Source organism: Lycorma delicatula, chromosome 13 (genome assembly GCF_047948215.1).
Source record: "Lycorma delicatula isolate Av1 chromosome 13, ASM4794821v1, whole genome shotgun sequence".
Taxonomy (NCBI): Eukaryota; Metazoa; Arthropoda; class Insecta; order Hemiptera; family Fulgoridae; genus Lycorma; species Lycorma delicatula.
In genome coordinates, this window is record NC_134467.1 from 50,202,354 (window position 1) to 50,490,711 (window position 288,358).

Sequence of the window (288,358 nt, forward strand, 5' to 3'; positions counted from 1 at the left end):
AAGAAACAATGAAAACAATAATTATTGTTAATGAATGGATGAAAAAACCAGTACGATTGGGAAGGAAAAGTTTAGCAGTCAGGTAGTCATCAAGATAAAAGATGTGAAAGTATGAAATCAATAAAACTCATACATCATGTAACAATGAAAAAGGTGCAACTGTAAGATTAAGTAGAGAACCCAAGGAGCGGAAGAAAAGAAAGCAATCACAGATATATCAGTTAGAGAGTTCCAAACTTGTCAAACTTCCTGATGATATTCGAAACGACACATATAGAATACAGAAATTGGTGGTAGTCATTGAAGTGAAATGGACATCTTCATTCATCTGTTAACAAACATGGAGGGTAGATCCTTAAATCTTATACTGCAGTTTTCAGGGTAACAGATAGATGCCTTTGTTTTAGAAACGGCAAAGTATATCCCTTTAAGCATTCATTAAAGATCCCGTGCTTTTTAAAATAATTCTGATCTCCCACAGATTTGTGGATAAGTTAGATATCTTGATCCTCCTCGATCCTTTGTGGATATCTGGACAGCCTTGATGCTCTTCTTTGAATAAGTCATTTGTTCTTTCAAACTTTGCTAAAGGTACTTGTAGATTGTCTCTTTCTCACTATTCTTCTGGGTTAAGTTTTGTGAATTTTAACAGAAAATACAAATAGGGTTCATGTTAAGAAGGACAGTCGGGACTGAGCGATTTTGTGAAAGTTGCTTTGTTTATAGACCAACCTGGGAAAAGGCTGTACTGTGCCCCTACATAAGTATAATTAATTAAAAACAGTAATTAAATTCTAAATTTTATTGAAAAATTATACTTGAATCCTTCAAAATCCATAAAAATACACTACGTGATTTCTTGTGGTGACTACCACTCTGTCACACAGATGAAACATATTTTCATCTTTGCAAAATCTTAAGTTTGAATCCAGGTCAGGCTTAGTAATTTTAACAAACAAAAAAAAATTAATTTCTCATTTTAAATGAACGATTGGGTAACTTTTATAATAAGTATGAAGTTACAATAAGCATGTAGTTGCAATGAAATAAATGAATAAATAAATCCCGTTTCCTAATAATATGTTATCAAAGTTCTCTTTAAAAGAAAAGTTAAACTTAAAATACTTTTCTGTTGGGAGTGGGTGTATGTGACCCTGTAGTAACTGTTCAAAAATCAAGGTAACTCAAGAAAAATCAATTACATAACGTCTTTGGAATTCTAATATAAACAAAAAGTTATGTCTAGGTTACTAGATTAGTGACTGAACTAGACTACATTATAATCTAATCTTTACTTTCATCTTAGACTATATTATTTTTTAGTTTTCATTTTCTTTTATAAATATCGTAACTTTTTTGAATTACTAAGTCATTTTAAAAGTTGTTGGATGACACAGAGATGGCACAAGTATGACAAATGACTATGATATTTGTCACGTATCATCCTTTAGATTGCTTGCTGCAAAGTTTAGATGCTTGCGTTAAGTTGCTTGTATGTGGCAATCAAATAAGTCTCGATAAATTATGAAAAATGAATAAAATATATTGAACGATTATTAAGTATTTGTTTCAATAATGATCTGAGTGCATAGTCTAATTAAAATTGGATATACAAAGCGTTTTTGTGTGAAACCTTCAGTGTTAGAGGAAAGCGTGGGATCATGCTTCTGTGAAATGATTAATTTGATAGTTCAGGGTTGTAAACTACGGTAGGTGGTCGTGGTTGGAAAAGGCCATAGTATGTTGTGTAAATAAAGTGATGGAAATGTTTGCCAAGGCATTTGCATCGGTAGAAACAGAGGGGGTGGTGTGGTGACTGTGATTGTCACATGGTGGAGAGGATGTCTTCCCCGACAGGATCAACATTTACAAACATTAATAAACTGAGGTCATAGTCGTGAAATATGACAAAAAAAAGTCAACTCTACAAAACTGGGTATGGCAACATTGAAATGGAAAAGTAATAGGCTCTTATTTCCACTATGAGAATATGCTACAATAATTTCCAAATATATCTTAATATTTTGAGAAAGAAAACTAATATATTTCAGTATAAAATATAGGAGAACATGTGTTTTATGTTGACTAACAATATAGATCTTGAATACCAAAAAAAAAAAAAAAAAAATTTAGGGTGGTGCCGTTATAATGGAACAGTAGCTATTTTTGTGCTGATTAAATAAAATAGACAAGATTAAAAGTAGATTGTTGCAGCCTTATCAAAAATGAATACACAAATTAATTTCTCAGATAAGAATTACTAAAACAACAGTTTTAAGAGCTATAACATGCTTAAAACTATGAACTTAAAATCAGTATATTCAAGAATGACTTAAAGGTAAAAGAGATTATTTTACATCAAGCAAATTTAAATGTTTATTAAATATGCATTTTTATATTAAGGTAAGGTTTATTTCAGTGATGAAGTACAGTTCAATCTAGACGGTTACAACAATGCACATAATAACTGACTTTTGTGCGAATAATCACATTTCAAGAATTACCTTTATAAAATGAAAAAAAAAAAATTGGTGTTCGGTGTATCATTTTAAGGAAGAAAATTATCATATTAATCCTTTTTTTAACATAATAAAAAAATACTTGTTTATATAATAATTAAATTGTTTACTTTTTTAGAGCTTAAACAAAGATAAACAAAATTACTAAAACCTAAGCAAAAAGTTTTTTAAATTATTCTCATATAACTCACAATTTTAAAATATTTATGGCTCTCCTACATCTCCTGTTCTTTACGACACCGATCTTGTTTTCTTCCAGGGCTTTTGAAATAATGTGTATTAGGATAATAATAATCAATACACTCTTGAAAATTGATAATAAGGGATAAATAATGAAATTATAAAATGTTAAAACGAAAAACAAAAACTTTTATGTAAAAAAACCACTAAAATCATGGTAATGTTTTTCACAACTAGTTAAAAAAATTGCTTACAGTACCTCTTAAATAACTAATCAACAGTGAAGTTTTTGTTTTTCAATTTTTTCTAAAATGGTGTATTTTACGATTAAAATATTTGAGTTGCCTCGGACAGGTGCTTAGGGTTGGTCTCTAATAAATAAGGATAGTTTTGGAATTGAGGGGTATTTGCTAAATTTCATTTTTTTGCTCATGAATTTTGCTAATTTTATTTTTTTTTGAGTATTTGATAAAACTTAATAATTGAAGAGTTATTTAACGGTTGGCATACCTTATTCGATTATGAAAAAAGATATTAAATTCGTTTTGAAAATAATGTTATTAATGTAACCAGTTTATTTTTTATAGTAATTTGTTGTACTCATTTCAGAAAATTCCTTTACAAATTGCATAATTTCTGGTATGATATATAAAATTTCCTTGCTAAAGCTAACCTTACGCTTTTCAGCGATTGTGAAATACTTAAAAGTATACTCTTTAAGTACTGTGGACATGTTTTCACTGAAGTAATGAAAAATAACAATCAATAATTACAAATGAAAAAATTTACAAAAGTGCTAATCCCTTAATCACACTCCATAAAAAAGTAAGGTGCGTTTGTTGTATGCGCTCTTATTTTTATTTTAGCTGCTATTGGTGCAGAGCAGACCAATGGTGGTGTGCTGGGCGGCTGTGCAAGGCGCACAAACGATTCATTTGTTCGAATGATTTATCTTAAACTATATTTGTGTCTGGGGATAAAAAAGAAAAACGTTGGGGTTAGAGCTGCGTTAAAAAATCACAACTCAAGAAACGACTAAAAATGTTTAGGATTATGAAGCTTTTCATTGTAAAAGTTTTTTTTGTTAGTACGCTAAGTTCATAAACATTACTTAGTTAGAATTGGCAAAAATATTTAACAAATCATGTAATGAAACACAAACCGTGTAACATTTTCAGGGTCGGTCTTTTAACATAGCTTAGAACGGATTCTACATGTTTTAGAAGATTATGGGTTTATCAGTCATACAAAAAACACATTACAATGTTTATCTCATTTTCCACTTGAAAGAGTGAATCTGTGCATTCACAAAAAACAATTTTTAATATTAATAAATAAAAAACCATCTCTGGTAAATAAATAGGTCACTTAATCGTTTATTTTAAAAAAACACTTTCTATTAAATAGTATCAAAATTAAATATCCAAACCTGTTCCCTCAGAACAGTGAATTATAGTTGCACTGAATGTTTTTTCTTTATAATCGAACTGAAGAAGAAAAAGCCTAACAGCAATTAAGTGCTGTATACTTAGCTTGTACTAGCTAGAACACTGTAACAGCTGCTGATGGATGATAAATTTTTTGAAGCGTCTGAAAAAATTGACATGCCTAACCAGGACTTGAACTCACAACCTCTGGATGAAAGGCAGAGATGCTACTACAGCACTAAGATTGGTCGTTAGGCATACATAATGGGAAAAAGTGTTTTGAAGTACAGAAGAATTTTCACTGAAAACTTACAGAGATCACAATATTCTATTGCAAAAAAATAAAACCATTTTCTAATGTTTTCAGCAAAAACACCTGTGCGATCAGATATAATGCCTGTACTATATTCTAAATTAACATGATATGACTTTATTCCTAACACAGTGTACATTCCTGTTCATTTTAACAAAAATGCTACTTTCTTCACAATATTTTTTCTATTATGTTACTTTAAAATGAAATTAAGTATCTGTCGTTACAACACTTTGTTATTTAATACAAAAAATATCTATAACTTTACTTAAAACCAGAACAGATAAAACAAATAATTTAATTAATATAATCTTTATAGCAAAAATACAACTGAAATTATAATGTTACAATACAATATTTACATAAATTAATAATAATAACAAATTATATTAATTTCTAGAACTGACAAGGGCTAGGTCATCATTTTTTTTCCTAACATCTAATAAGGAAGTCAAGAGGTAGATGAGGTCGATTAGCTAAAAATCATTTATCTTTTGATTCAGATCAGAAACTTTTATAAAGACTTTATAAGTAAAATTTCTAAATACACAGTCCCAAGTCTTTAGAAAAGACAGTGTAATAGCGCTAGATAAAAAATATAATTGTAAAATCTTAGCAGGCTATTTTAAAACCCTTCTGAATTGTGAAACCTGAAAAAGCTTACTGGATTCTTAAATAAATGTTTCAATAAAAATGAAATAATAGTAATAGTAAAATTACTCAAAAATAATAAAGCATCAGGTAAAGATTGTTTCACTGCATAAGTATGGGAATTATAAGTGAAATACTGGTATTTATATCTGGAACGGTTAAATTACTTCAAAAAATATGGGAAAAAGAAAAAATACCATACGACTGGAAAGTAGAGTTAATACCTACATCCACTTCATTAAACGGGATCAAAAACCGATGTCAATAATTACACAGGTATTTTACTTTCCCATCTAAACAGTGCTATAGCTCTGGAAGGAAATGTATTAAATCGGTCCAATTTGGGCAAATGCAGTTTTTACCGGATCCTGATATTTTCATAGCTAAGGAATCCAAAAATCCAGATAGAAATTTTCTGGATGTTTGTATGAAGATGTGTGTGTGTGTGTGTGTTTTCAGGTGCCGCACCCTAAATCACCTTATATCTCCAGAACTTCTTGACTGATTTTGACCAAACTTGGTCAGATTACTTCTATATAAGGGGCAATAAAATTAAACGGCATTAAATTTTCAACTTAAAAGTTCAAGAGGATGAGGCTGCAGAGCAAGGTTACCGTCAGTATCTCGAGATTTCACCTAATAAGGTCGTAATTTCTCAGGCACATTTGTTAACAATAAAAAAAAAATACTGTGCAAAAAACGTTTTTGCAAAATCACATAACCACTCCAAAATATGTTCTACAGTACTGCTATATCGCAATGTCATAGGTGAGCGGTAGAATTAAATAAATGAATAATATTTAAAGTGCAAAAAAGCAACCACAATCTGGCTGGGTGTTGAACTCAATCGATCGTCCAGTTGAGTCAGTACCTGGTGCATTAAGCCTTGCGGCTACACCATTCTGCTGACTGTACAATCAGAAATTTGTTCTTTGTAAGTCACAACTTACAAAGACTAACTATATTAAAGTAATTTCACAAAATTACATTAATTTACTTGCCGCTTGTACCGCCACACCTGTGCGAATTAAATATGGCAATTAAATAAATATGGGTATGAATGAAATATTTTCACACTTTCACACGCTTCAGTTAGAATCATTGAATTAAATAAATGAAAAAAATATTGCATTTAAATAAAATGATAAATATTTTTAATTGTGTGTATACGCCATGCATCTAAAACAACCAATGTTCTGGGAAAGTCCTAGAACCGTATTGTCAGCTTTTTTCTCTTACTACTATAGTATATTTTCTCAAAATTATTTTTAAATAGATCCAAATATAGGTGAATACCAGGTTGTTTTAGTTACGATAAATCATAACCAGAGTAGATTTTAAGTTTTAAATTGATAATAAACACCAGACGTTAACGAATAAACCATTATTCATATCGTTTGTCGATTTCTAAAAGAATAATGACTCAATAAGAAAAACTTATTTAAAACTGAAGAAATATGGCAGAAATCAAGACTTTAAATCTAATAAAATTAGGCTTAACTGATGTGCTTTTTAAAAGTTAAGAGAGGTCTAGGAAAAGGTGACGGTTATTACCACTGCTTTTTAATTTGGTGCTACATAAAATTACAAAAACCTTTCGGAAAAAGAATAAATAGTAACTAAAAAATATGAAATAAACTATTCGGTTTTTGCTGTGATTTAGCTCTTTTAGGAGATAGAAGAAGAAACAATTTCTCATGTAAATTACTTAAAAGATATCAGAAAAGGCAGGCCCTGACATATCCTTCTCTAAAACAGAAATGATTATAAATACTCATATAAAAAAAATTATGCTAAAAAAAATGTTAACGCAAAAAAAAAATAAATCCAACATATGTGTGAAATTATTATGAACAATGAGTGAATAAAATGGCATTAGAAAACAACGATCAGTTAAGAAAAAATTATGTATAATGACAAAAGACATCTACAACAAAAAGAATAATTCAACTGATGGGAAACCGACATCGATAACACAGTAATATTGTATAAGACTGAAGCAGCTAATACGAATTAAAAGAAAACATATTAAAAATGTAAAGGATTGTATTTTAAGAAAAATACATGGACTAAATAAAGCATAAAAAATTAAACATAAAAATCAAACGTTGAAATAAATAAAAATCAAGAACATATAGAAACAACTATTTTAATGAGAAAATTAAATTTTCTCGGTCACATGATCTGAATGGATCCAGAAACAAAAATGTGCCTTGAAATCTCAAAAACGTGTCTTAATAAAACTAAATTTACAGTAATTGTATACAAGAGAAAAGTTTTTGCGGTAGAAAAAAAAAAGACCAAAAACATCAAACGGTACAAAAAGAGAAGAGAAAACCACAGTAAACTGATTAAGGAAACATTATGAAAAGAAGAGAGATAAATTTAAATGACATTTGTGTGATCCTTCGAGGGCAATTCATAAAAAAAAACCATCTTTTGTGGGAATTAACTCAATGGATTAATAAGAAATGTTTAAAAAAATTAATTTATTATAACAGTTATCTAGATTTATAATTAAGAATCTCTTCGTAACCCTTGCTATGCATTCATATACTCTGATTCAACATACAATTTTGTGCTATGGGAAGGAAACAGGACTATACGTAAGAATTGAACAATACCTTGCACTGACAAAAGAAAATGGTTTGAGATGTCCAACTAAATCAAGGATCACCTTGTAGCTTTTAAAAATAATAAAGTATTAACCATCTTGCTATCTACTTACATTTTTTTTTTTTTATTATCGCCCGAAGACGATGTAAGTGTTTTAAAAACAAAAAAACAAGTTCATAATTAAAAATTTAAAAGAAACTTCCAGAAAAAATGTAAAACTAAATGAAAACTTAAAGAAGAAATTTATATACTTACATCTACTATAAACATCTACTTACAGAACATAAATTTCATGTAGGGGGAAAGAAAAGGAAATTTTTTTGAAATAGAAAATTCATAAATATAACACGAGGGAGACACACGATAATTATGAGTCTTGTTATCACCTTACAAATGTGTGGTATAATTTTTAATAATGACTCTCTGATGGCTTAGGTTATACAGTGTCCCGTGAAGAAACTTTCACTACATGTTCTACTGGTGAAAATAATGCAAAAAGTTCATACAAAAATAGGAATGGATACGCTTTGTTTTCAAGTTACGACTATCGATAGATTTCAGCTCTTCTAATAAAAAGAAGCCCTACTGCAATTTTTAAGACTCAAATTAAGGAGTAAATTTGTTGGATTATGTAATTTGAGCTGGGAAATAGAATAAAATAGGTCGCAGAACTGTAACTCCAATAATTTTTAAAATATTTGATATAATAAACAAATTTCCGTGTCTAAAAACAAGTTGTCTTTTTTTTAGTTTTGTAATATAATGCCTTTGTTAAATGACTAATAAATACAGAAGATTTAGCAACAAAGATAAAACAAAAAAAAAGTAAGTATTGTTTGTTCTTTTTACTCTTATGCAAGAGACATATCTTGAGATGTTATGTTTAAACTGTCTCAAGCTGTCTGAAATCGACTATGCATGTTTTACAGTAAGATAAGACACCTCCTCAATATACAATTAAAACTGATCAAAATATTCCTGTCAGATGCAGAGGTTCCACTCGCTGTTTGAAACTTTATGATTTGTCATTTTGAGTAATCGTCAAGGGACAAAATATTTGAATCCAGATGACGTAAACAGATGTCTCTTCAAACAGTCACAAATGAAAATGATTTTATAAATTGGAAAAATGTGTAATTAATCAGTAAATGTTGCCTCAAATATATATGTTTATATTCCTACAAACATGTAATAAAAAAATTTTATTAAATTTTCTTTTTAATAATTTTTGTTTCCGCAGTCGCTTGAGAAATATTTAGGCGGTTGCGATTTACAGAACCCTGTTAGGTACCAAACAAAATAATGTGAAGAAAGCTTCTATTAAAGCTTTTAATGAAATTTAGTAATCTAAGTTACTTCATAGGGTATATCATCAAATTATATTAACTTTTCCATATACATTGTATTATTATTATTACATTTTTACAGCTATGTTATTGCAGCATATAAATTATTCATCTAGCATCAATTTATTTGTATTCATTAATTAGTTGTCGACATGAGATTTAGATGTTCTTAACGATCACTAAATAAATTATTTCTCTGTATACATATGACAATATAAATAATGAAGTGCATAAAAAAACCGGTGTCGTTAAAATAAATGATAAATAAGAAATTTCTAAGTTATAATTTCTTTTTAGGAATTCACTAGAATGAACGCTACGCTATTATAAATAACAGAAGAAAAATATATTAAGCTTTTTAGATTACTATATTTGCTACTAACATGAATAATACTTATAACAAAAAATCAATGGAACAAATATTTCTGAAGATTATAGGTGAGAGGGACGTGCAGCAATTTAAGTAATAAAATACCTAGCTTAGACAGACACTTTTTAACAATTTAACTGATACTTTCCATTATCTTGGAATTAATACAACCTAACTGCAATGACACTTTTATTTAATCACTCATTTTCACAAATAAAAATAAATTTACAAAATGAAAAAAAAGAACTCCAAACATAAAAATAAGGTTAGTATTTACTACGATTGACTTTTGGAACGTTTTTCATGTACTTATGGGGGTAGTCAATCCAAACTTAACTAAAAAGAAATAATTTTTTTATTTATAGATTCTTTAAAATCTGTTTTTTAATGTGTTTATTTTTACTCTAAATATTAAAAAAAAGAAGATATTTTATAGGTCGTCAGATGAAATTTCTTCTTTTTAAACAAAAAATGTCGATTTAAAAAAAATTTATTTCTCGTGTTACAATATTCATTACATAGTTCATTTATGACTCTTTTAAAACTTATTTTGTCTTCTTTTAGTACAATTTTTTTCTACCCAATAGTAGCAGCACTACACTTTGAGTAGTATAGTTATTTGTTTGTCGTGCACTTTTGTTTACCGTGTAATATTTCAACAAATACTTTTGGATTTGTGATGTAAATTATTTACATGGTATCATTAATTATTATCTTTATTTCATTTTGTATAATTATCAGGGATGAATAAGGTGCCATTTTTAAAACACTGATTTCATGTGATTGTAGTAATTAGGTTATGTGGTTATTGGTACAGACATTTGCTTTGTTTTTCTTTTTTGTTTACGTTTATAACTTTTGATCGGTAATAATATGTAAAAAGTAAATTATAATACGACACCAACAAAGCAACACGCTTAACAAAAACAAAATGTTAAAAGAATGAAAATCAAAAATATCTATTAAAATCGCAAATATCTATTTGCCTCAGCAGTTTCTTGGGATTCAAGATAAGGAACCGAAGGCTGACCCTTCTCATGTTAAGTACAGGTGACAGCGCAGAAAATGTTAGTACACGGCCGACCGATTTTAAAAAATTAGAACTTTCACAAATTCATAACGTTGGACCTGAATTTATCAACTAATTTTGCGCTAGAAATGTTTTTCACATCTTCCATAAACTTTTTTTTTCCCAGATTTTAAAATGCTAGACACGTTATATTAAAGTTGTATGTGATATTTTAATGTGTAGAGAAGTTATATTACAATAATTGATATACTTATCTTAATATATTGGTATACCGTGTGTGTATGTATATATATATATATATATATATATATATAATTTTCGGACGAAAATCGCAAATATTTCGAAAACGGTCCGTCCTAGCGCTCTGAAAAATTGTATCGATCTCCTCTATGATAACCATGGGCTCCCAGTAATACCCGTCGGGAGATAATATTTTCAACTGCCCCCCATGCGCTGTTCGTAAATTGGGAAGGGGTGCGTTGGGGTGCCACCGTAATATCTCGGTGACCGCTAGTCCGATTTTCACAATTCAAACGTGTGTATCAGCAAGTCGAGCGCTAACAGTTTAACGCATCCGGTACGCTCTTGATCGAACGGATCTTGGTCATCGAGAAATTAAATCGTTTAGCCCTACGTTTTGATTGTATTCACCCACCGTAAAACGTACAGATCCGATCTTTCGCTATATACGATCAAATCTGTGCGCTAGCGCAGCTATAAAGTATGAACTTACAAAGACTAAAAAGTAGTATTTCTAATTTAACTTTCGTTATATCAATTTTTATCATTCAAAAAAGAATATTTTTACACAGGAGCAGGTAGACGGTTTTGGACGACTAATAATCCCGTTCAGAGACGCCACTCGCCAGGTCAACCCACCCCGACGCACTTGCAGCTAGCAAGGCGATCTACTAATATCGCTACAGTTTCTATGTTCGGTACCGTTTACCTTTCTTAGCTTTATTCTTTTGTCCCTTGTTAAGCGCGTTTTTGAACGACTCCATCGTCAAGACTTATTGTCCAATAAGGTATAACTTGAGTGCACTAAGTTCTGACGATGAAGCGGTTCCCAAACGTGTCAAAAAGAGAAAAAAGAATGAAGGTAAGAAAGGTAAACGTACTTGTACATATTTCGACAGTTAACGTATTTTGAAACGGACAGTGTCTGTAAACAAAAAAACCTCTTTCAAGGGTTAAAAAAAATCAGATATCGTATAAACATACTACGGTGTGTTTTACTTAACCTTATTCAGTCTAGTTTTATTAAAAAAAATTTAAAAAAATTTTATACGTTTTATTTCAAAATTATCACTATTAATTATACATATTATCACACATATATAATTCAGATTAAATTAAGTTTATTATATATAATAATCATGTACATAAAATATTTAACGTGAATTCTTTTTATTATAATAATTATAACAAAAAGGAAACAGAACAATATAAAAAAAATAATAATAAATAACAAATGATACCACAAATTAAAACAAAAAAAAATTAATTTTTAAAAAATAATATAAACAGCATTCCACCGTTTACCGCTCGATCATAATACTCATTCTCGTAATACTTTCTTTTATTTAATTTTTTTTTTTTTGCTTATTTAGTTTCATAAAAATTAAAAATGTATTTTTATATTTTTTTCTTTTATAATTTATAAATACGCGCGTAAACAATTCTACGATACGTCGTCGTGACTTATCATTTCAAAATCTTCATCGCTCGCTAACGAATCGGACGAATCGTTTTTCACTATCGCATCCGATTTTTTACGACTAGCGTTACTAGCGCTAGTATTACGATTGATAACGTTAACGAGATAACTATGTCCTAACGCGCTAAGGCCTATTAAGTTACTAGCGATAAAACCGCTTAGATTATCTCGACTCCTTTTATCGTCGTAGTCGACGGATTGTACAGACGTCACGCTCGGAACGGCCGTTAATACGGTGGTGCTGGACGAAGACGACGATAATACGTTGCCGGCCGAATCGGTTTCGGAAAATTTTAGATCCGACGTAAATACTTTTTCTTCTTCGCTGGAAGATTCGTCGCCGTTAAAATGACCGGTCTGAAAATCGATATCGATTCCTTCGTTTCCGCTGCTCTCATCCGTAAAATCTTCGATATCTTGAATGGTTTTCGGTGAATTTTCCACGTTAATATCGAGATCGCTGTACGTGGCTAACGAATCGATACTGGTATCGTCGTGCGACGGCATTAAACTTAAACTAGCCGCCGACAGTTGTGTAGCGGAAGATCCTGAAACAGATATAAAAATATTATTAAAAAACGGGCTACTTACAAAATATAACGATCGCACAGGATAATAAAACTTAAGTAACTATTTTATAAAATAACTTTAATCTATAAGCTTTCGATAAGTCCTTAATACCTATATAAAACACGTTAGAGCTTGTGGCTTTCGGTACGAGCACCGCAGGGTACAAAATTAATACGCTAGAAAAGCGGATTAACCAAAAATGTTGCGGGAAATCTTGCCGATCTCCGCGGCGGAGCGGTAACGTCTAGGTCTTTCACGCAGAGGTCCCGGGTTCGAATTCCGGTCGGCAAAGCGTTTTTCATACGCTACAACATTTCCATCTCGTATTCTTAAAGTTTAGAGGTTCAAACCCCGGTAAAAATTAGTTACTTTTATACGGATTTGAATAGTAAACAGCGGATACCGGTGTACTTCGGCGGTTAGGGTTCGGTTAAGCAAAAATCAGGGACGGTCGGCCTGAGTCTGTACAAGACTACACCTCATTTACACATCACACATATAATCCTCATCTCATCGGGCAACGGATGGAGGATGGAGGTCGCTTATTCTTCACCGGCTGAACAGATCGCGACGTTCACAATCAGAAAGAAGAAATTAAAAATATTTCTATATACGGCGAATAACCGTATATGTCGCATTAATAAAAAAAAATTTGCTGTTCGCCAAATTCTTAAGCATCCTGTAATCCTGTAGATCGTACTAAAAAATCTTTATGTATTTTGTATAAGATAATACAAGAAAGGAAGAATCTAGGAAGAAAACATAGAACAAGAGAAATAGATGCGACCGAAGCAATCGTATAACGTTATTTCAAAATGACAATTGTTTATCTGAAGATTAAAAAAAAAATTAATCTACAGCAGCCGGATTGTAACCGTTTAATTTTAGAAATACGGATAAAACCTTGACAGTGTGTTTCTCCGGTGGATGTAAAATTGCTCATCGTGCGGATGAAATTTCCATTAATGTAACAATAATATTTTTGTTATCCAGAAAGCGAAACTTGTACGCGTTTCATTACGCGAAAAGGTATTGAAAACGGTAAGCTTATAATCATTAAATATACTGGTATATTACGCCTAAATATATTCTTGTATGAAGAATAACGTCACGTCTGGGGCGTAAAGTACGAATCGCGCAGACCTAAATTTAAGCAAAACTGATGTGGACATCGCATGACTTTCTTGCACTCCTATTAAATTACATATACGCATCTTTTGCTGCGCTTCCTTTGAATGCGAGATACGATCCTCAGATTCTTTAATAAAGCGGACGGTTACACAATTGCATTCTGGTGGACGTTAACACATTGCATCCCGTTTTTTAGCGGTGTACGTATCAGTATTTTATATTAGTTTTGTTTTACGTACATCCAGTAGTTATGCGGTGTTTAAGCGAGAACGTGTCGGATCCGTAACCGTGCACACATCGGTTCGAATCTGACTTAAATTTAAATATATTGATTTATTAATAATTATGAACCTTTGTAAAAATGTTTGAATTAAAATGAAAAGTACATAAAATTTTATTTCATTAAAAACTTCTGTTATTTTTTTATCGAATTATTATTCATCGTATATTTTATTATTAAATCGATATATTTAAATTTAAAAAAAAAGTTAAAAAAAAGAAAAGGAAATGAAGTCTTGATCCGAACCGATGTGCATTCCCCTTGTAAGATCCAAATATTTCATTACTTAAAATCGTGTTTGCCTGTAAAACATTTTTTATTTTCACTGTGATTTTAATTTCGCGACCGATCGGATCTTGAAAAAAATAACCCTCGTAAACGATTAAATAAAATTACTCTACTCTTTGAATAAATTTCGAATACAAGACCTCATTGTAATCTTTACATCCCCTCCGTCGATCGTAACCAAAATTTTAAACGATATCACCGATCTGTATTCAAAAGTCTACAAATAAAATTTCATAAATCGGTTAATCCAATCCGATACAGAGGAAAACAAAACAACGGGGAAAAAATAAGCTTATTTTCTCCTATCCCTGAATTAAATCGCCCGAATAAATAACCGGCGACATACTAACGGTAACGGGATAAATCGGTACAAGAATACGACATTCAGAAACGACTCGTAAGGTCCACCTATCTCCCTGCTCCTTTGACGGACTGTAACCAAAACCTAACGGCATCAATCCTCCCGTTATATACAAATCCCGATGCCAAATTTCATTTAAATCGATCCATACGATATAGAGATATCGATATATTTAAATTCAAATGTACATACGCATATCCTATCGACATTTTTAACGCTAAAACTTGACTCTATAAACTTACTTTAAGAATAATTTGAGTAACGAAATAAAATTACGTCGATTAATTAACAGAAGAAAAGCGATCAAGGTGTAAAATAAGACCGCGGTTTGTTTATTACAGTTATTACAAAGTAAGTTTCAAACCGATCTGTAAAGAAAGGATGCAGAAACATAAGAGATGGCACGGGTAGTATATTTTTGAGGTCTCCGGTAGAAGAAAGCTCCGACTTTCGGTCGACAACATTCATACTTCTGTAGCCGGAAGCGGTATAAGTCGATGGGAATTTGCGATTTAGGAAAAGTAGAATTCGAATGAAAAAAAAAATCTGTAGAAATCAAGTATTCCTTTTTGAAAGGCAAAACCGCAAATAAAAAATACGATCGAGCCGGATAAAAATTTTGTCTAGTCTGTTCCATCCGCGGTGGTTAAAAATAGGAGAGAACATTCCGGAAGCCTTAGCGGTTACGATTACAAATTACAATAAACAATATACGGTGACGACGGGTAGAATATTAGAAGCGTATAGTATAAGATCGCTAGCTAAGACGGCAGGCATCTCAAACGAACAGGTACTCGTATTTTACATTAACATATACACATGAGAAAAAGTCTACAAGACGGTCGTCGCGTTTGCTTACGACCAAAAGCATTAACGAGTAAACATTTGTAACGATCGTTTGGAATAATTTTGTTTAAACGAGAGGAATCTTTGTCCAGTTTCATATCGTTCTAAAACCGAGGAACTGTCAAAACCGGTTTGCAGTTTGGGAAGTCGCTCCAAAGAAATTGAAAACTATTTCGTCAGGAGAGATTGTTTTCACCGGCCTAATCTGCATCGACTTTTCAAGAGAAGTGTAGAAACAATGACCGGGCAAATGAGCCGCCTGCATATGTCTTTAGGTAAATGCATCTGGTTCGCCTTAGCGCGATTGCATCGAGCAGAATCGTTTTAATTCCGCTACAAAATTCTTCTATATTCCTCCTACTTGCCGCACTAAATACCTCGCATAAAAATCATTTAATATAACACGTTTAATAATAATCGACAAATAAAACGTTACAGAAATAATACCGTATTAACCTTACAAACCGATAAAAATAACCTGATAACATTTTAAACGGTCTCCGCATTAACAAATTTAATATGTTAAAAATATAAACATTATTTCTTACGTTTAATACGACGACTGCAATATAAACACAAATAAATTTTTGTATAAATTATATTATAAAAAAGATATATAGACAACTTCATGACGAAGAGGATATAATAATTAAAGAAATCAACTTACTATTGTTATTTTCGCGGTTTAAGGATAAATTTATTTCGATATAAAAATTTTAATAATAAATTTTAATTCCTTTCACCCTTCGGATCAAAACATTGTATCTTTCAATTCTTTAAAATATTTAAAACGTAATAATATAAAACTAAATAATGAATTAAATATATAGCTGTAACAAACGGTTAGTAAACAAATTATACGACAAATTAAGAAATAAAATAAAACTGATATCGCTAAAAAATATTACATTAAAATCGAGTATAATATAAAATATAGAAACGAATTAAATATTTTATTAAATTAACAAAATAATAAAATTATATATATAAAATAAAGATCCTTCTAAAACAATAAAACCTAATAAACAAATATAATTAGACAAAAAGGAGCGTACAGCTTAAAATGCGAAAACTGATTTAAAATAAATCTGTACGACTAATAGATCATTTTAAGTTAGAATCAAAGAACATATTAACTGCTTAAATAAAGAAAATAAAGACTGTTCTAACTTCACAAGACATATTCTGGAATACAAACATAATTAAAATCCAAACAATTTTACTCGTGTATTAGAATATACTAATGATTTTTATAAAATACTAGCAGACCCGGCAATGCTTCTCTATTGTCTCTATTGCTATATATATATATATATATATATATATAGAGAGAGAGAGAGAGAGAGAGTGGGAGAGTGTTTAAATGAACAAAATTAAAAATTTGATAAGAAAATTAAAAACTGAACTTCACAAATTTTACCTTTCATTTATTCTCCTTCCCCCTTTTCCCTTTCCAACTTCTCCCTTTCACCTTTCTACAAATTTCCTTTTTACCCTTTTCCCCTTTTCTCTCCAGTTTCCCGTTTTCCCTTTTTCCCCGCGCGTAAATCGGTCCATTAGTTTTTTGGTCTTTAGCGGACACACATACGAACATGCCTATATATAGAAAAAAAAGTCTGTTTGTATATTTGTTTGTTTATATATATATATATATATATATAGATTTTAAAGAGATTTTACATTTATTTAAACGATAACAAACCGACGAAGGAATAAAATAAATTTGATAACGAAATTATAAACAATAATTAACGATTATCGGGTTGGCCAAACCGTTTTTATTTCATATTATGAAAACAATTGAGATTCCTTTAATGACATGACATGTTATTACTTACGTTAACCGTTACTATTACTTTTAGTACTGAAGTTTTTATACGATGCCGATCGATCGTTACGATATAAAACATTTAACTTACAATCGCATACACCTGATGGTGGATGAAGGTGCAAAAATGCTTGAATAAATTTAACATTTTATAATCGTCGGTAAGTTGTATTTTCATTATTTATATATAAAATACAAACGAGAATCCACGTCGCTAAAATTTAATACGTTTAAAATGACCGATATATATAAAATAGCACGTTAGAGTGTTTTCTCTAATGTTTTATACATCGATTATATTATAATACACGCTATATTAAGTAATTTTTATGCTGAAAAACGCGAAAAATTGGAGTAACAATAGAAAAGTATCGTACCTTCAAACTATTTTCTAGTTTTCAAATATAAAATCAAGCGGCTTGCTAGAAAAAAGATTTACGTGGAATCTTTTCCAAAGTTATCGGTGAAACATCTAGCTGTTCTGAAGAAGACTTTATAAATCGCAGTAAAAAGACGGCACTGAAACATTTTTGAAAAAGAATTTTTTTATTTATTTTTATCCCCTTTAAAGTCGATTTTTGTTTTAAATTCCCAAATCTCAACTTATATGCCGCGGAGGGAACTTTTTTTTTTTTTTTGCCTACATCCCCGAGCCGGACATCCACTTAAGTATACTCGACTCGGGGACGTGTCCTTTCCGGATCTTTTAATTGCCTGCCTCTAATCTCCAACGTAAGAACCAGGCCCGGCTATGCCGTTCCCAGCCCCCCCCCCCCCGCCGGAGACCGGGTCTCGGTCTTTCCTTTTGCCAGCCTCAAACCGACGGCGCAGGAGCCGAAGCCGCCAAAGCGTATCCGGGAACCCACACCGCCGGCCGGGTCTCGGTCTTTTCATTCGTTCGCACCTAACGGACCCCAGGAGTCTCCGCTCCATCACGGGAACCCACACACCAGGGCATTTGAGCCCTCAGGAACGGAGCTGTCCGCCCAGCCCTACTGTAAACTACACCCCTCAGTATCCCAGTCGTCTTGCCTCATCTTCTTTTATTCTGATAACTGTTCTTACAAATATTGCAAAATTATTCCGGTTTCCGGATATAGCCAAGAGCCACTCCGAGAGCTGCTCCGGTCGGGTATATGCATCAGTCCTGCATTTATACGTTGTTCGTTGTAATACGATGTAATGTAATACGTTGTAATATGATTAATCGAATCGTACTAAATAAACAGTAAATTAAATTTTATTATAAAAGTAAGAAGAGTAGAATGTAATTGAAGCTAAAAAAACGGGGGAAAAATTAATACATTTTCTTTACGTTTATTGACAATTTTAATATACTATGACCGATATTAATGTACATAACACAAACACACACGCACGCTAGTTTTATTAACTTAAATATACTACATTAATTGCAATTATTTAGTAATTTTGAAATAATAAAATTTTCAACACGATTAATTTTTTTACGAGAATCTTTTCTTAAAAAAAAACCAAACGATATAAAAACAATAGTCGTTACCGATAGTTATTTTCACAACTGTTTTTCGTTACGTCATTTTATTCTTTTCTAGCAAATATTAACGATCATAACCCATATGAAACACGAATACATCTGGATTCTTGCCGTAATCGTATACCGGTCGACATGCAAGTACGTACTAAATTTTAAACGTCTAAAATTAAATACATTTTTCTAAAAAAATATTTTATTTCTCAAATACTATTACTATTACTACTACTTTATATTAAATGTATTTTATAGGTTCTATTATTTATTTCAGAGATAAAAATGAAATCTTTGTTATTTATTTTTTGTTTATCTATTACTGCGTAAAGAGGAAGAGGGGTTTTTGTTTTGTTCAGGATAAGCGATAAACTACTCTACCAATCGCAACCGAATTTTTACCCGCGGTAGTGGAGATTTGCCGGTCGAAGCGCAAACTTTATGAATCGGTGGGTTTGAATCGACCGAACGAATAAAATTACAAAAATAATAGAATTCATTTAATTTAATAAACTAATATTACATAAATTAAAAAAAAAAAAAATCAAAAATTATAAGAAAATTAAAAATTTCTGTAAATTTCAACAATAATGGGCTTCCCGTGGGGACTGTGCGAGGCTAGAGCGGTGAGTTAGGTCTCATAGGAAGCTACAGCGATCGTCACCATCAACCGGTAACAAATTGGGCGCCACCCCTGGGATGCTCTTATAACGCTGCAGACAATCGTTCGATTTTCAACATTTAAACGGGTGTATCTGTTAGTAGGTTGAAGACTAACTTTTGCAAGCACCAGGTACACTCTCGATCTAACAGATTATGGTTAATCAGAAATGTACACATACATTATATATATATATGTGTGTCTGTTTGTTATCACATCATACCGATAACCGACGCACAGATTACTTTCAAATTTGCAGGATACATTGGTGTTATCCCAGTGAAGGTTTTAAGACATCGACAGAAGACCTAGTGTTCCCTTGAAAGTTAAGATTTTAAAAATATTCATTATTTCTCTGCACCCCGAGTAAAGAGAAGCGGCGAATCGAAGATATTCATTAAGGAAAAAATATATTAATCCTTTTATTTCTGTCGCCACGGCAAAGTAATAAGCTATGAATTTTTCTTCATCGAAGGTGTGCGGGTACTTCGGTTACCGTAGATGCCGTTCTATTTTTGTAATTTAATTTCTATAAGGTCTGAATACCGTACTATTTATCGGTATTATTCTTACAACCGTCAGGATAACGTACAGTCCGGGGATGGGAACGGCGACCGAAGCAAGCTCTGCTGCGGGTGTCCGAGGTGCCGGTCCCCCTGTTTAATCTGTCCGTGCGCGTCCAGTAAGGTCTCTCGATTGTTGACAGAACACCAAAAAGGTGGGGTCTGGCATTATCACGATTGAAAATCACACCTTTTCTATCGATTAATTCTGGTCGCTTTATCTCAGTCGCTTGTCTTACTCTTTCCGGTTGTCGACGGTAGAATTTAGAAACGATGGCGGCAGAAGCTCACAATCCTACACGTGCACATTTTTCTTGGCATCAAGAAGTTTTACCTTGCTTCTACGACAATCTTTCTACATATTATTGTCGTACGGGATCCATTTATAACGGTTTCAAAAACGGATCGATTTAGTTCGGTTTTACCGACGATTCGAATATGAAAATTTGATCCGTCAAATTATTTCCTCGTTAAATCAAGCGGCATGCAAATACTATGACTTTTTTATATCGGCCTTCTTTAAACCGTTTTGCGTCGACGTTTAGTTCATTACCGATATCAAAACCGCTAACGAGCCGGTTTCGATCGATTTTTCCCGTTATTTCATCGGCTTTAGTACCGGGCAACCAGAGCGAGGGGCATCATTGTCATCAAAATTTCCAAAATGAAAACGCTTGAACCGGCGTTGTGCCGCGCATAATAAATTACGGATACCGCATCGCATCCGTAAACTCCACAAATTTTGTTAGCGGCCGATCGCATTTTTGCCTTTAAGCGATATCATATTTGACCTTAATATTATCAAAATTATGCGATTCTAAAACCGTTAACCGGGAGAATACGAAGAGACTTTAATCAATCTCATCGGTACGTAATAATAAGTCTACGCAGAACGTAGATTGTAGGAGGACGATAAAGGAAAACCGTCGAGGTAAAATCCTGATCGGGGCTTGATCGATTTTGACGTCCGGTTTTTTGCAAATCCCACGAGTCCAAACTTACTGAAATTTTGTTAAAATACTGTTCAAAATGACCTTCACGCGCAGGTATTACACAGGCATCGACACGCTTCGTGATTTTAGCGGCCGTCTTTTTAACGGTCGCAGAGTGCCGATACGGGAAATACTTTAACTGCAATATTCCGTCTGAACCGATCGATTACAAGAGGATAATTTCTGAACGGTTTTTCTTTTCGATAACCCCTAAGAAAAAATCAGCGTAAGATAAATCCTGTGACCAGACGGCCGTAATTCTCAGGGAAGGAATTTCTCGTCGAAAAACAAACATCAGTAACATTGTATTTAGCCGTCCGGGCTGTTGCAATCTGCTACTAGTTTCAGATGTTCCTCGTTCCGTGAAAAAATATTGGACCGATATTAATATAAAGCGCACCAAAATGTTACACAGTCTCGTCAAAAATATAAAAGTCCTCTGTACTTCAATATCGGTTGTTCAGGCTGTTTACATAGGCGGTTATAATTAGGCATATTTTGGAAAAGAAAACCTTTCAAAATATGTATTCAGGGGCAAATTGGCTATTCGATAATTATATTTTATTTAACGTTAAATTTACGATAAAATAAAATTTGAACTTGACGGCTCGCTAAGAAAAAGTATCGCTTTAAATTATTCACAAATCGCCGATCTCCACAGTACAGCGTTACAGTCTCTTGTCTTTCAACCGGAGGTTTTAAGTTTGAATCCGTCAGGTACGGTATTTTTCATAACAAAATTTTTACTACAAAAATTCATTATCGTTTATCAGCAACTCTCTTATCAGGTGATGGTTGTTGCCGTATAAATAAATAAAATATTCAAATAAATAAATTTATAACTTATAATTAAACGTTTAAATGTAACGATTTAATTATCTACAGATTGTAAAAAGTAGTTTAGTTTCATTTTATTTCAGCGACTGAAGTAGTTAACGCACAATAATATATATTTAGCGGTTACGTTTTTGATCATCCGCTCGGAAGAAGAAGGGATTTCTACGGGAAGTAATAAATGGATATAACAAACGTAAAACCAGTAAGTGAAAATTTTAATAAGTGTAATTTTATTCGCTTTCCAGGATACAAATTGCTAAGCCGTTTATATACATAAGATTTCACTCTATAATACGCAATATTAATTACAGGATTTTCCTACTAAAAAAAAAAAAAAAAAATTAACTAGACGGTTCTATTTGATGTTTCTTTTATTTATAAAAGTAAAATTAAATGAAAAGATAAAGGACAAAAGCAATTCGTTTCACACTCGCAAGAAAAAAACTCTACACGAACATTTTCAACACTCGAAAGGGGACGGAGGTCGGAACGTAGGAAAATGTACTGGGAGGATCGCAAGGCCCGACCGGTCCCTTCAAAGAGACTCGGATAACGGATCGACTGAAGCGATCCTATGCGGTCACGAAGGATGAGAAAAAGTAAGCAATTTGTTATGTAAATTTTCATTCGTAATTCAACAAAAAAAAGAAGAAATTTATTATTTGATTTTTTTATCTTTCCGATTACGAGGGAATCCGGTAATGAAAGAGGTTTTTCTTTTTGTTTTGGCCGCTATAGACTACGTTATTTCAACTGATTTACTTTTTCAGTTTCTTTTTCTCCTTTATCTGCTCGCGAACATTCTGTGATGTCTCGCGACATCGTGTTATTTTTAGTTCTTCGATATCTCTTTCGGTTTCTCCGATTCGGTTACGTTTTTAGATTCTTAAATTTGTCAGAATTCATTCCTTAAAGGTTACCTTACAAAACATTTCTTCTTTTCCAGTAAGATCCGATATTTTCTCGAGTTCACCTACACGGCTTCTTCTCCTCGGTCTTTGATGATTCCAAACAACCTTTATAAGAATTCTTATTCTTCGTTTGTAATTTATCGATTAAAGGGTTTTTCGTTAAACGTCAGACATTCGCCTCCGCATATAAGGCATTTACGAGCAAAATGTCTTTTAACATTGTAAGCGTTGTCGGTTCTGTGTTAAGTGTCTTCTGTTTGTTCTTTTAGTAATGTTATTTTGTTTGTCGCTGCTTCTATTGAATCTAATATTATAGCGAAATCACTTGTGAATGCTAGACGGTTAATCGTTAAAATTCTTTTTCTCGTACGTCGGCCTGATTTTGTCGCTAATTTTACGTTCTAAGTCTTTTCTCCATTCTCGAATACCTTTTTCTAATATAGAATTAAAAACGAAATGTTAGAGCCCCTCTCTCTCTCTCTGTCCTTGGTCTTGAGATTTTCCTGGGAAATTCATTTTGTTGTATATTTGTTAACGTTTGCCCGACGAGTTTTCTTGTTTTACGACATACGCCAAATTCTTATAGGATTTTAAAAAACATTTCCAAACGAATAAATCGCATGCTATTTTAAAGTCGACAAAGAAGATTACATAGTTATCAGCTCTTCGTTTGAGTAGGCGATTACAAATTTTAAATTAAGAATCTGTTCCCGAGAAGGAAAAATGTTTTCTAACGTCCCCTTTGTATTCTCCTTCCTGCGGATTGTTTTTCTGTTTCATTTAATAGCGCTTATGAGAGGATTTTCTGTTACCGGTAGAAGTGAGATTCCTCTAAAATTGTTTAAATATGTTTTATCCTTCTTTTTTGTGTAGCGGGCAGATCGCTTCTGTTCAAGTTTTCCATACATTTTGAAAAATTTCTGTTTTTTGTCGATTATATTGTCGTATATTGCGTTTCCAAAGATCGGCGATTGTTAAGCGCCGGGAGAGGTTTTATTTAATTATTTACGTATTTATTTTAAATAATTCGTTAATTCAAAGACAAAAAAGAACCGCGTGTAGTCTCCTTTCACTAATCTTAAAATTAATACTTAAAAAAATCAAACGTAAAAAAATACAGACCTTGACAGTAACATTACTTCATATATTAAAGAGCTGTATACTGTTCACGTATATAAAGTATAACTGCTGATTATATTTTAATATAATTTTGTTTTATTTTTATTATCCATGGCAAATATGTTTTTTTTTTAACGATAATAACCGGCAATGATTTATATAGTGGTAATCAAGATTACATTTCTACATCGACAATAAAATTCAGTAAAGTCGAAACAAAAATTTACATAAACTATTAAAAAAAAAAAAAGTTAATTTTACAGTTAATTAAAAGTTTATTTTATTAAAATAAACTAAAATTTTATTTTCTTTTATTCGTTTCTAATTATTTACAGATGAATTGTTTGACATTTTACGGGCTCTTATTTTTGACGATCACAACACCACGTAATATTAAATGTTATAAAAGTAAGTAATCGTAAAGTAAATGCATTTATTTATTGTTTTTTACTTTTAATTTAATTAAAAATAAAAAAGTTAAACATTTAAATTAAGTGCGTCGTTTGAAGTATTGTTTTTTTATCGGTGTTAATTACATCGATTAATTTAAAAAAAAGAAAAGAATAAGCGTTAAATGTTTTACGACATTAATCAAAATACTATTAAAAAAAGAGATTTTCATGTTCAATTAATAACATTAATTAAAAACCTAAAAAAAAAAAAAACACAAACGGTTGACTTTTCCAGGATCCCACATCTTCAGTCATTAACACAAAAAAGAAGTAAAAACTTAAAAATAAAAACAAGTAATGGCAGTAGAGTTAATGGTGTTGTTACCGATTTTGTGGTCATTAAAAAATCATCAAAAAAATAAGTACAAACTTAAAAATTTAAACTTCTTTTTTGTGTTTTTTATTTTGTTGAAGTAATTATAGAATTATGTACAGACGAATAATGCAGGATCCTCCGAGAGTAGACTTTGGACTTTGGGTACTAGTTTTTTTAGGTTTCTCTGTTACTGTGTTTGATTGTTAAATTATTGATTTTTGAAAATATATATATATATATCAAATGTTTATATAAAATTTCATTACAGAAAAAAATGTTTAGTATTTTAACTTTATTACTACTTTTTCTCACTAAAGACAAAAAGACAAATTGGAAATACAACATATAAACCTATGTAAATAACTGTGCTGAATGAATTGGAAATTTTGAGTGAAACGAAAAAATGGGCGCACCTGGAACTAATATTTATTGTATTTTCTGATTTTTATTTATTACTATATATCTATTGATAGCGATAACCGTTGCAGATATGTTTTTTTTGCGATAACGTGCGATGATTTTTATACCGGTAATCAAGATTATTAGATTTATTCCTAATAAAGATTAATCTTCTTCATCGAAAGTAAAATTTAGTAAAGTCGAAACAAAAATTTACGCAAAAAAAAATTAGCAATTTAACAGGGGCATCGCCTGCCATTACAACAAAGTTTACCGATATCTTTTTGTAGAGCGGTAGAAAGGGGGGAGGAGGTCGCTATTTTCAATCCAAAATTGCAGCTTCCAATTTTGCCCTGCTTCTGACTATACTCGTTTAAAGATTTTTGAGGGGTTTATATATTATTTTTATATCTACTGTTGCAGCAGCGGCAACAGCCGAGAGGTGCATTCCGCTCTGATAATCCAGAGGTATTGGGGGTTTGAGTCTTCATATTTATTCTTTTAACTTCTTACTTTTTTATTGTAAGCGATGAGCTTTTATAATATAGTGTTTATAATAATAATAATATCTAAGAGAATCCGGAAAAACAAAACACGAATTTCAAATTTCCTGATTATTATTTTATTTGAATATAACAAACTTAATTAATAAATAATCTATAAACGAAAAAAATATAATTCACCTAAAAATTTGATTTCGGTTTAAATAATTTCAGCTAAGAATGTTAAAAAACCAAAAATTGTCGCGCTTATTTATTTTTATAATTATCATTCTAAAAAAATGTTTTTCTTACTTTTTTGAACTGAATAATCAAATAGTCCCTGAACAGTATCTTCTATAGCTTTCACAATATACAGTGTAAAACAGAAACATTTGGTAATGAAAACACGTTTTTGAGGTTTTTACAATATATCATTAAACAACTAATAAATGCGTAAATCTTATTTGAGAAAATCGATCTGATAAAATCTATGAAAATAGAAAATTTAAGGAAACGAGTTCGAAAAATGCATCGATGTCAACGGTGGTTTTTAAACAATTATTGTAAATTAATACGGTATAAACCGCAGTAAGTTAATTAAAAGTATTTTAATTTTTCAAACTTTAAATTTACGGTACCAAAAACAGCTACAAATAACATATGACTTACATCGACGTACTTTTCAACTAGATTCCTTACATTTTCCGATACCAACCTAACGATACGGTCGCATTCCTTGATGAGGGCAGCGGTTTTGAGAATGCGAGCGATCAGTTCATCACATGGATTTACGTTTTGCTTATATACCTCGCATTTTATTCATCCCCATAGAGTAATATAAAAGAAAAAGTAGCCGGTGATCTAGGCGGCAAATTTACCGGCTCTTTTTTCCTTGATAGTCCAACCGAGACTTAAAAAAAATTGTTACCTGGACTTTTATAAGCGGAAACGGTAAAGAGACTATTATAATAAACGTAAAAAAAATAATAAATGCTTGAGCAGAGGTGATGGAGGAGCGATGTAGGAGGATTGGGGTGTTGAAAAAAATTTTTCCAATATCGAAGTTGTAGATCGTGCAAAAATCTACAACTTTTGTAGAGGTCACTTTTTAACATAACCTCAAAATTTCCAAGAAAAAGGTGAAAAATCTTTTATTTAATTGTTTATTTTTTATTTCCGCAAAAATAATTTAATTTTGACAACTTTTGCTGAAAATCGCAATAATACCATTTTTCACCCCTTTTCATCCCCCCAAATCAACCCTCCACCACCACCGCCGCTCATGCATTTTTTTTACGTTTATTATAAGCTCTTTACCATTTCCACTTATAAAAGTCCAGGTAAGTCGTAGAATTGTCCGTGACAATTCTAGTGTGAAAGGGCCTATTATATAAATTATACAGTTTTACATTTTTCAAATTTTTCTTTTTTTTTCTTTTCATAGACTTTGATATATCATTTTTCTTAGAATTTTGTTAACTTTTACGTGTTAAATACCCGTTTAACAAAATTATTTTATGCCAAACATAAAATTGTGTGTTTTAACTCAGATTTTTCGAAAAACTACTAAAAATATTGCTTTGGGGCTTACTTTATAGTTTTTTCATTTAAAAATATTACTGTAAAATGTAATGTGTAAATATAATTTATAATGCTGCCTGCCGTCTTAGCAATGTTATCTACCTTCATAAAATAATTTTGTTTTGTTTATTTTTCAAAAATCACAATATATAATCGATTGAAATGACCGCTAATAATAGAATTATGTATGAATTTGAATGAAATCTGATGAACTACAAATTTTTTATTTCCACATATCCATAAAATTTTTGAAATATTTATTTTTATCATTGTCGGTTGATTTTTATTTTTGCCAAGTATTTTTGATTTTTGTAACCTCACAGTGCGATTCGGTCGCTGCCAGACACGCAGCGATATAAGAACTTCTGTAAGATATGCTTCGTTACATTTTTATTTAAGCGCAAGATGGTATACGTACTTTGAAGTAATACCTGAAATGAATCTATAAATGGTCTATATAGATTTCACATTTTAATGATGCGAGACGCCATTAAAAGGCTTAAAAATGACTAACCTTCAGTAACGTGATCGGTGTAGGCCGCTAATAAACTGAAAACTGATTATCATTAATAAAATATGCTGTTTGATAACAGTAGATCAGTAGCCGACTAACTGACAAATTTGCTAAGTGTTGGGATTAACAACGATTCTGACATGTGTAATATTAACATGTGAAGAGGGGATATAAAACTTATACTAAAGCTGCTTTTACGTAAAGAAAAAGAGCTCAATCAAAGTGTTGATTCAAACTTTAAAAAAACTAAATTCAGTCATTACAATGGGAGTCTTCATTATATTCTAGGAAAACATAAATGAGGTAAATGCAGAACAACAATGTCAAAATGATGCGTGAATTCACACCAGCAGAAAGTGAACGATTAAATATTTGTTTCGATTATAAAAAATATAAGATTCCTAGTTATTATCATAAGGCTAGATGTAAGTGGCAGTTATCATGAGAATATACCGGCTCATTTACCACAACTAATTCAGGATTTCTTGGTTGAATAATTAATTCATTAGGTACCCGGTTAACCTTAAACATCAGACATTAGCTCCTTGTGATCTCTGGTAGTTCAAGGCGGGAGATGCCACCGAAAGGATCCTGGTTTAACAGCTTAGAAAAGATAATGACAAATTGACATAAAAGCTAATTAGGTACAAAAAAAAAACCGGATGAAATGTATGGATTCATAAGGAGCTATCTTGAAGGAAATTAATAATGTAAGCCAACAGATACATTTTTTCCTTCTTGTCAGCTTACAGCCAAATATTTTTTGAACAGACCTTGTACATGTGTGTCCATATACGAGGTGCGACAATAAAGTAATGAGACTGATGTGAAAAAAAATATTGCTTACCGTTTTAGTCATGTTTAGCGTTGTCTCCTTCAAAGTTGTTCCCCTTTGATTGCACACACTTATTCCAGCGCTTCTGCCATTGACGGATCTTCTGTAATATCCTCCAAGACCCTCGTCACAGCTTTTTGGAAATCTTGTGTTGTTTGAAAATGGTGTCCCTTGACCGCCATTTTGACTCTTGGAAATAGAAAAAAGTCGCACGGAGCGATATCTGGTGAATAAGGTGGCTGCGGTAGTACTGAAATTTGTTTTGAGGTTAAAAATTGCTGTACCGACAGAGCAGTATGGGATGGCGCATTATCGTGATGCAGAATCCAATTATCAGCAATGTTGGCACGGACACGAAGAACTCATTTACGAAGTCTTTCTAAAATTTCTTTGTATAAATATTGGTTAACTGTTTGTCCAGGAGGCACCCACACTCTTTATGAACAATTCCCTTGGAATCGAAGAAGCACACAAGCGTGCATTTCACTTTTGACTTTGACATGCAAGCTTTTTTTGGTCTGGGTGATCCCTTTGAGCACCATTGCGAACTTTGGCGTTTTGTCTCTGGATCGTATTGAAAAAACCAACCTTCATCACCGGTGATAACACGGCTCAACAAATCTGGATTGATTTCAGTTTGCTCTAACAGATCGGCTGCCACATTTTTCCGTGTTTCTCGCTGTTGTTGTGTGAGATTTTTGAGGACCGTTTTTGCACAAATCTTTCTCATACCAAGATCTTCAGTTAATATTAGACGAACCGTTTCTCGATCGATGTTGAGTTCATCTGCAATCATTTTCACGGATAATCTTCGATCAGATCGTACGATTTCACGCACCCTGGTCAAGTTGTCATCTGTCCGTGAGGTTGATGGTCGTCCACTGCGGTCTTCATCTTCAACATTCGTTCTGCCTTCGCTAAAAATTTAATGCCACCGAAAAACTTGAGCTCTTGAGATAACCTCCTCTCCAAAAGTCTTCTGAAGCTTACCGTAAGTTGTCGTCGCGTTTTCACCTGATTTAACGCAAAAAGAAATGGCATACTGTTGTGTAATATTTTGCGGTTTCATTTCTGTGATGAGAGACACAAACACGTGTTCACTTATTACAGCACAACTCACGACTGAGCAGTTGCTTCTATCTGCCGCTTGGACAGCTTATAGACCAAGGTCAAAGATGGTGTGCCTACGCAAGCTGCAGGGTTGCCACATCTTGCAAAGAAAAATCAGTCTCATTACTTTATTGTCGCACCTCGTGTATATATATATATATATAAAAGAACTTTTTGTTACAGGTAGTAATATGGAAAGCTATGATTATGATGAATCTGTTTACAAAGATTATAGAGAACAAAATAAAGAGGAAAAGTTAGGAAATACTGAATCAAATGAATACCAAGATGAGGAATATGATGAAAAAGAGGACATTAAGAAAGAGTATAATTATGATGAGAACAAAGAAGAAGATGATAAAAGAACCAAAGATGACAAAAGAACCAAAGAAGATAATGACAACAAAAGGACCAAAGATGACAAAAGAACCAAAGAAGATAATGACGATAAAAGAACAAAAGAAGATGAAGATTATAAAAGAACCAAAGAAGATGAAGATTATAAAAGAACCAAAGAAGATGAAGATTATAAAAGAACCAAAGAAGATGAAGATTATAAAAGAACCAAAGAAGACAAAGAAGATGATAAAAGAACCAAAGAAGATGAAGATGAAAGAGACAAAGATGATGATGAAGATGAAGATGAAGATGATAAAAGAGCCAAAGAAGATGATGAAGGCAATGGTAAAAGCACCAAAGAAGAAGAAGAAGATGATAAAAGAACCAAAGATGACAAAAGAACCAAAGAAGATGATGATAATGGTAAAAGAGCCAAAGAAGATAAAGATGATGGTAAAAGAGCCAAAGAAGATGATGACAATGGTAACAGAGCCAAAGAAGATGATAAAAAAGATGGCAAAAGAGCCAATGAATATGATGACGATGATAAAAGAGGCAATGAAGATGAAGACGATGATAAAAGAGGCAATGAAGATGAAGACGATGATAAAAGAGGTAATGAAGATGAAGACGATGATAAAAGAGGCAATGAAGATGAAGACGATGATAGAGTCAATGAAGATGATGAAGACGATGATAAAAGAACCAAAAAAGATTATAATGATAAAAGAACCAAAGAAAATTATAACGATACAGACAAAAAAGATGATAAAGACCGTAAAAGAGACAAAGAAGATGAAGATGATGGTTCTTCAAATTCAGAAACTGAAGATGAAGAAAAATCAGATAAATTCTATATTGTATCTGATAAACTTATCGAAAATATTAGAAAAAATCTACAGAGACTTAAAAAATTAGAAAAGAAATTGATAAGGTTACAGAAACAATCAAATAAAAATTCTGAAATAAAATTATAATTATTTATTATGATTTACAAGGTCGTAAATTTTATTTATACATTATATTAAAAGAAAAAAAAAAACATATATTTTATTTAATGATGTATAAAATTCAAGCAATGATAAATTCATGAAATAAAAACTTTTAATGAAATAACTAAAAAAAATATCGGAGTATTATTTTTGATCTCATTTTTCCATCACTTTCCAAACTATTACCGGTACACAGAGTGAGTCAAAAGTATGGAAACCCCTCAACAAACCATTTCCAAGAAAACCGTTTCAAGATACAATACTGTAATTTTCAGGATAAGGTATTGGTTAACTACTTTACCTTTTGAAGCGAAATAAAATTTTAACCCCTTCTTGGGGGATGGCCCATGGGTTAACCAAAACATTTTGAATGTTAACAACCTTTGTGTAAAACATCATTTTAAAGGTCTCTTTTAAGACAAGAAAAATGGTGTAAATAAAAAAATTTCGTGTTACGTCTGTACCCAAAACTGTGATGGGATAAAATTTAGATTTTGAAATAATTACATCGATAATTTAAGAAATCGTTATTGCAAATAAAATATGGATACTATAAAATAAATTTATTTAAAAAAAATTATTTATTAAGCTCAACATTTGCCTACATTTAATTTTAATAAATGTTTGAAATGTCCTCTTTCTGTTTTTTTGACAGTGTGCCAGTCAGTTGTAAAGGATGATACTGCGCTATTCAATGATTCAATAATGATATTTTGTACCGATTCTCAAATTCTATTTAGTAAATTAGATTAGATATCTTGGGACATATTATGATAAAAAATACCTTTTAAGTAGCTCCATAGAATGTAGGTGATCTTGCTGGACATGCTATTTGAGCAATCCAATTCCAAGAAAGAATACATTTAAACCTTCACGTTTCTAAAGACTGAAATGAGGCAGGGCACAATATTGTTGAAACCAAATGTTTTGGACGTTGGGGCCAACAACATTTTGAATATACGGTTGAGAAACAAAGTCTCATTTTCACTGTGTTTAAATTTCCATGGATAAATATAAGCCCTCTCACTCATACCGACAATATTTACCCGTACATTTACTTTTGACTGGATACTGTTTAAGCGCCTCACGATACCAGTGTGGATTAATAACAACAGTATCGACAATTATCGCTACTTACATTGTTGTTTAAAAAAAATGTGGTCTCATCACTAAAAACTATGTCGTTTAATGAATTAGGGTCTGCACAAATATTGTACAACATAATTTCATAGAACTTTGAGTTCTGCGAAAGTTTTAAGTTCTTACACCGGACTAATTTTGAAGGGTTTGAAATCTTCACTTTTTAATGTTCAAATCGCTGAAATTTGGTTTGTGTTTTATGTTCTTAAGCTGCTGAGGAATGAGGATTCTCAATAAATTCTTATATAATCTCTTAGCGATTAGTTATTATAGCAGATTTAGGCCTCTCTGGTTTTCCCCACTAATGCTCCCTGTTCCTTCAAGCCATCTGATGATTTTTGACGCTGTACCTTTTGAAATAACATTATCATTATTAAATGCTATTCAACAATTCATAAACTTCATTATACAACCTAACTCTTATCACCAAAGCCCTTCATCATTAAAAGTGTGACCCTCTTCTGTTCACTAAGCGACATGATAGCAACCTTAGCAGGTAGCACAGAAAAAATTAATTCACTAAACAATTACAAAAAAGGTAAAACAGAAGTAAATAACAGAAGCGGCTTCCAAATGCAGTTAAAAGTAAACAAAATCAATTAGTCAACCGATCCAATGATCAGCTGATCAGCATGATTAGGAAAATATTTATTTACTCGTTAAATTGGAACAAAAACAATTTTTTGTGTAAAAAAATAAAATTTTTCTTATTTTTAACTTAATTCAGTTTAATCTTTTTTTATTTAATTTTATTATTTCAACTTTGTAAATTTAGTAACTTTTTTAAATCCAAACCTTCTCCTGTCACCATTTTGATTACAGAAATCATACAGACATTTTATTTATATCATTTTTCTTGTCTTAAAGAGACCTTTGATATCACACAAAGGGTGTTACCATTTAAAATGTTTGAGTTTACAACCACTAGACCACTCTCAAGAAGGGGCTGAAATTTTATTTCTCTTGAAAAGGTAAAGTAATTAACCGATACCTTATCCTGAAAGTTAAGGTATTCTATCTGGAACGGTTTTAAAGTTGTTGAGGAATTAACCGTACTTTTGACTCTCTGAACATATATGTATATATATTCTACATTATACAGGTGTAGAAAGTGTAAAAAAGAATATCACAGAATTAATTTTTTATATATCTTGGTATGAGGTGGACTGTTTATTTAAGGCTAGAATCAAACGATAAAAAGGACAATTTTAATTGCATGTACGGTCGTAGACTGATTGCCTATCTTTCTGTCTGCAAATATCACCGGCAAAAATCTCTGCTCCTTAACAGGCAGCCTTCTGTGTTTTGCAGCTTGTTAATTCTGAATCTTTGTTTTACAGTTCAACATGCATTCCAGATTAAGTGCAATTGTCAAAGTACAAGCGGCAATAACATTCATCGGCATAAACAATTTGAAAGAACTAGAAAAGGGGAAGAGTACAGGATGACCGAGGTGGTCTGAAGAAATGTTGAATGTGCAGAGAGTCTCTCCTGCATAGTCTGAAAAAATCTATTACACAGGCCAGCTATGAAATAGTAATAATGATGACAGTGTGGAATGTTCTAAAGTAACACTTACATATACGTCCATACAAATTGTAGCTGTGAAAGATCGACCCAAAATTGCAGACGCTCAAATTCACTATTTGTGTGAAACTTAAACGATAAATTTTAGCAGAGGATAATGTTTTTATAGACTGAATAATAGTGATGAAACTTGGTTTTATAATTTTCATAAAATTTTGAATTATTTTTATCCAAATGTCATAGTATAGAATGGGAATATTTGAATTTGCCCACTAGGAAAAAAACCTCTGCGTCAGTGTAAGTTTTCAATTAAAGCGATGCCGTCTGTGCTTTAGGTACATAAAGGCCCAAATAACTGATTATGTGAAGAACAGCATACAATTGACAGAGCATACTATTGTGATGTAAAAATTCAAGTGAAACTAGTAATAAGGAAGGAATTCTTCATTCTCTCTTAAAAGGCATAATTCTGGTGCACGATATCATCCTCCCCGCTTAAAAAGAAGAAAGCTATTCAAACTCGAGTTGGAAAGTACTCCGTAAACTGTAATGCAGAGTATTCTGTACTCAACATCTGAAGAAGGTATTGTGTATCGAAACAGCCGTCACGTTTAAAACAATTTTGTGTAAATCAACTAACAGCTTTTCATTTTCTAATTTTGATTATGGATTTACACTAAGTAAAGGTACCATCCATTCACAATTTCATTTTTTATTGTTCAATCCTCGCAAAACTTTACACGGTACAGAGTTTGGCAACAATGAGTGAATCAAGAAATAGCCCGTTATAAATAACAGCGGTCAACAAAATTAAAATTTTTGTCAATTAGACTGAACGGTTGATTCTCATAGTATTTTTTATGCCGATCTCATATATGTTAATAAATTTTTTCTTTTGGGCTCAGTCTTTTTGTAATTGAAATTTCTTTTTAAACAAAAAATGTACGGTGAACATAATATGACAATACATTAAATGCATTTTGTACTCGCCTAAAATCTATTTCTTTGGGATTTTTGCTGTAGGTAGATCCCTCTTTAGATTCAAACAGTTGTCAGCTAACATTTTTGGGTTCCATTTTCCCCGGTATTGTGTTTCCATAATAAATATCTCCTGGCGAAAGCGTTCTCCATGTTAATTAATCATTAGAAAAAATCCAAATGTGATTTTACTAATGCCCGACTAACAACATTCTTCTTCTCTCCTACAGTCAGTATCTCTCTTTGGCCGCTGCTCTTTTATGTAATGATTTTTCCTATCCCTGCTGTCCCACTCACACAAAAAGCAACAGAACTTAGTGTATCCAAGTTGCAGTCTAAATAAAAGCGCTATTACTTTCAGATCTCTACAAATACGCTGTAAATATTTCTCAAACTGAATCCAGTATGAGGAAATAAATGAAAATGAATTCCTGCTTAATACAAGTTTCATTTTTTCATAAGATTCTTTTATGCAAACAGCATATGCCAACGGTATTGATCGGTATTTATTTTCAATGTGAAGTATAACAGTTTTCAAACTAGGCTTTAACGAGTCAATAAAAAGTTCCCATTCTTCAAGACGGTGCATATGTCTCAGAGCTTCCAGAAAAGTCTACATCATTGCATACAGTGTACTAAGTTTTCGTACTGAGAGAAGAAATGTTTAAATTCTTACCGATTAATTAAGTGGGGGTTCAGTACATCTATTTTCTAAAAAATCTGGATCTCTTTCTTCATCGCCCGATAAGTCAGCACAACATTCAACATTTTCATCTTCATCTAAGTTCCATGTTTCTGGTGGTACTGCAATCGCAAGCTCTTGGCTATGCGGTACTGGCCGCATGGCAGAGGGAATATCAGGGTATTTATAGTAAGTCTAGTTTTAGCAGTTATCCCAGATATTTTTATTACACCAAAAAAAACAGTCTGCAGTGTGATCCTTCAGTTTATCAAACCATTGGAATCGGCATGTGCTGAGATCCATTTAGCCAACCTGTCAACAACGTTACACAAGAAGCACAGCAAATACAAGGAGCACAAGATTTGTCGTGATCGGCTAATTTACATCCAAATTACAGTTCATATGGCTTTTTTATCGGTGGAGTTATTTCTTTTCTGAGACTTCAATGTTACCTCACACAAATGTAGAAGAAATTGGTTGGTGATTAATGCAACTGCAAGGCATTGTTAATACGTTACAATAACTAATATTGTTTAAAAATTAACACTATAAACATACTGATTTAATACACATACACTCACTTTACTGGACAACATATACACTTAAATCTAAAAGCCAGCTACACAGGTGAATGTTACACACACGAAAAGTGGCACTTGAATAAGAATTAAAAATATTTCCTAATCTGCACGACAGAAATAACTGATGAGCGGATGATATGTTTATAGTAAGATGAAAACAGGAAGAAGAATGAGTCACATTCTTGTTCATTTTAATTAGCGTGTAAATAATAAACGTGATGGCTAATGTCTAACAATGTAATAATTAAGGTACTGTAATAAATAAACAAAAACTATTTAGTTGATAAATAACATAATAAAATACATTCAAAAAATACTATGCTTTGGATGGAGTTCATGCATGACACTACCTGAAAATAAGAATGGTAGTTACAGAAAAACTAAGCCTGACAGAAAAATTCTGATATATTTGAAATCAGCATGAAAAATACTATAAGAATCAGTTACTCACGCTCTCATTTAACAAAATCATTATTGATTAGTGTAATTTTTCTCATACATTTTTTTTAATTAAAAACTACTCAATATTTTGGAAAAATAAATTTCAGAACGTATTCATAATGATAAATTAAAATTAAAAAAAAAAAAACACTTAACTTTTTTCTTCTTTTTTTTGTCAATAATTCGTTCGATAAGGATGATGGAGCTAAAAATTATAAACAATGAAAGAGTTAATTATGTTCTTATTTCAAATCAAATAACATTAAAACTCGCTAATAGTTATCCAAAGAGAAGTTGTTTTCTGTTATCTCAAACAGTATATTTTTTTTTGGAGTTTTTTATGATAAATTTTTCAAGTTGTGATGTCGCGGCTAAGTAGACTTAAATTAATTGTTTGAACTACTGAGAAGTTTGGATTAAAAAGTTTTGGATTACCACTGAAAAGTCTGCTGTACTAATATTTTGCTCTTTCTGTGCTGATATTCATAATAACTTCTTAATTTTTTTAAATTAAGAATAATTAAGGAAATTTTTTTTTATTTTTAAAATTCAAATTCTCTGAATAGCCCAAGCTGTAAATAATCTATATACAGAAAAATGTTCTACTGCATACAAAAGATTTTGATATCAAATCTAACTCTTATATAAAAATATGAAAGAACAAACCTATAGACTTACCCTGCATTTATGTTGCATTCTTCATAAAGTAATCTGCTATTTGGACAATAATTCCAGCAGTTCTATCAAGCCTTTTGAAGACCCCTTTACTTTAAATGAGTCAAGCAACATCTACGATTTGATCTAAATTTCTAACGTCTAAAAATTTAACCGTTCATTTTTTAGAACAGTAAAATGTGTTATGAATGAAGACAAGAAATGAAACGTACAAAACGTATGTAAAAGTATGTACATATTTTATATGAAATTATACAGGTGAATGTAATTCATTCGGCGGATTTTAAGAGTCAATAAAAAATGAACAAGCAATATAGTGCGTATTGATTTTTTCAAACGTTAATGTAGGTACTAGAGATATTGGCTGACCCTTGAATGAACAAGCAGGCGAGCTATAATGACAGAGGGTATCATCAGTTGAGCAATGGGCATACTATGCTTCATGAAAGTGGATCAGTTATTGCTGTTTGTAAATGTTTTTGTTTAGAGTACAATCTCCTAATAAAGACTCTTAAATGGTGATACTAATGTCACCAATTTATAAATACACAAAGAGTACCCCGTCTCTGAGGGAAGTTTTAGATTGAGCAAGAGAAATTTTTAAGAGAAGCACGGGTAAATTGACTCGTCATCATAGTTTAGAATCGGTATAAACACGATTGAGATTTGTGAAGGTTCTAAACAAGTTCGTAAAACTTCATTCATATACAATTCAGTCGATTAATGCGATCGAAGATGACTATAAACCACACAATTATAATTTTTCTGTGAACATTCTTGATAAAGCGAACGAAGATAATGCGTTTTTAGACAAAGTAATCTTCTCTGGTGAAGCTATTTTCCATATTTCTGGTCATATTAACAATCACAATTGTTGGATTTGGTGCGGCAAGAACACTCATGCCGTTCAACATGATAGCCCGAAAATTAATGTTTGGCATGTGCCGACTGTTTATAAAGCGATCAGACCATTCTTTTTCGTCAAGCCGACTAGCACTAGTCATCTAGATGCATTACAGGTATATGCAAACCACAAATTGGACATCGGCAACCCGAAGTTTACTTCCAAAAGGATTGTGCAATACCAGACTGGAGCTTACATGTTCCGAACTAGCTACCGGACCTGAACAGTTTCCTCAACACGGGATCGGATCGATTTCCTGGCCACCTCCATCCCCTGATCTTATGCCACTTTATGTCTTTTTTTGGGGGTATATCGATGAACTAAAAAGAAGAATCGAAGGTGTAATTTACGGAACTACAGATTCTTCATAACGAGAGGGTGTGAAACTGACTATCTAGAGATTAAGTATTGTAGTAAACAAAACTGTTTGAAAAGCCCTGTTCAACAATAAAACATCCATGTAAGTACACTGCTTTGTTATTTTTTTATTCATACCTAAAATGCACTGAATAATTTGCGATCACTTGTATATTTTTTAATCTGAAAAACAACAATTATAAACTCTTGAACGATCTACTTTATGACTTTTGGACCATGTCAACACATATCATGTATGGATTATCTTGAAATAACTTTTGAAGAAGTAAAATTATTTTATAAAATAATTTTACTTCAGTAATTTTCATTTTGTCTACTATTCCATTTATCTACTATATGGCTCGTTTCAACAAACATTTTCTGGATGAAAGGTAAAGAAGCTACCGCTTCATCATGGAGATGACAAATTTTATAATCGACAACATAATTTTACGTTACTAATTGAAAAGAGGTAACAGATGAAATTCATAACCGACTGGTCGTTGTAAATATTGTTAATGTGATAAAACGATATGTTTTCAAACAAAAGAACATCCCATCTTTTTTATTTTCTGTATAAAAAAAATTATGTAACTTGATAAACAATTTTGGATCATTACTTAATTCAATTTAAATTTTGTATTATTGAATATTGAATTATGTTTAACAAATGAACCATTTTGTATGATTTTTTTAAAACTTCTTTCCTTTTACAGAGAAATTCCTCTGATAATCCCATTGAAGTTTTTCTATAAACATATTTCAATTTTTTTTTCCAATTATTGCTTACGTCTAGACTATTGTCTTATAGGTTATATAAATATTAAAAATATCTATCTGATATATATTTTCTGAGAATTTCATTAAAAAAAAGGTATTTTTTATGAATATTCAATTTATTTTAGTACTTTTCTTGGAAATAGATTTTTTATTTGTTAAGGGGATCAATATTATAAGTCTTATTGAAATTTTGAAGAAAAAAATAGAACAAACTTTTTGAGAAATAAAAAAATATGAATAACTTAACAATAATACTTTTTCAATACAAAAACAATTAATTCAAAATACTTATTATAGATTAAGGAGAGGTGTGTATTTGTGACTAGTTAAAATATTAAGAGCCAATAATGATCAAAGATTTTAGTTGCCTCGCATTCTCTCATAGGACCAGTAAACATTAATTACCAACTGAACTCAAATCAGAGAGCTGGGATGTACTTAAACATGAAAGAAATAACATTCTTCAAAGATCCCTTGACCAGGTGTACCTACAACATTAATTCTAATAATAATATTAAAAATTAAAAATAGGAACACATGTTTGAAATTTTTCATGGTTTTTAAACATAGAATGATCTAAGTATGAACGTAAATGAAATGAACGTCTTGTTCAGTCTCAGGTCGACCATTCCTGAGATATATGGTTAATTGAAACCCAACACTGGTATACAACGATCTAGTATTCAAATCTGTAAAAAAGTAACTGCCTTTACTGGGATTTGAATCTTACACTCTCAACTTTAAAAAAACTGATTTGAACTCAGATGATGAGTTCACCATTAGACCAACTGCTGGGTTAACATTAAAAAACCTGTGAATAAACTACCCTTCCCGATGGGGTGGGATGAAGCAAATATAAAAGATAAAACAAACAAGTGAAAGATTGTTAGTATATTTTATATATAATATATATTAATCTTTGTGTGTGTGTGTGTATGTGTACATATATATATATACACTTTAAAAAAAAATACTTAACACACACTGAAAATTTTATATAAAATATTTAGAGTACATTTTTTCTTCAGTTTGGTATATAGAATTATTTCCTGAAATGACATTTTAAGATCAACATCCTATTGATTGTATTTTGGTATAATAAAACTTTTCTTATCACTACTGTTTTTTTTTTTTTTTTTTAGTCTGATAATTTTGTAAATATTTTCATTTCCTTTACTGACTGAATTAAAATTAAATTAATTTCTATTATTACCGAATAATTTTCATAACCCAATTTAAAATTTTAGCTATATCTCAACAGTTTATCAACCAATTTGAATAAATAAGATGTCATTTTGTTCAGATGCCATGTTTGTTTTATACAGAACTATTGATGACTGAAAAATTAAAATGGCCTTATTTACTTTGTAGAAAATACTGTTGGGTTCACGTACACCAGAATTCTTTAAAATATCTCTATCCATTCTTAAGGTATAAATTTTTATTGAAAAAACACAAAACAACAGACAGATGGAAAATGAGATAGAGGATCCATTGATACAAACTTTTTATTGTTCATTATTATGAATCTAAATCAGTCTCTGAAGTATGGTCAATACATTCCGATATACTACGAATAACCGTGTCAAATTAAATATTCTCTATAGAGCTAATGAAGTAATGAAAACATGTTTCTTAACTAGCGTGTATAAAATATATTCGTAAATCAAATTTTCTTTGTTTTATAAACAACGTTCACTCAAAAACTGAGAAAAAAACACTTCCTAACCTAACTTAGAAGTGTGTTTTCTTAAATCACACAGTCTTATTCTGAGACATTTATATAGATCAAAATTCATTTATAAAAAGATTGCAGGCCTAATATCTTTCCTCCTATAAAAGCTCACACCAGTAAGAAGCGAGGAGGTTCTGGATTGAACCACATAATCCAATACATACTATCAGTCGACACCCACAAAGACAATGATCTGAGTATGTGCATTCCCAGCTTCTGGGTGAATAAAATTTTGAGAATTGTTAACTGTTTACTGTTGTTGTAAACTAATTCCAGGAATTTCAACAATTCTGATATATGAAATCCAAAAATTTTATGAATTAGTTGTACAATACTTATTACATTTAGGAACATTTCTATACCATAAAGTATGATTTGTCTGTCTTAAAGATAAATCGCTTAAAAATGTGTTGTTGGGGATAGTTTCACACAAAATTATTTTTTCACTTTGTAACAAAGACTTTCAAAGATTTCTATTGTCTTACCGATCGTTCCTATTTTTGACAATTTTTTACAAAACTGGCATTAAGAATTCTAGATTAAAGTTTTCCAATCGCCGACTGAACCTGTACTTATGCTCAATACATCTATATGATTTCACTGTTGAGTACTTGAGAGCGCACTTCTTTGGCACCTCCATCAATCATATTTTTCAAAAATATCAAAGCAAATTTTATGGCTGTTACTACACAAAAGGCAAGATCTTAACAACCTATTTCAAGGATAGGCTTGATTTAAGACATGACGTTCAGTACAACAAAACAGTTACTACACTGGACTGATTGATCAGCCAGTAAGTCACACTACATGAGAAAATTATCAATTTTTCTACGACTACCATTTATTGCAGAGAACAAAACATGTCTATTATTCTATTTCCATAGTATAATAACAAAAGCTTATTAAAACTATATAGAAAATATTAAAAGTTGGTAGTTTCATAACAGAAAAAAATACTTTTTTAAACGCACACACACAATTCTGACCGTTAATAAAATAAACACATCTTAATATTACAATAAATTTTCATTCATATAATTTAGAATTGAATAAATAATATAAACAAAACACATGCAAAAGGAAGTACAAAATAAAAGCAGAAATAAAATATCACCTAATTATATGCATGCTATTTTTTAAACGCAACAATCTTTGAAAATAGGGGGGGAAACGTCTGTTAAAATTAATCATATCTGGGAACACTTGCGTGATTTCAAAAGGTTATGATGTACTACTTTATTTATAAAAATTATTGCATCTTGAAAATCAAAAAAGAAATTTGAAACATTTTGAAATTTTATTATGACTGAGGGAAGAATGCGATTCAGGCCTAGCAAAAAAATTGATAAAACTATAGCAAGATTAAGCAAGCCATTAGCTAATGTGATACAAATAACAAACTAAATGTCGACCGTTAAACAGTTTTAAACCATTTTAAGAAGGCTAATTACAAGAGAAACTTGATGCTAGGGTGCCACATGATTTTAACGATGTAAAATTTAATGGATCGAATTTATAATCGTTGCTAAAACAGAACAAAATTGAACTGTTTTTTAAATAGGTTATGATGATGAAAAATGGATTGTGTTAACAATCCATAACATAAAAGGTTATAGTTGAAGCAAGGTGAAGCTGCATAATGATGGCAGAACCAGGATTGCCCCCCCCAAAAAAAAAAAATGGCATGGTGTATGTAATGGAATCAGAAAAGTAATCGTTCAACGAACTATTGCCCATGGTGAACAATTAATTTTGACCTCTACTATCAACAACCATAAAGATTATGCCGAGTAACTGAGATAACGCGATGAGAATTAACCAACCGATAAGAGAGATGTCTTAGACAGTACCAGATTCCACATGTATTTGCTAAATTGTCAAGCAAATCGAGAGCTGGGCTGGAAAAATCTATTGCATCCACAATATAGTCCTGATCTTGCATCATCATACTACCATTTGTTTTGGTCTCTACAGAACCTCTCTTAACGTTATAAATTTAGCAGCTTCCTAAGAGGCCCGTGAAAATTACTCACAGTTTTCCTCCAGAAAAGTTCTACAGTGATGGATGGGATTATGATTTTATCTCAAATATGACAAAAGTTGGTCGATCAAACAGCACATATTTAGTTCAAAAACCTTTTTTTACTTTGCATTAAATTAAAAAAAAAACCTTTTACCCAACCCTTTACAAAAACAGTCAAGGCTAAATGTCTATTTTTTAAAAATTTTCTATAAAAGTATATAAAACAAAAATTACACAAAATTTTTGCTAAAGATTTATTTTTTCTTTTACATGTTTTATTGGGTACGATACGTTAAATTAGCACTAATACAATTGACAAAATGTTTTCATCTTAAGATGAATTAACACAACAAAAAGTTACAAATTTCTTTTTCCTACCTTTAGAAAAAGTTGATGGAATGAGAATACACATATATTTTAATGTAGATTTCGTAAAGATTTTTTATTTTTCCACATATACTTAATTACAGACTGATGCCCGATTGAAATTGCGGGAATTTTTTTTTGGATGATATGGATTTTAAATCTGAACATTTTGAATGGTCCAACAGAGAGAGTAATTACATTCCAACACGAAAATGACAGAAATAAGAGTGTGTTAATCATACTATACTATTATATAATAAAGCTTCTGTGATTATTTTGCAGTTTTTAAAATTAAATTTGTATTAACAAAGTAATGTATAATAGAGAACAAAATTTGTATTATTTGTATGGATGCTATCTAATTTTTTAACTGTGGAAATTCCAAAGAAACTGCTAATTAGGAAACCAAATTAAATACTAATTTTTACAATAAATAACATACATATAAATGTAACAGAAGGATCTATAAAAGAAATTAAAAAAGATTAAATTAAAAAATACAAATTTTAATATACAATTAATAATGAATACAAATTAATTATTTTTTTAACTAAATTTCATAAATTTCAAAGAAAACCAAACTTAAAAAAAAAAACTAAATTTAAGATATTTAGCCATATTTGTAGAAATATTTTTGATTAAAATTAAATAATGGCAAATCATTAATACTGATATCAATGAAAGAAGTATATCGATCAATATATACAACCATACACGCCCAATACAATTATACCATGCTATCATTGTCAGTAATGAACATTAAAAAAATATATATAAAAACCCAAACCGATGCGTACCAGAATTACATAGTGATAAATATTAAAGTAACTACTCATCAGAAAACTACAATATTAATTTAAAATGAAAAACAAAAGGAAAGAAAATTAAACAATTTCATTGTGATTTGATACCTCGAGAATTTACATCTTCATTCATGTTTTCTGCCTCAACAAACTGTGACAATATTGCAAGTTCTTCATTAGTTGCATCCGGTAAGTAATCTTCTTCACTTGGTAAATCATCACCTAAATAATAAGAAATTAATTGATTATTTATAATACAAGGGATACTCAATAAGTAAATATAAATTTTTGATTTAAAATGTTTGATACAAATAAAAAAGCTGACAACACAGTTGTAGGAAAGTCCTAAAACTAAAACACGTGTTCATACCGTATTTAATTCATGCAGGAGTGGTAGCAGTACTAGCAGCAACGGTCAGCACTAACTAAACTAGTTACTTTTACAACAATGTTGAACAAATTTCGCTTCTTTGGTCGGCAGACTGATATAGCCGCGAGACACTTAACACACTAGGTACCAAATCAACCAAGCGATCAAGTTTCAAGACCCAGCCAGACAGAGTTACTCTTTTTTTACTTTAAATATTTTATTTAATTCTACCTCTCACCTGTGACATCACAACAAAGCAGATGACTGCAACAGTTGTACATCAGCGCTACCAACCTTTGAAATATTAACTAAATTAAATATTTAAAAAGTAAAAAATAATTTGGTCGCCAACCCTGTGGAATTGCAAATTTCCCAGTCCAAGAGGACAAGGGAAAAGGAAAATTCTAACATGGAGAAAGGGAAATTCCAAGATGGCAGACTGCAACACTAGTGCTATTTGTGGTGACAGGCGGTACTACTGACGCAGTATGCCCTCTTAGCACTAGTTCAGAGCATTTATTTGGGGTGGGGGTGCGATTTTGCAAATTTTTTTTTGATAATTGTTATTTTTTAATCATTAACCTTAAATTAGGCGAAATCTAAAGATACTGAAGGTGATCTTGCTCTACAGCCTCACTCCATTGACCTTTCAAGTGGAAATTTAATAGCATCAATGCCCCGTATAGAGAAATCTGACAGAGTTTGGTCAAAATTGGTCCAGCAATTCTGGAAATGTAAGATGATTTAGATGCCAACACTGAACACGCACACATGAAAAATATCCATCCGGCTTTTTGGATTCCTTAGGTGTCAAAATGTTAAGATCCGGTGATAACTGCATACACCCAAATTGGACTGATTACAATACTTCCCTTCTAGAGCTATAGTACTATCTAGATGGGAAAGTAAAATTGATGAAAATAAAGTAATAAAAAATAAAATTCAAAAAAGTATGTAAATTTCATTAATACACCACCATAAGTATTTCTTTTACTATTTAATAGTTGGTAAAAGGCATTTCTTCAATTTCTTTATAACTTTTTGAACCGGTGGAAATAAGAAGGTTATTATGTTGTGGTTCTATTGTGGAAAATCATGGTTTACTACTAGTACGATCTCGAACGAAACATAGTGGTTGCAGAATACATAAAAAGTACACATTACATTGGAAAGCAGACTTTTATAAAACAAAGCATTTTACAAAATGCTACAATTTATTTTATTTTATAAAATAATAATACAAAGAATTCATTCCTCATCAGTAAATTTATGAAATACGAGTTATATAATAATTCTATTATTACCGTAACATGTGACTTTTTACTATATGTATATTTACTATATGAATAACGGCAGAGTGCAGGATGCTCTCCTGCACACAGATTGGCTTCACAGATTGGCTTCTGAAAAGGTTAAACAACCAAAGGTGCCATCGGACTACTAAGGATTGTTGAAGAGAGAAAGAGGAATGAATCAGTGTTTTACAGTTTTGGAGAAGACATTTGATAGAATCAAATTGGAAAAAATTATGAAGATTTTTAAATAGAATAAAGTAGAATGAAAGTTTAATTCAAGTGAATTATGGATAAGACAAACAGCAGAGATGGCAGTAAGTAAGAATACGACTGACTGGCTGTATTTAGGTTAAGGTATTTAGGCAAGGATTCTGCATCTCACACACACTGTTCAACACAAGTGATATGACAAGGAATGTATTAACAAGAAAGAAAAGAAGAAATAAGCGTAGGGAAATGAAAAACAAGATGCATAAGAGTTTGCTGATGATATGGTAATTCTAGCTGATGGCACATATGTGTTTCAAAGATTGGTAACAACCCTGAAAGAAAGAACAAAATGAAAATAAATATAGAAAAACAAGAGGTAAAGTAACGGGAGTAAACAACAAGGGATTTAGCGGTAAGGACAAGTTAAGGAAGAATAGAAAAAGTTAGATATTTGGAGACTATCGTGACAGAGGACTGAAAAAGCACAGTGTAAATAAATAAATAATAATAGGGACAACAAAGAAAGCCCAACAGAGAAATGGACAATTAAAGTTAGAAATGAGGTAGTAATGAACAGGATTAATGAAGGAAGAACATTTATGCGGGAAGTACACAAAAGAAAAGGAAACCGATCAGGGCATGTGGTTAGAGGGAGTGGAATCTTGTAAACTTTATCAGAAGGGTCAGTAGAAGGAAAACGTAAGCGAGGAAGAAGAAGAAGAAGGGTGAAATTACCATACCAGATGAGGTGAAGATTCGAAACTACAAGGGGTCAAAGTAAAGGGCTTAGAACAGAAACAAATGGAGACAGCAGTGGCATAAAGGGTCTGGTACCAAGTAGAACAAACTACCAGATGATTATGTATATAATCTACAAATTATAAAACAATTTAAAAAAAATTAATTAAATATTAATAATTAAAAATAATGAAAACGGTTAAGTAAATAAACCTGACAAATGTATTTCTGAACTTTTATAATGACAATTCTATGGATTTCAACTACTAAAAGAAGCAGATAGTATTTTTAGCAAAACAAAATGTTGCTTGTGAAAAAGAATAGAAAACAAAATTTAGATAGTTCTATATGGTTTAAAATTATTTTTGCTAAATCCATTATTAAGATATTTCCAAATGATTTTTCTTCAATCTACCTTTCTTGACCTTTTGGTCAAGGTAGGGTCATTAGTTTCTTAATGAAGTTATTAATGTTTTAAGCATTCTATTATATCCCACAAAGAGGTATACGCTTTTGAGTTAATATAATTTGCTTATTCGACCACAAATTCTATTGAATCTTTACAGAACTTGTAACGAAGGTTCAAAATGTTCTGTGAAAATTTTAACCGACAAACTGGAGGTTTTCAAATAAAAACTATTAATTTTAGATAAACCACATTTTTTATTCGTTATAAAAAAGCCGGTAAAAATCAATAAAACCAGCTTTGATGTATTGTTAAACAGCTGTTCAAATTGAATAAAGCAAGTTAATAATTAATAACCTTTCCTGTGTAAAAATTTAATTGTTAAAATGGGATTTATAACTCAACAAAAAATTAAAGTGCGCATCAACCATTGCATTTGACAATCCAGCAGAGGCCATACAATATTTCAGAGCTGAATTTACTGATGTTGATCGATCCACAACCAAAATGTCAATTTCTAAGTGCGTTTGTTGTTGGAAACTGGCAGTGTAGTTAAAAAATACTGTCGTTCTTCTGATAATTCAGTGAGAAAAGTTTCTTTAGATACTTGTGTGCAAAGACTGTCCAAAGAATAGCAAAAAGGAATAAAGTACAATTTTTTAAAAGCCACCCGATTCATAATCTTTTTGAAGATGACCCATATAGGAGAGATGAATTTTGTTTGTGTATTATCGAGCATTATGAAGTCAAACCAGACAGGCATGAACATTTGTATTCTCAGATGAATCTTAACGATGTGATAAGCAGGTGTAACTAATTACTGCAACCCCAAAAACCCTCATATTCTTGAGTGAAAGCAGCTTAAATCAAAAGGCATTAACTGTCTTGGCAGCTGTTACTGTCAATAGTGTATTATTCAACAACGTATCAGACAACATAGTGACCGCAAACGGATACCTAACACTGTTAAAAAAAACAATGCCTCATATTACTGTTTCAGAAATGAGTTATGTTATTTTTAAGCGAGATGGATGTGCACCTCATTTTGCAAACCTTGTTAAACCACTACTAACACTCACTTTCAGAGTCACTGAATCGGATGTGGAAGTGAATTTTTTGACTGGCCACTGAGGTCGCCAAAACTTACAGTCTGTGACTTTTTCTTGTGGGCTTATTTAAAGGAACATGTGTACTCCCATAGCCTTAAAACTAATGAATAGCTGTAGAGGGTCATTGAAGAAGAAATGATATGAATTCCAACACATTTCTTTACAAATGTAAACATGGGATTTATTAAACGATGTTACCAATCTGTCGCTGTTGATGAATTTCAGTTTAAATATTTTCTTTATTAATTTATACAAAAATTTCTCATCATTCTAGGAGCCATTTTCATTTAGTAATTCATCTGCTTTTAACCATTTTTACCAGCTATTTGGTAATGAATAAAAAATGTGGTTTATCTGAAATTGTTTTTATTTGAAAACCACCATTTAGTCGGTTGAAATTTTCAGAGAACATTTTTAGAACCTTCATAAAAAGGTTTGTAAAGTTTCAATAGAATTGGTGGAAGAATGGGCGAGCGATACAAAATCAAAAGCATATAACTTTTGTGAACTCGCAAAGAGGTACATAAAATACTGAGGACAGCTGCGATGATGGTCAGGCGAGAGGGGCTAACCTTTTTATAAAAAGTTTTGAACAAGTAATCAGTATTGAAAGGATTAATTTCATGCCAATTCTGCTGCTTGGCAAAAGAATTATTGTGCCAGGATTGTATATAAAAGGAGGGTGAAGTACGAACTTTCCCAGATAGAATTATCTTGGACCTGGTAATATGAATAACAGTGATCTGGACATCATTGATCATCTCTCTCTCTCTTTCTCAATGATGTCCAGATGTGTGTGTGTACGTGTATACACACACTTTTTTCCTTTCAAACATTATAGTTACCACTGTATCAAAACAATTATAATTACAACCACCAGATACAGTCAGAATATAAAGGTAAAAACACTGAACTAACTGTAATGGACTTGTAGTGTTACTCTATTGTCAGCAGTCAAATATATAATTACACAAATTAAAATAAAATTAAGTAAAATTTTAAAGATTAAGTAGAATGTATGTACTTGCGTCAATAAATTAAACATCTTATCTTACCGTGGTAGATGAGAGATTTAATCTGTATTGCCAGGACTACACATATACTAATCTAATTTACTTTCAATTTTACTTTTAATTATGTATAATCTGTATATATGACTGCTGAAGATGGAGCAACACTCTGAAATTGCTACTATTAGTTAAGTGTTTTTACCTTTTTATTCTGATTGTATCTAGCAGTCATAATATATACTTAACTGTTTTAAATGTTTATATATATATATATATATATATATATATAATTATATACATATGTCATAAATAATAAAGTAAGGGAACCCTTAAATAACTTTCCAAATACGTAAATTTAGAAAAATAAAATTTAATAAATGCTCCTACCTTGAAACAATTATTCAAGGCGATTTCAGATCAGAAGATCTGGTCTCACCTTGATGAGACCATGCGGTCACAACTTCCCATGCAGGGGAAGGGAACAACTCAAAAGATTTAAGTTGAAAGGGTAGGCAGAATAGTAAGATACAATTTAAAATACAATAAAATATCAGGCTATGATATTTTAGCCCCAACGAATGTGATTGCCATTTGATATTTTTTCACCTAGTTACAAAAGTGATCAAAAGCACATTCCAAGTACTGATCTCGTAATAAGTAATACACTGTTTTGAGATAGGAACACTTTATAAATTTTACTTTTTTAGTTTTCATTTGTGAACATTTATTTAAGAGATCTACATCTAATTAATTATATTATTAAATCCAATTTTTTTTTCAGTTTAGTATCTGGTCTTCTTACCAGGAAGAATAAAAGAGATGTACCAGCAAATTTTCAAAAATTTTCTAAAAAAGCCAATTTGATAAATTTTCCGTCTTAAATCACATTACGATAATACACTTACAATAGCAAATAATAAAATAAAATTTATTGAAGAAATACTCACTCGGATGACATATCGAATATTGTATCATATTCCATTTTGTTAAAACTAACTTTTTGCAATCTTCAGATAAAACATGTACCCATAAACCTGGAGCTAGGAAACCAAACATTATCACCACATAAATGAGAACAAGTCCAGGTACAATACGGCCAACAAAACTTAATACAAAGAATACGCTGGTCATCATAAAGCAGAACTGAAAAAAAAGCACAATAATTTATTAACAAAATATTTTTAAAGTTTGAATTTTAGATGTACAGTTTAATAAAACTGGAAACAACAAAAAGAAAAAAAGAGACTTTTCCTTAACCTCTTAATGTAGATTTGAATAAGAGCAAACCAAACAGGAACTAAATACCTATCTAACCGTGAAGAAAAACTTTAACGTTCTTATCTCTCTGCCCTGTTGACAGATTATGACCAAAAAAAAAATCACCGACACTCTAATATACAGAAGCTATTGTGCTATATTTCATTCTTACCGATCCATCCAGTCTGAAGGTATCAGGCTAACCTTAATGTGTATATACATCCTTCTAAAATTTTCATCGCTATAATTGTGTGTTTGATAGAGAGTTCAACAAACATCAAGATCCGATTAGCAAACTTTCTCTTTTGTTGTGTAACGCATAGCTGTCTACTGTAAATGAATGAGGTCTGTTCAGAAAATAACCAGACATTTTTAATTTGTGCCAACAGAAATATTTAGTAATGCGGTTGCAAGCATCGGGTTCTGCATAACCTAACCTGTAACCACATGTTCTTGGATTGTTGATATCTTGTTTAGTTTTTGTGTTATTGTTATTTGAGTGCAACGATAGGATGTAAAATTCTGCATGAAACTGGGGAAAACTGAAACATTAAAATTTTTGAAACTAGCTTACAGAGATGATTCTCTGGGTCATACGCAATGTTACGAATGATTTTCAAGACTGAAAAGCGGTCACAGTCAGCTGAAGATGACACTCAACCGGAAAGGCCTTTGACTTCAACCGATAACATCCGCATTCAGAAAATCAACCATCTGGTGCGAGAAAATTGCCGATCGACTGTCACGTAACTTTCAGAATAGGTTACCGTCTCAACTGGATTATGCTGTGACATTTGACTGAAAACCTGAGCGTGCATTGAAAGGACACTAGTCAGTAACTTCTTGAACAAAACTATGACGATGAAACATACATGCAAAAGAACATAACAGGAGACAGAAGTTTGGTTTACGGTTACAACATCGAGACAAAGATTCAATCACAACGGGTCGGGAAAGAAGGATCTCCAAGCCCCAAGAAAGCACGTCAGTCTCGATCCAGTGTCAAACTGATGCTCTCTGTTTTTTCGATTTAATGGAATCGTGCATTTTGAATTCTTCCCTTGAGGTGAAACGGCGAACCGTGTGTGTAGGTATTTTACAACAGGGACATTCAAAAATGTGCAAAAAGAAACCGGAATTGTGACGAGACGATTTGTGGTTCCTTCTTCACGATGCGCCCACACACTACGCTTTGTCAAATCATCAGGTTTATGCCAAAAATCAGATGACTGTTCTTTTTCAGCCTCCCTACTCGCCAGGCCCGGCTCCTCCCTGCGACTTTTTCTTATTTTGAAAATTATAATCGATGATGAAAGGACAGTGTTTTGAGACTATTTATTAAAGCAAATTAATCATGGTCCATAAAGGCAATTTCAAATGAAGCTATCTAGAATCGCTTTGTGAAGTGGAAACATCGTTAGGAAAATTGTGTGAATGGGGGAGGGAAGTACTTTGAAGGGGACAAGAACCAATAATCTCTAAAATTAAAAAAATAAACTTCAGTTATTTTTTTAACAGACATTGTATAAACTTACAATTGAATTTATGTTGATGGAGTACATTTTATTTTTAAAAGGTAAAACGTCTAAAAAATCTTTAGTTGTTTACTCTAAACTGAGCTTTCTCAGATATGAACAGTGTTAACACAGTTGTCTTGGTTACATTTTAATGTGTTTTTTGTTATTTGTGATTCAATTTAAAACAAAATAAGCGATTTAAATTGTGCTTATTCATTTAAAAATTGTTTTTAAAATAAATTTGTAAATTTTAAGTCGCCTGAACATGTATCCTTTTCTCCTTTGTTATTTATAAAAATATTTTCACATTTTCGGTAATCGCTTACATCGACTAGTCTCAGTGAGATGATTTACAAAATAATATTTTACGCGAGTGAATTAATGTTAATCACAGTACACTGGATATATAAGTCTCAACTTTTTTTTAAGGTTGTTTTGAGGATCAATAGATGAAATTAAAATGATTAAAATTAGTCGCTACAAGCCATCACAGTGTTTTTATTATTTTGTTAATTTACAGTCATGTTTTGAAAACAAAGTAAAAATTTATGAAATAAGGATGAAACTATGCACGATTGAATATAACAGAAAAACAAAATTTTGTCCTAAATGACAGGTGTTGATCTTATATATCTGCTACAAACATTCCAACTTTTGTTAAACCGCACCCTTTCATTTTCGGTTAATCATCATTGTTACGGGTAGACTACACATCTGCTATGCCAATTCATCTAAAACATTGAACAGCGACTGAATTTTTAACTGCAGAAAAAGTAAATGTTATATTCTTCATATAAAAGTCGATTATGGCGATAGCGAGTAGGTGAGTAGTAATGCAAGTAGGTAACAATAAAATTTTATGAAAAAAAATCTTATAGCGGTAGACCGATTTCTGTAACCGTTAAACAAGCATCAAAAAGGAGATGGCTGAATGTATTTAAAATGATTATCCAATAGCCACCCGGAAGAGCATATTAAAGGAACGAATAGAACACATTATTGAACAACTAGGATATCGTAAAATCTATCTGTGATGAGTGCCACACAAAAGTCAAAATAAAATAAACAACAACAAAAGAAATATTGCAAACAACTTCTGAAGATTTATTGTAACACGGGAGATTATATGATCTTCTCAATATTGTGAGATGAAACTTGGGTCCATCAACAACACGCAAAAAAAAAATTGTAGAGCATGAAATATCAACAGTACGGTTCACCACAAAAATAAATATTTATAACATAACCGCTGGGAAAAAATTCTCCTCACAGCGTTCTGTGATTGAACAGACGTACACCTGATCGACTGTTTGAAAGTCAGGTAAAGCGTAAAATCTGTACAATACATAGAGATGTTAATACTAGAGTTGTACTTAGAGTTTGTTGTGTTCTACAATCTATGAGGCTGATATAATTCTGCAACATAATACTCTCTTTTTCTGTTTAGCCTCTGGAACTACCATAATGTATTACTTCAGAGGATGAATGAGAACGCTACGTATGGAGTAAATGAAGTATAGTTTTGTACAGTCTCAGGTAGACCGTTCCTGAGATGGGTAGTTAATTGAAACCCAACCGTAAAAAAAATCCGGTGTCCATGATATAGTATTCAAACCCGTATAAAAGTAACCGTTTTTACAAGTTTTGAATGATTGAACTCTCGACTTCAAAAGCTAATTTGCGGTGATGAATTCACCGCTAGACCTTTGGGTTGGTAATACGATAATACTAGGCTCTAATGAGGATGAAATTTGGATCTATTCTATTCTGATCAGATTTGGTGCCGTGTGATTTTCATTCTTTTTACAATTAAATAATTCACAATAACTAATGGTATTCATTTCATCAAGGATAATAGACCGAAGGACTCTTGTAAGATCATGCATCAAAGGAAGACTGCCAGCATTCTTCATTGAGAGAATGAAAAAAATTAGTTCACAATTGGAAGAAATGAAAATCCGTAAATGGTGATTATGAGCAAAAAATAAATGTAAGTTTTTTCTGCATAAAATAAAGTTCTTTTACACTGTATCTGTTTACTTGACTAACTCTTTTTATTTGTGAATTATGAATAACTGTGTATTATATTTTAACAACCCCTTGTATTATTATTCAACGAATTCAGTACATAATGGTATGTTACCGATTAAAATAACCGTAACTTGATAAGATTAAATAATAAAAACTTAATGATACAGTGTAAAGTTAAATAAAATAGGTAGAATACATTGAAGATCCACCAACAACTCTGAATGAGATTTCCTATTTCCTCACTACCTACCGTTAACATTTGTGCCATTAACAAAAAATTCAGCTGAAAGCAATGGAAAACTGCAGCTGGTTTTTTCAAAACAAAAATGAAGGCACCTTTTTTGGTAATATTCCAGAGGTAATCCCCCATTTGGATCTCCAGGTGGGGACTAATGAAAGGGTCATCAGAAAATTAAAAAAATAACATTCTACAAGTCTGAGTGTGGAATCTTAGAAGTCTAAAAGAGGTCAGTAGGTTAGAAAATTTAAAGAGCGAAATGGATAGGAAAGTGTAGATGTAGTACGAATTAGCGAGGTTCACAGTAGGAAGGGTTAAAATGACTTTTGGTCAGGTGATTTTAGAATAACTAACCCGGCATCAAATAAAAGGCAGGCAGGAATAGGTTTCATAATGAACAAGAAGATAGGGAAGAGAGTAGAGTATTTCAAACAGCTTAGCGATAAAATCATTGTAAGGATAAAATCAAAACCTAAGCGGACAAAAATTGTTAATGTCTATACGGTTACACGTGCCCATGATGAAAAGGTAGTGTGTGTAAGAAAAAACTGATGAAACAAACACATAAAAGAGGATGAAAATTTAATAATAGTTGGATATTGGAATGCAAGCATCGAAAAAGGCAAGGAAGGAAATATTGTGGGTGAATACGGGCTTGGCAAAAGAAATGAAAGAGGGGGCAGACTCACTGAGGTTTTCCACAAAGTATAATTTAGTAATTGCCAACACCCAGTTTAAAAATCATAATAGAAGAATATACACATGGAAAAAGCCAGGTGGTACAGCAAGGTATCAGATAGATTACATCATGGTTAAAAATTTAGATCAACTCGATTGTAAAGCATATCTAGGAGCAGACATTAATAGCGACCATAATTTAATAATGAAATACGTAGATTGGAGTTTAAAAACCTGAAGAAAAGGTGTCAGATGAATAGGTGGAATTTAGAGAAGCTTGAGGAAGAGGAGGTAAAGAAGATTTTTGAGGAGGACATCGCAAGAGGTCTAAGTAAAAAAGGTAAGGTAGGAAAATAAGGAAGAATGGGAGAATATTTAAAAGAAATTCTTAAATAAGCACAAGCAAACTTAGGCAAAACAAAGAACTGGTATCACAGTATATATTGGCGGTATATATTGGAGCTGATAGATGAACGTAGAAAGTATAAGAATGCTAGCGATGAAGAAGGTAAAAGGAACTACAATCTATAAGAGAAATGATCATTGGTAAAATAGACAGAGCATACAGGAAAGTTAAGGAGAATTTTGCGGTACATAAATTAAAATCTAGTAATGTGTTAAATAAAGATGGTACACAGATTTATAATACAAAAGAAAAGGTCGATAGGTAGGTGGGAATATATTGAAGAGTTATATGCAGGAAATGAATTAGAAACTGGTGTTATAGAGAAAGAACAGGAAATCAAAGAAAATGAAAAGTTAGATCCAATACTGAGAACTGAATTTAATAGTGCGTTAAAAGATTTGAATGGCAGAAAGGCTCCTGGGATAGACAGGATACCTGTAGAATTACTGCACAGTGCAGGTGAAGAACAGATACATTATACAAACTGGTGTGTAATATTTACAAAATTGGGGAAGTTCTGTCAGACTTCAAAAAGAGTGTTATTGTTATAATACCAAATCAAGCAGCAGCAGATAAATGTAAAGAATACAGAACAATTACCTTAACTACTCATGCATCAAAAATTATTTACTAGAATTCTGTACAGATGAATTGAGAATAAAGTGGAAGAAGCATTTGGAAAAGACCAGTTTGGTTTCAGGAGAAGTATAGGGGTGGACAAGAGAAGCAATTTCACCACTCAGATTAATAGCAGAAGGAAGATTAAAGAACAGCAAACATACTTGGCATTTATACTTAGAAAAGGCATTTGATAACGTAGACTGGAATAAAATACTCAGCATTTAAAAAAATTTGGATTCAAGTACAGAGATAGAATAACAACAATTGCTAACATTTACAGGAACCAAACTGCAACAGTAATAATCAAAGAACATAAGAAAGAAGCTGTAATAAAAAAGGGAGTAGAACAAGGATGTTCCCCATCCCTGTTACTTTCTAATTTTTACACAGAACTAGCAGTTAATGATGTTAAAGAACAATTTAAATCTGGAGTAACAGCGTAAAGTGAAAAGATAAAGATACTACTACCATTTGCAGATGATATATATATTAACTCTACCCAAGAGTAAAAAAGATTTAGAATGAACAATGAATGGCATGGATGAAGTCCTACACAAAACTACCATGTGAACATAAACAAGAACAAAACGAAAGTAATGAAATATAGTAGGAAAAGAAAAGATTACGGAGGTAGAGGAATTTTGTTATTTGGGAGACGATCGGAATAACTGAGAAGAAAAGATTAGAAGCTTTTGAAATGAGATGCTATAGGAGAACGTTAAAAATCAGATGGGTGGATAAAGTGACAAATGAAAAGGTGTTGCGGCAAACCGATGAAGAAAGAAGCATTAGGAAAAGTATAGTAAAAAGAAGAGGCAGACTTATTACACATACATTAAGGCATCCTGAAATAAATGCTTTGATATTGGAGGGACAGATAGATGGGAAAAACTGTGCAGGCAGGCAACGTGCCTGTGGGGGGTTTGGTAATATAATTGTAAATATGTAAATCAAATTGTAAAGGATATGAGATGTAGGATGTAGGGGGTATACTGAAATGAAACAACTGGTACTAGATAGGGAATCTTGGAGAGCTGTATCAAACCAGCCAAATTACTAAAGACAAAAAAGAAAACAATTTGAAAATACTATAAAATTACAAATATCAAGAGGGTTTCTTTAAGGTGGAAATATCTGTAACAAAATAAAATATTCTAAAGGAATTGGAACGGTCAATATTACTACTTCATGCAGTTTGTTATGATTTTCATAAAAGTGTTGAATTTTGTGAGGAATTTATTGTTTGTTGTGAAATAAATCCTAATTTCTTGAGTTCAATGAAACATTCTCGATGCAACAGTTCAATGACGAAGCATGCTTTAAATCAAATGGCCTACTTTTTTATTGGAATGATTAAAATCTTCACACAGAAATTAAAAGAAGGGAAGCTTAATGTACCTGGAATTCATGTTTGGTGTGGTATCATGAAAAAAGGAATATCAGAAAAAGAAGTAGCAGATGATTCATATCTTTATGAAATGTTAATCCTGTCTTATATTTGACATCAGTTGTCTGTATTTTTGGAGCAAGATGGGGCATTTTTAAACTATGATTTTTCGTGACGTTTCAAACTACTAATGCATTCAAACTTTTCCTGCACGGATAGGATGTTTAGAAGCAATTCAATGGCTGTTAATTGATAAGTCAATATCTTGAAATCTTTCATTCTAGAAAATAGTCAATGATATTATTTTTTCTTTCAAGTCAGAATGACCTAAACTGCCTCCAGCTATTGATTAAACATTAATTCAGTAGTTACATTAAATAATACATTTTTAGCCATGAATAAGAAGGGCACTTTGAACAATAAGGGGACACTTGATCGCCAGACCTTTGACAGATGAAAGAAAAAATTATTTTTTCAGTTATTTTCACTTATCCTCAATAAATGAATATCTTTCAATTTTTAATGTTTCTTTTATACATAATAAATATATTTCCACAACAAAATATTTTTTTTATAAACACTTTAATAAAAATCATAATATAATCAAAAAATTGTGATATAAATACAAAATTTGCAAAACGTTTATTAATCGGTTACTTTCAATAAGATTGCAACATCAATTAAATACTGAAGAGGATCATTTTGAATCAAACCAGTTCCATATTTCTGAACAATTCTTTGCATACATCTATTGTACAAAGAGTATTTTATTCTTGGAGATGCCGGTTCAACTCCGGATATAAATTCCATAATCTTTTTCTTCATTACTGTTTGATCAGTTTTGAATGCGTGAATGACCCTTCAAATATTAGTGTTTTTATCAGAAGAAAAACATAATAGAAATCTTGATGCCAGCACTCAATACTACTATTATTGGTTCTGGGTAAATTTTGCATCTAAGATGCATACTGACTGTTATCGCTTACATCAAACCTAGGTTTAAGTCTATGACTTCCGATTCCAGCATCGTTAAAAAGTTTTTAAATACAGGCTTGTAATCGCAAATTTCTGAAAACTTTGCCGACTAAAATCTTCAACTAAATTTTCAAACTAAATCTTCAAAAAAGCATCCCGCACGTTGAATACAATTTTCTGATTTTTTGTGTTTTTTACACTGCCATTAAGAGAGCTCTTAAAAGTGGTGCATCAAAATGCTTTTAAAATAGTTTGTACAAAATCATCGAATAAACGGTTCAATTTGATCAAGCAACAACTCAATCAAATATCAATCTGTCAAATATTTTGATATGCTTTGAACAGTTCCTCTTTGATGCGTACTACACAAGGAGTCATCAAATCTTTTTTTTATTATCGGTTTTATTAGCGATTGTAAAACTAACTTAGCCTAAAGAGTACATATACTTATGCCCTTGTATGTATGTACATTAACAGAACTTTGGAATATTGCTGACGATTTATTCTAGTACTAGAAATTTTACTGAAACTGGTATTCGGTTTACTGGTGGAACAGCAGTAAAGCATAAACAGACATGATCTTGTATTTTATGTTTATTAATAGTTTGAGAGACTAGCTAAATGATGTTCGTACCATAAAAGGCCCATTGTATCTCTGAATGAAATTAGGAAAAGATTGAATTTTATTTTATTTCATAATTGGGTAAGCTGTTCTGTTAATATAAAATATATAATCGATCGAGTGCAGCTGAGATGACTCATGTACAGTACACTAATATCTACTAATATTTGCTCGATCAATTTTATAGCATACGCATATGATTTGCCAAATTCCATTCTTTATTTTGTTAAGAAACACAGGTGGGGTATTCACACAATACTAGAAAATGAAATAAATGATTTTAACAGAAATTTTATTCGATAAAAAACCTGAAAATTGAAAGAACTGCTATGCAATGTGGGAAAATTAGCGAAATCAACTCCACGTACAGTTATTAAATTATGAACATTTGGGGGGAGGGGTTAAATAAGCAAAGTCCATTGTTAGGTGATCATTAAAGATTAAACAGAAAACATGTAATGTTTTACAATTTCAAGCCTGTTTGAATACAGTTTAAAATTAAATAAGTAACAGAAAAAATTCAGCTCAGGTATAAAATTCCAATTAATATTTTTGAGCATCCTTTTAACATTCTTTTATTCGACAAGATATTCAACAATTAAATATCAAATGTTGCCGTGATAAAAATAGAAACAGTACGATGTGAAAATGAAACCAAGGTAACGAAAATATGATATTTAAAATTATGTAAATAAATAATTAAGTAATATTTGAATTTATAGTGGAAATAATATTTTGGTCTCTTAAATTATTGGTATTTGAACTAGACAAAAATAAAAAAAATTAAAACACTCCATTTATGACTATATATTCTATTAAAATGGGTGAAAAAATTAACATATTGAATGAATTAATCAACGTGTTAAATCATTTAAACGAACGTCACGGTGCATCATTACGACAAGTACTTGATTATTTTTCAAGAAATTACAACATACCAAAATTAGACTGCAGTAAGAAAATAAAGATGGCTTTGTTAAGAGGATTGCAAAAAGGTATAATAATCAATGACGATGGATTATTTCATGTAAATCATATAGAATTAGCGCCGCAAGAAAAAAGTTATGTAACAGAATATCGTACAAGACGTAGATGTGGTCGTTCGCTTAAAAGAAAGAGAGGTTCTCGATGTAGATGCCGAAGCAAAAGACGTAAACGATCTTGTGGATGTAAACGATCTTGTGGACGTAAACGATCTTGTGGACGTAAACGATCTTGTGGACGTAAACGATCTTGTGGACGTAAACGATCTTGTGGACGTAAACAATCTTGTGGAAGTAAACTACTACATCATCGTTGCAAAAGAAAAGGACGAATGAAAGGTAAAACAAGGAAATCTTGTAAGTGTAGACTGTCTAGTTGCAGCCACAAAAGAAGATTTGAAGATTCAGTGATTGAAGAATTAGTGGAAGATGCGAATAAATCGCCTTCACTGTTGCTAAGGGAAAACTATATCAATAATATCAGCAAAAAAATGACAGTTAATGAACTCGATAATGATAATAATTTAGATATAAGACTTAAGAGCGATAAAATAAGTAATAATATTGAGGATAATAATAATAATAATAATAATAATAATAATAATAATAATAATAATAATGAAATTGCTACATCAAGTGCACAACAAATTTAAAAATATAAATTTTATTTGTTGAAATTTCATTGATTATATACTTAAAAAAAAAATTCAACTGTTTTGTGTATTAATAAAATCTATTCTATTGTTAAAATACAAATGAATAATTACTATATTATGCATTTTTATTTACGGAAATGTAGTTAGCAGTACAATATTTTTAATAAAAACTAACATTTATTTATTCAAAGACCAGCCAAATCGCCTGATAAATCAATAAATGTTATTGGTAATATGTTTAATTGATGTTAGAGTTTTTGAATGAAATCTTTGGTGTTTGCGGAAGGTTAGAGGAAAATCTTTCTGTGATTCGGTTAATTTCACAGCTGAGGGTTGTAAGTTATGGGGGTGGTTGGAAGACGCCATACAAAGGTGTTAGTAGGCATTTACATCAGCAGCATCCTGACAGAGGCCAAACTGATAACTAGGTTGTGTTATCAAGTTTGGAGAGTCTAAAAAATGACCTACGGTAAAACACATCAGGGTTAGGAACTGAGGGTGTGGTGTGGTGACCGGGATCATCAAGGCAGATGTCTTTCCTTACAGGGGTCAGGATGTACAAGAATCAGGAAGCAATTATAAAATTAAATGATAAAAAAAGGCAAGCTACAATTTAAAGAGGTAAAACAAGAATGTAGTCCTTGTTCATTGCATCTTTTCAATTATATATATATTTAAAAAAAGCAACATAAAAGAAATTGAGAAAAGTTCCGAGACTGGAGTAAAATTACCAACTGTATTAATGAAACATATACAGATGACACGAGGTATCTGTCAAACTGGTATACCCCAAAGACTAATGCCAAAAGATATGTTAACTACCTCAAAAGATAACTTCCGTAGAAATACAATATCTTTAACAAAAAAAAAAAAAAAAAAAGCTTACTTTTATCAATAGCCAACCCCCATTCTTTCCACCATCCACTGTGCTTAAAGTATATCATAAAAGTATTTATCATCACAATGGATCACATACTACACAAAGATTGGATGAACACAACATGCCTATTAAGGTTAATTTTATTGCCTTTTTAATGTAGCTTGCCTAGGAAACCAGCAGAAACTGATATGTATCTTAAATATTTTAAAACCGAAAATAGATGCACAGCATGTATAAAGTTATAAGATACGTAGAATAAATATCTTAAGAGAAGAAGAGAAACTTCATAATTAACAAAAAATGTTTTACTTACCATGCCTGGTTTTTTTTCACGCATATTCTTCAGCCAGTAATAATAATCTTGGGCACATTTTTGAGTAGTTTCCAGCACACGGCTTAAACGAATCAAACTGAAACAATAAAATTATTTTATATTACAAGTACTTATATCTGATACAAAATCGAAAAATAATATTTTAAGAAAAACTTGAACGGGGAAAAAGTTGTTTCAAATTTGTACCAGAATCTGTTAATTGTGAGAGCTGAAAAGACAAAAAAGGCAAACTCTATTATTACATAAAGCAACAAAGTTTATTACTACTGATTCTCAAACTGTATCAATGATGATATAATAATAGTAATTTATTAATAATTTTTGTTTGTATGAAGCAATTTTTGTTCTCAAGTTTTATAATAACAAAGCTACCTCCTTGAAAATACCAGATCTAAACAGGGAAATGAGGAAATCCTAACCGATTGAAAAGAAATGCAGCAAACCAGTTTAGTTAAAACCCATAATATGTGGCTTTAATTTAAAAGGAATTTACAAACACTAGGAATTTATTGATATACAGGCATGTATGTAGTCAATCTGAAATGGTACATAATTAATGTATGTGGTTAAAAGATGTAAAATCTAAAATAATTATCACTTATTTTAGATCTAATGTCATATTGGAAAACAGTTAACACTGACCGGAATAGTACTACATCTCTACAGAGAATAGTAAAGAAATATAGAAAACAGCTTATCAGATCTGTTAAATACATATAATAAGAGAGTACGATCTATAAATATAAAAATAAGACTATGAACATGCAGTTAAAGCAGAAGTATTATAAGTTATAAATTGTTTCCCACAAAGAAAGAAGTTGGCAATGCAAATGATTGAAAATTAAGAAAGAAAATTTAGAGGAAGATTTTATATAACTGAGATTAGAGTGAATGTTGAATATACAGCAGTACAAGGAAATACAAATATGTCTATGAAAGAAAATTGAAAAAATATCAACGCCTATCAAGAAGAGAAGATCATATTAAAAGAATGAATAGAGATGAAAAAAAACCTGAAAACACAACAAAGTGGTTTAAATAAGTTAAGGAAGACGTGAAAAAAAAAATATCAAAATTGAAGATATATGAAATACATTCAATAATTAGAGAGACAAATTTACAAGACAAAGCAATTAATTAACGAGAGTAAGTGATTTAATCAATGACAATGAAACTTACTACTTTTCAACACAGCCTCTGGCAACAATTAAGATGCTGTGAGCTTTTTGATTCCTGCAGAGTAGAAGTCTTTACCTTGCTGTTTAAACCATTCCTGTACCGTTTTTTTGACAACTTTGTTGTTGTCAAACTTCTCGCCAAGTATATTGTCTTTGAACAGGCCAAACAAATGAAAATCAGATGGGGCGAGGTCTGAGCTGTAAGGAGAATAAACACGTCCCAACCCGACTTCTCAAGTGCTTCTCTAGTTCTCTGAGTGATGTGAGGGGTGGAGGTTACCATGCAAGAGAATCGCACCTTTTGAGAGAGCACCCTGTTATTTTCATCTTATCGTAAGGTCTAACTTTCTCTTGGAGCATGTTAGAATAGAGTATGTTGTTCTAAATAGTACTAAAAATTGGGCCCTGCGAGTTCCAGAAGACTTCAACATCACTTTACCAGTTGATAAGTGGGTTTTGAATTTTCAAAACAGTTTGGGAAATTTTGACTTGCCTGTCTTCATGAATAAGATAATTTATGGGATTTTGAAGCGCGGTACTCAAAACTTCAACCGGTCATCCAAAGCAATTGAGATCAGTCATACTTGTTCTACCCAAATTAAACTGTTCCACTCACTTGTAACGTTAAACACTTTTTACCATACAGTTTCAACATTCTTGAGTAAATTTCCACCAGTTTCACACCTTCTGATAGCAAAAATCTTATCACTGAATGTTGCCTCTTCTAGCATACACATTTCAAGTGACGTTAATATTCTGAAATCAACAAAACAGGTTATGTTTATATTAATTATGATTAAATAGCTTATTAAGCTCGAGTTTCATTGTCACTGAATTAACTGTTTCTTCTCTACATCAATTTGTCTCGTTAATTACCGTACAGCCCTTGTAGAAATTAGGAGTGATTTTAACAATATGATAAAAGGAGTAAAGAACCCTCAGGTTGTAAAGCAAATCCGAATTTAAATGCAGTAAAGAAAGAAAGAGAGCAGGTACACTTAGAATGAGAAAATATTGGAAAGAAAAAACATCAGAAAAAATCTTAATTGCAAGCCAATGCGTACATTCCTACGAGGCTAGAATGAATAAAAAATAAATAAATACTTGCAAATCAGAAAATAGAATGTAATTGTGCATTAAATTCATTATTCAATAAAAAGCAATGTCTGAAAAATAACTTTACCTTATTTTTAAAAGGATAAAAATTCTAATTACAGACATCTACTCGAACTTTCACCAATTAAAGCTTTTACACATACAACTAGCAACACTGCTGACAGTATGGGAACATTTTAATGCCTTCTATTATTAAAATATGGACTTCTTATGTCCTTATTAAATATATTCAAGTACATGAGTACATACATCAAATTATAAACAAAAGTAACTATCTATATTTCTCCTAGTCACAAAGAAAGCAGTGCCCAAATGATTATAATTAGATTCCAAAAGATATCAGATGGGTACTATGTACTCGATGGTACATAATCACAAATGACAGAGCAATATTCTCAAAAACTGACCTGACAACAGGCTGGTAACTGATGTTTATTTCTTCTCTCGAGGTGTCTACACACCCGAAATAAGCAATACAAGATTCCTTCACGTTAGTAAAAAGTATCTTATTAATGAAAACAACAAAATCACAAAGCGTTCCTACACGATGTATTACTTGTTTTCCCTATCTTACATCGGTATTTTAGAAGCAACATCTTCCTAGTATAGTTCATAGTGTTTATTCTCAAAGCAGCAACAGGCTTAAACAGTTCTGCTTTATGATGATGAATTTTGTAGCAAATAAAAAATGCCAAACCTGAGAGAGATCTCAATCCGAAAACATCCAACATCCAAATAAAAAGTAGAAATACAGATCCAGAAGGAGTTCAGTGGACAGTGGAATAGTAATTATTACGAAGAAGGGAAAACTTCTAAATACACTAAGTGCAATAATATGTGGGATTCTAACTCGCTAAAAAATTCCTCTGGAGCCCACATTTTTTCCTGCGCCAGGACCACTTTTGTATTATTTCACTCTGAGGCATATTGTCTTATCGCCTTACTTAGAGCAATCCTCCTACTAGACCGGGATCAGCTAAGCATCCCTCCTTCTTAATCTCAGAACCAGTTCGACATAACCATTACCAAACATTCTAATAATAAAAAAAAGGGAGAGATTCTTTTATGGCATTTTCATTTATTTTTGGTAAATAAGGAATATAATAGGCAAGGAATCAAGTCTTGCAAATAATCTACAACCTTTATACTACTACTACTACTACTACTACAGTAACAGTTCCAAGAATTACGTTTAAGATAATATATACTGAAATTAACACCAAAGGGGTTACTATTGCCTAAGAAAACAACAACAAAAACAAGAGATACCAAATATATATTAAACAAGAAATACCACACTAATTCAAACAAAGGAAACATTAAGTAATAAAAATTTTACGAACAGCTATAACGAAACATAAAACATTTTGAAAATGTAGTACACAAAACAATATAACGTTAAATTAAAACAAATAACCTTCGTGATGGTTGTATTGTATGGAGTCAATCTCCTAGTAAATAATGTACATGAAAGGAACACCCATTAACCAGACAACAAATTTATTTTTTAGTAAAATAAACTGTATATAAAAATATATAAATGAGTACAAAAGTAAAAAATCACATATATGAGTGTCTTTAAAATCCTTCCATTCTTCCTGATGTAAAAAAAACAATCCCGGTTAACAATCTTCAAATCATTACGTGCTATTTAAAGTTTGCAATTATTACGGTTACGACGCATAGAAAAATTAACGATAAAAATAAGCTACTAGCAAAGATATTACTTTCATAAATTTTTACAGAAAACTAAAATTTTTTTTCTGCAATCAAAAATCACTGTAACTGTAATATTAATGGTCTGGAATACTAAAGCGTACAATTTATAAAATAAAAATTTACCGAATTGCAGCTTTGATGAATAAAAAAAAGATAATTAATAAATAAAAATAAATAAATTTCCAATTAAGATGAAACCACAATGTATCTATAAACATTTTAAAATTATAACAAAGAAGATGTATAAAAAAACAAAAATAAAACCAACCTAATAAAATCAACATTAATAGGAAAAGAGAAAATAATACAAAAAAAAGAAGAAAATCTATTAGTATAAATTAAAAAGAATAATAATAATAATAATAATTAATTTTAATTATTTATTATGTTATGTACAAAAACCGTAATCAACCTTAAAATAACACTTAGGAAACAACATAAAAATATATATAAAAAAAAAAAAAAATACACACAGAAAATGCGACAGAGGAAAATTTTTAAAATAATTTACAAAATTATTATTATAAACCACCACAAATCGTTTACAAACATCCACAAAACTCATGATTTAGAAATAGAATATAAATAAATATATGAAAAAAGGCACAAAAATCTAATTCACACTCCGATAGATAATTTAAATATTAAAAAATTTTATTTTTTAAAAACCACAAAAAATTTTTAAATGTTGAGTTAAACAAGAATAACAATTTATAATAAAAAAATAAGGGTCACATAATTACTTTGGTGTATGTTGTAAAAGCTTTTTACTGTAAATAAACACATCACTACAGTCATATGTAATAAATATTCCTCCACATGTTTATATATATAAAAATTATATCAGATTTATAAAAGAACAATAAAGTCAATATCTAATGAATTCTTTCTTATTCTTAGAGACAAAAAAAAAATAAAAAATATATATATATATATATATATGTAATTACCAAATCAAACCTAAATGTAAGGGGAAACCAGCACAAAAAAAGATATGTAGGGACCTTGGTATTATAAAAATAATAATAATTCAAAAGATAAAATGAAATTAATACTAGAATAGCAATGATTTTAAAGAATGTGTTTAATAGAAAGTACAACTTCATAAGATGGAGTTGCATTAGCATCTTGTACAGCGTTTCAGAGTTAGCTTCTACATAAATGAACATTAAGAAAAACATAAAAACAAAGTTAAATTACATATTAAATTGTGAACGATTTTAAATTATCAATGATTTTGCCAGCAACATTAATTTTAATGAAATATTATCGATTATGAAGCTAAATAATACATTTATTTGTGAAATGTAAGGAAAATAAATTGTTGAAGATGTAGAATGTGTTCATTAATTACAGAATTACAGCAGAAAAATAGTATATAATATATGACGTATTTATACGCTTTTACATAAGTAGAAACGTATCACAAAAATATCTATATAATAGTAATAAAAAAACTGGCAGTAATTCATTACATATTTCTATCTACTTTTTATTCAAACAATATACGTATATAAAATTTTTTGTTATATACAAAAAACAAAAAATGCCTTTCAACTAAAACAAAACTTAAACATTATAAAACTGTAGTTCAACCAGAAGTCACCTACGGAAGTGAGACCCTTTTCAAAATCACTCAGAATAACCGAATCGATAAAATTCTGAAAATAGAGAGGAGAATTGTCAGAACGTGTATCGATAAAAAACACCAAAAGAAAGCCGATGGTGGATTGTGCCAAATGAGGTGGTGTATCAAGAAATAGAGCCCGTTACTGATACTATGCGGAAAAAAAGAATCTCTTCCTTTGGTCATCTCATAAGGACACCGGAAACAAGACTGTCAAGAAATATCGTTGAAAAGCTCTGGTTCCAAAAGCTAGAAGTAGGATGGATTAAAGAAATTAGAGAATATATGAAATAAATGGAAATTTCCCTGACCGACCTACAGAATAAAACTGTAAAAATTACAAAATAACATGCTTTTCTCAGAAAAGATTTAACTAAAATTGACTTAAGTGGTCCCATGTTGGCCGTAAAAGCATAATAATAATAATATATAAAATCACAACCTTCGTAACACATATATATATTATATCTGCAGGTACATGTCTTACCCACCTCGTTAGTCAAGTGATGGAACGTGTCTTCCCAAATCAGCTGATTTGGAAGTCGAGAGTTCCAGTCGGTTATTTTTACACGGATTTCAATACTAGATCATGGATACCGGTGTTCTTTGGTGGTTGGGTTTCAATTAACCACACATCTCAGGAATGGTCAAACTGAGACTGTGCAAGACTACACTCATACATATCATCCTCTTAAGTATTATCTGAACAATAATTACCGGACACTAAACAGGAAAAAGAAACGTACATGTCCTGCAACATATGGTGTCACTATAGATGTTGATCAAACTTTACCCAATAACTGCCGCACATAAACATATTGAATTTTTTTCTAAATAAATCCTTTATTTAATCACCATTATTAAGTAAATAAAGCTAGAAATATTTTCATATCAACAAAAAAAATTAATTATTGCTCAGAAATAAAATGATTCACTTACGCACCTTTGGCAAAAAGAATCCAAAAAATGTCATTTTCTGAAGAATATAGTAAGAAGATATATGAATAATTTATTAAAATGAAAGTAATATAGTTACAAACAAACTAATTTAATTTGATTTGTTTTTTATATAAAAAGTTATTTATTTTCTTGGCTGTAAATGAAATGTTTGAAAACATATGTAGGTGCACTTTAAAATTTATACACAAAAAAAAATGTATGTTTTTTGCCTAGCTTACAATTTTGTCTAGTTTTTTCACATGCTCTGAAATAATATGCCCTATTTGAACTGAATGAACATCTTCTGGAAAACTGTTTTTTGACGGACGACCCTTGGTTGCCATTAGCGGTGAGGAAAATTATTTACTTTTTTATGTATTATCAGCAATGTGTCACAGTATTTTTATTTCTTCACTCTTCATCAGTGAAAATACAAGAGAAAACATAAAATCAGTTTGACTGATTTTTTACAATTATTTACAAGTATATATTTTCCATGATTTTATTACAATAGAATTGACAGCATTTGTAAACAATGCCCGCTAACATTTTTTCCACGCACTCAAATTCTTTAATTTTCAATACCACTGTCATGGGAATCAGCTGCCACCCGTACTTTTATCAGCATCATTAATGACTGAACAATAATGGTGTCTTCTTTCTTTTCAGCTGTATCTTTTTGTATTTAATAATGGATGTATGCCGTTGTGCTTACTGGCGACTGTAACCATTGCAATATAAATGGAGCAACCAAGTATTTTTACAATAAGATAGACTGAGGAAAATATTTTTCTTACACTGCAAGAAAAAACCTAAAATCATTTAAAATATAGAGCCACAACTAAACAAATTCAATATGTTTATAGAAAATTCAATAATACATCGGAGGAAAATGAAAGTAAAATTTATTGCTACAAGCAAAAACTTAATGCTCCTTTAAGCTATAAAAGATTTTCTAAAACTTGAGAAAAAGACAAATCTAGACATTTAGATACTGACCGATAACCCACTGGGTTGGTCTAGTGCTGAACTCATCATTCCAAATCAGCTGATTTTGAAGTCGAGAGTTATAAGGTTCAAATCGCAGTAAAGGCAGTAGTTACTTTGAATTTGAATACTAGATTGTGTATACCGGTGTTCTTTGGTGGTTGGGTTTCAATTAACCACAAATCTCAGGAACGGTTGACCTGAGACTGTGCAAGACCACACTTCATTTACATTCATACATATCATTCTCATTCATCCGCTAAAGTACCTTGGTGGGTCTGGAAGCTAAAAATGTAAAAGGAGGAGGTCAATCGAATCTAAATTTTTTTCCTGAATTTATATCTATCATAATTATACTCTAAATATCGCATAATTAAGTCATATAATTTAAAAACACTATGACACATTTGAAATAAAAATCTGCTAAGGACAAAGTAAAAAATTATGTGATCCTTTGCAAGCCTTTTTTTACATATTTATCTATAAAGGAAACATAATTAAAGAACTAATTATCTTTGTTACGTATTTGGAGTTTATTTTCAGTATTGCACACAAATTTGAAATAAGGATAAGAGATCAGTTGTTCTCTGGTTACCAGAGCTTTTGAATTTTGTTTTCTTAAAGTACATTGTCAGTTTCTACAATGTATAACATGATGCAAAATCATAACGGCAAATATTTTTATTCTGTATTACAGATTAACCTTCGCTCACATATTTTCATGTATTTTTCACTTTTCATCACTTCCATTAAATTTATGAGTTAAATAACCACCGGAACATATTTTTTTTAGTTCTAACATAGCAGCTCAACAGGTGAACTGATTTAGATGTATGACCCTGCAATGGAATACTTACATTACCATGTCATAGGCTATATAAATAAATAAATATACCGGTGATCATTTGAAGTTACCGCAATTTTTATTCAACAGCTATCAGTTCCATTGTATTTCTGTTTGCAGCCATGTATACCATTCTTGGGGGAGAACCTTTTTAAAATTATTTTCCACCGCTACACCTAGCCCGATTCAAAAATCTTAAATGATGGCAATGGTAACATTTAATAACATTAATTTGCAACACGAAAAAAATGATTAATTTTGGTGAAAAGAAAATTAAAATCAGCCCACACCTTCGCTCGGTAGGTGCGAAAAACCATTTGGGGTAGTAAATTTTTTTAAATTTCAGTCCAACAAAAATAACTATAAAAGTACGTGATATTTCTTCTTAAATCATTTGTAATAATCATAATCTGCGGATTAAATTTTGAAGATTATTTTTTAAATTACCAACAAAAAATTTTTCACTTAAATATTTTCTAGGGTTGAAAACTTATTTTTTTTATATGAGCTTGTGACACCTCATTGGAAGGCCCTTTGAATGACAAGTAATTTGGTACAAATAAAATAAAATAAAAATTGGTTCACTGGTATTGAAGTAATGATACAGTGTTACTAACCCAAAGCATTAGGTCTGAAATCGTCCGTTCTTGTTAAAAACAAGGGTTTTAGGTTTCTCCAGCATTGAAAAAACATAATAAATCTAACATTGTAACATCAGTTAAATATACGAAAAACCAATAATAAGGTACCTTTAACTTTGCTGGTAACATATACAAATTTATTACCGGAGAAACTTAATGATTAAATAAAAACTTAAATCATAAATGAATAATTCTTAATCAAAAAATAAAGCTTAAATCATTCATTAGTTAATTTTCTTATGAAATTTTTTTAAACAATAACAGTCCTTAAGAAATAATAAATGAAAAAAATTTTTTTTACCTCAATAAAATAAAAATATCAATTTTTAAATCATTTGATCAAAATGATTCTTCCCATTTGCCTGTAAACATTAATAAAGTCTTTGTTGAAATTCACATCTTACTTTTATTACAGTTTCTTTAGTTACAACCCAACATGCTCTTACAATTTTATTTTTCAACTCTTGTATGTCAGCACGAATTTCTTTATACATTATTGAATTTAAATGACTCCACAAAAAATGTCCAGTGGGTATGATCAGCAGATCTTGTCCACCAATCCAATATCAATGAAACATTCGGACCAACCGTTGTTGAACTGGATGTGAACAGCGAGCAGGTGCTCTATCTTGCTGAAAGTGAAGCGTATCTTCATTAAGTAACAAGTTTCCATTGTCATCTAACTGATTTTCTAAGGCATGGACTATTAGCGGGAGAATAACTTCATCCAGCAACTGCAATTTATTTCACCTGTCTAATTCCCATCGATAAATACTGGACGGATTATGTTATCACCGTCAATCCATTTCAGACCTAATGCTTTGGGTCAGTGACACTGTATCCCAACATAACCTAACAAACCACATTTTTAATCGTAACTTCACTATAGGTGAACCAATTTTTATTTTATCTGTACCAAATTACTTATCATTAAAAGGGCCTTTCAATGAGGTGTCACAAGCTACATTGTCTCATTTTAAAAAAAAGTCTTTAACTTTTGAAAATTTAGAAAACATTTAAGGCCGAAATTTTGTGTTAGTAATTTGTAAAATAATTTTCAGTTTTCATTCACAAATTATGATTATTTCAAACGGTTTAAGAAGTAATATCAGATAATGTTATAGTTATTTTTATTGGAATGAAATTTAAAAAAATGTATTACCACAAACGGTTACCACATCTACTGAACAAAGGGGTGGGCAGATTGTAATTTTCTTTTCACCAAAATTTAATTTTTTTTTCGGGTTATCAATTACTGTAATTAAATACCATTGCCATTTAAAATTTTTGAGTCGGGGTAGGTGTAGCGGAGAGAGTGAGTTATGGACTTTATGAGTCCTTTATCCAAAAATTTTACTCAAACTGTAGATAAGCTTTTCACATAATTTAATAGACTTTAAGTATCTAAAGTATTCCTGATGTTCTTTCAAACCTGTATAACGGGAAAAAATCCTTTTTTTTGTCATTTATGGAGTAATGTTCTTATACTAATTGTGCGACTCCATTAGAGTAATACAACTCTCTTTTTATGTTTTCGGGTAACTTCTTTCAGGGATAGGGGATAACAAGTGTAATTTTTTACTTTTTTTTTGACAGTTACATATTTTTCTTGACATCTTCACACTGGATTAACTGATTTTTATGAAATTTTGTATGCTGACTCTTTAATAACATTGATTTCATTCGATTTTGATTATAATTGCTCAAGGAGATAAGTAGATAAATCACTTACGACTCCCGTATGTCAAAATTTTACCCGTGTGATCTACTTTTTTGTTAATTATTTATTTGTATAAAATTTACATACTTTAATGTTGCACTCAATTCCTAGTAATTAGTAATTTGTCGAGTAACTAGAATTTGTAACCCTTTGCACCCTATTGTAACCAGAATTACATTACTTTACTGGCTTTTTTTCGACACCGGTCACTGTGAGACCACACAAAATTTGACGTAACTACTGGCTAGTTTTTTCTGCTTTATTTAATAGTTATTAAATATTTATCAAACTAAATGATATACCGCAGTTCCCACTTAATTTACAATTCATTTTTCTGGACGTTTTGTGATCAATTTAGTAAAACTTTCCTGACTCTAATAACGTTACGTTATTACCGTTTACTCTGCAAAATATAGACATTTTATTTTTATGCAGCCTCCACCATCTCCATAGCTGCCAAACTCGCGTCTTTTTTTGTTATTTATTATTGAACTCATTTTTCAAGTTTATTTTTTCACGATTTTCTTACAATATGCATTCAAAATCAGGCTATTTTTGTGATAAACTGTTTCAGTGAATTATATTGCAAATTAAAAAAAAACAAAACAATATTTCTAATAAGTTTCTTGCGTAAAATTGAACATGATGGTAATCGAATAGTAATGAAGATAATAAAAACTAACCGCAAGTAAACTAAGTAAAGCGATTTTTAAAAATAATTAGCTCGCGTGTAAGATTGCTAAAAAGAACTAGCCTAATTACTTTGCAAAGTAAATAAAAAACAATATTTAATAACTCGGTTCGCATTAAAATAAGATGCACAAATTTCAGTTTAAACAAGAATATATGTACGATCACAACTTGAAGGAAATCTAAAATATAATAATACAGATAAGAAAACTAAAACAGAACACCTTATTTTGTTCAGAAAACAAATGTTATTAACATTTACTCGAAAAATATTTTATCATTATTATTCTAACGTATACCGAAAAATAATGACACAAGATCTCATTACATACGTATTATTATGCACGTATAAAACACAGGGCAAGTTTTCTTCAATATCTTTAGGTTGCTAATGGTTTTCTCTTTTCTAAAAGTTAAATTATGGCGGCTATCTGTTCTTGTCCCGCCAAGATTGTAGCTCTCAACTTTTTTATTTCTTCTTCCAGTTTTTTAAATTTTCGGTTGCAATTTTCTTTTCAGGGCTCTAGTCTGCTCTTCTTGAGAGTAGTATTTTCTTTTTTCTTCAAAACATTCTTCATATCGTCTTCTAGAGCTTCTCACTGCAGCGAGCGTTTTTTTTTGGCGATGAAAATTCTCCTTGTCCCCAGAATCTCACAATTGCATAGACAATTTTTCCTTTATTTATCGTCTCCGTCCAAATTCTCTACAATAAGAGATTTGTTAATGGAAAAGCCACATCTGTAAATGCAATTCTCTGAATTTTTTGCAATTTTTCTCGACTTTTTATAAAAATTCCCGACTAAGTTTAAATTTCCTGTCTGTGAAAACAACGTATACGTCGAAAAAAAAAGTATAAATTTATTAATTATAAACGAATAACTCGTAAATTAATAATCATTATTCTTAATTTTATTAAATACAGTAGAATTTAAAAAAAATAGAATTACGATTATAATAGTAAAAAAAAATATAACACTAAAAATCTTATTTCAATTTAGTAAACCTAGATGGAAGGACTACAAATATATAGTAACAGATTATGTGGAAGGAGAAAATAACCGACGAAGAAGTGCCATGTTTATGAAGCTTATTAAAGAAACTGTGAGACGCATGGATATGACATTTATTACGGCATAACAGTTCGTTACAAATTAAGACCGTAGTCGAAGGAAACAACGCAACAGGAAGACCAAGACTAGGGTTTATCGGACAAACAATAATGTTATTGGGTGTAAAACATCCATGAAAACAAAGATATTAACACAAGATAGAACCGTCTGGAGCACGAAGACCGCTGTAAACCGATCCTACGGTTATTACTACAACGAGAAGAAAAAATCAATATTTATATCATTATCGCAGTTATAAACTTGAATTTAAAAAACGCAGAAGAGTTTAATTATGACAATTTGAGCGTTAAAAGTAACAACTCTCTAAACATGTCACCGCACTGTTTTGCACTATTCAGCGGCGGATCGAAGCTAATACTTGCGGGGTTCCTGCTCCAGAAAATATTTTTGTGGGCCTTTTCAAGGCCACGGTTAAAGTTTTCTATAAAACAAAAGAACCGAAAAAAAAAATGAATCGAATAGAATGGCTCGAAGCAGGATATAATCTAATTGTACCCTTTATCGCATACAAGAATACGGTCCACATATTCGGTACCAAATAAATAACAAAATGTCAATACAGATAATATTTTTTAGTATTATTACATAACTTAATGAAATGTCCGTTTAAAAACACCGTAGTTCAACGGTACTTAATTTAAATTTCTACGTACGCAAAAACAAATACGCAATTACTTTTTACTAATTAACTTCTTTTTCGCCCTTCCGGTGTGTTTTTGGGCAGATTTGGCGATCAAAGAGCCCTTGTTGTCCGCCATCTTCTGATCGCTACTGGAAAAATAACTAAACCGCTTTCCTATTTTTTCCACCGCTAAACTAGGAACGAACAAGGAATGTTCACACACACACACACACACGCGCGCGCGCGCGCGCGCGCGGAATAAAAAAACTACCTTACACCAGCACGCCAAAGTCAGAATTGCGGGAGTGGCAGTGCTCTCTCCCTCGCGTGCAGCATCCTACGTGCACATGCACATAACAACCAAACATCACGCTGCTAGAACTGTCAAATGCACAGTTCCTTACAAAGATTTTTGTATCTTTTTCATAAACCGGGGGACGGCTCCTGTTATTACGCTTAAGGATTATACATCGTACAAGTATAAAGAAAGAATTAAAGAAAAAAGGACTCGTTATACTGAATGTTATCGATAATATAAAGCGGAAATAGGGGGTAGTGCAGTTCCACAGTGCCTATATGCGAGCCACTACTGCTACTATTATACCGTACTGTGCAAATTAATCGGGACAAGCTATTTTTTTGTCTAAATTATGCGATTTCCAGTTACCTCAGAAACCACTGTAAACCGGTTTTAAAGTGGAAGTAATCACCTTACGTGCAGTTGTGAGCCTTTGTGTGCGCCAGGTGGATGTAAGTATTTGCGCTACGTGCAACACGTGTTCCTTTCGCGTTTAAATGTGAATATTATTCTGAGGTAGCGTGCAAAAATTAATCTTCTCAAAGATCGCACTTCTACGACGGTGACAGATATCGCTTCTGCAGTCGGTGTAGGCAAATCAAGCGTATCAAGAATTCTGACAATATTCAAAGAATCGGGACTATCATCTCCAAAGAAAAAGGGAGGAAAATGCGGGTACAAACGAAAAAATACTATAAGAACTGATAAAATTCTAATAAGAAATAGTAAAATTAATCCAAGGAAAACAAGTGCAGACCTTACACGAGATTTATTGGCAAACGATTTTGATGTTAGCAGTTCAATTGTACGGTAAGCTTGTGGAAGCCGACAACAAGACCGACAAAAAACAATTTTTAACGCCTAAAATGAAGTAAAACGTTTAGCGTGAGCCCAAAAATATAAATCGTGGACCGCTGACGACCAGAAGTATTTTTAGTGACGAAGCTCATTTATTTGTGCAGGATTACAAACCTTTGAGACACGAGCGTGTCCGATAAACTAAAAAACAGTGCGATAGAGAAACGGGACCGGAAACTTAATTCCGTTCAACGTATCATGAATTCGACCAAATACGTAGAAATATTACTTACTACGTAGGATCGTTCCATTCGTGCAAATTTTTTACGGTACATTTCAACATGATTCGGCTCCTTGTTATAATTCAAAATCGGTCAAGATTTTCACACCGGAAAATCAAATTAATCTGTTTTTTTTTTGTCCCGATTAATTTGCAAAATAGTTGTTATTAATAACAATTTTCTTTTTTTACGTTTAATGAAATCATATATTGAAAAACAATAATCACATATAATAAGAATATATAAAAATCAATAACCTTATTATTATTTCTTATAATAAAAAAAACCACTTAACAACAGAAGTGCAGATTAAAACACTACATACCTACGTCACTTACGGCGGTAAATGAAGCAAAATGAAAAGAATTTTACAGCGGTAAGCAATAACGCTATTGTTTTTTCCTCATCTAACGATGATTTATTCAACTTTTATGTAGAATTTGTTTGGCATAGCGTTACAATTAAAAAAAAATGATTATCTATTTCACATTAATCTTTTTACGCCATTGTAATAAGTCAATCGATAATAAGTTAATAAATTATAATTATAATTATAGTTATAAGTTATAAGTGTAATAAGTTATCGATTGTAATAAGTGGAAAAACCAATGCACAACTTCAGTTGTAACGAATATCGTAAAAGAAAAAAAATATTAACTTATACAATACTTATTTTATTCCGTTTACATTATTACTTATTTACGAGAGGTGCGATTGGTAGATAGTGAGAACATTTTGTTGTTTTTATTTTCAATTAACTTAATTACAATTATAAACAACATTCACCTTGTTGACTTTAATGTCATTAATTACGTCGTGACACCGAGAAAAGAAATGTAAACTGTAAAATTATGACGACGATAAACAACAAATAAATAAAATAAAATAATCAATAATAAAGACCTGTAAAAAAAAGAAAAAAGTTATATACTTATTGAATACGTCGTTTGGCAGCGATCGGTCCCATCTTCGTATTTTTGTTTGCAGGCATGTACACGGATTATCGGGAGGAATTATTATAAAAGCGGGGTAAGTCACCCTATCCGCTACACTTACCCCGACTCAAAAATCTTAATCGACAACCCGAAAAGAATAAAAAGAAACTAAAATCCGCCCGTCACTTCGTTCGGTAGATGCAAAAATACTTTTGGGATAGTACTTTTTTTAAATTTCAGTCCGACAAAAATAACTGTAAAATTACGATACCGCTTCTTAAACCGATCGAAATAATAATCTGTGGATATCATTTTTTAAATTACAAACACAAAATTTCGCACTTAAATGTTTTCAACATTTTCAAGCGTCGAAAACTTATTTTTTTTAAAATCAGATGTTGTAGACTGCGACACCTTATCGTATCGAAAGGTCCTTTGAATAACAAGTAATTTGGTACAAATAAAATAGAAATCGGTTCACCGATACCAAACTGTTTAAAATTTAGAAAACATTACAGGGCAAAATTTTGTGTTTGTAATTTAAAAAATAATTACGATTATTTTAAATCGTTTAAAATATCAGGTAATTTTATAATCGTTTTTGTCGACCGTTAAAAAACGGATGTTGATGACTCGATTTAAATACGTAAAATTTAACGAATGTTTTTTCACGCGTCGGTTTAGAGTAACTTTTTCTCATACGATCGCATAATTTTATATTTCACCCAAAATATCGTTGAACAATTAAGACCGTAAAAAAAATTACATATATGTATATATATGTGCACATTTTTATATGAACGAACTGAATTTAAATTATTAAAGATAAACAAATACTACATCCTCAACGATCTTTTAACAAAACAAAAGCGATGAAAAAAAAAATAAACTGGGAACAAAAAGACCGATAAAACAGAGGAAGTTGAACAGGAAACAAAGAAGCTAAAGGTACTGCACGTATATCGACAGCAAAACAAAACTTTAAAATCATAAAATAAATGTATTTTGCCAATATATAGAATAACACATCAAAATTGTCGCTTAACACGTTTTTAAAAAACATTACTATCATTTTACAAAACGTATACGCACAAACAAATAATAAATTATAATATTATCCGATAAAATGTAACGTAATTCGAGATAAGTTGCTAACATTTTACTGTACGCATATCTGTTATGCTTCGTCGCCACAGCTAACATACACAACAGTCTTCACGCCACACGTGTGTGTCTCTCTCTCTATTTATTTATTTATCTATCTATCTATCTATAGGTAGGAAAGAATACGAACCGTTAAATGATTTTTCAACAGTTTAAGACGGCAAAATGAAATTTAGCAAACGCTCTTACCACGAAACAATCTACTTTTTGGTACGAGACCGCTACTTGTATTATACTGTAGACCGCTTTTGAAACTTAACTGAAACAAAATTAAACGAAGGTCATTTTAATTACGGTTAGCCTGAACTTTTTACATTAAAATTTTTGTTTTCGAATGATGTATCGCAACGCTACACCTTCCGTTTACGATTTTACTTTCCCGTCTAAATAGCGCTGTAGAACGGAAAGTAGTGTAATCGGTCCGATTTGGGCGTATGCAGTTTCCAGCGGATCTCGACGTTTTGACGCCTAAGGAATTCAAAAAAATCTGACGGAAATTTTCCGATGTTAATATTCATACGTACGCGTGTGTGTGTTCGGTGTCGGCCTCTAAATCACCTTATATTTCCAGAATTACCGGACCTATTTTGACCAAACCCGCTAATATTACTTCTATATATGGGGCGCATCGATGCCGTTAAATTTCCAAGCGAGGGTGTGAGGCAGTAGAGCGGTCATCCTCGGTATCTCCAGATTTCACCCGATTAACGTCTTACCTTTTTTAGGCGCGATTACAAATCGACAATATTTGCAAAAATCTTTAGCAAAATCGTACCCCCGACCCAAAAAAATACCGTAAATTACCGCTCGAATGCGAGCGGTAAAATGAAATAAATTAATAATATGTAAAGTTTAAAAAAGTAACTCGGCGTGACCGGGTCTTGAACTTGATCGTCCGGTCGACTCTGTACCTACTGTGACTACAACGGTTTGAAGACCGTACAAGCGAAATTTGTTCTACGCAAGTTGTGAAATTAGTTTAGTTAGTGCCGACCGTCGCCGCTAGTATCGCCACACTCGCGCCGATTAAATAACTGAATTAAATAAACGAAAAAATACTATAATTAAATAAAATTGTAAATATTTTAAAGTAAGTTGCGCGTTTAACCTGTACATCGGAAACGATTGTGTCGTCGGCTTTTTTCAATCGCTCTGCCTACAGGCACCTGTTAGGGGCCTTGGAGATCAGCGGTCTCGTAATAAAAAACACATTACTTTGCGGTAATAAAATTTACCGAATTTCATTTCCCTTTGTTTAACAGCTGAAAAGTTATTTAAGAGTCCACATACTCTATTCACAATATGTCCTGGTTGTGTGTATGTGTGTGTGTAAAGGAAAATAATATATATATTGTTTTCTTTCAAACAGAACACATACAGGTGTATTATTATAAGTTTGTTGCTATATCGACTCGTATTTTTCATTATTATTTTACTGTTAACAGGATAATAGAATCTTAATAATTTTTATCTCAACATTACTTTCAAACAGACACACGCTCATCTAATGTAATTTTTCTTTCAGCCTTGACTTCAAAACACGTGCAAAATATAAATATTGATGTAATAGGAACGATAAAATTGAACTAATCGAAGATCTTTTTGCGATCGTACTACGAAAGAATGCAATTAACTGTTCGTTAGAGGTAATCATGAGCTACACGACCTTCAGCATTTATTATGAAGCTTTAGATAAAATTTAATATCTTCAGCCAAACGCTTTAATATAAAATTTGTTTAATTACATATTAGAAGAAAACTAATATCAAATCGGGTACCGCACAATACCTTCTTGTCTGCAGAGGTCTATAATTTAACACGACTACGATGTCATACGTAAAAATACTTTGGACTGATTCGGCGTTTCGTAATTAAACCGGTTTATAAATATTAAGAAAAATGTTTAAAAAATTAATTTCTTTTTGTACGGTCAGCACCCCTTTGACGAATCGGAGCCAAACTTAACAGAAAATAGAACTTAAATCGTCAAATATTTTTTTAAAGTTTCAAATGTTTTTATCGATCTATTTTGGAAATATACGACAAACACATTAAAACGATAAGTCAATTACATCCCCGCTTCCAAAACAGATGGACTTAATTTTTTTCAATATCGTAAACGACGTACGATTTTACCGATATACAGAATTTCAAGTTCGTACGATCCTCAGCGAAAATTAAAAATTTAAAAGTAACGGTAAATACCCCTTCCTTGTAATGCCGCGTAAATAGAATGTTTTATATTACGGCACGATACCGACATATATACAAACATACGATAAATAATACTGGAATTTTCCATAGCTTTTTCTGTTTTACTGTTAGACGAGATCATGAAAATGAAAAATTGGAAAAAAAAGCATCTCCATATCCAAAATTCTGACCTATCGACTTACTTTCCCTTACAGTTACCGCAACAATTATTCCCGGGAAAGTAAAAATCCGAAGGAATTATTCGGAGAAAAATCTGAAAGAAAGAGATGTTTCACTCGATAAAATATTTTAACCGAACCCACCGGGTCGGTCTAGCGGTGAACGCGTCTTCCCGAATCGGCCGATTTGGAAGTCGAAAGTTTCAGCGTTCAAGTCCTAGTACAGGCGATTACATTTATACGGATTTGAATACTAGATCGCGGATACCGGTCTTCTTTGGCGGTCGGGTTTCAATTAACCGCACATCTCAGGAACGGTCGATCTGAGACCGTACAAGACTACGCTTCATTTACACTCGTACAGATCATCCTCTGAAGTATTATCTGAAAGGTAATTACCGGAGGCTAAACAGGAAAAAAGAAGAAATATTTTAACCGAGAAGAAAGTAACAATACGCAAAAATTACTATTATTACGAACAATTAAATGTTCAAATATATAGTCTGTGACAGCTAACGCAAAAAATGATTTGTAAATCAAACATCAAAGATTATTTTAAAAATGATAATAATCCTATACGCCTTTTAATATTATCAGTGAATAACATATAGCAGTAGTAGTAGTAGTAGTGATAATAATAATAATAATAATAATTTTAAATAACGAAAACATAAGATAAGAGCGACCAACAAAAATAAACATCTGAACACTAATAAAAGACATACAACAATATATCCACACACACACACACGCGCGCGCGCGCGCATTCCCTAATATGACTGTATGAATATTCATAACCATATCGACAGTTTGAAACATGAATTGTAAAAAAACTCATAACTAGCATTCCTTCAGGACTAACAGAAATTCTTAGTGAAAAAATAACCCGCCCGGTTGGTCTAGCGGTAAATTCGTCTTCGTTAATAAGCCGATTTTGAAGTAGAAGTTCTCAAGTTCAAATCCTAATACACGCAAAGCAGGTCATGTAACCCACCACCGGGTCGGTCTAGCGGTGAACTCGTCATCGCAAATCGGCCGATTTCGAAATCGAGAGTTCCAAGGTTCAAATCCTAGTAAAGGCAACTGCCTTTTCCGTATAAAAGTAACTACTTTTATTCGGAATTGAATATTAGATCGCGGATACCGGTGTTCTTTTGAGGTCGGGTTTCAATTAACCGCACACCTCAGGAGTAGTGGACCCGAGTAGTGGATCTTTGTTCAAGACGACAAATTTACCGGCGCAGTTAGATTACACTTATAAGTCGCTAACGATTTAAATTGTCGATGCGATAAATAAAAGTATTAAAAAATTTGCAAACTTACTACAAATTGTATTTACTTATATTTATGAACTTATGAAATATCCAACATATATAAACGATGCAAAAACAAGAAACCGTTCCGGCAAAACATTTTCTGTGTTAAGTCCGCCATTCTTTTCTTTTATTTTTATCGCGGAAAAGATTTTGTTAAATGCACGCCGATCGTGTAAATAAAAATGATCGACTAAAATACAGGCGTACAAAAAAAAATCAGACTTTTAAAGCTATTTAATTTCTCTTACCTTAGATGCAAAATAATTCACAAATAAAATGAAAATTCTTACAGTCTTTCCTTACCCAATGTGACACCTTTTGTTACACGGCACACATCCACCTCCTGATAAGAGATACTTTAAAGCAGCATATCTTTCTTTTTCTGTTTAGCCTCTGTAAAATATTACTTGAGAGGATGATATGTATGAGTGTAAATGAAGTGTAGTCTTCTACAGTCTCGGTTCGACCGTTCCTGAGATGTGCGGTTAATTGAAACCCGACCGCAAAAGAACACCGGTATCCGCGATCTAGTATTCAAATCCGTATAAAGTAGTTACTTTTATACGGAAAAGGCGGTTGCCTTTACTAGGATTTGAACCTTGGAACTCTCGACTTCGAAATCGGCCGATTTGCGATGACGAGTTCACCGCTAGACCGACCCGGTGGTGGGTTACATGACCTGCTTTGCTTGTACGCCTATTAAATTACATATACACGTTTTTTTAACACGAAAAGTATATAAAATTTTATATCATTAATAACTTCTGTTTTTTATTTAAAATTTTGTTTCTTGTTATGACTGAATTCTTATTTATCGTAATTTTTTTTTACAATCAGAGGTTAATTAAATAATTATTAACGAACCAATATTTAAATTAAAAAGAGAAACTTAAAAAAAAAGAAGTCTGATTGGAACCGATGTGCCTTGCTCGTTTAAGATCCAAATATTTCATTAATTAAAATAACTCTGGAATCGATGAAAGTAAGTAGCGCTTATGACATATCGTTGAAAATCTGCCGCTGAGGGCTTATTACTGCAGTTAAGGAAAAGTCCAAAATCCATTTTTTTTTTTGGATTTTAGACACTTTTGGTCCACTCGATTGCAATAAAAAGGGGAGATGAACAACTAGATGTAACAACATTCCTAAATCCAAAATTTCAACATCCTACGGCTAATCGTTTTTGAGTTATACGAGATACGTACGTACGTACGAACAGAAATCACGCCAAAACCGATCAAAATGGATTAACGAACGGTCAAAATGGTTATTTGCGTTGAAATCTGAAAACCGAATTTTTTCTTAATTGTACTTCGTACAAGGAAGTAAAAAATGGTAAAATTAACAATTTACAAAGGCGTTTTATAATTTAGAGAATGTAATTTGTTCAAATTTGATTTCAAACAACTCGGTTCGTGGATAAAATAAAAAATTTAATTACGTAATTTGTCAGAAATAATTATATCATGTTACGTAATTAATTAAGATTACATACGCAAAATGTCGTAACTAAAAAATAGAAATTAAAAAAAATTTAAGCGAGAGATAATTTTTTTTTTAACCTCCGGATCCACCGTTAGGCATTCTTCAGAGGATGAGATGAATGACTTGTAGCGCGTGTGAAAATGGCATGCCTGACCCGGATTCGAACCCGGGACCTCCGGATGAAAGTCCGCGACGCTACCGCTCGTGCCACGGAGGCCGGCAAAAGATAAATATTAAGGATTAAAAAACATTGCTCTTTAATAATAGGATAATTAAAGAAAAGCGTGCGGGGGACAATTTTCTATATAATATTTGTATATAGTACATTTTTTTTAAAAACCGTTTTAGTCTATGATACTCCCGGTAACGTAAGATTCCGATGCGGGATCGTACATCTAAATCGGTTCGGCCGTTCAGCTTCTACTGTGGAACAAACACGCATACATACAAACACCTTAAATGATTTACACTCTTTTTTGAGAAGTCGTGTAAAAACATGTTTTTCTTAAAAAGAAGCAAAACTAAACAAAACAATTTGTACAAAAAAGTAAAAAATAATTTTGTTTTCAAGAAAATTACTATTACAAAAAACGTTCTATTTATACGTAACAAAAAAAAAGGTGCTGGGCGCGCTTTCATATACAATCCCTTTATAATTAGAGCGCGCACCGCGTTTTTCATTTTAATCATGCGTAAATAGAATTTTTTTTAATTTTTGTTGAAAACGAAATTATATTTTATTTTTCTGTACAAATTGTTAATATATCTACGTATTTAATACGCATTTTAAAAGAAAAAAATAAATAATTTAATATTTTATAATTTACCTTGCGTAATTTGGATCGTCTTTAGATATATCATCCATGTTTTGCTGAATAAGGGGTGGCTCACGCGCCCTTATTTCCGGCCAAATTTCTTTTGTCCACAGTTCGTAAAGAGTTGATATTAATAAAACGGTAAATAATATTCCGTAAAATCTCCATTCCGAAGCGGCTAATAACCTGGAAACAAAGAAAAAACAAAAGAAAATATTAAATAAGTTTTGTCTGAAAACACAGACGTATTAATAGAAACGGTTAACTAATTATTGTAAAACGACTTTGCTACACGCGAACTTAACTTTGCAGCAAGCGTGATATACCACGCCGTTAAATTCTTAGCGGCGTGTTCAGCATCGCAGTCGTTCATCTAAAAATTCCTTGGTCTCAGATCTATAACGATTTGACTTACGTGACGGACGGGAAATACTTCAGAATAGATGCTTAAAACCGATCGCGACGTCGGTTTTTCATTTCACGTGAAAATATAAACTACAGCCGATGTAAATTTTACGATAACATATACTCGCATAAGACTTGGCCGAACGGTGGCGCAAATAAATACTTGAAAATCCGCGATAACATCAACGTCATCTTTTTTAACCGTAAATAATATGCACGCATCGTTGTCTGTCGTAAATAAAAATATCTAGCGCAAACTAAAGAGAGATTCTTTATCTTACAATTAATCGTGTATTTTGTGATGCCGCTCTGATCGAGATTTTATCACGGCTTCCGCTGACCCGACCCAGGGGAAAACGCTAGAGCGATTCATTTTTTTATTTGTGGAATCGATTACACGGATACAAACACCACGGTCTATTTAAAAATTATTATTATGTACCTATCTAATTTAAGTATTTATTACATAAAATATCGTACAAAATATTATTTAAAAAACGATATCTAAGAGCTGAAAAATTGAAAAAACATATTTTCACGATACAGCAAAATTTTTTAATAAAAGAATAAATCGTCTCAAGATGAACAGAGAGTCTACTTCCTCCCCACTTTCTGTTTAGCCTCCGGAAACACGATAAGGTATTATTTCAGAGGACGATATGTACGAACGTAAATGAAGTGTAGTATTGTACGGTCTCATGTCGACCGTCCCTGAGATGTGCGGTCGATTGAAACCCGACCGGCAAAGAACAACGGTATCCACGATCTAGTACTCAAATCCGTATAAAAGTAACCGCCTTTACTAAGATTTGAACCTTAGAACTCTAAACTTTGAAATCGGCTGATTTACGACGACCGGTTCGCCGCTATACCGACACGACGGGTCGAGACTACTTCTAAAACGCGATCGTAAATTTAATTTAATACACAAATCCTTACATAGCGTCGAAAATTATTTAATAAACTTTGACGAAGATTTGAACGTAAAAAGGTACGAACGGAGACGGTTACGTAAAAAAAAAATATATATTTTTTGATGCGATAGACCAAAGATTACCAAACACGATGCGGCATGCAGAGGAAAAAGATAGAAGACAAAGAATGAAACTCGTGAATACGGTGATGGAGAAAGTGCGCGAGAGAGGTGACGCGGTAAGAGTAATGGAAGAGAGACGGTTCACGGATCGAAGAAAATGGAGAAATTTTGTATAAGGGCCGACCCGATGAAACTTGGATTAGAGAAAACAGAACGATTATGATAACGACAAGAGATCTCAAAATATTGAGAAACACGAAAAATGTCTTCAGAGTAGATAGCTTCTTGATCGATAACAGAACTTACCCTAGCTTACATATATAAGTCTGAACATTAAACAGAAAAAAAAAACGAAACAAGTATTACGATAAACTTATCGAATTTACTTTATTATAAATTTCACTTTTAAGAATATAAAACCTTTTTCAAGAATAACAAGTATCCGATGCCGCAGATTTACTACAGTAGATCTGCTTTAAGGGGGGTAGATAATTTGTGTAAAAAAGAAATTTTACTAAAAAAAATATAAATTTTGGAACGGGAAAGAAATTTCTGAAATTATTTGCGTGTAATATAGCATTTTTACGGTAGTTAGTCAAACCGAGGAAAATAAGAAAAACAGAGGTTTTTACAGTACGGTAACTTTGAAAATTAAAAGGCTAATACAACGGAAAGATCTTAAAAGAAATATAAGAGGGACAAATTTTTGGCAGCAAACGGACTTGTTTAAAAAACAAAAAAAATCTCGGTGAACCGACGCGTATCAAGTCCATCTAGTTTAGTAATAAGTGTTAATACGACGGGAGAGTCAAATGTAAAAAATCAGAATATAGAAAGCGGATAACTGAGGATATTCCAAACGAGTAATAGCATTCGATAAGAAAATTAAGATATTCCCCTCAAACAATATAAACAAAAAATTGAGAAACCGATCGACGAAGACATTCGTACAGAGTATTTCCTACACGGCAGTGAAGCGTGAACAGGAGAACAGATGCGTCAGCAATAGCGCTATTGTTGAAGATTACCTGGAAGGAGAAAATAACCGATGAAGTGCACCTTTGTAAATACGGTGAGGTGCCGTGTTTACAGAGCTTATTATTAAAGAAGCAGCGATCCACGATTCTGGCCGCTAAGGGTAACAGTTTGTTGGACATCCTAATAAGAGGACACAGATGGGGAAACGGTGCAACAGAAAGACCAACACTAGGATTAACCGAGCAGACCGTACATGACGTTTGATGTAAAACGCATATGGAAATCACTAGCCGTAAACGAGAAGAGATTAGCACGATATGCTACGATCGATTAGTACCTTGAAATTAAAAAATTGGCGTAGAACAGAAAGGAATCTCAAAAATTCATTAAAATATATTCGCAACACGTTCGTAGTTTTAAATGTGTCATTACGTTATTAAAAAAATATATATATTTATGCGGTGTTGTATATTCTACAATAATATAATTAGTGCGAGTTAATAAATTTGATTTTTCTTTCAAACGACTGCGCCAAATAAAATGTTCTGTTCGGAGTTTCCAAATTTAATTATTTTTTTCCATTTTATCGCCTTATGATCTCATAAATGACAAATTAATTCGGAACTACTAGCGTACATATAGTTTACATTACGTCGCGGTTAACCTTCTTCATCAGAAGATCCATAAGCTTATAGATAAGCCGGTCTCGGGTTCAATTTCTATTAATAATCTGATATTTTTAAATCTTTCTACGTTAAATTACTAGTAAGTAGAAGCAATTTTGAATCTGTAACGACGGAGCGCAGGAAAAAAAGAAGCCGGCAAAGGCTAAACTTTTCTGGCTTCACCTTTGACAGATTTTTATTTCAAATAAGCGATACGGCTTTTAAATATTAAATACTTTAATATTATTACTTAAACCGGTCAAATCAACAATATAAAATGGGAATCGATTTTATTCCTTTTGCCTGACCGGGCTCTAGAAACCTTAAAATTAATATCCCGTTGTAGGATTCTCTTATAAGTAAATATTTTAATCAAATTTTGACGCTTTAACGTAAAATCTGTTTAATATTATTAGAAGAAAACTAATAAAATGTGAGAACAGATACCGCGTTACCGATTTGTTTATCTGTAGGGAGAAAACTTGAAAAAAATGATGCGACGAAATACTTTGGCCAAATTACTTAAAACATATTAATCAAACTAAAAAAAGAACAATTACTCCAGGTACTCCTGGAACGGAGCCAACGTTTAATATAAGTTAGAACATACGAGACGAATATTTCTTTCTGAATTTCATGAGTTTTTAGCGATCGTTTTTGTAATATAAATAGATATATATACATACACGCGCGCGCGAGGTCTATAAATAACGTAATAAGAACGGTTTTATTGGCTGCCAAAGTGGCAACACTGTAAAGTTACTAGTAACATACGGTTAAATGAACGGCTGATTTATATTAGGTATTCATATTTTTAATCTATCGTTACCGCACGAGACGTAAATAAACTTTTCGTGATACGAGTTTTTGTTGTGCGTTACAAAAACGGGTGACACTAATTACGAGCGACGTTGCGCAGTCAATTTTGCGTTAAACTCTGCGAGAATGCTATTTGAAACCTTTGCAAAACCGAAAAGGGAGTACGGAGACGACGCTCTATCACGAGCCCAAGTTTTTAAGCGTTTTCAGACGACCGGACGATCCGCGCTCTGGAAGACCGTTAACGTCAAAAAGTGACAAAAATGTTGAGCGAATCGAAGGTTTCATACGGTACGACCGGCGATTAACCGTCAGAAAGATTGCAGAACAATCAAATTTGAACCGTACCACGGTCCTTCAAATTTTGACAAAACGAATCGGACGCGAAGAACGTTTGTGCAAAATCGGTCCCAAAAAACCTCATTGTCGAACAGAAAAACAACAGGATGGAAGCGTGCCGCGATCTTCTAAGGCGAATCGAAACCGATCCTGATTTTCTAAAAAATATTATTACGGGTGATGGATCTTGGATATTTGAATACGACCCGGAAACAAACGCCAGAGCAAGGAGTGGACGCACTTCAAATTCACCGGGTCCCAAAAAAGTGTGACAAGGTTCATCGTCACGATGAACCTTGTCACACTCCACTCTCAATTAATGAGTTTTTGGCAAAGAAAAATATTTCTGTAGTTCTTCAACCACCTTATTCGCCTGACTTGAGTCCCTACGACCTTTTCCTGTTCTCGACTTTAAAAAAAACACCTCAAAGGACGGCATTTTCGAACAACAGGAAACATAAAAAAATGCAACCGACCATCTGAAGGATATTCCAATTTCTGAGTTCTAACACTGCTATGAAGAGTGCGAAAACCGTTTTAAGCGTTGCGCGGCTTCCCGAGGGAATTATTTCGTAGGTGATTGTAGATAAAAGGTTTTTCTAAACCGGTCTCATTTTGTTATTTACAGACCTCGTGTATATGTATATATATATATATATGTGTGTGTGTGTGTGTGTGTGTGTGTGTGCACGCGCGCGCAATAAAAACTGTAAAAAGTTAAGCTACTAATATTCCTCCACCCCTAAATTTGATAACTTAAAATTTCACCATTGTGCACAACAAATACAGTAATACCAATGCACCGAATATAAAGTCCCACAAAAAAAACGTACAAATCCCCCAAAAAAGTGAGATTTTTAAAATATTATAAATATTAAACCCTCTCTTATTCGATTATGTGTATTTTAAATTTAATATTTTTCTTTAATACGCTGATGTACCGATTATCAATCGCTGGACACGGCTGAATTTAGAAAGAAACTGACTTCAGCAGTATAATTACGATCGTATATACAAGTCGGTGATATAATCGGTTCAAAAAATGTTTATCTTACAAATTTAACGGCAAATAAATGGAAAGTTCTGATACCAAGGCGAAAGGTGAAAACGCTAAAATATGTATACGTTTAAGGAAAAATTAAATAATTCACGTTTTGCCACGCGTACATATAGACAGTACAGTAAATAGTATCGATCTATACGAAACGCAGCAATATTATTTTCAAGAAAAATGTTAACCCGTACGGCTATTAGAAACCCTTAATATGTAGTAACTTGTAAAATCTTTATTTTAATCTGCATATATAGTGCTTTATAGTCCAATCTTTGACGGTAAAAATAGAGTATTACCTTTCGGACAACATCGATTTTCATGAAACTTTGTAATCAAGCTTATCTAACCCTCCGTTACAAAAGTTATATGTTCTTGATGTGCGCTTTTTTGTTTTTCGGGGGTGAAAACTACCCCTTGTTAAAAAAATTCGAAAACTATAGATTTAAACGTTTCAGAGATCGAAATCACGTTTAAATATGTAGAATAAACATTCTTTTGTGTTTCACCCTTAGAAACCACCCGTTATGATGAAATTTAAAACATTTAAAACGTTTGAAACGTTAATTGTGCATTTATAATGAATTAAAATCCCTTTAACGTTAATACAATTTACGATTTACTACAAAGTTTTAACCGTCAATAATCGCCCCTTACGAAAAAAATTGTTAAAATTATAGACGCGTTAAAAATGACGTGAGAAAATTATTTCTTAATTTGATACTAATTTACAATATTAGAATTAACAATAAATAAAAACAATTAATATTTCATAGAATCGAACGTAAAGTGAATACGAAAACAGACAAAATTACATCAATTTTCTGCCGTAACTCTGTTATTTTTTAACCGATTTCAAAAAATAAAATGTCATTTTGTTAAAAATAAAAGGCTTAATATTTTAGCTTAACATATATTTTGATAAACTTACATTTACGAAGATATAACGGATTGAAAAATAAAAATAGCCGCCATTTTGTAATTTGCGAAGTTATTTAAGTCCTGATTTTTTTGTTAATTTTAAAACTTTATTACAAAGACTTAAAAATATCGATGCGTTTCTTCTATCCGAACTTGAAATATAAATTTTTATATAAAAATAACAAAATGGCGGACAGCGGGAGAACGAAGGAGAAATTACCGTTTTTCCTAAGGATATTTTTCGTTTATTATTACAAGTAGAATCCGAAAAAGTATAACCGGCCCACTATTTTAGAAACACTCTGTATAATGTTGTAAAAGAAGACTTTTCTACGTAACTATACGAATGACATAAAGAGATGAAATTCAAATAAATATGTGCAAATATATTAATACTAAAGCGATTACAAAATAATAAACGTAAAAGATAAGCTTAAAAAATTAATACAATAAAACGTATAATTAGGACAACATGCGTCATCAAATTTCATTATTTTTTTTTCTATATAAATAAATATAAGAAAAAATGTCGATATCGATCAATATTAATGTATTTTCTCGACGTTTTAAATTAACTGTCTTCTACTCCGATGATAATAGTAAAGAATTTTATCATAATATTAAGGTAAATATAAAATAGACAAAAAAAAAACGCTAAACTTAACGGGGAAATTCCTCCCGCCAATAAACTATTATTGAAAAAAATTCAAATTTAAGGGCCCGATTTCTATTTTTATAATAAAATAATTTCATTTTTTACTTTCCTGGGTTCAAAACGTAAGAGCTATGCCGCAAAAACAAAAGTACGGTAGTCGGTCAAAAAATAGAATAAGAGTTTTTTGCATTTCTCCGTATTTCATGACCCAGTGATCCCCCCCCCAAAAAAAAAATAATGTTCAGACATATGTATTACATGCTTTGGCGTGTTTGAAGCTGACTTTTGACTGCGTAAAACGATTTCGATGAAATTTTGTATTGAAACCCGTGTATATGGGGCGATTTATTGGAAACATTTTGGGAACCGCTTTTGGGTCCAAAAAGCGGGGAAAAAATGATCCCAAAAAGCTGGGAAAAAATGTGTACCCGCTTTTCTTCCCGGTTAAAAAAAATTACACTTTCTACAAAAATAGAAAAAAGCTCATTTTATTTAATGCAAATTTTTTAACTAAATGTTCTTTTTTAAGTCTTCCTAGTAATGCAAACCCGATAAACATATTTTGGGGGCAACAATGGCGGTCGGGGGGGCGATCAAAGTTTAAAAATACTGATTTTTTGAATTTTTAAAACTTTTTTTGGTTTATTTAAATTTTTAGTAATAATATTATAATAAAATTTAATCATAATTAACCCCCGATGCCAAAAAAGAGATCTTAGGTTAACTTTTGACGCTTGTAAATTCTTTAGTGGAGTTTTTTTAGTTTCTTCTATATAAAATAGCGTAGAATAATCAAAAAACTTTCTTAGAAAGTGATTTTGGAGAAGGAAGAGCAGAATAAGATTTAAAAGGTACTGATTTTTGGAATTTTTAATACGTTTTCGGTTTACTGAAATTAACAAATGTAATAGGTATAGCTATTAAACTATAAAAGAATTATAAAAACTCGTAAATGAAAGGGCAGAGCTTTAGAAAATTGTTTTCTTCAAATATTACCGAGTAAATAATGAAAAATGTAAGAAAAAGCGTACTTAACAAATTTTTTATTTAGGGAAAATCATACCGCATTAAAAAAAATAATAAAATCAATACCTTATGCGTAGAAGATTCTACGCATTTGGGCGATATGAAACAAAATGTACGTCAACATTTATACATGTATAAATGTTAGCCTGAAATGTAATATATCGTGGTCTGTTTTTTTTTTGTTTTTTTTTTTAATATAAGCGATAGATAATTTTTTCAAGCGATAACAATATAATTCTGTTCGTCTACAATATTCCATAATAATAATCATCAGAGAATTTTAAAAAGCACATTAAAAATTAAAACACTATTTTTTTACAAAACACGAAGCAAGCTATTAAACTTCAAACTAATCGGGAAAGATAAACAGACTAATATTACAAAATCGGGCACGGCAAACAAAAATAAAAAATATTGTAAATAGTTTTTCTTTTGATGTTACTCAACCCCAACCCGTTGTGGATCGCATAAAAACAAAGTAATATACAAGCGTCACCAGAAGGTAAGAACCGTTAAAAATTTTCTTTAAAAAAACTTTTATTCAAATTAAAATAATCGTTACCTAACTTCCATTTAAGTTTGGAGATCGAAGAACAGTAATGTTATCGATAATAACATATAAAATAAGCTATCGATCGGACTGTCCAAGCACCCTTAAAACTCTGAGCGATTTTCTCTGAATCTAAAATAACCGTGTAGTTAACGATATTTTTCCAAACGACGTTCAAAATAGCTGATAATGGAATCGTTTATTTTAGAAACCCGTTACGTGAAACGATAATCATACGGAAGGTACAGCAGGTTTCTGAAATAAACGATCGGATGAGGATTTTTCAACTTTTAAATTGTAAAACCGGTGATATTTTCCGTCGTCATCCAAGATACAAAATTAATCACGATGTAATATGAAAATATATTCCAAAATACAAGTATTTTAATCTTATTCGCAAAAATTGTTGGGAGTGGAGAAAACACGGATCTTAAAACATTTCTCGTTAAAAATGTTTTTAAATAATCCTTTCTACTCGATTCTAAACTTACTAAAAAACTTATGTGTACTCGCACACCCGTAATATAGTATATACAGTAGCCGACAAATTAATCCGAAGAAAGGGAATTTTTTCTGTTGCGGGGAATTTTCATTCTCTGATAGACCGCTTGCTGTTTGGTGTTTCAGGTTGCGTCGCTAATTCATATGCAAATAGAATTAATGGCTTTTGCGCTTTTAGAATTCATTTAGCGACTTTGTGAGTTTTTGTTATGTTTGTTGTTCGTTTCTAGTTAATACGACGGATATAACCCCGCGAAAGCGATCGAACATTGTCGCTCTGTACCGACACGAACAAACGACTCGAAGACATTGCCACTGAATGTAGTGCGGGGTCAGGTACTGCAAACGTATCCCACCGGGTCGGTCTAGCGGTGAACGCGTCTTTCCAAATCAGCCGATTTGGAAATCGAGAGTTCCAGCGGTCAAATCCTAGTAAAGCCGGTTATTTTTACACGGATCTGAATACTAAATCGTGGATAACGGGGTGTTCTTTTGGCGGTCGGGTTTCAATTAACCGCACACCTCAGGAACTGTCGAACTGAGAACGTACAAGACTACACTTCATTTACACGCATACATATCATCTTCATTCATCCTCTGAAGTATTATCTGAAAGGTAGTTACCGGAGGCTAAACGGGAAAAAAAGGTACTGCAAATGAAATCGTTAAGGTTTACGGAAACAGGTCCTCTAAGACAAACGGAAAATACTTACCGGCGGGGCTGATGTTTCTGATAATACGGTTCGTCGAAGACTACCGGCAGCGAAAATATCGCTTCGAAACCTAAAAATAGTTACCGACATGGGTTATGAAGACGGAAAAGATTTCAATGTTCAAAGTAACATATAGAATGGACGATACTGAGATGTGGAAAAACTTATTTTTTTAGACGATACTCATTTCTTTGTCCGAGGAGAGAGAGTAACCTTCATTCGTAAGTCGGCAGATGAGAACACTACTACGCCGGAACAACTGGAACAAACTCTCAAACACCCGGCCAAAAAGATGTTTTGGGGCTGTTTTATACACGAAGGGCCAGGAGCACTCATGCCTGTACACGGGATGATGAAATCGGGCCGATACATTAACACATGCCGAAGAAAAACAGTCCCATTTGCGCAGAAGAATCCTGAACTCATTTTCGAACAGGAGCATGCACGATGTCGCACGTCGAAGAAAGCAAGAGTTCTTCAAAAACCAAAAACATTCGGGCGCTCTCGCGGCCAGGGAACTCCCCCGAGCTGAATCCCGTTGAAAATTTGTGGGCCATACTAAAAATAATATTTAGAAAAATGAATCGTAGTACAAAAACTACCACACATAAACAAATAAACAAAACTGTTATATTCGAAGTTTGACTATTAAACGCGTTTTATTTAAAAAAATACTGTGTCGGGATTAATTTGTAAACGGTGTATCACGAAATTCTCCAACGACTTACATAACTTATTCTACTCCTAACAAATAATGAAAAAATTTCACGTAAACAAATATCCAAAAAAATGCTTCGTTTGGGAGTTACGGTTTGTAAAAGATTCGATCGGATTTCGGCTACCCGGGTGAAATGGGGTTGTGCTGAAATTTTTAGGACGTTAATTAAGGAACAAAATTAGCGATCGTACGGTTTTTCACCTGAAAAATTGAATTAAGTAAGTCCCAGGTCCGCATCTGTTTCTGAGAAATCTGGGGTGGAAACCAATAAATTGCGCTAATTATACAACAAAACTTGTAAACTATTTATTCTGAACGTAACACGGTGTAAGATAAGTCGAATAAAACAAAGAAAAGTTAGAAAAATTCAAATTTTATTTAGAAGGTACACTACATCGAAGTAAACATTATGAACTGTTACGTATATATAATAACCGCCGGTTTCAGCAAATTTCTTGGCGCGCTTTTACACCGCTTTTGTTGCTCTTTTTAGTTGAGGACTGTCCTTAACTTGCTCGGCCGCATCCGTAATGCGGACGATTAACTGCTCGTAAGAATGTATTTTTATTTTGTAAAAATATTTTCATCCGTCCCCGGATGCGAAAATCTACAGCCGTTTGATTAGACGATTTCCGCGGCCGGGAATGCGCACTTCCACGAACCGATACGCGTTTCTCGGTGAAATTATCATTTAAGCGAACTGAAACGGCACAAGAGAAGCGGGTAGGCGCGCCATCGTACCGGAAAAAATTAATACCGTATCAGCGTATTCCTCTGTTGTAAATAAGTTCGGGGTTACTTCAAAGGCTAACCGATTACGTTCAAACTAAACCCGACAGAAACCTTCGCTAACGACAGCACAGTTCACAGCACCCGATATACTTAATGTACCTTACAGAACGATTTAAACGCAAATATAGTACTGCGCATTGTTGATCGGCTGTTATTTTATCGGCAACTTCGAAATAATAATTTTTCATTTAAGTTATTGTATTTCTGTCATTAATAATAAAAAATATTATTTAATTAATTTTAATTTTTTTATTTCAGTTTTACGATTTTGTAATTTCCATTTTTTAACAGTAAATTTTGTTTTAACATATTTTTCACATCGCCAATGAAGTATTTGGTTATTGTTTACATTAAAGAAGTACCTTTCTGACAAATGTAATAATGTACCGTTTCTAAATAAAATTCTAATTCTTCTAACTTTTCCTTGTTTAATTAAATTTATGTTACGCCATTACGTTCAAAATTAAATTCTCTACAAGTTTTGTTTAAAGTTTTACAACTTTATTACCCGTTTAACAAGGTTACTGCACCTCATAATAAAAAAGGGGTTTTTTACCCGGTAAAAACTACTGCAATTACGGTTCTATTCGATTTTTCAGGGCAAAAACCATAATAAATCATTCATTCTGTCCCTTATTTAACGTCCTAAAACGTTTACTACGACTTTCACCGGGATAGCTGAAATCCGAGCGAAATTTTTCAATAGCCGTAACGTGCAAACGAATCATTTTAGGACATATGTTTATAGGAAATCTTTCCATTATTTTCAGGAGTACAATAGCTTACGAAAGATCTGCGAAAACTTCATAACACACTCTGTATATGCTTGTTTCGTAAGATCTCATTCGGTATCGACCGGATAGGAATGAAGAACAATTAAGTGTTTTGGTTGAAACACGTGAAATTCACACGCATTTTATATATATATATATACACTAACAAGATCGGCATAGCGGGCCTGAGTAACGGATTCCTACCGATTATTATGAAAATAATAATTTAAAGAATCCAGAAAGGGAGAAAAAGGAGAATCCTTTTTGTAAAGAATAGGTCCGTTTTACAATCGTCTTTTGTTACGGTGCCCGCTAACACACAACGAAAATCTGTTGTACGGTGAGAACAGCCCAGATTTGGAAGTCGTGGGACCAAAAGCCTCGGTCAACTGTTCTCAAGCTTCGACTCGGGTCCGGTCCGACAGGTAAAGAGACCAGCAATATAAATAGCTCTGGAAGACCGGCTGAAAATCAGTTCCGACAGTTCTATTAGAACCAGTCTGCGAGGCGTTACGACGACGGCCCGGCGAGGAGAGTCACAGGTATGAGTCAGCGAGACGATTGTGCAAGACGTCGGTCCAGCGAGGAAAGTATCCAATTCGATGCGATTAAGGTGACGCCACGAGTAATTCCAGTAACCGGGAAATATTTTCGGTGAGTTACAGTAAAACTATATGTGAAATAAATAATGCGATAGACTTCATTCGTAAACCGTTAAGCTAGAAAATACAAGGGATTTGAAAGTGAATTTTATAAGATTGTTTGTTAATATAAGACACTAATAGTTAAAACGGGTTAAAACTAGCGGTTTCTTTTGTTAACGGGCCTGAATACTTCTTTCTTTTTCCTGTTTAGCCTCCGGGAATGACCGTTCAGGTATTACTTCAGAGGATGAATGATGATAATATGTATAAGCGTAAATGAAGTGTACGCTGTATAAACTCGGTTCAACCGTTCCTGAGCGTGTGGTTAATTGACACCCGACCGCCAAAGAACACCGGTATCCACGATCTAGTATTCAAATCCGTATAAAAATACTACGACTTGAACGCTGGAACTCTCGACTTCCAAATCGGCTCATTTTGAGAAGACGCGTTCACCGCTAAACCAACCTGGTAGGTTAACGGGTCTGAATACTAGTTTTCTGTTTATAAACCTGGAATACATTCCGAAGATAATTTATTTTGAACTCCGTATTACGTATTATTGACATTTCTATCGCTATTTGACGTGTAATACCTTGATTATGTATTATTTCGTGTAGTTTGTTATATATTTTTACGTTTGACGTGTAATATTAATATCATTTACTACTATTATCCTAATAATTATTGCGGTTGTAATTACTATATTAATATTTGAGCATAACTATTTTATTATTGCCACTTATTATTATTATTATTATTATCATTATTGTAGTTATCACAATTATTATTATTATAGATTTGTCTGTAATCTGAACATTTTAAACCGATAAATTGTAATTATATAAATACTCTAAATTGTCAACAACCACTCGATATCTGATAAGAGTCGCGGAACACGCGACAATATATACATCCAACATTTGCGATCTCTATTTTCATAACAATACTACGTAATAATCTACGTTAAATATAATATCCGTATGTCGCCATTATTAGAAATACGCACAAAGAGTTTAATGAAATTCCCCTAAAAAACAAAGTTAATTTATTTTTTAGCGAAAAACAAAGAAAGAGCAAACAAAAACAATAATAATTACAAGAAAACGAAAACAAATACACAATCTAATTGGCTTAAATCCAAAATTAAACGGTAGACACATAATAACAGTAGGGTACACAGGTCAACATATAGCGTTCTATTACGTTAAACCGCTGCCAAAATTTCTGTCAAATATATAATTTAAGACACCAGGAAGTAAAATAAGCCAACTTGCACTAAATACGATTTAAATAACGCTGTTATAACTCTTTGTTACGCTTTAACGAAAATAATGATATTTAAAACTAAAAAAAAAAAAATAGTAAAGTAATACATACATATACTACGCACAAAAATATTTAAAATTTAAACAAAAGAATTAAACCGTTTCAAAGATTAAATTAAACAAACAATAATTTTAAGTTCTCACGGAAAATCAAAACACGGTAACCTCACGGTAAATAAAATATAAGGTATATTTTTAAAAGTAAATTAAAAACAAATTATAAATAAGTGTTTTAACGATGTTTTGAAACGTAGCAGAATTTATTTGCGAAAACAACAATTTGTTTACTTAAGATTTACAAGGTCGTTGACAAGTCTATATTTCTTCTGTTTTCTAAACCGTTTATAATCGTTTTAAAAATAAAAACAAATTATAAATTGCATTCTAAATATTAATTTCATCTTTATTCGATTCTTTATAAGAAATCACTCGCTCTGTCCTTTATTTAACATCCGAAAATTTTTAGTACGCTTTCACCGGGACAGCTAAAAAAAACGAAATCTTTCATTAGCGGTATAATTTTAATACCCGTTACACGATAAGCGCGGCGAATCTAAAGTATGTAAACCCCTCAACGACTTTAAAACCGTTCCGGACGGAATACTGTAACTTTTCAGGATAAGGTATCGGTCAACTATACCTTATCCTGAGGGGGGGCGCAGAAATTGTAACACAAATATTTTAAATGATAACAGCCTCTGCGTGATACTTCATTTTAAAGGTATTTTTAAAACAAGAAAACTAGTATAAATAAAAAGTCGGTGTTATGTCGGTACCAAAAATGGTGGCGAGATAAATTTTAGATTTTGAAAATTACTATAGTAAGTGCAAATAATTAAATTAAATTAACATTTATTTTAAAATTTAAAAAAAAATTATTTTCCAACACAAAAAATTGTTTTTGTGTATAAATGTAATAAGTAAATAAATAAAATATTCGCCTAATCGAGCTAATCGTCAATCATCTACTACGCTATGAATATTATACTATACTGTAGTATATATATATATAGCATAGGATACTATACTATACTACGAAGCTTATACGAGACGGAAGGATAAATATTTATTTTAGAAATCGCTGTTATATCTTCGATAGATTTGCTCGGTTACCGACTAGCTGCAGGGCGTGGCCTACGGCACCCCTCCGCAGCTAGGCCCTGGCGGGCGGTGTCTCGGAACGGGATTATTACAACTCCAAAATTGATTACCTGTAGTGTAAAAATATTCTTTTCAATGATGAAAATCGATATAATTGTAAAACCGATATAAATTAGAAATTTAACTCTTTAAAAAGATACTAACCGATCGGGATTCTCCGCTACTGATCGGTACATTCCGGTGCCTACCTTTAGGTTATAGTTCATTATTTTACGAAGAAAACAATCAGGTAAATAAAAAATACGTAAAAAAAAATTTGCTTTAAATCCCACTCTTAAATTAACGGCACTAAAATGTAAAAAATAATTTTAGGACCGTATCTCAGAATAGATTTGACAATAAGCTTTGATGGTGATACGTAAGATTATGTGAAAGTCGTAGCTTCAAATTAAAAATTTGATGCTTTTGCCAAGTTTTTCATATCCGTGATGAATGTTCTAAAGAGAGGGGTGCCGCGGTACTCCACTCTTTATACCGATATCCGGTCGATCAAGAGTGTACCCGATGGGTTAAATCGTTAGAGCTCAATCTGCTGATACATACGCCGTTTGAATCGTGAAAATCGGTCGAGCGGTTGCCGAGATATTACGGTGGCACCCCTTTCCCAATTTCAGAACAAATTCTGTTCAACCAGCTAACAATGATATTAACATGTCGCTTAGTAAACAGGAGAAGCTCGCGCTTAACGATAAACGGCTGCGGTGATAGTTCGTAAAATGAACCTTGTGAATCGTTAAAGGCGACATTTAACGATCGTAACCCTGTTTCAAAAACCATCACACGATCTGAAGAAACGGGAAGTATTAATAACAGGGGAAAATCAGACAGGCCTAAATCTGCGAAAAATAATAACAAATCGTTAGAGATTATGCAAGAATTTGAGAATCCTCATTCTTCGACTCAAACAGCAGCACGAGAACATAACGCTAGCCAAAGTTCGGCGAATCGAACGTTAAAAAAACGGAAAATTTCAAACCCTTCAAAATTCGTCCGGTTAAGAACTTAATTGAGACGACTACGCTCGAAGACCTGAGTTCTACGAAATTACGCCGAACTATATCGGTGAAGATCCTAATTTATTAAACGACATAACCTTTAGCGATGAGGCCACATTCTTTTTAAAAATGGCAATATAAATCGCCATAATTGACGATACTACACCGATATTAATCCGCACCAGAATCGTGAGGGGCATTCATGCACTCTGTAAAAGTAAATGTACGGGCGGTATTGTCGGTGGACGACTGACATATCCTATATTTATCGATGAAAATTCGAAAGCGGTGAAATATGTGAATTTGCTTCTCGACCGTATCGTTCTTAATATTCAAAACGTTTTTGGTTTAACCGGCATTTCTCCCGCCACCACCCCGTTCGGTCGCCCTAAAGCATACGACCAAATGTTTGTGCCATATACGGCTATTGCGCCTCAAAAACAGTTTAGCGACCGATAATCTAATAGCTCCTAGTGAGCTTACCTAACAGCGTGAGCGGACTAAGCACGGTGCCGTACACCACCTGCTTACGTGTCCCGACCGCTCACTTGTCACTAAACTAAAACTAAAACCCGGGAGGCGCACCCCTTGTTATTATACTAAAAAGACAATTTCCTGTCACGCCTAGGTCGCTGAATGCCAGTACCTGTCCGCCGTATTAAAGCGCTTGGAGCTTTAACTGGCCGGTGGCCAGACAATATCTCTAGATTAGCTTCACGCAGAAGCACGGTGGGAGTCTTATACCCTTAGATAAACTACCGATGTCGGTTAAACAAGGCAACCGCATCGAGGAACTCCCATACGGTTCGACAATGCGGCTCTCGTCTCACTGACTCGCCGTTTGTGAGCGGCCAATTTTCCCCTTGACCTTCTAAGTTCCAGGGTGGCCCGGTCTCTGCCCCCGACCCCCTCTTCGGAGGGGGAACCCGAAGAGCAGGGCAGTCAAACATCATATGCTGATTTGACTGGACCTCCTCGCAGATGCACAGTTCATCAGCCGCCAGGGGGAACCGAAACAGATAAATTCTGTTTCAGTTTAAATTAACATGTTGGTGAACACCTGGGCACCCGTTGCCCTTAAAAACGAGCTCGAGGCGTACCATCCCTCCAGATCCTGTATAAATTTATACAAGGATCTTCCCTTAATCTTGGCGTGCCATTCCGGCTGCTATGCAACCACCGCGAGGCTCTGTAGCCTTTTCCGCAGACGGGAGATGGGCAATTGAACGAAATTTAGATCCGGTGCATCGAGATCACCGTTCCGCTCCGGTACTGGCCCGGCCCGAAACCGCATCCCAAATACCTCGGCCTCCCGACCTCTTCGCAACTTGGCTAAATCACTAACCCTCATCGATTGGGAGAGCCTTCCTAATACGATAGTAGCCTCAAAGGAGGTCGTTTTAAAAACACCAGTGCATACTATCAAGGCTCTCCGCCGGGCGCTCCTTAAATTTTGAAGTAGTGCTCAATTCATATCAAACCTATGCGCCCATTCAAAACGTTTGTTGGCCACCCGACTTCCAAAACATTTGGTTTCAACAAAACGGTGTCACGCCTCATTTCGATCTTCAGATACGTGAAATTTTAAACGATTTTTTCCTGAAAGACGGATCGGCCGAAAGGTTCCAATAGAATGAGCGCCGAGATCACCCGATTTGTCCCCATCGGATTACTTTCTAGGGGCCGATTAAAAAGTATCGTTTATCACAATACGCCCCGAGATATTGAAAATTTACAAAATAGAATTTTAGAATCGGCACAAAATATCACTACATGGAATCACTGAATACTGCAGGATCATCCTTTTACAGCCGACTGGCACGCTGTCAAACAACAGCAGCGGGGTATTTCAACGTTTAATAAAATGAAATGTATGTAAATAAGCAAACGTTATACTTAATAAATGCTTTTTTTTTTAATAAATTTATTTTATAAAATCCATTTAATTAAATTTTTATAAATTTATTTATTTAAGAGAACAGTTCTTAAATTATCAAAGTCATTTTTTTTTCAAAATCCAAAATTTATCCTGCCGCCATCTCGGGTACAGACTTCGTACTAATTTTTTATTAACTTAAAGAGATCTTTAAAATGACGCATCATACAAAAAGGTGTTACCGCTGAAAATACTTGTGTTACAACCCCCAAAATAAGGGTTGAAGTTCTATTTCTCGTGAAAAAGTAGTTGACCGATACCTTATCCTGAAAGTTACAGTATTCTATCTGTAACGGTTTTAAAGTTGTTGAGGGGTTTCCGTACTGTCGACTCGCTTTGTAGAATAAGTAATTTAATTTGTTCGTTCGTCTTATTTATTCCGCTTCTACTTTCAAAACACGTAAGAGATAAAATAAGACACGGTCTTAATTTGTTATTATTTATACAAGACGGTAAATAATGTCTAATATACATAGTACATATAGCAGACAACGTGAATTTTCACAGCTGAATATCAAATACAACTCTGTATCGTGTTTAGAATACTAATGTGTAATAGTAGACGACAACGATTGAAAAGTAAAAGGGAAATTTACGTTGAAAACGGATAAGTAATGAAATATATAACGAAGAATTAAATATTAAGATCGGTAAACCCGATTTATTTAACTTGCGTCATTTTTTGGTTTTTTAAAATCAAATTAAAAAAGATAGATTAAAAAAGGCGTACGTCCAAAAAAAATGGAATTTCAGTCGTTAATTTGATTATTCCATCTCCTGATAAGAAACACGAGATTTTCGAAACTATTCCACAAGCACACTCGGTTGCTATCCCGCCATGCTCCAATAAACAAAAAAAAAACGCCTTTCGGTAATCAGACGATCTACAAAGCGAGCCAAAAAAACCTGCAACCCAAAAATTAATATTCTTAAAAAATCTTTACGACGCGATATACTTCACTGTACATTGAAGGCGAACAAAAAATATATATTTATTTTTCTCACAATAGATGCTGGAAATGTCCTCGGTCTGCTGTTACAATGCCTTAACGGGTTTCTTCGTGTTTGTTGCTACTTTTCGGACGGTCGCTGCATTTATGCGGGATATTTCGTCTTCGATAAGAAGAACTGACGGATAAAGTGAGAAACGAGAAACTGATGAAAACGAAGTAAAAAAGAAGAGCGGTTACGCAGGAAGTACACAAAATAAAACAAAAACCTGTAAGCGATAACTGGAACCGGAATATCGACAGTCGGATTAAAAGGATCGGTAGAAGTAGGAAGTGAATAGATGCGGTGAAGATTGAAGACTATAAGCGGACGAAGTAAAGGGCTTGTGACGTAAACGGATGGACACAGAAGCGGCGTAAAAAACCTATTCCGGGCAGAACACCAGATAATAAAGGACTTGCTGAGATAAGCGACATTACATCCGTCACTTTCTTTAGAAACTAGTTACAGGATGCCGGCTTTTATTTCGTAATAACTATGCCGTTTTCAGGAATCGAGTTACCGATAATCATTACGGTTGTAGGCGACCGTAAACGGTGTTTAGTAAACGCAAAGATATATAGAACATTAAAAAAAATACAACCCGACGTAGTTTGGCATATAGCCGAAACTAATAGATAAACCGACCTATAAACTTGTTTTTTCGATACCTTCCAAATCCCTAGCCCGACTTAAGAAGTAAAATTAACAGAATTAAAATCATTATAGTGTACAAATTATAACGTCCATCGTAGATACAACGGTTCATATCTTGACCCCGAAGGGAGCCACCCTCCATGGCGGATATGATCGCCACTCCACCCACTCCGCACCTAGCTCTTATGGGCATTACCGGAAGTCATCTTCAATACTTCAGCGACCGACATCTTTCAGTTTCAAACGCCTTAGTCAGGATGCTACCGATGCAAATGTCACGAATGACATTCCCGCCGGTGTACTACCGCTAACCTAATTAAATTGCGTTTCAAAGGTTTTAAGAAAGACCGTACCGATTGAGCTGCCTAATACTAAACCTAACTGAAACCTGTAATACGGTAATTACAACAACGGTAAATACACATCATTCTCATTCGTCCTCTGAAGTAATACCTGAACGGTAATTCCCGGAGGCTAAGCGGGATAAAGAAAAGTGTTCCGGCCTAGGCATCGGATCGGTTGGAGGTAGGCGCATTGCTATCGTGCCGCGGTTATATCGGTATTGTTTGCGATTCGATTCGGGGCTCCCGCTGGCGGGGCCGGCCACGCTGCCGGGGTATAGTGGCCCGTGCGACCGGGGGCGTGGCTTCGTTCCGCCGGTGGCGGTCCCTGACTGTGACTTGGTGATGCCGCCCGAGACTCCATGATGGGACCGGATGGGCGTGCGCGGACCGGATTGAGGTTACGATACCCTCGTTTGACGACCTAATCGGTCGACTTATTTGGGTGTAGGTCTGAATTACTACGTCGCGTAAAACATAATTTTGATCGGTACGGTGTAGCGCTGATTTAACTTACAACTCGTTCGTTTCCGAGGAATTCACAGTCACGAACGGTGTTGTCAAAGATAGAGTAGGCGCGGGGTTCGCGCTTCCGCGGTTTCGGTTAGTTAGTTTGAGGGAATCGTGTTAGGCTGGGTGTGAAGATGTCCGTTTGAGGGCTACGTGAAGGCAAAATTTGATATGCATTTTACCGATGCAAATGTCTGCCGAGGCAGAGAAGTAATGACTTAGAGAGTCTAAAGACGACCTCCGTTAAAGCCCCTCAGAGCTCAGAACGGAGGAGGTGGTGTAACGTCACAAAATGGATGTTGTCCCCCTACGGGGTTGAGATGTATGGCGGGGTATGGTGGTACTGTCGTTAGCGAACGTTTTTCTGTAAATTTTAATTTCAGCCTGATCGGTCTGCTGTTTAAAATACGTCGTAATTATTTATAACAGAGGAATAAAATTCCAATTCTTGTAACTTTTCTTTGTTTTAATCAACTTACCTTAACGCTATTTTGTTTAGAATTAAATTCTCTAGAAGTTTTATTTAAAAGTTTTGCGTGTTTATTACCCGTTCAACAAAGTTACTGTACGTAAAAAACCAAGGTTTTAACTCAAGTTTAATGGTTTTCACCAAATCTCATAAATTACTGCAATTAGGATTCTGGGATCTATTTTATTCGATTTTTCAGGTCAAAAACGTTAAGAAAACATTAATTCTGCCCCCTTAATGAACGTCCAAAATATATCAGTACGACCTCATTTCACCTGGTAGCTGAAATCCGAGCGAAATCTCTCACTAGTAGCAACGCGAAAACGAAACATTTCAAGACGTATGTTTATATGAACTTTTTTCATTATTTTCACAAGCAGAATGGACTACGAAAGTCCCGGGAGAAGTTCGTGATTCGCTCTGAATATAACCCTTACCCTAAAATACTCCCTTCCTTTTTCTTGTGTAGTCTCCGGGAATCACAGTCAGATACTACTTCAGAGGATGAATGAGGATGATATGTATGAGTGTAACTAAAGTGTAGTCTTGTAGTCTCAGGTCGACCGTTTAAAATTAACGGAATTAACGGGTTGAAACCCGACCGCGAAAGAAGACCGGTATCCACGTTAGTATTCAAATCCGTATAAAAATAATTGACTTTACTAGGACTTGAACGCTGGTACTTTCGACTTCCAAATCAGCTGATTTGCGAAGACGCGTTCACCATTAGATGGGTTACCCTAGAATCCTAATGTAAGTAAGATTTACGTGCGGAAGTAACTTTCCCGCAAGTTGCAGACTCGTCCTTTTTCACGTCTTCTTAAGTCTTTTGTAAGTTACGTTACCTTAAAGAGTGGATATGTAAACGTGTGCGTTTTTCTTTTAGAAGAACTGATTATCGTCAACTGCGGTAACAATCTACGCTTATTTTACATATCGTTAGTATTTATAGAAAATAATTTGTACGTCAGTTTTACGTGTACTTTTAGTAATAAGAAATATTTAGACTGAATTATTTATCGTAAAATCTTTTTTTACAATCGCAGGTTAATAATTATTAATAAATAAATATATTTAAATTAAAAAAAAGGAGATGAAATCTGATTCGAACCGATGTACCTTTCCCTTCTAAGATCGAAATATTTCATTAATTAAAATATCCTCTGGCTATAACTCTGGAACAGCTGAAAATAAATACCGCTTATGATATATCGTTGAAAAACTCTCGATGAGGGCTTACTGCAGTTAAGAAAAAGTCAAAAAACCAATTTTTTGGGCTTATTTGGACCGTTTTGATCCAGTAGATCGCAATCAAAAAAGGGAAATGCACAACTAGATGTTACAAAAGTCTTAAATCCAAAATTTCAACATCCTACGGCTAATCGTTTTTGAGTTATACGAGATACATACGTACACGTGCAGACGTCACACCGAAACTAGTTAAAATGGATATTTCCGTTGAAATCCGAAATATTTGCGATCGAGGAATAGTTCCTTTACTTAGTACAAGGAAGTAAAAACAATAAATGACCGCGATTCATTTCGGTTAACACGTTCGTTTCGGATAAAATAGGCGACTTAACCGACGTCGGCAAGGAAGGAAATATAGTGGGTGAATACGGGCTGGGCAAAAGGAATGAAAGAGGGGACCGACTTATAGAATTTTGCACGAAGTATAATTTAGTAATTGCCAACACCCGATTTAAAAATCATAATAGAAGAATATACACTTGGAAAAAGCCAGGCGATACTGGAAGGTATCAGATAGATTATATCATGGTTAAGCAAAGATTTAGAAATCAACTCGTTGACTGCAAAACTTACCCTGGAGCAGACATTGATAGCGACCATAATTTGGTGATAATGAAATGTAGATTGGGGTTTAAAAACCTGAAGAAAAGGTGTCAGATGAATCGGTGGAATTTAGAGAAGCTTGAGGAAGAGGAGGTAAAGAAGATTTTTGAGGAGGACATCGCAAGAGGTCTGAGTAAAAAAGATAAGGTAGAAAATGTAGAAGAAGAATGGGAGAATCTTAAAAAGGAAATTCTTAAATCAGCAGAAGCAAACTTAGGCGGAATAAAGAGAACCGGTAGAAAACCTTGGGTTTCAGACGATATATTGCAGCTGATGGATGAACGTAGAAAATATAAGAATGCTAGTGATGAAGAAAGTAAAAGGAACTATCGGCAATTAAGAAATGCTATAAACAGGAAGTGCAAACTGGTGAAAGAAGAGTGGATTAAAGAAAAGTGTTCAGAAGTGGAAAGAGAAATGAACATTGGTAAAATAGACGGAGCATACAGGAAAGTTAAGGAAAATTTTGGGGTACATAAATTAAAATCTAATAATGTGTTAAACAAAGATGGTACACCAATATATAATACAAAAGGTAAAGTCGATAGATGGGTGGAATATATTGAAGAGTTATACGGAGGAAATGAATTAGAAAATGGTGTTATAGAGGAAGAAGAGGAAGTTGAGGAGGATGAAATGGGAGAAACAATACTGAGATCTGAATTTAAGAGAGCATTAAAAGATTTAAATGGCAGAAAGGCTCCTGGAATAGACGGAATACCTGTAGAATTACTGCGCAGTGCAGGTGAGGAAGCGATTGATAGATTATACAAACTGGTGTGTAATATTTATGAAAATGGGGAATTTCCATCAGACTTCAAAAAAAGTGTTATAGTTATGATACCAAAGAAAGCAGGGGCAGATAAATGTGAAGAATACAGAACAATTAGTTTAACTAGTCATGCATCAAAAATCTTAACTAGAATTTTATACAGAAGAATTGAGAGGAGAGCGGAAGAAGTGTTAGGAGAAGACCAATTTGGTTTCAGGAAAAGTATAGGGACAAGGGAAGCAATTTTAGGCCTCAGATTAATAGTAGAAGGAAGATTAAAGAAAAACAAACCAACATACTTGGCGTTTATAGACCTAGAAAAGGCTTTCGATAACGTAGACTGGAATAAAATGTTCAGCATTTTAAAAAAATTAGGGTTCAAATACAGAGATAGAAGAACAATTGCTAACATGTACAGGAACCAAACAGCAACAATAACAATTGAAGAACATAAGAAAGAAGCCCTAATAAGAAAGGGAGTCCGACAAGGATGTTCCCTATCTCCGTTACTTTTTAATCTTTACATGGAACTAGCAGTTAATGATGTTAAAGAACAATTTAGATTCGGAGTAACAGTACAAGGTGAAAAGATAAAGATGCTACGATTTGCTGATGATATAGTAATTCTAGCCGAGAGTAAAAAGGATTTAGAAGAAACAATGAACGGCATAGATGAAGTCCTACGCAAAAACTATCGCATGAAAATAAACAAGAACAAAACAAAAGTAATGAAATGTAGTAGAAATAACAAAGATGGACCACTGAATGTGAAAATAGGAGGAGAAAAGATTATGGAGGTAGAAGAATTTTGTTATTTGGGTAGTAAAATTACTAAAGATGGACGAAGCAGGAGCGATATAAAATGCCGAATAGCACAAGCTAAACGAGCCTTCAGTAAGAAATATAATTTGTTTACATCAAAAATGAATTTAAATGTCAGGAAAAGATTTTTGAAAGTGTATGTTTGGAGTGTCGCTTTATATGGAAGTGAAACTTGGACGATCGGAGTATCTGAGAAGAAAAGATTAGAAGCTTTTGAAATTTGGTGCTATAGGAGAATGTTAAAAATCAGATGGGTGGATAAAGTGACAAATGAAGAGGTATTGCGGCAAATAGATGAAGAAAGTAGCATTTGGAAAAATATAGTTAAAAGAAGAAACAGACTTATAGGCCACATACTAAGGCATCCTGGAATAGTCTCTTTAATATTGGAAGGACAGGTAGAAGGGAAAAATTGTGTAGGCAGGCCACGTTTGGAGTATGTAAAACAAATTGTTGGGGATGTAGGATGTAGAGGGTATACTGAAATGAAACGACTAGCACTAGATAGGGAATCTTGGAGAGCTGCATCAAACCAGTCAAATGACTGAAGACAAAAAAAAAAAAAAAACCGACGTCGCTGTACGGGCAACTACGATGCAGTATATTAATTTCCCGGTACGGGTTACGACGTAAATCGGCCAGTCCACAGGTTTTGTACTGCGCGTGCAGTTTTTTTACGGATTGCTACATACGCTAAACCGTTTGACCCTTGATTTTCGTTCGGTATACATTTGCGCCGTACCACAAAGATTGTTTTTCAATCTCTTTCTGACAATTTCATTTCCTTTTCATCACAAGTAATTGAATAAAACGTTCACAATAATACTTAATCTTATAAATGCCGGTTTTAATTTATTAATCGTAATAGGTCACGAAATCCATTACTTCGCCGTTTTGATTTGTCATCTTATTATTCGTAAATGAAATTGAAGTCGATTTATTTTTCTATAGAAAAAACGTCCGTTCAATTGTAATTTTAGTAATATAAAGACTTGAAACGTAAAATTTATTTCCAGATAATTGGATCTGAACGACTTCACGTAAAATGTTTATACGCTTGCTTATAAACGTCATCAAAATTATTAAATAATAAATCGATTTATTTTTGACTTTATTACAAATAGATGCTAAATAAATCGGTTCACGTGTTTTCTCAGAGATATCGTACGCTATAAAATATATTTAGTTCTGAAGAAAAATAAAACATTCATCGCATACGGCAACAACGAGGACCGTACATCACGAGAGTTAAGTTAACTTCCTTTCCGCACTGTACTGGAAATACGCAAAAGAAGATAAGCGCACAGCAACTCCCTACTGCGGCAGATATATGCGCCGTACCGCAGCGAACGTGGGAAGAACCGTCGAATAATGAGGTTTTTACATCTAAATGTTTGTTTTTAATTCCTTTTAAAAATAATACGTCTCGACTCTACGTTTCCCGTTTAAATATTTCGAGCTGTTTTGTACGGGCCTGTTGAGGGCTTAGGACGGGGTGTTTTCAAAACCAAAAGAAGTTTTTAAACTTAATTTTTTTGTTTAACCGTTGAAAACTTATTTAAGGAAGGGAGACGGAGAGTGAGAGAGATAAAGAGAGATCAAACAGATGACGTTTGTCTTTTTTTAACCGAAACACTTTGAAAACCGTCCGAATAATATTGTAATATATTTAATACTGTAGTACGAATAACATGAAAACAACAAAAAAATAGCAAATTTTTCTTTATTATAGAAACAACCAAGGAGAAAACCGTTTTAATTACTCGTATAATTAATTTCTTAAAATGGGTGAAAACCTATCGATAATCGGATAGATTCGATACCTTACTGATCAGTAAGTTTTACTTTCCCGTCTGTATAGCGCTATACCTCTAGAAAGGAAAGTATTGCAATCGGTCCAATTTGGGCATATTCGGTTTTCACCTCTTAAGGAACCCAAAAAACGGATGTTAATTTTCGTATGTGTGTGTGTGTGTATGTTCTAAATCACCTTATATCTCCAGAACTACCGGACCGATTTTTCCTCAACTTGGTCAGACTACTTCTATAAATGGGACATTGATGCCGTTCAATTTTCAAATTAAAAAGTCGAGGGAGTGAGGCTGTTGAGCGAGATCACCCTCAGTATCTCGAGATTTCGCCTAATTAAGGTCATATTTTTCTTTGTTAACAATTAAAAAATAATATTTGCAAAAGGTTTTTTTTGCAAAATCGCACCCCCACCCCAAAAAATGCTTCAAACTACTACTATGTTGTGACGTTACAGGTGAGGGGTAGAATTAAATAAATGAACAATAATCGGTGTAAAAAGATAACCCCGGTCTAGCCGGGTATCGAACTCGATCGGCCGGTCGACTATGTACCCGGTGCGTTAGGCCTCGCTACTGCACCAGTGTGCCGACTGTACAAGCGAAATTTGTTCTATACAGTTATGGCAATACAGTATCTTAGTGCCGACCGTCGCCGCTAGTACCGCCACAACCGCACGAATCAAATACGGTATGCGCGCGCGCTTTGGTTAGAATCATTGAATTAAACGAAAAAATATTATAATTAAATAAAATTATAAATTAAGTTGTATGTGTAAGCCGTGCATCAGAAACGACTGGTTGTCAGTGTCAGCTTTTTAAGTTTTTCTTTATTATTATTTTTTTTTTTAAGTAATAAAAGTATAGTTTTTGTCCTTCATAGATATCAGTTATCTTAGAATTAAATTCTCTACAAGTTTTTATAATAAAATTTGCGCATTTATTAGTCTTTTAACAAATTTATTGTACTTCAAACCTAAAAAGTGTTTTTGGTCACCGAATTTTTCAGTTTTACGTCGGATATAGTGTAAACTACGGCAGATAGACTACTGGAATCTATTTTATTCGATTCAGGTCAAAAACATAGCAAACCATCAAGTTTTAGCTCTTAAATAACGCCTTAAACATTTCAGTGACACCTCATTTCACAGGGGAAACTCAAATCCCGGTGAAAATTTTCACTAACGATCAGTTGATAAGAAAGAGTTTTCGAACATATGTTTGTACGTATCCTTATTTCAAGCTCTAGAATCGGTTCCTAAATTACTTCCCTTTCCTACTAAATCATCCTATAAATATACAAGCTGTTTCTAATGGCGGGCTGACTATACTTTTTCGCTCGCAACTCCCTAACATTTGGAAAAATACCGTGCGTGTATCGACCGATAGAAGAATCGTTTCCTCCCCCCGTCGGGGGAGTGAAAACGAAGGAGAAATTACCATTTTTCTGAAGGAAAGTTTTTTAGTTTTAAAAGTGGAATCCGGAAAAGTATAGCCAGCCCACCGTTTTAGAAACATCCTCTATATATATATATAACCTTTTTACAAAAATTTTCATGTATTTTAAGTCTAACAACCTTACAAATATGTGAAAATGTTATATAATTTATAAAAAAAAACCACGAGACCTTTTTTTTTAAAAATAAAAATACCTTCTTTTTACGCCAAATACAAAAAAATAACCGTAAAACAAAGTAAGAGATATGTTAATTCGTTTTTAAAAAAATGCGATTATTTGTTTACGTTATTCACATCACGATTTAAAACATCACAACTAATATCGCGAGCCCGTTTGAATTTACGCCAAGATTCTATATTAAAACAAAAGAAATGCGTGGAAGACCAAAAAGTTGTAAATACAGGAAATTATATTAAAAAAAAAAGAAAGGAATACACACGTTAATAACCTTAAAAGTAAATCATAAACGGTAACAAAAAAGAAACGTAGAATAAAGATGAAATAATAAAAGAAATAACAGAAAAATGAACTCGCAATCTAAAATAATGACCGCAGAGCGATGAACTTAAATCGAAAACAAATTACGGTACGATGTCTTTGCAGGGTCGTAACCATCCATCGGTCGATAAGAATAAAGCATTTATAATAAAAAATTGAAAAAAGGAAATTTTCTGCGCATAAAATTACAGTTATTACACATAACCGTATAATTTTATAGCTCAAGTTATTTAAAAAAAAAAAAAAAAAATTGATATAATACAATAAATATTTTGATATCCCCGACGTAAACAAATTTAGGTAATTTAAGTTAATCACGAATCACCTTCGAGTCGTTCTTTACTTAATAACACTAATAATAGAACAAACCTCTGAAAATTAATAAATATTTTACTTTCCATTATTATAAAATAGATATGTTAACAGAGAAAGTATTGGTTATATCAAAAAACGATCGATCTAGTTAGGTATACATTACCTTCTCGCGCTTGCCTGCGGCAATTTTACACAAAATTAATGAAAACACAGATTTAAATTCATAAATTTAAAATAACCGGGAGTAAAAGTTTTTTCCCTGATGGAAATGGCCGTGTGACACGGGGCATTGTCACGATGAAGCATTCACTTGTCTGCAATGTCGGGTCTCACGGGAACGACTCTTTTCCTCAGCCTTTCAAGGACGCCTTTCTAAAACACTCGGTGGACGGTTTGTCCTGGAGGAACAAATTCTTTACGCACGATACCCCTACAGTCAGAAATGCCGATCGGCACCGGTTTTGAACTTTGATTTGCTCATTCGACATTTTTTCGGTCGAGGAGATGACGGAGTATGCCGCTGTTCGCTTTGCCGATTCGTTTCAGGATCGTACTCGAATATCCACGATTCATCACCTGTAATCACACGATTAAAGAATTCTTGGTCGTTCTCAAACCTCTCAAGAAGATCAACGCACACGTTTCTTCTATAGTCCTTCTGTTCCGTTGTGGGGTTTTTCGGCGCCGACTTCGCATGTCCAAATCGTCTGTCAAAATTTTACGTACGGTAAAAGCGTTTAAATTTAACCGTTCACTCATCATCCTTATCGTTAAACGACGGTCTGATCTCACAAGAACCCTCACACGCTCAACGTCTTCGTCAGACTTTGCGGTCGACGGTCTCCCTGAGCGAGGCTGATGTTCAACGCGTTCTCGGCCTTCCAAAAATGATTTGTGCCGGCGGAAAACTTGCGCTCTTGATAAGCGATGTTCCCCGTAGGCCTGTTTCAACTTTTCTAAGGTAACGCTCCCGGATTCCCCAAGTTTAACGCAAAACTTGATCGCACAACGTCGCTCTAAATTCTGATGATCCATTTTTCGTAACGCACAACAAAAACACAACTTCAGTGATGGCGCTGTGAAAAATGATGCGTTCGCTGAACGGAGTTAAAACTCGTACCGAGCGTGTGGAAGGAATTAACAAACCGGTCTAGCACAGACGGATAGACACAGCGTTGCCAGATCGCTCGCAGTGTTACCAATCTCATTACTTTTCTCACACACCTCGTATTTTCGACCCGTATATTTTTTTGTTTGTTCGCGCATAAATTTTCTGTTATTAATCGGGACTGAAATAAATCTTGTCGCAATCGACGCAGCTGCTATTGGAAGAAGTACCATATGTAGAAAAAAATTCGGACTGAAAATTGTCAAAAAAAAACCTTTTCGCCGTCGGGCGGGTAGGTAGGGACAAAGGAAATCCTGATACGTATTCGTCACGTTAGATGATGTTATAGAGCAGGCAATGTGAGTTTCTACAAAGATAAGAATATGTAGGGCCGTTAATAAAATCAACAAAAATCGAGATATCTCGACTTAAAGCTTTCAGACTTTATACAGCATCGGTAGGTACAGTGGAAATCTTATAATTCTATATGCACGCATCACACTACACGGTCTTGATATCGCTTCCATTTTTTTTTTTTTTTTTTTTTTTTTTTTTAATATTTACCACAAAATTTAATTTTCTATATTTATGATTAAATTGTTTGTGCGGTCATCTTCTCACTTGAGAGGAAATAATACTTTACGCAACGAACCTGTAATAGCCACTTGTGCGAAGGAAGTAACGATACTAGCCTTGGCGATTTGCATACCGTATTTTTTCTACGGCCGAGAAAATATCGATTAAATATTTATTTCGATAAATCGAAACGGATATTTGATTTAAAACAACGATAGAATACATCGTTTCCGGATTTAAACAAAACATTTCTGTGGCGATCGGTTATTAGTCATAAGTTTTGTCTTTTCTTTAATATCTATGGGTGTTGGATAAGACATTTCTTCCTCGGAATTCGACATAATTAACAAAAGGATAAACAGTGTAATATACAAACTTAGATACCTATCGGTGTACTTTAAAATTAACCTCTGATGCTAACTACTAAATCGGATTAATCAAAATAAAAAATTTGATGCGGACACCACACGACTTCCTTGTACGTTTATTAAATTATACATACGCATTTCTTGTTGCACTTCATTTAAACTTATTTCATTTGAAAGCGAAATACAATCCTACAATTCTTTAATAACGTGGACAGTTACACATGTGGTGGACTCCATAGTGAATCACGTTTTTTTGCGGTGTCCGTATCGTGATTTTATATATTAATTTTGTTTCACGTCGTTCAAGTAGTTATGTTATGCAAGCGAGAACGTCTCGGATTCGTAACCGTGCAGACATCGGTTCGAATCCGACTTAAATTTAAATATATTGATTTACTAATAATTATTAACCTCTGTAATAATTTTTTAATTAAAATGAAAAGTACATAAAATTCTATTTCATTAATAACTTTTGATTTTTTTAATATGTTGTTTCAATCGGAGGTTAATAAATAATAAATCAATATTTACATTTAAATTTAAAAAAGAAAAGTTAAAAAAATAAATGAAGTACGATTCGAAACGATGTGCCTTCCCGTTGCAAGATCGAAATATTTCATTAATTAAAATGTTATTTGGCTATAACTCTGGAAACGATTAAAATTCGTACCGCTTAAGACATATCGTTGAAAAGTTCTCAATAAGGTTGATTACCGCAGTTAAAAAAAGTCAAAAATCCAATTTTTTAAAATTTTGGGCTTTTTTGGACACTTTTGGTCCCGTCGATTGCAATCAAAAGAGGAGGTGTACAACTAGACGTTAAAAAAATCCTGCATCCAAAATGTCAACATCCTATAGCTAACCGTTTTTTGAGTTATGCGTGATACGTAAGTACAGACGTCATGTCGAAACTACTCAAAATAGATATTTCTGCTGAAATCTGAAAACCGAAATTTTTCGCGATTACAATACTTCCTTTACTTTACACAAGGAAGTAAAAAACAGCCGATACGTTAAACAATACTCGCTTCTGATAGGTCGAAGGTTGAAAAGATTAGGGTTTTGATAGATGAAACAGCGGTATCATAACGACCCTCACACTGATGCAGGTCCCGACCGCGCACTTAAAAGTTATAATACAGCCTTAGAAAACATTCTAATATAGTTTACAAAGAATTGTTCTAAAGATTTTTTGTGGCGTTTTCTACTCGCTTAAAATAATATTTTGTCCACAAACGTTGAACGTTTCCGATGTGCAAAGGTTGCGTTGTACAAACGTACCCGGGAATAAAACCAACCGCTAAAAAAAACCCCAAAATTCTGACCGAAATAAATCGACCGATTTGCCGATAAACCTCTGAAATATCAACCTTTAAATTACGGTAGCGTTTTAACAAAAATGTAATAATGTTCTTTTGAAAATTTATTCTAGGTCAAAATCCCGAATCCAGCCGTAAAATTCAGAATTAAAGTAAAAGAAAAAAGCTGTTGAAAATTTGAAACTAAATATATTTATAGATGAACGGAATAAGATAAACTTTTATTTCTTACAGCACGAGTAAAAAGTATTTAAACCCCTCAACAGCTTTAAAATCTTTCTAGACGCAATACTGTAAATTTCAGGATAAGGTAACGGTCGACTACTTTACCGTTTCACTAGAAATAAAATTTCAACCCCTATTCCGGGGGCGGCGAAGGGGTTGTAAACTCAAATATTTTAAATGATCACCCTTTGTGTGATATATCATTTTAAAGGTCGGTTTAAGAGGGTTAATTATCCTCTTAAACTGACCTTTAAATGAAACTAAAAACAAATTTGGGTCGACTACCCAAAATTTTTTTAGTTTCTGGGATTCTTTTGCTATTCTGGTTTGAAAATGAACTCGCATCTAAATGGAAATTAGGCTAGAAAAAAATCGTATCCGTATTTCATTTACAACCCCTAAAATTGAGGGCGGGCTAAATAATCGTCATTTACGAGAAACGCTTTATCTCACGTATAATTTATTCTTGCAACCTAATTCTTTAACCAAAATAAACAATGATTTTCTCTGCGATGTGTAGAGACGGTTTTTATTAGTCGCGTTTCTATATATCAGAAAAAATGTCGGTACTTTTTCGGAATCCGTCAGCCACTTTTCTAAAATTGTTTCTTCCCAATCGGCGGGTATTTGTAGAGAAATTATAAATATAATCTAACCAAACTTAATCTACGCTCGCTAACCTCGACTAATTAACAGTAATGTTTTGATTATTTAAATAACAAACGGTTAACCCACCGGGTCGGTCTGGCGGTGAACACGTCTTCCCAAATCAGCTGATTTGGAACTCGAGAATTCCAGCGTTCAAGTCCTAGAAATGTCGATTATTTTTACACGGATTTGAATACTAGATCGTGGATACCGGTGTTCTTTGGAGGTTGGTTTTCAATTAACCACACATCTCAGGAACGGTCGAACTGAGACTGTACAAGACTACACTTCATTTACACTCATTCATCCTCTGAAGTATTATCTGAACGGTAATTACCGGAGGCTAAACAGGAAAAAGAAAGGAAATAATAAACAGTTGCTATATTTACTGAATTTATTTAAATATTCAAAACATTACTGTTAATTAGTCGAGGTTAGCGAGCGTAGATTAAGTTTGGTTAGATTATATTTATAATTTCTCTGCAAATACCCACTGATTTGAAAGAATTCTGCTTCTATATTACTTTCTTTTTGAAAATGAGGACTGTCTCCGCTTACCTTTTTTCGGTTTTCAATCCTTTATTACTTCACTTGACATTAACCTACGCTAGTTTCGCTCGCTAACCTAGACTATATGTTGCTTAAAATGAACGGTATAAAACGGCATGTTATTGCGTTTTCTCTGATGTTTCATTCATCAATTATTAGAAAACATGTTATATGAAGTAATTTTTACGTGCAAAATGCGCAAAAAGTGATGGGGCGTAAGACTAAAAAGAACCAATTTTCGATTCGCATGTGACTTTTCGAAGAAAAGTACGGTTACCCTTTTGGTCGCACGGTAGGAGTGGGGGATGAAAATTAATTTCGTTTAATTTTTCAGCTAAGAGGCGTACGAAAATACCGCTAACTAAAAATGTTATTTCCTTATATGCAGCCCTCCTATGTATAAAGCCTAAAACTTTGGCCCGAAATTTTTTAAAACTACTAAATCGATTTCATCGAAATTTAAATACGTTCTAGTAGAGCATTCAAGTTGTGCGCGAGAAAATTTGTATGACAATCTGTCGAGTCGTTCTTCAGTTACGCTCAATTTAAAGCAGACAACAAACAATATAACGTCAATTTAAGGTTACGTTGACTATGTAGCGGGGATATTTTTCATACGCTCTTAGGTAGCGAATTTAAAGTTAACGTTTTTATGTAGGATCTACTAGTTATTTTTAATCGATTTCATCGAATTACGTTTATATAATTTAATTTTCTTATGGGGAGAAAATATATTTTAATATTCAATAAAAAAAATATTATACAAAATAAAATAACGACAAGTCGATGTTATTGCGCAGAACTGCGTAAGAATTTGTTTATATTTATTCTACCGACAGGTATTTACATTTAATATTATTTTAAATAATTATAGATACGAAATTAGATCGCATTTAATTCTTATCGTTTAATCAATTATTTTACGTAATACCAGATTACAAAGTAACCCGGCACAGTGACGTAATGTCAACAGTGCTCTGCAGAGACATGTACGCGCAGTCTGGTGTGTAATTGACTCTTAAATGTACCGGTAAACATGAAGTTTGGAAAAGACAACCCGACCGCTTCCGAGACGTGCGGTTAATCGAAACCCGACGAACAAACACCGGAATCCACAGTCTAGCGATCAAATTCATATAAAAGCAACCGCCTTTATAAGGACTCGAACCTTAGAATTCTTGGTCGAATTTTATTACCGCGATTTCGTTAGATTCATCAAGGCAAATGCTAAGACGCTATTTTATTACCCGCGGAGTAACACGTTTACCTATTCCTTACGCAATGTATCTAACGTATCGATAGGAATAAGATTTATTTATCGTTAAGATTATTAAAAAAAAAAAGTCCTAAAGGAAGAATATTTATAAACCAAAACGCAAATCGGTAACGGTTTTCCGCTACCGCCTAAAATGTAACGCAATAATAAATAATTATAAATTTTAATTAAATATACTATCGCAGTAATATACGTACCAAATATTACTAAATCGAGAAGTTCTTCGGAAACTTCGCCGGTAACAGCCGCACAACTGGACGGCACAGCGGAGTAAACCAACTATCTTTACCATTCTAAATATGAGCTAACCAAACGTCAAATGAAAATGGGAAAAACATTAAAAAATAAGCGTGAAAACATATTTCAGTTCGATTAGATTTGTAATAAATAATACTTTCAAAAAATACCTCGAATTTTGTTAGACAACTGTCTTTACAGTTGATGAACTCGAATGTCACTTTTTCCTAAGAAAAGGTGGGGGTTTACCGATCGCGCCACTAGGTACCGGTACTCGGTAGCGTACAAAGACTTGATAATGTATTTAAAATAATAAAATTAAAAAAAGTATATATACTACAGCTTGTTTTAATAGTCAACCCTCTTACATGTAAATGAAAGTCCGAAGACGAAACGATTTTTTAATTCCCTTTACTTCATTAAAAAGAAAAGAAAATCATTAGTTTACAAGAGATTATAGCCGTTAATAAAACAGCAACAGCAGAAAAGCACTCCAAACGTAGCAAAAAAGTTATATAAAACAGAAATAAATTGGATCGGTAAAATGTTTATCCTACAATTACAACTATTTGACCTAACTGATGGAGAAATAAAGAAAAGTTCATTTGATAATAATATACTTACAAAGTAATAAGTGCACGGATCTTCGATTCGTAAAGGTCATTACACTAGTTTTAATAAAAAAGGAAAAATACGGTATGAACTGAATGTTGTTGGTACGACGAACAAGAAAAAAAAAAAAATCGGTCGAGAAATTCAAAAAATGTATATTTGTTTGTTCTAAAAAGGCGATAAATTTTAATAACAAATCCGTAACATAACAATCGGTAATTCATAAAAAATAAAAGAATAATCTAACAAAACGCAGCGATATCCAAAAAAATTACAATGAAATTGTAAATCGTACGGTAAGTCTCGCAGGTATTTATATCGCCCAAAAAACAAAAATTTCTGGAACATACTTAAAATTGTTTTTAATAAAGCGATACTATATCAAATAAGGTAAGACACTACATTTCTATTATGAAAATCTGTTATTAATTTACAATTTTGTTTAAAAAAAATACGTTAAATATATGTAGTAGACAAGAGATATACAATAACAGGTGGTAATAATGTTTAAGCGTTCCGAATAACAAAAAAATATTTTTTTACAAATCTTACCGGCCCGATTTCATTTATAAGTACTACATATCAATTTACAGAAATAATACAATTCTTATGATTATTCGTCGTTTAATAAATGGAATCGGGCCGGTAAGTTTTGTAACTATTTTTTCTATTTTTTTCTTATACGATACGCTTACACACGGTTTATTATCTGTTATTGTATGTCTATTGTCTACTGCATATAATTAATGTGGTTTTTTAAACAAAATTCTAAATCAATAACAGATTTTGATAACGCAAATGTAGCGTATTACCTTTTTCGATAACGGTATCGTTTTGTTAAAAACGGTTTTATATTACAGAAACTTTTGTTTTTCGGGCGAAAGAAACGATATTCGCGAGACTCTTAACGTACGGTTTACAATTTCATGTAATTTTTTCGGATATCAGTGCTACTTGTTTACATTTATAATAAATATAAAACAGTTACTTACACGAATAAAATAAACGAATAAAGGAGCGTACTAAAACAACGACCGTCACACGCTTAACGACACGAAACGCACCGCTCAACAGTCCAACTTCCTATTATAATAACTTATAAAAGTAATCCAAAAACGTAATGCCAGAGGAGGTGGCACCGACGTGTACCGATAGGAATGGCCGGGATGTAACTCCAAAATTTATACCTTATTGCCGCTTTTGAAAAAACCGGTCGATCCAAAAACATTAAACCTTTGTCACCGAGTCGTACGACTGTATCTTTTGTTCGTTTGGAAAATACCTCTCCGCCTTATGTTTAAATCAGGAACTTATCAAGGGACAAAGTTCCACGTTGAACAGATCCGACGGAAGACAAAGACTATAAGTATGCCCGACGTTTCCTTATACTAAAAATATATTTTAACCGCGTCTGGAAGTAAAGGTAATTCAAAGTACACTAACAATTTACCAAGAGTCATCTAAACGTTAAACGTATAAAACCGTTAAATAAAATTCAAACTCCGCAAAATGTTTAACGCGAACAACAAAAAAATAAATCGAAGAACTAGAAAAGAAAAATGGTAAACGAAAATTCTAGGACGTAAAACAATAAATAACTGTAAATTTCATGGTAGATTAAACTAATCGTTTAAAAAGAAACTGAAAAACTGCAAACTGAAATCAAAATAGTCAACCGTCCTTGACTTTTATGAAAATAGGAAAACAAAAACCCTACTGCTCTAACAAATTTATTTAAATTAGAAATTCATAAAAAAGATACACGGAGACCTGCTTGAAAAAAGGAGAGAATTTCAGAATGAAACGACAAGAAACAAAATGGACAGAACAAATAAGAAGAGTACACCACGGTGAAAGGATGAAAATTTATCGGGTAAAAATATTGTTATCCGAAGCGAACCAGTTTTCTTTACGCTAAGCCCACAGCGGCTTATCGCAAAAAAAAACTTACGCGGTTCTTTGCAAGAAGACCGACTTTTCGTTAATTAAAATGCTAACGGAAATAAAAGAAGGCACTCGAATGGCTCGTTCATATACTAACGTGCAAATTAATTTCGAAATCAACAACGACGAAATAATCTTCCAGTCGGTCACCGCGTAGTAAAATCAATACGTCCGACCAAATAAACGATGCCGCTTCCAAGATATAAACGACGGGTAGTTTACGGTACGTACGGTTTATAACCGAGATAGCCATCGATTTGGGTAACCCGCCGGGTCGGTCTAGCGGTGAACGCGTCTTCCCAAATTAGCCGTTTGGAAGTCGACGGTTCCAGGTTCAAGTCCTTGTAAAGTCGGTTATTTTTACACGGATTTGAATACTAGATCGTGGATACCGGTTCTTTGGCGGTCGGATTTCAATTAACCACCGCACATCTAAGGAATAGTCGAATCGAGTCTGTACAAGACTACACCTTCACTTAGACTAGTACATATCATCCTCTGAAGTATTATCTGAACGGTAATTACCGGAGGCTAAACAAAAAAAGCCGTCGACTTGGGGCAGAATCACGCAACCGCTACTGTATATTCGGCATTGAGGCCTCTTCCCGAACGGTCGTCATCAGAATCGGACAGAGTTTTGCTAGCCGGTGACTTCTTGTAATGCTCGGCGCACAGGACATACTACCAGAATACCGAAGTATTGTTGCCCCGTGCGACAGTCGGTGAACGTGCATTTGACAACCGAGTTCAACCGTATGTATTTAATGGACATATCAAGCCCGCTACGCCTGAAGAATTACCGGAAGGCAACTTTTCGATATAGAATAGGGCGACCGGCACTTCCAGAGCCGTGAGGCCTGTCAAAATCGGTATATTTAAAGATAAGATAACGCTCATTTCTATATATTTTTTCTTTAATTCTTAACAGATTTAAAATTTGCTTTTCATTATTATAATTTTTAAGCGATAACCGTCTTTTGATCAACGAAGTAAAATCGGACCCTAACTGTTTTATTGAACGTTTTGATCGTTTACGTAGATTTCATAAGAAAACTACCTATTGTAATAGTACCATGATTCGACTTCCGGAAAATTTCGACACATCTTCGCGTTTTACAACCCCAGATCCCAAAACCACTGTCAGTTCAAAAGTTAATATATATATATATGTTTCACTTTCTTGTGGACACTTTAACTGACGAAATTTTCCACCAATCACTTTCAAATCTATACGTAAAATATAACGACCAAAAATCTCGGTCAAGTTCGTTAACGGGCAAAATCGGACCTGGGGGTGAAAACGGGGAGACTTTTTCGAAAAAACAAAATATCGCTGTAACTTTCTTATTAGTTAAAACATCGAATCAGTTTAAAGTTCTTACTGTTCTTTGGATAAATGCCTAAAACTTAGTAAATTTTTTTGATATCACCAACCGTTGGCCCAAGGGGTGGAAAAATGAGGTTTTGAAGATAAAAAAAAATCATACCTTCTTTAATAGGCAAAATATCGAATCGGTTTAAAGCGGTTATTAGTCCTCTAAACATTACCTAAATTTTTGTGCGAAACAATTTTTGATATCACTAGCCCTTACGGCAGGGACGACCAAAATGTTGCTGGAATTGTAAGATGACGGGGCTTGTCGTACGCTAAACATTTGAAATTATTTCACACGCCACCGTTGCGTATTCTATAAATTTGAAGTTTTTCTTAATTTTAAGTCGGAAATCTTTTTTATCCCCTCCCTACTTGGCACCGGTGAAATCTACCTCCGCGTTTCGGTTTGCCGAAAGCGACTTTTTTTTATTGTTATTACTGAATTATTTATCGTTAAACTTTTTTCACACTCGCAGGTTAATATTATTATTAATATATTTAAAGTAAAAAAAATAAAAGATAAAAAAGCGAGTGAAGTCGGATTCGAAACCGATGTGCCTTCCCCTTTAAGATCTAAGTATTTCATTAACAAAAATTTTGTTTGGCGATAACTCTGGAACCGATGAAAATAAGTACCGCTTATGATATATTGTTGAAAAGCTTTCGACGAGGGCTTATTATTGTAGTTAAGAAAAATACCAAAATCCAAAATAATTGGATTTTGTACATTTTCGGTCCGATCGATTGAAATCAACAGGGGAAGGGCACAAGTAGATGTTACAACAGTCCTAAATCCAAAATTTCAACATTCTACTACGGCTAATCGTTTTCGAGTTATGCGAGTTACATACGTACCTACAGACGCGCGCAGAAACTAGTCAAAATGGATTCAAGGATGGTCAAAATGGATATTTCCGTTAAAATATGAATTTTTTCGCGATCGCCTTACAAGAATGTAAAAACAACTAATGTATTACACGACTAAAAAATGAAATTCTCCATTTAAAACAACCTTTATTCGATACCAAAAATAGACAAAAGAAACAAAATTAAAATAATACTATAACCTTTAAACGGATTAAATTAAACGACAAAGAAAACAAAACTAAATTATTCCTTAATAACTGTAAAGAATTGCTGCATTAAAATAAAACACGACAAATGAACTTATTTAAATACGACCGCACAACAAACGACCTTGAACAATGAACTCTCTTAAAAACAATTTAACTACATTTTTGCAAACTCATTCTGGTTACGGTATATTTAAATCTAGATCATATACTAATTTACTTTGTTATTTTTTTTAACGGACATATTTCATAAGTTAATTATTCGATGGAACAATTAACGAAGTATTTTTTTTCCGCTAAACTCCTATTGTATTCTATACACGTTTCCACCGACAATTAATAATTATGACTAATTTTGTTTAGTAATATTTTATCGTACAACAAAGCGATTTACATATTAATATAACAGATAAGCATCGGTTAAAGAATTCAATTACTACTAATATTAATTTGTCTAGCTATAAGAAAAAGTACGGTGATCGATTAACATTTTGGATGGATGGGGGGGGGGGGTTCACAAATCTAAACATTTCTTGACCCCCTCTAACAAAAAAAAAAAATAAATGCATATATGTTCGTCGATAAATATCATCGGGTATTTATTAAAGCAGTAATATTAAAACTTTCCCTCTACAAATCATGAAAGCGTGCCGATGCTGAAGGGGCAGGGCGCTTAATGATGCAGAGTAGTTGGACCGAAGGTGCGACCGTATCGGAGAGGTATTTGTTGATAACCGGACTAAGGAATGATTCCTGAAAGAGGAAAGCCCTCTTTCAGTAGTAGTTACGGGCGTAGGTCAAGAGGACTTAAACGGCCTCATCAAACTCGCTCGGCATTCTGAGCGCTGCACAGCAGAAGGCGATGAAAACTACGAGGAATAAACTGTTGGTCAATACGGGCTCACCAAAAGGAATGAAAGAGGGGACCGACTTTCAATAACGTTAAAAGTTTAAATAGATAAAAATAATTTTGAAAAATAAAACCGATATTTCTAAAATTTGATCGGTCCCCCCGCTCCCGATATTGCTCTAAAAGTATTTTTTGGGGATCACACACTACTACTATGCCCGGAGAGAGATTAAAAAACAATCGGTTGAAAAATATGCGATAAAAAAAGAGTTCTTTCGATTTTTGGGAAAGATAAGCATGCACGCGTATACTAAGCTTAATATAAAACGAAGTTATGTTTGTCGCAAAACTTTGAGAAAATGAACTTTCAGCCCCTCCCCGACAACCCTTGGAGATATTGATCCGAAAATAATAATCGGTTCAGGTACTCGTAGGAGAAGCCCTTCTAATCCATCACAATACAAAATATATATACGTCTCAAATTTACTTAAATTTTAAGATTTTGTCCAATCTTAAAAAAAAACGACATTCCTAAGGGACTACCTTTAATTAAATCGCAACGATAACGAAATATTTATTTATTATTAAATAAATAAATTACAGGACAGGATCTTGTCCTGTCGTAGAATAAAACTGTACTGCTGTTCCATATAACAAGTACAATTTTGCAGCGGAAAAAGTCGCATTCCGATTCAACATTTCACTTACGGTAAATGTATATTTGTCAAGGATTTCTTGGCAAGATGTATTATGAAATGATCGTTACAAATTGACTGCGTATACTTTCAAACGACTGAAAAAAAAAACAAGAAAATGTTATACGTAAAGAAACGTTGAACGAATATCAGCGGTTAGTGAATGGAGGTCAGCTGGTCGTGCAAGTAAATTTTTTATTTTTTATCGTTGAGTATTTAATAGAACCTAACTGTTCGTAATTTTTTCATTTTTTATATGAATTAATTCATCGCAGAAACTTGTACGTAGGAATGTAGAACTGTAATTTTTGGCGAAAAAAATTCCAAGCCTGACCGGGATTCGAACCCGGGACCTTCGGATGAAAGGTTATTATAACCCTACTTTCTACATAACTTATAGCGACCTTTTCTCTAACACGCTTATCATTCCTTTATTCCAAATGTCTGAACCTTGTCGACCTATTATGACCTAATAAAAAAAAAAAAAAAAAAAATAGGAACTGCAATGGAACCCCGGTTTTGCGGATATCCAACTATTCGGAGTGGTTACATCGAAATAGGAAATTAAAAAAATTTAATAAGGTATTTAAAAAATCTACGTATTATTCAAATAAAACTTGAAAATGTATTTTAATTCCTACAGCGCAAAAAATAACAAATAAATTTATTCGCTGTATATAGTGTAATAACTGCATCCGCAGGTTACGTAAAACCTCACTAATGTCTAACGCCGTGGACCGGTCGGAGCGGCAAAAATAATTCGATTCTATCCAGATTCTTCGATTAAAAAGATTACGTGAACTTGCGATTAATAAACGAAGTTCAATATTAAAGCGAGTATCGGTTACACATTGTTTTAAAGAAGAAACAGTGTTTTATATGAATGTTTCCGTTCTATTAAATGTATTTTTTTTTTACTTTCATCGTTTTTAAGAAATTATATTTTTTATAGTTCGTAGTAACTTAAACTTCAATATTTCTTGTTCGTTTTTAAACGGCATTTTAAAAACAAACCGTAAAGTAATCCTACGCTGCTAAACGGCAATTGTATGTTGTGCGCCCCCCTTAGCTTAGCACGGAAAATCCCGATTCGTTAGTACATGTCTCGTGGCGGTCAGGTGTATACTTGTTATATTATTACATATCGATATACCGTTTATATCGACATATATGCGAAATATATACGTAGAAGTTTTGTGAAAATGTACTTTTTAACCGGATCCGAATTTTCGGACGAAAATCGCAAATTTCTCAGAAAAAAAATTTTCGACACCGCTCGACGAAACTCTATTCGTTCCGAGCGGTACCCGTCGGACGATAATACGAGGGCTATTCAGAAAGTAAGGAACGTTTTGGAATTTTAAAATACCAAGTACAACAAAAACTTTTTATTATATACTCGTATAATTCACTCGCTTTCTTTCTGTTTTCGTTTCCAAAGACCATCCTTTTTTTCTATTTTTCTAACTCTTTAAAGATATTTTTGTCTAGAATATAATTTTCCTCGACTTTTACTTACTTTAATTGTTTCAACCCGATTTAGTTTTGTTTTTTTTTCTTCCGGTAGAAATCTGATGATAATTTTCTCAGTGTTTTATAATTAATCGTTCTAAAAATACCGACGAAGAGATACAGTATTCTTTTTCTGGCCGCCTGGATAAAGATTTCAAACTTTTTTAAATAAATAACTACGTATTATTACAGTAATAATTTATCGCGTTTTACTTTTCTAATAAAAATTTGTTTGTTTTATTAAAATAATAATACTCTTATTACTCCTGAATTTTTTATTTACTTTTCTAATCGATAATTAACTCGTTATATAAGCTAGAAAGGTTCTGCGGAGGAATGTAGACTGAACATTTTGAACCGATTAAAAATAGTACGCCCGATTCGAACTTCGGACTTTCATATGAAAAATTAAGATTCTACAAAAGTTGCCGTTTTTATAAATAATTTAATAACAATTTTTTTTAATTATTTGAAGTCCTAAGACTACGGCTTACACTGGCAACTTAATTTAAAATATTTACCTTTTATATAAAAATTGTTTTGATTAATTTAATTTAAAGCGCGCACACATACGGTACTAGTGGCGACGGAATTTCACAACATACAACAAATTTCGCTCGTACGGTCGCCAGACTGCTATAGCAGCGAGGCTTAACGCAACGGGTACCGAGAATCGACCGGGCGATCGAAATCGAAACCCAACAGAACCGAGTTACTTTTTTACGCTTTAAATATCATTCATTAATTTAATTCTACCGCGCGACGTCACAATATAGCAGACGAGTAAAACAGGATTTTGGAATGGGAGTACGATTTTGCAAATACAGACCGAATAGCGCACCGGGTTGGTCTAGCGGGGAACGCGTCTTCCCAAATCAGCCGATTTGGAAATCGAGAGTTCCGGCGTTCAAGTCCTAGTAAAGTCGGTTATTTTTACACGGATTTGAATACTAGATCGCGGACACCGGTGTTCCTTGACGGTCGGGTTTCAATTAACCATATATCTTAGAAACGGTCGAACTGAAATTGTACAAGACTACACTTCATTTACACTCGTACATATTATCCTACTGTAGACGGTGATTCCCGGAGGTTAAACGGGAGAAAAAAAGTAACAGTAGAAAATCATTCGTTTAAAGCTTTCTCAACGAGTGCATCCTTTCCTTCTCCTTCACGATTGTTAGACTGCGAAGAGCTGTAAAATCCAAGCTATTGAAGTTTTTGATGCTCCCAATAGTTCTGAAAGTTTACGCTGACCGGTGATTGGCGAATAACTCTTTACTTTCTCCAGCAAAGCAATTCTTTCCGTCAATGTCACGTCTTTGCGCGGCACGGCGACGAATCGGATAAATTACGAACACCGGTTTTTAACTAAACTAATACTTCAAAGTAACAAGTTAAAAGCGATTAAAAAAAATAAATTATTAACGAAAGTTGAAAGGTAAGCGAAAGCTATTAAAAGTAATTACGAAAAAACGGTAACGGCAACGTACACGATGAACAACTGACTCGTAACGAATAAAATGAAAAGATTAACTTCGTCAGAACCGTATGATGTCATCTGTATCGCCACGCATTACGTACAGTGCAGACCGATGATAGAACCTCCTTCAATACTACATTCGACGACAGTCAAGCGATTTAAATCGCTAATAAAATTGTGACATTTTAGTAGTAAAAAGAAAGAAACGAACGAGCTACCGGGCCTTATAAACGGCATTTTTGACCGTTAAACCGGCTTAGTTTTACACGAGTTATACCAATATGTTTTTGTTTTATCAAAAACGCCCATTTTAAACAGTTGTTCCGAATAACCGGTGGTCCTATCCCCGTATTTTGTTATTTCTTAATTAACAAAGAGAAATATGACCTTAATCAGGCGAAATATCGAGATACCGAGGATGACTTTGCTGTACAGCTTCACTCCCTTGAGCTTTTAAGTCGAAAATTTAAGGGCATCAATGCCCCATTTATAGAAGTAATTTGACCGAATTTGGTCAAAATCGGTTCAGTAGTTCTGGATATAAAATAATTTAGCGGGCGACACCTAACACACACGCGTAGGTTCGAACATTAATACCCGGAAAATTTCCATCCGGTTTTTAGAGTTCCTTAGGTGGGAAATCGTGAAGATCCGGTGAAAACCGCATATGCCCGGATCGGACCGATTACAATACTTTACCTACTACGGCTATAGAGCTATCTAGACGGGAAAATAGTAATAGAAATATATTCTATTACTTTGATTTATTTTTTACATATTTCTTCCATTATCGTTGTAAACTAAATTAAAAGATAAAAACTTCCAATAAGACAAACAAAAGATTAAAAAATCATCCACCGATTATCAAACAAATAATAGTAAGCCGATGCGGGTCTTTACGCAAATTATTATTGTCTTCTATTGTACTGATGATAATGTATGCAGCTGTAGATCCATCGAGTCCGGATGTGACATCATTAACTCGGTCGACCGATACGTTCTTGCACTTACTGCACTTGCACTTACCTGCGTCATTCCCCTAGTAAACTAAATTTTTATCGATTACCTTTTTTTCATCTACCGCTTATCGATTCTCATTTTCAATAATTTTCTTTCCTTTTCTTTTAAGGTATACATTTTTGTAACGAATCCAATACGTTTCAAAGCCGTACACCGTTGTTGGCTTCACCGTAATTTGATTCTTTTTCACTTATCTCTTCTCTAATTCATCCGTTCATATCGTATTCGACGATTTATTTCGACCTATACATCGTTCTATACCGCCCCGGTGGGCCGGTACAGTGTTTAACCCGTCGTCACAAATCGCTTTTTAACAGCTGATTTTTGAAGTCGAAGATTCTGAGGTTCAAATCCAAGTAAAAATGATCTGCTTTTATACGAATTTGAATAATAGTCGGTGTATACCGGAGTGCTTTAACGGTTGAGGTTCAATTAAGTACACGTTCCAAGAACGGTCGGCCCGAGTCTGTACCTCGGTTACACATCATCCTCATGTCATCGGGCGTCGGAAGGGGTTGCTTACCGTTCGCTAGTCTAACAGGTTGCAATGACTGATAACTAACTCTTCTTTCAAAAATTAGAACTTCACTTGGTGCTTTCAATTTACACACGATTTAATTAGCCCGATTAACATTTTTTTGTCCTGATAAACAATAAATCTATAACCGAAAAACAGTATACAATAAAACCAAAGCGATTTCAAAATTAAACATTTTAATAAATTAAAACAAGATTTAAAAAAACTTGCATTAATAAAGTAACAATTTTTTAAATTTGTTTAATCTTTAAGAAGTTGGCACTAAAGTAAGGGTAGGTTAGTAATTTTAATTAATTTTATTTTATATCTTTTAACTTTATTACATAAGTTGTAACAAATAACATAAAATACTGCCCGCATGACACAAAGCTAACGATAAGAAACTTGTAAATTAAAAAAATTATAAAGAAACTACATAAAAAAAGAGATTATTACAGAGTATGAATCAAGGCTATTATCTGGAACGCGGAATTATATATTATTTTCGATAAATTTAAGTACACTATTATCGTTACTTCCATCGATGAACTCGTCTTAAAATTTTAATTTCTAATTCAGATTTAAAATGTACTACAAATTTTTGTTTTTTGATCCCGTGTCGTAAACTTTTTTTATATTTTTAAAATATTGACTTCAGATTGTTAAAGATTATGAAAAAGCAGAGTAAGAATATCTGAAGAAACAACATCTTACACGATCGGGAAAGTCGGTCAAAATGGCAAACCGTTTTAAATACAAACAGTTCACTACAAAGTTAGTCAAAGTTTGCGACCTTAGTCAAAAGTCAGTTAAGATTTCCAACCGACTATACTCAACACTTCTCTTTTTTTCATATGAAAATAATCTGTAAGTCAGAATCACATCGACTATATATATACGAGGTGCATTCATCCCTTTCACATGTTTCACATTAGTTCAGCCAACACATTATTTTTGACAGCTCCATCAGTGAAATTGTGCTTTTGTTGTGCGTTACGAAAATGGAGCGTCGGAATTTAGAGCGACGTTGTGCGATCAGGTTTTGCGTTAAACTTGGGGAATCCGCGAGTGCGATCTTGGAAAATTTGAAACAAGCCTACGGGGAACATCGCTTATCAATAGCGCAAGTTTTCCGCCGGCCGGAACCATTTTTTGGAAGGTCGAGAACACGTTGAAGATCAACCTCGCTCAGGGAGACCTTCGACTTCAAATTCTGACGAAAACGTTGAGCGTGTGAGGGTTCTTATGAGATCAGACCGTCGTTTAACGATACGGATGATGATTGAACGGTTAAAATTAACGCTTTCACCGTACATCAAATTTTGACAGACGATTTGGACATGCGAAAGAGTTGTGCGAAATCGGTGCCGAAAAACCACACGACGGAACAGAAGGACAATCGGAGAAACGTGTGCGTCGATCTTCGTGAGAGGATCGAAAAAGACCAAGAATTCTTTAATCGTGTGTTCACAGGCGATGAATCCTGGATATTTGCGTACGAACCTGAAACAAAGCGGCAAAGCGAAGAGCGGCACACTCAATCATCTCCTCGACTAAAAAAATGTCGAACAAGCAAATCAAAGATCAAACCCGTGCCGATTTGCTTTTTTGACAGTAGGGGTATCGTGCGTAAAGAATTTGTTCCTCCAGGACAAACCGTCCACCGAGTGTTTTAGAAAGGTGTCCTTGAATGGCTCAGGAAAAGAGCGATTCGCTTGAGACCAGACATTGCAAACAAGTGGAGGCTTCATCGTGACAATGCTCCGTGTCACACGGCCATTTCAATCACGGAATTTTCACCTGAAAACGCATTCCTACGGTTTCTCAAAACCCCTATTCACCTGATTTGAGTCCTTGTCACTATTCCTTTTCCGTAAATTGAAACGTGTCTTAAAAGAACGTCATTTTGGAACTCTGGAGAACATTCAAAAGACTCTGACCGACCGGTTAAAAACCCTACCGGTTGTAACCTTCCAGCGCAGCTACCAGGAATGGGAACAACGACTCCGCCGGTGTATAGCTGCCGAAGGAAACTACTTTGAAGGGGATAATATTGCTGTTTGAAAAAAATAAAAACTTTGGTAAGTAAAAAGTCAGTCTCCTCATTACTTTTCTCACTCGCCTCGTATTATCATACTAAACCTGTATTTTCTACGACCACTATGTGAAAATTAAAAATTTTTTCCTAAATTTTAATAACATCAATGCTCTATGCACAGACAGTTTTTTTGAACAATTTTCAAAGCGTTTCTGTCGAAACGGTCCAGAGTTATTCGCCAGAATACAAGCTAACATTCGTATGTTTTTTACGGTTTTTGGATTAAGTACAATACGTCAACTTTTCAATGTTGACGTTAGATTTTTGCAAAAACCTTGAGGCGAATATTTTGGCCGATCGCTGAACGTTTCGTTTATCGCTACACAAATACAATAACATTAGAGCTACAATCAGAAAAGTAAAAATTATTTAGCAAAATAATGTAATCAAGAACAAGAACCTAAATGATGGAATCCGTTTTAAAATTTTAATAAAAGTATAGTTTTTTGAAACGCGTTCCTTTTTTTACTTTGTCTCAGTTAATTTGCACAGTATAATTTTATATATGTATATATATATATATAAACCGAGGCACATATATATGTACAATATGCTTTGACGATGCAAACGATGAAAAAAAAAATTAAAAAATTTGTTCGCTTAAATTATATGGAAAATAATGTAAGAGGGCCACCGCATCAACTTTCTCTATAAAATAGCCTTCAACGCCCACAAAAAGAAAAAAAATAGGTCAAACTGAGAACTTCTCTTTTTACTGAAACCTCTTACAAATACAGTCTTGCGTCATAATAAATAAAGCGATTATAAGACAAATAAAGAAAAACAACAACGTATTTATAAAACCACCGTACATAAGTTTTGTACCGATACGATTACGGTTAATTGTAAAAAGATTATTTTAAGAACATCTGTGCACAACCAAATACGGAAACTTAACCCACCGGGTCGGTCTAGTGGTGAACGCGTTATCACAAATCAGCCGATTTAGAAGTCGATCCTACTAAAGGCAGTTACATTTATACGGATTTGAATACTTGATCGCGGATACCGGTGTTCTTTGCCGGTTGCGTTTCAATTAACCACCGTACAAGACTACACTTCATTTACACTGGTACATATCTCATCCTCTAAAGTAATACCTGACGGTGATTACCGAAGGCTAAATAGGAAAAAAAAATAATAAGGAAAGTTAAAATTCAAATTAGGCAGGTTACATTTCGAAAACGAATCGTACATTTGGGACTTAATAATAAACCTCTTAAACCTATACGACAATAAATAGAATAATAAATACGTATACATATATATCAAATTTAAAGAAAACTTCATACGTTTCTTAAATATACTCGATTAAATCAAAACAGCTGCAGCATTCTATTCAAATAAATAATAAATCCGATATTTACAAACGGCTATATGACCGACCAATTTTAAATCTGATCGTAAACATTACAGAAATAAACAAATTTTAACGATAGACATTTCTTAAAATCAAAGATAAAGGTGTATTTTAAAAAATCAAAAAAAAAATCTGCCTTCAAAACATTTTTTGTCGTCTTTTATAACTATTATCAATAGCGGTAACCGTTGCTGTGGTTTTTTACACCGTTATCTACCGACGGTTTTTTTTAATCGGCTGATTTTTGAAGACGAAACTTCTAAGGTTCGTATCCTCGTAAAGGCAGTTAGTTACTTTTATATGTATTCGATTACTGCGGATGCCGGTGGTCTTTGGCGGTCGGGTTTCAATCATCTACACGTCTCAGGAGCGTTCGGCCTGAGTGCGTTCAGGACTGCATGTTTATCGGTACGTTTACAGGCCTGGCAAACCGATAGCATTAATTGCATTTTCCTACACGCACACCTACATCTGGCAGTAGCTGAAATATACAATTACTAAGAGACGCATTAAGAATATGAAAAAAGGCGATTTTATGAATAGCTATTTTAATAATTTACTAAATTAAATAATTCACTTTCAATACGGTTTTCAACACATTCTTAAAACATATCTGCTTAAAAAATAAACCGATCGGGGGCAACATCAGCCGATACCAGAGTGAAAAGAGTAGTAACGGTCACTGAATTTTCGAGTGTAAATGTTTTATTGTACTAACCGGTTCAATTTGTAGTTACAAAAGTAAATATCGAATTAAAATCATAGCCAGGCGTCACGAGTAACAAAGAAGTGCACAAACGTTAAACCAGAACGCTTATATCGTGCAGAAATGATGATGACATCTGCCAAAAACATTTGGATCGGTACGGTAACGAACGGGACATCTTCTTAGACAGAATCGGTGACGAAACACGGATCCGTAATTACGACCCGCAGAGTAAACGGCAGAGTACGGAATGGAAACGTCCAAATTAGCCCTGCAAAAAAATTTCAAGACCCGACCGTCCTGACGCTTACGGTTTTTCGGGACTCACAAGGCCCGGTACCGGAACATTACGAGGAAAGGGGCACGACAATAAACGGTGCGCGTTACAGCGAGACGGTAACTGCCGAGCTGAAGTCTGCGATTCGAAGCAAACGCCGAGGACTGCCGTCTAAAGGTATTGTGTTGTCGCACGTCAACGCCCGTCCGCATACTGCTGCCCGCGCTGCTGAAACGCTCCAGAAACTCGACTTTGAAGTACCGGCTTGTCCTCCGGATAGTCCTGATCTTGCCCCTTCGCGCTAACGCTTATTTTATTCACTCAAACAGGAATTAAGGGCCGCCGATTTACCGCGGACGAAACGGTGAAAGAAGCGGTGCGATCCTGGCTCGCAGCTCGACCGAAAACCTTCTTTTACGAGGGCATCAGGAAGCTTGCCCGACGATGGACCGAGGGGACGATGAAACGCAAGGGGACTATGTTGAAAAACGATGTACATATAAGTTTCCTATTTGTATCGCGATAAATTTATCGCATCGCGAATAACAATTGAATTACCCTTGTACTTACCAAAACTTTGAAACAAAACCGACTTTACGAGAAAAACTTTAGGCTTTTATGACGTAAAAAAAAGGAGGGCAAGAGTTTAAACAAACAACCTTTAATTACCTTAAATACTGAAAATAATCGGTTTCAAGAAACCGAAGAAAATCTAAAGAAATTAAATATTAAAGAAAAATGTTGGACTGAGCTTTTTTCAAAAATAAAATAAAAATAAATTTTGAAGCAAACCGACCGGTAAAAAGGGAAAGAAAATTTCCGCATCCCCCCAAAAAAAAGAAAAGAGAGATGAAGTCGGGCAAAGAATGAAAGAGTACCGGCAAAAATAAAACCAAATGCAAAGTTTCTTTTTAATTCGATCCGCAAACGGTACAAACAAACAAAAAAATCATGTAAATATAATTGTTGTAAATAAACACATAAGTGAATTTAACGGTAGGCAAATTCAATTTAATGTATTTCTTAAATAAAAATACTATTTTCAAGGTACAAAAACAGGATGTTAAAACCGATCTGATACCTACCTAGATGTATAAATTATGTAGAATGAAATTTTGAAAATTAAAAAAATTTGCCTTACCTTTACGTTCACAAACTGCGTCTCTACCGATCAGACAATATAAGTATTTCTAACATAATATTTCAGTTTACATTATTATCCTGTAATACATTGCTGAAGAGTTTGAAAAACCTTCCCGCATATTTATTTAAAATACAATTAAAGAATTAAAAAAAAAAGATATCGCTTTGCCGATGAAGTTTTAAATAATAGTAATTAAAAACAAAACAAAAATAACATATTTTACTTACGGTCGTACGACGCGAATAAAAATATTTCTGCAATAATTTCAATATCGGCTCTGTATCTATTTTGCAGTAATTTTTCATATTTAACATATTTCAAGCGTTAGGATTTAAACATTAAATCGTTAACACGGACTTTAAACGCATCTATTTTTTATCTTATTCTACCTTCATCGGTTTTTATTTTACGTATTTATATTTCTTATTTTAAATTTTAAATCGAAACGACCTATCTAAGGTATTTTTACGTTTTCATCAGAATAAAGATTTATATGTTTAGCGTTTAGTTCTTCGGTGAGGTAACACGGGAACGTCGAAATAATTTGCGGATAGTATAATTAAGACGAAAGAAAATAAACAAAAATGTTATTACATTTTAACAAAATTTATTAAAAAATCAAAACAGCGTTTCGGTACGCCGTACCTTGCTCGGGTGTAACGAACGGAATACTAAAGGCAAATGTACATTACAACAAAAAAGATAATATACATAAAGACCGCCGACAGGGAGTGTACAAACGTATAAGTAATATCGGTCGAAAAATGTAGTAAATATGTCAAATTTAACTAATGCGAATACAATAATGTTACATATCGCAACTGCGTTTAGTCCCCGGCACTTCGGTGTTAAGTCGCTTACCCAGAACTTTGTGAATAAAATAAAATAAAATACGATCTTTTTCTTAAGTTATTTATTCAGAATTTATAGCGTTCTAATTTTGTTTTTATAACATTCTTTCTCCTGTAATCTACATTTGCTTTCGCTTGTTCCATTTACTTTATCGATTATCGATGTCAGATAAAAATTAATCTAACAAGCGACTGTGGACGGCGGCATTACTCTAGCCTAATAAATAAATTATTACTTTAGAAATTATTTTTTGTTACGTTATCTTTCGTCGTTTATCTACCAAAATCTTACGCGGTATTTAACGTTTAAATTAAATTTATATTATAATCATTATTTATTAAATTTAATCAAATTTTAAATCCGATAAGTAAGCGGGTAGGTTTAAATAGTTTTCAGCGATGCAAAAAAATAGCATATAATTCGTACATTTAAAGTTCATAGCAGGCGTGAATCGAGTCACCCGGTACCGGGAGACTCGATCTGATATTCCTCACCGGTATTTGTAATATATTATTGTCTACAGGTGTTTTTGACAACGGCGATAAAACTTCAAACGTAGCTGCCGTGTGATTAATTCATAAATAACTCTATTCAGTCGGCGCCTGAATTAAATGAAAACATCAAATCCCACCCTTAGCTTAGCAGCGGAATGTACCGATCGCAAGCGAAAAGTTCCGATTCGTCAGTATCAATTTGTAGAGTTAAATTTATAATGTAAATTTCGTCATATCGATTTTCATCGTTAAAAAAAAAAAAACATTTTTTTACTCAAGAGGTAATCGATTTTGGACACGTAATAATCCCGTTCCGAGACGCCGCCAATGCAACCCCCCCGGAGGGTCTAGCCGCGGAGGCGTGCCGTTCGACATCCTTCTGCAGCTAGTTTAATAATAAACAAGCAATCGTTTCGACACCGTTCTACCGACACGAAAGGCTGTTTACAATTTACGAAAAGGTTTTCAGAGAAATATATCAGCAGCGGATCGCCCCGGGACAGGCAGGCCGGTTTTACAAGCGGTTATCCAGAACCCTAAAATGTCTACCGGTAGGCGATCTCTCGAACAAAATATTTCTAGAACTTCTGCTCGGAAAACTTTACACAAGGCTCAATTCAAATATTACATATCCCATCTCACACGCGGTCTACCGGAAGACGATTCCGATCGTAGGCTTCAATTTTCCGAGACGACGTTAAATAGAGTAAAAGAAGGTAATAATGTGTTATTTTCTAAGATAATTTGGAGCGACGAGGCGATTTTCAAATTAACAGGCCGCGTCGACAGACCACGACTGTACCTACTGGTATTCAGAGAACCGTAGAATTGCTTTTAGAAGCGGCTAAATCGACCTGGTGTTATCGTTTGGGAGCGGTATCTTACGTCGTGGGCCTCCGTTTTTTGACGGAATAGTAAACGGAGAGAAGAATCTGAAAACGATTTCGGGGCTACAAATCGACTACGATGACTTCAACTCGCTTTACTTTCAAAATGACGGAACCCCACCTCGTTTCGTCGAGCGAAACTACGTCGACGAGTTGTTCGGCCGGAAAGTTATCGGACGGCGAGTAGCGATAGAAATGCCGCTAAGATCTGCATACGTTAAGAAAAATTCACATTTTTCTTTTGGGGGATCGTTAAAGATAAAGTTACGCTCCAAAACCGCAAACGATCGAGGATTTGAAAGAAGCTATTCAAAACGCTTTTGAAGAAATAGATTCCAGTTAAGAGTACTTAAGCTATCCGAGTCGTCTGCAGACGTATATCGACAGTGACGTGTAGCTTTAATAAAGTGTTAATTACGAATCCTAATTGCTTAATTCAAATAGTGACCTTTAGCGACTTTTGAACCGATCGGTAATCCCTATACTTTTCCAAATCGTTATAATTGCAATTAAGGTTATAAATAATTACTATTATCTTATCTGCTAAGAACACTACGATTTCTATATCGAGCGCCGTTTACTTTTCTTACTTTCATTTTTTTATTATACGTCGACGCGTTTCGGAACCGTTCCGTTATCAAAACTTATTGTACTCGATAAGTACTTAAGAGTGCTTATTCCCCTATCAGAGTACAACGAGTTCTGACGACGGAGCTGTTCCGAACGTATCGACAAGCGATAAAACAACGAAGCTAAGAAAGGTAAGCGGTACTCGACACAGAAACATTATAACTCTATGCAAGCCTATTGTTCCACTACAAATAAATAAATGTATAATTTGCAGAATAACCGACGAGCATAATACTCGATAAACACTTCCGATTACCTCTGCGATTAATATTTCCTAATAAGCAGTCGGTTTAATTTCCCACCGTTAAAAATATTTCACAACGTAAATATTTAAAAATAAATCCATTACCTCTACATCTTTTTCTCGACCCTTCCAAATTTCCCGTTAAGTACAACGGTAATTAACTTTCCGACTTTTATTTAAATTTCCCATTTAGTCGTAAATTTATCCCGCAGGTATATCGGTCTGATCTTTTCTCATCACCGCGTAATTAGTAAACGACAAACTCCCGTCGGTACTTGCCTACAATTCATCGATTACTAAAAAAAAAAAAAAATCGTTTAAATTTCAACGCTGTATATATACGCTTTATTTTACAGCATCACGATTAAAAGAGGGCGTCTTCCGATAACATTACAACGCATACTTTTTTAAAATAGGAATGAAACGTACCGATGCATCAAGGTCATTTTAAACATCGCTTCTTCTCGTTCCAACGAACCGTCCGTTCTCTTTATACTTCCTTTTTACATCCTGAGACTGGTATTTTAAATAACTAGTTACTTATTTAACTCCGTCATTTCCGCTCTGATTACACAATAATTAATTTAACTGAAACTTTTTTGTTTATTTTTCACATTCAAAATTTCTAATGAAAATATTTCATAAATTACAGTCGATTTTGGTACGGATTATTGTAACTCTACGTCTTGTAGTAAACATTTAATATAATAATCATACGAATTTTAAAAAAAGTTATGTACCATTAATAAACACAAAAAAAAAATGTTTTTCATTGTACTGTAATACAAAACGAAGATACATACTCCAAGTATTAAATTAAAAAATTTTTTTTTTTTAATTTTTTAGCATTTTCTAGTTCTACAATATATATATATATGATGATAATTTTTAGTACTTGCTTTCAAATACTGAATTAAAGCAGTACAAAAACAAAACATAATTTAAGATTCATTAATTTGTCGCTTTACACGGCCGCTCGGTTTCTTATTGTCGAGATGCGTGTAAATCGCCTAAAGGTAGGAGGCGCAAATCAGAATTGCCGTTTCGGTGAATAACCGATCGTCGTATACCGATCGCTGATGTGAACGGAGCAAAAACGTGATTTGTAGACTGGAATATCACCTGCGTTTTGGTGGACTTACAATCTCGTGTACAAACGAACGTTTGACTGCGTTAAGAAGGCGACAGGAAATCGCTTACTCCTCGCTTTTTCAAGTAAACCTGGCTCGGGACGCTTACTATTTTGAAGACGGTCATATAATTTTTTTAACGTAGGTAACGTAAATTACATAAGTATAATCGATATACAGCGTCATCGAAAACGGATGTAGCGATCTAAAAAAAATTCTATCTCAAAAACTACTCGAGATAATCCACTATTTTTTTTTAAAAATGCTGCGACTCGAAAACGTTTTTTCCACACCTTAGAGTGTTTGAATACCAGTTTCGTCAGTCGCTTTGTAAACATCCGGCTGATAATCGATTTTTGCCCGGGTCTGCCGGGCATTAACTGCGGCGATAGCAGCGTGATCCGTCGTCTTAAATGTTGAACGTCCCGTATTTTTTCACTGAAGACAATGTTTTTAACGTATCTCCAAAGAAAAATGTCTAGAGGAGTAGAATCTGGGCTTTTCGGAAGCCGAAGAACAGGACCGACCCTAACGATTCGACGATTAGGAAATCTTCGTTTCGAACGGCTAGGCTAAAGAGCGGGGACGCACCGTCTCGTTGAAACATTATAGCGACGTTACTTTCTTGTTTATCCTGACCTCGTAGGGGAAGACAACCTCCACATGACGTTTTCGGTCGCCGCGCCATCCCCTCCGTACTTCCTACTTATGGGCTCTACCGGAGGTCATCTTCGCTACCCCGGTCGTGTCATCTTGCAGTCTTACTTAACCTCGGTCAGGATGCCGCCGATGCGAATACCGCAAACGAGATTCACATCGGTGTGCTACTGACTAAGAACTCTAATAAACAAAACGCGTATTAAACAAGCGAAGGAACTAAAACTACCTTTAACCGAGTTCAACGGACGACAATAAATAGCATAACGTAACGCTGATGCGGCAAAAACGTAAAATAAATAACGATAAAGTAAATCAAAGCGGTAAGATTACTAACACGAAAATAATAATTACTAACGACCGACAAACCGAACAAAACAAAAGAGGAAAAACACAGGCGGACCCTAAATCCCTTCGGCGACTCTCTCTTTTGCCAAGTAAACGATAAAATTTTGTACTACCGTCCGGTTATTATCTATAATATCCGGCCGACAAAGGGTCTTACTGCGCATCAATTCGTACTTTGAACGCCGATAAAAGACGCGGTACTCATCATACGTCCGCACTTTCTCGTTCGATTTGATCGACTTTCAGCAAAACATACGGTTGTAGCGCGTCTAAATAAACATTCGCTGTGATAAAAGAACGGGCCGATCGGACATCAAACCGCACCGCACAGTTTATTTTTGGTTTTTGGGATATTCAAAAATTTCATCGGATCGCTCACATTTTCGTATCCTACAATTATTAAGGCGGTTCCAACTTCGATGATCCAGCGGACTCAGACAGAAGTCGATTATCGGTTGGATGTTAGCAGAGCGACCGACGTAACTCATATGAAACAGTGTAGGGTATGTAAAAAAAACTTTTCAAGTCGGTGAATTTAAAGAAAAAAAAATACTCGTTGATTGTCTCCAGTGTTACTGAGATATGAATTTTTTTTTAATTTCTTCAACCTTTATCGATTATTCTGTACAAAAATATAACGAAAAAATAAATGCGGCGAGCGTATTAATTACTTTTTACACGACAAACTATATTTAAGCGTTATTGTTTATCGATCGCATATCCTATTTTATAACGATTACCTTCATCGCTGTTTAAGTTCGATTCTAAATATCCAACAAGTAAAGTACAATTAAAATCTTTAATTACACCGGTTATAAAAAAAATTATACATTTATACGCGGCAACTACTTAAGATTATTTACTAGCAGTAAAGAAAATGAAAATTAATCCTAGACTATTATCTTCCGATGCGAATACACGCCTGACAACAAACGGTCTTATCATACTGCTCGTTAAAATCGGTTGAACCCATAATAATTGCTTATGAAAAATAGATTTCATCGGTCTATAAAAATAATCAAAACACGATTGTTCGTTCAGAAGGAAAACAATTTTATGTTCTCAAACGATATTCATTTTTTTATACGACAGAGCGTACCTTACATCAAAAATCGACAGATAAGAAGATACACAAGGTCTGTCCGGAAAGTAATGTACTTTTATTCTGAAGCGACTGTACGTTGCAGCGCGCTCTATCGTCTGTCGGGATCGACGGTGGTGTAAGTCAACTACCGAGCGAGTGCTGACTCAGTTGTCTCCGAGTTCTCGGAGGTGAAGGACGGACGATTTCATAAAAACCTCCGATTCGTCTCTATACACGTCGCGATCCAGCGCTCACTGGAACAAATATACGCGATCAAGTTTTGTGTAAAACTCGGAAAGTCTGCAGCGGAAACTTTTCCGACGGTTCTTCCAGGACGAGTGTTTTTCACAAAGGCAAGTCAAAATGCCACAAGGCGTTTTTCGAAATCCACGGAGAAGTTGACGAAATCCGCGCTGGACGTCTGTCAACCTCCTCTAAAGACGAAAATGCGACTCGTATGAAAGAACTTTTGCAAACCGTCGAATCGTTCCAAAAACTATCGTCCACGAGGATTTGCCCGTGAAAAAAGTATGCGCGAAGCTTGTCCCAAGAATTTTTACCGACGGCCAAAAATCTCGCCGGGTGGAAATTTGTCTAGACGTTTTGGAAACGTGTGAAAACGATCCTAACTTTTTGGACGCTGTTATCCCGGGGGATGAAACGTGGACATTCCAGTACGACCCCGAAAAAGAGGCATGGTACCGAGCGGCACAACTCGTGGTCCTGGAAAGCCTGTTTCGGCCATCAGGACTAAAAATATGCGAGTGAAGGTTAATCCCGTTAATTCAGAAGAAAGATATTCGCACCTTGTCGTATAACATAGAAGCTGGCAATGTATTTTAAGAAAACAAAATTTAAAAGCGCTGGAAGCCGAGAAACAACCGATCTTATCCTTATTTCAAATTTGTGTGCGATACTGAAAATAAACTCTCAAAATACGTAATAAAGATAATTAGTTCTGTAATTATGTTTGCTGTACAGATAAAGATATAAAAAAAACGACCAAAGAATCGCATAATTTTTGGCTTTGTCCTTAACAGATTTTTATTTCAATTGTGAAATAAGGTGTTTAAATATTAATGACTTAATTACGCAATATTTAGAATACACTTCTGATAGAAATACGAATTCTGTAAATAAACTAACGAGACAAAGCGGCAGCACCGTAAAGTCAATAGTAAACATAGTTATGCGAACGGCTGATTCATATTAGGTATTAATATTTTTAGTCTATTGTTGCCGCGTGAGACTTAAACAAACTTTTGTGAAACGAGTTTTTGTTGCGCGTTACAAAAATGAGTGATACTAATTACGAGCAACGTTGTGCGATCAAGTTTTCTGTTAAACTCGGTGAGAATGCTACTGAAATTTTTTTAAAATTGAAAAGGGCCTACGGAGATGATCCTCTGTCACGAGCCCAAGTTTTTAAGCGGTTTAAAGTATTTTCAGATGGCTGGGAATCAGTCGCGAACGATCTACGCTCTGGAAGACCGTTAACGTCAAAAAGTGACGACAATGTTGAGCGAATCGGATTTTATACGGTACTACCGGCGCGATTAACTGTCAGAATGATTGCAGAACGATTGAATTTGAACCGTACCGCAGACCGTCAAATTTTAACAAACGAATCGGATGAAAAAGGTTTGTGCAAAATCGGTCTCAAAAACCTCACTCTAGAACAGAAAAACAACAAGAGTAGAAGCGTGCCGCGTGCCAAAAAAGCAAAAATGAGCAAATCAAAACCGCGCTAATTTGCTTCTTCGATAGTAATGGCATAGTCAATAAGGAGATTTTGCCTACAGGCAAAATCAGACTGTAAATCAACATGTTTACAGAAAATTCTTGAGACTGCGGAAAAGAGTTGCCCGCGTGAGACCAGCCATCACAGACACTGGATGCTACATCATGACAATGCACCTTGTCACACTGCACTCTCAATTAATGAGTTTTTGGCAAAGAAAAACATTCCTGTAGTTCCTCAACCGTCTTATTCACCTGACTTGATTCCCTGTGACTTTCTCATTTTCCCGACTTTAAGAAACACCTGAAAGGAAACCATTTAAAAATTACGCAGTAGTGGAAGTATAGATAAAGATCAGAGTTCTAAGTAAAAAAAAGTCGGGTCCAGTCGACCCCCTCCACCAAAAACTAACAGTGCAATGTTTTGCTATTCCTACACTACAATATATATATTCAGGTTAAATGAACACAACTGAAAGTTTCATAAAACATTACGGAACTTTATAAAAAAGGGAAAAGTGAAAGATCACTTTCCCCTTTTTTCCTTTCGCACCACATCGGATCATAAATAAAAGTTTTCGAAATATTTCGACCCCAGCGCCATCTGGCGGGTGGAAACTAATTCAGAAACCTTCGCGGGCGTGCGCACAACAACTCATCAAAGTTTCATCGCAATCGGATGAACGGTATAGGAACGCAAACGGGATTTATAACTTTATAACTCACTTTATATATATATATATATATATATATATATACGGCATTTTGAGAAGTACAAATGCTAAAAAAAGATTTAGTACAAAAAATTTGGATCCTATTTGACTCCCTTGCTCAAACATACCTCATACAACAATTTTAAAGCAGCCGAAATTTGAAAAACAAATAAAGGAACTGAGATTGCAAAAAATGTTTAATATATCTACATTAATACTAGATCTGTCTAATTCAGCACACCCTTATTTTAAAAAGTTTATTTATAGGAGTAATTATTTAGATTAATAAGTTGTCCCTATTCAACGGAATGTTTTTCGACAAGAATAAAGAAAATCGCAGTTTAAAAAAATAAAAATACGTAGCTTCCTTGTCTAATGAGGTCGAAAATCATTCCAAAACCGGCATATTCATACGTACGCCGGTTATAAAAACAATTAAACGTAAGTTTTTGAAAGAAAATGTAAAAACCGTTTAAAAGCAATGTTATATATCATACTACCGAGAAACGCGATCGATTTAATACTTTAGAATTTTAAGGAACTTAATAAAATATGTTAATAGGACGGACCGGCTCGACATAAATTCTCTGAAAACGGTTCAAAAATATCTACAAATAGAAGCGTTGATGCGATTAAAATTTGGTAAAAATTAAAGAAGGGTATTCATTCTTTTAAATTTTTGTAGGCGGTCGTACAAAAATTATCGATATACGAGGTGTGTAAAAAAAGTAATGAGATTGGTAGCACTGCGAGCGATTTGGAAACGCTGTTTCTACCGGTCTGTTCATCCCTTCTACATGCACAGTAAGAGTTTCAACTCCGATCAGCCAACATATTACTTTTGACAGCGCCATCGGTGAAGTTGTGTTTTTGTTGTGTATCACGAAAATGGAGCATCAGAATTTAGAGCGACGTTGTGCGATCAAGTTTTGCGTTAAACTTGGGGAATCCGGGAGTGTGACCTTAGAAAAGTTGAAACAGGCCTACGGGGAACATCGCTTATCGAGAGCGCAAGTTTTCCGCCGGCACAAATCATTTTTGGAAGGCCGAGAACGCGTTGAAGATCAACCTCGCTCAGGGAGACCTTCGACTGCAAAATCTGACGAAGACGTTGAGCGTGTGAGGGTTCTTGTGAGATCAGACCGTCGTTTAACGATAAGGATGACGAGGGAACAGTTAGATTTAAACCGTACATCAAATTTTGACAGACGACTTGGATATGCGAAAGGTTTGTGCGAAGTCGGTGCCGAAAAACCTCACGACGGAACAGAAGGACGATCGAAGAAACGTGGGCGTTGATGTTCTTGTGAGGATTGACAACGACCAAGAATTCTTCAATCTTGTGATCGCAGGTATGAATCCTGGATATTTGAGTACGACCCTGAAACAAAGCGAAGAGCGGCACACTCCGTCATCTCCGCGACCGAAAAAATGTCGAATGAGCAAACCGAAGATAAAAACCAAGCAGATTTGCTTTTTCGACAGTAGGGGTATCGTGGGTAAAGAATTTGTTCCTCCAGGGCAAACCGTCAACCAAGTGTTTTACAAAGGTGTCCTTGAAAGGCCGAGGAAAAGAACGATTCGCGTGAGACCAGACATTGCAAACAAGCGGATGCTTCATCAAGACAATGCCCCGTGTCACACGGCCATTTCCATCGGGGAATTTTTGACCTCAAAACGCGTTCCTACGGTTTCTCAACCCCACAATTCACCTCATTTGAGTCCTTGTGACTTTTTCCTTTTCGCGAAATTGGAATAGGTCTTAAAAGGACGTCATTTTGGAACTCTGGAGAACATTCGAAAGAGTGTGACCGACCGCTAAAAAGCCCTACTGGTTCAAGCCTTCCAGCGCTGCTACCGGGAGTGGGAACAACCACTCCGCCGGTGTATAGCTGCCCAAGGGAACTACTTTGATAATATTACCGTTTGAAAAAATGCCCTATGCACAGACATCTTTGAACAATTTTCAAAGTGTTTCTGTCGAACCGGTCCAGAGTTATTCGTTACAATAAAAGCTAACATTCGTATGTTTTTTACGGTTTTTGGATTAAGTACAATACGTCAACTTTTCAACGTTAGATTTTTGCAAAAACCTTGAGGCGAATATTTTGGCCGATAGCTGAACGTTTCGTTTATCGCTACACAAATACAATAACATTACAGCTATAATCAGAAAAGTAAAAATTATTTAGCAAAATAATGTAATCAAGAACAAGAACCTAAATGATCGAATCCGTTTTAAAATTTTTAATTTTAAATTTAAGTTCTCTTTCTCTAAAAAAAATGTAATTCTACAAATACAAAAATTAATGACAATTTGCGTAACGAAAATAAAACGACGGAATAATTTATCATCAAATATATGTCGCGTAAAGTTAACTTAGAAACTAAAATTCAATAAAAAAAAATGTAATTTATTACAAGACGATCTCATTTTATGATAATATTAGAAGCGCTAAAATAAAACTTTAATTAAACTTGTCAAACGATAAGGAGAAATGATTCTTTTTAACGACGATAATTTTAAAACGACGAAAATATAAAATTTAACAAGTTTCAGAATAATATTTCAATTTTATTCTATTTAGCATTAAGGTTAACGCCCGATAATTTCGGTCGCCTACGACAGGTATAAAAGTTTAATTATATAATGTAAATAATTAATGAACTGTAATTATACTAGCCGGCCCTTCTAGCCGTAAACTGGATCCTCGGGGCTCAGGAGAATCCCGGAGCCAACTCAGGGGTTCCTCGGAGCCTCCTGGGGCCAAGGGGCCTATCCCAAGGCCGCAGAGCTCGCTTCAGTCGCCATTCCCATCTACCCACAGGACCCCCCCCCCCACCCATGGAACCCAGACTGTACGTTATTCTCACGGTTGTGTGAATAATACTGTTAAATAATAATTATAGTATTCAGGCTTTACAAAAGATAATTACATAAGATAACTAAAGTACACACACCTTTGACGACAAAAAATTCATAACTTTATTTCATTGTTACGGTGACAGAAATATAATAATGAAGTAAAAGGATTAATCTATTTTTTCCTCGATGAATATCTTTAATTCACAACTTCACCCTTCTTGGGGCGACAAAATAACTTTAAGTGAAAGGAGCTAGGGCCTCGGTAACACGAATACAAGTGTATTCTTAAAATTTGAAAGTAATCGGTCGGTCGGTTCTCGCCATATGAGAAAACAAACAAACAAAAAGACAAACTTTACACGTTTTCCGAATAACCGTCATCTGTTAGATCGAGAGTGTACCAGATGCGTGCAAAAGTTAGCCTTCGACCTGCTAACAAACACCCGTTCGAATTTGGAAAATCGGAAAATTGTTCCGAGATATTATATAGGCGCTCCATTCACCTTCCAAAACAGCGCCCCAGGGGCAAGCCGTTTGTTATCGGTTGACGATGACGACCGGCCTAGCCTCCCACGAGGTGCCGGCATCACCTCACACGCATTCCCTACGGGAATCCCAACAGGAACTTTTTAAATTTATTTTAATATTATTTATTCTAAATATTATTTAGTTTAATATTATTTTATTTTATTTAACGTAAGCGTAATTCTATTATTTTTGTAATATTATTCCTTCGATCGATTCGAATCGTTCGGCTCAAACCCGGCTCGCAGAGCGACGTTAGAGACTCCCGGTTCACAGTTCGTTAATTCAATTCATTAAAGTTTACGCCTCGACCGGAAAATCTCAACCGCTACACATATATCTACATATAAATATTTTCGAGATAAAACATTAAAAAACCTTCTCGGTTATGCCGAGAAACACGGGTAAAAACCTCTTCCTCTTTATATAGTAGTATAGATATAGATAATAAAAATATCTTATTCCGATCGGTATATAATATACATTATGTATATCGCATCAGAAACGGTAGATATCTTACTTAAAGGACAAAAAAGCAAGAGCTGGATTTGCCTGGATAGATCAAGGAAAACCATCGTAAAACTTTAATCAAAGAAGCATCACAATAAATTATAAAATATATATATATATATATATATATATGTAAAATAATAATTATTAAAATAATACGTGAAGATAATTAATTTTTAAAAATAGCTACAAAATACAACAGAATTCAAAACCCATCAGCGACAATTATTTGACCGTATATTTATCTATATGTTAAACAGAAATAACAAAAATTTCTTTAACATTAGTATAATTTAAAAAAACCTTAATCTCTTCTGAAACTCTTTTAATTGCATTTTCAATAAACTAGAAGGAAGATTTTTTTAAACGGAAGCGCAACGTCAAGTTACAAAAAAAAGTTCTGTTGTCTGGCTGGATAGAGGTGAATATTGTTAATAAAATATTAAAGTCTACATCTGAGAAGCAGCCGGTCAACTAAAACAGCAAAGTAGATTTACGGCCGGAGGTTCATATATCGATAGAATTTTTTGTTTAAACGACTTGCAGAAAAATAGTCTATCGGATGCGGTAAAAGGTTACAGGTTATTTTTGTTGACCTGAGAAATCACATTACAGATTCCCTGAAAGCATGCTGTGTAACACGGTGAAGGAATTAACATTGTAATGCCTGTATATTAAATAAATAAAATATATATTAAAAGCTTGCGTAAAAGCGCAATGTAGTAAAAGCAGGTCAAAATTTCTCACAAGGTTTTCGATTAAATAAAGGTCTGAGACAGGAACGTCGCTTTTCCTCGGCTCTTTTTAAGATTTATATAAACGATTGTAAAAGGAAGTGTAAGCCGACGGGTATAGTTTTGGATAACGAAGAGATAAGTAGTTTGTTATTCGCTGATGATCAATAATTTTGGTGGAAAACAAGAACGACATAATCTATATGTACTTAAAAAGTCAAAAGAGGAATACAAAAATTTAGGTCTACAAAAACGATAGGATAAAACCGTGCAAAATTAGACGGTTGAAGGATAGGGGAAGAACAAACCTGCAAACGGAAGGGGAAAGATTCAATGCGTAAATGAATTTAAGAATGCAGGGGGTCGTGCTAACATCAGAAGGAAGAGATGAGGAAACTGATTTTTTTTAAATTAAATCGGTTTATAAATTATATTATGTCCTTATAATTATAAATATCACTGAAAAAATAGGACTAGAGTATTCTGCAGGTAGGGGAAATGAAATCTTGAAGAGGCATAAAAGGAATAGATAAGTAAGGAAGGAATTGGGAGCGAATAGCGTAAGAGAAAGTATTTGAAGGAATTAAGTACAACGGTTCGGGCGCTCAGCAGAATGACTGAAGACAGAATCCTGAGATAAATGGAAGCGATGCAAGGTATAGGAAAAGACCAAGAAGAAGACCGTATGGAAGATAGAGATGGTGTAAAGAGAAAGGTAGTAATCGGAAGAAAATAAAAAAAAGGAGAGATTGCGAATGAACAGAGAACACTGGCATGATGTAGTCCCCATCCAGACCCGGTAAACCAGTATCGGAATCGGATGCGATGATAATAACATTTATAAATTACTATAGATTAAACTCTACTCTAAGACAATTACACGTGTCACACCAGCCAACCGTGATGAATACAGGCATCATTTACATAACATATAACTGTTACATCCTCTTTGTTTACTTGAAAACTTGTAGTAATTTTTTTTAATAAATCCCACACTATTCTTCTGCGGTAAACAATGCTAATAATAAAATCAATAGAATACAATAAAAAGTCGATAATATAAACGATTAGATAAATAACTCTGATTTATTAAGACGATCATCAACTATCCTTTTGAAATCTGAAACGGTTAAAGTCATATGGTATAATCTCTAACAAAGATTATATACCCCGTCCTCAATAGTAAAATGAAATGTAGTAAGATGATGAATTCAACTGCATTCTCAATAAATAATATAATTTCATTGTTCTAAAAAAAAACTCTCAAGGAAAAATGTGTTTATATATATATATATATATATATATATATATATATACATTTTAATTTTAGCCACTATGGACGGATTACAGTATTTCAATCAATTCACTTTTTCAATTTTTTTCCTCCATATCTCCATCATCATTCCCTGGTGTTTTTCTTTTCTTTATATTATTCAGGTATACTTCTGTTGGTTTTTTGTTTTTTCAGAAAACCTGTAATATTTTGCAATTTCTTTCACAAAGGTAAACATTCTTTGATGTCTTCGTGTGTTATCTTCAGTTCTTCCAGTCTCTCTTTAAGTTTTACTGATCCAGTTATTGGTTTTTAGAGTTCACATATATATATTTAATTAAAATGTTTTAATGAGATACAAGGAACAGGCAAAAAAGATATAAAAATTATGGGCTACCTAAAAGGAAATGAGAGCCGTCATGGCTTCAAAAATCAATTTTTAGAGATCAATAAGATGTTTGTTGTAAACAAAGGGCACAAAGAAAGTTTTGCAATACAAGAAATAGATCATGACAGGCTACTGCCTGCAACAAGCTGCATGTTTAGGCAGGTCCCACTGCACTGCAGCTGCTCTAGTCACTGTCGCACTGTAATATACTTCTTATCTGTGTTAGTAAATAGAGTTAATGATGTTGCCGCGATCAAAAACTGAATACCGGCGATTTTGCACATCGGTTGAGCGTCGATCGGTGTTTAGAGGAAATAACTCCTGCGCTTGGAGAAGTTTATCCTTATCACACAAAAATATTTAAGCGGCATCAAGAATTTAAGAGAAAATTTTGGCTTGAGGACACTCCAAGGTCAGGTTGACCGTCTTTGTCTGCGACTGAAGTAAACGTTTCTGCAGTACAAAAAATGCTTGAGACGGATAGGCGTGTGACCTACCACCAAACAAAGGAGTCTTTGAGCATTAATGCACCTATCTTCTATTGAAGATTCTATTCTGCAAGATCATCTTCAAGTTAGAAAGCTTTGAACTCTTTAGGCGGCATGAGTTGACTGCGGACCAGATGACAGGACGATCGTGTTTCATGAAACGCTGAAAAAAGTTAAAAATGGTAAATCTTCCTATGCGAACATTATTAACAAGCGATGAAACTCGGGGGTACTATTATGACATCTTAATAGGCTTAGAACAAAGTGTGGGTGTTCAAAGATGAGGAGACTCCATGGCAGTTTGAAAATTCAGTTCAACGTAGAGAGCGGTGGTCATATTTTTTAATTGTAAGCGGAGTTGCCCGCCTAAAGTTGTCGAACCTCTCAAGAAGATGCGTCCGAACTCAAGGATGGACACTGTTTCTTTACCACAAAAACAGCCCAAAGTTTGCTCAGAGTGTTAAGCCATCATTGGAATAAAACTTTAAAGCACCCTCCCTAAAGTCCTGACTTCGTTCTAAGTGACTTTGTGCTGTTTTGCCAGGTGAAGAACAGATTGGAGATATTTTACAAGTGATGATGACCTTACGAGCTTGGGACAGTGAGTGGGCCCAGACCTCTGACAAAACACGGTTCCTTTGAGGACTGGTTTCAAAGGACGTATGACTGTATAATGTGTGGTGGAAATTATTTTGAAAAATTATTCAAAATAAAGTCGTATTGCAAAACTTTCCTACTACACTTAGTATATTAATGAACAATGATATGTAGACCAATATAATTTAGAAAGGAAAGACACAAGTAATGTAATTGGGTTAATAAGAATTATAGGTTAAAGTTATGTATAGAAAGCAATAAAGGAATAAGTAAATTTTATACATACGGAACAAATTATTCTGTTTAAATTACCGCTTCTTTTTTTCTAAATCTCTGTTAAATATTTACATAACGATCTCTAGGTCTTCAGAATGGAATTTTCATAAAGTTAAATTTTTAATTAATAATTAAAATGTTAATTATAAAGGACGTATAAAGACGTTCACTATCTTGATCAGTGATATAAAATTAACTATTCTGCTGATATTGTAATCTATGTAATCCACGGGTGGATAATTTAATTAATTTTTATTTATTAATTATTGTAATTTTTAACGATTATTTTATTTATTATACAAAGTAATACATTTTTAAAAATCTAAATAAGCTCATCAAATTAAAGAGACCAACAAATACATCATTTTTAGTCAAGGATACATATCAATTTATATACATTAACCTAAAAAAAAAACAAATTTAAATCGCACTTAAAAAGGGGTATTCATAATAAAAAATGTATTTAATGAACAAGTAAAATTAATCATAAACTGGATTAGACAAATAATAAATCTAAAAATCAATAGTTTACATTCAAAAATATATTTAAATGTAACAATTTCATTACCAACCAATTTTTAATTGATTTTTTCATTTAAAAAAATTGATTCTGAACCAGTGCAAATATTGGTGGTTGATGATAAAACCTCTCCCTGTTATACTCCTGTTTTAATTTAGAATTCTTTTGAGAGTTCTCCCATAAATTGTAATTTGTGTTTGTAAGGGTCTGTTAATTGTTTGGGATCCACGCTGAATTCTTCTGACGTTAAAAAGGAAAGTTTTATCAATCTAATTGTTTGCCTTTTTGAAATCTACAAAGACAATTATATAGTTTTTATGCCTTGTCATTTAAATCCACGTTCTCATTTTAAAGTTAAAGATTTATTCTAGACATGATCTTACTTTTCTGAATTCCCCTTGGTATTTTTCCAGTTGTCTGGCCGATGTTAATTAAAAATGAATAAAAAACAATAGAACTCTAATTATAACATTAAAGCTAGTAAACTCCGATATATATAATTAGAGGAAAAGTGTTGATTAAAACCATTCCCCTCTGAAGAATGGTTTTAATTCAAATGTTTTAATGAGATACAAAGAACAGGCAAAAAAGATATAAAAATTATGGGCTACCTAAAAGGAAATGAGAGCCGTCATGGATTCAAAAATCAAAGATGAAGAAGAAAAGTGATAAAAAAAGAAATCAAACAAGAATGGTGTTATAAACAATTTAGAGATGTGAATAGGTACCCACCGGGCTGGTCTAGTGATGAACGCATCTTCCCAAATCAGCTGATTTGGAAGTCGAGAGTTCCAGCGTTCAAGTCCTAGTAAAGCCAGTTATTTTTACACGGACTTGAATACTAGATCATGGATACCGGTGTTCTTTGGTGGTTGGGTTTCAATTAACCACACATCTCAGAAATGGTCGAACTGAGAATGTACAAGACTACACTTCATTTACACTCATACATATCATTCTCTGAAGTATTATCTGAACGGTAGTTACTGGAGGCTAAACAGGAAAAAGAAAGAGAGATGTGAATAGGACTAATCTGGAGTTGTTTTTCCTGAGAGTTACATGCTTATTTTGCAACCAGTGCTTATGATAAACAGAGTGAATACGTCATCTTTAATGGTGAATATCAGCTGTGTATCAAGAGAGTTTAGCATGTTATGTGACAGTCCATAATATAAACTGAAGAAAACAATTAACAGGACACCACTTCAATACTTAGTTTCTCTAATAAATCCAGCAAGAGATGTTTACTGTTTTTGGTAATCGCTATACATTTTTTACATGCGGCTTATATCGTGTCACCAATAACATAGCTTTATTGACCAATTTTTAATGAAATTATATAATCCTTAAAATACAAATGCACTTTCTCAATCGTAACTTATAATTCTCAAATATAACTTTCTCAATTTGGGACCCACAAATAGCTACATCTGTTGTGGACGTAGTAAATGTAGTTGCAGCTTGTTATACTCATAGATCACTCGATGAAGATTTAATTAATTAGAGTCCAAAAAAGGAATGGTAGCTAAGTATAGTATAGAGTCATTAACGTATTAAAATATAACTATACGAGAGGAACATTGAACTACCAACATAGTTGCTAGGAAAAGCTGGTGCCAACCATCTATGTCACACTTTGTTACACAACTATTAGGGCAGCACACCCAACAACTACACATGTTTAAAAATTACATAAATTATATTATTACAGAAAAAGTAATTTGCCATGTACTAATTTTTAACTACAACCAGCAGCACTAGAAGTATAATAGATTATATTTATTTTATAAATAAATAAATATAAGTAAGCATAATAAATTCATGTAAACAGCAGCAATTAAAACAAACAATGTTTACATCTCACCAACCAAATGTATTTCATTAAAACAATATGTTTTTTTTTTTAAACTCAATAAGTTTTTTAAAATATTGATATAAACTTAATGCTTTGTAAAGGATTTCATAATGATGAGATCCTTGGTGGGAGGGGGGCACAGCAGTGTACAAATTACACTTTTTTTGTGCATCCAAATCTATTAAAACGTTTTTCCTCAAATCAGAAAAAGATGAACCATACATAAAATTACTAAAATGTAATCTTTATGTATATTCAATTAAATAAAAAATAATTTTACCAGCTTGAAATTATAACTATGTAAATTAATCTCAAATCAAAGCATCCATTAGTTTAATACAAAATAAGTTTTGTAAAATTATTTTCAATAGAAAACCACACACAGAAATAAGTAACATGTGAATGTAATTAAAACAAATGTTTATGCAAATCTTTTTTTTAAGAAACAGCAGAATTTTTTTTACTTTCAATTGTATTCCAAACAGAAATACAAATATTCTACAAAATTTAACTGGCAAATTAACAACACCTACAGCAATAAATATTACAAAGAGGGTTTCTAACATTCTACATCTTTCTGTAATAAAGAAATTTTTCATAATTAAATCCAACTGAGAAAGGATTTAAAACTTCGTGAGTACAACTTTAACTGCGGTAAGTGAAACGTTAAAAAATTTCTTATAAGATAAAAACAAAACGTACAAGCAAGAAATTAATAGCTGTGCTATTTATATAAAGGTTTGAGGTTAAGTAAAAGAAAATAAATGTACTTACCAGAACAAAAGATATATCACGACGAAAGTTAAAATCGTTTCCAATGGATTTTCCCAAAGCAAAATATGTTGTATTTTATAAACAAAATATTCATAACGTTTAAGTGTTCTAGTAAAATCATGTTCAGAACTGACAACAGGTTCAGCGCTAGTCCTTTTCCAAAACCTTAAACGCCGAAAGACATTCCTTAACAATGCCATTTTTATGAAATAAATCAATTAAGACACTCCACATATAATTAAAAAAAATACAAATTAATAATTTTATATTGTCATTCAATATTTGAAGTAAAAACAAAACTCTTTAAAGTTTTGCGCAACATTAGTCCTTTTGTTTGTCAATAGACCAGCTGGAAATTGTAAACACCCGTCCTAATATTCACAGGTATACCACCTTTGATTTCCTTAGAATGTGAAATCAATACTTAATAGCATTTAGAATAGAAAGTACATAAGATGTTACAGTCAACACAATTTAACAACAATATTACGAAAACAAATCAAACGAGAAAGAACAACGTACAAACGACCTTCTCCACTGTCAATAACAAACTAAATTTCAGTACGGCGAGTTTGGTACCACAACCATATGACTCATAATCATCCCCACTCTAAAAGGCCACAAAATATAATAAACAAAATAACAACACCGTGAAAATGCAAAATTGAATTAAAACTGCGTAAATAAATAAGAAAAAGAAGGGGTGGATATGGTATCGCCTGACTGTTTTAAAATAGCAAATGTAAATGCCCTGGCATATTACTTGACGTCACATTTGACGTGAAGCCAAACTGCTAGCATCACGAGATGTCAGACGTATTTTAACCCCCCACCAACAAAACACTTGCAGAATTTTTCATTTATTTTTTTTTTTGTGCGGCTAGATGTACTGAATATTAAATAAAGCAAACCCGCAGATAAATAACTTATATAACATTTATTTGGTTACGTAATGTTGTTTATATAAACATATTTTTTAATATAAATTAATTATAATTCTGCATTACGATTATTTATGAAACCGGCTTTCACAAGTTAACCGGTATATTGCATGTCGTAAATGAACTCATAAATGCACACTCTTAATGTTGCGAAATATATATAAAACAAAAATTATTGTTAAATAAATTATAAAATGTTATAAGATTGGTAATATTCGTATATCACTAATGTCATCTGTTATTTTTTTTTTAAATTGATATTGCAATGTAATGCAAGAGGAAAAAGTTTGCTTCTGACGTCTTTTTTCATGACATATCAAGATTGGTATAGATAAGTAGCACATTAGAATTTAACATTTTGTTAATGTATATTGAGTAATCTTACACATTTTTTTTTTTTAGATTTACTGCTCATATTTCAGATAGGAATTGAAATAAATGAATGCCCTTAACAGTGATAACGTTTTTTTAATAGCTGAACAACGTAGTATTTTTTTTGTTACGATTGATTCGAAGCTTGTGCACGGAAATATTGTAGCATATGAAAATTTTCATGCCTGCACAGGATGCGGCCCAGACCTCCGGATGAAAGACTGAGACGCTACCAATCGGCAAGTATGAAAGTTTTAGAATGTCACCGGTTTTCTTTTTAATACAACTTAAGTTAATTAATTGATCTACTATAACTTCTTACCGCTTTTAAAATAATAGCAAAACTAAAAAGAAATTTTTTATTACACTTTCAAGCATGCCACCCTAATCATTTCATTTAATAACTGTCATCATTGATTTGGGCAAATAAAAATGTTAATTCAAAATTCATACGTATAATTATATCTAAATTAAAATTGTTCCATTCACAATAGTTGGTTGTCAAGAAATAAAAAACAATTTATACATCAATAAGATTGTAACATCATGTCCGTAAGATGTTTACGACTATTATGAACGTAACAATTTTAATTTAAATATAATAATACATATGAATTTTGAATTAACATCTTATAAGAAATCCACGATGATGGAGTAGCATCTCCAAAATTACTTGGAAATATATTTTAAAATTGTTGGTAAGTGGAACTTTAATTTACGCAATTGTATTAATACCAATCGAGCTAAACGCTTAGAAAATTAAATTTCCATTTTGATTATTTATGGCGCGACATCTGTATGTATGTATCTCGCATAACTAAAAAAGGATTAGTTGTAGGATGTTGAAATTTTGGATTTAGGACTTTTGTAACATCTAGTTGTGCACCTCCTCTTTTGATTGCCATCGACTGGACCAAACGAGTCCAAAAAAAGCTAAAAATCCTAAAAATTTAGATTTCAGACTTTTTCAAATGCAGTAATAAGCCCTTGTTGAGAGAATTCAACTATATATCATAAGTGGTACTTATGGATCCCATGTGTTTTCATTTACACCACATATTTATCTGAGCAACAAAAAACAAAATTAATATATAAACTAATATAAGATGCTGATATAGACATCACAAAAAAAACGTGATGCAATGTGGTGTTCACCGCAATACAATTGGGTAACTGCCCACTTAATTGAAGAATTGGAGGATCATATCTCACTTTTAAATGAAACAAGTTTAAATGCAGTGCAGCAAAAAATGTGTTTATGTAATTTAATAGGTGTACAAGGAAGTTATGTGATGTCAACATCAGATCTTTTTATTGCAACTGTACCCTTAATTTTTGAGCTTTAGCTAGTTTGTTTCTTCTATTTGGACTGAGATGTTTTTTGGTTAGGTTGTATGTTATTATTTCTGAGGTGTTTAAATTGGGTTACTATTTTGATTTTATTACCGTTTATGATTAATTTGTTTTAATCGTGTTGGTTTTTGTGGTACAATTTCTGTCTTTTACATTGCTGTTTAATATAAGTTAATTAAAGAGTGTGTAAGTGACAATTTGAATATAATTAATTTTTTCATATTTATTTAAATATATATATATATATATATATATATATATAAAATTATACAGGCTATGACACTCCCAGTAATGTAAGGATTCCAATGCGGGTCATACATCTAAACTGGTTCAGCCATTGAGCTGCTACGGTGGAACAAACATACATACAAACAAATACACACCCTAAATAGATTACACTCCTCACTCCTTTTTGGATAGTCATGTAAAAACTCAAACACTGCCAACAATCAGCTGATGACAAGGTCAGAATAACAGCAACAGTTATTGAAGATTTCTGTAAAATGAATCAAAACCTTTTTTTTTTTTAAAGAAAAAGGTAAGATTAAATTTGATTCCTTTTACTTTAAAAAATGTAGTTATATAATTATACATTGATTAAAATTAACATTACGCACAAATTAAAAAAAAAAAAGTTTAAAAAGTATAAATAAATTGCACGCATTTAAAATAAATTGCATTAAATCAACATATAATAATTTTATACATATATAACAACTGTGTACAAGTAACTAGTAATTGGTATAAAACTTTATTTAAAACAATATAGCAACATATTTAATAAAAAATTCCCATTAAAATTAAATATAAATCTATTATATTATTTTAATAATTTGAAATGACAGAAGTTAAAAGAATTAAGATTTTTTTAAATGTATACAGTAACGAAACAAAAATTCTATGAATCAAAACAAACTCCATTCATTCAAATTGTGAAATATACAAACGAAAAAGTAATTTTGTTTCATTAACAAAATTATGCAGGTTGAAATATCAGAGAATAAATTGTAAGATAAGGTTATGCTAAAAAACATTTAAAAGAATATTTAATGAAAAGTGTTAAAATTAACAACTTTCAACAGCGTAATGTTGTCTTCCAGTTTATTTTAATAACTATTTAGTGTAACTTTTCATTATATAAAATATTGTAACAAGTAAGAGAAGCTTCTAGTAATGTAGAGTAAGAGGATAAGGGAGAGAGAAAAAATTAAGATTGTAAATCAAAAAATAGATTAAGAGAAAAAGACAGAATTTTTCTGCAATTATCTAAAAGTGGATGTCTGGTGTAGTATCCTGCATAATTAAACCTTTTTTTCCATGACCAGACAATTATGGGCATAGTGCATTCGGACACGTTTGAGAACCTTTGTTTCTACAAATTAAAAATATGGAGGTCCTAATTTTCCAACAGGATGCAGCTCTTCCACATTATACATAATTTGTGCAGATTGTGCTCAATGTAAAGTTTCCAGATGCTGGATAAGCAGAGAAGCTCCCATTAATTGGCCACTGTGAAGTCCCAAACCGACTATAATGCTGGCTTCCGTGGCATGAATAGTAGCATCTCAGCCTTTCATGCAGAGCTCCCAGGTTCGAATCCTGGTCAGGCATGGCATTTCCACACACGCTACAAATCAATCATCTCATCCTCTGAAGCAATACCTAACGGTGTAAAATGAGATGGATTATTGGTTTGATATCTATACAGCTGTAAACGGTGCTCACACTGAATGATAAAAAAAAAAAAAAATTTTTATTTACATGCAATAAAACAGATACATTTGTAATTCTAAATAAAGTAAATTTACTTTATATCTGCAGAGTTCTTTTCTGGTACATCTGGTAGAATAAAACAAATGATCACATCTTTTATTAAATGCATATTGTTTATAGATTAATTAAAAATAAAAATTAAATAATACATTATTTCGTTGTTCCATTAACTTGCATCATACTGTGAGAAGAGAAAATAGTAGTGATATAAGATATTAAAAATAGAAAGCATCTAGGAAAGCAAATTTTTAACAAGGATCCCATGACTTGGCAATTAAGAAATATAATTGAATATTTATAAATGTTGAAGGTGTTCATTATATTCTTATACAAAGCTGTAGTTACTATCAATTTACAATCAATCATCATTACATCCTAGCTGAATATTAACAGTTATGCTGTACAGAAATTCTTGCTTCACCTGGTTATGAGAAAAATAATAATAAATATGTAAACGAAGAATACACCAAAATCTGTCTAGGATGTCAACGATCATCCATAATTGGTTTCAAAGCAATGAAATGTAGTGAAGTGGTAGGTTCTTAGTCTTTCATCTAGAAGGTTTTGGATTCAAATTCCAGTCAGGCATGGCTATTTTCCTATGTTAAAAAAATTTCCATTCCATAAACCATCCACAAACTTCAAACTTATGCGGTAAAGTAATAATATATTACGAACATTCAGTAATTAATGAGACAAATTGATGTAGAGAAAAAACGATTCATTCTATGACAATGAAACTTTTTGAGGGTTGGCAACCTTAGGTACACATTTAATTAGCTGTTTGATTATAATTAATCTAAACATAAGCTCCTTTGTTGATTTCGGAATGTCAGCTTCGTTTGAAACATGTACGCCGGAAGAGCAATGTTCAGTGATAAGATTTTTGCTATCAGAAGGTGTAAAACCAGCGGACATTTACTCAAGAATGTTGGAACAACATGGTAAAAAGTGTTTAAACTACAGTAATGAGTGTAAACGGGTGGAACAGTTTAATTTGGGCAGAACAAGTGTGACTGATCTCCCTCACTCAGGAATACCAGTTGAAGTTTCAAGTACTGCGGTGCAAAATCACATAAATGATCTTATTCGTGAAAACAGACGAATCAAAATTTCCCAAATTACTAGTTTGTGTAATATTAGTGTTGGAACTGTGCATTAAATCATTCATGATGTGCTGAATTATTGCAAAACGTGTTCGAGATGGGTTTCTAGGTGGTTGACTCAAGCCAATAAAGACACCCAGATTTGCATTTGTTCTGAGCTCAAAGGATGGATTTTTTCAAGGATGATTTGGGGTTAGGAGGTGTTGCCACATTCTCCTTGCAGCCCAGACCTCGCCCTGTCCGATTTTCATTTGTTCGGCTCACTCAAAGACTTTTTACACGGCAAGAAGTTTGACGACAATGAAGCAGTACATAAATGGTTCAAACATCAAGGTAAAGACTTCTACGCTGCAGGAATCAGAAAACTCACAGAACAGCGGGACAAGTGTCTAAATGTTGCTGGAGACAATGTTGAAAAGTAGTGTAAGTTTCATTATCATTGAATAAATAATTTTTTCTCAACATCAGTTTGTCTCATTAATTAATGAATGTCCCTCATGTGTATATATATATATATGTACACACACACGCACGCACACATACACATGAGGGATTTATGAATGATATACATATATATGATTTTGCTGCCAACGTTAAAAAATAATTACAATCCTTACAAATAAATTAGTTCTAAGAAGTGTTTTCTTTAATATAAATACTACACAGAATGCCAGGGCACCTCAGATATTTATATCATATAGGCAATAAGAAATAGTGTAGTTCTTCAAGCGAGTTTCAATATTAATCATTTATCAATTCTTGGTCACCTTGTGCTGATTTATAAATTTGTTATAAGGAACATCTCTTAGGAATATGTGACTGATATTCTTGGGAATATCAGTAAGATATCTGAAAACAATTATTCATGATTGTTGTTTAAGTATTAACAGACACTTTCCTCATGTATGTAATTGTTTTTAGTGACTTTAATTAAGACAGTTCGCATTTTTCCATTAGTTATCTTCCACTGTGAAATCTTTTCCCTTTTAAGTTGTAAAAATTTATTAATCTTGAAAAATATAAACTTATTTTTTAAGGAGACCAAGAGTTGCTAATATTACCAAAAAATTTATTCATAATGGGTTGATGTGGGCAACAAAATCCTGATACCATCCAAATTTAACGCAAATAGCCATAAACATGGCATTTGTTGTGCCACTGTTACATTGAATTTTGGCAAACTTTCACAATCATTCAATAATTTCTGTATGTTAATCAAATATTCAATGAACATTTTTGGCGTGATTAACAAACAGTAAAATACTGTTATTGGTTACAATTACATATGCTGTTATAATTGTGCCACTTATCACACACACTTTTATAATTACTGTTGATTTATGACTGCACATAATCTACAGTAAGATATCAAGGCTATGATCTGGAACAACAAACAGGAGTCATTTTTTCTTCACCTGTCTATTCTTCCAAACAGGTAATCTCACAGTAACTCATTTATTTTGATGACTTTACCCATATCATCAATAACTACAAGACACGATAACAATTTACATGTACAAATCTCTCTTAAGTAATCGTTCCAGTCTACAAATCACATTATGATTGAGACCAAGTTTTCTTCCATAGAACCTAATGACTCATTCAAGCAAAATTACAGTTTGCAAGAAGTATATAATTTATTTATGTTAGTGAATAACGCAAGGCAACTAAATCTGCTTTCTAGTTAAATAGATAAAATTAGTGTACTTTTTCATTTTACGCCTCCAACTTTTATAGCATTTTTTCACATAAAAATTATTTAAAATAACATGTTTTATAATAACTGATTAATAAAACATTAGAGAAATACCGCAGTAACCCTATATCCCAATAATCCATAATATATATTTTAATAAAATCCCCTCTAATTTTAAACACTACTTATATAGTCAGATTTAGTGATATAATATGTATTAATTTGGATTTTGAATAAATATTAGTCAAATAATGAAACAATATACTATATTAATTTGTGTTTAAGTGTAAACATACATGTCATGGAATTATGACACACCTTTATTTCTCTTATTCGCGATATCAATGACGAAGAGAGTGGTGTGAAATTTTTACAATCAAAAAAAAAAAAAATACGTACTACAAGAATTTGCAAAAAAAATCATCCAATGAAATTAAAAATTTCATTTAAAACATTCATGTTGAGTGCGTAAGAAAAGATCATGCAGAGAAGAATTTTGTTTAAGAAAAATACATAACTTGTGGATAGTAAAAAACTAACGTTACAAAACATTGCACTGTTAATAAACTGTTGTGCTCATGAATATAGAACTAAGTTTTTTTTTTTTGAGAGCATTAAACGTCAAGTGAAGCGATAACGGATTGGAAATTGTAACTGGGAAAGGTATATGCCGATCAATTATTAAAAAAGCCCAATAAAGTAGGTGATCTAGGAATGATGGTAGAAATAGAAGAGTCCTTATTTTCAAAAGGAAAGTATTTTTCCAAATCAGTGGGTTTTTGAAGAGAAACACGTGATTGTTTCACGTCGTACCAAAACATTAATCGAGACGATAACAGCATGCATTGAAAAAGGATCAACACAATAATGTCTGACAAATGGAAGGCCTACGATGGTACTTTTCATTTAGATGGATATAATTTTCACCATTATACTGTAAATCGGTTAGAAAATTTTGTCAATCCCATCATTGGAGCTCGTATACAAAATATTGAAAATTTGTGGGCTTGTTCCAAAAAATATAGTAAGAAAGAAAGTGGAATCGCTTGACAAATGTTGGATTCATATTTTTGCGAATTCTTATGGCATAACAAGCATATTATTTATATTTTATTTTGTTTGTCATACATTATCTATATTTTGATTTAGCTAATGTGTTTATTACGTTTAAACCACATATGTTTGGTTCGGTTATGCTGATATACATACGATTTGTTAGTGCACGGAATAAATATAATCTAACCAAACTTAACCTATATTTGCTAACTTCAACTAATTAACAGTAATGTTTTGATTAATTAAATAATAAATTCAGTAATTACTGAGAATAATCACGTTTTTTTTTAATATGTAAAATGTGTTAATATGAACGTTTAAAATGACCGGTATAAAACAACAAGTTAGCGTGTTTTCTCTAATTTCTTATTTATCAATTACTAAACATGCTATGCTAAGTAATTTTTACACGAAAACAAAATGTAAAAAAAAAGTGGGGTGGGGATAAAATGAAAAAGTATCGAAATTAGATACTTCAAAAGTAAACATATAAAAACTCCATTACTTGAAAGGATTTGTACGATATGGATTCCCTAAATAAATGTACATTATAGTATTATATATCTAAATAATTAAAATCTTTTACGATAACACTGATAAATAAAATTGTTTATTTAAAAACAATATAACTCATACACAAAATTAACAGAAATGAACCAAATGTATTGCAATGTAGGGTAGAGTGTAGGAATCCAAAAGATTGTAGAACTGGTGTCCACAATTTGCCAATAAATGTAACAACTTTATATGAATGCAGGACTTCATAAACAGTAAAAAATATGTAAATAATGTGTAAACTACAATAAATAAATTCAAAATTAAAATACAAATAAGTAAAAAAAAAAATTAACTGTAATCTTATAAAAAATAATAAGTAACTATAATTTTCATAAAATAATATGCGAGAAAAAAATGAATAAAATGTGGCAAAATGAACAAAAATTAACACAAGAAATTAATAAATAAAATTGTTGTTTAATAAATGAAATCACCAGTGATGACACAATTAATATATAAATTACGTCATGTTCCATGATGATCACTAATGATTTCATATCATTTTTTATTATTTTATGTTGCCGATCTCCGTGGCACAGCGATATCATCTCTGCCTTTTATCTGAAGGTTCTGGGTTCCAGTCCCTGGTCAGGTATGACATTTTTTCATACGGCACAAAAAATTTATTTATGATTAACATCCATTTATTGGAAGCTGTTACCTATAAAAATATAAGTAAAATGCAATATGGAGGAGTTAACCGTTGAACAATTCTCTCCTTCAAACCAATTAAAAAAATTCAACGTCCATTCATTGTTCTGGAGGTGGAAATTATAGATATTTACTTATGTCAAAAAAAATTTATATTAATATATTCATAGAATAAAATACTTTTCAAATATTTACTGTTTTTATCTTTTGGCCCCAGGAAATGCCTATCTAAATGCTCTGTGGCAGATAAAATGTTAAAGGATTCTGGTATTCTTGTATTAATATTTGAACAATTAATTGCACTAACATACAAATATTTCGTTGAATTTAAGTATCTAAATATAGGAATAAATTAACGACTAACAAGTTACGGTTTGTTAAAATTATCCTAATGTTCACACAATATCGTTTCCAAAGCCTTTGACTGTATTAATATCTAGCAAGCAGAGATGCTGCAGAAAAATTAATGAAAGTTTTTATTTAAATATCCTCTGCTTGTAATAATGCTGCCATCACTACTTTTCTACCGGCATAAAAAATTGCATTAGGATAACTTTGACAAACTATGCTAAATCTAATCTCATAACATAATTTTAAAAATAAAATTAGTTAATATTAAGTACAGGTAAAATTTATAATAAAAGTATCTATAAATATATTAAAATAATAGTTTAGTTAATTTTTAATTTTAAAATTAAATTTCTATGAACACATTTTACAGATAATATTTAAATTATTATTAATACTTTACAACCCTGCTTATTTTAACTAAAACTAATAAAAACTTATAATTATAATTTATTTAAAATAACCGGTTCAAACAATTATAGCTAAACATGGAATCAATGTACTCAAATTTTTTCTTCTTCAAAAAAGTTACCTAAATTTATCTTCCTTTTTACGCGTTATTCATTTGACGATCGTTAGAAATTACAAATAATTATAAAAACAGCATTAAAGCATAATTTAAATGAAAGATAGATACGTAAAAGATTAAACTGCATTGAATACTGGATAAACAGCCGGTAGTCTGTTGTGTCCTCAATCTCTGATTGAAATCACCCAAATACACAACCAAAATGACTTTAAATCTTTGAGTACAGAAAAGACAAAAGTTCTGAACCAACTACACATCACTGGAACATATGTTATCTATCTAAGGAAATTAAGTGTAAACATTTAGCTACTCTTAGAATAAAATTTTGAGATATGGGATCTAAAAAGTCCTTACCTAGCTGCTCCCTTTACGAAAATGTGATGTCCTTCTCAGTGTGCACAAGTTTTTCTAAGATTACGGTTGTAAATATTTACAACCGACAAACAGGGTCAGGAAAAAGAATAAAGAAGCAAGAAGGACATACTAAGATGATAAACTCAGTTCAGTCCCGACTCACTGATGTAAGAAGTGTCTACAAAACTTAATTCGCTATTCTTCCTTCCCTCATCTTACAATTATTACCCTACAAACAACACATGTGATTCTCTCTGCAAAGGGATTGAACGCATCCTCCAAAAAGAATTAGGGTCCTATCAAGTGCAATCCTATTAGACTAAAATACCTAATGGGGCTTTCACCTTCTGGACTGAAGGGGAATAGCACTCAATGCGATTCCCCTTCATGCGATTATGTTGGGAGAAAGATACGAATATCTTGCCAATCTCCCAAGGAATAACCCAAGAAAAGTAACTTCAAAACTCGATCTATAAAGGACCAGAATGCAATCCCGACTACATCCATCTTAAAATAAAAACAAACATATAACTGCTATTAAAAATAAAATACCCATCTGATAATTAGAAAGACTCAGCAGTAAGGGATTGATGTCCAGTCTCTATGATTGATAAGGGAGTAAAATATCCTCCGATAACCTTGCTTTCTGTTACCAAAGTTAAATAATATCAATTCTACATAAACAAAAATTACTGTGCTAGATTTAATCCAAATATCAAATTAAAATTTGATAATTTCCAATCTGGAAATATCAAGCATAAAGCAGTCCAACATACACACACACACACACACACACACACACACACACACACACACACACACACACACACACACACACACACACACACACACACACACACACACACACACACACACACACACATATATATATATCCTTCCAGAATTTTTCAAATCTAAAATAATTTTTTTTTTGATGGGGGTCATGAAACTTCAAGATCTACAAAAACCATCTGACATGTAAAAATATTTTATCTTGATTAGCATACTTTCCCTTGCATAATAATATACTGCAAGTAATTGAAGAACATAAGTCGTAATAAAAAAGGGAGTCCGACAAGGATGTTCCCTATCCCCGTTACTTTTTAATCTTTACATAGAACTAGCGGTTAATGATGTTAAAGAACAATTTAGATCCGCAGTAACAGTACAATGTGAAAAGATAAATATGCTACAATTTGCTGATGATATAGTAATTCTAGCCGAGATAAAAAAAGATTTAAAAGATACAATGAACGGCATGGATGAAGTTCTCCTATGCAAGAACTACCGCATGAAAATAAACAAGAATAAAACAAAAGTAAGGAAATATAGTAGAAATAATTAAGATGGACCACTGAATGTAAAAATAGGAAGAGAAAAGATTATGGAGGTAGAAGAATTTTGTTATTTAGGAAGTAGAATTACTAAAGATGGACAAAGCAGGAGCAATATAAAATGCCGAATAGCTCAGGTGAAACCAGCTTTCATTCAGAAAAATATTTGTTTACATCAAAAATGAATTTAAACATCAGGAAAACATTTTTGAAAGTATAAGTTTGGAGCATAACTTTATATGGAAGTGAAACTTGGGCGATCGGAGTACCTGAGAAAAAAAGATTAGAAGCTTTTGAAATGCGGTACTATAGCAGAATGTTAAAAATCAGATGGATGGATAAAGTGACAAAAGAAGAGGTGTTGCGGTAAATTTATGAAAAAAGAAGCGTTTGGAAAAATATAATTAAAAGGAGAGACAGACTTATAAGTCACGTTAAGGCACCCTGGAATAGTTGCTTTAATATTGGAGGGACAGGTAGAAGGGAAAAATTGTGCAGGCAGGCAACAATTGGAATATGTAAAACAAATTAAGATTGTAGGATGGAGGAGTATACCGAAATGAAACGACTAGCACTAGATATGGAATCTCAGAGAGCTACATCAAACCAGTCAAATGACTGAAGACAAAAAAAATATACTGTATGAATATACCCAGTATATGAACGGCGGAGAAAATAAACTTTTCATAAAAAAAACAAAAAAAAACATTTAATTTCTTTGAAAGCTGCTGTATAATCTTCAATTGATTTGTCCATTTTTATAATTCAGCGATACTGAATCATTACAGACAGAGCAGCTGCTTCTTTATACAATCTCAGCGGGGAAGAAACCATTTATGCCTATGAAACAATTTACTACCTGCAGGGGATTTTTGCAAAAAAAAGTTAAACTAATGAGTGAGAAGAGTATTAGATAAAGCCAAGCCTACATCTGTAATCAACTAATGAAATACAATGTCTTTTATTTCTAAGTTCGGCTAAATCTTTTTTCAAATTTTCTTCATTTTGGATTTAAAGCAGGGACCTACCACCCTACAAAAGTGCATCATTAAACTTTGTTGGGAAGCTAACTGCTAGCCTTTACTGGTGAAGAATATATTGTTTTTAATGCTTCGCAAAGTTCTAAAGCGAAGAAATGCTTTATAAACATTTATTTGTTAATATGTGATTTCTATTTATTAAAATAGAACTGAAAATAAGACAAGCGCTCCAAAAATATGATCTTTACGAATGTAAAAATAGAAATAAATTGCACCTACTTTATATATATACATGTGTGTGTACATATATAATAATTTTATGATCATAAATATAAATTGAAAGTGATGTGGAAAAATACAGATTCCCTGTAGGAGTCCCTTAATAAAATATATAATTGAATATTCCTAATCTGACAACATTAGAACCAGAGGTTTACTGGGGTATAAAAAAAATTTGGATTTTCAAAGTACACACATTAAACAACAGGCTAGATGTAAATTGAGACATCATAACTGATATTTGAATACATATTTTTTATAAGCATATAATTAAACTGTAAATAAAAAAAAAAATATTGTTGAAATGATTTTAATTAATTTAAAATATCATACTAATTTAAATTATATTAAAAAAAAATATTTATCAGGAAGATAATGTACAGGCTGTATTTTTGTTTATGAAAATAATCATCCAAAGTTTTCTACTTTTTTACTTTCAGTTTTTCAGTTGACATCTATCACTGTCCTTACTTCAATTTTTGCAAGATTAGAGTATCTTCCCTGCCTAGACTTCTATTACTGACCCACAACAAAATATAAAATAATAACTGACACAGATAAGCAACATTATTCATGTTTTAACAAATTAATTTATCTATTTAAATTACAATTTCTCACTCTTTATTTTTAACTGTACACCTTGAACGATACATCAGATTAGAAATTTTGGCCTACAAGTGGTCAAACCATTGCGAGTACGCATTACAGATTTGTTTTTTAATTACAAATATTAAAAAAAAATTACATTACGAATATTTCTTTTCACTCTTTCATAAAAATAAATTTTAATATAACAGAGGTTCAAATATAAAGAGGAATTTTCACGTTCTGGTTTAACAAGTTCAAAATGGATATTGCTAATTGAAATGATATTAGTATGTCTGAACTTATGTCATACCGGCTGCTCTTTTTCTCCTTTCTGTAAGTTGTTGTGAGCTTATCTGAAGACGTACATGGTATTGTTACAAAACAAATAATTACATTTTTACCAGAAGACCTTACATCTCAAGATTAAAAAAAAAAACAGTTTGTGATCATCTCTTAAGTTTCATCCAGTGTATGAATAGTGTGTCATTCAGACAGCTGGGAGAGAGTTGAAAATAAACTCATCGGCTTACAAATTTAAGTTGAAACATTTATTTAAGAACAGCTGCGCTTTAATTCTGAAAAAAGTGTCGGGATGTAGAAATAATAAAAAGAGATAATGTTAGTTTTAGGAAAGTGTGAGCTAGATATGTTCCTCGATTTTAGCAGCTGAAACACTAAGAATTAAGACCGGTCATTATCAGACGCCTTCTGCAACAATCTAAAAATGTTTGGTTATCGTACACTATCAAAACAATTAAATACAAGGTGATGATATTTAAAAGTTCATCTCCACAAAAGAAATGAAAACTACATTTTCACCCGGCTAAATAATAGTAACTTTATTTTAGTATTTAAAAGTAATATTCTAAATTAACTTACTCATTATTATGATATGACTGAAAATATAAGAATGGAACCTGAAATTTTTTCCAGGAGGAGAATCGCCCAGTATTCTGTTTGTTTACTCCAAGAAAATGCTTCACTCTCACTCTACCGGCTACATTAACAATGTAAGTGTTATGAAGCGTATATACTATATTTCTCCATACATTTGATCTGTATTTAGTGACATCTAATTATGTTCACTGATCCATATAAACACTTTTACGGGGAAGGCGGAAGGGAAAGAAAATTCACTTAAATAAGGATGTCATCATTGAACTTATATGAAAACAACCAAAAGGATTCTTCTATTTTTTTATCAAGAAATATTGAACTAAGTAAAGAACGATGGTAGATTACATTGAAAAATATGGATATGTCTCCCCACAGTATTAAATAAATTATAATCATGAAATTGTTTATATATGAGCAGTTATATCTGTAATTAAAAGAAAAAACAAGTAAAGTAATCAGTATACTAAAACATACTAGTTACAGCATTTTAAAATACAAATCGATAAGTTAACATTGCAACTTTGTAATAAATAAATGCTTAATTATAATTAAAAACTGGCATTTATATAGTCAGTAATTGGTTGTTACAATAAAGAGATAATTTATATCTCTCTGGTGAACATTAAACATATTTTAAATATAGTAAAATCAATACTTAAACTATATTCATTAATTAAATTTAACATACATAATCTTTTCCTTTAATTTTTCCCCAGTATCAATTCTGAAGTATTTATTTTTAAAAACTTTCCAATGATTTGATAAACATTTTAATTTATTACTGTTTAAGCAACAATTTTTTTCTGCATAATATTACTGCACAATTCTATAATACAGTAACCTCATGTATTATTCTCATTTTATTTTATCCAGACTTCTGCAAACAACTAAAAAAAAAAAAAATAAAAAGTTTCCTTATCTAAATAAGGAAATTTTATTTCTTTTGCCAAACACAATGACAATGATACGATAAATGGATTTCAGTTACATAATATCTACGACTTTTGGAGGGCTTATTTAGTAAAGAGAAAATGATCAATATTTATAATCATTAAATGATGTAAAATGTAAAACAGATTATATGATCATAAGATAAGTTATTTGGTTAAAAAAAAATTTACTATAAACTGGAACGTTAATTGTTCATTTTAATAAAATATTGAAACTAACAACACCCTTGTAGTACTATTTTGTTTATCTGAATAATAGTGCAGAGTACAAAATAAAAACTTTTAAAACAAAAATAAATCTATTATTATGTAACAAAAACCTACAATTAATAGCATCGTTTTTGTTTTATAAAAACTTATCAACCTATCTTCTACGATTTCAATGACAAACAGCCTCATTAATGAGAACTCATTAATGAGAGTGTTCCTCAAAATAATACAAAACTGTATGATATAATAATAAGAAATATTCTGCAGTTACATAATTGCGTTTCGCCACCAAAATACTAACAGCACTTACAACATCGAGTTACATTAACACAAGTTTCACCTTTATTGTGAAAATGTGAGAATTTCAATTTAACAATCTGTCATAAGGAGACATATTTTCATTTAAGATTCATAGTACTATTAATCTGAAAGTCTATACTAAACTTAAATCAGAGCAGTATTTTATCAAATAAAATTTAAAAAAACTTTTAATTAATACTACGTAATAAACTAATGCGTAATAAATATCTTAAAATTAATTACATAATTTATAAAATACATTAACATAATACAGTATATTTAAAATTTTTGAAATTTATTTGCTACATAAAAACAATAACGCATTTAATTATAAACTATTTTTATACTTATTTCATTTATAAAAAAACTAAAAAATAAAAATATCTGTTGCATTATTAGTTATTAAACTAAGCACAAACATTTTTTTTTTATATGGAGGGTTGGAGCCCTACTACTCATTTTCTGTCAAAATGGACGCACCGGTCTGAAGTATTAGTACTGCCATTTACGGTAATACAGTATTTTTTAACTCTTATTGTGTTTATAGAAAAAAACACAGTGTATAGAATAGATGAATAAAACTAATTTTGCTTGGACGATTGGAAATTTGGACCATTAAAACTCTGAATAACATAATTACTGTACCTTAAGTTTTGTTACTCGCAGTTTTTATATTTGTAAAATTTCAAAGAAAAAATTTTGTAAATAGCACGGGTTTATTGCAGTTACATATTACAAGCATTTTTATTTGAAAACCCAGATGATAAATTTCAAATAATTTTTTTTTTAAATATTAGAAAAACTGACTTGTCCAGCAGTTCCTTTTTTCAAATTGTTGTATATCTAGTGTAACTGTAAGATAAAGGGAAATTTTATTTAAAAAAACATTGGAACAGCCATTCTAGAATTAGAGAAGCACAAATAAACATACCAGGTAAACAGATTAACATTATCAGAAGTAGCTGAATAAGAAGTCAAGACAGGTGGCTGAAATGTAAAACGCATATAATGTAACAGAACAAAAAGTCAAACAAAGGGACAGATGCTACCATCTTTTAGTTTCATTCATCTACTATTAATGTTCCAAAATTCAATGATCCACGTCCTCTTATCTGCTGTCAGTCGCCACTGTTGTGGAGTTCAGCACGCTCGCTATGTCAACGTAACTAAAACAACGTATAATAATTGAATTTTTAACATTACAGAAGACCATGCTTTAGACATTCAACATCGTCTAAAAGCCTTATAATAAAACTATCGATCAAAATTAGTTCTATTCAGTAAGCAGGTAGGTAAAATGAATATTGAGGATGAACCGAGAAGCGATCGACCGGTTTCTGTAAACTATTAGAAGCACTAAAAGAAGACCGTTGAATTTGTTCAAAATGGCAGTCACATCACACAATACACTGCCACCCAGATAGAATTATAAAAAAACAAGTAAAAACATTATCACACATGTCGCCTACTGTAAAATCTTTGCTCATGGGTGCCATACCGCTTGGAGAAATAAATAAATAACGAAAACTATATTGTGAACAGGTTCTGAAACACATTATCATGATGAAGGACATGATTTCTGCAATTGAAGGGTGATATTAAAGGTGTTTGTTTCATTACGGATGAGGACTGAAGGTTGAAATAAGTCATGAATCAAGGAAAGATGCCCGGCATTCTTCATTGACATAATAAGAAACTAGTTCACCTTTGAAAGAAATTTGTAGCTGTAAATGGTGACTACAAGAAAAATAAATATAAGTTTTTGTAACAAATAAAACGTTCTTTTATGCCGTATTTGTTTTTGTTATGAGACTTTATTATATTTCAGCCATCCCTTGGCACGCTATGGCGGGATAAGAATTAATTTGATAAATAAAATTATATAAATTTAGTAATTATACTACGTTTATATGTTAAATTAATAAATTTTCTATATAAATTCTCAATCAAATTTACCTTTTATTGCACAAAATGAATGAAAAACAGATTAGTTAAAATCTTAGCAATTTAAAATCATTCAGCCCATATTATCTTGGATAAACAGGGTTGTATTAAAATATTATTGAATTTCCAAATAATAAAAAGTAATGGTTTACGTTTAATTTTAAACAAATCTATTTATTTTTTCAATATTAACAACAATGTTCTCTACTACTGGGAGAGAGTCAAACTTTACATAAATAAAGCAAAGCCAATTTGTATATTTTTATTCTTATTAGTTAATTGTTTTTTGTTTTTTTTTTGTTATAAGGACACTAAAGAAAGTAATTGAAAAATAACAATACATAATCTATTGTTATTTGCAGGTTTACTGTTACTTGAACTTAATATTCTATATAACAATGAAATATAACCAATTACAATTACTTTCTTTTTTTTTTATATTTTAAATCATTTTAAAGGTAATGCACTAAAAGTAAAAGGTGTGAAATTACAATCTGTAATTTGTCTTTCTAAGGATACTCGTAGGTCAAATATAGCACTGAATGGAAGTGCTATAACAAGTTTAATTATTTAAAGTGTGAAATCAGAGTGAATGCAAAGGCAGATATTGGAATGTATGTGAAACAATAAGAAGAGTCCTATGAAATAAAACCACGAAGGGATACCTAATTGAAATTGTATAATGTTACGGCTGTTCTAAAATTGTTATTTGATAGCTAGACACGGGTACTCGATAAAAGGCAATCATAGAAGCTGCAAAAATGAAACTTTTGAGAGCATTTAACAACTTAACTGCCACGCCAATTTTGGTGTACTGTTACAATCAGCCATGAGACCCCAAACAGAATCTCATACAAGCTACATTAACAGGCCATGAGATCCCAATCAGATCATACAGTTTTTTAATGCACAAAGATGTCATTTCATATTACATTTTGTTGATCTCCCAGCATCGTAGGATTAAGCACATTTTAGGTTTTAAAATGATAGCTTTAGCACATCGATTAGGTTAGGATAAACCTAATACCGATAATTGTAACATTTTTTTATAAACATATAAATATTTAGTTCCTTTTACACGTACTTCTGTTGTAATTATTTGTAAAAATATGTGCTAATATTATTTTTAATTTAATTCAATATAAATTTTAAGTTGGCTAAGCTGATTGACCTTACTAATAATAATATGATTTCTATGACAAGACAGCTAATACTGTTTCAAATAACATAAGTTGTATAACCTAAGATTTTACTTCTTTGAGTGTAGTTTAGCATATTTTTTGTCGATACAGTTGACTGGTTTGTCGTTTGGATTCGATTTGGATGATGATCCAGAGTTTTTACGGCGCGACAAGAAAAATATAGTAGTAAAAATGAAGAAACTAGTAATTGTGAAAATGTTAGCGATAGTAAATCAGTAGTTAATGAGAATTTGGAAGATTTATTGACTTGGTGCTTTGATGACGGGGTACGTAGTAATTTTGATTATAATTCGATACATTTCATGTTGGCAAAAACCCAGAAATTTTTTATTTTATTTTACGCACCTCTGTTTAAATCTTTTTCATTACTCTTTCATCAGGAAGTCATCAACATTATTGTTTCCCGTGCAAATAGTTACGCCGACAAAGTTCTTGAGCAAGATATAGACTCTTGTTCAAGAATAAAAAAGCGGTTTCCCACTGACGGTGGGAAAAATAAAAATGTCTTTGGATTAATCCTTTGGATGGGCTCGGTTAAGCTCCCGTCTATAACCAGTGGCTGGAGCTTGCCTTAACTTTTACATGTCTACAATACGTGTTTTACATGTATTTCATACTGAAATACACGTCTAGAAATCGATTCGAACTGTTAGTTATAAATATCCATTTCTGTGAGGAGAAGGAGGAGCATGGTCGACTATGTAACGTTCAAGACCTTATTGACTTAACGGGGCATAAATGTAAATTATGTTATATACCGGAAAAACATTTAGTAACCGATGAATCAGTTGTTCCATTTACTGGAAGGTTATTGTTTAAACGGTATATAAAAAACAAGCATCATCATTACGTTACAGAAACGATTAAAATTTGCGCTCCACCTTGCTATACTTTTAGGAATTAGAATTTACGGAGGAAAACAAACAGGGAAAGTAGGAACGTTAAAAAAAATGTGACAATGGACTCGGTTCAATCTTATATGGACTTTGAAAGAATGTTAATAACAGATAATTTTTATACTAGTTTTGACCTAGCCCGTGAACTGAATCAAAGGAAAACACATTTAATTGCAACATTGTAACAAAAACATTAGTACATGAAAAACGTAAAAAGGTAAATTCATTTCATTAAGAAACAAAAACGATGTTATAGTTTACAAATGGAAAGATAAGCGGGATATATTATTACTGAGTACAGTTAACTCATCTGAAATGGTAGAGGTGGAAAAAAGGAACAAGGTTGTTTTAAAACCCAAAGTAATTGAAACATACAATAAAGAAAAAAAATTGATCTTTCAGTTCAATTTTCTTCCTATAATTCTCCATTGTGAAAATCACTCTAGTGATACAGAAAAGTTGCTTTTAATATTTACAAATAGCTATTGTAAATTCTCACTGCAGTAACAAAGAAGGCAATCTCCATTACTGATTATAGAGTTGCTCTTCTGGCTGTACGTCAACCACTTTTGTCGCTGTGTATTTTGTTATAAACAAGAAAGTATGTACAAATTCACTCAAAGACCTACACCAAGTGCAATATCTGTAATATTTATTATTGTGTAGTGCTTTTTCTCTAAAAATATGGTGAAATAATAACAAAGACTAGTAGTTGTATTTATTTACAATTTATTTGCAATAATATTTCTTGCACTTGTAATTAAAAAAAGTAATTTCATTTGACTATTGCCACTTCTATTTCTAATAGGCTAACTTCTCTTTTTAATTAATAAAAATACATACTATTATCTTTTCTTTGTAAGAGTTCAGATAAAATCACAAACATAATGAAAAATCTAGTCATGAGACCCCATAAAGGATCTCAATTTCAAAAAAAATTCTATAAAAACATTTGTGCCACCAGGAGGCCATGAAATTCCATTAGGGATCTCAGCTAGAAAGGGCCAACAAATAGGTTAGGTTACCTTCTTATTGAGTTTGAACAAGGTATACGTAATTAATAAAGACCGTATTTTAATCTATGTACTGTGGCCTGGTGGTAACATTCCCTGAGTTATGTCTCGGCCTGGTGGTAGCAACACATGAGACCAGAGTGTGATCTCATGGCAGTTACATTGTTAAGGGATATTAGTGACTTGATACAAATATGAATATTTGAAATTAATCGGGAGCAATTCGTATCTATGACAGAATATCAATATACAAAGAGAGATGGAAAAATGATGTTTAAGCGGTAGAATTCCGAAACAGGTCGCGGATTACAAATCATTAGACACATAAAATGTGGGTTGACCGCTGAAAAGGTGGGAGGAGAATTAGCAATGCTGGAACAGACTCAAGGTCTAAACCGTAAAAGGCAGAAGAACTTGATAAACAACAAATAACCATACTAATTAACAAAACTCGATTCAAATTTGTTGGAGACACTTGAACACCCCCTTACATTTCTGATTTAGCACTATGTACTTTGCTGGGAAGAGATACTAGGAGGTAAATGAATTTTAAATAATAAAGAGGTGAAACACTTCTTGCCCGAGATTTATCTAGAAAGTATCTAATTTTGGTACTGTTAACTTTGAATGTAGAAGTGCTAGTGTTCACAATGACTCTCACAAGTATCCCTACTAAATTACATGTTAATTGATAACAGATGGTATAGTAGTTTGCTGCAGTGTAACCATCAGCGTTTGTGTTCATCATGTTTCATAGTGTCAGGACACATTGAGCGATGAGTCTGCTTAGATTTTTTAATTCATAAAGGACATTCTAATTCATAAAGATTCAATATGATATGTAGAGTGTACGCTGATTAAACTATGAGTGATATGCAAAGTGCGGTTTACGAGATTTAAAAATGACTGTAATTCAGTTGAATGTGACCCTCGTTCTAGCACGGTCACAAAGACAAAAATTTCAAAAAATGTGGAACAAGTTAGTTTTAATTAATGAAAATCATCGTTTGACAGTACGAAACGTAGACACAGACCTAGGAATTCTAAGAGTAATTCTTAAAATTTCAGAAATTTTGAGCAAAGAATTGAGATGAGCTTTGTTCCACGGCACCTTAGAGAAAATCAAAAGGATTATAAAATATCAAATTGCCCAGGGCTATTTGGAACCGATCAAAAACAACTTGTAAATGTTCAAAAAGGTTGTTATTAGAGATAATCCATAGGTTTGGTTATGAATTTGAGACAAAAGAGTCCACTTGTCACAGTGGAAAGTGCCTGAAGAGCCACAAACTAAGAAGATGCACCAAAGTCAGAGCAACCTTAAACCAATGCTTATTGTTACCAGAAAGATGTTCAAGAATTTTTCCAAAAAGCCAGGAAGTGAATAAAGAGTATTACTTGAAAGTTCTAATGCGAGAACATACTGATTTGTGGAAAGTAGTGACTGGACGCTTTTAGATAGCAAAGAATTAACCACAGTTATCAGCCATCTCAAGCCTGGGAAAGCAGCTAGAATTGATGTTATTCAAAAACAATCTAGGAAAAAATGCTAACAAATGGATACTGAACCTTTTTAACCGCATTCTGGAAACCAGCAGACTAGCTACAGGAAAAATATCTCGAAGATGGAAAATTATAGAACCAACAACCTTATTGTGTATGATGTACAGGCTACTGGAAAAGCTGATATACAATCGCATCAGCTCAATCATCAACGAGAAGATCCCAGTAGAGCAAGCTGAATTCCAAAGGTCCAGGAGGTGTGTTGACTAAGTGAAGAATCATGGTAGCTCTAACAACTCACACAGAACATGGAATCCAGAGAAATGAGAAAACAGCATTTATCAACCTCTCTTCTGCATGTTATACTGTATGGTGGAAAGAATACCGACTGAATTCCTTGAGGTAATATTTTTTAAACCTTATTCAAGCTACTGAACACTATAATTAACAACTGAAAATTCAAATTGGGCCTTGGCAACAGGAAAGAACGCAGCAACATGAATGCTGATTAATGGTTTACCTCAAGGTGTTGCACTTTTCCCATTACTTTTCAACCACTATATGTCAGGCTGCCACAAATAGAAGCTTGTAAGTTTACACATGCAGCAGATGACAGCTCTAGCAACAAAATCTGTTGTGGAGAAGGTTACAAAACAACTTGGAAACAAAAGCTACGTGAAGGCTACAAATGAACAACACTAAGGTCATATCGGTTTCCATCTCATCATATAATTAGTGAAAATGCTGTTGGAATCAACGGCAGGATACTAAAGTACAAAATACCTAGGAGTCACATTAGATTGACTACTGACCTACAGCAAGCATATAGAAAATACAGCTGCCAAAATCTGAACATGAACAAATATATTCAAAAGTTTGCAGGAACACTGTGGAGAGCATCTACAACAACGCTGGGCACCTCAACCTTGACTTTGGTTTTTTGGCAATGGAATACACTGAACTAAACTGCAATACACATAATATTAGGAACAACCAAGTCTACCCTAGTGGTGTAGGCACTGGTAGTAACCATTAACCAACATCATGCCCATGCATCTATGTTGAAAGTTAGCACTGGTCAAAGAACAGAAGAAATGTGGAATGAATATTATCATTATCTATATGATATCAGGATCTATATGGACAAGTCTTTCCACAAAGAAGTTCACAATGTAAAAGTATTAAGAGGAACAGACATGGATTCAGATCACTACACAGTAAAAGTAAAAACAAAATTAACACCAAAAAGGAAGAAAAAACCAACAACATTTAAAGAAAGAAGAAAATACGATCCTCATCAACTAATCAGAAACAAAGAATATTTGGGAAAAACTCACGCTATAAAACTAACCTGATCTAGAAGAACTAAAACCGTAGCTGAAAATTTAGCCCCAATGAACTCCCACAAAAAACATATCTCGTGAAACTCAGAAGGTAATAAGTTACTTGAAGAAAGACACCAAGCACTGTTAGAATTTCAACCAAATAAAACAGAAGAGAACGTCACCAATCTTGAACATATTAGAAAAAAATTCACACATAATCATAAAAATTAAAAGAGTTCCAACAAGACTTAATAAACTCAATAGAAGAAAACTATCATAAAACCAATTCTAGAGACTATTATAAAACTTTTGAAACACAACTGTAAACATATTACCCACCAATGCTAATTCTGAGATACAAAAATGGGAGAATAACACACAAAAACAGGGATAAAGCTAAAGTAATAGCAAAACCATTTAACAAACTTTTAAACTGTGAAGTACCTAATGAATTTCTAAAAATCAACAAAAACACACTTATAAAAATTAAACCAGAAAACATAAATCCCCCTACAATCCAAGAAATAGAAACATCTCTTAAAACTACAAAGCAAGTGGAGAAGACCAACTTTTTGCAGAGATGTGGAAATATGCTGGCAACATGACTTGGACCTCTATATATATGGCTCTATCAAAAATTTGAACAGAAAGATTTCCCCAAACATTGGATCGCAGCTATAATTCACCCGCTCCACAAGAAAAGAGACAAAAATAATCCCGAGAACTATGGAGGAATATCTATCCTAGATGAACTTATAAAATTTACTGTAGAATAATTTACAACAAAATTAAGAAACAATTAGAAAAAGAGCTAGGTGAATATCAAAAATACTTCAGGCCTTGGAAAAGCTGTTTGGAACAAATCATTACCCTGAAATTGATCATGACCTACTATAAACAGAAACAGAGTAAACCACTTTCAATAGCCTTTGTGGATTTTACAGACATAATATTTGGACTGTATCCACAGACCACCAATGATGAAAATTCTAAGAAACTTCGGATTTCACCCAAAATTAATCAAAATGATAGAGCTCACCCTAACAAATACAAGATCTCAAGTCAAGTTCAGAGAAGAGTTTTCTGAACCATTTCTCATAAAAACCAGGCTGAGACAGGGAGATGACTTACTGCTGTTGTTCAAGTGCGCTTTAGAATAAATAATAATTAAATTGGATGAAGATAATCCGAAGAACATCAAAATTGGAAGACCTACTGACAACGTAAATTTAAATTGCCTAAGATTCAGAGACAATCAGCCTCTTCTTGCAAGCAATATCCAAGAGACAAAACAAAAGATGAAATCACTACAACAAATAGCACAAAAGATCAGACTCAAGATATATCTTTTGAATAAACCGAAATCATGATATTAACCCCTCCCCTTGCAACTGAAATTGCAGTAGAGATCAGGGTAAATTATAACATATAACCTCAATGAAAAACCAATATGACAAAACAGGATAAACAAATTCACCAAATCACAACATTTTACAAGAACATGATAAAAAAGAAACTGATCTCATTCTGACTTTATCGGAACACCAGAAAACAGAATCATCAGGAAAAAAATAATAGAGAACATCAAGAAACTCCTAGAAAAACATCGGACTATACACAAAAATTAACAAACAGACATTAGGAAGGGTGATTTCAAACAAAAAAAGAAAATTAAGATCAGATAGAATGAATAAATATTGGGCCTTCACGAAACTGAAGAATCCTTCTTATAAAAATTGACTGAAGTGATCCCATGAAGGTAAAAAAAAATCTTAATGCACAGTTAAAGGAAAATATTATTCTAATACAAAATAAAATAAAAACTCAAGAAAATCTTGCACAGGTTTGGTATCCGATCAAAATTTTCAAGTAATAAAAAATATTTTTCCTGAAATAACCAATTTATCAAACTATTATAAAATCTAAAAGTGAAAATGTGTCTGAGGAGACCTATTAATAAAGTAAAACAAAAGATGAGTCACGAAACCAGAATACAACTAAAAACTATTTATAAAAAAGATAATATTACAATAAAGTACGATAAAAGTGAAGAAATCAAGAATACCAAAGAGATTTTGACTGAAATACAGTCTGAGGATACTTATATTAACTAAAAAAATTAATGATCCTAAATTTAAATAATTGTTGTTGAAGAGGTATTTGGAGCTTTGTATTTAATTCAGTTGGAATGCGATAAACGAGATGAATAATCAATGTAACATTAAGATTGTACATAATTTATCAAAATAAAAAAAATAGAAAATGGACTTTAATAGCACTATTAAATGCTGATGTTTTACTTATACAAAAAAAAGTGTTTATTGGTACAAACAAATGCAAAATCTATAATGATTTTAATCTAAATCCATGTTTTAACTGCTATAATTATGGAAATAGCTCTAAAAATTATACAGGTAGAATCACTTGCAGGACTTGTGCTGGTAATCATTGTCATATAGATAGAATGCAATAATACACGTTAAAAAATATATTAATTGTATCGGTTTCAATAATAAATATAATGAGAACAGACTGATTACTCGGCTGATGATAGTCAATCCGAAGACTAAAAATTGGTTTCTGAATAGAACGTCCAAAAAATTAATCTAGTTTAATATAGTCTGTGTATGTTCAACAATTTTTAAGATAGTACACATATTAGCAATGAATATGAAATTAGCAATAGATACTGACACGGAAGACCCAGAAAGACTACAAGTCAAGGAAACTGGTGCGTAAAACTGCAATAGACCTCATGATAGAAAACTCCGATGGAATACAAACATGGCAACAGGACTGGAATTAACAGAATCCAGATAAAATTATAATAGAATCACCAGACAGTTAACCACTGGTTTTGACCTACCTAGAAAAGTAAAAGTACACGATCGAAATCATAAGATAATGACAAAATGGGGATTCTGTGAGGACTCAAAATACGATTGTGGAGCCAAGGAACAGAAGATGGAACATATCCTGAACAAATGAATACTTAGAGCCCTCAAAAATGGATGAAAAGAGAATGGAACCATTTCAATAGCTGCAAGAGGTGGATGAATAATCTGAATGTGGAAATCGAATCAAAATATAAATTTTTGAAACAAAATTTTTTCACTTTGATATTAATCACTTTGAAGTAATAATTGGATGGCTGCAGACAAAAAAATAATAATAACAGTTGAAGAATCATCTAAGGCTTTACCTATACTATATAATGGGGTTGGCAAGGTAGTAATTTCAGTTTTCCAATGGCATCTGTTTTGAAGGATTTCTGTCGATGTTATGGTTTTTTTTCTTTTGGCATTTGATAGCTGTTACTTTAGAAGTAAATTACATGTAATTATTTCTACACCTTTTTGTTAATGACCAATCTTAATGTGGAGTGAAAAAAAATTGTTGATATATTTTATTTTTTTTATCTTCATAAAGGCAAGAAAGCTGCTGAAGTTCACAAAGAGATATATGATGTTTATGGTGTTGATTGCCTAACAGAATACAAGTGTCAGAATCGGTTTAAAAAATTTCATTCTGAGGATTTTTCACTCAAAGATAATCAATATTCTGGTCAATCTACTGAAGTTGATGAACACTAAATCCAAGCCATAATTCAATCAGACTCATAACAAGTGAGAGATTGCAGAGAGGTTAAATATATCGCATACAACGATTAAAAATCCATAAAATGTCTTTGACTTGTTTATTCAAGTTTTACTTAACACAACAGATCAATATTTGCAATATGTATCTGAAAACTCATTGAAGTCAACCTTTTATTGAAACGAATCTTCACTAGTGATGAAAAATGGATTGTTTACAATAACATCATCTGAAAACAATCATGTCTACATTTGATTAAACAGCACAAGCCACATCAAAAGCTGTATCGCATCAAAAAAAAAACGTCATGCTGGCAATTTGGTGGTGTGTACTTTAAAGCGGATTCCAAGGAATCAAATGATCAATTCAGATGTTTACAGTCAACACTAATGAAACTGGAGGAAGCAATCAAAGAAAAACGGCCAGAATTGGTAAGCACAAAGGAATCATGTTCCATCAAAATGATGCAAGACCTCACAAATTTTTGGTAATATGTGGAAAATTACTGGAGCTTGGTTGAGAAGCGGTCTCATCTCCCACATAGCCCTGATCTTGATATATCTGAGTACCGTTAATTTAAAAAGATATTTTCTGTATTATTTTTATTAGTTATTGGATTTGTAGGGGATAATAACTGCTTGCAATAATTTTATCACACTACTTTTTTAAGAAAAATGAACTAAATTTTTAATTAAAATTTACTCGAGAAAAATTACAATACTTCATGTAAGTCTATACAGGCTAGAAATCACATTTGTAATCATGCTTTGAACTTATTTAGCTCATTGTGATTCACTTTGAACTCAATTGATGTAGTCTACAATTAATAAATTCGGCCAGATATTATCTTTTGCAAAACTCCTTGAATGGTAAAAATTTCACTAATGAAGATGACTTGAAATCACACTCGGTTCAGTTTACGGTTGATAAGGACCAAGAGTTTTATGAGCGCAGAATCACAAAGTTATCAGAAAGATGGCAAAAGGTTATAAGACAAAACGGAAAATTTATGACTGATTAACATATTTTCTTTGTAAAAAAAATACTGGGTTTTATTTCACACTACAAAACCGAAATTACTTTCTTGGCGACTCAATAGTCAATGAAGCTTAGAAAGAACTTGAAAAAACTGCTGTTATGAAATAAATTTGCTTGATGGATTAGACAAAATTTGATCAACCGTGGCAGTATTTATTAATTTAAATAGTGAAAACTATATTGATAACACAACACATTAAGCTAAACACGACCTGAAATGAATCACAAAACATTACTTAAAATGATATAATGATTATATTAAGAACAATAAGTATCTCACAGCAGGCTTACTACAAAAAAAAGAGAAGTGAAGTAGTTTTCCATATATTACCTTCTTGACAGAGCTGAAAATATTATTATATAACAAATCACATTAAGTGAAAATAAAATAATATTCGGTCTTGTAAGTGATGCAATCATCCTGATAATAGTTTCTGAAAATTATTACTTTCAGAGAAAGCAACACATACTGGTGCTTGTTATATCTCAGGTGCTCTACACCTATCATATCTAGAAGGAGCTGTAACAACATATCAGACCCACATTTATTATATGGAAATTCAGTAATATTTAAATAAAAAATATTAATTAATAGCTAATATTTCATAAAACAACTTATGAAAAAAAAATCAGTTCCTATTTTATTTACTTAATAATTAGTACATATAACTTATTTACAAAAGAGAGAAAAGAAAGAAGTCAAGTAATAAACAGATAAATTATCTGATTATTCACAATTATCTAAAGACAATTCTAAAGCTAATATTTCACTTAAAATTTCTGATTTTCTCGATATTTTATCCAACTGATCTTTATCCAACGATTTAGTATCGCCTTTAGCAACTTTCTGTTCTAATGCTTCAATTTCACGTAATTTTTTCTTAAGACTTTTTATTTTTTTAACAGGATCCACTATCGCTGTAGATATAATCGACGATGAAGATGATTTATTTTGTTGTTTTCCTTTAGATTGTTGCGATGAGGTTGAAGCGGTAGGTGATTGTTTTTGTTGATTTTTCGATGATGCAACATTATTATTATTATTTGTTACAATACTATCAGCGCCATCTTTATCTTCATCGAAACCCGAATTAGAATTACCACCATTCTTCTTTTTCTTCTTCTTCTTCTTTTTCACTATGAAACAAATTAAAAATTAAATAATACAAGAAAAGCCACTAAGAGTTATGTTTTGGTTACAGAGGGTTTCACTCTCAACAGACTGCCACTTACAAGATGAACTGAATGATTAAGATATGTAAGTTGTGCAATGAATGAATTATGTAAAAAAAAATTCCATTATTTGAGTAAAATTCTGATACAGGACCTACGGTAACCATATCACCCCGCCTCCTTTTTCATTCGTAACCAAAATTAAATGGCACTGACTGACTGGTATCAAGCTAACGTATAAAATTTCCTTCCATCCTGATTTAAACAAAATCGTTTAATCCAGTCTGAAGATATCAAGTAAAATGATAACTAATGAAATTAGCAAAAAATTACTCTTGCTAACCGACCTCCCTGAATGAAATTGCCCAATATATAACCAAAGTGACACTAATGTAAAGGAAACATTTAAGTACAAGGGTAAATGAAATATGCATGGGATTTTATTTTTTTTTAAAATTATTTATTGAAAATAATAAATAAAAGGCAAATATAATCTATTTTTCTACATAGTTTCCTGCTTTAAAAGTTTCAATAATAAATACACACGCGAGGCATCCCTCATGTATATATGAGGGTTGTTCAATAATATATACATATCAATCATTTAATTCAGTTCAAATGTTGGTGTATTTAAAAAGCATCACTGTAGTTTCAACAAATCATCTCAACTACATGCAATTTGCAACAATTAACAATTTTTTAATTGTTAATTGTTGCAAATTGGAGCAGGTAGTCTTACAATGTAGTTATCAATCTTGTTTATTGATGCACTTTTACATTGTAGTAGGAAGAGGAGTCCCTATTTTAATCGAAAATGGCAGCTTCCAACTTTGCTCTAGATAAAGTCATTCAAATAGCTTATGTTTTTTTTTTTATTGATGTATCCCCACATAAGCATGAAGGTTGTGCGTGGAATATGGAAATGGAATTTTGCACCATATGGAAAAATGCCATGCCTAACTGGGATTAGAACCTGGGACGTTCAGATGAAAGGCAAAGACGGTACCACTTTGCCATGGTGATAGGAAAATATTTGTATATTTTCAGTCACAGCAGCAGCAGCAGTAATAGCCAAATGCTCAGTCTCATAATCAAGAGATATTAGGTTTGAGTCTGTAGTTTTTTAACTTTTACTTTTTTCTTATATATATATATATATATACACAAATGCAAATGGATCTTTTATTATATAAATTTTATAATATTTATAAGAATCTCTATATGAATTTCATTGATGATGATTATTATTTTATTTGAATTTTGCAATTATTAACAAAAACAATTGTTATGAAAATGTGAGAATAGGGGGCACATGGGAAATGAAGGATTAAAAAATAAACATTTTTTGTTTGTTTGTGGATTAATTCACCATACAAGGTTTGAAGCTTGTGCATGGGAATATGAAATGGAAATTTTGTAGCGTATAAAAATGCCATTCCAGACTGGGATTCAAACCAGAGACCTCCAGATGGAAGGCAGAAATGTTACCATAACTAGATTTGATTTTTTAAGATTTGAAAAAATGAATATAAATTTATTTTAATTTTCAGTATTCATTTTACAATCCATAGGATAATTACAAAAAAAAAAATATATAAATATTTTCAGACTTTAACAGGCAAGCTGAAATTAAAATAAATTTATTACATGAAATTTATTTAGTTTTTTTAGATTCTTATAAATACTAGACAATAAAAAGGGCAGAAGAATAAGAGATAATATTAAAAAAAAAAAAAAAAACATTGCTCTTTTTGTTCTGGTTTGGTTCCATTGTGATTTTGTATTATAGAAGCAAATACTCCATTTGAATTTTGAAAATCGAAAGATTGGTTGCAAAGATATTTTCCAACATTTCTGAATAACCGTGATCTATTAGATCAAGTTAATCTGATGAGTGCAAAAATTAGCCTTTAACCTACTTTCGCCTTAAACCGTTCGGCTACACCAGATTCATAATCTTCAATCAATTAACAAATACGAACTGTTTAAATTTTGAAAATCAAACAATTGTTTGCAGAAATATTATAACTCCATTCCACCTCCAAAAACAGCACCCCAGGGGCACCCTGTTTGTTACTGGTTGATGGTAATGATTGGTCTAGCATCGCATCACCTCACCACTCTACCTCACACACAACCCTTCACAGGAAGCCCATTATTATTAAAAAAACAGAAATCTTTATTAAAAAGAAATTTTTTAAATTTATTTAATATTACTTTATTTTATTTAATGCAAATTTGATTCTATTATTCATTTGATTGATTCAAATCATTCAGTTCACACAGTGGTAGAGGCTCACAGTTCATTAATTCAATACATTAAAGTCTATATATATATATATATATATATGTAGTAGTGGAGACTTGCTGGTTATATATATCATATTTATATAGCCTATGACACTCCGGTACTTACATATTAACACCACCGCAGCTACAGCTTTATTTAAAAACAAAGTAGTCAATCAGATTTCGATGGAAAATGAACAGTCTCTTTATTAATTTTAATAAATGGTTATTTATATTTATTTATTTTATAAATATAATTTAACCAAACTTAACCTACGCTCGCTAATCTTGACTAATTAACACCATAATGTTTTGAGTATATATTTAATAAATTCAGTAATTATTGCAATTATTTATTATTTAAATAATCAAAACACTCCTGTTAATTAGTCAAGGTTAGCGAGCGAAGCGAGTGTAGGTTAAGTTTGGTTAAATTATATTTATAAAATAAATAAATATAAATAACCATTTATTAAAATTAATAAAGAGACTGTTCATTTTCCACCGAAATCTGATTGACTACTTTGTTTAAATAAAGCTGTAGCTGTGGTGGCGTTAATACGTAAGTACTGACATTCCTGGTAACATAAGGATTCCAACGTGGGTCATACATTTAAATCGGTTAAGCCGTTGAGCTGCTGCAGTGGAACAAACATACATAGATACATGCACCCTAAATACATTACACTCCTGTTTGGGAAGTCGTGCAAAATCAGGTGCGCTCCAAAAGAATGAAGGAAGCATAGAAAAGTAACAAAAAAGAAATAATATTAGCATAGTCCGTAGTAGACCTTTTCAAAATACAAAATAAATCATACGTTAGGGCAAGATAAATTACATTAGAGTTAAAAATAAATGTCATGGAGACTTGAATCTGAGACTCTCACTCAATTATGAGACTGGAGCGCATTTGCCAACCGGCTACTACTACTGCTAACTGTAGAAATGAAAATAAGCTAATCAAATGACTCGAAAATCTTAAACTGAATTTACTCCAAAAATAGAGATGAGTTGGAAGCTGCCATTTTGGATTTAAAGTAGTGAACCCTCACCTTTCACCCTGCAGTGAAAGGACATCAATATATTCTGTTATAATCTGATTGCCTGTCCTTGTAAGAACAATACATGATTATTAGCAAGGAAACTCCTTGAGAACACAATTCATTTACAAATCTGTTTGCTAGAGTTTATAGGCAAGAAGTATAATTGAAATTTATTTTTTTTTTAAATTAGCCAAGGGATTATGGTGAATGGTAAACATTTCTACACGATAATAAATGACTTTTTGTAATGAGAACTGATTGATATGAACTTGATGCGCCATAGAACCAACAAAATTTTATTATGAACAAGTTCAAAGGCAGAATAAGCGGTTACATCAACTAGGTTTCAAGAGTGTGCGGTGATCTGACAATGCACGATTAAGTTCTTAACGATCAGGTAAAAAGTGAAATACAAACCAGTAACCTGCTATCCCAACAGTTCAAAGAAGAAATTTGATATAAAGTTGGTGAGAATGAATCACATATATGCTTAGCTACCATTGAAAATTGATAAAAAGGGTGGCGGTAATTAAAACAGCCCTTGTAAAGACCTATATTTTTTGAATAATTAAAACTGATCGCATTATTTGTTGAAATATTAATGTAAATTTAAGTGCTTTATTACAAAAGACATATTATTGCTTAAATGTTTTTAAGGTGTTAAGCACCAGAAACTAACTTAAACTTTTACGTCCAATATATAAAATTAAAATAGCAATTGAATTCGAGAAGCAAAATAAAATACATAAGGTAAAATTAAAAAAAATAGATAAACTATAATATACCTTCACTGTTGGGATCGATAATTAAACCAGGTATAGGGCAGTACATAGTATTATTTTTTTTAGCAAGCTCTATCTCTTTTTTCTTAATAATATCTGGATCCAATCCGACTGGATATAACGGTTTCTTATTAGCCCATTGTTTACCTTTACTTTCATATAATGGTACTTCTTCCTGAGGTACATAACCATCCTTAACTCTACGTGCTTTCCGCCAACTTCCATCTGGCCGTTGCGTAGCAGGTATAAATGATCCTAAAAAAATGATTTATAAAATAAGAAAGACCAACGACAGCATACAGAAAAGAATCTACAAAAAAATTTGTTAAATACAACAAAACAGTCTAACTGCAGAATGGAGAAGCAGAATTAGAGAAAGTATGGCCAAAAAACGTATTTTATCCTCTATATAGTAAAAAGGTATTTTAAAAAATAAAAAACTTTAATGTTATCATGATCTAGTAAATGACCTCTGTTCTGAGAAATTTAAAACTAAACTCGTTAAAAAAATGAGCACGTATAAATCGATTCATAGGACAATTTAAAATACGCAAGGCAAACTAAAAATAGATTGAAACTTGAATAAAGGAACATTTGGCTAATAAATATATATGTCTGAGAAGTGCTTGTACCCCTAGACAAAATAATTTATCCATTTGATTTGGATGTGCACCATCATCCTGAATGAGCAGAGCTATGCATCTCCATGTCTCCTCTGACATGTTATGAAGTACCTTCAGTTACAGTTTAAAAGGATTCCTCCACACTGTTATGTATTTCTTTATTTTTGTTGCACATCAATGTTGAAATACACAGGCCTTAATTATTCTCAACAATGAGTTGTCAGGTGTAGTAAGGTCAGGGCTTTGCAGCGGGGTCAGTGATGCTAATGAACTACGGCTGATCCAGTAGCATTGAAAATTTTGATTTAGGAAATCATGCAGCTGAAAAGCAAATCAGCCAGATCTCTGTCTTGTTGTACCTGTACGTGCTATACGGTACTCTTTTCTTGAATTTGAGATATTTATAATCTTTCCAACATTTGTAAATAAGAATCACCATTCATATACTTGTTCTGACCGAGTAGTGTGGTGTGATGTCATCTAAGTCCATATCATGACATGTGGTGAATTCCTTTCCGACTCGCATACAAAATAAGGATTCTCCTTAGCCTAGAAAAGCCCAAATCCTGGCTTATGGCTGCAGTAAATTGCATGTTCATCAGAAAATGAGACTTTTGTGGGTGATGCTGCATTTGGACATCATGCTAATAACATCTGCAGGCTGCTGTTCCATGTCCCAATCGGCATACCACTCAGTTCCTCTCAAGACATGGTGCATTTAGGGATAAATTGGCAAAGTTTAGGTTGGTTGATTCCGGCTTCTGTCCGGACTGTAGGGTCGATGACACCGTGGACCTTTACATATGTCCCCGGTACGAAGCTGAGCGTACCAGAGTTACTAGGAAACTCGAGAGAGTAAACTCTATTTTGGATCGACGCGTCAACTGGAGGACTCGTAGAGAGTGGACAATAGTTGCTGTCTTCCTTCGCTTCCTCGCCCTGAGCAGGGCTGCCGAAGGGATCTAGTAGGTGATAGGAACCTGGGTGGCTAGGGACTGCCTGGGCAGTTGACTGGCCGAAGGTAGGCGCTTAAGGCAGCGTGCCTCGGTTAGATGTATTTAATCAGGCTGTCGGCGGAGTTGCGGCCGTTGTCGGCGGGCGGGATTATTCTTGCCCGGTGGGTGCGGTCACGCTCCGACGGGGGCACTAATGAGCTAATGACACTGTCAGCGGGGCTTCTCTGGGTACTGCTTTGGTGGTATGCAGGGGAGTCTTGGCGGCAGTCTGCGAATGTCACGCGGGACTCCGTAATGGCGCTGTGCGGGAGTAGGGATTAATTCTCCTCTTCCAGGCAGACCGGAACAGAGTCAGATAGAATCTCATTTTGAGTATTAAGCGGGGTTCTTAAGGGAACTAGGTCTAAATTTCGATGTACAAACTTTAGTGGGAAAGTTTATTGTTGAGGTTGTTAGTACGGATCTGAGACATTCAGAAAGTGGCTCTTTAATAGTTGGATCTAGGTGCGGGGTCTTCTTTCCACGGTTAGGTTTCTAGCTTAGTTCCTAAGGGCGACGTGGTAGCTGCAGGTGTCCGTTGTCTTCATTCTGAAGGCATAAACACGTAAATCTATCTCGGGGTGAATTTTTACCGATGTTGATGTCCCTCGGGGCATCTGCATCGGTGGCATCTCTGCGGGGCCTGGACTGAAAGCTGTGAGGCACAATCAGTTTGAGGGCGAGAAGATGTCCTCCGTTAAAGCCACTACTGGGCTAGGAACGGAGGGGGTGGTGTAGCGACCAGACACGCTACGAGGTGGGATCTTCTCTCCTCGGGGGGCAATCGAGATACTGTTCCATGTCACCATCTGGTGCTACTTTAGCATGTGGTTTACAATAATCAGGAGGTCTAAAGTAGCACTTACTCAGGTAGCACCCCCCCTAATTTTTAAATAGCAAACTAACTTTATAGATTATATACAAATTGTATATAATTGGTATATTTAATATTAATTAGACACAGTTAACAGTATTAAATTAAGTTCGGTTATGTAATGTTGTTTCCATGTACTCAACTTCAAACGATATCAGCAACCTAACCAAACTTAAACCTAAGGCTCATTAACCTCATCTAATTAACATTAAATATACAAATTATATACATAACGGTACAACAGGCCTCACGATGATGGAAGACTGCATACTAAAGTAGCACCCACTATCTGATAACTTATTCACAGTATTTAGTTGAAATGGTTTCATATTCAAATCTTTTTTTAAAATGGGTGCGTTATTGATTGCAGTACATTAAATCTGGCTGGTCATTTAAACAAAGATTTAATTAAACACTGCCCAATTGAATCAGTAACAGCAACACACGTTTGCACTCGCATTTTATTTTGTTCTCTACTTGGCCTATCTTTAACATTGCTGTTAGAAAATGCGATTTATCCTGACCAAGCATTGCTGCTCTATGAGACAGATCCTTGTTAATGTGTTCACAAAATGCATTTATTATTTGCGGCAGTGACTGCCCACGTATAATCAATGATGTACATTACCAACTACTCCTCAACACTGTAACTACATACATCAGTTACGATTTTGGAATTGAAATAAGAGTATTTTACATGACCTTGAGATTAGAGTTACCAAATGTAGTACAGAAATATTTCTTAAGAACCAAATAAGTTCCACAACAGTCATAAGAATAATAAACAATTATCTCCTCACTTAAATTTGTTTTTCATGGGCATGTGTATCGTATTTTATTGGTTTAAAGTTCATGCTATTTATATTTCTTTGATTAACTTTTATTAATCTAAGGTACAATTTAAGGTATAATTTTTTTTAGGTTTAAGGTATAATTTAGGGCATCCTAAATTATGGTAACCTCAAACAAATTTTTCAATAGTTTTAAAGCTAAATTTACACTTCCTACTGGGATTCCCTAAAATAACAAGGGTTGTTTGTATTATTTTATTCTTATTCTAAAAACAATGATAAAAATACTCTGTTTGTGTAATTACTGTTTATTTCTCAATAAATATTTTTTATTATTTCTTCTTTTTTCTTTTATTTATTTACTTATATAGTCCATATAGTCTTTCCATGATTAAAAACATTTATTACAAAAAAAACTATTATTTATAGCTGTGCACTTTGTGGTTAAAGAAAGAAAAAATTATCAAGTTTTTTTTGGATCGATAACGACAATGAATATCTGCAGCGTGTATGTTTTTCAGATGAGGCTACTTTTCACACTTCAGGGAAAGTAAACAGGCATAATGTGAGAATATGGGACTCAGAAAATCTGTACTTTACTGAGGAAAAAATTAGATTCCCCTAAAGAAAATGTATGGTGCAGTTTGATCCACAATAACAGCTAACACTGGATATGCTGCAACGCTTTGCTATACCTCAACTAAATGACTTGCAACCTAGGGTGGTTTTCCAGCAGGATGATGCACCACCGCATTGGGGATTACTAGTTTGAGATTTTCTCAATGAATCATTTCATGGCAGATGGATTGGCCACCACAATCACCAGACATAACTTCCTCAACTTTTTCCTCTGGGGTTATGTCAAGGACAGAGCGTATGCAATTATGCAACCTGTACCTGATCTGGACACATTGAGATGAAGAACAACTGAAACTGTTGGTAGTGTTACTGAAGAAATGTTGACAAACACAAGACATGAAATTGTTTATCGGTTGACAAAAGGCACACATGTTGAAGTTTATTGACATGGTAAAAAAAAAACTTGATAATTTTTTTCTTTCTTTTGCCACAAACTGCATAGCTGTAGCTGTAATGTAGTTCTTTGTAATAAATTTTATGTACAACCTCTATAAATATATTTTTCTCAGTGTCTTCTGATTGTGACTTTTCAACAACTGAAATAGATATCTGGTTAAAAATTTTTAATAAAAATTAATTGTTAATTTACGATGCTGGAAAATTTTATGGTTAATATTTCAGAGAAAGAAACTGTTCAGTGTTAAAACTGACTGAAGTTTGTTAATGAGAATGTAAATGTGTATTGTAATAAAAAATAATTTGAGCTGGGTAACATAAAACAATATAGTTACCTCAAATAATACTACTTAAAATAAATAATTATTTATTCAATAAAAGACTAGTTTAAAAACTTATTTCATTTCACGAACAAAAAAAAAACCAGTAAAAATTAAACTTTAAATATGTATAACAAAGTTAATCGTTGTACGTAGGATTTTAAGCAAGGTACAAACAAACAGAACTGAAATAAGGACAAGGTTAACTTTATCCACTACAGTGATCATTATAACTTTATTTAAGTATCTGCTTTTAGGTTAAGTAGAAACGAATAAAAGCTGTACGGTGAAGCTAGAAAGCTTTGAATAATTTGAATACTATAATAATAAATAACAGATATATACATAAAAAAATCAATATCATAGCACACTTTTATTAAATTAAAACCTTAAGATTTCAAAAACATCGTTACTACAAAAAAAAACACAAAAAAAACAATAATAAAAACAAACATAACCTCTAATTACAATTACCTTCATTATCTTTTACAATCGTTGATGCCATTTTATTTAATTTTTACATATACAGTTTCACAAAACAATTATTTTAAAACACATTATTGTTTACAAAAACAACGTCCTCCAATAACTTCCAACTAGGGGCTCATACAATCAGAATAGCCAACTTAAAATGCTTTAGTTAGAATAACGTTGCATTTTATAAGTAAACATGAGGATGTTAAAAAGATTCTGTATTCTTAAAAACGTTGTTATTAAAATTTATAATGCTATTAAGATAAACAGGATAAGATTGTAAATGATGTCGGTATACGTAATGTATATAATTGCAGCATATATATATATATATATTGTGGTATAGAATTATATATATATAATTTTAGTGATGAATCTATGACTATTCCTTTTTTTTTATTTAAAACAAAAGTTTAAAATATACAGTATTGTGTAATACGAACTCTAGTATTACAGCGTTGGCAGCGCAGAATAATTTTTGTAGTTCTTCTCTAGCGGGAAATCTAGTTCTTTAATAAAAATTTCTTACAATAAAAAAAACTGGAGATTTATTAAATTAATAAAAGTCTTTATAAAATTAATATATTTTTTTCAATAAATAAATTACAGACATAAATTAAAATATTTGTTTTGAAGCACCTTAATAAAACACTAAGTTGTTATTATTACGTAAATATTTATTTTGCCTACGTATATTATTGTATAAAGTATAGAATGTCATTCTTATTAACTAATCATTCTCATTAACCATTCATGTCATTCTTATTAATTTAAACTAATATTTAGAAAATTCAATATGTTAACTTATGTGTTTATATAAATAAATAAATATATATATATATATATATATATATATATATATATATATATATATATATATATATATATATATATATTTATGTGTTTATATTTACGAAGTTTTTGCAAGTTAATGCAAATTTTTGCTAAAACAAATGGTTACTTGATCTTTAAAAAATAACAATGCCCACCTTTACCAAACCATAAAACAGAAATATTGTGTTCGTACAACTCAACACAATACTTCACTTAAAAGAAAGGGCCTTTTTTCAAGAAGAGATGGCTTCAGTTGTCATTTTCAATAAACTGCCGAACAATTTAAAAATCTTCCCATCAGTTTATTTTAAAACAATTAAAAAATGTTCTTTTACAGAAAGATTATTACTCTGCTGATAAATTTTTAAGTAATAACTAATTAAAATAAAAATTCATGATTTATCTGTATTCTGTTCAACGTGCAAAAAAATATCTGTTCAAAATAATTTTCAATAATACCTTTTGAAATGAGAATTACTTTGTAGTATTTTTTTATATTTCACATATTTATCATAACATTATTTCATTTGTTTGCATTTAAATGATTAATATGTTCTTGAATCACATCTATTTTTATCTTATAATTTGTTTTTACATTAATGATTCACCTTATGTTGATGCGATCTGTATAATGTATTATTATGTTCTGACCTGAATAAAGATTTATCTATTTAAAATATATAACAAAGATTATACTACGAATCAAGTTAGCTGTGAATAATTATTTTGGGAAGTTTTATTTTTAGATGGGAAACTTATAAATACAATTTTTTTGGGGGGAAAATTTAATACTTATAATAATTTGTTCTTGTAGAACAATGAATAGATGTGTTGAATATTTATAATTGACTTGAAGGACAGAAAGCTTTCTCAACAGCAATTAACTCCTCTACATTCTGTTTTATTCTGGCTGACATTCTATAACAGCTGCCAATGGATGATAACAGAGTATTATTTATAGCACGTGAAAAAATCCATGTCTGATCTGGGACTCGGTACGTTTTTGTTTTATGCCCTCCACTTTTTCTGCATTTTTTCATATAAAAATTACTTAATGTAGCATGTTTTATAACAATTGATGAATAAAACATTAGAGAAATACTGTAGTAACACTATAACTCGATAAAAATAACCCAATAATACATTAGAGAAAACACACTAACATGCTGTTTTATACTGGCCATTTTAAACACATTAACATATTTTACGTATTAAAAATATAAGCACTATTGCTTATAATTATAAATATAATCTAACCAAACTTAACCTACGCTCGTTAACCTTGACTATTTAACAGTAATGTTTTGATTATTTAAAAAATAAATAATTGCAGTAATTACTGAATTTATTATTTAAATAATCAAAATATTACTGTTAATTAGTCTGGTTAGCAAGCATAGGTTAAGTTTGGTTAGATTATATTTAAAATCTCTCTGCAAATACCCACTGATTTGAAAAAATTCTTCCTCTATTGTAGTTTCTTTTTGAAAATGAGGACTCATCTATTTCTATCATCATTCCTGGACCACTTACCTTTTTTGGGTTTTTTAATAAATGATCAGCACAAACGTCTCTCTTAGCTACATTTTCTAATCCATTATTACTTCACTTGACATAAATCTATACTTGCTTTGCTCGCTACTCTTGACTAATATGTTAATATGTTTAAAATGGCTGGTATAAAACAGCATGTTAGTGTGTTTTCTCTACTGTTTTATTCATGAATTATAATAAAACATGCTACCTTAAGTAATCTTTATGTGAAAATGCGAAAAAGTGGGGCGAGGGGGGGGGGGGTGAGATAAATGAAAAAGTACCTGGGACTCAAATCCAGAACTGTCAGAAGAAAGTTAAGATATGCTACAACTCTATAATATCATCAAATTCTGAGATAGTTTACAATTAATATTACAATGAAAATATTTTTTAAGCGATCAAAAAGAAAGAGTTGTTTTCCATTCAATTCATTTGTTTTGGTTTATTTATGTTTAAACCTTTCTCATGACCAAATATGTCAATTATTTTCAGTTAAAAAAAAATATTTTTTAGACAGTTTCTTCGATAGTCCATCCCTTAAAATAAAATATGCAAAACCCCTTGGCTAAGAGTTCCTTAGTACCTTCTCTAATATGTTAATGAAGAGAGAAAATATTTTGAGCACAAATATTCATTGATATATCATAATATTATATATCGATGAATATTAAAATATTATTTTAATTTCATTCATGGATATTTGCGACATCCATATTATAAATAAGGCGGCTCATTCGTGTAATATTTTCAGCCTATAGTTTTTAATTATCATTGAACATCTTTGTAAAATATCCACAGGCAATGTAATCATTTCTCTACAGAATTATATTTTATCTAGCTCTATTAAAAGTAATTAAACAATTAATTTAGGCAATTTGAAATACTTTAAAAAACTATTTTAAAACCATAAAATGATTTCTTTAATGCATTATATTAAAAAACTACATGCAACTTATAATTTTAAAAAAAATTCTGATAAACAACAACTTTGTTTATCAACTTCTTTGTTGATAATAACAACTTTGTAAAAAAGAAATTTAACAACTTTATTGCCACGCTGATTTTTCAAGCCCTTTTTAACTGGTCTTGTTATTTCAATCGGAATCTCACATAATATCAACATCAGATGATGAGATCTAATTTGGAATTTTAAATACAATTAATTTATACGACATGAAGACTTTATGTAGCATGTCATTTTGTGTGATTATTATGTAGACACGTTTGCCATATTATAATTTAGAAATTTATATACTTAGTCTTCTATTACGCCAACTTTTAATGGAGTTAATCATGTTTAGGAATTAAATATCAGGCTTTAATGTTTAAATGTCAGTTTTTTTATTTATTTATAAAAAGCAAAAAGAGATTATAGGCTAAAAAGAATCATTCTGCTGCATATTATAAATAATGTTCCATCAAATTTGGAAGAAAGTAGTAGGCTCAGTGATATTCAAAGGATGCATTTTAAGTGCTCACTATATTCAGTTTTCTATTGTTAAAAATGTTTCTTTTTTACAGAACAAAAATCAGAAAATAGACATTTTTCCTTCGGTTTTATTTATGTTTGTACAATTAGTATTGCATGGACTTTCTCAATAAATTTATATTTTTCATTTTATCTAATCTATTTTTATTCATTTCATATTTATTAAATATAATTTTTTAATTTTATAAAATAATTATATTTTAATAACATTTTCTCTCTAAATAAATATTAGTTGATAAAGCTTACTATTTTTTTACGCAAGTATTTTATTTGTAAAAATTGAGTAGATGCATATTTCACCTAGCAAGAATTGGAGCAAACATAAATAAATATCAATTCCTAAGCAACCGACCAGCAGGAATCTTCTAGCAATGGGTAAACTGTAACAAATTTTAAGTAAGCAACCATATTAACCAAAAAGATACTAAATCTGCAAATTAATGAACTATTTTATATTATATGTTATATTCCTGCTGTATGGAATTAATACAGTAAGAGAAAATATGCCCCACTGGGAATCCGTGAAATCCTGTTTGGGTTTCCCCATGCTTGGGCCGCTAAACTTTTTCTGTTTAGCCTCCATCAGGTATTACTTCAGAGGATGAATGAGGATATGTATTGAATGTAAATGATGAAGTGTAGTCTTGTAGAGTCTCAGGTTGACCATTCCTGAGATGTGTGGTTAATTGAAACCCGACCACCAAAGAACAACGGTAAAATCTTGATCGGAGGAGCTTTGTAAAATAATCAATTTTTTAATTATAAAATAAAAAATTGATGTTGTTAAAATCCATATTAATTATATATAACTATTTATATTAATAATAATAATAATTTTTTTTGCCCTCAGTTGTGCATTTTTAATGGAGGCACATATTCACCACGTTGCATTACCAACAGATATATGTGACTTTTTTTTGAGGGTAACCTTGATGCGTATAATCCCATCACATAATCTGATGTGTATCGCCTCAGAACGGGACTGTTTATTTGGATAAACATTATTCGCACCTAACCTCCAGACCTGGAGGCCATTCCTAATCCGCCCCACATGCTACCCGCCTTTCAGTTGAGGCCCAAGCAATTGCTATTTATCAGTATTACTCTCACAACCATGAGGGTTGTTTCAAACATTACTAACCAGTGGGCGGCCCTCTGGTTAGACGGGAATGGGGAGTGAAGCGAGCTCTGCAGCTCTGTAGTATATATATATATATATGTATTAATGTATTAAACCAACTACATTAATTGTTTTTTTTTTTTTTTTTTTTTTTTTTTTTTAGCCACTAAACGACATAAAAGAAAAAACAATAAATTATGAAAAAATAATACACCTCGTTGAACAACTTAGTGAAAATTGAAAAGGACTACAGATAAAAAAGACAATGAAGTAATTCGAAAGAAAGAATAAGACGAAAAATAATATTTGTCACAGAAATAAAGAACAGAACGTAAAAATGTTTATTTTTAAGATGTTAACATAAAATGTAATTCAAGTAATTGCTAAATTACTTTAATGTAAATAAGAATTAAACAAATAAGTCGTCTAGACAAATAGTGTAATTTTCAGTTGTTGAAAAAAACCATATTAATACTTATTTTATCAGATTAAAATGTTGAAGATTCTGTTTTACTGCTTGAATCGTACTGTATGTATATACACATGCAGTATATATATATATATATATATATATATATATATACGAGGGTAAGTCAATTATTATTCGCAATGTAGTTATAAATTTTATTGCAATACAAATAGGAAACTTACATGTACATCATTTTTCGACATAGTCCCCTTGCATTTCAACGCACTTGGTCCATCGTCGCACAAGCTTCCTGATATGCCCTCATAAAACAAAGTTTTCGATTGAGCTGCGAGCCAGGAATGAACCGCTTCTTTCACCGTTTCGTCAAAGGTAAATCGACGGCCCCTTAATGCCTCTTTGAGTGGACCAAATAAGCGTTAGTCAGAAGGGGCAAGATCAGGACTATACGGAGGACGAGCCGGTACTTCGGCGGACGAGCGTTTCAGCAGTGCGGGCAGCAGTACGTGGACGGGCGTTGTCGTGTAACAACACAACAACTTCCGACAGCAGTCCTCGGCGTTTGCTTCGAATCGCAGGCTTCAGCTTGACAGTAAGCATCTCACTGTAACGTGCACTGTTTATTGTCGTACCCCTTTCCTCATAATGTTCCAGTACCGGGCCTTGTGAGTCCCAAAAACCGTAAGGGTCAGTTTTCTTGCAAACGATCGGGTCTTGAACTTTTTTTGCAGGGCGAATTTGGATGTTTCCATTCCATATTCTGCCGTTTACTCTCCGGCTCGTAACCGTGGATCCGTGTTTCGTCACCGGCGATGATTCTGTCTAAGAAGATATCCCGTTCGTTACCGTAGCGATCCAAATGTTTTTGGCATATGTCCGAGCGAGTTTGTTTATGCGACTGTGCGAGTCGTTTTGGGACCTATGTTGCACAGACTTTATGAAACCCAGGTCTGTCGTGGATGATTTCGTAGGCAGAACCGTGACTAATTTGCAGACGATGTGGCGCATTGTCGATAGTTACTCCTCCCTAAGAAAACCGTGTCACGTGCACGCTCAATGCTTTCCTTATTTGTGGCGGTAAACGTTCGTCCGGCTCCTTCGTCGTGCGTAACATTTGTGCGACCGTTTTTGAATTTTTCAATCCGTTCGTAGACGCTCCGTCGCGGCGACACACTGTTCCCGTACTGTACCGAAAGTCTTCGATGAATTTCGGCCCCTGATACACCTTCCGACCGCAAAAAACGGATCGCTGAACGTCGCTCTTTGGTGCAAAGAGAAAGCGGAGCGGCCACGGTTAACGGCAGGGCAGCGATAATGGAACTAACCTAGTGGCATCAAACCTGCACAGACGTAACAACAATTAAACCACGCATGCGTCATCTACGCAACACGACATAAACAAAAATATAACTAAATCGCGGATAATAATCGACTTACCCTCGTATATGTAAATAATTATATTTTAAACTTCATTCACTGGAATTCACAAAGCGATTGAAAAAATAACATTACCGTGTAAAAATATTTTATATAAAAAAAAAAAAAATAGCCAGGATAAATCGCCGATCTCGATGGCGGATTGATAGCGTCTCGGACATTCATCCGGAAGTCCCGGGTTCGAATCCCGGTTAGGCGTGGAATTTTTCATACGCTACAAAATTTCGTTCCCGTATCCCACGCGCAAACTTCAACCTTATGCAGCTATATCATCAAAGAAACAAAAAAAATGTCTGGACAAAATAAAATGCATTAACATAAATAGATGCAGACAGATAGACTTTCATATTTACATATTACATTTATCGAAAGAGAAATATTATTTCTATACAAGTTTTAAATGTGTTAAGAATTAAAAAAATAAGACTGCCAAAAATAAGAACTAACAAAAAAAAAATAAAAAAGAATGTCTTTTAGGCACCTTCTGGGTACGGTTTTCTAAATTCGTATTTGATTTTTAAAAAAGCGCATTCTGAGCGCGTTAGGCGTGCGGGTGACAAACAGTGCTCTGTAATATAGGATAATTAAAGAGCATGCGGCTGACCATTCTGTATATAGTTTTTTTTTTGTCTTCAGTCATTTGACTGGTTTGATGCAGCTCTCCAAGATTCCCTATCTAGTGCTAGTCGTTTCATTTCAGTATACCCTCTACATCCTACATCCCTAACAATTTGTTTTACATATTCCAAACGTGGCCTGCCTACACAATTTTTTCCTTCTACCCGTCCTTCCAATATTAAAGCGACTATTCCAGGATGCCTTAGTATGTGGCCTATAAGTCTGTCTCTTCTTTTAACTATATTTTTCCAAATGCTTCTTTCTTCATCTATTTGCCGCAATACCTCCTCATTTGTCACTTTATCCACCCATCTGATTTTTAACATTCTCTTATAGCACCGCATTTCAAAAGCTTCTAATCTTTTCTTCTCAGATACTCCGATCGTCCAAGTTTCACTACCATATAAAGCGACACTCCAAACATACACTTTCAAAAATCTTTTCCTGACATTTAAATTAATTTTTGATGTAAACAAATTATATTTCTTACTGAAGGCTAGTTTAGCTTGTGCTATTCGGCATTTTATATCGCTCCTGCTTCGTCCATGTTTTGTAATTCTACTTCCCAAATAACAAAATTCTTCTACCTCCATAATCTTTTCTCCTCCTATTTTCACATTCAGCGGTCCATCTTTGTTATTTCTACTACATTTCATTACTTTTTTTTTGTTCTTGTTTATTTTCACGCGATAGTTCTTGCGTAGGACTTCATCTATGCCGTTCATTGTTTCTTCTAAATCCTTTTTACTCTCGGCTAGAATTACTATATCATCAGCAAATCGTAGCATCTTTATCTTTTCACCTTGTACTGTTACTCCGAATCTAAATTGTTCTTTAACATCATTAACTGCTAGTTCCATGTAAAGATTAAAAAGTAACGGAGATAGGGAACATCCTTGTCGGACTCCCTTTCTTATTACGGCTTCTTTCTTATGTTCTTCACTTGTTACTGTTGCTGTTTGGTTCCTGTACATGTTAGCAATTGTTCTTCTACTCTGTATTTGAACCCTAATTTTTATAAATGCTGAGCATTTTATTTCAGTCTACGTTATCGAATGCCTTTTCTAGGTCTATAAACGCCAAGTATGTTGGTTTGTTTTTCTTCCTTCTACTATTAATCTGAGGCCTAAAATTGCTTCCCTTGTCCCTATACTTTTCCTGAAACCAAATCGGTCTTCTCCTACCACTTCTTCCACTCTCCTCTCAATTCTTCTGTATAGAATTCTAGTTAAGATTTTTGATGCGTGACTAGTTAAACTAATTGTTCTGTATTCTTCACATTTATCTGCCCCTGCTTTCTTTGGTATCATAACTATAACACTTTTTTTGAAGTCTGACGGAAATTCCCCTTTTTCATAAATATTACACACCAGTTTGTATAATCTATCAATCGCTTCCTCACCTGCACTGCACAGTAATTCTACAGGTATTCCGTCTATTCCAGGAGCCTTTCTGCCATTTAAATCTTTTAATGCTCTCTTAAATTCAGATCTCAGTATTGTTTCTCCCATTTCATCCTCGTCAACTTCCTGTTCTTCCTCTATAACACCATTTTCTAATTCATTTCCTCCGTATAACTCTTCAATATATTCCACCCATCTATCGACTTTACCTTTCGTATTATATATTGGTGTACCATCTTTGTTTAACACATTATTAGATTTTAATTTATGTACCCCAAAATTTTCCTTAACTTTCCTGTATGCTCCATCTATTTTACCAATGTTCATTTCTCTTTCCACTTCTGAACACTTTTCTTTAATCCACTCTTCTTTCGCCAGTTTGCACTTCCTGTTTATAGCATTTCTTAATTGCCGATAGTTCCTTTTACTTTCTTCATCACTAGCATTCTTATATTTTCTACATTCATCCATCAGCTGCAATATATCGTCTGAAACCCAAGGTTGTCTACCAGTTCTCTTTATTCCGCCTAAGTTTGCTTCTGCTGATTTAAGAATTTCCTTTTTAACATTCTCCCATTCTTCCTCTACATTTTCTACCTTATCTTTTTTACTCAGACCTCTTGTGATGTCCTCCTCAAAAATCTTCTTTACCTCCTCTTCCTCAAGCTTCTCTAAATTCCACCGATTCATCTGACACTTTTTCTTCAGGTTTTTAAACCCCAATCTACATTTCATTATCACCAAATTATGGTTGCTATCAATGTCTGCTCCAGGGTAAGTTTTGCAGTCAACGAGTTGATTTCTAAATCTTTGCTTAACCATGATATAATCTATCTGATACCTTGCAGTATCGCCTGGCTTTTTCCAAGTGTATATTCTTCTATTATGATTTTTAAATTGGGTGTTGGCAATTACTAAATTATACTTCGTGCAAAACTCTATAAGTCAGTCCCCTCTTTCATTCCTTTTGCCCAGCCCGTATTCACCCACTATATTTCCTTCCTTGCCCTTTCCAATGCTTGCATTCCAATCTCCAACTATTATTAAATTTTCATCTCCTTTTACGTGTTTAATTGCTTCATCAATCTCTTCGTATACACACTCTTCCTCATCATCATCATGGGCGCTTGTAGGCATATAGACGTTAACAATCGTTGTCGGTTTAGGTTTTGATTTTATCCTTATTTCAATGATTCTATCGCTATGCGTTTTGAAATACTCTACTCTCTTCCCTATCTTCTTGTTCATTATGAAACCTACTCCTGCCTGCCCATTATTTGAAGCTGAGTTAATTACTCTAAAATCACCTGACCAAAAGTCGCCTTCCTCTTCCCACCGAACCTCACTAATTGCTACTATATCCACATTCACCCTATCCATTTCCCTTTTTAAATTTTCTAGCCTACCAACCTTTTTTAAGCTTCTAACATTTCACGCTCCGACTCGTAGAATGTAATTTTTTAGTTTTCTGGTGACCCCTTCCTTAGTAGTCCCCACCCGGAGATCCGAACGGGGGACTAGTTTACCTCCGGAATATTTTACCAAGGAAGGTGCCTCCATCATTGCTATATGAAAATGCAGAGAGCCACATTTTCTTGGAAAAAAAGCAGCTGTAGTTTTCCATTGCTTTCAGCTGCGCAGTACTCAGAGGACTGAGTGATGTTGATATGGCCGTTTAAGTCATTGTGACTCACGCCCCTAACAACTACTGAAAGAGCTGCTGCCCTCTTTCAGGAATCATTCCTTAGTCTGGCTCTCAACAGATACCTCTCCGATATGGTTGCACCTTCGGTCCAGCTACTCTGTATCCCTGAGCACTCAAGCCCCCTCACCAACGTCAAGGTCTCATGATTCATAGAGGAGGAATATAGTATATATTCTTATATAGGAGGTATATAGTATAATTTTATTAAAATAATACCGATTTAAATCGGTTCACCCGTTGAACTGCTACGGTATATACCTCTAATTACATCAAACACATTTTGGAGCAGTCGTGTAAAGAGAAAACCTTTTAGTTTAGTTTAAATAAATCGGTAGGAAGATCTTTTAAACGATTCGATAATCTATGAAAAACGTCAACGGAAATATAGTAAGGGCGTTTCTCGTAAGTCGAAGTATCGTCTTAAGTTATACGAAAATAATTCCGTTGTTTGGCTCGGTTAAGGTGGATATTGTTAATTTTACTTCTGTGTACGAAGTTAAGAAAGTATTGTAATCGCAAAAAATGTCGGTTTTCAGATTTCAACGGAAATATCCATTTTGACCATCCCTGAATCCATTTTGAACAGTTTCGCCGTGACGTCTGCACGTATGTATCTCGCATAACTCAAAAACCATCAGCCGTAAGATGTTGAAATTTTGGATTGTTATAACATCTAGTTGTGCACCTTCTCTTTTGATCCAAAACATTTGGATTTTGGGCTTTTTCTTAACCGCAGTAATAAGCCCCCATCGAGAGCTTTTCAACGATATATCATAAGCGGTACTTATTTTCATCGGTTCCAGAGTTATAGCAAAATAAGATTTTAATTAATAAAATATTTGGATCTTAGGGGAAGGTACATCGGTTCGAATCAGATTTCATCTCCTTTTTTTTAATTTAAATATACTGATTTATTAAAAAAATATTGGAAAATAAATTTTACGATGAATAATAATTCAATAATAACAAAAAAAAAAAAAAAAAATATCAGAAGTTATTAATGAAAAAAATTTTATATAGTTTTAAAAATATGTATATGTAATTTAATAGGCGTACAAGAAAGTCATGAGTTGTCCACATCAGATTTTTTTTCAGTTAAAATTGGGTAATGAAACGTAGAGATTTGGAATAACTCCCCCCATAAAAATGTTCACCGATTGTTATACTATTCTTTGTAACATTAACGGCTGCAACGGTTTACGGGGAAGTAAAAGATATGCTAAATTTAATTTTCGTTTTGAAGAAGTGAATTTCTATTCCAAAAAAAAAAAAAAAACAAATAGAAATTTCTGTGTGTTTATAGGACACTTTTTTCTTGTAACAGCAACTTACTAAAAAAATATCGTAGGAATATTTTAAAATCAAATGAAATAATCTGTTTTTCCTTAAAAATCAAGTTTTAACATTTTAAATCGTTAAAATAATTAAACAATTAAAACAAGAACGATTAAAATAAAGAATATAAAATCGATATTTATATAGATTAATTAAGCGTTTAAAAAAAAATTTATTTGATTTTTTTATTTTTAATTATAAAAACCTTTGTTATTCTATAATAATTATTAAACTTTACAGACGATGTAAGTAATTAAAATTAACGATGATAATACCGATAAAATATATCAAAGAAATAAAATACGTGCAATAAAATAGTATATAAATTACCCGTAAAGCAAATTAGATTTCTATTAATTAAATGTATATAGAATGTCACACGAATAAATGGAAAAAAAATTCAGGCCGCTTTATAAGAAAAACTAAAGAAAACACGTTTTCTTTTTAATATGTAAACTCTTCGTTTTATTTGTTAGTTTACGAAAAATTTTTGTTCCGAGAGTAAAATGAAACCGTACTGAAATCTTTTTTTTTTGAGATGACGGTCATCGAGTGCTTTGATTATTTTGTTCTGCGAGAATGGAAATTTTTACCGTATGAAAAGTGCCCTACCTGACCGGGATTAAAACCCAGGCCCTCTGGATGGAAGGCTGAAACGCTACCGCTCCGCCACGGAGATCGGCGTACTGAAATTCTTAAAAGGGATAAATTTCATATGGTTTTTAATCTAAAAGTTTTAATATCACAGGTCCCGATTTGCTATTGTAAAATACAAAAAATTATTATCACCAACCGCAATTACTGTAGGTTTATATACGATAACTATGTTAAATTTCCCGTAAAATAAAAAAACAAAATTATGCTAAAAAATTTGTAAAGAATTTAATTCCGATAAGATTTATATAAGCAACATCAACTGAATATGAAAAAATATGAAAACTAGTTTTTTTTTGTCTTCAGTCATTTGACCGGTTTGATGCAGCTCTCTAAGATTCCCTATCTAGTGCTAGTCGTTTCATTTCGGTATACCCCCTACGTCCTACATCCCTAACAATTTGTTTTAAGTATTCTAAACGTTGCCTGCCTACACAATTTTTTCCTTCTACCTGTCCCAACAATATTAAAGCGACTATTCCAGGATGCCTTAATATGTGACCTATAAGTCTGTCTCTTCTTTTAACTATATTTTTCCAAACGCTTCTTTCTTCATCTGTTTGCTGCAACACCTCTTCATTTGTCACTTTATCCATCCATCTGATTTTTAACATTCTCCTATAGCACCGCATTTCAAAAGCTTCTAATCTTTTCTTCTCGGATACTCCGATCGTCCAAGTTTCACTTCCGTATAAAGCTACGCTGCAAACGTTTACTTTCAAAAATCTTTTCCTGACGTTTAAACAAATTATATTTCTGACTGAAGGCTCGTTTCGCCTGTGCTATTCGGCATTTTATATCGCCCCTGCTTCGTTCATCTTTAGTAATTCTACTTCCCAAATAACAAAATTCTTCTACCTCCATAATCTTTTCTCCTCCTATTTTCTCATTCAGCAGTCCATCTTTGTTATTTCTACAACATTTCATTACTTTCGTTTTGTTCTTGTTTATTTTCAGGCGGTAGTTCTTGCGTAGGTATTCATCCGTGCCGTTCATTGTTTCTTCTAAATCCTTTTTGCTCTCGGCTAGAATTACTATGTCATCAGAAAATCGTAGCATCTTTATCTTTTAAACTTGTACTGTTACTCCAGATCTAAATTGTTCTTTAACATCATTAACCGCTAGTTCTATGTAAAGATTAAAAAGTAACGGGGATAGCGAACATCCTTATCAGACTCCCTTTCTTATTACGGCTTCAGTCTTATGTTCTTCAATTGTTACTGTTGCTGTTTAGTTCCTGTAAATGTTGGCAATCGTTCTTCTATCTCTGTATTTGAACCCTAATTTTTTTAAAATGCTGAATATTTTATTCCGGTCTACGTTATCGAATGCCTTTTCTAGGTCTATAAACGCCAAGTATGTCGGTTTGTTTTACTTAATCTTCCTTCTACTATTAATCTGAGGCCTAAAATTGCTTCCCTTGTCCCTATACTTTTCCTGAAACCAAATCGGTCTTCTCCTAAACTTCTGCCACTCTCCTCTCAATTCTTCTGTATAGAATTCTAGTTAAGATTTTTGATGCAGGACTAGTTAAACGAATCGTTCTGTATTCTTCACATTTATCTGCCCCTGCATTCTTTGGTATCATGACTATAACACTTTTTTTGAAGTCTGATGGAACTTCTTCTCCTTTTTCATAAATATTACACACCAGTTTGTATAATCTATCAGAAAACTATTTGGAAAATTCTATTTTTTATTAAAAACATAACCGGTCGGGTTAGTCTAACGCATTCGTTCTCAAAGTGGGCGCTAAAGCCTTCACGGGGGGCGGTAGAAGGCCCACAGAAAATTGGGGGTGTTAAGGGGACTTTGGAAGGGGATGGCTAATTAAAAATTGTTTTCCTGACATTTCAAGCTAAAATTAAATACCTACTACACTAGAACAAAATATTAAAGGGACACCTATATTTTATGATAAAAAATGACTGTATTCAAACTACTTTAACTTCGCAACCAAGTGGCTTAGACAGACGAATAAAAAAAATTAAAGCTTGAATATTCTACTTTTTGACAACGTACTTGATTTCAAAAATAATCAAATAAAAAAAAGAATTCAGCGAAAAGTGTTAAAAATTTGGAAGTTTTTTTCTTCGTGTTTGATCGAGTGCATGGGGTAAACGAAATTTTTTCAGTAAAGTGCATTAAAGTCGTTTAAAAGCTCTTAAGCTTTAAAAAAAGCTTAAGGAATTAAAGTCGTAATTTTAGCTTTAATTTCTTTTTTTATGACTCTACGACTTTCTGAACCAAAATATTTCACTTTAAAGAGTAAAGGCCACTTTTGTCTTTAATACTGCATATCTCTCATATAAGCAACGTGTCGGTTCAAATAAATACGGAAATTAAAGTGTTCATTTTTTCGAAAGCAATTTTAAGAAAAGTACTTCCAAATATGATTAAATATGCGTTTTAATACCTCTCATTTAAAATTTAAGTTTCGACTCAGAAACGGGATATACCACGTTTAAAAACAATAATTGCAATTGCTGTTTTTAAAAGCGCATCTTAAACGATTATTATTTTTTAAAAATAGTAAGTTTAAACATTTCGGGGGCGCTAGAAAATTTTTTATTCTTAATGTGGGCGATGGGTGAAAAAGTTTGAGAATCAATGGTCTAGCGGTTAAACTCAGCTGATTTTCAAAGCGGAGAGTTCCAAGGTTCGAATCCTCATAAAGGCAGTTGCTTTTTTTGTACGAATTTGAATACTAGACTGTGGATACCGGTGTTCTTTGGCGGTCGGGTTTCAATTAACCATACCATTCAGGAGCGGTCGACCTGACTCTGTTTAAGACTACACGTTTAACGTCAATTTATACTTACGTTTGTAATTACAGGCCTGGCAAGCCGGTAGCAGTAATTGTATTTATCTATACACGCACACCCACATCTGGCAGCAGCTGCAAGAATCGGTTGAAATATATGTGTATAAAAACACAATAAACTGTAATGCGACAGGAAAATAATATACAATAGCTATCAAAAAGAATCATTCGATTTGAAAGGGATATATTTCATAAGAAAATATTGAAAATTTTATTTACCATGTTATATACGAGGCGTGTGAGAAAAGTAATGAGACTGACTTTTTACTTACCAAAGTTTTTATTTTTTTCAAACAATAATATTATTCCCTTCAAAGTAGTTCCCTTGGGTAGCTATACACCGGCGGAGTCGTTGTTCCCGCTCCTGGTAGCAGCGCTGGAAGGCTTCAACCGGTACGGCTTTTAACCGGTCGGTCACAGTCTTTTGAATGTTCTCCAGAGTTCTTAAATGACGTCCTTATAAGACACGTTTCAATTTTGCGAAAAGGAAAAAGTCACAAGGACTCACGCGATTCACTCTTTTCCTGAGCCTTTCAAGGACACCTTTCTAAAACACTTGGTTGACGGTTTATTCTGGAGGAGCAAATTATTTATGCACGATACCCCCGCCGTCAAAAAAGCAAATCGGCACGATTTTGATCTTATTTTGTACTCAAATATCCAGGATTCGTCACCTGTGCTCACACGATTGAAGAATTCTTGGTCGTTGTCGATCCTCTCAAGAAGATCAACGCACACGTTTCTTCGATCGTCCTTCTGTTCCGTCGTGAGGTTTTTCGTCACCGATTTCGCACAAACCTTTCGCATGTTCAAATCGTCTGTCAAAATTTGATGTACAGGAAAAGCGTTTATTTCACTCGTCATCGAGTTAAATAAAAAATAAGATGAGTTATTCACTCATCTTATTGTCAAACGACGGTCTGATCTTACAAGAACCCTCACACCCTCGACGTTTTCGTCAGATTTTGAAGTCGAAGGTCTCCCTGAGCGAGGTTGATCTTCAACGTGTTCTCGGCCTTCCAAAAATGATTTGTGCCGGCGGAAAACTTGCGCTCTTGATAAGCAATGTTCATTCCTATACACAGAGCGCATCGCAAAGTTCTCTCGGAACTTTCGTAAACCGTTCTATTCGTAAAAATAATGAAAAACGTTCACCGACATATGTCCTAAAATGCTTCGTTTACGATTAGTGAAACGGTTAGTGAAAGATTTCGATCGGAATTCAGCTACCCCGGTGAAATGAGGTCGTACTGACGTTTTTAGGACGTTAAATAACGACCAGATTTGGTGATTTCTCGTGATATTTGACCTAAAAAATGAAATAAAACAGATCTCAGAACCGTCTCTGCAATAGTTTTTAAAAAATCTGGGATGAAAACCACTAAGTTTGGGTAAAAAACGTTATTTTTATGTTTGAAATAAAATAACTTTATTAAACGGGTAATAAGTACGTAAAACTTTTAATGAAAACTTGTAGAGAATTTAATTCTAAACAAAACGGTTTAAGATAAATTGAATAAAACAAAGGAAAATTCGAATTTTATTCCTCTTTTGACATAACTTCAACGGTAAACCGATCACGTTCAGATTAAACTTTCGCTAACGACAGCACAATTCACAGTACCCTAAGTACTTAATGTACTTAGCAAAATGAATTAGCACTAATATAGTATTGCGCATTTTTGATCGTTTGTTATTTGATTCCCGACTTTTAAATAATTTTTCAAAGTAATTTATTTTATTTCTGTCGTTAATAAAAAAAATTATTATTTAAGTTGTTTTTATTTAACCATTTTTGTGTTAATTTCCAGTTTATTTTTAATCTTTTAAAAGCAGTTTTAACAGTAAATTTTGTTTTTATAAATTTTTCTCATTACCAAAAAGAAAGAATTTGGTTTTCGTTTACGTTAAATAAGTTCTTTTCTAATAAGTACAAACGCAGTAATGTACTGTTTCTAAATAAAATTGGAATTTTTCTAATTTTCTTTGTTTTATTTAACTTGTCTTATACCATTTTGTTCAGAATTAGATTCTCTACAAGTTTTCTTTAAAAGTTTTACGTCATTATTACCCGTTTAACAAAGTTACTTTACGTTAAACAAAATAACAGGGGTTTTACCCTAAATTTCTTAGAGACTACTGTAGATAACGGTTCTGGCATCTATTTTATTCGATTTTTCAGGTCAAAAACCATAAAAAATTACTAACTCTGATCCTCATTAACGTACTAAAAATTTCAGTACGATCTAATTTTACCGGGGTAGCAGAAATTCGAACGAAATTTTTCACTAGCCGTAATTCGCAAACGAAGCATTTTAGGACATATGTTTACGTGAACCTTTTCCATTATTTTCACGAGTAGAATAAGTTATGAAAGTCCCGGGAGAACTTCGTGATACACTCTGTATAACTAGACATTCTTTGATGAGTATTTGTATGCATCACGCTAATAAGAGGAGAGATTTATATAATGCAACTAGTCGTTTATTGTTAATGCTTGATATTGATTTGGGTAATTTTGTTTCTATTCAATCTTTAAAGAAGTATTTGAAGGATTTTTCTGGAAATTGACTACGATTTTAACAGCATATATTAACAAATTTAATTTGGGTATTTTTGTTTTTATTCTTCTAAGCGATGTTTTTTATAGAATTATTTATTAAATGTTGGATGTGTTGTATAAGTGATATTGTGTTTATATTTGATTTATAATATATATTTTGGTTTCCGATAAATTATTTTCTTTCAACTTTGTGTGGTATTTAAGTAATATCGTTTTAAACGAAAATTATGATTTTTTGTTTGGTTCCTCTATGTTTAACTTTATTTTTGGTCCCCGCTCAAGAATTTACTTTCGAGAGCAGGCTTGATGTGTATTATTAGAAATGATTTATTGTATCTACTATTTTATTTATTGTATCTATTTTATTTTCAGCTTTTGATTATAGTTTTGTATAACATCGTATTTATTCGTGTAAATTTAAATAAATGAAATTCCTAATTCTTAACTTTGTAGCCTCCAATATTAAAATGTTTCTTTTTTTTTGATTTAACGTTACAATACAGCGCGTATTAAAAAGAATTATCCGATTTCAAAATTATACCTGTGTAACTAGGCGCTATCAGAGAATGAAATTCGCACTATTTGAAAGTTCGCATCCTAGAGTTTCAAATTCCGGCTGCCAGATTGCAATACTAGCGTTCAAACGTACGCTAACGTCAGCGGTAAAAAACACGGTCTTTATGGAACAGAAGTGTTCTATAATTTAGCAACACAGAGTTCGTAATAACGGATCAGCGTGCGTTCCAGGATCGATCCACGATCGGCTAAGAACTTTCGTCACCGGTTGAAAAACTTTGAAGAATCGGAGCGTTTATGTAAAAAAGGAAGAGTCTAGGACGAGCACGCACGCCAGAGAAAAACGTACAAAGAATTCAAGAGGATTATCAACGAACCCCAAAAAAATTCAATCGTCGAGGTAGCCGAGAACCCTCATATAACTTTTTAGCGCGTTTTAAAAGGATGTTTGCGTTTCAAGCCGTACCCGATATAACCGATGTAAGCGACAAAAGAAACGTAAAGATTTCGGTGATGCTTTTAGTCTATTAAAACGACGATATTTTCTTACCGCGATTGATTTTTAGCGATAAATCAATATTTTATTTAAGCGGTAAAGTTTCACGTCACAGTATTCGCTATTCGAACTTGAGAATCGACACAAGATTGTACAGCACGGCCGAGATTCACCAAAAGTTAATGTGGTGCGATTTCGTTTACAAATATTTAGGACCTTTTTGTTATTTTGCGAAAACACAGTAGCTGGGCGTTCTTATCTTGACACGACTGAATTTTTCCACAGCTAAATGAAGATTCTGAATAATCAATTTTTCAGGAAAGTTTGGCCTCGCCACGTCGACACGACCAAGTTTGTCGGTGTCTAGATGATATATTGCCTCGACGACAGAGGAAGCCCAAGATTTAACATTGTACTCTTCGCCTCTTAGGTGTAATGTCTTATTCCCAGACATTACACCTTGTGGACAAAGCGAAACAAAGCGTTTATGATTCACCGTTCACCATTATTTGCCTCCTTTCACTAATCGCGGCGTCTCGAACGATCTTATCTGTTTTCTGAAGCGGGTGGTTCATGATGAGTGGTAAACAGAATAGAATGATACCGACAACGATAAACTTCGTCCGGTTAAGAAGACTGTGTCACCTGGAGCTCCTCGTACGCAAATAACCGTCGAGAAGACGTTATTATTTGCCGTTCGCGAATAGAGCGCACTAGGCTCACTCATGGATATCTGATGACATAATCAGAGGCACCAATTTGTGCTCGCTGCGACTGCCGTATAACTGTGCACCGCATCCTTGTAAACTGTACCTCTTACGCGGCGTAAAAAAAAGGAAAAATCATTGCTTGCCGATTTGGATGAGCTGAGAGCCAGAATTAAAGTTGCAGTCATTACTGTAACAGAAAACTGCAATGCGTTCCAGAAGAATTGAATTATATTGTCATCCGTGCAGAACATACGAGGTGTGTGAAAATGAGATCGGTAACACTGCGAGCGATCTGGCAACGCTGTGTCTACCGGTCTGTGCTAGACCGGTTTGTTCATCCCTTCCATATGCTCAGTACGAGTTTCAAATCCGTTCAGCCAACACGTTATTTTTGACAGCGCCATCAGTGAAGTTGTGTGTTATTACGAAAATGGAGCATCGGAATTTAGAGCGACGTTGTGCGATCAACTTTTGCGTTAAACTTGGGGAATCCGTGAGTGACCTTTGAAAAGTTAAAACAGGCCTACGGGATCATTGCTTATCAAGAGCGCAAGTTTTCCGCCGGCACAAATCATTTTTGGGAGACCGAGAACACGTTGAAGATCAACCTCGCTCAGGGAGACCTTCGACTTCAAAATCTGACGAAAACGTTGAGCGTGTGAGGGTTCTTTTAAGATCAGACCGTCGTTCAACAATTAGGATGACGGGTGAACGGTTAAATTTAAACGCTTTCACCGTACATCAAATTTTGACAGACGATTTGAACATGCGAAAGGTTTGTGCGAAATCGGTGCCGAAAACCCTCACGACGGAACAGAAGAAAAATCGAAGAAACGTGTGCGTTGATCTTCTTGAGAGGATTGACGATAACCAAGAATTCTTGAATCGTGTGATCACAGTTGATGAATCCTGGATATTTGAGTACGATCCTGAAACAAAGAGGCAAAGCGAAGAGCGGCACACTCCGTTATTTCCTCGACCGAAAAAATGTCGAATGAGCAAATCAAAATCAAAACCGTGCCGATTGGCTTTTTTGACAGGAGGGGTATCGTGCATAAAGAATTTGTTCCTCCAGGACAAACCGTCAACCGAGTGTTTTACAAAGATGTCCTTGAAAGGCTCAGGAAAAAATTGATTCGCGTATGACCAGACATTGCAGACAAGTGAATGCTTCATCGTGACAATGCCCCGTGTCACACGGCCATTTCCATCAGGGAAATTTTGTTTTTCAACCCCCCTATTAACCTGATTTGAATCCTTGTGACTTTTTCTTTTTTCCGAAATTGAAACGTGTTTTAAAAGGATGTCATCAAACTCTGGAGAACATTCAAAAGGCTCTGACCGACCGGTTGAAGCCTTCCAGCGCTGCAACCAGGAGCGGGAACAACGACTCCGCCGGTGTATAGCTGCTCAAGGGAACTACTTTGAAGGGGATAATATTATTGTTTGAAAAAAATAAAAACTTTGGTAAGTAAAAAGTCAGTTTCATTACTTTTCTCACACACCTCGTATATAAGTATATGTGCAGATAAAAATAATCGCAAAAGAAATTTACATCACTATCATATAATATTAACTGATTTTAATTATTAAAATATTTATTTATTTATTAATAGAAAATCGTTTTAATTTACATTAGTTGACTATGGACAAGCAGAAGAGGGTCTGTGTGTTTCTGTAATAATCCGGTATTATAGCTTTATATGTTTTTAATACCGTTTATCATACCGGAGTAAAACCTACTCGCTTCAAATAAATAACTTCAAAAATAATTGCAATAATAATTACGTTATAATAATTTTGTCAAAATTTACTAGAGATACAGTTCTGGGACCGATTTTATTCATTTTTTAAGTCAAAAACCATAGGAAACAATTAAATTTATCCTAGAATTTAAGTATCAGTTTATTTTTATCTTTTTTTATTTTCATAAATTGAATATATCCTGAAATTCTTTCCGTTTCTTTCTAACGTATTCCTTTTTATCCCAAAAATAATAAGGAAAAGAAAAAAATCATTCGTATTTTAAATACATGATTTTATAACATGTGAATGAGGTGTAGTCTTGTACACACTCAGGCCGACCGTTCCTAAGATGTGTGGTTAACTGAACCCTAACCTCCAAAGAACAGTTTACACTGTCTAGGATTCAAATTCGTATAAAAAGAATAACCCTATCGAACCAAGGATCGTCGACTTTGAAAATCAGCCGTTAAACAACCGAGCGGTCCGTGCGTGTAGTATTTTCTTTTTTATTTTCTTTTTATTTTCCTGTTTAGCCTCCGGGAATCACCGTCAGGTATTACTTCAGAGGATGATATGTACGAGTGTAGTCTTGTACATTCTCAGTTCGATCGTTCCTGAGATGTGCGGTTAATTTAGTCGACCGCCGATGAACACCGGTATCCACGATCTAGTATTCAAATCCGTATAAAAGTAACGCCTTTACTAGGATTTGAACGTTGGAACTCTCGACTTCGAAATCGGTTGATTTGCGAAGACGCGTTCACCACTAGAGCGATCCGGTGGGTTGCAGTATCGTTTACTATTCGAACAGATTGCGACATACGCGTTAGCAAAATAAATAAATATTTTAAATAATAAAATCAAAAATACAAATAATTACGTAATTATTAAAGCTGATTATGTTTACTTATACGTTCAAATTTTAAATTCCAATTTAATTAATGTACCGTTTAATACGATTATAATAATATATTTCCGTTAAAAAAAAAACAGTTAAATTAATTAATAATAGTAAAATTCAACTTAAAAAAATAAATATGAGTCAAGCATATTACAGGACGATAAACTTATTCTAATTTTATATTAAGTATTATTATTATAGAAATTATATTGTAATTAATGTTGTAGCCGTTTTATTTTGTTTATTTCATTAATTTGACATTTTAAATTGATTTAATTAAATTTATTTTATTCTACTATAAATATGTTTGCATCTAACAATATTTCCTACAATTTCACGTAAACTAGAAGACAAGGGTATCATGCGCATGAATACTCATGGATTTTAAGGTAAATAAGTAAATAATTTTAGTTTATTTTTAAAAACCTTTTTGAACTTTTACTCCATTAAAGGCAAATAATTTGGTAAAAGGTTTTTTTTTAATCGATATTTTAAAATATTATTTACGTTTATTTTATTAACCCAAAGCGATTACAACTACATTTTAAATAAACGTTCAAATAAACAATTAGTAAATGCTATTATCTCAAAACGATCTCACCGAAAACGCAAACTTCAACAACGGAAAACCGGTTAATACAATAAACTAAAACCATCTAACATTGAAGTCGTTACTTTTGATATAAAAAGAAATTGCGTTATTATAATCTGTTTTATTTAAATATTAATTAATAATTATATTAAAATATAATATTTTTTCGTTTATTTAATTATGTAGTTAATTCGCGCAGGTTTGGCGGTACAGCGATGACGATCGACACGACCTAAACTAATGTAATGCACAACTTATATAGAACAAATTTCGCTCGTACGGTCGGCAGACCGGTGTAGCCGTGAGGCATAACGCACTATGTACCCGGGCGATCGAGTTCGAAACCCGGCCAAACCAAGTTATTTTTTTACATCTTAAATATTATTAGTTTATTTAATTCTACCTCTCACCTGTGACGTCATAAGATACCGGTAGTTTAGAATATTTTTTGGGGCGGGGGTGCGATTTTGCAAATGTTGTTATTTTTTAATCGTTAAAAAATCCGCCTAGGAAAAATACGAACGTAATTAGAAGAAATCTCAACATACTGAGGGTGATCTTGCTGTACAGCCGCCTACGCCCCTTTGACCTTTAAATTTAACATTTAAATCGATTCCGTATATGTAGAAGTAATCTGATCGAGTTTCGTCAAAATCTGTGAAGTTGTTCTCCTTATAATCGCCCGACACCAAAAATAAACAGGTACATACGAACATTAATATCCGGAAAATTTCCATCCGGTTTTTTGGGTTTCTTAGGTGTGAAAACGCGAAGATCCGGCGAAAACCGCATACGACCGATTACAACACTTTTCCTTTTACAGCTGTAGCTCTACTATAGCGCTATCCAGACGGGAAAGTAAAAGTGTAGGCCCACTTAAAACGGGTACTGTGAAGAAAACACCGAGTCCTGATAAGATTTTTGTTTCCTGAAGGTGTAAAACCGACCGAAATTCACTCGCGGATTTAAAACGGTATAGTAATAAACATATTAATCGAATTTTTATAAGCGGCTCGTAAGGTTTAAATCAAGCAGGAAAAACGTCACCTATTTTCATCGCGACGAAAGACCGGTGGAAATTCGACTGAAGCTTCGTAAAATCACATAAACGGGCTTATTCGCAAGAATAGACGATAAAAAATTTCGGAAATCGCTCAAATTTTAAGTGTAAGTATCAGAACGACCCGTTCCATTACCCGTGATAAGCTAAATCATCGAAAAAAGTGCTTTAGTTGGATTCCGTATCAAAAAAAGACACCCGAATTTCACATTAATTCGGAAATTAAATGACGGTTTTTAGTGGAAAATAACGACTTTTTTGATCGTATAATAATTTATGACCCAACTTAGAATCATTTTGAGCCGGAATCCTAGTATAGAATGAAAACGCGATAGTTTCCCCGGGAGGAAAAACTCAATATCTACGGGTCAGACGGTAAAGCGACGCTAACGGAGTTTTGAGACTAAAAGGGCCAAATTTATTACGATTATTTGAAAAACAAAATAACATGCGATCGATAGTGAATTCGACTGTGACGCTATAAAAAAAATGTCAAAAAAAAGACAAATCGATGAAAAATAGTGTACACGTTCTTCTTACAGTATAAGTGCACGCTAAGAAAGGATTTTCAAAGATTCCAAGTGTTTTATTATTATTTAAAATAGAATTTATTATTATTATTTTTTTAAAAATCCCGATTCATTAGAAGTTTTGGTAAAATTTAATACTTTTTAACCGGATCCGAATTTCAGACGAAAATCCCAAATATCTCGAAAACGGTCGGTCCTTAATCTGAAAACTTTTTTCGACCCCCTCGGAGATAACCTCATCCGTTCCAAGCGGTACCCGTCGGATTATAATACTTTCAAGCGCCCCCGGGGCGCCGTTCGGAAGTCGGGGTGGGGGTGCGATGAGGTGCCACCGTAATATCTCGGCAACAGCTCGTCCGATTTTCACGATTCAAACGGCGTATGTAACAGCAGGTCGAGCGCTAACTGTTTAACGTATCGGGTACGCTCTTTATCGACCGGATCTTGGTTATCCGGAAATTAAATCGTTTAGCCCTACGTTTTGATTGCACTCATCCACCGTAAAACGTACAGATTCGATCTATCGCTAAATACGTTCAAACCTATGCGCTAGCGCAGCCGTAAAGTATAAACTTATGAGGATTAAAAAGTAAAAAATAAGAAATACTTATAAAAAAATGTAAAAATCATTTTTATATTAAATGGATTAAAAAATAGAAAATAAAAAAATATGAAAATTTCTTTTTAAAACACCACTTTTAGATTAAACGCACTAAAAGGTAAAAAATAATTTTAGGACGGTATCTCAGAACGGAATTGACAACGAGGCTGTGATATGTAAAATTACGTGAAAATCATAGCTTCAAATTATAAATTTGATGTTTTTCCCAGTTTTTTTATATGCTTGATGAACGCAGCACCCTACACCCTGCAGCCCCCCCACTCTTTAGGCCATTCATAACGCATATGAATAAACTGTCAAAAAATTAAATTTTTGATTTGAAGCTGTGACTTTCACATAATCTTACACATCACCATCAAAGCTTGTCGTCAAATTCATTCTGAGATACCGTCCTAATTTTTTTTTTTTTTTTTACATTTTAGTGCCGTTGATTTAAGGGTGAGATTTAAAGCAAATTTTTTTTTACGTATTTTTTATTTACTTGATTGTTTTCTTCGTAAAATAATGAACTATAACCTAAAGGTAGGCACCGGAATGTACCGATCAGTAGCGGAGAATCCCGATCGGTTAGTATCAATTTATAATTTAACTTTTGTTATATCGATTTTCACCATCAACAAAAAAAATGTTTACACAAGAGGTAATCAATTTTTGACACCTAATACGAAATCCGGTCACCTGCTAGTGGTGTTTGTCGGGTAGCGCTAAGAACCGAGCAAAATACGTTTTTACCCGTACTTTGTACGGGCAGCCGATTAAAAATAATATTTTTAAGAAGAGGCCGATCGTTTTGAAACTCGTATTCTTAGATCGCTCAAAGTTTCGGGTCCTGTATCGACCAAACCGCTGCTCTCAAGAAATTACAATATATTGATATTTTTTATTAAGGGAATAGGCCGTAATTTTTACTTATTATTATTATTATTCTCACGAGTACGAGTTCGATGAACACAGCGGTCCAAGGGGCAAAGCCCTTTGGCTAAACGAGAAGGGAGAGCGAAGCGAGCCATGACCGGTAAAATATCCCCTGATTGCGACGGGAAACACATGTAAACATATAATGCGGGCGAAGGGGATACGATCTTTGTTCGAATTTATTTTACCTTTTCAAGGTCGAATTTAAAAAAAAAACCAAAAACCTATTTTTAATATTTACATGAAAATTACGTACAACACAAATCAAGTTGATATTTTCATTTGTTACCGAGAAAATAAAATAATAGCCGGGTTAAAAAATAATCTAAAATATATTTTAACTCTTTAAACTTAAAGTCCCAGCGTTCAAGTCCTAGTAAAGTCGGTTATTTTTTCACGGATTTGAATACTAGATCGCGGATACCGGTGTACTTTGGCAGTCGGGTTTCAATTAACCGCGCATTTCAGGAACGTCGACGTGAGACTGTACAAAAGTACACTTGATTTAATTCATACATATCATCCTTTGAAGTATTATCTAACGGTAATTACCGGAGTCTAAACAGAAAAAAGAAAGAACCCTTTAAATTTGGAATTTCAAAAAACCTAGAAATTAGTTTTTAGATATCACGTGAAAAAAAAATTACACACAACAAAAATCATGTTACTTCATAATCATCATTTGTTACCTAAATTTCATCGTTACTCCATTTTAACTCTTTAAACTCGGAATTTCAAAAAATCCTTTCTTAGTGTGCGCTTATACCGTAAGAAGAACACGTGTACAAACGTTCATCAATTTACCTTCAGTAGTTTTTGCTGGACGTTGATGAAGCAGTCAAGACAAGTTGCTTTATAGGTACATAGTATCGTCCAGACTATCGTGTAATTTATTTCTAATTCTATTTGTCACGGTTTAATTTTTCCAAAATATTTAAGTCTTTTGTTTTGTAACATTAAAGATTTTGTTTCGTCTAATATCTGGTTAAAATCCGGCGCATTTTGCTATGTTTTTTTTTAACTAAAGTTTGAAATTATTACGTTTGTATTTAGTTTTTGTGGACTTTATTCGTACCATTTTACTCAGAATCAAGCTCTTTTCAAGTCTTGTATGAAATTTTTACGTGTCTTTTACCCGTTTAACAAAGTAGCTTAGCGCCAAACATATGAAATATTGTGTTTTTCGATCACAATTTATTTTTTAGTCCATATTTCCATACTAAAAAACCGCTAATTAAAAAAAAAAAACTAAAAATACAGATCTGGGACTTATTTTTTTCAATAACTCAGATCAGATTTCATATAAAACCGCTAAATTTACTTTTTAATTTAGGTCTCAAGAATTATAGATCGGTATAATTCTACCGAAATCAGGGCGAAACTTTTCGCCGGCCAACACTCGCTAACGAAGCGTTTCTAAACCTATGTTTATACGAACTTTCTTCTTCGCTTTCACTAGTAGAACATGTCCGAAAGTATTTTTACATTTTTCGTGAATCATTATGTATGTTGAAATTTTAAATTTTAAATTCGTATTATAAAACAATTTTTTTTTGTCTTTAATTATCTGACTGGTTTGATGCAGCTCTCCAAAATTCCCTATCTAGTGCTGTTCGTTTCATTTCTCTATACCCCTTACATCCTACATCCCTAAAAATTTGTTTTACATATTGCAAACGTTGCCTGCCTGCACGATTCTTTCCTTCTACCTGCCCCTCCAATATTAAAGCGACTATTCTAGGATGCCTTAGTATGTGGCCTATAAGTCTGTCTTCTTTTAATTATATTTTTCCAAACGCTTCTTTCTTAATCTATTTGCCGCAATACCTCTTCATTTGTCGCTTTATCCACCCGTCTGATTTTTAACATTCTCCTATAGCACCGCATTTCAAAAGCTTCTAATCTTTTCTTCTCGGGTAGTCCGATCGTCCTAGTTCCACTTCCATATAAAGCGACGCTCCAAACATATACTTTAAAAAATCTTTTCCTGATGTTTAAATTAATTTTTGATGTCAACAAATTATATTTCTGACTGAAAGCTCGTTTAGTTTGGGCTATAAATAAATAAAATATTCGATTCGAATTTTATTATAAAATAGCAGAACATGAAAAAGGAAAATCTGTAATAAAATAAATACATAACTTATAATGTTACACTCAAAGTCCGCGCTCCAAGAATCTCACAAATATTAACACGTGAATCACTTTAACACGCGTTTTTATACCCGTGCTTGATACGATTCTCTAAACTCGTCGACACGCGTATTAATGGCCCGTTTTTAACTTGAATTTCTTTAGAATTCTTTGTAAAGTTTATCTGTGCATTTTCAGACTCGTCGAATGTTTTTACTAATATCTTCGCAAAAAGCAGTTTGTTTTGATAAATTCATCTAATTCTACGCCTAACTGATCGCGAAGTATTTCTAATCGGTACATATTTTAATCGTAATGTTTATAACATGTTGAAAATGTTTTTACAAAATCTCGTATTATATTTCTCTTGGATGACAGCAGTATCTAATTATTTTTTCACCCGCAGTTTAACATTTAAACTCGTTATTGTTTTATTACTTAAATGCTATTTTTCTCATCATAATAACAATAATTAAACGGTAATTGTATCAGTTGATTTTACCGCCGACTGCAAAAACCAAAATTTTTCAACTGTTGTACAGAGAAATTGAATTTTAAAGCGACATATATATTTTCAATTTTTATATTTAAAAATAATCAGATTATAAAAAGTTTTAACTATTATTTTGTAATTTTGTTTTAGATGAATCTGAGATGCTTTGTACTGCTATTATTAGCATTAGCTGTGACGACATACCCAAATTTTGGACGTAAGTTATTATTTAATGTAATTTAAAATATAATTTTGTACGTATATTTTTTCAATTAAAGTTGTAGCGCTTTCAAAACTTTACCTTTAATTATCACTAGTCGACAAAAACAAGTTATTCGTATATCTGTAATCATACATGGTTATTTTAATTCATTTTTGGGTGCTGAATTCAAAAATGTTATCCGAATTCGTGTAATATGTCACGTTTTTTTACATACATAAGAGTTATATACCGATAAATGCATAATCACTGTGAAATCAATATTTAAAAATATATATATATATATATATATATATATATATATATATATATATATATATATATATATATGAGTGTATTAATTTAAAATTTGGTTAAATTAACTAAATTTTTAGTTATTCAAACGCAGATAAATTGAAATACATTAATACAAATTTAACATGACGGCTTTTCATCGGAACTGTCTTAACTTTTATGTTGAAAAACTTTTTCGTTTGCACGATGTTTGATCATTTTCACTAAACAAAAAACAGTAGTCGCCCGTCATTCCAGGATTCCATATTCTTTGATCCACGATCAGAATATTGTGATGGAAACGCTCTCCTTGCTACTCGCCGACAGAGTCCAAATTTTCGGGAAAAAGGTCTAGCTGGGAGCGTAGGAAATGAATTTTTAATGACATCCTAGACGTTGTAGCTTATAAACCAAAAACTCTGATGTGAGCACCACATGACTCTTTGTACGCGTATTAAATTACATATAAACGTTTTTAAAAGTAAATAAAATTTTATTTCGCTAATAATTTCTGATTTAAAAAAAAAAAAAAATTTTTTAAATTGTTATTACTGAATTATTATTTATCGTAAAACCTTTTTTACAACCACCGGTTAATAATTATTAATAAATCAATATATTTAAATTAAAAAAAGGAGATGAAGTCGGATTCGAAACGATGTGCCTTCCCCTTCTAAGATCCAAATATTTCATTAATTAAAATTTTATTTGGCTATAACTCTGGAACCGATGAAAATAAGTACCGCTTATATATCGTTGAAAAGCTCTCGATTAGGGCTTATAACTGCAGTTGAAAAATTCCAAAATCCAAATTTGATTTGGATTTTGGGCTTTTTTGGACGTTTTTTGTTCAGTCGATTACAATCAAAAGGGGATAAAACCAAAATTTCAACATACTACGGCTAATCGTTTTTGAGTTATGCGAGATACATACGTACGTACAGACGTCACGTCGAAACCGGTCAAAATGGATTCAGGGATGGTCAAAATGGATATTTCCGTAGAAATCTGAAACCGACATTTTTCACCGATCACAAGGAAGTAAAAATCATGGAAAATTCTGGAAAAATGTGTTGAACTGTATTTTGAAAAATATTTGTCGACTGCCTGAACTTTGAAAAATTATTGTTTTAACGTCTTTGTCGTACGCTTACAGAACGGGTTATTTAAAACTCAAAAAATTTATTCAATACGTTTTGAATATTGGTAATTTATTCCTTCATTGTTATTTTTAAAAGTACTTGAAAAAAGTATAAAAGATCAGCTTTTAGCATTTTTTTAAAAGCGTAATGTATTAACGCCCCCTCCAATTTTTTCTATTTTTTTCACATAAAAATTAGTGTAGCATGTTTTATAATATAATTGAAAAAAACACTCTAACGTGCTGCTTTATACCGGCCATTTGAAACGCGTTAACAAATTTTGCCTACATCGTATCAGTCAAGGTCAACGAGCGTAGGTTAATGTCAAATGAAGCGATAAGGGATTGGAAAATGTACCTGAGAAAGGCGTGTCTGCTGATCGTTTATTAAAAAGGTGATCCAGGAATGACGGAAGAAATAGATAAGTCCTCATTTTCAAAAAGGAAGTACAATAGATGCAGAATTCTTCCAAATCAGTGGACATTTGGAGGTATTTGCAGAGAAATTATAAATATAATCGACCGAACTTACCCTACGCTCGCTAACCTTGAATAATTAATTAACAGTGATGTTTTCATTATTTAATTAATAAATTCTGTACCGGCCTCGGTGGCGCGAGTGGTAGCGTCTCGACCTTTCACCCGGAGGTCCCGGGTTCGAATCCCCACGTCAGGCATAACATTTTTACACACGCTACAAATCAATCATATCTCATCCTCTGAAGCAATACTTAACTGTGGTCCCGGAGGTTAAAAAAAAATTATAATAATCCAGTAATTACTGCAATTACGTATTTATTATTTAAATAATCGAAACATTACTGTTAATTAGACCCGAACGAAACAAGTGTAGATTAAGTGCGGTTAGAGTATATTTTTAATTAAAATCTGATGCGGACACCGCATGACTTCCTTGTACGTCTATTGAGTTACATATACGCATTTGTTGTTGCACTTGGTTTAAACTTATTTCATTTGAAAGCGAGATACGATCCTCCAATTCTTAAGCGGGCTGTTAAACGAGTGATGAAATATTAGTTTTTATTAACGTCAATTATTTATACGATTATTAATTCAACAACCTTACATGAAATATTAGGATGGAGTAAAAGTTCCCCGATTACTCTTTAAATAAATGCGTCTTACATCTATATAATATGTTTTCTAAATTATTACGATGTAACCGTCAACAAAATGAAAACAAAAACGAATTATCAGATGTTTCGCCAAATCTGACGTGGACACCGCACGACTTACTTGTGAAAAAATAAAGTTAAAAAAAGTATATACGTATATGAAGTCTGATTCGAACCGATGCGTCTTCCCCTGAGATCCAAATATTTCATTAATTAAAATTTTATTTAGCTATAACTCTGGAACCGATGAAAATAAGTACCGGTTACGATATATAGTCGAAAAGCTCTCGATGAGGCTTATTACCGCGGCTAAGAAAAAGTCCAAATACTAATTAAAATACCCAAAATGTTTAAGTTACACTAGAACTTTGAAACTTTATAGCGTTAAACGTAAGCACGAATTCGCAATTTCTTGACAAAAATGTTTTATAAATTACAAACGATGCCGTCAAATCCTTTGTAAAACGAAAGATTCGTTTAATGTATTTTACCTTGAGGTTATTTCACGTAATCGTATTTAAATAATTAATACGAACGTTAAACGCGTGTATTTTTTTTGTAATAATTTGTTTTTAATTAATTCGAGTATTTTTTCCGCCCGTCCAAGTTTCTGGACGCACGGTAGAAAGACGGACGTTCGAGTACAGGCAGGAGAAATGAAATTCAAAAGAAGTATTCTAAGGAAGACAAGAAGGGACAGGGTAACGAGCGATACGATTAGAGAGCGACTGAAATCGGGAAGTCTTGTCGAGTCGGTTTGGGCGTATTAGACGGACGGAAGAAGAAGGTTTACCGAACAGGACGACGCGTGCAGAAGAAACAGGTAGAAGACAGAAATGAAACGCGGAAGTGCGGTGAGAGATGATTCACGGATCGAGGCGGATGGAGAAATTTTGGATTAAAAGGAGCTGAAAATAATGGAATCGAACGTTCGTAGTCGACGCGTTTCGGAGTACTTCCGTTCTTAAAATCGGTTTTCACATTCCCTTAACTATTTAAGTGCTAAAAGTAGGTTTGAGATCGGAGGCGCTTGCAATCTTAGAGCGACCGCGGCAGAGAATAAAGAAATCGATTACGATAATCCTAGCGGAAATATAAAACGCGAAAAAAAATTTATTTTTTATTTATAATTTGTTTTATATTGTCGCGATCTATGTAAGCTATTATTTGTTTCGATCAGAATAAAAAAAAATGATTTCTTTTTTTCTTTTTGTTTCCAGAAGCTCGAAATTGTGCCGGTTTAAAAGGCAAAAGGGGAGAAGATTGTGCAAAACAAAAGTTAAGAGAAGTGCTGACCGGTTTTTTTATGAAACTTCCTAAACGAAGGCCTGGTTTATATAACGCTAATGATATTTTTGAACCTAACAAGAATCTAAGTAGTTCTTACAAAAGTATATTTTGTAAAGATAAACCTAATTACGAAATTACTGTTAATAACAAAACTAAGGACCGATCGAATATAAAAATTACAAAAACTAATCCGATTAAAGTAAACTATACTTCTACCGCTATTAAATCGGCGTTAGAAAATAATTCTGACGAAAACTTAAAAAAGAAACCGTTAGCGAAAGGAAGTAGAAAAATAGGGAACGAAAACGGGCCGTTCCGTGATGTTATAAGCAATATTTATCGACCGAGCGATGAAATGGCAAACAAATTTAGACAACACAATTCAGAACCCAAGGATGAACACGAAATATTCACTTCTGTTACAGAATCTTCGCTCGACGAATTTAGTAAGATGGAAATTTTAAAATCGAAACGAAATAATTTAACTTTAGCGCAATTTCACGATGATTTTTTTAAAATGATTACGAAGCCGCAAAAAATTATAAAAAAATATAATAAAACCGTAAAAAATCCTGAAATATCAGGATTTTTTATAAAACCGTTACAACACCCTAAAAAACTTCCAGAGTTTAAACCGATTTGGGTTATAAATGCGTCTGAGATGCAAAGTGTTATGCCGCATCCGGCACACCCTAGTTACGTCATAAGTCCTCAAGCGTCGTCGATTATTGTGATTAACCCCGACGATAGAATATTATTTCAAAGAGATAATAACGATATAAACGTAAACGAATATTTACCGGAAACTTCTTCGCCTTCCAAAAGAAATTACGATTATACGAACGATGCCGGCGAACAGCTTCGTGTTCCCCAACCTCGCAATTATAATTATTACTCTAATAGTAAGAGAAAAAAAAATAATAACGGTAATAACGACGAATTTTTTCGTTTGATAAACGATCCTAAATTTTTAGAATTTGTTATGCGTAAAGCGATACCGGATTACACGTCAAGAGGGAAAGAAAATAATACTTCTTCGTCGACCGATCTCTATCAAACGATTCAACTTTTAGCGTATTTCAGTTACGGCAATACGATTCGTCCTGAAGGATTCGCGATAAGAAATTTACGATCGTTAAAACCTATTATACCGTCGTTTTGTTATAAACATTTAGAAAAACAGCGATATCCGACGCGTACCGAATACTGTTCGATGTTATATAATTGTCTTACCGTACCTCGTAACGATTGTCATAAAAATAAAAATAAAATTTATACCTGGGATGACATTTCATTATTATCGGGGGTGGATTTTACGCCGACAGATTATTTTACTAATTATTGTCGTAAGCATCGAGACGATAATTTTGCGATAGATATTCTTACCGATTGCCTTTTTGATCCGGAGTGTATTCGAAATTTAAATCGAAGCCTAAGTTCTATTAAAGATTCTTTATTTAAAATTATTCCTTTAAACGATCCGGAGTTTATCGATTTTATACGTAGTACATTAAATTGTAGCGAAATCAAAAATAATAATAACAGTCGTAAAATAGATAAAGAAGAAATTAAACCTACTACTGTAAAACCCGATGTAAAAGATCAATCTACACAGACGGCTATTCCGTTACAAGATGACGATAAAAATAAAACTACGGATAACCCGACTCCAGAAACCGATAAATTAGGATTAAAAGGAAGAATAGACAATTTTAAAAGAAATAATGAAATTTTCGATTACGATATTCAGGATAACGATCAACAACGCGTTACAAAACAGAAATTTAATAATGACATTTTTTTAAAAAATATGGTACCGCTTCAACAAAATTTAAATTCTGATTACGAACATTTTTACAGTATGATACCTGTCAAGGGAGATATTGAAAGTTATAATAAAGATTATTTTAATAAATAACAGAAATGCATTGTATTAAAAAAAAAACAAAAAAACAAGCGTTTGAACTGAAAAAAAAATTGTGTAAGATTAAAAAAAAGAGATGTGTACTGAGTAAATAAAATTAATTGTACGAATATAAGAAAAAAGTTTTCATTTAAAATTTCTCAATAACCTTTTTTTAATTTGTCTACTTCCTCTACACTCCTTTACCGGGTCGACAAAAAAAGATTGAAACTGCGGGTTGTTTCTAATTTTGTATCGATCGCTTTCAAATTGTTCTCTAAAAAAAACTCGACCCAAAATCTCGGTCGGGTTCGTTAACGGCTAAAATCGGACGGTAAGGTTGGAAACGGGGTTGCTTTTTCGAAAAAAAACAAAAAGCTATAACTTTTTTAATAAGTAAAATATGGAATTAGTTTAAAGTTCCTGCTATTCTTCGGAGAAAGGCTAAAACTTATGCGAGTAAAGTTTTTTTGATATCACCGACCGTCGGCTAAGCGGGTGGAAAAAACGGGATTTCGAAGACAAAAAATCATACCTCCCTTAATAGGCGCAGTATCGAATCGGTTTAAAGCGATCGTTAGTCCTCTAAAAGTTACCTAAAACTTTTGGGTGAAACGTGTTTCGATATGACCGACCCTCGCGGCAAGGGATGACCAAAATTTCGCTGGATTTCTAAGACGATGAGTTTGTCGAACGCTAAACACGTGAAACTTTTTTCACGTGCAACCGTTTTGGTACGAAGTAAATTTAAACTGGAAATCTTTTTTATTCCCTACTTAGCACCGTGGAAATCTACCTCCGCCTTCCGGCGTGTCGAAAGGGATTTTATTTTTTTACGTAAGGGCTTATACGCGTAGCTTAATTAAAAATATTAATCGGTTTATTTAAATACATTTATATTAATATTTTTTCGTTTATTTAATTCAATTATTCTAACTAAAGCGCCCGCGCATACCGTATTTAATTCGCGCGGGTATGGCGCTAACTAAACTAATGCGATTTTACAACTTACATACAACAAATTTCACTTGAACGGTCGGCAGACCGTTCAAGTGAAATGACCGTTCGACAGGCTTAACGCACCACATACCGAGTCGATCGGGCGATCGAGTTTGAGACCAGGCTGGACCGAGTTACTCTTTTACACTTTAATACTATTCATTTATTTAATTCTACCGGTAGCCTGTGACGTAACAACATAGTAGTTTACAGAATTTCTTTCGGGTGGGGGTCCGATTTTTCAAAAAAAACATTTTTTTCAAATATTTTTATTCTTTTTAATCGTTAAAAAATGCGACTAAGAAAAATACGGCCTTAATCAGGGAAGATCTTAGGATACTAAAGGTGACCTTGCTCTACAGCCTCATCTCCTGCATATTTTACGTTGAAAATTTAACAGCATCAATTTATACAAGTCAACAGACCGAGTTTGGTCAAAATCGGTCCGGTAGTTCTGCAGATATAAGGTGATTTAGAGGCCGACACCGAAACAGACACGCGTACATACGAACATTAACATCCGGAAAATTTCTATCCGGTTTTTTCCGTTCTTTAGATGTGAAAAAGTCAAGATCCGGTGAGAACCGCATATGCCCCGATCGGACCGATTACAATACTTTCCCTTTTAGAGCTGTAGCGGGAAACTAATATATCCGGGTTCTAATTTGTCTTAACACTTGTTGTTTTAAAATAAGGAAAGATAATATAAAATAACTTATATTGAATATCTAGCGGTTACAGTGTATGAAAACTTGAAATTCAAACAACATATTAAATCTTTCAGCGGGCGATTTAAATTTACGATCTATAAATTTTATAAGATAAATAAATTATTATAAATTATATAGTTAATATATAATAATTTATTGTTAAAAAAATACTTAAAAGACAAATTACGAGTATATCCATCAGAAATCCTAACGTATTAACTTTTAGGCAGATTTACCTAAAAAGATTTAGTATTTATGTAATTATAAATAAGATTACATTTGTATTAATCAGATTTATAAACTTAGACGGCGATCGGGGGCTTTATAACCGATTACCTGACGTGCACAGTGGAAATTAAAACAAGAATATCAAGAAGTAAGCCGGCGTGGGGAAAGTTAAACTTAGCATTAAGGGAGAGAACCGACCGGGTCGGTCTAGTGGTGAACGCGTCTTCCTAAATCAGCCGATTTGGAAGTCGAGAGTTCCAGCGTTCAAGTCCTAGTAAATCCAGTTATTTTTACACGGATTTGAATACTAAATCGTGGACACCGGTGTTCTTTGGCGGTCGGGTTTCAATTAACCGCACATCTCAGGAACGGTCGAACTGAGAATGTAGAATACTACACTTCATTTACACTCGTACATATAATATCATCCGCTGAAGTATTATACGAACGGTAATTGCCGGAGACTAAACAGGAAAAAGAAAGCATTAAGGGAGAGATTAATGAAATGTTTTATTTGGAGTGTGGTGCTCTGTGGAGCTGAAAAGTGAACGATGAGAAAGGCAGACGGAAAACCAGTTGAGATTTTTAAGATGCGGGTGCGGCGTAGAACGATAAACAGATGGAAAGACCGTGTAACAAACGTTTTAAGGAGAATCGGGAGAACAGAAAACTACTAAATGCGATTGAATATAGGAAACGGAACCGGCTAGGAAATTATATGAGAAAAATATATTTATCGGAGAACGCGACGGAAGGAAAGGAAGAGGAAGGAACAAATTTCAAATGATAGATGGGATTACGGAAAAGGACAAATATGCTGAAACAAAGTCGTTAGCAAAGGACGGAACGAAGTGGAGAGCAGCAGCCGTGACAGGACTTGCCTTACGGCAGAACACTATGAGTGAAATAAAGAATAAACTTCCGAGACACTGCTAGACATAGATGGGACTAATTATTTTAAACTTACCGCCTGTCGTAGGCAGTTGGACTACATAAATTCAAAGTTAATCGATGTCCTTACGAAAAAAATTATTCGATGAAATTAATGAAAGTAAAATATTAAAAATCTCGGACGATTGGAGCAGAACAAATATTTTTGGAGGTAGAATTTTTTAAATAGATGTAATATTATATTACTCTTTTTGAATTTTGTTGAGTTTTGTACTATTTTTTGTTGAAATAAAGATACGACTTTATTATTTTAATTAAGAACATTTCTGACTTTGACTTGCTGCTAGAGTTGAAGATTTTCGTCTGCTGGCAGCTTCAACACTACGTTTATCTGTATTAATTAATATTATAAACTTTGATTTATTTTGTTATATATATAATGAAAAGACATATTTTACTTAAAAATATTACCTTTATTTATTTCTCGGGTTAACCGATCGACTATAAATTTTATAATATTAAATACACGACGTTTTACTTAGAATTCTCTAATTTTGTATGATGCGTGTATTGTCATCTGAGGAAGGTTTTTCCTACGTCGATTTCCCCGCCCCTTGGAACCGGATTCGCGACCGACTATAAGCTCAGCTCTAAGGAGTGCCATCGCCTCAAACTACCTCGGAAGGGCACAAGGTCCCGCCCAGGCAGCCGGGACTCCGTCTTCCTTGCTTGCCAGGCCTCGAATGAGGGGATGGTTCCCCTCACCGGGACTCCGGTCTTAACGCCTCGCCTCTAACGAGGATTCCCAAAGGGATCCTCGGCTAGAATTACTATATCATCAGCAAATCGTAGCATCTTTATATTTTCACCTTGTACTGTTACTCCGGATTTAAATTGCTCTTTAACATCATTAACCGCTAGTTCTATGTAAAGATTAAAAATTAACGGTGATAGGGAACATCCTTGTCGGACTCCCTTTCTTATTACGGCTGCTTTCTTATGTTCTTCAATTATTACTGTTGCTCTTTGGTTCCTGTAAATTAGCAATTGTTCTTCTATCTCTGTATTTGAACCCAAATTATTTTAAAACGCTGAACATTTTATTCCAGTCACGTTATCGAATGCCTTTTCTAAGTCTATAAATGCCAAGTATGTCGGTTTGTTTTTCTTTAATCTTCCTTCTACTATTAATTTGAGGCCTAAAATTACTTCCCTTGTCCCTGTACTTTTCCTGAAACCAAATTGGTCTTCTCCTAACACTTCTTCCACTCTTCTCTCAATTCTTCTGTATAGAATTCTAGTTAAGATATATATATATATATATTATATATATATATATAATTGTTATTATTATTATTAAGTATGTATTGACCTACACGCAACAAATTCTTTGTCATATTTATCTTCTTTTCTAAGTCTGTTCTGCCTTGTGCCATTTTTGCCAGATATTTGGCTATTAGTTTTCTTTTTTATTTTGTTTTCTTAACCTCTTAAAATTGCGTAAATTCAGTTATTTCTGTAGTCCCTTCTATCTAGCGCATCCATTTCTGAGAGTCAAAGTTCGATTAAAGTTTTTCTTGATTTCTTCTAACCAGAGGTTGGGAGATTATCTTTGGCGTATAATTTAAAATACCTTTTTGGTGAATCTACTATCCTATCAAGTGTCCGATGAACTATATAGCGTTCTTTTTTTTTTTTTTTGTTATTGATTTAATGCGTTTACAGATCTTCTCGTTACTTATTTTAACCCGTTTGTCGCCCCGTTCCTTGTTTATCCCCAGAATCTTCTTTACGACCGCTCTTTCTTTCTTTACTAGTCCTTTGTTCTTGAGAATGAGTGTTTCAGCTCCAAACTGTACTTCTGTTTTTGTCACCGTATTTTACCGACTCGGTTTTGCTTTCCAGAGATGGACTTTCTGTTGTACAATTTCTGTGTTAAGATTTGTATCCTCTTTAACATACGTACTAGACATTTAATCGCTTCCTTCTCTGTTCCAGTGTCCATCGTTGTTTCTCCTAGACATTTCTAATATTACCTATATTTATGTACAACGTGTTACTTTCTTTATATCGGTCGGACGTGAATCTCGTTTTTTTCTTTTGCGGGTCGAATTCGTGTTTTGCTAAAATCTTTATCTATTTAAACGCACCTGTTATGTTTTTGGATAAAAGAGAGATATATTCTGCAAAAACTAATGCGTGTATCGTTACTCCTTAAACCGACCCCCCAAAAGAGATTCCTTTGATTTTATTTTGTTTCTAATCTGCCGACGTTTCTCTCATTATCTTTTCCAGAGTTACGTCTAAAAGAATCGGTGACAATCCATCCCCTTTCTCAAGCCTGTATTTATTTTAAACGGTCGGGTGAGTTTGCTTCAAAATTTCACTCTGGATTTAGCGTCCGTAAGTGTTTGTTTCAGGATTTCTCTATTTTTCCTGTCGATTCCAAATTCTTTCAGGGTTTAGATTAAGCGTGCTCTCTCTATACAGTTATACGCTTTTTTGAATAAATAAATGTTGTTACATGCGGCTGGACATTTCGTGTTCAGATTATTAATTATTTTGAACAACTTTTTCCCTTCCTAAGTTCTCCTTGATATTCCCCTAATTGAGTATCGACAATTAGTTCTATCCTCTTTAGTAATATCTTGGACAAAACCTTACACGGGACTGATAATAAAGGAGGATGTGTATGTATATATATATATATCTTTTTATGACTACTTGGTAGAAATCTTTGACGTAAGGTTTTCTTCTGTGCAACTAAAAATTGATTTAATTTATAACACAGAATGGGATTCTTTCTTTATGAGAGTCCATATATACTGTGTATTTAAAAAAGAGTACGTAAAAACATCATTTTCTTAAATACAATAGCCGCAGGGCGTGCCTATGGCACGCCTCCGCACCTAGGCCTTTCGGGCCGGTTGCCCTAGCCGATGGCATCTCGGAATGGAATTATTAGACGTCCAAAATAGATTACCTCTTGTTTAAAAATATATTTTTTTTTGAATGATGAAAATCGATATAACGAAAGTTAAATTAGAAATTGATACTGACGAATCGGGATTCTCCGCTAGCGATCGGTACATTCCGGCGCTTACGTTTCGGTTATATTTCATTATTTTACGAAGAAAAACTATCGCATAAATAAATAATAAATACGTTAAAAAAAATTTAAAACACTACTATTAAATTAACGCACTAAAAGGTAAAATAGTTTTATAGCGTCTCAGAATGGATTTGACAACAAGCTTTGACGGTGATATATAAGATTATGTGAAATTCATATCAAAAACATCAAATTAAACATTTTTTAATTTTTTTTACATATTTTTTATTTTCTGTCTTTTAGTGCGTTTTTTATAACAGCGGTTTTTAAAAAAAATTTATAAGTTTTTCATTTTCTACTTTTTATTCTTCATAAGTTTATACTTTGCAACCGCACTAGCGCACAGGTTTGAGTGTATTTATCGAAAAATCGGATCGGTACGGTTTACGGCGGGCGAGTGCAATCAAAACGTAGGGCTAAACGATTTAATTTCCGTATAACCGAGATCCGGTCGATCGACAGTATACTTGATGCGTTGAAAAAAATAGCACTCGATCTACCGATACGTACGCCGTTTGAATCGTGAAAATCAGACGAGCGGTTGCCGGGATATTACAGTGGCACCCCGTCGCACCCCCACCGCAATTTCCGATGGGCGCCTCGGGGGCGCTTGAAAATAGTACCGTCCGACAAGTTCCACTGGAAGCGGATGTGCTTACAGCGCAGGGGTCGAAAAAGTTCTCAGAACGCTAGGACCGTTTTCGAGGTATTTCCGATTTTCGTCCGAAAATTCGGATCCGGTTAAAAAGTACTAAATTTTCCCAAAACTTCGATAAATATTTCGCATTATATATATAGATATATATCGATATATATAATATAACAAGTATACACCTGACAACCACGAGACATGTACTAACGCATCGGGATTTTCCGCTAGCGATCGGTACATTCTGGTGCTACGCTTAGGGGGAGGCACACACACACACATACACAAGCACGCGCACACGCACACACACACATAATATACAAAGGCCGTTTAGTAAGTAGGAGTTTCCAAACTTAAAAAGGAAATATTTTTTTGATTATTTTTGATTTATCAATCTTTAGTGGAATTTATTAGGAACGATCATAAATTCAAGTAAAAAAAACCCCAAAACATATATTTTGTATTTTTATTGAGAGAAAATAATAATAACATTAATGATTATAACTGATATAATTTCATTTTCATTTTTTTTTTAAAGGACGATATTGTTCCAGCGGATCCGTTTCAAAATTCTGAGTTTTGTATACAGGATCTACACTACCAGGTACACCTGGATACCGTGGACTCCAACGATCGAAATTTTTTCTAAGTAAAAGATATTTTGGAACATTTAATAGCGTATCATTACCTTGAAATAGTAAATCGCTGTTTTCATACAAAGATCCAGTTGCCGACGAACCAGTGTCTACTAAAACAAGAAAAACATTTTTTTTTTAAATTATTTATATAAGGATGTCTAAAAAAAAAATTCAGAACGTATTTTACTGGTGAAAATAATGAAAAACGTTCATATAAACGTAGATCTGGAAACGTTTTGCTTTTCGACTAATCGTTTTTGAGTTACGCGAGATACATACGTACAGACGTCACGCCGAAAATAGTCAAAACGGTAAAATCAGGGATAGTCAAAATGCATATTTCCGTTGGAATCTGAAAACCGAAATTTTCTAGCTTTACAATACTTCCTTGTACTAGATAAAATAAGGTGTAAAAAAAAATAGCCAAAAACTTTTCTTCTTTTAGTAAAATAAATACTCAAAAAAATTAATTTTATAACGGGCGATATAAAAAAAATAAATAAAAAGGTATTTTACTCGATTATTAAAATTTGGGAGCTCACATATCAAGCGGACATTTTTATTGATAATGACGATTACTAAAATACAAGATTTAAGCGTATTTGAAATTTATATAGAATTTTTTTTTTTTTTCATGGGCTTCCTTACGCTGTGGGGATAATTTAGTAAAACTTTGTAAATAAAGAAGTGATGCCAAAAAAAAGAAAAAAGAAAAATAATTTGAAAAAGAATTGTTTAACGAGGGAAATAATTTCTTTGAAAATATTTTAAGAATATTCCTTTAATGAAAGTAATGAAAAATATTGCTTTTCATTTTGAATTTTACTTTAATTTTTACGCCGAATTAATTTTTAAAATCTTTAATTAAGCTACTTTAATTTTTATTTATGGCTATTTAGGCGATGAAGAAAAATATGATACATATTATATATATATATATGTTTTTTTGAGGTAGGGAACAAATTTAAGAAAAACTTTTTTAAAAATATTCATGTACGTTAAACTTAACATATTTGCATAACGTATAAATAATAAAAATAGTTATAAAAATTAAAAAAAAAACATGACTGCCAAAAAAAATACATAAAATAAATAATAATAATAATAATCATATTTAAAAAAAAAAAAAAAAAAAAATAGATTGAACTAAAAAAAAAAAAAGGTGTGGAAAAGAGAATTAAACATCGTTATTTTCTCTTTAATTAAATAAAATAACGGGTGACCAATCAATTATCAGAGAGCTTTAATTTTTAAATGTATTATGACGTAAAAATAGCAGGTATTTAAAAATTAAATGTCCTCACCTGTCTTACATCGATAAGAAAATATTTAAACGCGGTTATTTAAAATTTAAAGAGCTCTTTAATACACGACATTAGAGGTATTAAAACTGAAAGTTGATCAGTCGCTTATTATTTTATTTATTAAATACTACATAACAATGTTTACCCCCCTTTTTCCATACCTTTTTTTTTTTTTACTTCAATTTATTTAAAAAATTTTTTTTTTTGAAAATTGTGGTTTTAAATTTTATAATTATTTTTAATTTTTTTTTAAATATTTTTGTTGTAGCGTTCTACTGTGGTCTAGACCAAAAAACTTACATATGTATGTGTGTCTCACTGTTTTTCACCTTATATCTAAGCATTGATTTATTCTATTATCCTGAAATATTACCCAAATATTTCTATAAATGGGCATTGATCGTATTAATTTTTCTTTTTTTAAAATTCGTTCAAGGGTTGGGGGATACATCGAAACAGCCAATCCTAATTTTCTTTGTTTTAGAGAGAGAGAGAGGGGGCATTTTAGAAAAAAACCTTTTTTAAAAACAAATCTTACCTACACTACTTAATATATAAATAATTTAAAAAAAATTAAAATAAATCAACCGTCCCCACCTCTTAAAATTAAAACACGTTTTCTTTATTCTTTTGCTTTGCTCCTTTCGGTTTAAATATTTTTTTTTTAATTTTCATATACAGAGTGATTCAGGAGGATAGAGAAATACTTTGACGACTCATTGTAGAGGCTAAAAATAAGTAAAAAGTTCATATAAACATAGGTCCGAAAACGCTTCGTTAGAGAGTTATACAGGGTGAAAGATTTCGCCCGAGTTTAAGTTCCTCCGGGTAAATTAAGGCTTTCTTAAATTATGGGAAGGTCAATTAAGGGGCAAATTCGATTGTTTCTTATGGTTTTTGAGCTGGGAAATCGAATAAAATAACTTCCAGAACTATATCTCTCTTAGTTTCTGAGATATTCCGTGTAAAACGCAAAAAATAGGTAACCCTTTTTTACGTTTGACGTACAATAACGATGTTAAATTGGCGATAAATCGTACATTTTTTAAACATAAATTGTAGAGAATTTAATTATTAGAAGATTGATGTAAATAATGTCAACAAAAAAGAAATAACATTTTAAACATGTCGACTTTTATTAACGACAAAACCCACGAAAACTTAGAAGAAAATGTTACAAAAAAAGAAAACAGATTTATCTAGTAGGTACAATACTTTTAGAGCTACGGAAAACAAGTTGGCAACACTGATTTTTTTCATCACAATTTGTTTAAATACTACTCATTGTTGTCGGTTAATTGTGGTATTGTGTTAAATAATATTTCGCTGATCGATCGTGTTTGCACTCCTACGACGAATCACAGTACTTATCATAAAAATTTAAGAAAACTGTCAAGAAGTGTAATTTTGTATTCATTTAACAGCGCATAAAAAACAAGTCTGTTAAAAAAAGTGAAATTCTGTTTAGTTTTGTTTTGAAAAATGCCGCGTATCTTCACTAATTCCGAATATGCCGACGTGATCTTCATCTATGGATTTTGAATGGAAGTGCAGCGGTTACGAAATATCGACATAATAAAAAAAAAAAAAAAAAAAAAAAAAAAAAAAAAAAAAAAAAATATTTTGGTCGTGTTGTACCAAATCGTAAAGTATTTATTAGATTTTTTAATAATCTTCGTGAGAACGGTACACTTCCCGGCGCTCGTATTTCATCTGAACGACAACCAAATCGTGCTGATGAAGGTGAAAATATTCTGCAGATGGTACAAAGCAGTCCGGCAACGAGCACACGATTAATTGCAACACGGCTCAATATTTCACAAAGTAGAGTACGGAGGAAATTAAATAATAACGGATCGCATCCTTTTCATATTCACAAAGTGCAATATCTTCAGTCTGGTGACTACGCCAGCCGGCTGCGGTTTTGTCAACGGGTTAATAGGAATCGACATTTAATTCCGTTTATACTATTTTCGGACGAAGCTACTTTCACTCGTAACGGAATAAACGACACGCGGAATGCGAATCGGTGGTCTGAAGAAAACCCGCATGCTACAGCGGAAAAAAATTTCCAGCAACGAATTTCAGTGAATGTTTGGTGCGGTATCATAGACGACCGATTAATCGGTCCTTTCGTACTATAACCTCGTGTCACAGGGAGAAATTATCTGGAATTTTTACGTAATGAATTTATTATATCGCTGGAAAATAGCCCCTTAGCAAAACGAATTGAAATGTACTACCAAGTTGATGGAGCTCCTACACATTTCACATTTCTTTTTTTGTAACATTTGCTTTTACGTTTTCGTCGGTTTTGTTGTTAATAAAAGTCGACGGCTTCGCAGGATGAGATTGTACAGATTCATACGCTTGATAAATGTAATCATCCTATCGTTTTTTAATAATGAATCGGCTGAGCTTAAGTATTATTAAGCAGTTAATAGATGACTTCACTTTCCTTTGAAATGTTACACTAAATGCATTACTTTTTTATATCTGTTCTAGCTAAACGATATGTTTAACGTATATTTATTTAAAGTATGAAATTATTGTGATTTATTCGATGTAAATTTAAAGGTAAATAAAGGAAGTGTAAATTACCCGTAGTTTATTTATCCGGCAATTACTTAGCGTATGCTATTACCACAACCGACCTATTACACCGCGGCTGGAATGTTTCTACAAGATAATGATTTGTAGCGCGTGTGAAAATGCCACGCCTGACCGGGGGATTCGAACACGGGACCTCCGGAGGCCACGTAGGCCGGCCTAGTGGTGAAATCTTGTCATCGCAAATCAGCTGATTTCGAATTAGAGAGTTTCAAGGTTTAAATCCTAGTAAAGGTAAAATAACTATTTTATACGGATTTGAATGCTAGATCTTGGGTACCGGTTAGGTTTTAATTAATCACCCGTCTCAGGAGCGGTCGACCTGACACTGTACAAGACTACACTTCATTTTCGTTCATACGTATGTAATACCTTAAAGGTGGTTCCGGTGGTTAAACAGAAAAACAAACTAAATTTGACTTTGTAGAGAATTTAATTTTGAGAAAATTGATGTAAATTACGTCCATGAATATTAAACACAATTTTGAGAATTTCGAGTATAATTAGACATTTTTTTTAAATCTATTTTTTATTCGTTTTTTCTGTTATCGTTAAGTTTTGTATTTGTTTTCATTTATATTATGTTATTCAAAAATCGATGAAAATCGCATCGTTTTTTCGATCCAGTATGTGTATTTTGTTTCTCGTTAAATTTGAACTTCCCAAATTTACGTTATATTTTATTAATAGACTTAATTATTCAATTTTCATACAATTAAATTTTCTACAAAGTTAACGAGAATTTTATATTTGATTATTCGTAAATTAACAGAGTAATTTTTATTCCAAACCTGAAAAAGTGTATTTCGGATAAAACCTTTCGTGTTTTTTTTAAATCTAAGCGAGGTAAAGGTCTGGAACCGGTTTTATTCAATTTCTTAGATAATGTTTTTCTTTTTCTAGGCAAAAAACGCTTCAGCGTTATCATCGCCCGAACACGATGTAAGTGTTTTAAAAACTATACAAAAAACAACAAAATTCACAATTAAAAATTTAAAAGAAACCCCCAGAAAACAAAACGTGTAATATAAAATCCCAAAAATAGCGTAAAAAAAATTAAAACGTAATAGAAACTCGAAGAAGAAATTGAAAAACAAAATCAAAACAAACTAAAATGTTAAAATAAAGACAAAACAAAAATTTAAACTAAATATTAAAACACAAAAACATACTGCTAACAAAAAACCACAGTATTAAAAATATAAAAAATATTAGTATCCCGTAGAAATAAAAACAGCCGGTGTAAAACTTCTTTATTATTGCCCAGGATTTGACGAAAATTTACGACGTAAGGCCGCATATCGTATGCGTTCCAGAAGAATGTGGCGCACAATCAAGAGGCAGTTGCATCGCGTGCATACTGATACGTTTACTGCTGACATCAGATACCCCTGTGTAGATCTCTTAGGTCCTATTCGTAATCGGCAGAGGATCAATTCGGCGAATTTTCCTGCGGAAAGAATCCCACGGCAACACAGTACCTTTGATTTAGGGAAGTTTGTCGTCGACTGCGGTAATCCAGTCGTTTTGCCACCTCGTGCGAAACGCGTGTTTGACGTAGTTAATAAATTCGGATGTAATAACACGGGTAGTGAAGGACGGTTGACTACGTGCGACTTTAGCAGCGAAATCTGCACGTTCGTTACCCGGAATCCCCGTACGGCTAGGAATCCAGCAGAAACTCACTCGTGTCTCGCGAAGGTTCAACCGGGCGATCGCATTGTAGATGTAGGTGACGATAGGACGTCTGGAATAAAAGTTTTCTAAGGTTTGCAGGATATTACATAAGTCGCGACAAATAAGGATATGACGATATTTAAAGCCTTCTGAATAGCGTGCAGTTCAGCAGTAAACGCATTCGTAAAACATGTCTTTTTCAGGTTTAGCCTCCGGTAATAAAATTTATAACTACATTGCGGATAATAATCGACTTACCAAGACGGTTCCAAACTATTAATGCGATTTTTATATAAAAATTAGAAAATGGCTGACAGAGGAAGAACGAAGAAGAAATCGCCATTTTTCCTAAGGATATTTTTTAAGTTTTACAAGTAGAATCCGAAAAAGCATAGCCGGCCTACCGTTTTAGAAACACTCTGTATATACGATTGTATAAAAAGCAATTTTTTAAATAGAAGTATACCGGTGATTTTACATATTCTCCATATTAACATATTTTACGTATTAAAATAACAACTCGACTATAACCGGTAATTATTGACTTTATTATTTAAATCAAAATATTATTGTTAATTAGTCAAAGTTAATGCGAGCGAAGCGAGCGTACGTTACGTTTGACTAGATTATCGAACCGCCGTAAGGTATTACTTCAGACGATGATGTGTATGAATGTAAACGAAGTATAATCTTGTACAGTCTCGGATCGACCGTTCCTGAGATTATCGTAACCTAACAAAACGTAATTTACGTTCGCTTCGCTTGTTAATCTTGTCTGATGAATGTTAAACGTACAAAATGTATACAGTTATCCCACGAAAAGGTATACCCTTTTGATTTACTATAGCTCACCCGTTTCTCCACTGATTCTATCGAAATACCTTTTAACTAAGGTTCCGTGATAATTTCAACCTTCTAGGATTTATAGAAACAATATGGCAGCTTTTAAACAAAACGTCAATTTCAGATAAACCGCATTTTTTATTCGTTAAAAATAGCCGGTAAAAATTATTAAAAACAGATGATAATTACAACTAGAATAATTAAAAACAGTTAATTAATTAGTCGTAAACGGCTGATTATTTTTTCGTTTTCTTTTTCTGTTTAGCCTACGGAACCACCGTCAGGATTACTTCAGAGGATGATATGTACGAATGTAAATGAAATGTAGCCCTATACAGTCTCAACTTGATCGTTCCTGTGATGTGCGGGCAATTGAAACCAGTAGTACGGAAATGGGCATACGGCGTCAGGAAGTGACGTCATCCAAGATGGCGGCTGTCCGCCATCTTGTCGGCCATCTTGTCGGCCATCTTGGAAAATGGCGGACAAGATGGCGGCCAAGATGGCGTCTAGGTCGGCCATCTTGGATGACGTGACGTCGGTGACGCCGTAGCCCGCAGTCTTTCCAACCTGTTTTTTAGGTCGGCCATCTTGGATGAAGTGACGTCGGTGGCGCCGTAGCCTGCAGTCTTTCCGATGTGATTTTTTGGTCGGCCATCTTGGATTGTGACGTCGAAGCCCGCAGTCTTTCCAACCTGTTTTTTTTAGGGCGTTACTCGAGGATGATCCTGGTCGTCGTAGATCGTGCACCGGGAGTCGGCGCAGTCTTTCCAACCTGTTTGTGACGTCATAGCCCGCGGTCTTTCCTCGAGGATGATCCTGGTCGTTGTGGCGACGATGACAAGGTTCTCGTCGTAGATCGTGCACCGGGAGTCGGCGCAGTCTTTCCAACCTGTTTGTGACGTCATAGCCCGCGGTCTTTCCTCGAGGATGATCCTGGTCGTCGTGGCGACGATGACAAGGTTCTCGTCGTAGATCGTGCACCGGGAGGCGGCGCCCGCCGCCTCCCGGTGCACTATCCACGACGAGAACCTTATCGTCGTCGTCGCCTCGACGCGGATGTTCCTCGAGGAAGATCCGAGGTCTTCGTTGTGGCTCGTGCACCGGGAGGTGGTGTCTGTGAAAAAAAAATTTAGATTTACCTCGAGGATGATCCTGGTCGTCCAGGCGACGGCGTCGGGAGGCGTCGTCGTAGATCGTGCCCCGGGAGTCGGTGTCTGCTGCGCGTGTGTTTGCGCGTGTGTGTGTTAGCGGAGCGACGTAGAGAGAGATGTTTACCGTGCGGGATGCGGCGCTCGACTGACGAACCGTCCGGCCTACGCGTGACTCTCTTGAACAGGAAAACAGTCGCATTTTCCTTATGAACAGGAAAACAGAAATAAATTCTTATTTTTTTCCTTTATCAACCGCATGATACAAAAATGACTTGAGTTGTTGTAACCGGTTAAATCCGATTGTGTCTGGATCTGTAAAATAAAAAAAAATTATGAAATGAATTCATGTGTTGGAACACTCTCCTCTCACCATTCGCAAGTGTAATTCGACAACAGATGGTGAATCTGACGTTGGATTACACCGCAGGCCTTGGAACCTTCATCCAGTAATGCCGATCGACTACATTTTATTTCTAAAAAATAGTTTTACATTACTGTATGGGGGTTTAGAGTGTTGTTGCATTTCCACACCACCTCAGAGGTAGCAACCGCGGTGCGTTGAGATTTTTTTTTAGAGTGATATCTCTCCCCAGTAGGCCTAAAAAACACTCGACTATATATATCTTTACAAGACCGGGATCTTATGAACAACAAATGCAAGTAATGAGTAATGATAAACTTACACAAGAAAGCAGATCTATGTGAAACAAAAAAAATCCCAAGATAACTCTCTAAGTTATGTATGCGAAACCTGCCTTCTTGTGTAAGTTTATCATTATTCATCATTTGCATTTGTTGTTCATAACATCACGCTCTTGTAAAGAAATAATGATTCGCATACATAAACGTAATATTGCAAGCATATGTCTATCGCACCACCTTCGAAAATACTTAAAATATTTGTTAAACACTCTCCTCACCATTTGTAACACAATTGATAGTGGATAAATCCAATATCATATCATGTCACAGGCCTTGGAACCATTGCATACAGTAAACGTAATTAAATATCGTTTTAAAACAATAGTTAGTTACGATTTATTGTATGGGGGTTTAAAGTGTTTTTGTTTTGTGTATGTGTGTAATTTTGTGTTGATTGTGTAATGTGTTGTAGGCCTTAAAAGGACTTATTTAAACATCGTAGAAATTAGAAAATTCGTTGACTGTTTTCTTTATCCTCTTCTTTGCGTTTCGTATTATTGTATAAAATAAAATAAAGAGAAGCGATGTGACGTCCTTTCATATATCGATTGGTTTTAACGTAATCGAATTCTGAATTTTCATTTGTGTCGTACGCCACCAACAGCGGTTGGATATCATCGTTACAACCATCAGCAGAACAATCTACCTCATCACAACCTCTGAAGAAAAGTCCTCCGTCCGTCGCTACATTAGAAGTTACTCTTCTTCTTTCATTTGCAACATACACGTTTACAGCGAGTACATTGTTTTTTCGATGCGACGTATTGAGATCGTGTAACACGGACGCATTCAAATTCATATTTGACGAACGATTTAATTTGAATGCCTTTACGTTACCGTCGTCACCGTAGAATCCAGAAAACAGTACTTCTTTGCTATCAATAAGTGCAATAGCTTTATCACCACATTCAAATTCGCAATAATATTTTCGTCCACATCCGAAATCACCATCATTGAAAATTATCCTCACCAATAGGTTATCACCGTTTTTATCGAAATCATGTTTAGATAAATCGATAACATATGCGAAACTGTGTTTTAATTTAAAACACGTAGGCGTCAGACGTTGATCGCCAACACGTACGCGTACATCTTCTTCTCTAACAGGAATCATGATGTTTACACCTCGAGTGTCTCCCAAAGAATAAACTACTTCACCCGGTTACACTGTATTTATATGCTACTCCCCACCACATCCTACTCTCTCTTCCAATCAGAATGTTACAGTCTCCCCACCCCACGACGCGGGAAAAAATCATCCGATATCTGGACAACATTTAAAAAAAAAAGAACAATGTATTAAACACACTCTCCTCACCATTTGCAACATAATCTGATAGTAGATAAATCTATTACCACATCATGTCGCGGGCCTTGGAACCTGCATTCAATAAATGTAATTAAATATCGTTTTTTTTTCTTGTTTTCTTTAAAAGAAAACATTTTCTAAATAAAACAATAGTTAGTTACAGTTTTTATTGAATGGGGGTTTAAAGTGTTTTTTGTTTTGTGTATGAATGTGTATTTTTTTTTTTTGTGTTGATTGTGTAATGTGTTGTAGTCCTTAAAAGGACTATTTAGATCTTACTTTGTTCACTGTGGTGTTTATTCAAACACCACATGAAACATGCTTCCATTTTTTCCTTTGAATACCAGTTTCAACTTCATGTCAATGACGGCATTTATATCTTCTTCACTCATTTTATCGGCGAATCTTTTAGGCAAAAATACCTTAAACTTTTCATCCTCATCACCTCGAATTGTACAAACGATACTTTTCCCGTATCGTGTGTCCACCATATTAGCGGTTAGTATGTCGTACGGTTTTTCTATTGTCATTTCACTGACGCTTTTTGTATCCAGATTCTGGTGTACGGTCTTCGTATTCAACTGATCGACAAACGTTTTCCTGTTACCGTCAGTCATGATGATGTTTCTTCAAACGTTAGCTTTAGAATGAGACTAGAGCGGTTACGAGTGGCTTTTTATACTCCTAGTACATCCGCTTGTTAACGAATAAGTAGATATTATTTTCCTTATGATAACCACACAATCATGTTTTGACCTGCTTATCTATTGCATGCACATCCGTTCAAGTTTTATAAAACAGGAAAACACGTGCTTATCTATTGTCAACACATCTGCTTAATTTTTTCCTTATAAACAGGAAAACAGAAATAAATTGTTATTTTTTCCTTTAACACAGGAAAACGTCTATCACCAATCACATTTGCTCAAATTTTTCCTTATAAACAGGAAAATACAATCATCCCACCACACCCTTCCAATTTTTATAAATAGTGAAGTTTAACTAGTACACTTCCACTTCAGAAATGGATCTGTTAGCAGATGAAGAATTTGTACTATACGCAATTGAGAGCGATACACTTGAAAACCTTTCTCCTAATATTGATGAAGTATATGATTATTTCGAATCAGTACGTAATACATATATGTTTCAAAGAAGATCTTTTAAGAAAAAAATAAAAAATAAAAAAAAAGTTATTGAATACGATAAAATATTTAAATCTTTACGAATATAACAAACCTTTTATCCAAAAAAATCGGTCCTTTTCAGGACCACCTTAAACACTCTCATTTACACATTATATGTCCACTACGATCACGTAATCTGCCAATCCACCAAATATATAATTATCTAATGCCGCCGACAATTCAAATACATCGTCTTCTTCTTCAATATTCGGATAAGACCAAACACAAACGACATAAAACTTTCGCGGAACCAACGCACTATATCGTTTTAAAAATTGATACGTTTGATCTTTCTTTATGGTGCTTTCATCCGAATAATAGTAAATTATTCTAGTATGCTTTAGAATAGTATTAAGAGTTGTTTGCCAGCTTAATGCTTGTAATGACTGAACACCAGTCACATATTCCCGTACTTTTCTTTCCTTGATAGACATAATAAACGCTAGTAGTGAACACTGTAAGGTCTGACAAGTGAATGAAAGTTACAATTTCCACACCACCCATGAGGTATGTAACATAGCGCGTTGAGATTTTTTTTAACGAGTGATATCTCTCCCCGTGAGGCCTATAAACACTCGACGTATAGTTTTACAAACTTACTTTTAAATCTTCAGTGAAGCCGTCTTCTTTTATTCCGTAATAAGTTAATTTCATCGAATGATGTCTTACAACGGTCATTTCGTCATCGGTAAATCTATTTGTATATTTCAGTGGTAAATAGATTCGAAAGCAACCAAGTTCATCCGCTTCGGCGTCGTACAATATGGCGCAAATACGATACTCATATAAAGGTGTAAACACCTTTCTCATATCCAACAATACATAGTCTACTCCAACATGAAGATCAGACAACTTTTTCCACGGTATTTTCTTGAGAAAACAATCTTCATCGTTGAAAGTGTTAACAAATGATATGGCATCCATCATCACACCCGCAGGGCTGACACTCAAATGATTAGTTAACGATGGTACCGTGTAGATGGTTATATCCCTTCCACACCTTTCAGCGATTTTGCAAAGTAATCGATAGAGTTCGTTACCGTCGATAACTCTACAGGCAAACGGATTTTCCCATAACACTTCGTATTTATTTGCACGTACCATAGCGTATATTCTTTTCACGTTTTCAATAATCAAATCGCAGGAACACAAGTATTCTGGTAGTCCACGTCCGCAATAGTCGAATTTCTTACAATCGATAGCGTGTGTTTTATCACCACAGTGAACAGAGTGAGTGACAAGCATCATAAAACAATATTTACATATATACGATGCAATAAACTTCAATTCGTTAACCGAATCGGTAAAAGTCTTCTCCATCACTAATACAAATCCGATAATTTTTTACAGAAAAACAATATCTCTTTGTAATCGTTCAAGTTACGATTGGTCTTTGCGATTCTTTCGTTAAGTTTTTTTATTTTTTTTGTCAAAAATATGTTTATATCACACTCACTCAACACAATCCAATCTATCATATCTGTAAGTTCACTTTCAATATCTTGAATGTATGTTTTGAACGGTATTCCTAAAAGTACGGTATTTGGTAATGTCTCAGTTTCTGTAATTATTGAAATCGGAAATCGATCCGTTAATATATCCTTTAAATGCGTTAGATTTGTTATCGGGCTAGTCGGTAAGAAAGTCACCATCCATGTGGACACTTCCATCGTTAAGGCTTGAATGATTGTGGTTTTATATTATACCTTACCCCCACCACAATCACTATAACGAATATAATGTCTACACATTCCGTCTACGGTATCGATTTTTAAACTGTCTAAATATTCTTGTAATCCGTTGTAAAGTTCAGCGTAAGTAGCGTCGTAATTGAAAACCACTCTAACGGTATTGAAACGGTGTACGTCTGCGGTTATACTTGTTGCGTGTGGAAACGCAGCGGTTGTAAGTTTCATAAGATGACGCAACGTTCTTACGCATCGATTCGGAAAAAATCTAATTGTCCACACCGATGCGGCTATATCAACATCCATCGCTAAACTGCGGATGGAATTGTACATCGGGAGGTCTATATAGTTGGTTACGTTTCCACACCACCCACGAGGTAGTAACCGTGGCGCGTTGAGATTTTTTTTTTTACATGAGTGAAATCTCTCCCCAATAGGCCTACTGTAAAACACTCAAATCTTTTTTTTTTTTCAAATTTTTGCAAGCATAAATAATATTCCTGACATAAGGAAGGCTATTACTATAATTGAGATCTCTAACCAAAGATGTTGATTCATCAACATCTTGCAGCAGACTGAGCTCTACAGCGGTTCTCGACGTGGAACAACATGTTCAAACGAAAGCGGCACGTTTTCCTTGATGCAGTCTTTACAACGAGTTGAGTGGTGATGCACATCCATCCTTTCGTTACACCAACAACATTTTACACACAATTCGTTAAAGGAATAGTAATAACCGTTTTTTGCCAATTCCTCTTTGTTTTCAGCGTTTGTGTTCACAAACGAACGCAATCGATCGGCTTCCCTTACAAGATCCAACGGCTTTTTACACAACTTTAACCACTCCATGTAGAAACAACCGGAATGTAACGCACATTTTCCACTCACCTTGTGCGCGGTGTGGTACGGACAATTTACGATAAAGTTTAATTTCGGTTTCGGTGCGTCGTCCGGTATCTGACGAACATCGTTATGAAACCGACGCAAAAATTCCACTTTCTCCAGCCCTTTGGTGTATATCGTGGCAAACTGTGAACATAACGCCTTCATGATATCGTCATTGTATACGACTTCGCCGTAATTCCAATCGATTTTGTGAAAATTCCTCTCCAACCATCCGGCCATCCGTTTGTATTTAGATGACATCTCTGACTTTGGGTACGGTGATCGAAAATGAAGAATCATATAGCATCCATTACCGACAACAGCAAGTTCCTTAACTATAAACTCACCTCGTTTGCCGAGAAAGCCGTGATACTCGATAACTCCTTCCATGACGAACGCTCAACCGTGAATGAGGACGGAGAGATGTAACCACCTATGAAATTACAATGTTGGTGGGGGATATCCCTTCGTTCTCCTCCTCCCCCTTATCCGCCTTCTTCTTGGTCTTTTTGATCGTCTGTTCAGGTTTATCATAAGATTTTTTACGCGGATTTCTCTTTTTGCGAATCTTCGTTGGTTTCGATTTCACCTCCTTCTCAGTCGGTTTCGGATGGTGTTCGGTATTATCGTTCATGAATAGAAACGATTGAACGTCGTCTGGCGAATAAGAACATCCTCCTTCCATGACGGATGGTCAACAACTACTGATTTGTTTGCGCGCTGTCGGATTAAGCCTTTTTTTAAGTAGAAGTGGTGGGGGTAACCCCCTCCACCTCTTCTTCATCCTCTTTTAGAGGACCATCATAGTCATCATCATCATGTGCATGTAACGTTAAGTTAGGTAATGAGATATTGGTAGCGTTTACATTTGGTAACACTGTTGTCTTTGCTGAAGGTAATGATGATTTTACATTCAATATGGTTTTCCTCTTCAATGCGGTTTTGTCGATGTTTACCTTTGGTAACACTATTGCTTTTTCTGATGTAGTGTTGTTGCTAACTACGCCAGCAGACACGTTTTTTGAAGATGATGATTCGGTAGTGTTGTAAAAAATAGTCAACGCTTCCACAGATGATGAATTACACCATATTAACGGTACCGACGACGTTTGTGACGAAGAAAAAATAATTTTACATCTTATCGGTTTCATAATCGGACATGGTACCGGATAGATGTTAAATAATACTGACACAAGTAATCCGATCAATAAGCCTGTTTTAAATACTCCCAATGTTACCAACCACCACTTAAACGACCACCACCACCACCATCGTGATGCCGATCGTACATCGTACCCACCTCTCTTTTTTTCATCATCAAATGTAAACGTTTCCGTCATTACATAACCTTTTTCACTATTCCCGTAAGCGGAGTGTATGTGACGATGCTATCATGTATAATGAGACAGTAGGCAGTTGTCTGGGGGGGTATATTGTTTTTGGTCTCGAAATCGATACGCACATCTACCGTTCCTGTTTTAAGCGAATCGTTCTGACGGGAACAGTCGATAACTATTAATGGTACACTGGCTTTGAAATCTGCCAAACTGTAAGCGGGACACTCGTCCTCCGATTTGTTGTAATAACCAGACCGAAAGCTGGCAAACATTTCATACATCATATTCACATCACCCTGTAGACTGTCATACGGATAGTATTGCGAATTCAAATACAGACGAACGTTTACCAATTCGCACATATCGAAGAGCGTCAGTGATTTTGTAGCGTTATCTTTTCTGTCCGTCTGTAAACCGAATATCACGTATCTCGGTTTCTCCGTTTGCGCACACGTTTTTACCGTCCATGAATGTATGTTTGTTTGTGGTAGAGCCGGATATTCGTGGATCTGCCATGTACGAAAAGCAATCGCTAACGGTCTATCTCGTTCTACGACCTTCAACAATTGCAATCGCATCGTATCGGCAACATGAACATACGGAATTTTCCACGCTATCTTAGTCACTTTCAACTTGGAATCAGGTGCGTCTTTGGAAGACACTAATGCGTTCACATCGCTGGAAGATCTAAGCAAGACCAATTCTTGTTTGACGTTCAATATTATGTGTTTGTAGTCTTCGGCGAAACCCATCAGCATACGCAGCGGTACGTAGAAACAAAATCTTCCCGTGTGTTCTTCCAAATCGAATTTATCCGTAGCTTTGAACTTCCACCCGAAATTTTCCAAAATATTTTCTTCGCTTTTACGCAACGATAAGATGTTTTTAATCGTTGTTGTTATTCCCAACTTTTGTACGCGACACATCTCCGTTCCGTTTATCTCGTATCGTATCTCCTCAAAGAGAAACGGTATCGCGTTGTTTGTTAACCACGATTCAGTTGCCTTGTTATCACCTGCCTTAGTAGTTAGCTTCCCTTCGACCATCAAATAGCTTTTATGCGGTAACGTATACACATCTTGTTGGTGTATCGGAATCCGGATTTCATCGTTGTTGTTGTAAGTCGACGAAGCGTACGGTAGATGGGTATGATATTCGTACTGTGTGATCGTATTATCGAAAGAAACACTTTCACCGACGTCCAACATATTCACTCCTGCCATTACGGTTCACCAAAACTGTAAAACCAAGTTTTCGAAGAAACAACACGTTACGCGATGTTAACGCTTTGGTGTTTGCACGTCGACTGATTGGTGTGTGTGACGTTTCGCTACTACTATCACCGCTATTGTATATTAACCCCATCGGTTGGTTTTCCTTTGTAAATGCAGTCTCACCGTTATGGTTTCACCGCGGAAATTTATAAGTTTTCCGTCCTGATCGGTAAACTTTATAGCGATCTCGTCTAAGTTCTTTGTATTCACCGGTAGATATATTATATTCTTTGGCGAATCGATTATTTTGAAACCAGGCGGAACGCTTAGCGTAAATTCATGCAACACGTGTCCTTCTGATCCGTTCGTATAAGAGCCTCGTATAAGATTGCATTCGACTCGTACGGTGTTCACGTTGTTAATGGCAACCGGCTTCGATGACTCGTGCCATATATCCGCCGCTAGATTTGTTTTTTCAAACCCCAACAACGGTGCCAGACTATCTTTTGACGTCAGATCAATCAGAGCGTTGCATTTAAGTTCGCATTTTAACGTATTGTTATTCGGTCGCATAAGTAAATCTATTTGGTGTTTGTCTTTGAGTTCATCGCTCAATCGTTTAGCGATATCGTCCAACTCGTACGATCCGGTCGGAAGCGACAGTTTAATTGTTTTTTTAGGTTTCTTTGGAACGACAATAATTGTGTTGTTGATTCCCTCTTCGACATTCGGAATCGAGTTATATGTGGTTAGGTTTATCAAGGCCAATTCCCATTCACCATTAGACAAATCCAATGGTGGAAAGATCGTAGCGTTTAATAACGACGTATTTCCACTTATACAGAACATGTTTACCTGTAGACTGACGAATCACGACTGAGAAATTCGAGACATAAATGTCCACAGATAACCGTGTTTACAGTCTGCCTGCTTTTATAATTGAAATTTATAATCGCATCGGATGGAAAATAACGCACCAATTCGTTAGGTGGACGAAGATTACCGAAACTATCAAAATAGTCCACCATCCGTCTACGTTTTCTATAACATACCCAGTGTGTACCATGACCGGTACTGCGATCAAGATTAACTATCGCAGACTCGTTAGTCTTTGGTTTTTTGGGTAATGCGTCCAACATAAAGACTCCTCGAAAATCGGGTATATTTAGTTTTCTGGCGTACCATATCAGTTCTATATTCGATAGCGGTCGCACTGGTATTCCCTTTATTGGAGACGATGACAACGACGACGACGACGACGACGTCGTTGGTGTTTTTTTTTACCACCAATCCCCGAACCGGTCAAAGGGTAGGGTTTAAGGTATAATCCCTGTCCTGCAGTGCTTGCTTTTCTTTTCATCATTTCAACAAGACGTTTTATATTAGTTCTTTTTGATCGTCTTCTTCGTCTTCTTACTCTTCCACCGCCGAACTTTGCTTTCAACTTCATCGCGTTTGTAACCGCTAATGCGGTAGCCTTTTCTGCGATGCTCGAATCCTTAGCTTTAACTCTTTCCCAAGCGCTATCGGCTAATCTACGATCCGCAACCGCTCTGTTTTCGTTGTCACTGTACGTAGCGTATGCGATATCGTGTTCTTTACAAGCCGCGTCCAACTTGTTTACACCAGGGTCACCTCTCTTTAATCGTTTTTTTAAATTCGTTCCCGGTCCGCAGTACTGATAGCCCGGAATATGTAGCTCTACCGGCAATAAATCGACTCCTTTGTTTAAAACTTTACCCACAACCTTTTTGACACCTTTTAATGCCTTATCACCGATATAAGATCCTAACACACCAGCAGCTCCTGTCGTTAGAGATGTTAACAGTCCTCCGCCTCGTTTAAGACTGGCTATTCGTTTAGATCTTCTCACCTTACCCTTTCGAACAGGAGAACGTTTTGACCTCCTCACTCTTGCCATATCGGATAGACAATGAACCCATTTACAATGTTCCACCATCTTACATTGGTTCCGTGATCGGTGGTCTTATAATAACATCCTCCTTCTTCTTCGACGCATGTTTGTTTGAATCTGAGATCGGAGGGTGTATCATATTTTTGTACACATCTTCTTTCGTTGCTGAATCCGTGATCGGAGGGCGTATCATATTTTTGTTCACATCTTCATTCGTCGTATCTGTTTTTGAATTCAAGATCGGAGGGTGTATCATATCCTTCTTCATCGTATCTGTTTTTGAATCCGAGATCGGAGGGTGTATCATATTTTTATTCACGTCCTCCTTTGTTGTATCTGTGATTGGTAGACGAACCTCATTCTTAGTCAGATCCTCCTTCTCCTTATCTTCAATGCGTCTTTCTAGATCTGTGTCCGGTTGGTCTTTTTGTAACTCCACTTTAACATTATCTGAAGCTTGTTTAGACTGTTGTTTGTTTGGCACACTGACTTTGTCTAAAAGTTGCATAAAGACGTCTCGATCAACATTATGATAATTCGGATAATTAGGAAGTTCATCCTCTACATACTCCATTATCAATCTGTAAAATCTGAACAGACATTCCACAACGTATTCTTTTGTAGTTAGATCTGATGACTCTACTGGTGTTCTAGCGTTGGTAACAACACTTCCTTTCACATCTACTATTCCATCTTTCCTAAACAAACACCTATCATCGATATCTTTTTTTACACGAAACTCCTTTTGATCAACATACCACCTTGTGACAAGATCCTTTGCTCTTATCGCCTCACCAGAATTCATCAGGACGCTTCCTTTCATATCAATAATATTCTTTTCACCAAACAGGTTGTTATATAAATATTTAAGGTTTACGGCATCGCTTTTTTCGATAGGTTCACCAACATCACACAAACGCTTATTTGAAAAGGAAATTTCGTTGTTGTTGTTGTTGTTGATTGAAGGTATGTATCGATTTACCAAATCGCTTTGCTTTACGTAAATCTTGTTCGTAAAACCGAAAGTGGTAGCATCATCATCCTCTATCGGACATCCCACGTTGCACAACCTCCGTTTTCTAATATTGTAATTTCCATCGGTGGTTTTATCAAACGTTTCGATAACCCGCGTAGGTGGTGGTCTGTTACCGAACGCTCCTCCACGAAAACGTCCGAACTTGTCGATACTCATCTTTAGACTGATTAAAATAAAATGTTTCCTCTACCCTCTTTTATGTATCCACTTTCTTGCAATTCTTCTACAATGGACACGATTTCGTTATTATGACCGGTATGACCCGCACGTTTCGAAGCCAATAAAAGTCGCAGTCTATCGCACAGTTCATTCGGATCGTCCCAGTAAACGTAATCCGGTCTAACCGTTTTCTTCGCTCTCATCAACAGGCCCGATCCGGTTATTGGACTTTCGTCGTCATGACCGCTTTCCGACGAAAGATGCGTACGAGGAAACAGTCTTTTGATAATATTCTTGTACTTTAACGATCGACTGGAAATTATGCGACCGGTATTTTGACTTTTATGCGCCTCAGTAGTTTCTAATATTTTCTTATAGTTATTTAAATCTTTGGTTGTATAATCTACAGGCTCATTCAAAAAAATCAATTGATATAAACCTTTGGAACCGCTATACGTCTTGTTGTCGATAACTATTTTATTTCCTTTGAACTGGAGTGGTTTTGTTCCGATCATCCATTGATCGTCAATGTTTTTAACTCCGTAGACGTTGTCTATTTTTTTACCTTTATCCGTTACGGTAAGATCCAAGAAATGTTTTGCACGAAACCCCATCGTTTTCGGTGTCGACGGGTCTACAGGTTTCACGAACTGTTTTTCCGACGTCGGTGTTTTAAAGAGTCTTCTCATAACTGTCGGTGTCTCTTCCACCACCTTTTCCTTTTTTTCAACCACTCCATTTGCATTCTCTTCTTGTTCTTTTTTAACATCGTACTTTTGTTTAAACGATTGATTAAGTTCTCGGAGCGGTTCGACAATAGGCTTAAATTGCTTTTCAATAACTTGTTCCGATTCCGTTATTCCTTGCGTAATAGCGCGATGTTTTCGTTTAATCGAATCTCGTATTCTATCGATTTCCATTACCAACTTCGCAGACGACGACAACGAGGATGGCATATCGACCTCGTTCTTGTTCGACATCGTGGTTACGAATGATCGGAAAACAGTTGATCACATCACCATCCTAGTTCCACCGATCTAAAGAACACTGCATGTTTTTTGGTTCTGCGTAGGAAACGTATAACATCGATTAACGAAACATTCATTCTCACCGGACGACGATTGGTATTGCACAATTCGCGGTAATAATGTGTCACACCCTGATCGATAGACGGTATCATGAGTTTCGTGCATGTGTCTTTAAAGACGATTGCTCTTTTTACATTTCCAACCCACAGCGGAATATCCACAACGGTTGAGTGATCGCGTTGTGGTACCTTTGTCAAGTACCGTGTGGAAAGTCGTCTGATCGGATGACGGTCACCTTCCGAATGTAAATGCAACAGATAGCTATTCAACAACCAAAATTCGTCCGGTTTCGCTCCTGCATATTCGCACCACTTTCGCAGTAGGTCTTCGTTTTGGATTTCAAACAGTTCGCGTTGTTCGTTGTACTTCAATCCGAACGAATCTGCGTATAATCGCAACGTAGGTAGCGCTTCGTTTAGAAATTCGCCAGAAAAGAGCGCCTGCGCCCTGTTGTTTACGATGTCAAACGGTAATCCTCCTCGTCTTATCGGTAATGTTTCCGGTACTTGGTCGGTAAATTGTACTCCGTAAGCCGTGTCCACAAAACATTTTCTACCGTATGATAACGCTAAGCGGTACAACGTCTTGGACGATCTTATCGGAATAGTTCGTTCCGTGATCACTATACAGCATCTCGCTCCTTCTAGGCGACTACCGTATTCCAACATGTGCATGTAAACGTTTGTATAGTCCATAGACGCATGACGGTTTCGAAGTTCCAATAAAGGCTTTTTGTACACGAGCGGAGAGGGTCTAAATCTTGAAATAAAATTCCATCCGTGTCGGACTGTTGTGTTGAACATGTTTTTATCGTAAATCACCAGTTCGATAGGCATCTCGTACTTGTCACATTCTTCTAAAAATTTTAACCATATACGCTTATTGAAAATCTTACCTTCGCTAGTAATCATCAACAGTACGACCAACGGATAGTCACGATTCATTCTTTTTACATGTCGCCAACAACGTCGGTCTTTATTTTCACAGTAATTCACTTTGCGACAAACGTAATTGCCGCAAAACTTCTGACGGGCGCTAAAATATTTGGAACACAAGTTGTTTTGCGGCTTTTGTCTAAAATGTTTCGCGTTAGCGTACGGTATACAGTCCTCGTAAGTGTGTATGCTTGCCATTGTTACCGACTATCAACTGATCTCTTTTACAAAAACATCAAAGCCTACTCTATACCGTCCACCGTTGATATCACTCTCCTTATCCATAACCAAAAATCCATGTCGTTTTCCCCATGCAACACCGCACAGACTTTTAAACCGATCGAATTTCATATCGGTATTTACATGATCTTGATATATGTGATGTAAGTTGAGGTCATCTTGTTTGAATATAAGAAGCAGATTTGCGTTGTCCCGTACAAGGTGCTTCCCGGCATTGGAATATGTCTGTGTCAAATAAAAGCTATCGATGTTGTTGTGTCGTCCCATTGCAAAGTATTTGCGAATATTATGTTGCTTTTCGCAAGCTACATCGTCGAAAATCATTATCGAGTTCGGTTCCGCTTCGTCAGGTGCCATTACATGATCGTTTTCAGAATAGGCAAAATAGCCGATCTCCGGAACACCGGTCATGACATGTTCTAGAAACTTATATTTCGGTTGGTACAGCGATTTGGAAAACACATAAATATTTCTGAATCGTAAACCGACCGGTGAGAACAGCAAGTTGAATAGGACATTTGTTTTTCCGCAATTAGACGGTCCGCAGATAATACATCTGATTGTATTCGGTAGAAGAGGTCCATGACGAGACCTTTTTCCCTCTCCACACCCGGCTCCTGTATAATCGTCGAAGTTTTCTAGCGTGATATTACCGACCTGTTGACGTTCCAACTTCATGTTTATGACTGATCGATTCACTACACCAAATCCGCCTTATGTATCCAACTGTTGTGTTTTCCATCAAATCCTTGCCACTTTACAAATAGCCTATCGCCTTTTCTTCGTAAGACTTTCTCGACTAAATACACATTATTTGTAACGTTAGTTTTAGTGAGCTCTTCAGCGTAAAATTTACCGCTCACCACCTCACCGTGAACATCGATCAACGTGTAAGTACACGGACGCGTATTATCATGTACCTTATGTACGATAAATATTTCATTCGTCCAATTCGGTAGATATCCTTTGGCGAATGTCTTTTTAAATTTGCTTATACGCACTCGGTCGCCGACATTGTATTTCGGTAAAGTAGGTTTTCGATAGAGTACCGTATTTAACCGCTGTAAAACAGCGGCTTGGTTTCGCTTATTTACATCTTTCGGTTTCATTCCGATAGTGCGGTGACTGGTGTTGTTGTATTTTGCGATCAATTTCGGTAGTAATTCTAACCACCTGTAGGTTCCTTGTTCGGTAAATTTTGTCCACATCATCGTTTTCAGTGTTCGATTAAATCGTTCGACTATCGACGCTTTTTTATCCGAATGTGTGGAATAGTGATTTATATTGTACGACTGTAAGAGTCGTTTAACCGACGGATTGTAGAACTCTTTACCCAAATCGGTTTGAAAATGTCGCATCTTGTGTTTATCCAATATGGGTTTGAGGGCTTTAGCGATCTCCGTACCAGTTTTGGTTTTAATCGGTACGGCAAATGCTAGTTTAGAAAAACAATTTATCATCGTCAGTATGTAACGATAACCTTTGTTCGATTTAGCATACGGTATCATCTCAACAAGGTCAGCTTGATATAGGTCTGAAATACCTTTAAGTTCAACGCGTCTTGTGGGGTAGTTTCGACGCGCCTGTCGATGGAGCTCTTTAGCTATTGACGTCTTGACGTTCATTGTTGTACTGTGACCGTATTTCGTGTGTGTGTGTGTATTTGGATAGGAATAGGAAGAAAAAAAAGAATCTTTATTTCTTTATTTTTTTTTACCCACCTCACCACTCTTATATCCCGGCCTTGGCACCGGCCGTTTCGATAAAATAGTTAAATCATTAATTGATTTACAATACTGTAAATCAGTTAATAATTTATTCTCAAGTATCGAATCGGGGGGTTTAGGGTGGTCCTGAAAAGGACCGTTTTAAATTTATAGATGTGTTTTTTTTTCTTAATAAAATTTACAAGAAGTTTTATGTGTTTGGTGGTTATCAAATTGTTCCCACATATTTACACATACACCACAATCTACGCATCTTACTCGTAGACCATCACCTTCATAAATAAAGCCTAATAAGGCTAGTTTTTTAGGCGATTGAATTGGTACAGTAGATAATTTACTTGACCACTTTGGAACAAAAATCTTTTTATTACCGATTCTTGTAATAGTGTAAAAAGTATTAAGTCTAAAAAACACATCCATTGTAAATACTAGTTGGAACAACAGTGATAAAAATTATTAAAACTGATCAAGGAAAAAATATTTAAAAAATATTATTTTAAAGATCAAGGAAAAAATAGTAAAAAAATATGATCAAGGAAAAAATATTAAAAAAATATTATTTTAAAGAACAAGGAAAAAATAGTAAAAAAATATATTTTAAAGAACAAGGAAAAAAAATACTAAAATAATATTATTTTAAAATAATATCAAGAACAAGGAAAATAATATTATTTTCCTTGTTATTGCGTTTTAATAATTGCATAAATTATATACGATAAAAAAACTGCAGACGGAAATTGATAATGAGTTTAACATATAATATACAAGTGCTTTTAACGGAAACGCCTACAGAGATAAAAAGTTTACATTATTGAAGTAATTGTTATGTATAGCATTCGCTGTTAAAACTTCACTTGGATAAGATGGAGAACATACGAGAAATATCTTCTGCAAGAGCCGCATTTAATCATGCCTGTGTGAGGCTCCTTAGAAACACGGATGACGCTGAAGAGGTATACTTCGCGTGTCTAGATATTATTAATTCTGCAAACAGAATAAAAAGGAGGTGTTTTAGAATAATTAGAGAGATGGAGGAAGATACACCGCTACCGTCACCAGCGTCTCCTTCACCATCATCTCATCAGTCAACACCGCAACCGTCACCAGCGTCTCCACCACCATCACCTCAACAAAGACGACCAGTAATTAGACGCGCACCAGCAATACTAACATTGCCAAGACGACCGCCTTCAGCGTCTCCACCAAGACATCAACCTACAGCGTCTCCACCAAGACATCAACCTACAGCGTCTCTACCAAGACGACCACACATAAGCACAATATCAGCAATACTGTCATTACCTTCAACGTCATCGTCGTCAGAAGCACACCTTCCGTCGTTTACAGAACAAGAAAGTCTGCAATCCGTCGCTGGATCAGTTGTTGACAACTTAAACAGATGCCCGGTCTGTTTATCAGAACCGGTATCTGTTCAGGTTGAAGGATGCAACCATAGATACTGCGACGGGTGTGCAGGCATGCTGATCGTAAACGATGGAAGGTGTGCCCTCTGTCGGCGTGAAATATCTTCATACTGTGGAATTGAAAGGTATGTAATATTTTTAAATTATGTATTTTTTTTTTACATTAGGTATTGATTGGGTATGGTGGGGATTGAATAGGGTGGAGGGGGTATAGTAATTAAAACAGCATTTACAATCGAGTACCAAGTGAGTTAGTTATTCAAAATGCCATCAGCATCATCTCTAGTTTACATGTCGTGGGTGGTGATACTAAAACAGTCTATAACATCACAACCCTCAAAAGAGGAGATGATACTTTTGAAACATATGTTTCATAATTCACAAGATCACCATATGCGTATTAGTTTGTGGGTTACAGTAGATAATTTCTTCGGGTTATTCACCGAATATCTTCCAATAGATACCATTTTATATTTATTTTTACGTGGGGTAAATATAGTACATTTGAGTGATGTGTGTCCATATGTGAACAGTCCATTCGGTTATGTTTCAAACATAACGTATGCTAGTTTACATTTGACCACACATCTTAGTAAAATGGATTATATTAATCACGAGTTTAAATTACAAAATGGATCTACTGTTAATATAACGGTACGCAACTGGTGGAAGGATGATTCCATCAGCGATGGATGGTGCTACTAGTAAGTACATTAAGTTATAATTCTAGATTAAGGTTGTTTTTTTCAAATAGAATCTTGGAAAATTTACGTTTTCTATTTAGGGTGTCACAATCACGACCTGGTGCAGCAGTTTTCTTCAAAGAAGATTACTATCGATTATTAATTGAATTTCGGCGTAACAATACTAGAGTATTAACCAAATTTATTTTAAATTTTTTTTTATCAAGAAACACCACAATGGAATTTAAAGTATTAATGCTCAGAAGTTTAATGAGGAGGTATGTAGGGTTTTTTTACTTAAGAAAAAAATAACACATAATATAATACAATAATTTATTTTTAGTTACTTTTTTTTAGTTATAATAATACATAATAGTTTTTTAAAGAAAGGCAATATATATCCGCATAATAAAAAAAATTAACAATAGTCATGGTCGTGGGCTATTAGGGTTTCGTTTACGGTTCTTGGTCTACAATAGTCATGATCGTGGGCTATGAGCACTTCGTTTACGGTTCTTGGCCTTTTTTGGGGAGTGTTGTCGTCATTGTTGGGTGGGAGTTTACGTTTTTTTTTGTTTATACTGTAATGTCCGTATGGAACTGTGTTGATTTTATTTTCTAATATGTAACGTTTATCGTCGTAAGGTGAAAGCGATTTCTTTGACTTGTTAATGGAAAAAATATTGTGCAAAGTGCTTATGATTCCGTACGCGCTTGTATACGTAACGGAATCATTAAAAAGACTTTTTTTGTACAGATCGTGTCTAAGATCCTTTGCAATGGATACTCTAGGAATACCCTTTGCTACATTCTTCTCTTTCTTGTCGAATTCGAGAATGCTATACATCTTAGCACGAAGTCCGACAAATTCACGAATAGCTTTTCCATTCATTTCGTCTTTGAATTTACCAAGTCGTTTCTTATTGGTATTACTAAAACATGCGTGATCGCGAGGGTAATCTGAAGTATCGAACCGATCGATATCGTGAAGAATATCGTTGTAAACGTTATCGGTCACGATATGATACATCAGACTATCCGTATCGGTCATTAGAAGATTTATATTATGACCGTACTTTTCCACCATGTAGTCATAGTGGAATTCGTACATGATCATTTTGCTAATGTCCAATACGGTAAATCCGATGTAGATCGGACGATTGAGAAATATCTCCGTTTTCTTCAGACTTACCCCAACGACATCCTTGTTATAGATGTACCAAGCCTTAACTCTCGGTTTTGCAATCACCTTATCCAATTTACGTTCGTTAGTGACCAGTTGGAAGTCTATTCTGTTTCGTACGTTTTCTAAGGACTTGCCATACACCGCGTTGTTCATCAACTTAAAAAAGTCCTTTTCAAAACTGTTTCGTGCTTGTGCACGCTTTTCAGTATTGAAGTCGATGTACGGTTTCAACCAAGGCGACTGGGAGAATTCCAGAACTCTGTGAATATTTTTCACTTTCAGTCCTAGTCGAGTGTACAACTTTAGGTTTCTGTAATGTAAAACGTAATTTTGTTTGTCGTACAATGTAGTCAATAATTTCTTTACGGGACATCTCTTTATGTCCTTCAAATAGGGGGACAGCATATCATCGGTTGGTACTAACCGTTCTGGTGCGAGAGGGTAATCCTTGTGACGATCGTGCAATTCTTGTGGATACTCAAGATCCACTTCTAAGATGTAGCCCTTTTCACTACGATCGCAAACGCTGTTAATATCGAGATTGTCAATCTCTTCAGTACTCAACCACCTAAAATTAGCGTGTGGCAAGGGCTCAACCATGGCTGTCCCGTAAAGGTTGTTGCAATCGTAATATTGAACCCAGGATGTGGGTTCGGATGGGTCATACTGATCTGGAATGTTTGGATTGTTCGCCTTGGCGTGTCTGGTTGAAATCATGGCTACACCGCCTCGTGTTCCTTTTTCGACAAACAGATGCATATCTATGTCGGTCAACAGTTCCAATTTTTGTCGGGTAAATTTTAACATGGCATTCCACGTGAAATGGGGGGTGGAGTAAAAGTGACAGGGGTCCAAACCGTAATATTGCATAGACGTACTTCGGAAATTTTCAAAGACGTCTGCCAACAATAATACGTCGCTAAGAAGATAAAGATCGTGGTAATCGCCTAACGTATTGCAGTCAAACGATTCCCACACGTTTTGAGCGTGAACGTAATCATCGTCCGTTATGTTCTCTCTTCTTAGCGTACTGTAGAATGCCGTCTGCGGTGGAAGTTGGGTTTCGAAAAACTTGTTTATATGGGTCATGTACTCGTACGGGTAAACGCCTTTACGGATTAAACAATCTCTTTTCTCGGGTAGCGGGTAACAGTTTGTGAGACGTTTAAATACGGTGTCTTTGTCCTGACAATCTTTTACAAGATTTTCCACAAGTTTTTCGAGCGACGACGAAAGAAATTGTAAAGAGTCCAAGAACCTCAACGAACCGACGGACAGTGACTGTAATCGCTCGGACGTGTTGGCGATACAGTTTATTTTTACATCGTCCTTATATTTTCCCAGAGCTTGAACTATATGATGACTATCGTAACCGCGGAGGTTATGAAAAAATACCGGAATATGCTCGGTGCGCTTACAATTTAAATTGCACTCGTTATGACATGCACCGAGAAACCGTCCTGTGGTATGCGAGTGATGACGTACACGATCGTCGTTCAACTCACAATGACAAAGAAAACACTCGGTAGCCCTTTGAAATGTTTCAGTGTCTTCGGGAGTCATCACCATCGGTTTTTCGGTAATCATAATTTTGTGCAATCTATCGGCGTGACCGAGCAATTCATCCAGCATCTTTTCAACGATATTTTCACCATCGGTTCTCGCTCGGTAGACTACAGGACCTTCACAAATCTCCCCTTCCTCGTCGACGATTACATAGGCGTAACCGGACGGAAGATGATGGGCTACCTTATCGGAAAAACTAGTGTTGGGTTTAGGGGTGGCAGTGTCCATCGGATGTACGAATGATTCAAAGTCTGCATACACCGTATACGGAACGCGTAGTGTGGACGAGTAGTCCCTGAACTTCATCACGCATTCCTTTTCTTTAGCGGGATCGGGTACTCTTATCCTTTGTGCACCGTGTCGCTTACACTCGATCAAATGTTGGTTTAGGTTTTGTGTAGCGACATGTGGGTCTGATGAACTGAAACGGTGCAAACAGTAAGGGCAATATTGACTGCTGCAGTGATGTTTTGTAAGACCTGAAAGGAGACGAGATAGCCCATTTTTACCTGGTTTGGTATTTATAAGGCAGTAGTGAAATTTATCTCTCGTCTCCCCTGCAAGCAGCAATAGGTGTATGCAGTGGGTACGATCGCGGTTTTCGGTAACACGTACCGGGTACACGCGATCGTTATCTTCCTCATAGCCGTAGACATTGATGCTTATTGTGTGGTTCAACACCTCGAAGCGATCAATGTCTTTTACCTTTACTGGATATGATATCCCGTTCATGTTAATTTCATGTTCAAAGCGTGCATACCAACTCTGACGATAGTTCCGACCTGGTTGGTCATGCAGGTATGCTAGTACGGACCATAGGAAACATTTTTCATCATGCGGATTTTTTACATTAACTATTGCCTCTCTTTTTACAAGTTTTTTTGGTGTTTTTATAAATGAACTAGAGGCGCCATATAACGGACGGTAACGGATAATATTTAAATCAATATAAATTATTTTATTCATTACCCATCCGCTGCCGTTGTTGATGAATTTGGTCAGTGTCTCTATAATTTTCTCCACTGATTCTATCCATGATTCTTCAACAACGTCGGTGTTATCATCTAAATTTATCACCGTTCTAGTTTTTCCATGCAGATACAAATTGGTATATGTAGTTTCTACTCCGTCTTCGAGATGTGTCCGCTTCATCAATTCAACATTTGCTGCAACGTACCTGTAGAAACAGAATAATTTTAGTACATATTGACTACTATTTTTTTTAAAGATAAAAACAGTACATTTAACGTTTTTTTAAATTACCATTTTATGTTGCCATCAAAGCGTCTGCCTTCTTCCTTCAAACAGTTCAGGATGCTCTTCTGATACCGTAGAAGGGTTGAAAGGAGATACATCTCCTCAGAGTCAGACAAGTCCCATCGAAGACGGATGACGTTGTTATTTATTGCTTGGATAACTACCGGTGATACCATTTCAATTTTTTTTTGTAATATCTGAAACAAATTAAAATAACATATATCATAACATTAGTTTTTTTTAAAAATGGTAATTGTTTTTTTTTGTGTGTTTCAGACAGTAACAGAAGAAGAAGATATAAATTATAAAATTTATAAAATCATATTTTATTTGTATATATTTTTTTAAAATTATATTATTAATTATATTCTTTATGTCATTTATTTTATTTCATTTAATATTACCTTAGTCTTATTACATAAAATAACTTACCTAGTTGCTTAAGGTGATGAAAAAACTACACTTAATAGTCTTTTTAAGTTTACAATAATACCGTGTTCACTGATCACAAATCGGTAAATGAATGAAACAATTTTACAAAGAGATGGAGGTATATATATTGCATCGACCAATTGCGTCAGTCACACACACACACACACACACACACACATGTGTGAATGTGTGTGTGCAGATACAATCGGATTTAACCAGTTGATAAAGGAAAAAAATAAGAATTTATTTCTGTTTTCCTGTTCATAAGGAAAATGCGACTGTTTTCCTGTTCAAGAGAGTCACGCGTAGGCCGGACGGTTCGTCAGTCGAGCGCCGCATCCCGCACGGTAAACATCTCTCTCTACGTCGCTCCGCTAACACACACACGCGCAAACACACGCGCAGCAGACACCGACTCCCGGGGCACGATCTACGACGACGCCTCCCGACGCCGTCGCCTGGACGACCAGGATCATCCTCGAGGTAAATCTAAATTTTTTTTTCACAGACACCACCTCCCGGTGCACGAGCCACAACGAAGACCTCGGATCTTCCTCGAGGAACATCCGCGTCGAGGCGACGACGACGATAAGGTTCTCGTCGTGGATAGTGCACCGGGAGGCGGCGGGCGCCGCCTCCCGGTGCACGATCTACGACGAGAACCTTGTCATCGTCGCCACGACGACCAGGATCATCCTCGAGGAAAGACCGCGGGCTATGACGTCACAAACAGGTTGGAAAGACTGCGCCGACTCCCGGTGCACGATCTACGACGAGAACCTTGTCATCGTCGCCACAACGACCAGGATCATCCTCGAGGAAAGACCGCGGGCTATGACGTCACAAACAGGTTGGAAAGACTGCGCCGACTCCCGGTGCACGATCTACGACGACCAGGATCATCCTCGAGTAACGCCCTAAAAAAAACAGGTTGGAAAGACTGCGGGCTTCGACGTCACAATCCAAGATGGCCGACCAAAAAATCACATCGGAAAGACTGCAGGCTACGGCGCCACCGACGTCACTTCATCCAAGATGGCCGACCTAAAAAACAGGTTGGAAAGACTGCGGGCTACGGCGTCACCGACGTCACGTCATCCAAGATGGCCGACCTAGACGCCATCTTGGCCGCCATCTTGTCCGCCATTTTCCAAGATGGCCGACAAGATGGCCGACAAGATGGCGGACAGCCGCCATCTTGGATGACGTCACTTCCTGACGCCGTATGCCCATTTCCGTACTACTGTCACTGTAATCGCAACACCGTTGTCATCCTCAAAAAAATAAGGGCCTATAACACCGTAAGATGACATAGCACACCACACAGTCACTTTCTGGCTGTGCAACAGACGCTGGTGTAGCTGCGTAGGATTTTCTTGTGCCCGGTATCTGAAATTTTGCTCGTTAACAAATCCATTAAGGTAGAAATGCGCTTCGTCCGACATCCACAGTTCGTGAACAAACTCTTCGTTATCGTTTATCTTCTGAAGAATTACATTACAGAATTGTGCTCGCACAACTGCATCGTTCGGTTTCAGTTCCTGGACGATCTGCAACTTGTACGGATGGAATTGCAAGTCCTTCACTAACATTCTTGGAACACTTGAACTATGCAATTGTAAAGATGCTGAGAGACGACGGATTGACCGATGTGGACTTCGTGTTACAGCATCTTGTAAAGCTTGAACATTCTGTGGTGTACGGACGGTTCGCTCACGGGCTGGAGGTTTCTTTTTCATCGCCGAACCGGTTTCCTCAAAATTAGATATCCATGTTTTAATTGCACGTGCTGATGGAACACGGTCGTGCCGTCCCAGATTAAAATGACGGCGAAATTCTCTACGCGCTCCCTCCACACTGTCATTGTTTTTGTAAAACGCTTTGATAGCAAATGCACGTCGCGCACCACTCCAAGGATCCATGACAACTAAATGGCAGGTTAGATTAGAGAGTCTGGCGCCACTTATCAAGTGGACCAATCGCCCACGGCTACCAACACAACTTTCAAAATTTCCCGTTTCTTTGAATCACCCATGTACAATGAAAGAGTAAAAGGGGCAGTCTAAGTTACCAGTATAACTGTAGATTGATTCCCTATCTTTCCGCTTGACAGCGCAATTAGCAAAGATGGCGACTCCTGAACAGAAAATTGTATATATTTTGCAGTTTGGTAAATGTGAATATGTATTTATACTTCGACATGTTTACTTATTAGTCTTTAAACGACAATAACATTTGTCAATGGTTATGAAACGACCGGATTTCTGGGTAAAGGGAAGAGTAGGGAACAATTGAGGGTATTTGAAGAAAATATGGAACATATCCGGGAAACTTTCCTGGGTAGTTTTAAAAAATCTTCTATGAAAACCGGGTGGTGTAGTGGTGAACGCCTCTTCTCAAATCAGCAAAAAAAATCCAGTAAATTTTTTACTATTATTTAAAATCCAGTTATTTAATCCTAAAATTAACTGAAAAGAGATAAATTAACTAAACATAATTAATGAAAAAGTCACATCATAATAAGCTGATTACAAAGTCAAGAGTTCCAACTTTCAAATCCTAGTAAAGGCAATTACTTTTATACGGGTTTGAATACTAGATCGTGGGATACCGGTGTTCTTTGGTTGTTGGGTTTCAATTAATTACACATCTGAGAAATTGTTTATCTGAGACTGTACAAGACTACACTTCAGTTACACTCATATATATCATCTTCTGAATTATTACATGACGGTAATTCCCGCAGGCTAAACAAGGGGAAAATCCACTAAAGTACACTGGTATCCACTGTCTAGTATTCTTTGTTTTTCTGTTTAGTGTCCGCAACCACCGTAAGTAGTACCTTACGGTGGTTCCGAAAACTCCATAAAAATATATATTTTTAAACTTTGATATTATACAGAGTGTCCCACAAAGAAAGAGAGAAAATTTCAGATCAAAAAAAAAATCATTCGTATAAATATAGATCTTTCTTTTTTCTGTTTAGCCTCCGGGAATTACCGTTCAGATATTACTTCAGAGGATGATATGTATAAGTGTAGTCTTGTACACTCTCAGTTTGACCATTCCTTTGATGAGTAGTTAATTGAAACCCAACCACCAAATAATACCGGTATACACGATTTATTATCCTAATCCGATAAAAAGCAACTATTTTTACTAGGATATGCACCTTTGATTCTCGACATTCAAATTAACTAATTTGCGATGACGAGTTAACCACTAGACTAACTGGTGAATACCATCTAGTATTCAAATCTGTATAAAATCAATCAACTAGGATCTAAACCAAACCTGCCGGGTTGGTCTAGTGGTGAATGCGTCTTTCCAAATTATCTAATTTCGAAATCGAAGTTCCAACGTTCAAATCCTAGTAAAGGCAGTTAATTTTATACGGAATTGAATACTATTTCGTGGATACCGGTGTTCTTTGGTGGTTGGGTTTCAATTAATTACACATCTCAGAAATAGTTGATTTGTAACTGTACAGGACTACACTTATACATATCATTTTCATTCATCCTTTGAAGTAATAACTGACGGTGTTTCTCGGTGGCTAAACAGGAAAAAAGATGGATTTAAACCTAAGAAATTTCGACTTCGATAATCATTTGTAAAACAATTGATTTGTAACGACGTGTTTACCAGTACACCAGTCTTTCTTTTTTTTTCCTGTTTTGCCTCCGGGAATTACCTTTCAGATAATACTTTAGAGAACGATATGTATGAGTGTAAATGAAGTGTAGTCTTGTATAATCTCAGTTTGATCATTCCTGAGATGTGTGGTTAATTGTAACCCAACCACCAAAAAACACCGATATTCACGATCTAGTATTCAAATCCGTGTAAAAATAACTGATTTTACTAGGACTTGAACGCTGGAACTCTCTACTTCCAAATCAGTTGATTTGGGAAGATCCACCACTAGACCGGTGGATTAACCAGTATACCAGCCTGGGGGGCTATTTTCAAAAATGAGAATATTTATACGTAATATACATCTATTTATAAGATTTTATCTTTTAATCTCAATAAAATATTGTTTTAATCTACCAGAAAAAATGAAAGAACTATTCAAATAGAATGGAGAACATTAAACACGTCAAAGAATGATTGAAGAATCAATAACGGGTATACAAAAAGAATATCCTGATTTTAAAAGTATGTTTTATAACTTATATTTGACATACAGTAATGAATTACAAGTAAAATAAAAGAATAACTCATACAGTTTTCCCCTAAAAGTGGTCAATGTAAACATATTGAACCCCTAGAGAGAAGACACCTACTTTGTGACGATCCCTGTTACCACACCATCCCCTCCGACACACACCCAACCCCCTTGACCGAAGCCCTGATGAACATTACCGGAGTTCATCTTATCGACCTTCTAATTATGATTTCATATCATCAGTTTGGCCTTTTATCAGGATGCCACCGACGCAAATATCTCGCTAGAAATGTCCATCAAGTTCAGCTTTTGCCTTCTCTGTAGGCTTATTTGGACATCTTCTGTTCTACATTTTAACCCTCAAATTGTTTGACCGAATTTGTGGAAACGCCATTCCTACAATAAACTAAAATGAGGTTATATTTGAAAAATTTTTTTAAATTGATCTTCAAAAAACTATCTACCCTCAGAAGATACTGATCCAACATTTTTCCCAAAATATTTTACCACATATACTAGTCTCTGTATAAAATTTCATCAAAATTGGTTTATACAGTCAAAAGTTAAAAATTATTAAGTTTCAAATACGTTAACATACCTATATATGTACCTTACCCCTACTTTTTGTTTGTTTCGACGACAAATGTTAAAAAAACTTCATACCCCGTTTTTTGACTGATTACGATAATTTCCTTCTTGGAGCGTAGCTCTAGAGATATGGTTACAGAAAAATAAAACGAACATTTTGTCGTAATACAACTTCGGTCTGTAATAACAACACAATCATAATGATTAATATTTATTTTATTTTTCCCAAAATTAATATCAAAAGTGAGCTATAGTAATCTCAAACATAAAAAAATTATAGTTTTTTAAGTTCATTTGTTAGATTTAATTTTTTTAGTGTTTTAGTTCGGTAAAATAATTAAATATACGAGAGATATCTCTAAAGTAAAACCGTTGGGAAATTTCTCTCCTTAAGATTGGCGAACTTGTTTCGTTCATGTCCACACTAATAATGTACGAAGTGCATTGTTGTCGGTATGTTGTCGCGTTGTAGTATCTTTGATTAAGTATGAGTTATTACGTTATAAAATGAATAGGAAAATCGATGTTGGCACCGACAGTGAAATACGTTTTTTAAACCATCAAAACGTTAAGCCGACTGAAATTCATAAGCGTTTGGTTTCTATGTACGGTAATAATATAATGAATAAAAGAAAAGTCCAAAAAATGGTGTGAAAGATTTAAAAAAAAAATAACGTGCATGATGAAGAAAGTTCGAACTGGCCCTTGATAATCACCGAGGTTGAAACGCGTCGATGATGAAATCAGAAAAAAATCTTCGCTCAACGACTTCCGATCAGGCCCTTCATTTTCCTGTTGTTTCAAGAGCTGTTATTGGTTGTATCGTTCAAGTCTATTTAAACTTCAGAATAGTTTGTGCACGTTTGGTGCCGCACGTCTTAACAGAACATCACAAAAAAATCCAAAAGGATCTGCTTTGGAATTTTTGATGCACAGAAAAAAAACATGAGTTCCTTAATTCGATTGTTACTGGCGATGAAACATGGATTTCGTATTACATGCAAAATAGAAAACGGCAGTAAAGTGAATGGCGTCATGCTTAATCACCGAACAGATCGACAAAGGTCAAGAAAGGTCATTTGGACGCAAATTGATGGCCACAGTCTTTTGTGATTGGTTTGGCATATTGCTGATCGATTTCATGCCCCGTGGAACGACCTCTTTCTTTTTCCTGTTTAGCTTCCGGTAACTACCGTTTAGATAATTCTTCAGAGGATGAATGAGGATGATATGTATGAGTGTGAATGAAGTGTAGTCTTGTACATTCTCAGTTCGACCATACCTGAGATGTGTGGTTAATTGAAACCCAATCACCAAAGAACACCGGTATCCATGATCTAGTATTCAATTCCGTGTAAAAATAGCTGGCTTTACTAGGACTTGAACGCTGGAACTCTCGACTTCCAAATCTGCTGATTTGGGAAGACGCGTTCACCGCTAGACCAACCCGGTGGGTTACAAAAACCAGTACTTGACTTGACTTGCTTTTTCCTGTTTAGCCTCCGGTAACTACCGTTTAGATAATTCTTCAGAGGATGAATGAGGATGATATGTATGAGTGTGAATGAAGTGTAGTCTTGTACTGCGTGTAATAGCCTACTGCGAAACTCTACGTAAGTTACGGCGCGCCATACAAGTTCGGCGACTTGGGCGGTTGACCGACGGCGTCATACTGCTGCACGATAATGCACGTCCACATGTTGAGGGTCTGACATGTGATTTACTGAGAAAATTTGGATGGGAAATTTACTAAGTAATCAGGATATAGCTTCTTCTGATTACCATTTATTTGGGAAATTGAAAGAATTTTTAAGAGGTAAGCGATTCGTGGGTGACGATGAATTTATAAATGCTGTTAATCAGTGGCTAAATGTACTGGTAGCAGAAGAATACGAGGAGGGTATATTGAAGCTCGTTTATCGCTACGGTAAATATCCTAATTCATCTGCCGATTATATAGAGAAGTAGTATAAGCTATTTAGTTTAAGAGAAAGTTTTCAGAATAAATCTTTTTACAATGAAACGGTATTTACTTTAGAGATAACCTTTCGTATATTTTAGCCTACCGGGCTGGTATAATGGTTAATTCGACATCGAAAATTATTTGTTTAACAGCTGATTTTTGAATTAGATGGTTCTTTGATTCAAATATAGTAAATTTTAGTTGCTTTTAAACAGATTTGAATACAAAATAATGGATATCGATGTACTTCGATGGTCGCGGTTCAATTAACAACACGTCTCAGGAATGGTCGGCCTGAATTAAGACTATACTTGACTTATATATGATATAGGATGATATATATATGACATTTACATTTATATATATATCATCTTCATCTCATTGGGCTCTGGAATATATATATTATTTATTTATTTAGGCACGTTCTGGAAGGAGTAGTAGCAAAAGTTTCCTTTGAAATAAATATGAATTAATGATAATATTAAAAGGCCACTTCCATAATCTTTTTTGTACCTATCCATTATTACATATACGGAATTAAAGAATATAACGTATATATATATATATATATAATGTTTATAAAATAAAATGTAAATTAAAAAAAAAAGAATGAAGATACGATTAAAAAAAAAAGATAAAAAAGGAAAAAAAAAGAAAGATTAAAGACAAGACGAACCGTGTCATCTTACATCTAAATTACAAACGCACGCACACGAACACGCACGTACATACAACATACATAACAACAAACACCAACAAAATATATTCAATATCGTGCGTGGGTTGCGGGTTGTCTTGGATCGAAACGTAGTATCGGTACATGGATGGTAGAGAAGTTTACTGTCTTTGTTACACTCATTTTGTCGCCGCATTTAATACACAAGCACACACATCGCCAAACAGTGTGCATTAGGTGAATGACTCTGAAGGGAGGCCGTCCCTATGCTAAACGAAACGCAAAGAAGGATCGCTTACAAACACAAACACACATATATATAAAACAAGTAATGTCTGCATTTATGTAAATTTACATCTCTCTCTGTCCCTCGCTCTCTCTCACTCTCTCTCTCTCTCTCTCTCTGTGTGTGTGCGTGTGTGTGCAGGCGCGCACACAGATAAGACTTCAATCTTTTAACTCTTTCCTTGTGTGTGTACCATATAAAATTCAATGTATCAAATTATAACCTGCTTAGATTTAATATATATATACCCAAGCTTTCACATATGCGCGCGCACATACACACACAATATTATATGAAATAAATTTCTTCTTTATAAAAAAAATAATTTATATATTTTTTTTTTTACTCGTTTGTTAAAATTTAAATAAATTATTATTTTTATTTTTTTTTTTAATAAAATAAAAAAAATATCTGGACGTTATTCAATTTAATTATTCTAATCTCCATGGCGGAGTACCGTCTTGGTATTTCACCCGGAGGTCCCGGGTTTGAATACCGACCAAGCATGATATTTTTCATACGCAAAAAATTCCTATTTACACATCCCATGCACAAACTTTTTCAATTTTATATGGGTTATCATTAAATAGAACAAAAATCAAAATATGTAAAAAAAAAAAATTCCTGTAAAAATAATGTCTGAAAATCTTTTCAATTTTCTGTCATTTTGGACAGACATATTTAATTTACATTTAAGAATCGAGATTTGTTGTACTCTTTTCATAAAAATAAGGTTGACCTGTTTGGATTTTTACTCTTTCATCCGAGAGTTGAAATCACAATCGGGTAAGGAATATCTTATAATTTATAAAAAGTATAAAAAAAATTTCCATTACATATTTTTAAGTTCAAAATATATAATTTTAATCTATAAAAATAAAATCTTCGTTTTGTATGTGCCCTTAAAAAAAACAGTTAACCGATTTCGCTGAAAATGTTAATTTATTATTTGAACCGGGAGTGTTTAAATGATACCATACTATTTAAGTTCAAATAACTCTCTCTCTCTCTTTCCTGTTTAGCGTCCGGTAACTACAGTTTAGATAATTCTTCAGAGGATGAATGAGGATGATATGTATGAGTGTAGTCTTGTACATTCTCAGTTCGACCATTCCTGAGATATGTGGTTAATTGAAACCCAACCACCAAAGAACGCCGGTATCCACGATCCAGTACTCAAATCCGTATAAAAATAACTGGCTTTACTAGGTAGGACTTGATCGCTGTAACTCTTGATTTCAAAATCAGCTGATTTGGGAAGACGCATTAACCACTAGACCAACCCGGTGGGTTAAGTTCAAATAACTGTCTGACGAAATAGATATTGACATAGACAACGATCGATATAGACAATAACAATCGATATATACAACGACATTAAATTTAGAGTAAAAGAAGTTTTTAGGTTATTTATTAATACTTTTTTTTTATTCATATACTCAAATTTAGCAATAGTGAAGCATTAGTCAATTATTCTATTAGTCGGGTCTATTACTAATAAATAAAAATCATTGTATATGTTTATTCCATATCTTCTTTTAAACCACAGGACCGATTTCAACCAAACTTGGAACAATTTTTTTGTTGCTTGATGAATTAATTCACCACAGAAGCTTGTGCAAGAGAAGATGAAAATGGAAATTATGTACCGTATGAAAACTGCCATGGTCAACTGGGAACCTCTAGGATAAAAGGTTCTCTTTTTTGGATGAATGAGTATGATATGTATGAATGTAAATGAAGTGTAGTCTTGTACAGTCTCAACCACCAAAGAACACCGGTGTATCTAAGATCTAGTATTCAAATCCGTATAAAAGTAACTGCCTTTACTATTATTTGAACTTTCGACTTCGAAATCAGCTGATTTACGATGACGAGTTAACCAATGGACCAGCCCGGTAGGTTAAAGAATACAGGCTTAGACTCTATTATGTAGACCCACCGGGTTGGTCTAGTGGTTAACGCATCTTCCCAAATCAGCTAATTTGGAAGTCGAGACTTACAGCGTTCAAGTCCTAGTAAAGCCAGTTATTTTTACACGGATTTGAATACTAGATCGTGGATACCGGTGTTCTTTGGTGGTTGGGTTTCAATTAATCACACATCTCAGGAATGGTCGAACTGAGAATGTACAAGACTACACTTCATTTACACTCATACATATCATCCTCATTCATCCTCTGAAGTATTATCTAAACGGTAGTTACCGGAGGCTAAACAGGAAAAAGAAAAGACTCTATTATGTACTAAATGATCAAAAATACTATGGGTGTTAGACAATGTTAGAATCAATATCTATTTCAGTTCCGCCTGGCAGTTGTTGAGCTGTGTGTCTGCTGGGAGGTCCAGTCAAATGAACATCTAATATTTGACTTCTTTGTTCTTGGTGGGGGGCAAAAACCGGACCATCCTGGAACTTAGAGGTCAAGGGGAAAATTAGCCACTCACAAACGGTATAATTACGGATTATAAATTCGTATAAAAGTTCCAACTGATTTGGGAAGATGCGTTCACCACTAGACGAACCCGGTGGGTTGAAGCCCAATCTACCAAACCTACTTGGGGATTGAACCCAACTTACCAAAGTACAATCCAGCTGATTTGGAAGTCGAAAGTTCCAGCGTACAAGTCCTATTGAAGTCAGTTATTTTTACACGGATTTGAATACTAGATCGTGGATACCGATGTTCTTTGGTGGTTGGATTTCAATTAACCACATACATCTCAGGAATGGTCATATTGAGGCTGTACAAGACTACACTTCATTTATACGTTTATACGTTTCATTCTCAGAAGTATTATATGAAATGTAATTACCGGAGGCTAAACAGGAAAAAAAGGAAAATTGGGTTCAATTAACCACACATCTTAGGAATAGTCGGCCTGTGTTCGTACAAGATAACACTTTATTTACATGTCATACGTATCATTCTTAACTTATTGTTCCGTGCGTGATTGCTGTTCACTAGTTGAACAGATTGCAACGTTCACATTAGAAAAAATAAATAAAAAGTTTTTGTAAATTATTATTTTTTTTTTTTTTTTATTAGATTAGGAAAAATGAATTAATTTTTTTTTAACCAATTAATTTTACTTTTTATATATTTATAAATTATTCATAAATTTATTTATTATTTTCTAATTTTCCATTTTCTATTCTTTTTCTAAAATATTTTTAAAATATTTAAAAATTATATCAAGAATTGTCTGTTGAACAAATGTTACAAAACGTTTTTGGCAACTATGAACTAGAAAATGCACTCTTTTGACCAGACTAGACTCGTGTCTGCTCTGAAAAAAAAAAAAAATAAAAATAAAACAGAAAGAAACAAAACATCACATCTTACTACAACTGTTTGAATATATTCAAAGAAATCTTTGTTGTGCGCGTGCGTGTGTGTGTGTGTAGGTGTGGGGTGTTTCGTGAGTATCAGTGCGTAAGTTTATATGTTGTTTGTAGTTTTGTAATCTATTAATAATCCATGACGTAATGTCTACTACTTTTTTAGATTAGAATTATATATATATATATATATATATATATATATCTGTGTATGGGGACATCTTTTTTTTATTATATTATCATTAACAAAATATCTGTGTCTTTTCGTTACAACGTACAAAATTTTAATTTTATCTAATTTTGTAAATTTCAAATTAATCCTATCATAAAAAATCATCTTCATAGTATCAATTCCGTTGTAATATTTTTTTAAATTTTTTTATTTATTTATTTTTATTACTTCTTTATTGATATCCTAAAATTTTATCCTTTTTTTTAAAGCAAACATATAAGATTTCATATTCACCAAGACGAGACTGTTCTAACAGGAGAAATAAAAATAAGCTTTGCCACTCATTCTACAGTTAAAAATTAGTTCTTTTTCCAAGAATTAAGATCATCAACCTTTATTTTCATCAGTAATTTATATATATATATATATATATATATATATATATATATATATATATATATATATATATATATATATATATATATCTTTATATATATATTTCTTGTGTGCGTGTGTATGAAAGTGAACTCCTCCTAAACGGCTGGACTGATTTTGATGAAATTTTGTGTGTGTGTTCAAGGGGATTCGAGAAAGATTTAGATTCACAATTTGGTCCACTGGCAAATGTTTTTTTAATTAATTTTTTATTTATAAGTAGTTGTTGGTTTTGGAATGTTTTACATTGGATCCGGCAGACTGCGCTACCATCGAATATTCAATAATATTCTATTTTAATTTTAGTTTGTCCCGACAGTTGGTGCTGAGATCAAATTGAAAAAAATATTTCGTAATTTTGTGTTATTATTGTGTTACAAAAAATCGCGAGAAAACAGTTTTTTAATAAATAAGAAGCTAATAAATCAGATGTAAACAAAGGAAAACTAATCAGATCAATGCAAGATGGCCGCTGTCAAACACAACGACCAATCACAAAGAGCCCGTATGGCCGTTGCCAATGTAAACAAAATCACAACTGATTAAATAACAAGTAGGCAGCACTGCGATCGCGTTTAGAATTGTGCGCGTATTGAGAAATATTATATTATTATTTATTGAAATAACGTTTTAAAGTGTAATTAAAAAATATACATTGTACAAATTTGTAAGGTACAGTATTGAAGTGAAAATGTTTTTTTAATTTATTTATGTGTTGTTGATCTTGGGATGGTTAAGGTTCACAATTGGGTCCGGTAAGCAGCGTGTGGGTCCGGTAGGCAGAGCTGCGATCGGATTCTAGGAATTTTTTTTATTTTGTTGCTTTTTCGCATATCAGTTACTTGCGTCGTAGCTTAGTGTTGTTCTTACATTAAAATTCGTATTTAGAGAATAGTTTGAATTAAATCCGATAGGGAGTGCTGTTCTGACAATTGGATTTATTTACATTCTGAATTTTATAAAGTTAAAGGTTAAATTTTATAAGGTTCCGTAATGTTTTGTAAGTTTCTTAATGTTCAATATTAATTGTAATGATTTTGCAGCCACAACACTTTTCGTTAAAAAATTATTTTCCACCGAATACTGTGATTAGAGAGTCGTGTGAATTAAATCCGATAGGTAGTGCTGTTGTTTTGCCATTTGGATTTATTTACATTCTGACTTTTATAAAGTGAAATGTTAAATTTTGTAAAATTGCTAATGTTCAGTTTTTTAAGGTTTTATGAAACTTTCAAATATTGTCATTTAATCTGTATGTATACTGATACATACCATGCATTGCTGAGTCTGCTAGAATTGCGCGCTTATTGAGAATATTATATTATATTATTATTTATTGAAATAACGGTTTAAAGTTTAATTAAAAAATGTACATTGTGCAAATTTGTAAGGTGCAGTATTGAAGTGAGTATTTTACATGATTTTTCATGAATTTTAATGATGTATACACGTGCATTTAATAACAATCAACTTAACCTACAAATTAAATTGTCAGTTCTCATTTGATTCTATGCAACTTATGAAGTATTGAACGGCTCTTTGAAAATAAAAATTTAAGTTTGTAAAATAAATTATAACATTTATAAAATTAAAATTTAAGTTACTTATAATATAGTTTAAAGTATATTTAAAAAATTGAATTTATAATGTTTTAGCTGATTAATTTTATAAAATGTTTTCTAAACTTATTTTTAATTTACAATTATCTAAAATTTAGTAAAACAGATGTTAAAATAAAGAATGAAAAAAATGATAAAAATTTCTACTAAAATTTTAACTACGTTGCTTTTTTACAGTGCTTTACTTTTTTTATTAATTGATCAATTAAGCTGTTACATTGTTATGAAACATCAAAATTATTAAATTAAAAAAAAATATGTAGGAGGTACTTTTTTAGAATGATGTTAAGTGAAAATTAGTAGTAATGTGGATGAAAATTTATTAATTACACTAATTAATTTTACGACGTTTCAAGTTATTAATTCAATTTTCATCGGACATCTCGATATTTAATTATAAAAAAATATCAACCATACTACACATAATTAATCAATAAACCCATTACAATAATACAACAATCACAAAGTGATAATATTATACTAATAGTCATTTTAATGAAATTTAGAACACATTTCTGCTAATTTTAACTTAATTAAGTTACTTATATTTTTGTGTCTTCATTTATTACAGAATAATGCCGTGTCAGGACAACGTCTGTCGGGTCCGCTAATTTTATATATATATATATATATATATATATATATATATATATATATATATATATATAAAATTTAAACAAAATTATTTTGTTTCAGATTTATCTCCTACTTTGATTGGTTTGTTTGGCATTTCTCCTGCCACCACCCCATCCGGTCGCCTTAAAGTATAACTGTGTCACAAACGCAATTGAGCCACGAACAGATTTTTAAAATTTTTTTATTTTTATTTATTTTCACTCTACCCCCCCGGGCCGAATCGACAACAAAGCAAAGCACATCGTAGGGGGTTGTCTACTCAAACGGGCCTTCCCGTCTGACGGTCATAAGTCTAGTCAGACAGATTAGCCTGCCGGTTTGATATTTTCATTTCCTGCCTGTAACCCCTATGGCGGGGCATTCAAGCCCATGTCGTTCCTGGACCCCACCTCAGTTACTTACATGGAAAGAATTATCTCTGCAAAAAATGAACCCGCTAGATGGCGCTGGGGTTGAGATATTTAGAAAAATTATATTTATGGACCGATTTGGTTTATATTTAAAATATGAATATTAGTTACGTGAAAAGAAATATTTTTGCAAAAACTATACCCGCTAGGTGGGGCCGGTGTCGAGATATTTACGAAACAAACAAATTATACAAACAGACTTTCTTCTTCTATGTATATAAAAGGTAATGTTTGTATGTGTCCGCTATAGATTTAAAAACTACTGGGCCGATTTACGCGCGGGTTTTTTCAAAATGTTCCGCGTTGTTGAGAGAAGGTTTAAACCTATTGAAATCCTTGATCTGACCAGATAAAAAGTTATTAGTATTTTGAACCGGCTACTGTGTTTAGAGAGTAGTTTGAATTAAATCCGATAGGTAGCGTTGCTCTAATAATTGGATTTATTAAAACTATACCCGCTAGGTGGGGCCAGTGTCGAGATATTTACAAAACTAACAAAATATACAAACATATATATATATATAAAAGGCATGTTCGTATGTGTGTCCGCTAAAGACCAAAAAACTAATGGACCGATTTACGCGCTGGCAAAAGGGAAAAGGTGGAAGGAGGAAAGGGGAAAACGGGAAAACTGGGAGAAGGGTGAAAGGGAGAAGTTGGAAAGGGAAAAGGGCAGGAGAATAAGTAAAAGGTAAAATTTGTGAAGTTAAGTTTTTTTATGAAATTTTCAATTGTTTTCATTTAAACACTCTTTCTCTCCCTCTCTCTCTCTCTATTCTCTTCGCAATAGCGAAGGATTACCGGGTCTGCTAGTAAATGGTAAAATTAAAATTAACGGAATAATATTGCAAGATATTATGGACGTATAACGAGTTATGTCTGCCTATTTATCAGCAAGAGATATTGTGATACTATTTTGCGTAGCATAAGAGAACAAGCAACAGATGTAAACAGACGTAATACTTTAAACTATGCCAGAAGTATAAATTATTAGACACGCGTCAGTAAACTGGCGCCGAGATACATTTCAGTAATAAAAGTATATATATATATATATATATATATATATATAAAGAATAAATGCGATCTATAAAATTCAAACAGACGTTCAAAATTAATTACAAAAAATAAAAATTAAAAGTTAATAAATATATTTTTAAAATTTTGATTATAGTTTGGTAAAGAAAAATGCTTAGTAACTGTTTTTTTTTCTTCGGGCTAATTTCAAAATTTCTTTTTTTTTTTTGTCTTCAGTCAATTGACTGGTTTGATGCAGCTCTCCAAGATTCCCTATCTAGTGCTAGTCGTTTCATTTCAGTATACCCTCTACATCCTACATCCCCAACAATTTGTTTTACATACTCCAAACGTGGCCTGCCTACACAATTTTTTCCTTCTACCTGTCCTTCCAATATTAAAGCGACTATTCCAGGATGCCTTAGTATGTGGCCTATAAGTCTGTCTCTTCTTTTAACTATATTTTTCCAAATGCTTCTTTCTTCATCTATTTGCCGCAATACCTCTTCATTTGTCACTTTATCCACCCATCTGATTTTTAACATTCTCCTATAGCACCACATTTCAGAAGCTTCTAATCTTTTCTTCTCAGATACTCCGATCGTCCAAGTTTCACTTCCATATAAAGCGACACTCCAAACATACACTTTCAAAAATCTTTTCCTGAGATTTAAATTAATTTTTGATGTAAACAAATTATATTTCTTACTGAAGGCTCGTTTAGCTTGTGCTATTCGGCATTTTATATCGCTCCTGCTTCGTCAAAATTTCTAATTTAAATATTATTAATGGAAAAATATTATTTTTTAAATTTAATATATTTAAGCTTATATTATAAATTTTTAAAAAACTTATCCAAAATGAAATTAAAAAACATGTTCTTTTAATAGAAAGAGCAGGAAAGATTTGGCTTTAATATAATAGTATCTAATAATAAATTATGCCAGAATTATTCTCTATTTCTTAGAATAATCTCATTAAAGGATATTGCAATTATTATTAACTTACTCTGAAATTATCTACAATAAAATGTTATATTTAGTTATATGAGTGTACGTATAAATATAAATGTCTATTAAATGTCTGTTACTTTACCAGCTAGCTCTGTACTTCTAGAAGAGAAAGTATTGTAATCGATCCAATTTGAGCATATTGGTTTGTCTGGCATTTCACCCACAACCACCACCCTATTCGGTTGCCCTAAAGCATAAGACCGAATGTCCGTACCACAAAGGGCTACTGTTCCTCAAAACGGTTTACCGATTAATATTCTAATTAGCTTCTAGAGCTTACCTAACTGCGTGAGCGGAATAAGCGTGGTGCCCTTAACTACTCGCTTGCGTGTCCCACCACTAACTTGTCATATATTACTAAAATGGGTAGGAGCACTCCGTCTACATACTAAAATATATGACCTGTCAATAAATTAAAATTTATTCTGTCAAGGACAGCAATTTGCTGCCACGCTTAGGTCGCTGAATGCCAGCAAGTAGCTGTCCATCATATTATAGCATTCGGAGCTATATTTGACCGATGGCCAGCTATTTCTCGAGGGTAGCTTCCTACGGCTAACGGTAGGAGTCTTATATCCCGTAAACTACTGATGGCGGTTGAACAAAGTAATGGCATCAAGGAACTCCCACACGGTCCGACAATGCGGCTCTCGCCACATTGACTCGCCGCTTATGGGTGGCCAATTTTCCCCTTGACCTCTAAGTTCTAGAGTGGCCTGAGTTCTGTCCCTCCCCCCCAAGAGCTGGATAGTCGAAAATCATGTGTTCGTTCGATTGGACCTCCCCGCAGACGCACAGCTCATCAGATGCCAGGTGGAACCCAAAGAAATATTGGTTCAAATTCGCGTGGTTGGAGAGCACTTGAGCTCCCGTTGCCCTTAAAAGCGAACTAGAGGCGTACCATCCCCCCAAGTCCTGTACTGAGTGGAAAATTGGCCACTCATAAGGCCAATTCCCCTTTGACCTCTAAGTTCCAGGGTGGCCTGAGTTCGGCTCCCACCCCGCCCCAAGGGCTGGGCATTCTAACACCATGTATTCGTTTGACTGGGCTAATTTGAGAATATACAGTTTTCACCGGATCTTTACATTTTGACTTTTTTTTTTGTTAACAAGATGGAGGTACTTCATTTACGGGTGTCAAGGCAGTGTCGGGTTCGCAAAAGGTTCCTCAAGAAGTTATTAAGTGCGTATATGAACCTGCGCACTACCGACTAAATGTCCACCCTAGGCTAAACATCCCCTCCTGGAAACCGCTAAAGTGGCATTACTTCAGGAGTGGGGTAAACGTCCAAACACACATTACAACAAAACTCGAGACAACCACAAATAAAATGCCCACAAAAGACACAACAACGTTTTGACGTCTAAGGAACTCAAAAAAACGGATGTTAGTATCTGCAATACATGTGCATATTTGATGTCGCTCTCTAAAACACCTTATATCTCTAGAACTACTGGACCGATTTTGACTAAATTTGGTCAGATTATATCTATAAATGGGGCATTGATGCTAATTAATTTTCAATTTAAAAAATAAGAGGGGTGAGGCTGTAGCTCAAGGTTATCCTCGGTATTTCAAGATTTCGTCTAATTAAGATGTTTTTTTTCTTTTTATGCACATTTTTTAAAATAATAATATTAGCAAAAAAAAATGTTTTTTCAAAATTGCATCTCCACCAAAAAATGCTGTAAATAAACTAGCGGTAAGTGGGTATACTGCGTCAATAGTATCTCCGCTCTCATCACAAGGAGCGCTAATATAGTACTGACGTACCGCTGCTGTAGTCGACTGTGTGTTAAAACGTCACAGACGAGCGGTAGAGTTAAATAATATTTAAATTGTAAAAAAATATTAAAAATGGCCGCTTGTACCGTCACATCCGCCCGAATGAAATACGGTATGCTCGCGTGCTTTACTTAGAATTATTGAATTAAATAAATAACAAATATTATTCTATCAAACTTTATATACGTGATGTTCCCAAATTATTAACTTTTCTCATGAATCAAATTATATGCAGGAGGATAGGGCAATACTTTGACAACCCATTCTAGAAGCTAAAAATAATAAAAAATTCATATAAACATAGGTCCGAAAACGCTTAGTTAGCGAGTTATACAGAGGGAAAGATTTCGCCCGAGTTTCAGTTCCTCCGGGTAAATTAAGGCATTCTGAAATCCTAGGAAGGTCAATTAAGGGGAAAATTCAATTGTTTCTTATGGTTTTTGAGCTGGGAAATCGAAAAAATAGGTCCCAGAACTGAATCTCTCTTAGTTTTTAATATATCCCATGTAAAACGCCAAAAATAGGGTCAAAAAACACATTTTTTTACGTTTGACGTACAATAACGTTGTTAAATTGGGAATAAATAGTACATTTTTTAAACATAAATTGTAGAGAATTTAATTATAAGAAGATTGATGTAAATAATGTCAACAGAAATCAAATAAAATTTTAAACGTGTCGACTCTTATTAACAACAAAACCGACGAAAACTTAGAAGAAAATGTTACAAAAAAAAAGAAAACAGATGTGTCTAGTAGGTACAATAATTTTAGACCTACGGAAAACAAGTTGGCACCACTCTGTATAATTCGCTAACGAAGCGTTTTCGGACCTATGTTTATTTGAACCTTTTTCTTATTTTTAGCCTCTAGAATAAGTTGTCAAAGTATTACCCTATCCTCCTGAATCATTCTGTATATACAAATCTAGCAATAGCGAAGCAATGTTGGGTCTGCTAGTACTAAACAGTATTTTTACCAATTAAATTGTTTGACAATATTTGGCTATAATAGATTCGTAAATAAAATTGTAATACTTAAAAAGAGTTCTTAGTTTTTATTTTTTATTAATTGGTCTAGTTTTCCCAACTTTTGATATTTTTTTGTACTAAAGAAATGAAATCGTTTCTAAAATTAACTTTTGTCATAAATTCATCAGCACTTTCATTGTAAGCAAAATATTTTCATACCTAGTGAGTGTAACTGTCTAAAATCGTAATTTTTTTCTCCACTAATGGACAAAAGTCCATTAAAGAACTATATATTCCCGGGTGGGAAAACGTTTACCTACATAGATTTTGGTATTAAAATTATGGACCCTTTTCCTTTATTATTAATCCAAAAATTGATCACCCTTTCTTCAATAATAAAAGAAAATAACAAATATAATTAATTCCTTCCTTATATTTTTTCAAATTAATTTTTCGTTCATATGCTATTTGGATCAGCAGTTGTTTTTTTAATTTTGTTTCAATGCGTTTTCATTCTTACAGGACTTAATTTTAGATAATATCTTTAGGGATTTGGAATTTATCTATCCGTTTTTAGAAAATTTAATTTTACAATTTGGGAACGTAAACTATTTCTCTTTGAGATAATTTTTTTAAAAATTGCAACAAAGATAAGCAAAGAAATAAAAAAAAAAAATGGTGTTGAATTTCAATTTACCAGTATAGTAAGTCTTGTATATATATATATATAAAAATCTGATGTGGGCACCACATGACTTCCTTTAACGCCTATTAAATTACATATACACTTTTTTTTTTTAAGCGAAAAGTACATAAAATTTTATTTCATTAATAACTTCTCATATTTTTTTATTTTTTTAATTGTATTATTGAATTATTATTTATCGTAAAACTTTTTTACCATCAAAGGTTAATAATTATTAATAAATCAATATATTTAATTAAAAAAAAGGAGTTGAAGTCTGATTCGAACAGATATGCCTTCCACTTCGAAGATCCAAATATTTCATTAATTAAAATTTCATTTGGCTACAACTCTGGAACGGTGAAAATAAGTGCCACTTATGATGTATTGTTGAAAAGCTCTCTGTAAGGGCTTATTACTGCAGTTAATTTTGGGCTTTTTTGAACACTTTTGGTTTAATTGCAATGAAAAAGGGAGATGCACAACTAGATGTTACAACAGTATTGAATCCAAAATTTCAGTATCCTACGGCTAATCGTTTTTGAAGTATGAGAGATGCATAAGTACGTATGAACAGACATCACGCCGAAACCGGTCAAAATGGATTCAGGGACGTTCAAAATGGATATTTCCTTTCATACAAGGAATTAAAAATGAATGTTTGTTTGTTTGTCACGTATGCGTTCTATAAAATTTATCCGATTGCGATGAAACTTTATTGAGATGTTGTGCGCACGCCCAAAAAATTTTCTGAATTAGTTTGGACCCGCTAGTTGGGATCGAAATATTTTGAAAAATGTAGTTATGGACCACATTTGGCTTGTATTCATAATACGTGTTACTTACATGGAAAGAAATACTTCTGCAAAAAATGGACCCGCTAGATGGCACTGGGGTTGAGATATTTGAAAAAAATACATTTATGATCCGATTTGACTCATATCCAGAATATGAATATTATTTACGTGAAAAGAAAATGTGTTGCAAAAACTATACCCGCTAGGTGGCGCCGGTATCGAGATATTTACGAAACAAACAAACAAACAAACAAACTATACAAACAGACTTTCTTCTACTATGTATATAAAAGGTAATGTTTGTATGTGTCCGCTATAGATTTAAAAACTACTGGACCGATTTACGCGCGGGTTTTTTCAAAATGTTCCGCGTTGTTGAGAGAAGGTTTAAGGCTATTGAAATCTTTGATCTAACCAGTAGAGAGACCAGTTATTAGTATTTTGAACCGGCTACTGTGTTTAGAGAGTAGTTTGAATTAAATCCGATAGGTAGCGTTGCTCTAATAATTGGATTTATATACATTCTGACTTTTGTAAAGTGAAAGGTTAAATTTTGTGAAGATCTGTAATGTTTTGTGAGGTTCTTAATGTTCAATATTAATTTTGCAGCCAAAACTCTTTTTGTTAAAAAGTTATTTTCCGTCGAATACTGTGTTTAGAGAATGGTTTGAATTAAATCCGATAGGTAGTGCTGTTTTTTCAGGCTTCAACAAATTCTAGGGGGTGAATCGTGGAACCTTATAGGGCCAGGAAGGTATCCTTTTTGCTGAGGACGTCTTTGTGTGGCTGGATCGCCGCATTTCGATGACGCATTGAGAATCTACATGGTGTACGTTGTGGGCGCGCTAGTTGGGTATGGTTATGCGTGGGTTGCATACCCGGATTCCATATAGAAAGTAGGAATGGGAAGGGTAGACGTTCTGGGGTGGAATCTCAGCCATACAGAAGAGGGGGTTGGGTTGCTCTTATGACTCAGAAGGGACCCCGATGGGGGTTCCGATTGTAGATTCATGACAGAGTGGGTGTTAATCTACGTCACGTCACTCATGGCCGACCAAGGCAACGCCTACTAGGCGATTACAGATTGGCTCTGTATTGATAAAAAATGGCTAATAAAAAAAATAAAAAATAAAGGTAGTGCTGTTTTTACAGTTGGATTTATTTACATTCTGACTTTTACGAAGTGAAAGGTTAAATTTTGTTAAGTTCCGTAATGTTCAGTTTTTTATGTTTTATCGAACTTTCAAGTGTGTTATTTAATATATATATATATATATATATATATACAGGGCGTTTCATAATGTTCGTCGGAGTTTCGAAAATTCATTAACAAATAACTATTTTACTCATAAGAATAAAACAAGTACTGTACGAAAGAGTACTTCAAATAGTTTTTTAGTAAACCATTTGCTCGTTAGGCGTCGACAGTAGAGAAAATGGCTGCCACGGGAAGCGAGAAGTCGTTTTGTGTGTTAGAATTTCACCTGTCAAAGTCAGTAATTTCTGTGCAACGTGCATTTCGGTTGAAATTTCATAAGGAGCCACCAAGTGACAATTCAATTCGTGCACGGTATAAACAATTCAGTGAAACCGGTCGCTTGTGCAAGCGAAAATCAACCGGTCGTCCATCAACCTCAGAATTCAATGTCGAACGT

At 33.5% G+C, this 288,358-nt stretch overlaps 6 protein-coding genes across 9 annotated transcripts; 3 read left to right on the top strand and 3 right to left on the bottom strand.

The window, feature by feature from the left end:
• Positions 1-11,731: 11,731 nt before the first annotated feature.
• Positions 11,732-156,266, bottom strand: LOC142333550 (uncharacterized). Its single transcript, XM_075380830.1, has 6 exons — positions 155,538-156,266; positions 84,491-84,664; positions 61,781-61,877; positions 50,164-50,359; positions 44,187-44,300; positions 11,732-12,720 (listed from the first exon to the last, which is right to left on the bottom strand). Exons 1-6 carry the CDS (start codon positions 155,735-155,737, stop codon positions 12,137-12,139), a joined length of 1,365 nt encoding a protein of 454 aa, XP_075236945.1. The 5' UTR covers positions 155,738-156,266; the 3' UTR covers positions 11,732-12,136.
• Positions 29,947-31,213, top strand: LOC142333986 (uncharacterized). The gene has a single exon (XM_075381642.1). It carries the CDS (start codon positions 29,947-29,949, stop codon positions 31,069-31,071), a length of 1,125 nt encoding a protein of 374 aa, XP_075237757.1. The 3' UTR covers positions 31,072-31,213.
• A 544-nt stretch (positions 156,267-156,810) lies between the features above and the next one.
• On the top strand, positions 156,811-229,454 carry LOC142333549 (uncharacterized). 4 transcript variants are annotated; one of them, XM_075380828.1, is made up of 5 exons: positions 156,811-157,089; positions 170,389-170,465; positions 175,049-175,224; positions 223,539-223,605; positions 227,379-229,454. In XM_075380828.1, the coding sequence occupies exons 4-5, from the start codon at positions 223,539-223,541 to the stop codon at positions 229,364-229,366; spliced, it is 2,055 nt and encodes a 684-aa protein (XP_075236943.1). In that variant the 5' UTR covers positions 156,811-157,089; positions 170,389-170,465; positions 175,049-175,224; the 3' UTR covers positions 229,367-229,454. The 4 variants fall into 4 exon arrangements, with proteins under 4 accessions (XP_075236943.1, XP_075236940.1, XP_075236941.1 ...); XM_075380829.1 differs by having other exon boundaries at positions 157,070-157,093; XM_075380825.1 differs by lacking the exon at positions 175,049-175,224 and having other exon boundaries at positions 156,811-157,093.
• On the bottom strand, positions 181,890-194,862 carry Pym (partner of Y14 and mago). Its single transcript, XM_075380831.1, has 3 exons — positions 194,730-194,862; positions 189,621-189,872; positions 181,890-185,467 (listed from the first exon to the last, which is right to left on the bottom strand). Exons 1-3 carry the CDS (start codon positions 194,758-194,760, stop codon positions 185,058-185,060), a joined length of 693 nt encoding a protein of 230 aa, XP_075236946.1. The 5' UTR covers positions 194,761-194,862; the 3' UTR covers positions 181,890-185,057.
• A 31,162-nt stretch (positions 229,455-260,616) lies between the features above and the next one.
• On the top strand, positions 260,617-262,007 carry LOC142333603 (uncharacterized). Its single transcript, XM_075380924.1, has 2 exons — positions 260,617-261,137; positions 261,797-262,007. The coding sequence occupies exons 1-2, from the start codon at positions 260,617-260,619 to the stop codon at positions 262,005-262,007; spliced, it is 732 nt and encodes a 243-aa protein (XP_075237039.1).
• Positions 262,008-262,111: 104 nt separating this feature from the next.
• On the bottom strand, positions 262,112-265,820 carry LOC142333778 (uncharacterized). The gene is made up of 2 exons (XM_075381291.1): positions 265,711-265,820; positions 262,112-265,624 (listed from the first exon to the last, which is right to left on the bottom strand). The coding sequence occupies exons 1-2, from the start codon at positions 265,800-265,802 to the stop codon at positions 262,114-262,116; spliced, it is 3,603 nt and encodes a 1,200-aa protein (XP_075237406.1). The 5' UTR covers positions 265,803-265,820; the 3' UTR covers positions 262,112-262,113.
• Between the last annotated feature and the right edge of the window lie 22,538 nt (positions 265,821-288,358).

Excerpts from the sequence above, each read along its gene's own strand:
- LOC142333550 (XM_075380830.1), bottom strand. The coding sequence starts at position 155,737 with ATGGCATTGTTAAGGAATGTCTTTCGGCGTTTAAGGTTTTGGAAAAGG. Across the intron at positions 84,665-155,537 it reads GTGATATATCTTTTGTTCTG|GTTATTAGCCGCTTCGGAAT; the intron begins GTAAGTACATTT and ends CTTTGTTTCCAG. Across the intron at positions 61,878-84,490 it reads GACGATCCAAATTACGCAAG|TTTGATTCGTTTAAGCCGTG; the intron begins GTAAATTATAAA and ends TTATTGTTTCAG.
- LOC142333986 (XM_075381642.1), top strand. The coding sequence starts at position 29,947 with ATGGAAAGCTATGATTATGATGAATCTGTTTACAAAGATTATAGAGAA.
- Pym (XM_075380831.1), bottom strand. The coding sequence starts at position 194,760 with ATGGCATCAACGATTGTAAAAGATAATGAAG. Across the intron at positions 189,873-194,729 it reads GATTGTAAAAGATAATGAAG|GATCATTTATACCTGCTACG; the intron begins GTAATTGTAATT and ends TCATTTTTTTAG. Across the intron at positions 185,468-189,620 it reads TATCGATCCCAACAGTGAAG|TGAAAAAGAAGAAGAAGAAG; the intron begins GTATATTATAGT and ends TTTGTTTCATAG.
- LOC142333549 (XM_075380825.1), top strand. The coding sequence starts at position 157,045 with ATGCGGCCCAGACCTCCGGATGAAAGACTGAGACGCTACCAATCGGCA. Across the intron at positions 157,094-170,388 it reads GAGACGCTACCAATCGGCAA|GAGGAGAATCGCCCAGTATT; the intron begins GTATGAAAGTTT and ends AATTTTTTCCAG. Across the intron at positions 170,466-223,538 it reads CTACCGGCTACATTAACAAT|ATGAATCTGAGATGCTTTGT; the intron begins GTAAGTGTTATG and ends ATTTTGTTTTAG.
- LOC142333778 (XM_075381291.1), bottom strand. The coding sequence starts at position 265,802 with ATGTATCTCCTTTCAACCCTTCTACGGTATCAGAAGAGCATCCTGAAC. Across the intron at positions 265,625-265,710 it reads TTTGATGGCAACATAAAATG|GTACGTTGCAGCAAATGTTG; the intron begins GTAATTTAAAAA and ends CTGTTTCTACAG.
- LOC142333603 (XM_075380924.1), top strand. The coding sequence starts at position 260,617 with ATGGAGGAAGATACACCGCTACCGTCACCAGCGTCTCCTTCACCATCA. Across the intron at positions 261,138-261,796 it reads TCATACTGTGGAATTGAAAG|GGTGTCACAATCACGACCTG; the intron begins GTATGTAATATT and ends TTTTCTATTTAG.